This window comes from Cetorhinus maximus, unplaced genomic scaffold, assembly GCF_964194155.1.
Source record: "Cetorhinus maximus unplaced genomic scaffold, sCetMax3.hap1.1 HAP1_SCAFFOLD_630, whole genome shotgun sequence".
NCBI classification, from domain to species: Eukaryota; Metazoa; Chordata; class Chondrichthyes; order Lamniformes; family Cetorhinidae; genus Cetorhinus; species Cetorhinus maximus.
Window position 1 is genome coordinate 1 of NW_027596572.1, and position 222376 is coordinate 222376.

General features: G+C 49.7%; 1 protein-coding gene across 1 annotated transcript; it reads right to left on the reverse strand.

The window, feature by feature from the left end:
• Positions 1–18379: 18379 nt before the first annotated feature.
• LOC144674324 (equilibrative nucleoside transporter 1-like) lies at positions 18380–131189 on the reverse strand. The gene is made up of 10 exons (XM_078535736.1): positions 131183–131189; positions 60838–60919; positions 57468–57658; positions 52187–52326; positions 49294–49428; positions 45064–45161; positions 39676–39769; positions 27453–27553; positions 21193–21301; positions 18380–18767 (listed from the first exon to the last, which is right to left on the reverse strand). Exons 2-10 carry the CDS (start codon positions 60850–60852, stop codon positions 18541–18543), a joined length of 1110 nt encoding a protein of 369 aa, XP_078391862.1. The 5' UTR covers positions 60853–60919; positions 131183–131189; the 3' UTR covers positions 18380–18540.
• Between the last annotated feature and the right edge of the window lie 91187 nt (positions 131190–222376).

Below are 222376 nucleotides of genomic sequence, written 5' to 3' on the forward strand. Positions count from 1 at the left end.
TCTCACTCTGAACGAGCTCTCCCTCAGTCCCATTCCCCTGACCCTCTCTCTCTCTCCCTCTGAACGAGCTCTCCCTCAGTCCCATTCCCCTGACCCTCTCTCTCTCTCCTTCTGAACGAGCTCTCCCTCAGTCCCATTCCCCCGGACCCTCTCTCTCTCCCTCTGAACGAGCTCTCCCTCAGTCCCATTCCCCTGGACCATCTCTCTCTCTCTCTCTGAACGAGCTCTCCCTCAGTCCCATTCCCCTGACCCTCTCTCTCTCTCCCTCTGAACGAGCTCTCCCTCAGTCCCATTCCCCTGACCCTCTCTCTCTCTCCTTCTGAACGAGCTCTCCCTCAGTCCCATTCCCCCGGACCCTCTCTCTCTCCCTCTGAACGAGCTCTCCCTCAGTCCCATTCCCCTGGACCCTCTCTCTCTCCCTCTGAACGAGCTCTCCCTCAGTCCCATTCCCCTGGACCCTCTCTCTCTCTCTCTCTGAACGAGCTCTCCCTCAGTCCCATTCCCCTGACCCTCTCTCTCTCCCTCTGAACGAGCTCTCCCTCAGTCCCATTCCCCTGGACCCTCTCTCTCTCTCTCTGAACGAGCTCTCCCTCAGTCCCATTCCCCTGGACCCTCTCTCTCTCTCCCTCTGAACGAGCTCTCCCTCAGTCCCATTCCCCTGGACCATCTCTCTCTCACTCTGAACGAGCTCTCCCTCAGTCCCATTCCCCTGGACCCTCTCTCTCTCTCTCTCCCTCTGAACGAGCTCTCCCTCAGTCTCATTCCCCTGGTCCCTCTCTCTCTCTCTCTCCTCTGAACGAGCTCTCCCTCAGTCCCATTCCCCTGGACCCTCTCTCTCTCTCTCCCTCTGAACGAGCTCTCCCTCAGTCCCATTCCCCTGGACCCTCTCTCTCTCTCTCCCTCTGAACGAGCTCTCCCTCAGTCCCATTCCCCTGGACCCTCTCTCTCTCTCTCTCTCTGAACGAGCTCTCCCTCAGTCCCATTCCCCTGGTCTCTGTCTCTCTCTCTCCCTCTGAACGAGCTCTCCCTCAGTCCCATTCCCCTGGACCCTCTCTCTCTCTCCCTCTGAACGAGCTCTCCCTCAGTCCCATTCCCCTGGACCCTCTCTCTCTCTCACTCTGAACGAGCTCTCCCTCAGTCCCATTCCCCTGGACCCTCTCTCTCTCCCTCTGAACGAGCTCTCCCTCAGTCCCATTCCCCTGGACCCTCTCTCTCTCTCTCTCTCTCTGAACGAGCTCTCCCTCAGTCCCATTCCCCTGGACCTCTCTCTCTCTCTCTCTGAACGAGCTCTCCCTCAGTCCCATTCCCCTGGACCCTCTCTCTCTCCCTCTGAACGAGCTCTCCCTCAGTCCCATTCCCCTGGACCCTCTCTCTCTCTCTCTCTGAACGAGCTCTCCCTCAGTCCCATTCCCCCGGACCCTCTCTCTCTCTCTCTCCCTCTGAACGAGCTCTCCCTCAGTCCCATTCCCCTGGACCCTCTCTCTCTCCCTCTGAACGAGCTCTCCCTCAGTCCCATTCCCCCGGACCCTCTCTCTCTCTCCCTCTGAACGAGCTCTCCCTCAGTCCCATTCCCCTGGACCCTCTCTCTCTCTCAGCCTCTGAACGAGCTCTCCCTCAGTCCCATTCCCCTGGACCCTCTCTCTCTCTCTCTCTGAACGAGCTCTCACTCAGTCCCATTCCCCTGGACCCTCTCTCTCTCCCTCTGAACGAGCTCTCCCTCAGTCCCATTCCCCTCGACCCTCTCTCTCTCCCTCTGAACGAGCTCTCCCTCAGTCCCATTCCCCTGGACCCTCTCTCTCTCTCTCCCTCAGTCCCATTCCCCTGGACCCTCTCTCTCTCCCTCTGAACGAGCTCTCCCTCAGTCCCATTCCCCTCGACCCTCTCTCTCTCTCTCTCTGAACGAGCTCTCCCTCAATCCCATTCCCCTGGACCCTCTCTCTCTCTCTCTCTGAACGAGCTCTCCCTCAGTCCCATTCCCCTGGACCTCTCTCTCTCTCTCTCTGAACGAGCTCTCCCTCAGTCCCATTCTCCTGGACCCTCTCTCTCTCTCCCTCTGAACGAGCTCTCCCTCAGTCCCATTCCCCTGGACCCTCTCTTTCTCCCTTTGAACGAGCTCTCCCTCAGTCCCATTCCCCTGGACCCTCTCTCTCTCTCCCTCTGAAAGAGCTCTCCCTCAGTCCCATTCCCCTGGACCTCTCTCTCTCTCTCTCTGAACGAGCTCTCCCTCAGTCCCATTCCCCTGGACCCTCTCTCTCTCTCCCTCTGAACGAGCTCTCCCTCAGTCCCATTCCCCTGGACCCTCTCTCTCTCTCTCTCTCTCTGAACGAGCTCTCCCTCAGTCCCATTCCCCTGAACCCCCTCTCTCTCTCTCTCAGAACAAGGTCTTCCTGCTGCATGTTTGGTATGAATGTTAGTTGCCACCAGTCAGTCTGAGCCTGACTGTTGTCCAGGTCCTGCACAGAGTAAGTGTCGGAGTAGCTTGTGTGTCAGAGGAGCCAGCCTCTGATTCTGCGGTGAACTGAAGCAAAGCTAATTGCTCCAATCTGCAAAGTTTCACATTCATTCAAACTGTCCCCAACTCACAAATCAGCTTCACTTCAGCTCACTGCACACAAATATTTTGCAAGAGATATCCTGCTCTGTGAAGCTCAAGATCAAACCCAGCCAGTGATGTCGCTGACAGTTTAAGTGGGTATTAATTGCAGTCTAAGCCTGTTCACTATCCCACTGTCCAGGCCTGCATGTGCATGTGTGTGTACGTGCGTGTTTGCGTGAGTGTGTCTGTATGTGTGTGTGTGTCTTTATGTGCATGTGTGTATCTGCATGTGTTTCTGTGTCTGCCTGTGTGTGCATGTGTGTGCATATGAGAGTGCATGTATGTATTTCTGTGTACGTGTCTTTGAGTCTGTGCGTCTGTATTTCAGTGTGTATCTGTGAGTGTGTGTGTGTGTGTGTGTGTCTGTATTTCTGAGTGTGTGTATTTGTGATAGTGTGTGCCTGTGTGTCTGAGAGAGTGTGTGCATTTGAGTGTGTGCGCATCAGTATTTGTGTGTGTGTGTTTATTGCTTGTGTGTCTGTGTGTCTGAGAGTCTGTGTGTGTCTGAGAGTGTATGCGTCTGTGTGTGTGTATTTGAGTGTGTGTGTGTCTGTCTGCATCTGTGTGTGATTGTGTGTGTGTGTTTGTGTGTGTTTCTGTGTCTGAGAGAGTGTGTGGTGTGGTGTGTCGTATCTGTGCTGTGTCTGTATGTCTGAGGGTGTGTGTCTGCGTGTGTGTTTATTTGAGAATGTGCGTGTATGTCTGTATTTCTGTGTGTGTGTGTGTGTCTGAGTGTCTGTATTTCAGTGTGTGTGTGTGTTTTTATTTGTTTATGTGTCTATGTGTGTGTCTTTATTTGCTTGTGTGTCTGTGAGTGTGGGTGTGTCTGAGATTGTATGTGTCTGGGTGTGTGTGTGCGCGTATGTATTTGAGAGTGTGGGTGTGTATCCATATTTGTGTACATGTGCCTGTGTTACTGTGTGCATATCTATGAGTGCGCATGTGTGTGCGTGTGTGTGGTATCCTTGTGTGTTTGTGGTCTGTTTGTGTGTATCTACATGTATGTCTATCGCGTGTACCTAAACCCCATGGACTGCAGCGGTTCAAGAAGGCAGCTCAAAACCACCTTCTCAAGGGCAATTAGGGATGCGCAATAAATGCTGGCCCAGCCAGCGAAGCCCACAACCCGTGAATGAATAAAAAAAATCCTGTCTGTGCTTGTATCTACGTGTGTGCCTGTGTCTGCATGTCTGTGTGTGAATGTGCATGTGTGTTGTGTGCATGTGTGTTAGTGGGTCTGCTGGTATCTGTGTATCGGTATCTGGGTGGGAGCGCTGCACTGTCGGAGGGTCAGTGCTGAGGGAGTGCTGCACTTTCAGAGGGTCAGTACTGAGGGAGTGCTGCACTGTCAGAGGGTCAGTACTGAGGGAGTGCTGCACTGTCAGAGGGGCAGTACTGAGGGAGTGCTGCACTGTCGGAGGGTCAGTGCTGAGGGAGTGCTGCACTTTCAGAGGGTCAGTACTGAGGGAGTGCTGCACTGTCAGAGGGTCAGTACTGAGGGAGTGCTGCACTGTCGGAGGGTCAGTGCTGAGGGAGTGCTGCACTGTCAGAGGGTCAGTACTGAGGGAGTGCTGCACTGTCGGAGGGTCAGTGCTGAGGGAGTGCTGCACTTTCAGAGGGTCAGTACTGAGGGAGTGCTGCACTGTCAGAGGGTCAGTACTGAGGGAGTGCTGCACTGTCGGAGCGTCAGTACTGAGGGAGTGCTGCACTGTCAGAGGGTCAGTACTGAGGGAGTGCTGCACTGTCAGAGGGTCAGTACTGAGGGAGTGCCGCACTGTCAGAGGGTCAGTACTGAGAGAGTGCTGTAGTGTTGAGGGTCAGTAATGAGGGAGTGCTGCACTGTCAGAGGGTCAGTGCTGAGGAAGTGCTGCACTGTCAGAGGGTCAGTACTGATGGAGTGCTGCACTGTCAGAGGATCACTGCTGAGGGAGTGCTGCACTGTCAGAGGGTCAGTACTGAGGGAGTGCTGCACTGTCAGAGGGTCAGTACTGAGGGAGTGCTGCACTTTCGGAGGCTCAGTGCTGAGGGAGTGCTGCACTGTCAGAGGGTCAGTGCTGAGGGACTGCTGCGCAGTCAGAGGGTCAGTGCTGAGGGAGCGCTGCACTGTCAGAGGGTCAGTACTGAGGGAGTGCTGCACTTTCAGAGGGTCAGTACTGAGGGAGTGCTGCACTGTCGGAGGGTCAGTACTGAGGGAGTGCTGCACTGTCAGAGGGTCAGTACTGAGGGAGTGCTGCACTGTCGGAGGGTCAGTACTGAGGGAGTGCTGCACTGTCAGAGGGTCAGTACTGAGGGAGTGCTGCACTGTCAGAGGGTCAGTACTGAGGGAGTGGTGCACTGTCAGAGGGTCAGTACTGAGGGAGTGCTGCACTGTCAGAGGGTCAGTACTGAGAGAGTGCTGTAGTGTTGAGGGTCAGTAATGAGGGAGTGCTGCAATGTCAGAGGGACAGTACTGAGGGAGTGCTGCACTGTCAGAGGGTCAGTACTGAGGGAGTGCTGCACTGTCTGAGGGTCAGTACTGAGGGAGTGCTGCACTGTCAGAGGGTCAGTACTGAGGGAGTGCTGCACTGTCAGAGGGTCAGTACTGAGGGAGTGACGGACTGTCAGATGGTCAGTACTGAGGGAGTGCTGCACTGTCAGATGGTCAGTACTGAGGGAGTGCTGCACTGTCAGAGGGTCAGTGCTGAGGAAGTGCTGCACTGTCAGAGGGTCAGTACTGATGGAGTGCTGCACTGTCAGAGGATCACTGCTGAGGGAGTGCTGCACTGTCAGAGGGTCAGTACTGAGGGAGTGCTGCACTTTCGGAGGCTCAGTGCTGAGGGAGTGCTGCACTGTCAGAGGGTCAGTGCTGAGGGACTGCTGCGTAGTCAGAGGCTCAGTGCTGAGGGAGCGCTGCACTGTCAGAGGGTCAGTACTGAGGGAGCGCTGCACTGTCAGAGGGTCAGTACTGAGGGAGCAATGCACTGTCAGAGGGTCAGTACTGAGGGAGTGCTGCACTGTCAGAGGGTCAGTACTGAGAGAGTGCTGCACTGTCAGAGGGTCAGTACTGAGGGAGTGCTGCACTGTCAGAGGGTCAGTACTGAGGGAGTGCTGCACTGTCAGAGGGTCAGTGCTGAGGGAGTGCTGCACTGTCAGAGGGTCACTACTGAGGGAGTGCTGCACTGTCATAGGGTCAGTACTGAGGGAGTGCTGCACTGTCAGTGGGTCAGTACTGAGGGAGTGCTGCACTGTCAGTGGGTCAGTACTGAGGGAGTGCTGCACTGTCAGAGGGTCAGTACTGAGGGAGTGTTGCACTGTCAGAGGGTCAGTACTGAGGGAGTGCTGCACTGTCAGAGGGTCAGTACTGAGGGAGTGCTGCACTGTCAGAGGGTCAGTACTGAGGGAGTGCTGCACTGTCAGAGGGTCACTACTGAGGGAGTGCTGCACTGTCATAGGGTCAGTACTGAGGGAATGCCGCACTGTCAGAGGGTCAGTACTGAGGGAGTGTTGCACTGTCAAAGGGTCAGTAGTGAGGGAATGCTGCACTGTCAGAGGGTCAGTACTGAGGGAGTGCTGCACTGTCAGAGGGTCAGTACTGAGGGAGTGCTGCACTGTCAGAGGGTCAGTACTGAGGGAGTGCTGTTCTGTCAGAGGGTCAGTAGTGAGGGAGTGCTGCACTGTCAGATGGTCAATACTGAGGGAGAGCCGCTCTGTCAGAGGGTCAGTACTGAGGGAGTGCTGCACTGTCAGAGGGTCAGTACTGAGGGAGTGCTGCACTGTCAGAGGGTCAGTACTGAGGGAGTGCTGCACTGTTAGAGGGTCAGTATTGAGGGAGTGCTGCACAGTCAGAGGGTCAGTACTGAAGGAGTGCTGCACTGTCAGAGGGTCAGTACTGAGGGAGTGCTGCACTGTCAGAGGGTCAGTACTGAGGGAGTGCTGCACTGTCAGAGGGCCAGTACTGAGGGAGTGCTGTTCTGTCAGAGGGTCAGTACTGAGGGAGTGCTGCACTGTCAGAGCGTCAGTACTGAGGGAGAGCCGCTCTGTCAGAGGGTCAGCACTGAGGGAGTGCTGCACTGTCAGAGGGTCAGTACTGAGGGAGAGCCGCTCTGTCAGAGGGTCAGTACTGAGGGAGTGCTGCACTGTCAGAGGGTCAGTACTGAGGGAGTGACGCATTGTCAGAGGGTCAGTACTGAGGGAGTGCTGCACTGTCAGAGGGTCCGTGCTGAGGGAGTGCTGCACTGTCAGAGGGTAAGTACTGAGGGTGTGCTGCACTATCAGAGGGTCAGTACTGAGGGAGTGCTGCACTGTCAGAGGGTCAGTACTGAGGGAGTGCTGCACTGTCAGAGGGTCAGTACTGAGGGAGTGCTGAACTGTCAGAGGGTCAATACTGAGGGAGTGCTGCACTGTCAGAGGGTCAGTACTGAGGGAGTGCTGCACTTTCGGAGGCTCAGCGCTGAGGGAGTGCAGCACTGTGGAAGGGTCAGTACTGAGGGAATGCTGCACTGTCAGAGGGTCAGTAGTGAGGGAGTGCTGCACTGTCAGAGTGTCAGTACTGAGGGAGTGCTGCACTGTCAGAGGGTCAGTACTGAGGGAGAGCCGCTCTGTCAGAGGGTCAGCACTGAGGGAGTGCTGCACTGTCAGAGGGTCAGTACTGAGGGAGTGACGCACTGTCAGAGGGTCACTGCTGAGGGAGTGCTGCACTGTCAGAGGGTCCGTGCTGAGGGAGTGCTGCACTGTCAGAGGGTCAGTACTGAGGGAGTGGTGCACTGTCAGAGGGTCAGTACTGAGGGAGTGCTGCACTGTCAGAGGGTCAGTACTGAGGGAGTGCTGCACTGTCAGAGGGTCAGTGCTGATGGAGTGCTGCACTGTCAGAGGGTAAGTACTGAGGGTGTGCTGCACTGTCAGAGGGTCAGTACTGAGGGAGTGCTGCACTGTCAGAGGATCAGTACTGAGGGAATGCTGCACTGTCCGAGGGTCAGTACTGAGGGAATGCTGCACTGTCCGAGGGTCAGTACTAAGGGAGTGCTGCACTGTCAGAGGGTTAGTACTGAGCGATTGCTGCACTGTCAGAGGGTCAGTACTGAGGGAGTGCTGCACTGTCAGAGGGTTAGTACTGAGCGATTGCTGCACTGTCAGAGGGTCAGTACTGAGGGAGTGCTGCACTGTCGGAGGGTCAGTACTGAGTGAGTGCTGCACTGTCAGAGGGTCAGTACTGAGGGAGTGCTGAACTGTCAGAGGCTCAGCGCTGAGGGAGTGCAGCACTGTCAGAGGGTCAGTGCTGAGGGACTGCTGCACAGTCAGAGGGTCAGTGCTGAGGGCTTGCTGCACTGTCAGAGGGTGAGTACTGAGGGAGTGCTGCAATGTCAGAGGGTCAGTACTGAGGGAGTGCTGCACTGTCAGAGGGTCAGTACTGAGGGAGTGCTGCACTGTCAGAGGGTCAGTACTGAGGGAGTGCTGCACTGTCAGAGGCTCAGTACTGAGGGACTGCTGCACAGTCAGAGGGTCAGTACTGAGGGAGTGCTGCACTGTCAGAGGGTCAGTGCTGAGGGAGTTCTGCACTGTCAGAGGGTCAATACTGAGGGAGTGCTGCACTGTCTGAGGGTCAATGCTGAGGGAGTGCTGCACTGTCAGAGGGTGAGTACTGAGGGAGTGCTGCACTGTCAGAGGGTCAGTACTGAGGGAGTGCTGCTCTGTCATAGGGTCAGTACTGAGGGAGTGCTGCACTGTCAGAGGGTCAGTACTGAGGGAGTGCTGCACTGTCAGAGGGTAAGTACAGAGGGAGTGCTGCACTGTCAGAGGGTCAGTACTGAGGGAGTGCTGCACTGTCAGAGGGTCAGTACTGAGGGAGTGCTGCACTGTCAGAGGGTCAGTACTGAGGGAGTGCTGCACTGTCAGAGGGTCAGTACTGAGGGAGTGCTGCACTGTCGGAGGATCAGCACTGAGGGAGTTCAGCGCAGTCAGAGGGTCAGTTCTGAGGGAGTGCTGCACTGTCAGAGGGTCAGTGCTGAGGGAGTGCTGCAATGTCGGAGGGTCAATACTGAGGGAGTGCTGCACTGTCAGAGGGTCAGTACTGAGGGAGTGCTGCACTGTCAGAGGGTCAGTACTGAGGGAGTGCTGCACTGTCAGAGGGTCAGTACTGAGGGAGTGCTGCACCGTCTGAGGGTCAGTCTTGAGGGAGTGCTGCACTGTCAGAGGGTCAGTACTGAGGGAGTGACGCACTGTCAGATGGTCAGTATTGAGGGAGTGCTGCACTGTCAGAGGGTCAGTACTGATGGAGTGCTGCACTGTCAGAGGATCACTGCTGAGGGAGTGCTGCACTGTGAGAGGGTCAGTGCTGAGGGACTGCTGCGCAGTCAGAGGGTCAGTGCTGAGGGAGCGCTGCACTGTCAAAGGGTCAGTACTGAGGGAGCGCTGCACTGTCAGAGGGTCAGTACTGAGGGAGCACTGCATTGTCAGAGGGTCAGTACTGAGGGAGTGCTGCACTGTCAGAGGGTCAGTACTGAGGGAGTGCTGCGCTGTCAGAGGGTCAGTACTGAGGGAGTGCTGCACTGTCAGAGGGTCAGTACTGAGGGAGTGCTGCACTGTCAGAGGGTCAGTACTGAGGGAGTGCTGCACTGTCTGAGGGTCAGTACTGTGGGAGTGCTGCACTGTCAGATGGTCAGTACTGAGGGTGTGCTGCACTGTCAGAGGGTCAGTACTGAGGGAGTGCTGCACTGTCGGAGGGTCAGTACTGAGGAAGTGCTGCACTGTCAGAGGGTCAGTACTGATGGAGTGCTGCACTGTCAGAGGATCACTGCTGAGGGAGTGCTGCACTGTCAGAGGGTCAGTGCTGAGGGACTGCTGCACAGTCAGAGGGTCAGTGCTGAGGGAGCGCTGCACTGTCAGAGGGTCAGTAATGAGGGAGCGCTGCACTGTCAGAGAGTCAGTACTGAGGGAGTGCTGCACTGTCAGAGGGTCAGTACTGAGGGAGTGCTGCACTGTTGGAGGGTCAGTACTGAGGGAGTGCTGCACTGTCAGAGGGTCAGTACTGAGGGAGTGCTGCACTGTCAGAGGGTCAGTACTGAGGGAGTGCTGCACTGTCAGAGGGTCAGTACTGAGGGAGTGCTGCACTGTCAGAGGGTCAGTACTGAGGGAGTGCTGAACTGTCAGAGGGTCAATACTGAGGGAGTGCTGCACTGTCAGAGGGTCAGTACTGAGGGAGTGCTGCACTTTCGGAGGCTCAGCGCTGAGGGAGTGCAGCACTGTCAGAGGGTCAGTGCTGAGGGACTGCTGCACAGTCAGAGGGTCAGTACTGAGGGAGTGCTGTTCTGTCAAAGGGTCAATAGTGAGGGAATGCTGCACTGTCAGAGGGTCAGTACTGAGGGAGTGCTGTTCTGTCAGAGGGTCAGTAGTGAGGGAGTGCTGCACTGTCAGAGGGTCAGTACTGAGGGAGTGCTGCACTGTCAGAGGGTCAGTACTGAGGGAGTGCTGTTCTGTCAGAGGGTCAGTAGTGAGGGAGTGCTGCACTGTCAGATGGTCAATACTGACGGAGCGCTGCACTGTCAGAGCATCAGTACTGAGGGAGAGCCGCTCTGTCAGAGGGTCAGTACTGAGGGAGTGCTGCACTGTCAGAGGGTCAGTACTGAGGGAGCGCTGCACTGTCAGAGGGTCAGTACTGAGGGAGTGCTGCACTGTCAGAGGGTCAGTACTGTGGGAGTGCTGCGCTGTCAGAGGGTCAGTACTGAAGGAGTGCTGCACTGTCAGAGGGTCAGTACTGAGGGAGTGCTGCACTGTTAGAGGGTCAGTATTGAGGGAGTGCTGAACTGTCAGAGGGTCAGTACTGTGGGAGTGCTGCACAGTCAGAGGGTCAGTACTGAAGGAGTGCTGCACTGTCAGAGGGCCAGTACTGAGGGAGTGCTGTTCTGTCAGAGGGTCAGTACTGAGGGAGTGCTGCACTGTCAGAGCGTCAGTACTGAGGGAGAGCTGCTCTGTCAGAGGGTCAGCACTGAGGGAGTGCTGCACTGTCAGAGGGTCAGTACTGAGGGAGAGCCGCTCTGTCAGAGGGTCAGTACTGAGGGAGTGCTGCACTGTCAGAGGGTCAGTAGTGAGGGAGTGACGCACTGTCAGAGGGTCAGTACTGAGGGAGTGCTGCACTGTCAGAGGGTCCGTGCTGAGGGAGTGCTGCACTGTCAGAGGGTCAGTACTGAGGGAGTGGTGCACTGTCAGAGGGTCAGTACTGAGGGAGTGCTGCACTGTCAGAGGGTCAGTACTGAGGGAGTGCTGCACTGTCAGAGGGTCAGTACTAAGGGAGTGCTGCACTGTCAGAGGGTCAGTGCTGATGGAATGCTGCACTGTCAGAGGGTCAGTACTGAGGGAGTGCTGCACTGTCAGAGGGTCAGTACTGAGGGAGTGCTGCACTGTCAGAGGGTCAGTACTGAGGGAGTGCTGCACTGTCAGAGGATCAGTACTGAGGGAGTGCTGCACTGTCAGAGGATCAGTACTGAGGGAGTGCTGCACTGTCAGAGGGTCAGTACTGAGGGAGTGCTGCACTGTCAGAGGGTCAGTACTGAGCGATTGCTGCACTGTCAGAGGGTCAGTACTGAGGGAGTGCTGCACTGTCAGAGGGTCAGTACTGAGGGAGTGCTGCACTGTCAGAGGATCAGTACTGAGGGAGTGCTGCACTGTCAGAGGGTCAGTACTGAGCGATTGCTGCACTGTCAGAGGGTCAGTACTGAGGGAGTGCTGCACTGTCAGAGGGTCAGTACTGACGGAGCGCTGCACTGTCAGAGGGTCAGTACTGAGGGAGTGCTGCACTGTCAGAGGGTCAGTACTGAGGGAGAGCTGAACTGTCAGAGGGTCAATACTGAGGGAGTGCTGCACTGTCAGAGGGTCAGTACTGAGGGAGTGCAGCACTGTGGAAGGGTCAGTGCTGAGGGAGTGCTGCACTGTCAGAGGGTCAGTACTGAGGGAGTGCTGTTCTGTCAGAGGGTCAGTAGTGAGGGAGTGCTGCACTGTCAGATGGTCAATACTGACGGAGCGCTGCACTGTCAGAGCGTGAGTACTGAGGGAGAGCCGCTCTGTCAGAGGATCAGTACTGAGGGAGTGCTGCACTGTCAGAGGGTCAGTACTGAGGGAGCGCTGCACTGTCAGAGGGTCAGTACTGAGGGAGTGCTGCACTGTCAGAGGGTCTGTACTGTGGGAGTGCTGCGCTGTCAGAGGGTCAGTACTGAAGGAGTGCTGCACTGTCAGAGGGTCAGTACTGAGGGAGTGCTGCACTGTCAGAGGGTCAGTATTGAGGGAGTGCTGAACTGTCAGAGGGTCAGTACTGTGGGAGTGCTGCACAGTCAGAGGGTCAGTACTGAAGGAGTGCTGCACTGTCAGAGGGTCAGTACTGAGGGAGTGCTGCACTGTCAGAGGGCCAGTACTGAGGGAGTGCTGTTCTGTCAGAGGGTCAGTAGTGAGGGAGTGCTGCACTGTCAGATGGTCAATACTGACGGAGCGCTGCACTGTCAGAGCGTCAGTACTGAGGGAGAGCCGCTCTGTCAGAGGGTCAGCACTGAGGGAGTGCTGCACTGTCAGAGGGTCAGTACTGAGGGAGTGACGCACTGTCAGAGGGTCAGTACTGAGGGAGTGCTGCACTGTCAGAGGGTCCGTGCTGAGGGAGTGCTGCACTGTCAGAGGGTCAGTACTGAGGGAGTGGTGCACTGTCAGAGGGTCAGTACTGAGGGAGTGCTGCACTGTCAGAGGGTCAGTACTGAGGGAGTGCTGCACTGTCAGAGGGTCAGTACTGAGGGAGTGCTGCACTCTCAGAGGATCAGTACTGAGGGAGTGCTGCACTGTCAGAGGGTTAGTACTGAGCGATTGCTGCACTGTCAGAGGGTCAGTACTGAGGGAGTGCTGCACTGTCAGAGGGTCAGTACTGAGGGAGTGCTGAACTGTCAGAGGGTCAGTACTGAGGGAGTGCTGCACTGTCAGAGGGTCAGTACTGAGGGAGTGCTGCACTTTCGGAGGCTCAGCGCTGAGGGAGTGCAGCACTGTCAGAGGGTCAGTGCTGAGGGACTGCTGCACAGTCAGAGGGTCAGTGCTGAGGGCTTGCTGCACTGTCAGAGGGTGAGTACTGAGGGAGTGCTGCAATGTCTGAGGGTCAGTACTGAGGGAGTGCTGCACTGTCAGAGGGTCAGTGCTGAGGGAGTTCTGCACTGTCAGAGGGTCAGTACTGAGGGAGTGCTGCACTGTCAGAGGGTCAGTACTGATGGAGTGCTGCACTGTCAGAGGGTCAGTGCTGAGGGAGTTCTGCACTGTCAGAGGGTCAGTACTGAGGGAGTGCTGCACTGTCAGAGGGTCAGTACTGATGGAGTGCTGCACTGTCAGAGGGTCAGTGCTGAGGGAGTTCTGCACTGTCAGAGGGTCAGTACTGAGGGAGTGCTGCACTGTCTGAGGGTCAATGCTGAGGGAGTGCTGCACTGTCAGAGGGTGAGTACTGAGGGAGTGCTGCACTGTCAGAGGGTCAGTACTGAGGGAGTGCTGCTCTGTCATAGGGTCAGTACTGAGGGAGTGCTGCACTGTCAGAGGGTCAGTACTGAGGGAGTGCTGCACTGTCAGAGGGTAAGTACTGAGGGAGTGCTGCACTGTCAGAGGGTCAGTACTGAGGGAGTGCTGCACTGTCAGAGGGTCAGTACTGAGGGAGTGCTGCACTGTCAGAGGGTCAGTACTCAGGGAGTGCTGCACTGTCAGTGGGTCAGTACTGAGGGAGTGCTGCACTGTCAGAGGGTCAGTACTATCGGAGTGCTGCACTGTCGGAGGATCAGCACTGAGGGAGTTCTGCGCAGTCAGAGGGTCAGTTCTGAGGGAGTGCTGCACTGTCAGAGGGTCAGTGCTGAGGGAGTGCTGCACTGTCAGAGGGTCAGTACTGAGGGAGTGCTGCACTGTCAGAGGGTCAGTACTGAGGGAGTGCTGCACTGTCAGAGGGTCAGTACTGAGGGAGCGCTGCACTGTCAGAGGGTCAGTACTGAGGGAGTGCTGCACTGTCAGAGGGTCAGTACTGAGGGAGTGCTGCACTGTCAGAGGGTCAGTACTGAGGGAGTGCTGCACTGTCAGAGGGTCAGTACTGAGGGAGTGCTGCACTGTCAGAGGGTCAGTACTGAGGGAGTGCTGCACTGTCAGAGGGTCAGTACTGAGGGAGCGCTGCACTGTCAGAGGGTCAGTACTGAGGGAGTGCTGCACTGTCAGAGGGTCAGTACTGAGGGAGTGCTGCACTGTCAGAGGGTCAGTACTAAGGAAGTGCTGCACTGTCAGAGGGTCAGTACTCAGGGAGTGCAGCACTGCCAGTGGGTCAGTACAGAGGGAGTGCTGCACTATCGGAGGATCAGCACTGAGGGAGTGCTGCGCAGTCAGAGGGTCAGTACTGAGGGAGTGCTGCGCTGTCAGAGGGTCAGTACTGAGGGAGTGCTGCACTGTCAGAGGGTCAGTACTGAGGGAGTCCTGCACTGTCTGAGGGTCAGTACTGTGGGAGTGCTGCACTCTCAGATGGTCAGTACTGAGGGAGTGCTGCACTGTCAGAGGGTCAGTGCTGAGGAAGTGCTGCACTTTCAGAGGGTCAGTACTGATGGAGTGCTGCACTGTCAGAGGATCACTGCTGAGGGAGTGCTGCACTGTCAGAGGGTCAGTGCTGAGGGACTGCTGCACAGTCAGAGGGTCAGTGCTGAGGGAGCGCTGCACTGTCAGAGGGTCAGTACTGAGGGAGCGCTGCACTGTCAGAGGGTCAGTACTGAGGGAGTGCTGCACTGTTGGAGGGTCAGTACTGAGGGAGTGCTGCACTGTCAGAGGGTCAGTACTGAGGGAGTGCTGCACTGTCAGAGGGTCAGTACTGAGGGAGTGCTGCACTGTCAGAGGGTCAGTATTGAGGGAGTGCTGCACTGTCAGAGGGTCAGTACTGAGGGAGCGCTGCACAGTCAGAGGGTCAGTACTGAGAGAGTGCTGCACTGTCAGAGGGTCAGTGCTGAGGGAGTGCTGCACTGTCAGATGGTCAGTACTGAGGGAGTGCTGCACTGTCAGAGGGTCAGTACTGAGCGAGTGCTGCACTGTCTGAGGGTCAGTACTGAGGGAGTGCTGCACTGTCAGAGGGTCAGTACTGAGGGAGTGACGCACTGTCAGATGGTCAGTACTGATGGAGTGCTGCACTGTCAGAGGATCACTGCTGAGGGAGTGCTGCACTGTCAGAGGGTCAGTGCTGAGGGACTGCTGCACAGTCAGAGGGTCAGTGCTGAGGGAGCGCTGCACTGTCAGAGGGTCAGTACTGAGGGAGTGCTGCACTGTCAGAGGGTCAGTACTGAGGGAGTGCTGCATTCTCAGAGGGTCAGTACTGAGAGAGTGCTGCACTGTCAGAGGGTCAGTACTGAGGGAGTGCTGCACTCTCAGAGGGTCAGTACTGAGGGAGTGCTGCACTGTCAGAGGGTCAGTGCTGAGGGAGTGCTGCACTGTCAGAGGGTCAGTACTGAGGGAGTGCTGCACTGTCGGAGGATCAGCACTGAGGGAGTGCTGCGCAGTCAGAGGGTCAGTACTGAGGGAGTGCTGCGCTGTCAGAGGGTCAGTACTGAGGGAGTGCTGCAATGTCAGAGGGACAGTACTGAGGGAGTGCTGCACTGTCAGAGGGTCAGTACTGAGGGAGTCCTGCACTGTCAGAGGGTCAGTACTGAGGGAGTGCTGCACTGTCTGAGGGTCAGTACTGAGGGAGTGCTGCACTGTCAGAGGGTCAGTACTGAGGGAGCGCTGCACTGTCAGAGGGTCAGTACTGAGGGAGCACTGCACTCTCAGAGGGTCAGTACTGAGGGAGCGCTGCACTGTCAGAGGGTCAGTACTGAGGGAGTGCTGCACTGTCAGAGGGTCAGTACTGAGGGAGTGCTGCACTGTCAGAGGGTCAGTGCTGATGGAGTGTTGCACTGTCAGAGGGTCAGTACTGAGGGAGTGCTGCACTGTCAGAGGGTCAGTACTCAGGGAGTGCTGCACTGCCAGTGGGTCAGTACTGAGGGAGTGCTGCACTGTCAGAGGGTCAGTACTGAGGGAGTGCTGCACTGTCGGAGGATCAGCACTGAGGGTGTACTGCGCAGTCAGAGGGTCAGTACTGAGGGAGTGCTGCGCTGTCAGAGGGTCAGTACTGAGGGAGTGCTGCAATGTCAGAGGGACAGTACTGAGGGAGTGCTGCACTGTCAGAGGGTCAGTACTGAGGGAGTCCTGCACTGTCAGAGGGTCAGTACTGAGGGAGTGCTGCACTGTCTGAGGGTCAGTACTGATGGAGTTCTGCACTGTCAGAGAGTCTGCACTGAAGGAGTGCTGCACTGTTAGAGGGTCAGTACTGAAGGAGTGCTGCACTGTCAGAGGGTCAGTATTGAGGGAGTGCTGCATTGTCAGAGGGTCAGTACTGAGGGAATGCTGCACTCTCAGAGGGTCAGTGCTGAGGGAGTGCTGCACTGTCAGAGGGTCAGTACTGAGGGAGTGCTGCACTGTCAGGGGGTCAGTACTGAGGGAGTGCTGCACTGTTAGAGGGTCAGTACTGAGGCAGTTCCGCACTGTCAGAGGGTCAGTACTGAGGGAGTGCCGCACTGTCAGAGGGTCAGTACTGAGGGAGTGCCGCACTGTCAGAGGGTCAGTACTGAGGGAGTGCTGCACTGTCAGAGGGTCAGTACTGAAGGAGTGCTGTACTGTCAGAGGGTCAGTACTGAGGGAGTGCTGCACTGTCAGAGGGTCAGTACTGAGGGAGTGCTGCACTGTCAGAGGGTCAGTACTGAGGGAGTGCTGCACTTTTGGAGACTAAGCACTGAGGGAGTGCTGCACTGTCAGAGGGTCAGTAGTGAGGGAGTGCTGCACTGTCAGATGGTCAGTACTGAGGGAGTGCTGCACTGTCAGAGGGTCAGTACTGAGGGAGTGCTGCACTTTTGGAGAGTAAGTACTGAGGGAGTGCTGCACTGTCAGAGTGTCAGTACTGAGGGAGTGCTGCACTGCTGGAGGTGCTGCCTTTTGAATGAAACTTTAAACTTTTGCCGCATGTGTGGATGGTGCCATTTTGAAGAAGATGACGTGACTTAGTTCCCTTTTCCTGGCCAATATTTAGCCAACAATCAAGATCAAAATGAAGGTTGTTTGGCCATGATCTCAGTGTTGCTTGTGGGATTTTTCTCTGCATAAATTGGCTGCCCTATTTCCTACATTACTACATGGAGTTCTCGTCAAAGTTCTGTCATTGTGTATAATGTGCTTTGGGAGCCTGTGGTTGTGAATTGCCAGTATATATGCTCATTTTCCCTCTCCCTGTCTCTTTCTCTCTCTTTCACATCAGATCTCCACTGCTGCCAATGATGAAATCAACCTGGAAAAGCAGTGTCAAAGCTGTGGTACAGAGTGATTGGGAGGTCGGCCCGGTCACTCATACCCAACACATGATGTAGAACATATTTTGTGAAGAGAGCCAGCTCAGGTTTCACCCTCGTGTTCAGGATTTAAATTACTGCAAGGTTTAAAAGCTGCCTGATTTATAGCCTGTCAGCCTGGTGAATAAAGAGACTTGTCAAAGCAACAAACCTTCCCTTAAAATCACCACCACACTGTTACAATCACCCCTCGCCCGGTCCTCAGAGATACCTCCACCCGATTACAATCACCCCTCACCCGGTCCTCAGAGATACCTCCACCCGATTACAATCACCCCTCACCCACCCGATTACAATCACCCCTCACCCGGTCCTCAGAGATACCTCCACCCGATTACAATCAACCCTCACCCGGTCCTCAGAGATACCTCCACCCGATTACAAACACCCCTCACCCACCCGATTACAATCACCCCTCACCCACCCGATTACAAACACCCCTCACCCACCCGATTACAATCACCCCTCACCCACCCGATTACAAACACCCCTCACCCACCCAGTTACAATCACCCCTCACCCACCCGATTACAAACACCCCTCACCCGGTCCTCAGAGATACCTCCACCCGATTACAAACACCCCTCACCCACCCAGTTACAATCACCCCTCACCCACCCGATTACAATCACCCCTCACCCACCCGATTACAAACACCCCTCACCCACCCAGTTACAATCACCCCTCACCCATCCGATTACAAACACCCCTCACCCACCCGATTACAAACACCCCTCACCCACCCAGTTACAATCACCCCTCACCCACCCGATTACAAACACCCCTCACCCACCCAGTTACAATCACCCCTCACCCACCCGATTACAAACACCCCTCACCCACCCAGTTACAATCACCCCTCACCCACCCGATTACAAACACCCCTCACCCGGTCCTCAGAGATACCTCCACCCGATTACAAACACCCCTCGCCCACCCGATTACAAACACCCCTCACCCACCCGATTACAATCACCCCTCACCCTGTCCTCAGAATTACCTCCACCCAATTACAATCACCTCTCACCCTGTCCTCAGAGTTACCTCCACCCAATTACAATCACCCCTCACCCAGTCCTCAGAGTTACCTCCACTCAATTATAATCACCCCTCACCCACCCAATTACAATCACCCCTCACCCTGTCCTCAGAGTTACCGCCACCCAGTTACAATTACCCCTCACCCTGTCCTCAGAATTACCTCCACCCGGTTACAATTACCCCTCACCCTGTCCTCAGAATTACCTCCACCCGGTTACAATTACCCCTCACCCTGTCCTCAGAATTACCTCCACCCGGTTACAATTACCCCTCACCCTGTCCTTTGTGACTCATTGTGTCTTTGCTGGATCAATTCCACTGCACTACTCTCTGCTCTTAACTCTGTATCTTCTTCTTTTGACATTGAGCCTATTTTCCCTACAAAGCTGCCAGTATCCCATCTCCAGCACTGCCTGTGGGAACGCATTCTGTGATCCTGCCCACTAACCTCTCTCCTCCCTCTCTGAGTGACAGTTTGGGATTGATGGCTCCTCATCATTGTCTTCACAGTGGAAGAGATAGTCCTCACCCATTCATCCTTTTGGGATGAGTGCAGAAAAGCGAACAGTAGATTGGGCTCAAATCAGATATGGAGATTGGGACTTGGGAACGAAGGAGAGCAGGGCTTTGTGCTGAGTGTGGGAGACAGAGGACGGAGGGACTCACCCACATGCAGATGGCAGTCAGGCTGCGTCCCAGCCAATCAAACACATTGAATAACAAGAAGCAGCAAATCGGGATGAAATAAATACCTGCAAACAGAAACAGGCATGTTAACAGTGATCAAGCAAAGGCATGTTAACAGTGATCAAGAAACCTTGCACAGTTTCCTGTCACCGCCACCCACCCCAGACCCACTACATTGCGATGCACAGCAAGATCAATACTACTCTACCCAAAAAAAGGCCACTGTTGCAACTGAGAAGGACATGATTCATCTGCTGGTTCTCCACTCCCTCCCATTCCCATTTCCAAATCATTGGAATGGTCCCAAATCCAACAGCCCAAAGGTCTCCTACTTCCCATTGTCCAGAATCACATCATCTGTGGTGCAGAAAGTGGAAATAAATTGGGTCCCAATTCACATAAAGAAAGATTGTGTTTATCTGGTGTTTTTTCGAACCCGAGGACCTCCCAAAGGGTCTTCCAGCCAACAAGTGGGAGTGCAGTCACTGTTGTCATGCTGGTGATTCAGCAACCAAACAGTGCACAGCCAGCCCCTGCAAACAGCATTGCGACAATGACCAGATGAGTCTGTTTTTGTGATGATGATTGAGGCGTAAATATTGGCCAGGACATCGGGGAAGAACTCCCCTTCCTCTTCCTCGAAATAGGTGCCATGGATCTTTATCATCCACCCGGGGGTGCCTTACTTTAATATCTTATCCGAAAGATTGGAGCTCCAACAGTGCAGTACTCCCTCAGTACTACATTGGGAGTGTCAGCCACATCACTGGAGTGGGGCTCCTCTAGAGGCAAGGGATCCACCCACTGAGCCACAGCGGAGACTGTCAGAGGGTAATGTTAAGAAATATAAAGTAGGGGTGACTAAGAGTGCCTATTTCCACACAGTAGCATTGCCTGACTCCACCCTGTCTGAAACCCTCAGCCATGCTTTTATTCCCTCTAGGGTTGGCTAATCCTTACACTCCCAGACAGCCTCCCACATTCTAGAACTGAAGGAGGTCAGCGACCTGGGGAGGGGCGAGGTCATGGAGGGGTTTAAACTTGTTCATCTCGATTCTCCCTCCTACCCCAAACAAATCCCATTCGCTTCTCACCCCGTCTTCTGGCCTCAATCCCTACCTGCCTCCTCCACAAAGCTGTGTACAAAGAGACATTGATAGACTCAGCAAATGGGCAAAACCTTGGCAGACAGAGTTCAGTGAGAGGAAGTGTGAAGTCATCCACTTTGGATCCAAGAAAGTTCCTGCATGGTGAAAAACCATGTCCACAAACCACAAAAAACCAATCAACAAATACAAAAAGCAATTGAAAAGGCCAAAGGAATTTTGGCCTCCACTCAAGAGAGCTGGAACTCAAAGGGGTTGACGCTCTGCATTAGTTGTATAAGGTGTTTGTATTTGATGTTACTGTGTGTTACTGGGTTTGAGTGTTCCCTCTGTGTATTTTATACCCCATTCTCCAATAATACACAAAATGGAGGCTCACATATAATCAATGTCTGATAGACTTGTTAGCAAAATGGAAGCCCGCTGGGGTTAAAGGGTAAAGGGAAGCATGGATACAAATTGGCCAAAGGGACAGAAAGCAGGGTAGTAGTGATGGGCTGTTGTTCAGACTGGAGTGAAGTATACAGTGGTGTTCCCCAAGGAACAGTCTTAGGACCACTGCTCTTTCTGACATATAGTAATGGCCTGGGCCTGGCTGTACAGGCCACAGCACAATAGACAGGGGCAGTAAGAGACTTCAGGGGGATATAGATATACTGGGGAAACGGGCAGACACAAGGTAGAAGAACGTTAACACAGGGAGGAGTGAAGTGAGGCATTTTCACCTGGATGAACAATGGGAGGGAATATGAGGAGAGGCAATGAACCCGGGGCCGGAGGTCCACAAGTAATTGAAGGTGGCAAGACAAGTTGAGAAGGGCATTTTAAAAGGGCATTTGTGATCTGTTTGATGAAAGGTCATTGACCTAAAACGTTGACTCTGTTTCTCTCTGCACAGATGCTGCCAGACAGGCTGAGTATTTCCAGCATTTTGTGTTTTGATTTCAGATTCCCAGCAGCTGTACTGTTTAAGATCCTGGGCTTTTTCAGTAGAGTACAAAAACAAGGAAGCTATTTCCAACCTCTATATAAAAAAAACGCTTCAGACTCAGCTGGAATAGAGTGTCCAATTCTGGGCTCCACTCTTTAGGAAGGATACAGAAGGTACAGAGGAGGTTTAGGAGAATCGTATAGAGATGTAAGATTTCAGTGTGAAGGGAGAATATCTCCGGGGCAAGGCAGATAGAGCAGGGGAGTGGGGCCAGTTGGATAGCTCTACCAAAGAGCCAACAAAGACATGATGGGCTGAATGGTTTCCTCCTGTTCTCTATTAGTCTATTGTTCTGCCTATATTTGATGTTGCTGTGTGTTATTATGTCTGTGCAGTCGCGTCTATATTTGACCTGACAACCTCGCTCTGTCTGCCCTGCAGTCAGGAACTTACCCCACTTTCCATCAGCAGAAATGGTTGACTTTGCATCGACAGTTACTGCTGGGAATACTCCAATGGTGACACTAAACACCAGGCACACCTGCAATGCCAGGGGCCAGATCTAAAGAGAGAGACAGAGGCAATGTTAATGTCAGACCCGGCATTGAGCAACTCTGCACTGATACAGAGAAACAGAGAGTGAGGGAGAGGGATAGAAAAATGGGGTGTCGGAGAGAGAGAGAGAGAGAGAGAGAGACGGGTTAGAAGCAGTTCAGAGAAGGTTTGCTGGACTGATATGTGGGGTGAGGGGTTATCTTACAAGGGAAGGGAGAGGCGGGGCCTGTATTCATTGGAGCTTAGAAGATTGAGAGATGATTTTAGTGAAACATGTGAGATTCTGAGAGGACTTGATAGGGTGGATGCTGAAACGATGTTTCCCCCAGTGGGAGAGACTAGAACTAGGAGTCACGGTTTAAAATTAACGGGTCTCCCATTTAAGACAGAGATGAGAAGAAATGTTTTTCTCTCAGAGGGTCGTGAATCTTTGGAACTCTTTTCCCTGGAGAGCGTGGTGGCAGGGTCAATGAGTATTTTGAAGGCAGAGGGAGATGGGCTCCCTTGTTAGTCAAGAATCTAAGGTTATCGGGGGTAGGTGGAATGTGGATTGAGGCCACAATCAGATCAGTCCTGATCTTATTGAATGTGGAGCAGGTTCAAGGGGCCGAATGCTCAACTCCTGCTCCTAATTTGTCTGTTTGTATGTGTGTATGACACAGAGACAGAGAGCAAGAGACACAGAGAGAGAGAGAGAGAGAGGGATAGAAGATAGAGTGACAGACAGAGACAGTGAGACTGAGAGACACAGAGGTGTCACACACAGAGGAACCAAAAAGGTAATAATCTCCGGATTACTACCTGAGCCACGATTTAATTGGCACAGGGTCAATAAGATTAAAGAGGTAAATGCGTGGCTCAAAGATTGGTGTGGGGTAAGTGGGTTCGAGTTCATGGGGCATTGGCACCAGTACTGGGGAAAGAGGGAGCTATTCCATTCGGACGGGCTCCACTTGAATCATGCTGGGACCAGTGTCCTGGAGAATCGCATAACTAGGGTTGTAGATAGGGCTTTAAACTAAATAACGGTGGGGGGGAGGGTTCAGTTGCATGGAAATATAGAAAATCAAAGTTTAAGGAGAGAACCATGGATGGCCAGAGATATTCAGGATACGATGAGAAGGAAAAGAGAGGCTTTTAGCAGGCACAAGGGGAGAAAATCAGCAGAGGCATTAGTGGAGTACAGAAAGTGCAGGGTGGAGCTTAAGAAAGGAATTAGGAGAGCAAAGAGGGGATATGAGAAAGCTCTGGGCTGGTTAAAGTAGGGAAAATCCCAAGATATTCTATAAGTATATCAATGGGAAGAGGATCACCAGGGAAAGAGAAGGGCCCATAAGGGACCAAGGGGGCAATCTATGGGTGGAGCCAGGGGACATCGGTAGAGTGTTGAACGAATACTTCACATCCATCTTCACCCAAGAGAATGAGAATGAAGGTGTGGAACTCGGGGAGAGAGACTGTGAGGTTCTTGAGCAAATTGATATAGGGAGTGACAAGGTATTGGAGGTGTTGGCAGGTTTAAAAGTCTCCAGGTCCAGATGGTTTGTGTCTCAGACTGCTGGGGGAGGCAAGGGAGGAGATCGCAGGGGCTCTGACCCAAATTTTTAATTTCTCTCTGGCCATGGGGGAGGTGCCAGAGGATTGGAGAACAGCTAATGTGGTTCTGCTATTTAAGAAATAGGGAAAATATTGGAGAAAATTCTGAAGGAGAGAATCTATCTCCACTTGGAGAGGCAAGGTTTGATCAGGGATAGTCAGCATGGCTTTGTCAGAGGGAAGTCATGCCTAACAAATTTGATTGAGTTTTTTGAGGAGGTGACCAGGTGTGTAGATGAGGGTAGTGTAGTTGATGTAGTTTATATGGGTTTCAGCAAAGCCTTTGACAAGGTCCCACATGGGAGACTTATAAAGAAGGCAAATGCACATGGGATACAGGGTAATTTGATAAGGTGGATTCAAAATTGGCTTAGTTGTAGGAGACAGAGGGTGATGACAGAAGGATGCTTTAGTGACTGGAAGCCAGTGTCCAGTGGCGTACTACAGGGATCTGTGCTGGGTCCCCTATTATTCGTCATTTATATAAACGACATAGATGACTATGTGGGGGGTAGGATTAGTAAGTTTGTGGATGACACAAAGATTGGCCAGGTGGTTAACAGTGAGGTTGAGTGTCTTGGGCTACAGGAAGATATAGACAGGATGGTCAAGTGGGCAGATAAGTGGCAGATGGAATTTAACCCTGAAAAGTGTGAGGTGATACATTTTGGAAGGAGTAATTTGACAAGGAAGTATTCAATGAACGGCATGACATTAGGAAGTCCTGAGGAACAAAGGGACCTTAGCGTGTGTGTCCATAGATCTCTGAAGGCAGAGGGGCATGTTAGTGGGGTGGTGAAAAAGGCATATGAGACACTTGCCTTTATCAATCGAGGCATAGATTACAAAAGTAGGGAGATCATGTTGGAGTTGTATAGAACCTTGGTGAGGCCACAGCTGGAGTACTGTGTGCAGTTCTGGTCGCCACATTATAGGAAGGATGTGATTGCACTGGAGGGGGTGCAGAGGAGATTCACCAGGATGTTGCCTGGGATGAAACATTTAAGTTATGAAGAGAGGTTGGATAGACTTGGGTTGTTTTCGTTGGAGCAGAGAAGACTGAGGGGCGACCTGATCGAGGTGTACAAGATTATGAGGGGCATGGACAGGGTGGATAGGGAGCAGCTGTTCCCCTTAGTTGAAAGGTAAGTCACAAGGGGGCATTAGTTCAAGGGGAGGGGAAGGAGGTTTAGGGGGGATGTGAGGGGAAACTTTTTTACCCAGAGGGTGGTGACGGTCTGGAATGCACTGCCTGGGAGGGTGGTGGAGGCGGGTTGCCTCACATCCTTTAAAAGTACCTGAATGAGCACTTGGCACATCATAACATTCAAGGCTATGGGCCAAGTGCTGGTAAATGGGATTAGGTAGGTAGGTCAGGTGTTCCTTGCAGGTCGGTGCAGACATGATGGGCCGAAGGGCCTCTTCTGCACTGTGTGATTCTGTGATTCTGTAAGAGTGCAGGTTAGTGACGAGGCTGATTGCTATCAAAAGGTGAAAGTAAGGGACAGTGTGTGAACACCATATTGCACCAAAGAATCATATAAGAGTGGGGAAAATTGACAATAGGGCAAACTTAAAGGCTTTGTATCTGAATGCACGTAGCATTCAGAATAAAACTATTGAATTAACAGCACAAATAGAGATAAATAGGTGTGATTTGGTAGCGATTACTGAGATGTGGTTACAGGGAGAACAGGTTTAGCAGTTAAATATCCAAGGTTACACAGTGTTTCAGAAGGATAGGCAGGAAGGAAAAGGAGGTGATGTAGCTTTGTTAGGAAAGGAAGAGATCAGTGGTATAGTGAGGAATGATATAGGCAATGGAGAGCAAGACGTAGAGTCAGTCTGGGTAGAAATAAGAAGTAGCAAGGGAAAGAAGTCCCTGGTGGGAGTAATCTATAGGTCCCCAAACAGTAGTTCAGCAGTAGGACACAGTATAAAGCAGGAAATACTGGGAGCATGTAAGAAAGGCACGGCAATAATCATGGGTGATTTTAATAAGCATATAGACTAGGCTAATCAAATTGGCAAGGGTAGCCTTGAGGGAGAGTTCATAGAATGTATTAGACATTGTTTCTTGGAGCAATATGCTGTGGAACCAACCAGGGAGCAGACTATTCTGGATTTGGTTTTGTGTAATAAGATGGGATTAATTAATTATCTCATAGTAAAGGATCCTCTCGGGAAGAGTGATCATAGCATGATAGAATTTCAAGTTCAGTTTGAGAGCGAGAAACTGGAGTCCCACACTAGTGTTCTGGAGTTAAACAAAGGTAATTACATAGGCAAGAGGGCAGATTTGGCCCTAGTGGACTGGGCAGGAAGACTACAAGGTAGGACAGTTGGTGAACAGTGGCAGATATTTAAGGAGATATTCAATTCCTCCCAAGTAAAATATGTTCCAAAGAGGAAGAAAGATGGTAAGAGGGGGGAAAAACATCCATGGCTAAGCAAGGAAATTAAAGATAACATAAAGGCATAAACTAAGGCATACCAAATTGCAAAGGTCAGTGGCAGTCTGGAAGGTTGGGAAATTTTCAAAGGTTAACAAAGGGTTACTAAAAAAATAATAAAAAGAGCAAAGGTAAATTATGAAAGAAAACTAGCACAAAATGTAAAAACTGATAGCAAAAGCTTCTACAAGTATATAAAAGGAAAGAGAGTAGCTAAAGTGAATGTAGGTCCCTTGGAGGATGAGACTGGGGAGTTAATAGTGGGGAACATAGAAATGGCAGAGACGCTTAATCAATATTTTGCCTCAGTTTTCACGGTGGAGGGCACTAGTACCACCCCAATAGTAACAGGGAGTGCAGAGGATATAGAGAAGGAGGAACTTAGAACAATCACCATCACTAGAGAAAAAGTACTGAGCAAACTATTGGGATTAAAGGGTGACAAGTCCCCAGGTCCTGATGGCCTACATCCCAGGGTCTTAAAGGAAGTGGCAGCGGAGATAGTGGATACATTGGCTATAATATTCCAAAATTCCCTAGATTCTGGAAAGGTTCCAGTGGATTGGAAAAATGGTAATGTAACGCCCTTATTCAAAAAGGGGGGGAGGCAGAAAGTAGGAAACTATAGACCAGTTAGTTTAATGTCTGTCGTTGGGAAATTATTGGAATCCATTATTAAGGCCCCAACTATTTACAATCTATATTAATGACTTGGACTCAGGGATAGAAGGTACTATAGCTAAATTTGCAGATGACACCAAAATAGGTGGGAAAGTAAGTTGCAATGAAGAAATAAGAAATTTACAAATGGATATGGACAGGTTAGGTGAATGGGCCAAAATTTGGCAGATGGAGTTTAACGTGGGTAAGTGTGAGGTTATCCATTTTGGTCGGAAGAATAAAAAGGCGACTTATTATTTAAATGGAGAGAAACTTCAGAATGCTTCTGTGCAGAGGGATCTGGGTGTCCTTGTGCATGAATCGCTGAAAGCTAGTGTGCACCTACAGCAGGTAATAAGGAAGGCAAATGGAATTTTGGCATTTATTGCTGAAGGAATAGAATATAAAAATAGGGAAGTGTTGTTGCAACTGTACAAGGCATTGGTGAGACCGTACCTGGAGTACTGTGCACAGTTTTGGTCCCCTTACTTGAGGAAGGATGTAGTTGCACTGGAGGCGGTTCAGAGGAGGTTCACTAGATTGATTCCAGAGATGCGGGGCTTGTCTTATGAGGAGAGATTGAGCAGTCTAGGCCTATACTCACTAGAGTTTAGAAGGATGAGAGGAGATCTAATTGAGGTAAATAAGATGCTAAAGGGGATAGACAAAGTAGACATGGAGCGGTTGTTTCCCCTTGTGGGGCATTCTAGAACGAGAGGCCATAGTTTTAGGCTAAGGGGTGGTAGATTTAAATCAGAGATGAGGAGGAATTACTTTTCTCAAAGGGTCGTGAATCTGTGGAATTCACTACCTCAGAGTGCAGTGGATGCTGGGACGCTGAATAAATTTAAGGAAGAGATAGACAGATTTTTAATTAGTAACGGGTTGAAAGGTTATGGGGAGAGGGCGGGAAATTGGAGTTGAGGCTGAAATGAGATCAGCCATGATCGTAATGAATGGCGGGGCAGGCTTGAGGGGCTGAATTGTCTACTCCTGCTCCTAGTTCTTATGTTCTTATGTAGAGACAGATAGAGACAGAGAACGAGAGAGAGAGAGAAGGGTGGAGAGTCACAGGGAGAAACAGAGAGGGAAGCAGAGAGGCAGAGAGGGAAGCAGAGAGACAGAGTGTCAGAAAGGGACGGAGAAGGGCAGAGAACAGAGAGAGTGAGACAAAGTGAGAAAGAGACAGAGAGATGGACAGCAAATCAGAGATAGATGGACAGAGTGTGTGTGGGAGAGAGAGAGAGGGAGGGAGAGACCTTGTAGTGTGATGGCCATACCATGTCATACTCTGCCACTGACTCACAGCGAGTGCCCCAGTCGAGTTATTGGAATCCAAGTAGCTGTCGCAGGAGGATATGCAGTGGTCTTGACCTTCAGATCTCACTGCTCCTGTATACTTTGATATAAGTACACACCAAGGTGCTTGAGCCATTGCTGAACACTTACCTTTCTCAGGATGGTAGAGATTGAGGGACTCTTGTTTGTTTCTATGCTAATGTTTTCCATTAAATGTGTAGAGGTTTTCCTTTCACCAACACTGGCCTGATCTGAACAATGGAAGAGAGAGAGAGAGATAGTGAAGAAACATGGGTGGGGAGTATCAATCAGAAAACAAACACACAGGTGAAAGAGTAAAGGAACAGGAGAGGAGAGTTACAGTCAGACTGAAGATGGGGAGGTGAGAGGGAGGGAACAGGAGTGGAGGGTTACAATCAGACTGAAGATGGGGAGGAGACAGAGTGAATGAACATCAGAGGAGAATTACAGTCAAACTGAAGACAGGCAGCAGAGTGAAAGGAACAGAAGTGGAGAGTTACAATCAGACAAACGGGAAGGAGAGAGAGAGTGAGGGAACAGAAGTTTAGAATTAAATTCAGACTGAAGAGTGGTAGGAGAGAGTGAAAGGGACACCAGTGGAAAGTTAAAATTAGATTTAAGGCCAGCAGGGGTGAGTGAGGGAACAGGAGCGGAGAGTAATAATCAGACTGAAAACAGGCAGGGGCGAGTGAGGGAACAGGAGCGGAGAGTAACAATCAGACTGAAAACAGGCAGGAGTAAGTGAGGGAACAGGAGTGGAGAGTTAAAATCAGACTGTAAACAGGCAGGAGAAAGTGAGGGAACAGGAGCAGAGAGTTACAATCAGACTGAAAACAGGCAGGGGCGAGTGAGGGAACAGGAGCGGAGAGTAACAATCAGACTGAAAACAGGCAGGAGTAAGTGAGGGAACAGGAGCGGAGAGTTACAATCAGACTGAAGACAGGCAGGAGTAAGTGAGGGAACAGGAGCGGAGAGTTACAGTCAGACTGTAAACAGGCAGGAGTAAGTGAGGGAACAGGAGCAGAGAATTACAATCAGACTGAAAACAGGCAGGAGTAAGTGAGGGAACAGGAGTGGAGAGTTACAATCAGACTGAAAACAGGCAGGAGTAAGTGAGGGAACAGGAGCAGAGAGTTACAATCAGACTGAAGACAGGCAGGAGTAAGTGAGGGAACAGGAGCGGAGAGTTACAGTCAGACTGTAAACAGGCAGGAGTAAGTGAGGGAACAGGAGCGGAGAGTTACAGTCAGACTGTAAACAGGCAGGAGTAAGTGAGGGAACAGGAGCGGAGAATTACAATCAGACTGAAAACAGGCAGGAATAAGTGAGGGAATAGGAGCGGAGAATTACAATCAGACTGAAAACAGGCAGGAGTAAGTGACGGAACTGGAGCGGAGAGTTACAGTCAGACTGTAAACAGGCAGGAGTAAGTGAGGGAACAGGAGTGGAGAATTACAATCAGACTGAAAACAGGCAGGAGTAAGTGAGGGAACAGGAGCGGAGAGTTACAATCAGACTGAAAACAGGCAGGAGTAAGTGAGGGAACAGGAGCGGAGAGTTACAATCAGACTGAAAACAGGCAGGCGTAAGTGAGGGAACAGGAGCGGAGAATTACAATCAGACTGAAAACAGGCAGGAGTAAGTGAGGGAACAGGAGCGGAGAGTTACAATCAGACTGAAGACAGGCAGGAGTAAGTGAGGGAACAGGAGCGGAGAGTTACAATCAGACTGAAAACAGGTAGGAGTAAGTGAGGGAACAGGAGCGGAGAGTTACAATCAGACTGAAAACAGGCAGGAGTAAGTGAGGGAACAGGAGCAGAGAGTTACAGTCAGACTGAAAACAGGCAGGAGTAAGTGAGGGAACAGGAGCAGAGAGTTACAGTCAGACTGAAAACAGGCAGGAGTAAGTGAGGGAACAGGAGCGGAGAATTACAATCAGACTGAAAACAGGCAGGAGTAAGTGAGGGAACAGGAGCGGAGAGTTACAGTCAGACTGAAAACAGGCAGGAGTAAGTGAGGGAACAGGAGCGGAGAGTTACAATCAGACTGAAAACAGGCAGGTGTGATAGTGAAAGACACAGGAATGTAGAATTACAATTAGACTAAAGACAGGCAGGGGAGAGGAAGGTACAGGAGTGAAGAGTTGCAGTCAGACAGATAGGAAGATGAAACAGTGAAAAGTGGAGAGTTACAGTCAAATTGAAGGCTGTCAGGAGAGCGAGAGAAGGAACACCAGTGGAGAGTTAGATTCGGAGTGAATACAGGAAGCAGGGAGTGAGAGAGCAGGAGTGGAGAGTTACAGTCAGACTGAAGACAGGCAGGAGAGATAGAGGGAACAGGAGTGGAGAGTTACAGTCAGACTGAAGACAGGCAGGAGAGATAGAGGGAACAGGAGTGGAGATTTACAATCAGACTGAAGACAGGCAGGAGAGATAGAGGGAGCAGGAGTGGAGATTTACAATCAGACTGAAGACAGGCAGGAGAGATAGAGGGAACAGGAGTGGAGATTTACAATCAGACTGAAGACAGGCAGGAGAGATAGAGGGAGCAGGAGTGGAGATTTACAATCAGACTGAAGAAAGGGAGGGGAGAGAGTGAAGGAAAAGAAGTGGAGAGTTACAGTCAGACTAAGACAGGCAGGAGATAGTCAGTTGGTAGTTTGCCCAACCATTTGGCCAATTCATGTTCTGCAGAACCGCTATAGGTAAGATAGGGCGTAAAGGGACATAGCTTTTTGTGCCTTGGGAAGCCCATATATACACGGACGTAGTGAACTGTGAGGACAAACCCTGTCATATATATCATGTGGCAGCTCATCACTCTCACACAAGCCCAGCATGTGTTTTTTTAGCTTACTTTGAGCAAGGCAGTCTGGTCACGTTGAGTGGCAGGTCCAAAGGGTACGAATTTGGACCTATCATTAAGAATGGTGTGCATTTTCTTGACAGAGTCACACTTGTTAAGGATGACTATTCCTATCCCTTTGTCAGGTTTTCTGATGTGTTTGTCCGGGTTGGTCTGAAGGCCTTGTAACGCTGTCAGACATTCGCATTACATGTGAAGGTTGGACAGGCTGTTTGGAATCTCGCAATCTGCATGCGCTAGATCAGCTAGGCGTGCTTTCCAGGATTCAGCGTCCTTGATGGATGCTGGTTTGTGGCGGGATAGTCAGTTCTGCACAGCCTGAATTGGCCAAATGGTTGGGTGAATTGTTACGACCAGTTTTGAGCAAGTTTTCCACATACACGGTGAAGGATTCCTTCCCACTTGTGAAGGCCGGACAGGACTTGCATATGGACAGTGATGCTGTGTCCATGTGCTCATTTGACATTGCTAGCCTATTCACCAATGTTCCACTTAAGGAAGCCATAGATACCTGCACTGCAGCGCTATATTACGGCAATGTAGACCCACCAGCATGGCGTGAATTGGTTTGCTTGGGCCTATATTCACTAGAGTTTAGAAGAATGAGAGGGGATCTGATTGAAATGTATAAAATTCTAACAGGGCTAGACAGACTGGATGCAGGGAGGATGTTTCCCCTGGTTGGGGAGTCTAGAACCAGGGGCCACAGTCTCAGGATATGGGGCAGGCCATTTAGGACTGAGATGAGGAAAGATTTCTTCACTCAGAGGGTGGTCAGCCTGTGAAATTCTCTACCACAGAAGCTGTGGAGGCCGGGTCACTGAGTATAGTCAAGAAAAAAATTGATAATCTTTTGGGTATTAGGGGCATCAAGGGGTATGGAGAGAAAGTGGGAATATGGCGTTGAGATAGAGGATCAGCCACGGTCATATTGAATGGCGGAGCAGGCTCAAAGGGCCGAATGGCCTATTCCTGCTCCTAGTTTCTATGAATCAGTATTCATTGAACTTATGAACTTGGCAAGTCTTGCCGTTGAGTTCAGTTTTAATGACACCATGTATGCCCAAATAGATGGTGTTGCCATGGGATCTGCTCTAGACTCAGCTCTCACAAACATCTTTGTTGGGTTCCATGAGAAACGTGTCTAACCTCCTACCCCTTGCATATTTCCGATATGTGGATGATACCTTTGCTTCATTTAAATCTGCAGCTGCATGTAATAATTCACTTACATGTCTTAATGGATTCCACCCTGTGCTCAAATTCGCCTTTGGAATGGAGCAGACAAATGAACTCCCCTTCCTTGATGTACTGGTGAGAAATCTGCCAAGGTGTTCTCTACCATAGCCTATCCCAAGCCTACCTTCACTGATCAATGTGCACGTTGGGATTCTTACACATGCTATAAGATTGGTCTTATCAGCAACCTGGTAAACAGGGCCCGATCCATTTGCTCACTGTACAAGCTTGATACTGAAATAGGGCACAGCAAAGGCATCCTGCAGAACAATGGCTACCCTGATCAGATCATTTCACACTGTATATCACACAAACTCATGATTGGGCCTAAGGCCACCACTTTTGGCCCTGAAAAGTGCTCCGTCTACCTCAGATTACCCTGGAAGGGCAAGGTATCTGAAAAATGTGAGCAACAGGTGGAGCTAGCTGTTTCACACTGCAGGAGCAACACGAGTGGTATTCACCACTAACAGGATGCTGCCGTCAAGCCAAATAGACATTATGCCTATCACACAAATGAGTAATGTGGTATATGATTTTCAGTGCCAGTGAGATGCTAGGTATGTAGGCTGTATGTCCCAAAGACTGGTGGATCATATCAAACAGCATGTCCCAGCTGCTGTTCACAATGGGCAGAGTACAGACCGTATCAAACTAGCCCGTGCTTGTAAAACTCAAAACACAGTGTCCAATATTAGATGTGATTTTGCGATTGGGTGACATTTGCTAAATAATCCTCAATGTGCTAAGAATTACGCTGACAACCAATTTAAGATTGTCAGTTGGGATTGCAGTGTGGTGCATTTGCGTGTACTGGAAGCTGCATATACTAATACACGGGGCCCTGTTCTTTGCAAACAGAAAGAATATGTACACTTATTGCATCTGTTTCAGCTAAACAAAATAAGCGACAGTCATTCACTGACTCATTCCTCAGGGCAATGCCTTGACCAATCAGGGTCAAGCTGTCTGGTTTAGATTTCAAACAATGCTTGACAGTTAACTATCAGTTGCCATTAACTGGTGCTTTCTCCATGGAAATGCCTGTACCAGAATAAACTTGCCAACCACTCAGTATTCTCGTCTCATACAGTATGAAGTTGCTGATTCCCCTGACCTTTGTATTTTTGCAAATGTCCTAATGAGTGCAAGATGAAAAGCTTCAACAATACAGACAGGAGAAGTAGTGATAGAACAGGAGGGGAGTGTTACAATCAGACTGAAGACAGGGAGGAGAGACATTGAGGGAACAGGAGGGGAGAGTTACGATCAGACTGCTGACAGGCAGCAGAGGGTGAGGGAACAGGAGGGGAGAGTTACAATCAGACTGCTGACAGGCAGCAGAGAGTGAGGGAACAGGAGTGGAGAGTTACGATCAGACTGCTGACAGGCAGCAGAGAGTGAGAGAACAGGAGGGGAGAGTTACAATCAGACTGCTGACAGGCAGCAGAGAGTGAGGGAACAGCAGGGCAGAGTTACAATCAGACTGCTGACAGGCAGCAGAGAGTGAGGGAACAGGAGGGGAGAGTTACGATCAGACTGCTGACAGGCAGCAGAGAGTGAGGGAACAGGAGGGGAGAGTTACAATCAGACTGCTGACAGGCAGCAGAGAGTGAGGGAACAGCAGGGCAGAGTTACAATCAGACTGCTGACAGGCAGCAGAGAGTGAGGGAACAGTAGGGGAGAGTTACAATCAGACTGCTGACAGGCAGCAGAGAGTGAGGGAACAGGAGGGGAGATTTACAGTCAGACTGCTGACAGGCAGCAGAGAGTGAGGGAACAGGAGGGGAGAGTTACAATCAGACTGCTGACAGGCAGCAGAGAGTGAGGGAACAGGAGTGGAGGGATGCAATCAGACTGCTGACAGGCAGCAGAGAGTGAGGGAACAGGAGGGGAGAGTTACAATCAGACTGCTGACAGGCAGCAGAGAGTGAGGGAACAGGAGGGGAGAGTTACAATCAGACTGCTGACAGGCAGCAGAGAGTGAGGGAACAGGAGTGGAGAGTTACAATCAGACTGCTGACAGGCAGCAGAGAGTGAGGGAACAGGAGTGGAGGGTTACAATCAGACTGCTGACAGGCAGCAGAGAGACAGGGAACAGGAGTGGAGAGTTACAATCAGACTGCTGACAGGCAGCAGAGAGTGAGGGAACAAGAGTGGAGGGTTACAATCAGACTGTTGACAGGCAGCAGAGAGTGAGGGAACAGGAGGGGAGAGTTACAATCAGACTGCTGACAGGCAGCAGAGAGTGAGGGAACAGAAGTGGAGAGTTATAATCAGACTGCTGACAGGCAGCAGAGAGACAGGGAACAGGAGGGGAGAGTTACAATCAGACTGCTGACAGGCAGCAGGGAGTGAGGGAACAGGAGTGGAGGGTTACAATCAGACTGCTGACAGGCAACAGAGAGTGAGGGAACAGGAGTTGAGGGTTACAATCAGACTGCTGACAGGCAGCAGAGAGTGAGGGAACAGGAGTGGAGGGATGCAATCAGACTGCTGACAGGCAGCAGAGAGTGAGGGAACAGGAGGGGAGAGTTGCAATCAGACTGCTGACAGGCAGCAGAGAGTGAGGGAACAGGAGTGGAGGGTTACAATCAGACTGCTGACAGGCAGCAGAGAGTGAGGGAACAGCAGGGGAGCGTTACGATCAGACTGCTGACAGGCAGCAGAGAGTGAGGGAACAGCAGGGCAGAGTTACAATCAGACTGCTGTCTGTAACAGAGAGTGAGGGAACAGGAGGGGAGAGTTACAATCAGACTGCTGACAGGCAGCAGAGAGTGAGGGAACAGGAGGGCAGAGTTACAATCAGACTGCTGACAGGCAGCAGAGAGTGAGGGAACAGGAGGGGAGAGTTACGATCAGACTGCTGACAGGCAGCAGAGAGTGAGGGAACAGGAGGGGAGAGTTACAATCAGACTGCTGACAGGCAGCAGAGAGTGAGTGAACAGGAGGGGAGAGTTACGATCAGACTGCTGTCTGTAGCAGAGAGTGAGATAACAGGAGGGGAGAGTTACAATCAGACTACTGACAGGCAGCAGAGAGTGAGGGAACAGGAGGGGAGAGTTACAATCAGACTGCTGACAGGCAGCAGAGAGTGAGGGAACAGGAGGGGAGAGTTACAATCAGACTGCTGACAGGCAGCAGAGAGTGAGGGAACAGGAGTGGAGGGTTACAATCAGACTGCTGACAGGCAGCAGAGAGTGAGGGAACAGGAGTGGAGGGTTACAATCAGACTGCTGACAGGCAGCAGAGAGTGAGGGAACAGGAGTGGAGGGTTACAATCAGACTGCTGACAGGCAGCAGAGAGTGAGGGAACAGGAGGGGAGAGTTACAATCAGACTGCTGACAGGCAGCAGAGAGTGAGGGAACAGGAGTGGAGAGTTACAATCAGACAGCTGACAGGCAGCAGAGAGTGAGGGAACAGGAGGGGAGAGTTACAATCAGACTGCTGACAGGCAGCAGAGAGTGAGGGAACAGGAGGGGAGAGTTACAATCAGACTGCTGAGAGGCAGCAGAGAGTGAGGGAACAGGAGTGGAGAGTTACGATCAGCAGGTGAAGCTGGATAGAAGGCCAAAAATAGAAGGCAATCACTTGCACCTCCTTCAGTTTAGTTACTGCATTCGTTGCTCCCAATGTGGTCTCCTCTACATTGGAGAGACCAAACGCAGACTGGGTGACCGCTTTGCAGAACACCTTCGGTCTGTCCGCAAGCATTACCCAGACCTCCCTGTCGCTTGCCATTTCAACACTCCACCCTGCTCTCATGCCCACATGTCTGTCCTTGGCCTGCTGCATTGTTCCAGTGAAGCCCAACGCAAACTGGAGGAACAGCACCTCATCTTCCGAATAGGCATTTAACAGCCTTCCGGACTGAATATTGAGTTCAACAATTTTAGATGATGAACTCTCTCCTCCATCCCTACCCCCTTTCCGATCCCCCTTTTTCAATATTCTATTTTTATTCTTTTCCCACATTTTTATTTTTATTTATTTCCATTTTCATTCATTGTTTTATCCCCAGCTTTTAGCCTATTTTTGATCTTTGAAGGGAACTCCCTCCCTAACAGCACTGTGGGTGTACCTACACCACAGGGACTGCAGCGGTTCAAGAAGGCAGCTCACCACCACCTTCTCAAGGGCAATTAGGGATGGGCAATAAATGCTGGGCCCAGTAGGGAAGCCCACATCCCGGGAATGAATAAAAAAGGAGGACTGGTGAGTTTCATTCACCCTGAAAACAGGCAGGAAAGCGTGAGGGTACAGGAGAGAAGAGTAAGGCAGACTGAAGACAGGCAGCAGAGAGAGTAAGCAAACAGGAGTGGAGAGTTACAGTCAGACTGAAGACAGGCAGCAGAGAGAGTGAGCAAGCAGGAGTGGAGAGTTACAGTCAGACTGAAGACAGGCAGCAGAGAGAGTGAGCAAACAGGAGTGGAGAGTTACAGTCAGACTGAAGACAGGCAGCAGAGAGAGTTACAGTCAGACTGAAGACAGGCAGCAGAGAGAGTTACATTCAGACTGAAGACGGGCAGCAGAGAGAGTTACATTCAGACTGAAGACTGGGAGGAAACAGAGTTACAATCAGACTAAAGATACTAAGCTCCGACCTTTACCTCTCTCTCCTTTATGATTTTTAAAATCTCATGCTTTAACCATGCTTTTTGCCACATGTCCTAATATTCTGTGCTGTAACCATCCTAGACCTTTACAGCACAGAAGGAGGCCATTCGGCCCATCGTCTCTGCGCAGGTCAACAAAGATCTGACTACACTAATCCCATTTTCCAGAGCTTGGCCCATAGCCCTGGGGGCTATGGCAACACAAGTGAATACCTAAATACTTCTTAAATGTTATGAGTGTTTCTTACTCAACCACCCTTTCAGGCAGTGAGTTCCAGACTCCCACCACCCTCTGGGTGAAAAAAATTCTCAACTCCCCTCTTAGCCTTCTACCTCTTACCTTAAATCACTGTCCCCTGGTTATTGACCCCTCTACTAATGGAAAAAGTGCCTTCCTATCTGCCCTATCTATGTCCCTCATAATCTTATACACCTCTGTCAGGTCCCCTCTCAACCCTTGCTGCTCCAAGGAAAACAACCCCAGCCTATCCAATCTTTCCTCAGACCCTCCAGCCCAGGCAGCATCCTGGTAAATCTGCTCTGCACCCTCTCCAGTGCAATCACATCCTTCCTATAATGTGGTGACCGGAACTGCACACAGTACTCCAGCTGTGGCCTAACCAGCGTTTTATACAGTTCCAGCATAACCTCCCTGCTCTTGTATTCTATACCTCGGCTAATAAAGGCAAGTATCCCATATGCCCTTTTAACCATCTTATCGACCTGCACTGCTACTTCAGGGATCAGTGGATATGCACATCAAGGTCTCTCTGATCTTCAGTACTTTCCAGGGTCCTACAATTCATAGTGTAATCCCTTGCCTTGTTAGCCATCCCCAAGTGCATTACCTCACACTTTTCCAGGTTGAATTCCATTTGCCACTGCTCTGCCCACCTGACCAGTCCATTGATATCCTCCTGCAGTTTACACTATCCTCCTCACTATTTACCACCCACCAATTATTGTGTCATCCGCGAACTTCTTGATCATACCCCCTACATTTAAGTCCCAAACATTTATGTACACCACAACAGCAAGGGTCCCAGCACCGAGCCCTGCGGAACCCCACTGGAAACAGACTTCCAGTCACAGAAACATCCCTCTACCATCACCCTCTGCATCTTGCCTCTCAGCCAATTTTGGCTCCAATGTGCTACTTTGCCTTGGATCCCATGGGCTCTTACTTTCTTGACCAGTCTGCCATGACAGACCTTATCAAAAGCCTTGCTAAAGTCCATGTAGACCACATCAAATGCATTACCCTCATCAACACTCCTGGTTACCTCCTCAAAAAATTCGATCAAATTTGTCAAACACGACCTTCCCTTAACAAATCCATGCTGATTATCCCTGATTAATCCGTGTCTCTCCAAGTGCAGATGTATTCAGCCCCTCAGAATTCTTTCTAGTAACTTCCCCACCACCGAGGTTAGACTGACTGGCCTGTAAGTTCCTGGTTTATCCCTTCCTCCCTTTTTTCATAATAGGACAATGTTAGCAGTCCTCCAGTCCTCTGGCACCTCACCTGTGGCCAGAGAGGATTTGAAAATTCCTGCCAGGGCCCCTGATATCTCTTCCCTTGCCTCCCTCAACAGCCTGGGCCTAAGGATAATCTATAATTCTCCATCTCCTTGTGCATCCAGGTGTCACATTTTGCTGGGCTGGGCCTGAAGACTGAAACTGTGGCCTAAACCCTTAAACCAGTGTTCCATTGGTGGCTAAATTAGCTTCTGTCTCAGTCCTTTACTCACATAGGAATGGTATCAGATGTCACTTGACCATGACAGGCCACAGTATACAACAGGGCAACCATCCACAAAGGCATTTCTCCAAGCAGATCCTCTTTCAGGAAAAGAAAAACAACATATTACATGCACTACCATAAGCAGTTGCAGGGTACCCCCATCCACCGTCTCTAAAGGAAGTAATCACGCATGAATGGAAAATTGTTCACTCTAGTCTGTCTCACATTCAGCTGTCTCTACAGCATGCACACGTAATCGTTAAAGCATGCATGGCTTTTAATGGTACGCATGTGGCTGGTTGTTGGCTGTTAGTCTGGTGTCTGCTGGCTCCTAGGCTGATAGTGCCTCTGCTGTGGCAAGTGTTGCTGCTGAACAGATGCGTTTGTTGGAGAGCAGTTGAGCACTGGGACAGATGGCCATTCGGTCCCTTGTTCAGTTGGTGATATCAGCTCTTCCTCATCAGCTGCCTTCTGCGAAGGAGCAGCTTCCCTAGTTGCATGTATGTGTGTCTGCTGTTGCGACAGTATATCTGGTTGTTCATTTTCACTGCGTACGATCGAGGTGAGAGCTGCTAAGTGGGCTGACTTGTTGAATGGTTGCACTCTGACCAGCTCTCCAACTCCCAATTCTGGCAATGATTTGGCTGCTTTATCAAAGTGAAACTTGACTCTGGTTTTTTTGCTTTGATCTTGTCACTCACTCTCCTGCTACTACTTCTGGCTTCAGTAGTTTTTAACTATTGGGTGCCATGTGACTGGGCTACTTTCCATGCCTTCAGAAGGTGTGTTTCTCCACTCGACGATTGCCTTGTACACATCTGTGTTTCATCTAGTCAATAGTTTTGATGATCTCTTTGGCAATTTTCACCATTGCCTCAGCCTTTCCATGGGGATAGTGTGGAGGTGATGAGCAGTGCTGAACTTCCCAATCATTCATCAACTGTCTGAATCTTTCATTCATGAATTGTTCTGTAAATAGTTCTTCCTCTTCTCCATTGTCTTGTGCTTGGAAGGCCTGAACTGCCTCTAAGCAGACTGCAACGCCTCATCAGCTCTCCCATCAATACTCTTCAGCTGATAATTAATCACTTCAGAGCCTCTGCACATCTCAATAGCTTCTTTTCTGTCAGCATATGTGCTCTCAAGGTGGGATCTCTCGTTCCTAAGGCAATCCTATCTAGGATCAGATCATCCTTCAGTTACTCAAACTCTCAAGGTTCAGCTAGACAGTGCAGTCACATACTAATCGATATTCCTCCCCTCTCCCTGAGCTCTGGTGTTAAACACATGGTGCTCATAAATAACAATAGTAAAGGGTTCAAAAAGGATCTTCAAGGTCTCCAAAATTTCACAAGACTGGCTTTTCTGCTCTTCAGTCGGGTCTAGGATGCTAGAGAACTTGTTGTGCTCTTTCCCCAGCATTGATAACAGAGTTGCTACTCCGATTTGTTCAGATTTCTTATTTAACGCGCTGGCAATTTCATCATTCTGCCATTGAGACTGGGAGAATTTCCAATTCATTCCTAAACCTGCCTTCATCTACACAGGAGCTGGTTCAAAGCCACGCTGACTCACCCAGCAGTCAACGTCCTGTACAAGGTTGCAGACTGAATTGAAGTTTTAATTATTTTCGACTGTCTTGGACTGTAGCTGGCTTTCTTCCAGTTATCAAAATCCACTCAATTTTGGCTGCACACTTCTGATACCATGTCCATGTGGTGGTCAAAACAGATTGCCTCAATCGTTTACTCACAATGGATCACAAAAGTCTTATGACTATGGCAAGACACAGTGCACAACAGACAATGGTGCACTAAGACAGCTCCCCAAATAACTTGAGGCCTAAAACCTGAGCCCTTAGGCCTGAGGCCTGTTCTACATTCTCACCTTGTATGGTGAGGTTGATCTTGCAGATCTCCTCTTGCTCTTTGTCCTTCTTCCATTCATTTTTCCCTTTATTAAAGTAATATCGAGAGAACTCCTGAAGGAGGATTGAAAAGATAAAGAGATAAGGTGAAACATTGTCCACACTGCAGCACATTGCTGAACTAGGCCACACCAAAACCCCTCACTGAAGGAACATTCTCCCACAGCAGAAGTATTCTCCACAGAGGCCCTCACCGCCCTCTACCTTCTCCCTTCTGTCTCCACTACCTATTTACCATCTCGCTCAGGAGCCTAGATTGAGCTTAACACGGGGTAAACAGAGGTCAGAAACTAGTGTTACCAGCGAGCTGGATGTATTCCTAGAGGGTTTATTACATGACAATTCCCTGCTAACTGTTCCATCCAGTAACAAACAGCTGTCCCTCTCCATCAGCAATATTGTTATCACCACTAAATAAAAATAGTCAAAGAGAATGAGAAAAACACAACCATTTTTCTTGCCAATGTGGTTATTTCTTCTCCTGAGGTTTTCCTCCGAGTGCTGTCCTGGAGATGAAAATCCATAATCTATAGGATCAGTGAAGCAAGTTCAAAGAGTAAATGGACTCCTCCAGTTCCTGTGTAACAGGCTTGAGGGGACTGAATGGACTCCTCCTATGAGACCATAAGACATAGGAACAGAAGTAGGCCATTTGGCCCATCAAGTCTGCTCCGCCATTCAATGAGATCATGGCTGATCTGATAATCCTCACCTCCACTTTCCTCCTGTTTCCCCATAACCCCCTTGATTCCCTTACTGATTAAAAATCTGTCCAACTAAGCCTTGAATATACTTAATGACCCAGCCTCTGTGGTAAAGAATTCCACAGATTGACTACCCTCTGAGAGAAGAAATTCCTCCTCATCTCTGTCTTAAATGGGTGACCCCTTACTCTGGGATTATGCCCTCTGGTCCTAGACTCTCCCACAAGGGGAAACAACCTCTCAGCATCTATCCTGTCAAGCCCCCTAAGAATCTTATATGTTTCAATAAGGTCGCCTCTCATTCTTCTAAACTCCAATGAGTACAGGCCCAACCTATTCAACTTCTCCTCATAAGAAAATTATCCCTACCTGGGATCAACCCAGTGAACCCTCTCTGAACTCCAATGCCAGTACATCTTTCCTTAGATAAGGGGACCAAAACTGTTCGCAGTATTCTAGGTGTGGTCTAACTAGTGCCTTGTATAGTCTTAGCAAGACTTCCCTATTTTTATACTCCATTCCCTTTGAAATAAAGGCCAACATTCCATTTTCCTTCCCTGTTACCTGTTGAACTTGTATGTTAGCTTTTTGGGATTCATGCACAAGGACTCCCAAATCCCTCTGTACTGCAGCTTTCTGCAGTCTTTCTCCATTTAAATAATATTCAGCTCCTCTATTCTTCCTGCCAAAGTGCAGAACCTCACATTTCCCCACATTATATTCCATCTGCCACGTTTTTGCCCACTCACTTAACCTGTCTATATCCCTCTGTAGACTCCTTGTGTCATCCTCACCACTTGCGTTCCCACCTATTTTTGTGTCATCCACAAACTTGGCGATAATACATTCATTTCCCTCGTCCAAGTAATTCATATATATTGTAAATAAGTGTGGCCCCAGCACTGATCCCTGTAGCACTCCACTAGTTACAGGTTGCCATCCTGAAAATGCCTCCCCTTGTATCCCAAATTTGCCTCTATTAGTTAGCCTGTCCTCTATCCAAGCTAATATACTACCCCCAACACCATTGGCTCATATCTTATTAAATAGCCTTATGTGCAGCACCTTATTGAACGCCTTTTGGAAATCCAAATATATTATATCTACTGGTTCCCCTTTATCTATCCTGCTTGTTATCTCCTCAAAGAATTCCAATAAATTTGTCAGACATGATTTCCCCTTCATGAAGCCATGCTGACTCTGCTTGATTAGATTATGTATTTGTAAATGCTCTGCTATTACATCCTTTATAATAGACTCTAACATTTTCCCAATGACAGATGTTAAGCTAACTGGCCTATTGTTAACTGTTTTTTGTCTCCCTCCCTTTTTGAATAAGGGTGTTACATTGGCAGTTTTCCCATCCTCTGGGACTTTTCCAGAATCTAAGGATTCTTGGAAGATTACTGCCAGTGCACCCACTATCTCTGCAGCTATTTCCTTTAATATCCTAGGATGCAACCCATCAGGTCCAGGTGGCTTATTGGCCTTTAGCCTCATTAGTTTCTCTAGTACTTCTTCTTTAGTGATAGCTATTGCATTTATTCCCCCCTCCCACCCCTTTTGCCCCATGATTATTTAGTATTTTTGGAATGCTATTAGGGTCTTTTGTGAAGGCTGATGCAAAGTATTTATTCAACTCCTCTGCCATTTCCTGGTTCCCCATTATTATTCCCCCAGCCTCATTTTCTCAGGGGCCGATATTGACTTTGGCCCCTCTCTTCCTTTTTATATATTTAAAGAAGAACTGACTGTCCATTTTGATATTATTTGCTCGTTTACCCTCAATGTTTATTTTCTCCCTCTTTATTTTTTTTTGGTCATCTTCTGTTGGTTTTTAAAACTTTCCCAATTCTCTGCCTTACACTGATCTTTGCCGCATTGGATGTTTTTTCTTTCAATTTGATACTATCCTTAACTTCCTTGGTTAACCATGGTTGGTCTATCCCCTTCCTACAATCCTTCTTCCTCACTGGGATATATCTTTGTTGTGAGTCATGAACTATTTTCTTAAATGTCTGCCATTGTTCATCAATCATCTTTTCTGCTAAACTCCTTCCCCAGTCCACTCCAGCCAACCCTGCACTCATTCCTTTTAATTCAGTTTGGCACAGTTGATTCCAAACTAAGTTTCTCACTCTCAAACTGAATGCTGAATTCCACCACGTTATGGTTATTGTTTCCAAGGGGATCTGTTACTCTGATATAATTTATTAAACATGCCACATTACAGATCCAAAATAGCCTGATCCCTGGTTGGATCTATGACATATTGTTTTAGGAAACTGTCCCGAATATACTCTATGAATCCTTGCTCATGGCTGCCTCTGCCAATTTAATTTTCCCAATCTACATGAAGATTAAAGTCACCCATGATTAATGTGCTGCCTTTTTTACATGCCCTCATTATCTCCTGATTTATTCTCTGTCCTACAGTATGCCTATTGTTCGGGGGCCTATAGACCACTCCCACCAGTGTCGTCTTCCCCTTGTTACTTCTTACCTCCACCCATATGGATTCTACATCTTTCGATCCAAGATCCTTTCTTGCTATCGTATTTATTCCATCTCGTCCTTCCTGCCTGTCCTTTCGACAAGTCACATACCCCTGAATATTTAGTTCCAGCTTTGATCTCCTTGTAACCATGTCTCCGTAATGGCTATAAGATCATACCCATTAACCTCTATTTGTTCCATTAATTCATTTATTTTGTTCTGAATACTCTGTGCATTTAGGTAAAGAGCCATTAATTTGGCCTTTTTACCATTTTTTCCCCCTTTGACCCTATTTGCTGCTGTTTTTTATGTTTATACACTCTGTCCCTTCCTGTCACACTCTGCGTATCTTTACCTAAATAGCTGCCCTGCAAGGCTGCCATATCCATTTGCTTTGTGAGCCTACTTATCCCCTTTCCAGAACCCTCCCCCCCTCTATTTAGTTTAAAGCCCTCTCTACAGCCCTAGTTATTTGATTCGCCAGGACACTGGTCCCAGCAGTGAAGGCTGTCAAGTGAAGCCTGTCCCACTAGAACAGCTCCCTTCTACCCCAATACTGGTGCCAGTGCCCCATGAACTGAAACCCATTCCTCCCACACCAATCTTTGAGCCACGTATTTAACTCCTTAACTTTATTTCCCCTATATCAGTTTGCCCGTGGTTCAGGTAGTAATCCCGGGTAGTATTACCTTGAAGGTTCTGCTTTTTAATTTAGCTCCTAACTGTTCAGTTTCTTTTAGTGGAACCTCCTTTCTAGCCCTATCGATGTCGTTGGTACCAATATGGACAATGACAACTGGACCCCTCCCCTCCAAGTTCCTCTCCGGCTCTGAGGAGGTGTCCTTAACCCTGGCACCGAGCAGGCAACACAGACTTCAGGATTTACACTCACGACTGCAGAGGACAGTATCTATCCCCCTAATTATACTGTCCCTTACCACTACCACATTGCTGTTTCCTCCCCCGACTCGAATGCCCCCCTGTACCATGGTGCCGTGGTCAGTTCACTCATCCTCCCTGCAGTCCCCACTCTCGGTCCACTCAGCTTACAAGAACCCGTGTAACTGTTGGACAGTTGCAGGGGCCGAGTCTCCTCGGACACTCCTCAGCGCAATGTCTGCAGCTCGGACTCCAGCTCCTCATCAACTCGGGTCCGAAGTTCCTCGAGCTGCAAACACTTGGTACAGATGTGTTCACTCTGGGTCACCTTGGTGTCCAGCAGTGCCCACATGCTGCATCTGCAACACATCACCCATCCTGCCATCGCTATCGTATTATGTTTAAATTATTAATTAGTTACTCTACTATCCCTGCTCTTTACACTTTATTGAAATTAATTATTTACACCAGTATCGAACTTATACTTAACAAGCCATTTTTAACAAAGAGAAAATAGACTAGAGATCTAAACATTAACTATACACCTTAATTTTAATGCAAAGATGACAATTACCCTCCAATCCAACTCTCCAATCAGCTGCTCTGCACGCTCTTTTTATATTAAATCTCCCCACTCTCTGTTTCAAATAAAATCCACACACTCACCTGCTCTTCTGTTTCTGTGTAACAGGCTTGCGGGGCTGAATGGACTCCTCCTGTTCCTGTGTAACAGGCTTGAGGGGCAGAATGGCCTCCTCCTGTTCCTGTGTAACAGGCTCGAGGGGCTGAGTGGCCTCCTCCTGTTCCTGTGTAACAGGCTGGAGGGGCTGAATGGCCTCCTCCTGTTCCTGTGTAAGAGGCTTGAGGGGCTGAGTGGCCTCCTCCTGTTCCTGTGTAACAGGCTCGAGGGGCTGAGTGGCCTCCTCCTGTTCCTGTGTAACAGGCTTGAGGGGCAGATTGGCCTCCTCCTGTTCCTGTGTAACAGGCTCGAGAGGCTGCATGGCCTCCTCCTGTTCCTGTGTAACAGGCTTGAGGGGCAGATTGGCCTCCTCCTGTTCCTGTGTAACAGGCTCGAGGGGCTGAATGGCCTCCTCCTGTTCCTGTGTAACAGGCTTGAGGGGCAGAATGGCCTCCTCCTGTTCCTGTGTAACAGGCTCGAGGGGCTGAATGGCCTCCTCCTGTTCCTGTGGGTGAGAATAGGTGATTCCTGTTCTGGCCACTATGAGAAATATAGTCAAGTTATAACCAACTGAAAATGGGGGAACACACCAAATGGGAGAGGGCGAGGTAGGCGAGGATAGCAATCAAAACGACCACACAGGCTGTGCTGAAATACCCAAAGGCACTTTCAATCTGGGAAGAGCCACCTACAAAAGGAAAGAACATTTCAGCAACGGACCGAGGCAGGTTACACTATCAAACTCATCCTCTGTCCCAGCAAAGACATCCACTGCTCCCAAACCCCGCCCCAAACCCCATCCCGCCCTCCCACCCCCATCTCACCCCATCCCAAACCCCATCCTGCCCTCCCACCCCCATCCCAAACCCCGTCCCAAACCCCATCCCGCCCACCCACCCCCATCTCACCCCATCCCGCCCTCCCACCCCGTCCCAAACCCCATCCCACCCTCCCACCCCCACCCCATCCCAAACCCCTTCCTGCCCTCCCACCCCATCCCACCCCATCCCAAACCTGATCCCGCCCTCCCACCCCATCCCAAACCCCTTCCCGCCCTCCCACCCCCATCTCACCCCATCCCAAACCCCATCCCGCCCTCCCACCCCCATCCCACCCGATCCCAAACCCCATCCCGCACTCCCACCCCGTCCCAAACCCCATCCCGCCCTCCCACCCCCATCTCACCCCGTCCCAAACCCCTTCCCGCCCTCCCACCCCCATCTCACCCCGTCCCAAACCCCATCCCGCCCTCCCACCCCCATCTCACCCCATTCCAAACCCCATACCGCCCTCCCACCCCATCCCAAACCCCATCCCCCTCTTCCCACCCCCATCTCACCCCATTCCAAACCCCATCCCGCCCTCTCACCCCATCCCAAACCCCATCCCGCCCTCCCACCCCCATCTCACCCCATTCCAAACCCCAACCCGCCCTCCCACCCCGTCCCAAATCCCATCCCGCCCTCCCACCCCCATCTCACCCCATTCCAAACCCCATCCCGCCCTCCCACCCCGTCCCAAACCCCATCCCGCCCTCCCACCCCATCCCAAACCCCATCCCGCCCTCCCACCCCCATCCCAAACCCCGTCCCAAACCCCATCCCGCCCTCCCACCCCCATCTCACCCCGTCCCAAACCCCATCCCGCCCTCCCACCCCATCCCAAACCCCATCCCGCCCTCCCACCCCCATCCCAAACCCCGTCCCAAACCCCATCCCGCCCTCCCACCCCCATCTCACCCCGTCCCAAACCCCATCCCGCCCTCCCACCCCCATCTCACCCCATTCCAAAACCCATCCCGCCCTCCCACCCCGTCCCAAACCCCATCCCGCCCTCCCACCCCGTCCCAAACCCCATCCCGCCCTCCCACCCCCATCTCACCCCATCCCAAACCCAATCCCGCCCTCCCACCCCCATCTCACCCCATCCCAAACCCCATCCCGCCCTCCCACCCCCATCCCAAACCCCATCCCGCCCTCCCACCCCCATCCCAAACCCCATCCCAAACCCCATCCCGCCCTCCCACTCCCATCCCAAACCCCATCCCAAACCCCATCCCGCCCTCCCACCCCCATCCCAAACCCCATCCCAAACCCCATCCCGCCCTCCCACCCTCATCCCAAACCCAATCCCGCCCTCCAACCCCGTTCCAAACACCATCCCAAACCCCAACCTGCCCTCCCACCCCGTCCCAAACACCATCCCAAACCCCAACCCGCCCTCCCACCCCCATCTCACCCCATCCCAAACACCATCCTGCCCTCCCGCCCCCATCTCACCCCATTCCAAACCCCATCCCGCCCTCCCACCCCCATCCCAAACCCCATCCCAAACCCCATCCCGCCCTCCCACCCCCATCCCAAACCCCATCCCAAACCCCATCCCGCCCTCCCACCCCCATCCCAAACCCCATCCCAAACCCCATCCCGCCCTCCCACCCCCATCCCAAACCCCGTCCCAAACCCCATCCCGCCCTCCCACCCTCATCCCAAACCCAATCCCGCCCTCCCACCCCATCCCAAACACCATCCCAAACCCCAACCTGCCCTCCCACCACGTCCCAAACACCATCCCAAACCCCAACCCGCCCTCCCACCCCCATCTCACCCCATCCCAAACACCATCCTGCCCTCCCGCCCCCATCTCACCCCATTCCAAACCCCATCCCGCCCTCCCACCCCCATCCCAAACCCCATCCCGCCCTCCCACCCCCATCCCAAACCCCATCCCAAACCCCATCCCGCCCTCCCACCCCCATCCCAAACCCCATCCCAAACCCCAACCTGCCCTCCCACCCCCATCCCAAACCCCGTCCCAAACCCCATCCCGCCCTCCCACCCTCATCCCAAACCCAATCCCGCCCTCCCACCCCGTTCCAAACACCATCCCAAACCCCAACCTGCCCTCCCACCCCGTCCCAAACCCCATCCCGCCCTCCCACCCCCATCCCAAACCCCATCCCAAACCCCATCCCGCCCTCCCACCCCCATCCCAAACCCCATCCCAAACCCCAACCTGCCCTCCCACCCCCATCCCAAACCCCGTCCCAAACCCCATCCCGCCCTCCCACCCTCATCCCAAACCCAATCCCGCCCTCCCACCCCGTTCCAAACACCATCCCAAACCCCAACCTGCCCTCCCACCCCGTCCCAAACACCATCCCAAACCCCAACCCGCCCTCCCACCCCCATCTCACCCCATCCCAAACACCATCCTGCCCTCCCGCCCCCATCTCACCCCATTCCAAACCCCATCCCGCCCACCCACCCCCATCTCACCCCATCCCGCCCTCCCAACCCATCTCACCCCATCCCAAACCCCTTCCCCCCGTCCCACTCTGTCCCAAACCCCATCCTGCCCTCCCACCCCCATCCCAAACCTCGTTCTGCCCTCCCACCCCCATCTCACCCCATTCCAAACTCCGTCCCGCACTTCCACCCCGTCCCAAAGCCCGTCCCAAACCCCATCCCGCTCTCTCATCCCCCCCATCTCACCCAATCCCAAACATCATCTCACACTCCAGTATCATCCCAAACCCCATCTACACTGTGCCGATCAAACACTCAACACGGGGTTAGATACAGGGTAAAGCTCGCTCTACACTGTCCCCATCAAACACCCCCAGGACAGGTACAGCACGGGGTTAGATACAGAGTAAAGCTCCCTCTACACTCTCCCCATCAAACACTCCCAGGACAGGTACAGCACGGGGTTAGATACAGAGTAAAGCTCCCTCTACACTCTCCCCATCAAACACTCCCAGGGCAGGTACAGCATGGGGTTAGATACAGAGTAAAGCTCCCTCTACACTGTCCCCATCAAACACCCCCAGGACAGGTACAGCACGGGGTTAGATACAGAGTAAAGCTCCCTCTACACTGTCTCCATCAAACACTCCCAGGACAGGTACAGCATGGGGTTAGATACAGAGTAAAGCTCTCCCTACACTGTCCCCATCAAACACTCCCAGGACAGGTACAGCACGGGGTTAGATACAGAGTAAAGCTCCCTCTACACTCTCCCCATCAAACACTCCCAGGACAGGTACAGCACGGGGTTAGATACAGAGTAAAGCTCCCTCTACACTCTCCCCATCAAACACTCCCAGGGCAAGTACAGCACGTGGTTAGATACAGAGTAAAGCTCCCTCTACACTGTCCCCATCAAACACTCCCAGGACAGGTACAGCACGGGGTTAGATACAGAGTAAAGCTCCCTCTACGCTGTCTCCATCAAACACTCCCAGGACAGGTACAGCACGGGGTTACAGAGTAAAGCTCCCCCTACACTGTCCCCATCAAACACTCCCAGGACAGGTACAGCACGGGGTTAGATACAGAGTAAAGCTCCCTCTACACTGTCCCCATCAAACACTCCCAGGACAGGTACAGCACGGGGTTAGATACAGAGTAAAGCTCCCTCTACACCGTCCCCATCAAAAACTCCCAGGACAGGTACAGCACGGGGTTAGATACAGAGTAAAGCTCCCTCTACACTCTCCCCATCAAACACTCCCAGGACAGGTACAGCACGGGGTTAGATACAGAGTAAAGCTCCCTCTACACTGTCCCCATCAAACACTCCCAGGACAGGTACAGCACGGGGTTAGATACAGAGTAAAGCTCCCTCTACACTGTCTCCCAGGGCATTCCCTTCTTGCAATGCCTCCCAGTGTATTGGAGGATGTTTGTGACAATACTGTTGGGTGACCTTTGCCCTCCCTGTTGGGGTGCTGCTGTGTGATTGGCTGGTGCGCTGGTTGAGGATGACAAGTGTGAGTTTGAGAGCTCTGCCTACCCACTCCAGGTCCTCTTTCTTACTTGCGATAGCGCAGATCATGGCCAGTGCGGCGAAGGTTCCTGCCAATCCCTGGCCGCTCATGATAGGGGAGGTGTAGGCAGTGGGTAGTAACCCAGCCAAGCCGAAGATGCTGCCTTGCAGAATGGCTCCAAAACCTGGGAGAGAAGGAGGGAGAGAGAGAGAGATAAGATATTGAAGGAAATCTGCTTCATACCTTTCACCAAGACGGCCTTATTGGCCACTCCACTGAACTGTAGAAGGTTGCCACACAGAAGAAGGCCATTCAGCCCCTTATAACTGCGCTGGCCCCATCTTTCTCTGCCTCGAATATCAATCCAATTTTTCCAAATGGATGTAATGGTTTCTCGCTGAATGTTTTCCTGTTGGAAAGCATTCTCTGGTCTATGCACAGAAATTGATTTAATCCAATCTCTCTCCCCACCAACAGCCTGGGCCGAAATTCATTAGAGTTTAGAAGAACGAGAGGTGATCTTATTGAAACATTTAAGGTTCCGATTGGCCTTGACAGGGTAGATGCTGAGAGGGTGTTTCCCCTCCTGGGGGGTATCTAGAACCAGGGGGCACAGTTTCCAAATGAGGGGTCTCCCATTCAAGACGGAGATGAGGAGGAATTTCTTCTCTCGACAGCTCATTGTGTTTGGAATTCTCTCCCTGAGCAAGTACTGGAGGCTGGATCACTGGAGATATTAAAGCTGAGTTAACTGGATACTTGATCGACAAGGGAGTCAACGGAGGACAGACAGGAAAGCAGAGATAAGGCCACATCAGGTCAGCCCCGACTGGCAGAGCTGGCTCAATGGGCCGAATGGCATATTCCTGCCCCTATATATTCTCTCCTCATTATAGAATCATAGGACAGTGAGGCACACAGAGGAGACCATTCAGCCTCGTTGTACTCTACCAGTTCTTTGCAAGAGTTATCATATGAACATACAAATCTGGGATTAGGCCATTCAGCCTGCTCCACCATTCAATAAGATCATGGCTCCCGCCTACCCCCGATAACCTTTGACCCCCCCTGTTAATCAAGAATCTATCTACCTCTGCCTTAACTGCATTCAAATACCCTGCCTTCACCGCTCTCCGGGGAAGAGAGTTCCAAAGGTTCACGGCCCTCAGAGAAGAAATTTCTCATCATTTCTGTCTTAAATGGGAGGCCCCTCATTTTGAAACTGTGACTCCTAGCCCTAGTCTCTCCCACACAGGGAAACATCCTTTCAGCATCCACCCTGTCAAGTCCCCTCAGAATCTTTTACATGTCAATAAGATCGCCTCTCATTCTTCTAAACTCCAGTAGATACAGGCCCAACCTTTCCTCGTAAGATAAACCCTCATCTCAGGTATCAGTCTAGTGAACTGCTTCCAATGCATTTATACCCTTTCTTAAATAAGGAGATCAAAACTGGACACAGCACTCCAGATGTGGTCTCTCCAACTCCGAAATATCCCTACTTTTATATTCCATTCCTCTTGCAATAAACACCAACACTCCAGTTGCCTTCCTGATCACTTTCTGTACCTGTCGACTAACTTTTATTGAGATTCATGTTCCAGGGCACCCAGGTCCCTCTGTACCCCGAGTTCTACAATTCACGCAGTCCCACTCTTCTGCTCTTTTTTAATTGCTCTATAGATTTCTCCCCTTCAAGTAATGACCCAATTCCCTTTTGAAATTATTTCGGAATGTGTTTCCACCACCTGTTCAGGCAGTGCCTTTACAATACAACAACCTGCTGTGTAAAATAATTCATCTCATCTCCCCTCTGATTCATTCGCCAATCACCTTCAATCTGTGCTCGCTGGTTACTGACCCTCCTGACCTTTCGTATTGACTCCTGTAACCCTCTCTGCTCAAAGGAAAACAATCCCAGTTTCTCCTCCTTATTCACTCTTTGTAATTTTAAAAATCCTCACAAATCTTCTTTAATCCTTCTCTGCTCGAGTGGGAACAGCCCCGGAATCTCACGTCTCTCCTCAGGATGATAGCTTCCCAGTGTCCCTGGTGGCTTTTCACTGCGTCAGGTAACAGGAAAGTCCCTGATTTCCAAGCAGGGCTCGGGAACTACAACTCCTGACCTGCCCTGGGAGCTTCTGAACATAATGCAAACCAGGGTGGGCTACGCAGCGCAGTTCAGTGTGTTGTGCGATCGTTGAGCCAGGGACAAGTGCCCAGTGCACCTGCATGGGAAACGGTGCAAAACGTCAATCACAGAGCCCAGGAAATGGGGCACCGGAACAGACAGGAGTCCCGGGATAGGGAGAGAGGGCAGGGTGACATCCCAAAGAGGGAACCCAGGGAGAGGGGACAGTGAGAGGTCCCAGAGAGAGAGAGAGAGAGAGTGAGGACTGGGGGAGACAAACCATTTGGGGAGAGGATCAAAGGAAGAGGCTCTAAGCAGTAGAAGTGCTGCAGTTGACAGGCTTCAAGCGGTGAGGGCTTGGGAAAAGCCCTCGAAGGCTGAGAAGGCAGCAGAAGGCTGGTGACTCCATGCTACAGGCCATTTGGGCAAATGTAACCCTTTGGGAGCAGTGTTGTTCTACTTGGCATGGCTGAAGGCTTGGAGCTGCGCCTGTGAGTTGGTGACGTCGGGCGAGTGCCCTGTCCTCATTGTGCAGGGTTGTGATATTTTTCTCAGTGGGCACACACGAGAAGTGGGCAGCAGGTCCACCAATAACCTCGCCCAACGTCACCGTGCGGGACCCTCGCCCGACGTCATCGGGACACTCGCCCGCACCCTGTCCCGCCCGCACCCTGTCCCTCCCGCACCCTGTCCCCCCCGCACCCTGTCCAGCCCACACCCTGTCCCCCCCCTGTCCCCCCGCACCCTGTCACCCCCGCACCCTGTCCCGCCCACCCTGTCCCACCCACATTCTCGGTCTGTGTTGACATACTGTTGATGAGGGCAATTGTCAACATGGTAACGCTGAAGAAGATGAGGGGCTCCAGAGAGACTTTCACCAGGATAGATGTGAGGAGGAAGAGGATGAATATCGCACTGAGACTTCCACTGATGCGAACCACCTCTGGGATCCTGCTTACAGGGAGAGAGGAGAGCGTTACTTTACAATTCGCATCCAGGCAATCCCATCTGATCAGTACCGTCACCGCGCAAATCCCCAGTGCCAGGTTCGAGGCCAGAGACTGGTCCAGACCATCCTGCCCGCTGTCTAAACAGCATTCCGGGATATCCGATCCCACCCACCTCCTCATAGCACTCACTCGCTGAGAGTGAAGCCACCGAGATTTCACTCCTTATTCATTCCATCACCATGGCTACCATAACATCACCATATCAACTGCCCCTGCCTCAGTTTACCTGCTGCTGAGATCCTTATCCATAAATGGACTAGTTAGGCCAAATGTCCTGTTTCTGTGCCTTACATCCTATGTAACCCTGTGTAGTGCTTATAGCCCTATGTAAATCCTTTCTAACCCTATGTAACCCTATGTAGTGCTTTATAGCCCTATGTAAATCCTTTCTAACCCTATGTAACCCTGTGTAGTGCTTTATAGCCCTATGTAAATCCTTTCTAACCCTATGTAACCCTGTGTAGTGCTTTATAGCCCTATGTAAATCCTTTCTAACCCTATGTAACCCTGTGTAGTGCTTTATAGCCCTATGTAAATCCTTTCTAACCCTATGTAACCCTATGTAGTGCTTTATAGCCCTATGTAAATCCTTTCTAACCCTATGTAATCCTGTGTAGTGCTTTATAGCCCTATGTAAATCCTTTCTAACCCTATGTAACCCTATGTAGTGCTTATAGCCCTATGTAAATCCTTTCTAACCCTATGTAACCCTATGTAGTGCTTTATAGCCCTATGTAAATCCTTTCTAACCCTATGTAACCCTGTGTAGTGCTTTATAGCCCTATGTAAATCCTTTCTAACCCTATGTAACCCTGTGTAGTGCTTTATAGCCCTATGTAAATCCTTTCTAACCCTATGTAACCCTGTGTAGTGCTTATAGCCCTATGTAAATCCTTTCTAACCCTATGTAACCCTGTGTAGTGCTTTATAGCCCTATGTAAATCCTTTCTAACCCTATGTAACCCTATGTAGTGCTTTATAGCCCTATGTAAATCCTTTCTAACCCTATGTAACCCTGTGTTGTGCTTTATAGCCCTATGTAAATCCTTTCTAACCCTATGTAACCCTGTGTAGTGCTTATAGCCCTACGTAAATCCTTTGTAATCCTATGTAACCCTGTGTAGTGCTTTATAGCCCTATGTAAATCCTTTCTAACCCTATGTAACCCTATGTAGTGCTTTATAGCCCTATGTAAATCCTTTCTAACCCTATGTAACCCTGTGTAGTGCTTTATAGCCCTATGTAAAACCTTTCTAACCCTATGTAACCCTGTGTAGTGCTTTATAGCCCTATGTAAATCCTTTCTAACCCTATGTAACCCTATGTAGTGCTTATAGCCCTATTTAAATCCTTTCTAACCCTATGTAACCCTGTGTAGTGCTTTATAGCCCTATGTAAATCCTTTCTAACCCTATGTAACCCTGTGTAGTGCTTTATAGCCCTATGTAAATCCTTTCTAACCCTATGTAACCCTGTGTAGTGCTTTATAGCCCTATGTAAATCCTTTCTAACCCTATGTAACCCTGTTTAGTGCTTATAGCCCTATGTAAATCCTTTGTAATCCTATGTAACCCTGTGTAGTGCTTTATAGCCCTATGTAAATCCTTTCTAACCCTATGTAACCCTGTGTAGTGCTTTATAGCCCTATGTAAATCCTTTCTAACCCTATGTAACCCTGTGTAGTGCTTTATAGCCCTATGTAAATCCTTTCTAACCCTATGTAACCCTATGTAGTGCTTTATAGCCCTATGTAAATCCTTTCTAACCCTATGTAACCCTATGTAGTGCTTTATAGCCCTCTGTAAATCCTTTCTAACCCTATGTAACCCTGTGTAGTGCTTTATAGCCCTATGTAAATCCTTTGTAATCCTATGTAACCCTGTGTAGTGCTTTATAGCCCTATGTAAATCCTTTCTAACCCTATGTAACCCTATGTAGTGCTTTATAGCCCTATGTAAATCCTTTCTAACCCTATGTAACCCTATGTAGTGCTTTATAGCCCTCTGTAAATCCTTTCTAACCCTATGTAACCCTATGTAGTGCTTTATAGCCCTATGTAAATCCTTTCTAACCCTAGGTAACCCTGTGTAGTGCTTTATAGCCCTATGTAAATCCTTTGTAATCCTATGTAACCCTGTGTAGTGCTTTATAGCCCTATGTAAATCCTTTCTAACCCTATGTAACCCTGTGTAGTGCTTTATAGCCCTATGTAAATCCTTTGTAATCCTATGTAGCCCTTTATAATCTTATGTGGTCCTTTGAGGTCCATTCCTTTGCTATCTTTCCACCTGATTATTCTAATACTTGGCCCAGCTGACCTCCCATTCTCCTGAAGAAACTTTAGGACATACAAAGTTTAGGTGCCTATACTATAACCCACATTAACGTCCGTACAGCCATCATCCCCATGCTCAATGACCTTCATTGGCTCCTGGTCCAACAATGCTTTATTTTAAAATACTCATCCTCATAGTCAAATCCCTCCATGGTCCTGTCTCTTCCTATCTCTGCAATCTCCTCCAGTCCTGCAACCCTTCAAGATCTCTGTACAAAAACAAAAATAGTTGGAAAAACTCAGCAGGTCTGGCAGCATCTGCGGAGAGGAGCACAGTTAACGTTTCGAGTCCGTATGACTCTTCAACAGAACTAAGGAAAAATAGAAAAGAGGTGAAATATAAGCTGGTTTAAGGGGGGGTGGGACAGGTAGAGCTGGATAGAGGGCCAGTGATAGGTGGAGATAACCAAAAGATGTCATAGACAAAAGGACAAAGAGGTGTTGAAGGTGGTGATATTATCTAAAGGAATGTGCTAATTAAGGGTAGAAAGCAGGACGAGCAAGGTACAGATGGCCCTAGGGGGGATGGGGTGGGGGGAAGGGATCGTAAAAGGCTAAAAGGTAGAGATAAAACAATGGATGGAAATACATTTAAAAATAATGGAAATAGGTGGGAAAAGAAAAATCTATATAAATTATTGGAAAAAAAGGGGGATCGGAAAGGGGGTGGGGATGGAGGAGAGAGTTCATCATCTAAAATTATTGAACTCAATATTCAGTCCGGAAGGCTGCAAAGTGCCTAGTCGGAAGATGAGGTTCTGTTCCTCCAGTTTGCGTTGGGCTTCACTGGAACAATGCAGCAAGCCAAGGACGGACATGTGGGCATGAGAGCAGGGTGGAGTGTTGAAATGGCAAGCGACAGGGAGGTCTGGGTCATGCTTGCGGACAGACCGAAGGTGTTCTGCAAAGCGGTTGCCCAGTCTGCGTTTGGTCTCTCCAATGTAGAGGAAACCGCATTGGGAACAATGAATGCAGTAGACTAAATTGAGGGAAGTGCAAGTGAAATGCTGCTTCACTTGAAAGGAGTGTTTGGGCCCTTGGACGGTGAGGAGAGGGGAAGTAAAGGGGCAGGTGTTGCACCTTCTGCGGTTGCATGGGAAGGTGCCGTGGGAGGGGGTTGAGGTGTAGGGGGTGATGGAGGAGTGGACCAGGGTGTCCCTGAGGGAATGATCCCTACGGAATGCCGCCAGGGGGGATGAAGGGAAGGTGTGTTTGGTGGTGGCATGATAGGGTCCCCCTTGTCCTCACTTATCACCCCACCAGCCTCCGCATTCAAAGGATCATCCTCCGCCATTTCCGCCAACTCCAGCATGATGCCACCACCAAACACATCTTCCCTTCACCCCCCTGGCGGCATTCCGCAGGGATCGTTCCCTCTGGGACACCCTGGTCCACTCCTCCATCACCCCCTACTCCTCAACCCCCACCTATGGCACCTCCTTATGCCCACGCAGAAGGTGCAACATCTGCCCCTTTACTTCCCCTCTCCTCACCGTCCAAGGGCCCAAACACTCCTTTCAAGTGAAGCAGCATTTCACTTGCACTTCCCTCAGTTTAGTCTACTGCATTCGTTACTCCCAATGTGGTTTCCTCTACATTGGAGAGACCAAACGCAGATTGGGTGAGCGCTTTGCAGAACACCTTCAGTCTGTCTGCAAGCATTACCCAGACCTCCCTGTCGCTTGCCATTTTAACACTCCACCCTGCTCTCATGCCCACATGTCCGTCCTTGGCTTGCTGCAATGTTCCAGTGAAGCTCAACGCAAACTGGAGGAACAGCACCTCATCTTCCGACTAGGCATTTTACAGCCTTCCGGACTCAATATTGAGTTCAACAATTTTAGATCATGAACTCTCTCCTCCATCCCCACCCCCTTTCCGATTTTCCCCCTCCTGTTTGTTTTTTCCAATAATTTATATAGATTTTTCTTTTCCCACCTATTTCCATTATTTTTAAATGTATTTCCATCCATTGTTTTATCTCTACCTTTTAGCCTATTTCGATTCCTTCCCCCCACCCCACCCCCACTAGGTCTATCTGTACCTTGCTCGTCCTGCTTTCTACCCTTAATTAGCACATTCCTTTAGATAATATCACCACCTTCAACACCTCTTTGTCCTTTTGTCTGTGACATCTTTGGGTTATCTCCACCTATCACCGTCCCTCTATCCAGCTCTTCTTGTCCCACCCACCTTAAACCAGCTTATATTTCACCTCTCTTCTATTTATCCTTAGTTCTGTTGAAGAGTCATACGGACTCGAAACGTTAACTGTGCTCCTCTCCACAGATGCTGTCAGACCTGCTGAGTTTTTCCAGCTATTTTTGTTGTTGTTTTGGATTTCCAGCCTCCGCAGTTTTTTGCTAAGATCTCTGTACCCCTTTGCTGCTGGCATCCTGAGCATTCCTGATTTTAATCGCTCTGCCATTGGAGGCTGTGCTCTCAGCTGCCTGGGCCTAAGCTCTGGAATTCCCTCGCTGCAGCTTTCCTCCTCCCTACCTTTCTCTCTCCCCGCCTCTAAGATTCTCCCTCAAACCTCCCCCTTTGGCTAACATTTCATCAGCTGTTCTAATATCTCCTCATGTGGCTGAGTGCCAAATCCTGATTGAAAACTCTCTTCTGAACAGCTGTGGGGTATTTGACTCAGTTAAAGGGGGTATATAAATACAAGCTGTTTCTGTAGACTCCAAAAAACTCAGGCTCTTCACTTGTTGTTTCAATCAGAGGCCATGAAATCAGGAACATACCGTTCGAGAAGGACAGAATTCAGGCAGCTGAAAACCAGCATTGGCAACATTGCGCACAGAGTCATCACATTGCCAAACTTTCCCTGAAGATAGTTATCCTGGAGGGCTGCTGTCCCATTTACTCCGTACGTTCCATTGGCTTGGAGATGGTCTGTGCCAACTTCCACATTCCGCAGCTGGTACTTGAAGTACTAGAAGATGGAAGGATGGGAGTTATTTTGGGTATCGGAGGCAGGACAGGGAGGAATGGTCAACATGGGGAAGGGACTCGGTCAGTGTGGGTTAGTGTTGGTGCGGGTTGGGGTCGGGGTCGGGGTCAGTGCGGGTCGGGGTCGGGGTCAGTGTTAGCGTCAGTGTTAGCGTCAGGGTCAGTGTCAGGGTCAGTGCTATTTTCAGGGTCAGGGTCAGTGTTAGTTTCCGGGTCAGGGTCAGTGTTAGTTTCAGGGTCAGGGTCAGTGTTAGTGTCGGGGTCAGTGTCAGTGTCGGGGTCAGTGTCAGTGTCGGGGTCAGTGTCAGTGTCGGGGTCGGCGTTAGCGTCGGGGTCAGTGTCAGTGTCGGGGTCAGTGTCAGTGTCGGGGTCGGGGTCAGTGTCAGTGTCAGTGTCAGTGTCGGGGTCAGTGTCGGTGTCGGGGTCAGTGTCAGCGTCGGGGTCAGGGTCAGTGTCGGGGTCGGCGTTAGCGTCAGGGTCAGTGTCAGTGTCGGGGTCAGTGTCAGTGTCGGGGTCGGGGTCAGTGTGTGTCGGGGTCAGTGTCAGTGTCGGGTTCGGTGTCAGCGTCGGGGTTGGTGTCAGCGTCGGGGTCGGTGTCAGTGTCGGGGTCGGTGTCAGCGTCGGGGTCGGTGTCAGCGTCGGGGTCGGTGTCAGTGTCGGGGTCGGTGTCAGGGTCGGGGTCAGTGTCAGGGTCGGTGTCGGGGTCAGTGTCAGCGTCGGGGTCAGTGTCAGTGTCGGGGTCAGTGTCAGTGTCGGGGTCAGTGTCAGTGTCAGTGTCGGGGTCAGTGTCGGGGTCAGTGTCGGGGTCAGTGTCAGCGTCGGCGTCAGTGTCAGCGTCGGCGTCAGCGTCGGGGTCAGTGTCAGCGTCGGGGTCAGTGTCAGTGTCGGGGTCAGTGTCAGCGTCGGGGTCAGTGTCGGTGTGGGGGTCAGTGTCAGCGTCGGGGTCGGGGTCAGCGTCGGGGTCAGCGTCAGCGTCGGGGTCAGCGTCAGTGTCGGGGTCAGCGTCAGCGTCGGGGTCGGCGTCAGCGTCGGGGTCGGCGTCAGTGTCGGGGTCAGCGTCAGGGTCAGTGTCAGTGTCAGTGTCGGGGTCAGTGTCGGGGTCAGTGTCAGTGTCAGTGTCGGGGTCAGTGTCAGCGTCGGGGTCAGCGTCAGCGTCGGGGTCAGCGTCAGCGTCGGGGTCAGCGTCAGCGTCGGGGTCAGCGTCAGCGTCGGGGTCGGCGTCAGCGTCGGGGTCGGGGTCAGTGTCAGTGTCAGTGTCGGGGTCAGTGTCGGGGTCAGTGTCAGTGTCAGTGTCGGGGTCAGCGTCAGTGTCAGTGTCGGGGTCAGTGTCAGCGTCGGGGTCAGTGTCGGGGTCAGTGTCAGTGTCAGTGTCGGGGTCAGTGTCGGGGTCAGTGTCAGTGTCAGGGTCAGTGTCAGTGTCGGGGACAGTGTCAGTGTCGGGGTCAGTGTCGGGGTCAGTGTCGGGGTCAGTGTCGGGGTCGGTGTCGGGGTCGGTGTCAGTGTCAGTGTCAGCGTCGGGGTCAGTGTCACTGTCGGGGTCAGTGTCAGTGTCGGGGACAGTGTCAGTGTCGGGGTCAGTGTCGGGGTCGGGGTCAGTGTCAGCGTCGGGGTCAGTGTCAGTGTCGGGGTCAGTGTCACTGTCGGGGTCAGTGTCAGTGTCGGGGACAGTGTCAGTGTCGGGGTCAGTGTCAGTGTCGGGGTCAGTGTCGGGGTCAGTGTCAGTGTCGGGGTCAGTGTCGGGGTCAGGGTCAGCGTCGGGGTCAGTGTCAGCGTCGGGGTCAGTGTCAGTGTCGGGGTCAGTGTCAGAGTCGGGGACAGTGTCAGTGTCGGGGACAGTGTCAGTGTCGGGGTCAGTGTTAGTGTCGGGGTCAGTGTTAGTATCAGGATCAGTGTCAGTGTCGGGGTCAGTGTCAGTGTCGGGGTCAGTGTCCGTGTCGGGGTCAGTGTCAGTGTCGGGGTCAGTGTCAGTGTCGGGGTCAGCGTCGGGGTCAGTGTCAGCGTCGGGGTCAGTGTCAGCGTCGGGGTCAGTGTCAGCGTCGGGGTCAGTGTCGGTGTCGGGGTCAGTGTCAGCGTCGGGGTCGGGGTCAGCGTCGGGGTCAGCGTCAGCGTCGGGGTCAGCGTCAGCGTCGGGGTCGGCGTCAGCGTCGGGGTCGGCGTCAGCGTCGGGGTCGGCGTCAGTGTCGGGGTCGGCGTCAGGGTCAGTGTCAGTGTCAGTGTCGGGGTCAGTGTCGGGGTCAGTGTCAGTGTCAGTGTTGGGGTCAGTGTCAGTGTCAGCGTCGGGGTCAGTGTCAGCGTCGGGGTCAGCGTCAGCGTCGGGGTCAGCGTCAGCGTCGGGGTCAGCGTCAGCGTCGGGGTCAGCGTCGGGGTCGGCGTCAGCGTCGGGGTCGGCGTCAGTGTCGGGGTCAGTGTCAGGGTCAGTGTCAGTGTCAGTGTCGGGGTCAGTGTCAGGGTCAGTGTCAGTGTCAGTGTCGGGGTCAGTGTCAGTGTCAGTGTCGGGGTCAGTGTCAGCGTCGGGGTCAGTGTCGGGGTCAGTGTCAGTGTCAGTGTCGGGGTCAGTGTCAGTGTCAGTGTCGGGGTCAGTGTCGGGGTCAGTGTCAGTGTCGGGGTCAGCGTCGGGGTCAGTGTCAGGGTCAGTGTCGGGGTCAGTGTCAGTGTCGGGGTCAGTGTCAGTGTCGGGGTCAGTGTCAGTGTCGGGGTCAGTGTCGGGGTCAGCGTCAGTGTCGGGGTCAGCGTCAGTGTCGGGGTCAGCGTCAGTGTCGGGGTCAGCGTCAGTGTCGGGGTCAGTGTCCGTGTCGGGGTCAGTGTCCGTGTCGGGGTCAGTGTCAGTGTCGGGGTCAGTGTCAGAGTCGGGGACAGTGTCAGTGTCGGGGTCAGTGTCAGAGTCGGGGACAGTGTCAGTGTCGGGGTCAGTGTCAGTGTCGGGGTCAGTGTCAGTGTCGGGGTCAGTGTCAGAGTCGGGGACAGTGTCAGTGTCGGGGTCAGTGTCAGTTCCAGGGTCAGCGAGAGGGTTAGTGTCGGGGTCAGTGTCAGTTTCAGGGTCAGTGCTAGTGTCAGGGTCAGTTTCGGTGTCAGAGTCAGCGTGAGGGTCAGTGTCTTGGCTACAATGAGGTAAATATTTTCAGAGCTCCATTTTTACCCTGAATGTTGAGTTTAGTTTCATACCCCAATCGCTGTCATGAAGAAATTCCAAGGTAGCAATGTCCCGAGGCCCAGGACTAGGAAAATTAGCCAAACAGCCTTGAATCTATTGTAGGGAGAAACACAGGTCAGCGGCTTGGATATCATTGGCCCTAATGCAACACGCTCCAACACATTTCATCTCTTCCTCATTGAACATGAAGCCAACCAGATTCACTTAACAACGCATTGTTCAACTGCAGGAGGGGAATGGAGATGGAGGTTGGGGGATGGTGGATTGGTGTGGGGAATAGGAATGCAGCTTGGGGATGGGGGCTGGGGTAAAGGGTGGGGTTCGGGATGGGGGATGGATAATGGGAGAGCAGATAAGGATGGAGGCGTGGGTTGAGTATGGGGGATGTGGGTGGGTGACAGGGATGGGGTAATGGATGGGTGTGGGGTTGGTGATAGTTGGACAATGAAAGGGGATTGGGCAGCCCAGCATCCTGCATCTTCCGAGGATGGGGATGGGGATGGGGAGAGACGGGGAGACAGGGAGGGAGAGAGTTGGTGAGAAAGATAGAGATGGAGAGGGAGAGAGATGGAACGAGACAGAGAGATAGAGAGAGAGATGGAGACAAAGAGATTGAGATAGAGTGAGAGACAGAGAGCGAGAGATGGCATGAGAGAGAGAGAGAGACGGAGAGAGAGGAGGGAGAGAGGGACGGAGAGAGGAGAGAGACAGAGAGAGAGAGAGATGGAGAGAGAGGGTGTGGAGAGAGAGAGAGAGAGATGGAGAGTGAAACGAGGAGAGATGCAGAGAGAGAGACGGAGGAGAGAGACGGAGAGAGGAGAGAGACGTGGACAGAGAGAGAGACAGAGAGAGAGGTGGGGAGAGAGATGGAGAGAAAGAGAGGGATGGAGAGAGAGAGGTGAATAGAGAGAGAGACAGAGAGAGAGAGAGAGAGGAGAGAGACGGAGGAGAGTTGGAGAGAGATGGAAAGTGAGATAGAGAGAGAGGCAGAGAGAAAGAGAGAGACGGAGAGAGAGAGGGATCAGAGAGAGATGTAGAGAGAGAGAGGGACAGAGAGACAGAGATGGAGAGAGAGAGAGAGAGACAGATGGAGGGAGAGAGTTGGAGAGAGTCAGAGAGAGAGTTTGAGAGAGAAGGAGAGAAAGGTAGAGAGGGAGAGGGAGAGAGATGGAGACAGAGAGAGGTGGAGAGACAGAGAGACGGAGAGAGAGAGAGACAGAGAGACAGAGATGGAGAGAGTGACGGAGCAGGAGATGGAGAGAGAGATGGAGAGAGAGAGAGAGAGAGAGATGGAGAGAGAGACGGAGAGGGAGAGAGAGAGAGATGGAGAGAGAGACGGAGAGGGAGAGAGAGAGAGAGACGGAGAGAGAGAGACAGAGTAAGAGATGGAGAGAGAGACGGAGAGATGGAGCGAGAGAGAGAGATGGAGAGAGGGAGACAGAGAGAGAGAGATGGAGAGAGGGACGGAGAGAGGGAGAGAGAGAGAGAGAGATGGAGAGAGGGACGGAGAGAGGGAGAGAGAGAGGGAGAGAGAGAGAGAGAGAGACGGAGAGACAGAGACGGAGAGAGGGAGAGAGAGAGAGACGGAGAGAGAGAGACAGAATAAGAGATGGAGAGAGAGAGACGGAGAGAGAGAGAGACAGAGAGAGAGAGAGAGATAGAGACAGAGGGATGAAGAGATTGACGGAGTGAGAGGTGGAGAGAGATAGAAATGGAGAGAGAGAGAGATGGAGAGAGGGACGGAGAGAGATAGAGAGAGGGACGGAGAGAGAGATGTAGGAGAGAGATGGTGAGAGACGGAGAGAGAGAGGAGAGAGAAGGAGAGAGAGAGATGGAGAGAGAGATGGAGAGAAAGAGAGAGACCGAGAGAGAGAGAGATGGAGAGGGAGAGATGGGAGAGAGACAGGGAGATGGAGAGGGAGAGACGGGGAGAGAGACGGGAAGAGAGACGGAGAGAGAGAGAGGGACAAAGAGACAGAGATGGAGAGAGAGAGAGAGAGAGAGACAGACGGAGGGAGAGAGTTGGAGAGAGTCAGAGAGAGAGTTTGAGAGAGAAGGAGAGAAAGGTAGAGAGGGAGAGGGAGAGAGATGGAGACAGAGAGAGGTGGAGAGACAGAGAGACGGAGAGAGAGAGAGAGAGACAGAGATGGAGAGAGTGACGGAGCAGGAGATGGAGAGAGAGATGGAGAGAGAGAGAGAGAGATGGAGAGAGAGACGGAGAGGGAGAGAGAGAGAGATGGAGAGAGAGACGGAGAGGGAGAGAGAGAGAGACGGAGAGAGAGAGACAGAGTAAGAGATGGAGAGAGAGACGGAGAGATGGAGCGAGAGAGAGAGATGGAGAGAGGGAGAGAGAGAGAGAGAGATGGAGAGAGAGACGGAGAGAGGGAGAGAGAGAGAGATGGAGAGAGAGGGACGGAGAGAGGGAGAGAGAGAGGGAGAGAGGGAGAGAGAGAGGGAGAGAGAGAGAGAGAGAGACGGAGAGACAGAGACGGAGAGAGGGAGAGAGAGACGGAGAGAGAGAGACAGAATAAGAGATGGAGAGAGAGAGACGGAGAGAGAGAGAGAGAGAGAGAGATAGAGACAGAGGGATGGAGAGATTGACGGAGAGAGAGGTGGAGAGAGATAGAGATGGAGAGAGAGAGAGATGGAGAGAGGGACGGAGAGAGATAGAGAGAGGGACGGAGAGAGAGATGTAGGAGAGAGATGGTGAGAGACGGAGAGAGAGGAGAGAGAAGGAGAGAGAGAGATGGAGAGAGAGAGATGGGAGAGAGACAGAGAGATGGAGAGGGAGAGACGGGGAGAGAGACGGGGAGAGAGACGGAGAGAAAGAGAGAGGACGGAAAGAGAGGGAGATAGAGAGAGAGAGAGAGGATGGAGAGAGAGGGAGATGGAGGGAGAGAGGGAGATGGAGAGAGAGAGATGGAGAGAGAGAGATGAAAAGAGAAAGATGGAGAGAGACAGAGACAGAGAGAGAAAGAGAGACGCAGAGAGAGAAATGGGGAGAGAGAGAAATGGGGAGAGAGAGAGATGGTGAGAGTTAGATGGAGAGGGAGACAGAGAGAGAGAAGGAGACGGAAAGAGATGAAGAGCGAGAGACAGAGAGATATGGAGAGACAGAGATGGAAAGAGAGAGACAGAAAGAGAGACACAGAGAGCAAGACACAGAGAGAGATGTATATAGAGGAGAGAGAAAGGCGGAGAGAGAGAGTTACGGAGAGAGAGTGACAGAGAGAGAGAGTGACAGAGAGAGAGAGTGACAGAGAGAGAGAGAGAGAGAGTGACAGAGAGAGAGAGTGACAGAGAGAGAGAGAGTGACAGAGAGAGAGAGAGAGTGACAGAGAGAGAGAGACAGAGAGAGAGAAATGGAGAGATAGAGAGAGATGGAGAGAGGGAGAGAGAGAGGGGGAGACAGAGAGAGAGGGAGAGACAGAGAGAGATGGAGAGAGGGGGAGAGAGAGAGAGAGACGGAGACAGAGAGAGAGAGAGAGACGGAGACAGAGAGAGAGATGGAGACGGAGAGAGAGAGAGACAGAGACAGAGAGAGAGACGGAGACGGAGACAGAGAGAGACAGTGAGAGAGAGACGGTGAGAGAGAGACGGAGAGACAGAGAGGGAGACGGAGAGACGGAGAGGGAGACGTAGAGACGGAGAGAGATGGAGAGAGAGAGAGAGAGAGGGAGAGACAGAGAGAGATGGAGAGAGGGAGAGAGAGAGGGAGAGAGAGACAGAGAGAGAGAGATAGACAGAGAGATGGAGAGATTGACGGGGTGAGAGGTGGAGAGAGATAGAGATGGAGACGGGGAGAGGTGGAGAGAGGGACGGAGAGAGATGGAGAGAGGGACGGAGAGAGAGATGTAGGAGAAAGATGGTGAGAGACGGAGAGAGAGATGGTGAGAGATGGAGAGAGAGATGGTGAGAGACGGAGAGAGGAGAGAGAAGGAGAGAGAGAGATGGAGAGAAAGAGAGAGACTGAGAGAGAGAGAGATGGAGAGGGAGAGACAGAGTGAGAGAGATGGAGAGGGAGAGATGGGAGAGAGACAGAGAGATGGAGAGGGAGAGACGGGAGAGAGAGGGGGGTGGGATGGAGAGGGAGAGACAGGGAGAGAGACGGAGAGAAAGAGAGAGGATGGAAAGAGAGGGAGATAGAGAGAGAGAGAGGATGGAGAGAGAGGGAGATAGAGAGAGAGAGATGGAGAGAGAGAGATGAAGAGAGAAAGATGAAGGAGAGGGATGGAGAGAGGGATGGAGAGAGGGATGGAGAGAGAGACAGAGACAGAGAGAGAAAGAGCGACCAAGAGAGAGAAATGGGGAGAGAGAGAAATGGCGAGAGAGAGAGAGACGGTGAGAGTTAGATGGAGAGGGAGACAGAGAGAGAGAAGGAGACGGAAAGAGATGGCGAGCGAGAGACAGAGAGATACGGAGAGACAGAGACGGAAAGAGAGAGATGGAAAGAGAGACACAGAGAGAGCGAGACACAGAGAGAGATGTATAGAGCGGAGAGAGAAAGGCGGAGAGAGAGAGTTACGGAGAGAGTTACGGAGAGAGTGACAGAGAGAGAGTGACAGAGAGAGAGAGTGACAGAGAGCGAGAGAGAGAGAGAGACAGAGAGGGAGAGAGAGAGACAGAGAGAGATGGAGGGACAGAGAGAGATGGAGAGAGGGAGAGAGAGAGAGACGGAGACAGAGAGAGAGAGACGCAGACAGGGAGAGAGAGAGAGACGGAGACAGAGAGAGAGACGGAGACGGAGATAGAGAGAGAGAGAGACGGAGACAGAGAGAGAGAGAGACGGAGACAGAGAGAGAGATGGAGACGGAGATAGAGAGGGAGACGGAGACGGAGATAGAGAGAGAGACGGCGAGAGAGAGACGGTGAGAGAGAGACGGAGAGAGAGAGACGGAGAGAGAGACGGAGAGACGGAGAGGGAGACGGAGAGATGGAGAGGGAGACGGAGAGAGATGGAGAGAGGGAGAGAGAGAGAGGGAGAGGGAGAGAGAGAGAGAGAGAGAGAGAGAGACAGATGGAGACAGAAAGAGAGAGAGAGAGACGGAGACTGAGAGAGAGAGAGAGAGAGAGACGGAGACAGAGAGAGAGGGAGATGGAGAGATGGAGAGGGAGACGGAGAGAGATGGAGAGGGAGATGGAGAGAGATGGAGAGAGGGAGAGAGAGAGAGGGAGAGAGAGAGGGAGAGAGAGAGAGAGAGAGACGGAGACAGAGAGAGAGAGACGGAGACAGAGAGAGAGAGAGACGGAGACAGAGAGAGAGAGAGTGACAGAGAGAGATGGAGAGAGGGAGAGATGGAGAGATAGAAACGGAGAGAAAGGCGGACAGTGTGACAGAGAGAGAGGTGGAGGCAGAGTGAGAGAGACAGAGAGAAAGAGACAGAGAGAGAGAGGTGGAGAAAGATGGAGAGGGAGAGAGAGGGAGAGAGAGAAACGGAGAGAAAGGTGGAGAGAGAGAGAGACAGAGAGAGGGGCGGAGAGGGGGGGCGGAGAGAGAGAGGGGCGGAGAGAAAGAGATGGAGAGAGCGAAACGGAGAGAAAGGCGGAGAGAGAGAGACGGAGAGAGAGACGGAGGCGGAGTGAGAGAGACAGAAAGAGACAGAGAGAGAGGTGGAGATAGACGGAGAGGGAGAGAGAGGAAGAGATGGAGAGAGGGAGAGATGGAGAGAGAGAGATGGAGAGAGAGAAAGGCGAAGAGAGAGTGACAGAGAGAGAGAGATGGAGGCGGAGTGAGAGAGACGGAGAGACGGAGAGATAGAGAGAGAGAGGTGGAGAGAGATGGAGAGGGGGGAGAGAGAGGGAGAGATGGAGAGAGGGAAACGGAAAGAGAGAAAGGCGGAGAGAGAGAGTGACAGACAGAGAGAAACGGAGGCAAAGTGAGAGAGACAGAGAGAGAGACAGAGAGAGAGGGGGAGAGGGAAAGAGAGATGGAGAGAGAGATGGAGAGAGGGAGAGATGGAGAGAGAGAGAGACGGAAAAAGAGACAGAGAGAGAGAGAGTGAGTCAGATAGAGAAAGAGGGGGAGACAGAGAAAGACAGAGACTATGTTTCATTGTGAGGACAGCTGTATTTGTTCAGTGTATTCTCAATGAAAGGCTTTATTGAACGAAACAGAAATGGCAGCGTCTAGTCAGCTTGCCTCATAGTATTGTCACATGACTATGTCAAGCCAGGTAGTACACTTAGTAAAGATTGCATTTGCAAAACATAAATATCCCCCTTTTCCTATCAAACAAAAGATACAACCATTCGCTTACAAAGACACTTTTACATGCATGATCCAGTGTGACTGTGGGTTACCCAAGTTACCCTCTGTACACCCACTGTTCCCATGCATTAACAACTGTTTGTTCCACTAGTCAGTTACTGCACATGCATTTGCACACCTAGTCTTTAAATCGTACGGGGCTCTTAATGGAACCTGTGCTCGTTGAAATTGGCTGTTTGTTTGAATGATGTTCCTGGTCTGGAAAGTGTTGTTCCTGTGTCTCTTGTTGCCGTAGTGACTATTGTCATTCCATTGCAGTTGTTGGGGACACGTGAACCTCTGGCATGGATAGTAGTTCTGTACTCAGTACAGCTGGTAAGATCCCTTCTGCCTGACCAGCCAGTTGCTGTGAGGGAACAGCTTTGCGAGCTGCGCTGGTATATTTGGTCATTCACCTCCACTGCAAACGATCGAGATGACAATGTTCTCCACAGGTGTGCCATGTGTCCACGCGGTCTGATTCCTGTTGAGAGTATTGAAGGTTTGCTCTCTGACCAGCTCTCCGATGCTCAGCTCTGGTAATGGTTTGGCAGTCCTGTCAAACTGAAATTTGGCTTTCTGTGTTCTCCATGATCTTTTCACTCACACCTGTTACTACTTCTGGTTCGAGCAGCCTTTTCACTATTGGAGAGTAGTTTGGGTGCAACGTGACATTAGTCTTTGGACTGGACTACTTTCCATGCCTTCAGTCGGTGTGTTATAGGCACATAGAAATTAGGAGCAGGAATAGGCCATTCGGCCCTTCGAGCCTGCTCCACCATTCAATATGATAATGGCTGATCCTCTATCTCAACACCATATTCCCGCTTTCTCTCCATACCCCTTGATGCCCCTAATATCCAAAAGATTATCAATTTCTTTCTTGACTATACTCAGTGACCCGGCCTCCACAGCTTCTGTGGTAGAGAATTCCACAGGTTGACCACCCTCTGAGTGAAGAAATCTTTCCTCATCTCAGCCCTAAATGGCCTGCCCCATATCCTGAGACAGTGGCCCCTGGTTCTAGACTCCCCAACCAGGGGAAACATCCTCCCTGCCACCAGTCTATCTAGCCCTGTTAGAATTTTATACATTTCAATCAGATCCCCTCTCATTCTTCTAAACTCTAGTGAATATAGGCCCAGTCAAACCAACCTCTCCTCATACAACAGTCCTACCATCCCCAGTATCAGTCTAGTGAACCTTCACTGCACTCCCTCTATGGCAAGTATATCCTTTCCTAGGTAGGGAGACCAAACCTGCACACAATACTCCAGGTGTGGTCTCACCAAGGCTCTGTATAACTGCAGTAAGACATCTCTACTTCTGAACTCAAATCCTCTTGCAACGAAGGCCAACATACCATTTGCCTTCCGAATTGCTTGCTGCACCTGCCTGTTTACTTTCATTGACTGGTGCACAAGGACACCCAGATCCCTTTGTATATCCACATTTCCCAATATATCACCATTTAAATAATCTGCCTTACTCTTTTTCACACCAAAGCGCATAACTTCACATTTATCCACGTTATACTATATCTGCCATGTGTTTGCCCACACACACAACTTGTCTAAATCGCCCTGAAGCCTCCTTGCATCCTCCTCACAACTCACAGCCCCGCCCAGCTTTTGTCGTCAGCAAACTTGGAAATACTGCATTTGGTTTCCTCATGCAAGTCATTTATATATATACTGAATAGCTGGGGCCCAGCACTGATCCCTGTCACTGTCCGCCACCCAGAAAAAGACCCTTTTATTTCCCACCCTCTGTTTCCAGTATTTCAACCAATTCTCAATCCGTGACAGTATCTTATCCCCCATCCCATGTGCTTTAATTTTACCCACTGGCCTTTTATGTGGGACCTTATCAAAAGCCTTTTTGAAATCCAAATACACCACATCCACTGGTTCTCCCTTATCTATTCTACTAGTTACAGCCTCAAAAAAATTCCAGTAGATTAGTTAAGCATGATTTCCCTTTCATAAACCCATGCTGACTTTGTCTAATCCTATTAATGCTTTCCAAGTGTTCTGTTACCATGGGCGGGATTTCGTCCTTGGCGGGGGTGCTCGGTGGGGGTGGTCAGGAAGCTGACCGCCGCCCGTGATTGGCTTTGCACTGCGATTTCACGCGGGAGGGCCAATCCTGCACTGATCGCGAGCGGGAGCGCTGAGCACTGCCTGTGTGGGAAGGGGGGAGGAGGGAGAGCCAGGCCTAGCGCGTAGTTTGCACATGCGGTGAAAGAGAGTGATTCAGTCTCCCCGAGGCACGGAGCTGTCTCAGGGAGATTGAACCACTTATCCAAAAATAATTAATAAAGACAGTAAAAATTTAATAAAACATGCCCTGTCATGTGACTCCATCACATGGGATGGGACATGTTTGTAATTCCAAAATAAAGTTGTTATTTAACGTTTATTTGCTTTAGGAAACCTCATCCCGCTCGTGGATGAGGTTTCCTAAAAATATGTAGAGGCCGCTTGGCCTTTTTGCCTGCCCGCCAACCAGAAGGTTGGACAGGCGATGTAAATTTGAATTTAATTAGCTTGTTAATGGCCTTAATAGGCCTTTGAATGATTTGCGGGGTGCGCAGCCAACTCCGGTGCGTGCCCGCCGAACGAAATATAGCGCAAGTGCGCGATGATGTCAGGGCGCAGACCCGATGACATCACGCGTCATTTTATACTCGGGCATGTCAGGCGTGCACCCACACACAGAGCCTAAAATTCTGCCCCACATCTTTTATAATAGACTCTAGCATTTTCCCCACTACTGATGTTAGGCTGACTGGTCTGTAATTCTCTGTGTTTTCTCTCCCTCCTGTTCTAAATAGTGGGGTTACATTTGCCACCCTCCAATCTGTAGGAACTGCTCCAGAGTCTATAGAATTTTGGGAGATGACCACCAATGCATCCAATATTTCCAGGGCCACTTCCTTTAGTGCTCTGGGATGTAGATTATCAGGCCCTGGGGATTTTACAGCCTTTAACCCCATTAATTTCTCTAGCACCATTTTTTTTTACTAACACTGATTTTCTTCAATTCCTCCTCTCACTGGACCCTTGGTTCACTAACATTTCTGGGAAATTATTTGTGTCCTCTTTTGTGAAGACAGAACCAAAACATGTGTTCAATTCTTCTGCCATTTCTTTGTTCCCCATTATAATTTCTCGCGTTTCTGACTGTAAGGGACCTATCTTTGTCTTCACTAATCTTTTTCTCTTCACATATTCATAGAAGCTTTCACAGTCAGTTTTTATGTTCCCTGCAAGTTTACTCTCATACTCCATTTTCCTCTTCTTGATCAATCTTTTTGTCCACTTTTGCTGAATTCTAATCTGTTCCCAATCCTCAGACTTGCTGCTTTTTCTGGCAATTTTATATGTCTCCTCTTTGGATCCAACACTATCCCTAATTTCTTTTGTAAGCCATGGTTGAGCCACTTTTCCAGTTTTACTTTTGCGCCAGATAGGAATGAACAATTGTTGTAATTCATGCGTACGTTCCTTAAATATTAGCCATTGCCTTATCCACTGTCAACCCTTTTAGAAAGGGTCCCTAATCTATCATTGCCAACTCGTGCCTCACACCCTCGTCGTTCCCTTTATTTAGATTCTGGACCCTAGTTTTGGATTCAACTTCTTCACTCTACATCCTAATGAACAATTCTATCATTTTATGGTCACTCTTCCCCAAGGGACCCCGCTTAACAAGATTGTTATTTAATCCTTCTCATTGTACAATACCCAGTCTAGGATAGCCTGCTCTCGAGTTGGTTCCTCAATATATTGGTCTAAAAAACCATCACGTATACACTCCAGGAATTCCTCCTCCATGGTATTATTGCTAGTTTGGTTTGTCCAATCTACATGTAGATTAAAGTCACCCATAATTACAGTTGTACCCTTACTGCATGTGTCTCTAATTTCCTATTTAATGCCTTCCCTTACATCTCCATTACTGTTTGGGGCCTGTAGACAACCCCCACCAACATTTTCAGCCCCTTGGTGTTTCTTATCTCCACCCAAACAGATTCGACATCATGATTTTCTGAGCCAATATCCTTCTCACTATTGCATTGATTTCCTCCTTTATTAACAGTGCCACCCCACCTCTTTTCCCTATTTCTCTGCCCTTCCTAAATATTGAATATCCCTGGGATGTTCAGTTCCCATCCTTGGTCACCCTGTAGCCACGTCTCTGTAATTGCAACGATATCATATCCGTTTATATCTATTTGCGCTGTTAATTCGTCTATCTTATTGCGAATGCTCCACGCATTAAGAAACAATGCCTTTTAGACTTGTCTTTTTTTACCTTGTTAGTCATCTTAGCTTTATTTTGCACTATGACCCCATTTGTTTCTCTTCCTTGTTTTTCCTGCCTTCCACTTTTGTTTCTTACTTTGACTTTCATTTCTATCCTTGTTACCCCCGCCTCTGTCTCCCTGCTCAGGTTCCCATCCCCCTGCCGTTCTAGTATAAACCCTCCCCGACCGCACCCCCTCCCCGAGGACATTGGTCCCAGTCCTGCCCAGATTCAACCCGTCCTGTTTGTACTGGGACCACCTTCCCCAGAACTGGTCCCAGTGTCCCAGGAATCTGAATCCCTCCCCCCAACACCATTTCTTTGGCCACATAGTCATCTGATACATCCTGTTATTTCTACCCTCGCTAGCACGTGGCACTATTAGTAATCCTGAGATTACTACTTTTGAGGTCCTACTTTTTAATTTACATCCTAACTCCCTATATTCAGCTTATAGGGCTTCATTCCCTTATTTTACCCACGTCATTGGTACCAATATGTACCACGACCACTGGCTGATCACCCTCCCCCTTCAGAATGTCCTGCAGCCTCTCCAAGACAACCTTGACCCTGGCATCAGGGAGGCAACATACCACCCTGGGGTCTCTTTTGCAGCTGCAGAAACACCAGTCTGTTCCCTTTACTATTGAATCCCCCATCACTATAACCCTGCCACTCATCTTCCTCCCCTCTGGTGCAGCAGAGACACCCATGGTGCTAAGGACTTGGCTGCTGCTGCTTTCCCCTGGAAAATCGTCTGGCTTAACATTATCCAAAACGGTATATCTGTTAGAGAGAGGGACGGCCACAGGGGACTCTTGTACTACCTGCCCTCCTCTACTCTGCCTGCTGGTCACCCATCCCCTTTCTGCCTGTTCAGTCTCACTAAACGTGCTCTCCACAATAATCTCAGCATTGCGGATGCTCCACAGTGAATCTACCTGCAGCTCCAGCTCCGAAATGCGGGGAGCCAGTAACTGCAGCTGGACACACTTCCTGCACACATGCTCACCAGGGGCACTGGAAGTGTGCATGACTTCCCACATAGCGCAGGAAGAGCATATCACGGGTGTGACCTCTGCTTCCTTGACTTCCCTATAGATTAGGCTCATTAGTTATTCCCTTTAAAGAATACTAATTATGCTAGGGGCCTAATTCCACTCCAAACACTCCCACTACGTCCAAAGTCCTCAAATTATTTTGTAGAAGATAACAGACTGAAGCAGTTTAATTAGTTGAAAAAGTAGTAGTAGAAATGCCAACCTGGACCGAGTTACCGATCAGATGCCTCCCCAGCGTCACGTCACTTTATGAATCATTAGGTCATTTCGAACACCACCACCTGAATGTTCTGAGGGTATGCCCCTCCACTACGGTCTAAGCCTCTGTTTCTCGCACCGCTTTATACCACTTTCACTAGCCTCTCATCTCCTGTCAGATCGGATTGTCCCCAGCACTCTCATTCGGTCCTCACGCTGCTTTCAGGCACGAATCCAGCTCCCGCTCTTAACAAATATCCGATCTGACTCTCAGCTCCGGCTCTTTAAAAATCTCCACTCTGACTCTCAGCTCCGGCTCTTCATAAATCTCTGCTCTGACTCTCAGCTCCCGCTCTTTATAAATCTCCGCTCTGACTCTCAGCTCCCGCTCGTTATAAATCTCCGCTCTGACTCTCAGCTCCCGTTCTCTATAAATCTCTGCTCTGACTCTCAGCTCCAGCTCTTTATAAATCTCCGCTCTCACTCTCAGCTCCAGCTCTTTATAAATTTCCTCTCTGACTCTCAGCTCCCGCTCTCTGTAAATCTCGGCTCTGAATCTCAGCTCCCGCTCTCTATAAATCTCCGCACTGACTCTCAGCTCACGCTCTCTATAAATCTCCGCACTGACTCTCATCTCCCGCTCTCTATAAATCTCCGCTCTGACTCTCAGTTCCCGCTCTTTATAAATCTCCGCTGTGACTCTCAGCTCCCGCTCTTTATAATCTCCACTCTGAATCTCAGTTCCCGCTCTTTTTAAATCTCCGCCCGGACTCTCAGCTCCCGCTCTTTATAAATCTCCGCTCTGACTATCAAATCCCGCTCCTTATAAATCTCCACTCTGACTCTCAGCTCCCGCTCTGTATAAATCTCCACTCTGACTCTCAACTCCCGCTCTGTATAAATCTCCGCTCTGACTCTCAGCTCCCGCTCTTTATAAATCTCTGCTCTGACTCTCAGCTCCCGCTCTTTATAAATCTCCGCTCTGACTCACAGCTCCCGCTCTTTATAAATCTCCGCTCTGTCTCTCAGCTCCTGCTCTCTATAAATCTCCGCTCTGACTCTCAGCACCCGCTCAATATAAATCTCCGCTCTGACTCACAGCTCTCGCTCTTTATAAATCTCCGCTCTGTCTCTCAGCTCCTGCTCCCTATAAATCTCTGCTCTGACTCATAGCTCCCGCTCATTACAAATCTTCGCTCTGACTCTCAGCTCCCACTCTTTATAAATCTCTGCAGTGACTCTAAGCTCCCGCTCTCTATAAATCTCCGCTCTGACTCTCAGCTCCCGTTCTCTATAAATCTCCGCTCTCACTCTCAGCTCCTGCTCTTTATAAATCTCCGCTCTGACTCTCAGCTCCCGCTCTTTTTAAATCTCTGCACTGACTCTCAGCTCCTGCTCTTTATAAATCTCCACTCTGACACTCAGCTACCGCTCTATATAAATATCCGCTCTGACTCTCAGCTCCTGCTCTTTATAAATCTCCGCTCTGACTCTCAGCTCCCGCTCATTATAAATCTCCGGTCTGACTCTCAGCTCCCGCTCTTTATACATCTCTGCTCTGACTCTCAGCTCCCGCTCTTTATAAATCTCCGCTCTGACTCTAAGCTCCCGCTCTTTTTAAATCTCAGCTCTGACTCTCAGCTCCCGCTCATTATAAATCTCCGCTCTGACTCTCAGCTCCCGCTTTTTATAAATCTCCACTCTGACTCTCAGCTCCCACTCTCTATAAATCTCCGCTCTGACTCTCAGCTCCCGCTCTCTATAAATCTCCGCTCTGACTCTCAGCTCCGGCTCTCAATAAATCTCCGCTCTGACTCTCAGCTCCCACTCTTTATAACTCTCCGCTCTGACTCTCAGCTCCCGCTCTTTATAAATCTCCGCTCTGACTCACAGCTCACACTCTTTATAAATCTCCGCTCTGACTCTCAGCTCCCGCTCTTCATAAATCTCCACTCTGACTCTCAGATCCCGTTCTTTATAAATCTCCGCTCTGACTCTCAGCTATCGCTCATTGTAAATCTCCACTCTGACTCTCAGCTCCCGCTCTTTATAAATCTCCGCTCTGACTCTCAGCTCCCGCTCTTTATAAATCTCTGCTGTGACTCTCAGGTCCAGCTCTCTATAAATCTCCGCTCTGACTCTCAGCTCCCGCTCTTAATAAATCTCCGCTCTGACTCTCAGCTCCCGCTCTTTATAAATCTCCACCCTGACTCTGAGCTCCCGCTCTCTATAAATCTCCGGCCTAACTCTCAGGTCCAGCTCTTTATAAATCTCCGCTCTGACTCTCAGCTCCCGCTCTTAATAAATCTCCGCTTTGATTCACAGCTCCCACTCTTTATAAATCTCCACTCTGACTCTCAGCTCCCGCTCTCTATAAATCTCCGCTCTGACTCTCAGCTCCCGCTCTTTTAAAATCTCCACCCTGACTCTCAGCTCCTGCTCTTTATAAATCTCCGCTCTGACTCACAGCTCCCGCTCTTTATAAATCTCCGCTCTGTCTCTCAGCTCCTGCTCTCTATAAATCTCCACTCTGACTCATAGCTCCCGCTGATTACAAATCTTCGCTCTGACTCTCAGCTCCCACTCTTTATAAATCTCTGCAGTGACTCTATGCTCCCGCTCTCTATAAATCTCCGCTCTGACTCTCAGCTCCCGTTCTCTACAAATCTCCGCTCTGACTCACAGCTCCATGCTCTTTATAAAAATCCGCTCTGACTCTCAGCTCCTGCTTTCTATAAACCTCCGCTCTGACTCTCAGCTCCAGCTCTTTATAAATCTCCGCTTTCACTCTCAGCTCCAGCTCTTTATAAATTTCCTCTCTGACTCTCAGCTCCCGCTCTCTGTAAATCTCGGCTCTGAATCTCAGCTCCCGCTCTTTATAAATCTCAGCTCTGACTCTCAGCTCCCGCTCTTTTTAAATCTCCGCCCTGACTCTCAGCTCCTGCTCTTTATAAATCTCCACTCTGACTCTCAGCTCCCGCTCTTTATAAATCTCCGCTCTGACTCTCAGCTCCCGCTCTTTATAAATCTCCGCTCTGACTCTCAGCTCCCGCTCTTTATAAATCTCCGCTCTGACACTCAGCTCCTGCTCTTTTTAAATCTCATCTCTGACTCTCAGCTCCCGCTCTTTATAAATCTCTGCTCTGACTCTCAGCTCCCGCTTTTTATAAATCTCCGCTCTGACTCTCAGCTCCCGCTCTCTATAAATCTCCGCTCTGACTCTCAGCTCCGGCTCTCTATAAATCTCCGCTCTGACTCTCAGCTCCCACTCTTTATAAATCTCCGCTCTGACTCACAGCTCCCGCTCTTTATAAATCTCCGCTCTGTCTCTCAGCTCCTGCTCTCTATAAATCTCCACTCTGATTCATAGCTCCCGCTCATTACAAATCTTCGCTCTGACTCTCAGCTCCCACTCTTTATAAATCTCTGCAGTGACTCTAAGCTCCCGCTCTCTATAAATCTCCGCTCTGACTCTCAGCTCACGTTCTCTATAAATCTCCGCTCTCACTCTCAGCTCCCACTCTTTATAAATCTCCGCTCTGACTCTCAGCTCCCGCTCTTTTTAAATCTCCGCCCTGACTCTCAGCTCCTGCTCTTTATAAATTTCCACTCTGAGACTCAGCTACTGCTCTATATAAATATCCGCTCTGACTCTCAGCTCCCGATCTTTATAAATCTCCGCTCTGTCTCTCAGCTCCCGCTTTTTATAAATCTCCGCTCTGACTCTCAGCTCCCACTCTCTATAAATCTCCACTCTGACTCTCAGCTCCCGCTCTCTATGAATCTCCACTCTGACTCTCAGCTCCGGCTCTCTATAAATCTCCGCTCTGACTCTCAGCTCCCACTCTTTATAAATCTCCGCTCTGACTCTCAGCTCCCGCTCTTTATAAATCTCCGCTCTGACTCACAGCTCACAATCTTTATAAGTCTCCGCTCTGACTCTCAGCTCCCGTTCTTTATAAATCTCCGCTCTGACTCTCAGCTCCTGCTCATTGTAAATCTCCACTCTGACTCTCAGCTCCCGCACTTTATAAATCTCTGCTGTGACTCTCAGGTCCAGCTCTCTATAAATCTCCGCTCTGACTCTCAGCTCCCGCTCTTAATAAATCTCCGCTCTGACTCTCAGCTCCCGCTCTTTATAAATCTCCACCCTGACTCTGAGCTCCCGCTCTCTATAAATCTCCGGCCTAACTCTCAGGTCCAGCTCTTTATAAATCTCCGCTCTGACTCTCAGCTCCCGCTCTAAATAAATCTCCGCTTTGATTCACAGCTCCCACTCTTTATAAATCTCCGATCTGACTCTCAGCTCCCGCTCTCTATAAATCTCCGCTCTGACTCTCAGCTCCCGCTCTTTAAAAATCTCCACCCTGACTCTCAGCTCCTGCTCTTTATAAATCTCCGCTCTGACTCACAGCTCCCGCTCTTTATAAATCTCCGCTCTGTCTCTCAGCTCCTGCTCTCTATAAATCTCCGCTCTGACTCAAAGCTCCCGCTCATTACAAATCTTCGCTCTGACTCTCAGCTCCCACTCTTTATAAATCTCTGCAGTGACTCTAAGCTCCCGCTCTCTATAAATCTCCGCTCTGACTCTCAGCTCCCGTTCTCTACAAATCTCCGCTCTGACTCACAGCTCCATGCTCTTTATAAAAATCCGCTCTGACTCTCAGCTCCTGCTTTCCATAAACCTCCGCTCTGACTCTCAGCTCCAGCTCTTTATAAATTTTCTCACTGACTCTCAGCTCCCGCTCTCTATAAAACTCCGCACTGACTGTCAGCTCCCACTCTCAATAAATCTCCGTTCTGACTCTCAGTTCCCGCTCTTTATAAATCTGCGCTCTGACTCTCAGCTCCCGCTCTTTATAAATCTCCGCTCGGACTCTCAGCTCCTGCTCTTTATAAATCTCCACTCTGACACTCAGCTACCGCTCTTTATAAATATCCTCTCCGACTCTCAGCTCCAGCTCTTTATAAATCTCCACTCTGACTCTCAGCTCCCGCTCTTTATAAATCTCCGGTCTGACTCTCAGCTCCCGCTCTTTATAAATCTCCGCTCTGACTCTCAGCTCCCGCTCTTTATAAATCTCCGCTCTGACTCTCAGCTCCCGCTCTCTATAAATCTCCGCTCTGACTCTCAGCTCCCGCTCTTTTTAAATCTTAGCTCTGACTCTCAGCTCCCGCTCTTTATAAATCTCCGCTCTGACTCTCAGCTCCCACTTTTTATAAATCTCCGCTCTGACTCTCAGCTCCCACTCTCCATAAATCTCCGCTCTGACTCTCAGCTCCCGCTCTCTATAAATCTCCGCTCTGACTCTCAGCTCCCGCTATTTAAAAATCTCCGCCATGACTCTGAGCTCCCGCTCTCTATAAATCTCCGGCCTAACTCTCAGGTCCAGCTCTTTATAAATCTCCACTCTGACTCTCAGCTCCCGCTCTTTATAAATCTCCGCTCTGACTCTCAGCTCCCGCTCTTTAAAAATCTCTGCTGTGACTCTCAGGTCCAGCTCTCTATAAATCTCCGCTCTGACTCTCAGCTCCCGCTCTTAATAAATCTCCGCTCTGACTCTCAGCTCCCGCTCTTTATAAATCTCCGCTCTGACTCTGAGCTCCCGCTCTTTATAAATCTCAGCTCTGACTCTCAGGTCCAGCTCTCTATAAATCTCCGCTCTGACTCTCAGCTCCCACTCTTTATAAATCACTGCTCTGACTCTGACTCTCAGCTCCCGGTCTCTATAAATCTCTCAGATGCAGTTCTCTATAAATCTCCGCTCTGACTCTCGGCTCCAGCTCGTTATAAATCTCCGCTCTGACTCTCATCTCCCTCTCTTAATAAATCTCCGCTTTGACTCACAGCTCCCACTCTTTATAAATCTCGGCTCTAACTCACAGCTCCCACTCTTTATAAATCTCCGCTCAGACTCTCAGCTCCCAATCTCTTTCAATCTCTGCTCTGACTCTCAGCTCCCGCTCTTTATAACTCTCCGCTCTGACTCTCAGCTCCCGCTCTTTTTAAATCTCCGCTCTGACTCTCAGCTCCCACTCTTTATAAATCTCCGCTCTGACTCTCAGCTCCCGCTCTTTATAAATCTCCGCTCTGACTCTCAGCTCCCACTCTCTATAAATCTCCGCTCTGACTCTCAGCTCCCGCTCTCTATAAATCACCGCTCTGACTCTCAGCTCCCGCTCTCTATAAATCTCAGCTCTGACTCTCAGCTCCCACTCTTTATAAATCTCCGCTCTGACTCTCAGCTCCCGCTCTTAATAAATCTCCGCTCTGACTCTCAGCTCCCGCTCTTTATAAATCTCCGCTCTGACTCTCAGCTCCCGCTCTCTATAAATCTCCGCTCTGGCTCTCAGCTCCCACTCTTTATAAATCTCTGCTCTGACTCTCAGGTCCAGCTCTCTACAAATCCCGCTCTGAATCTCAGATCCCGCTCTTTATAAATCTCCGCTCTAACTCTCAGCTCCCGCTATTTAAAAATCTCCGCCATGACTCTGAGCTCCCGTTGTCTATAAATCTCCGGCCTAACTCTCAGGTCCAGCTCTTTATAAATCTCCACTCTGACTCTCAGCTCCCGCTCTCTATAAATCTCCGCTCTGACTCTCAGCTCCCGCTCATTCTAAATCTCCACTCTGACTTTCAGCTCCCGCTCTTTATAAATCTCCGCTTTGACTCTCAGCTCCCGCTCTTTATAAATCTCTGCTGTGACTCTCAGGTCCAGCTCTCTATAAATCTCCACTCTGACTCTCAGCTCCCGCTCTTAATAAATCTCCGCTCTGACTCTCAGCTCCCGCTCTTTATAAATCTCCGCTCTGACTCACAGCTCCCGCTCTTTATAAATCTCCGCCCTGACTCTGAGCTCCCGCTCTCTATAAATCTCCGCTCTGACCCTCAGCTCCCGCTCTTTTTAAATATCCACCCTGACTCGCAGCTCCTGCTCTTTATAAACTTCCACTCTGACACTTAGCTACCGCTCTTTATAAATATCCGCTCTGACCCTCAGCTCCCGCTCGTTAAAAATCTCCGCTCTGACTCTCAGCTCCCGCTCTTTATAAAACTCCGCTCTGACTCTCAGCTCCCGCTCTTTATAAATCTCCGCCCTGACTCTCAGCTCCCGCTCTTTATAAATCTCCGCCCTGACTCTGAGCTCCCGCTCGCTATAAATCTCATTCCTAACTCTCAGGTCCAGCTCTTTATAAATCTTCACTCTGACTCTCAGCTCCTGCTCTTTATAAATCTCCGCTCTGACTCTCAGCTCCCGCTCTTTATAAATCTCCGCTCTGACTCTGAGCTCCCGCTCTTTATAAACCTCCGCTCTGACTCTCAGGTCCAGCTCTCTATAAATCTCCGCTCTGACTCTCAGCTCCCACTCTTTATAAATCTCTGCTCTGACTCTGACTCTCAGCTCCCGGTCTCTATAAATCTCTCAGATGCAGTTCTCTATAAATCTCCGCTCTGACTCTCGGCTCCAGCTCGTTATAAATCTCCGCTCTGACTCTCATCTCCCGCTCTTAATAAATCTCCGCTGTGACTCACAGCTCCCACTCTTTATAAATCTCCGCTCTAACTCACAGCTCCCACTCTTTATAAATCTCCGCTCTGACTCTCAGCTCCCACTCTCTATCAATCTCTGCTCTGACTCTCAGCTCCCGCTCTTTATAACTCTCCGCTCTGACTCTCAGCTCCCGCTCTTTTTAAATCTCCGCTCTGACTCTCAGCTCCCACTCTTTATAAATCTCCGCTCTGACTCTCAGCTCCCGCTCTTTATAAATCTCCGCTCTGACTCTCAGCTCCCACTCTCTATAAATCTCCGCTCTGACTCTCAGCTCCCGCTCTCTATAAATCTCCTCTCTGACTCTCAGCTCCCGCTCTCTATAAATCTCCGCTCTGACTCTCAGCTCCCACTCTTTATAAATCTCCGCTCTGACTCTCAGCTCCCACTCTTAATAAATCTCCGCTCTGACTCTCAGCTCCCGCTCTTTATAAATCTCCGCTCTGACTCTCAGCTCCCGCTCTCTATAAATCTCCGCTCTGACTCTCAGCTCCCACTCTTTATAAATCTCTGCTCTGACTCTCAGGCCCAGCTCTCTATAAATCTCCGCTCTAACTCTCAGATCCCGCTCTTTATAAATCTCCGCTCTGACTCTCAGCTCCCGCTATTTAAAAATCTCCGCCATGACTCTGAGCTCCCGCTCTCTATAAATCACCGGCCTAACTCTCAGGTCCAGCTCTTTATAAATCTCCGCTCTGACTCTCAGCTCCCGCTCTTTATAAATCTCCGCTCTGACTCTCAGCTCCCGCTCTTTATAAATCTCCGCTCTGACTCTCTGCTCCCGCTCTTTATAAATCTCCGCTCTGACTCTCAGGTCCAGCTCTCTATAAATCTCCGCTCTGACTCTCAGCTCCCACTCTTTATAAATCTCTGCTCTGACTCTGACTCTCAGCTACCGGTCCCTATAAATCTCTCTGGTGCAGTTCTCTATAAATCTCCGCTCTGACTCTCGACTCCAGCTGGTTATAAATCTCCGCTTTGACTCTCATCTCCCGCTCTAAATAAATCACCGCTTTGACTCACAGCTCCCACTCTTTATAAATCTCCGCTCTGACTCACAGCTCCCGCTCTTTATAAATCTCCACTATGACTCTCAGCTCCCGCTCAAGATAAATCTCTGCTCTGACTCTCAGCTCCTGCTTTCTATAAACCTCCGCTCTGACTCTCAGCTCCCACTCTCTATAAATTTCCTCTCTGACTCTCAGCTCCCACTCTCTGTAAATCTCGGCTCTGAATCTCAGCTCCCGCTCTCTATAAATCTCCGCTCTGACTCTCAGCTCCCGCTCTTTATAAATCTCCGCTCTGACTCTCAGCTTCCGCTCTTTATAAATCTCCGCTCTGACTCTCAGCTCCCGCACTTTATAAATCTCCGCTCTGACTCTCAGCTCCCGCTCTTTATAAATCTCCGCTCTGACTCTCAGCTCCCGCTCTCTATAAATCTCCGCTCTAACTCTCAGCTCCCGCTCTTTTTAAATCTCAGCTCTGACTCTCAGCTCCCGCTCTTTATAAATCTCCGCTCTGACTCACAGCAACCGCTTTTTATAAATCTCCGCTCTGACTCTGAGGTCCCACTCTCTATAAATCTCCGCACTGACTCTCAGCTCCTGCTCTCTATAAATCTCCGCTCTGACTCTCAGCACCGGCTCTCTATAAATCTCATCTCTGACTCTCAGCTCCCACTCTTTATAAATCTCCGCTCTGACTCTCAGCTCCCGCTCTTTATAAATCTCCGCTCTGACTCCCAGCTCCCGCTCTTCATAAATCTCCACTCTGACTCTCAGCTCCCGCTCATTCTAAATCTCCACTCTAACTCTCAGCTCCCGCTCTTTATAAATCTCCGCTCTGACTCTCAGCTCCCGCTCTCTATAAATCTCCGGCCTTACTCTCAGGTCCAGCTCTTTATAAATCTCCACTCTGACTCTCAGCTCCCGCTCTTCATAAATCTCCACTCTGACTCTCAGCTCCCGTTCTTTATAAATCTGCGCTCTGACTCTCAGCTCCCGCTCATTGTAAATCTCCACTCTGACTCTCAGCTCCCGCTCTTTATAAATCTTCGCTCTGACTCTCAGCTCCCGCTCTTTATAAATCTCTGCTTTGACTCTCAGGTCCAGCTCTCTATAAATCTCCGCTCTGACTCTCAGCTCCCGCTCTTAATAAATCTCCGCTCTGACTCTCAGCTCCCGCTCTTTATAAATCTCCACCCTGACTCTGAGCTCCCGCTCTCTATAAATCTCCGGCCTAACTCTCAGGTCCAGCTCTTTATAAATCTCCGCTCTGACTCTCAGCTCCCGCTCTTAATAAATCTCAGCTTTGATTCACAGCTCCCACTCTTTATAAATCTCCACTCTGACTCTCAGCTCCCGCTCTCTATAAATCTCCGCTCTGACTCAGCTCCCGCTCTTTTAAAATCTCCACCCTGACTCTCAGCTCCTGCTCTTTATAAATCTCCGCTCTGACTCACAGCTCCCGCTCTTTATAAATCTCCGCTCTGTCTCTCAGCTCCTGCTCTCTATAAATCTCCGTTCTGACTCATAGCTCCCGCTGATTACAAATCTTCGCTCTGACTCTCAGCTCCCACTCTTTATAAATCTCTGCAGTGACTCTAAGCTCCCGCTCTCTATAAATCTCCGTTCTGACTCTCAGCTCCCGTTCTCTACAAATCTCCGCTCTGACTCACAGCTCCATGCTCTTTATAAAAATCCGCTCTGACTCTCAGCTCCTGCTTTCTATAAACCTCCGCTCTGACTCTCAGCTCCAGCTCTTTATAAATCTCCGCTTTCACTCTCAGCTCCAGCTCTTTATAAATTTCCTCTCTGACTATCAGCTTCCGCTCTCTGTAAATCTCGGCTCTGAATCTCAGCGCCCGCTCTTTATAAATCTCAGCTCTGACTCTCAGCTCCCGCTCTTTTTAAATCTCCGCCCTGACTCTCAGCTCCTGCTCTTTATAAATCTCCACTCTGACTCTCAGCTCCCGCTCTTTATAAATCTCCGCTCTGACTCTCAGCTCCCGCTCTCTATAAATCTCTGCTCTGACTCTCAGCTCCCGCTCTTTTTAAATCTCATCTCTGACTCTCAGCTCCCGCTCTTTATAAATCTCCGCTCTGACTCTCAGCTCCCGCTTTTTATAAATCTCCGCTCTGACTCTCAGCACCCGCTCTCTATAAATCTCCGCTCTGACTCTCAGCTCCGGCTCTCTATAAATCTCCGCTCTGACTCTCAGCTCCCACTCTTTATAAATCTCCGCTCTGACTCACAGCTCCCGCTCTTTATAAATCTCCGCTCTGTCTCTCAGCTCCTGCTCTCTATAAATCTCCACTCTGATTCATAGCTCCCGCTCATTACAAATCTTCGCTCTGACTCTCAGCTCCCACTCTTTATAAATCTCTGCAGTGACTCTAAGCTCCCGCTCTCTATAAATCTCCGCTCTGACTCTCAGCTCCCGTTCTCTATAAATCTCCTCTCTCACTCTCAGCTCCCGCTCTTTATAAATCTCCGCTCTGACTCTCAGCTCCCGCTCTTTTTAAATCTCCGCCCTGACTCTCAGCTCCTGCTCTTTATAAATCTCCACTCTGACACTCAGCTACTGCTCTATATAAATATCCGCTCTGAATCTCAGCTCCAGCTCTTTATAAATCTCCGCTCTGACTCTCAGCTCCCGCACTTTATAAATCTCCGGTCTGACTCTCAGCTCCCGCTCTTTATACATCTCCGCTCTGACTCTCAGCTCCCGCTCTTTATAAATCTCCGCTCTGACTCTCAGCTCCTGCTCTCTATAAATCTCTGCTCTGACTCTCAGCTCCCGCTGTTTTTAAATCTCAGCTCTGACTTTCAGCTCCCGCTCTTTATAAATCTCCGCTCTTACTCTCAGCTCCCGCTTTTTATAAACCTCCGCTCTGACTCTCAGCTCCCACTCTCTATAAATCTCCACTCTGACGCTCAGCTCCCGCTCTCTATGAATCTCCGCTCTGACTCTCAGCTCCGGCTCTCTATAAATCTCCGCTCTGACTCTCAGCTCCCACTCTTTATAATTCTCCGCTCTGAATCTCAGCTCCCGCTCTTTATAAATCTCCGCTCTGACTCACAGCTCACAATCTTTATAAATCTCCGCTCTGACTCTCAGCTCCCGCTCTTCATAAATCTCCGCGCTGACTCTCAGCTCCCGTTCTTTATAAATCTCTGCTCTGACTCTCAGCTCCCGCTCTTAATAAATCTCCGCTCTGACTCTCAGCTCCCGCTCTTTATAAATCTCCGCTCTGACTCACAGCTCCCGCTCTTTATAAATCTCCGCCCTGACTCTGAGCTCCCGCTCTCTATAAATCTCCGCTCTGACCCTCAGCTCCCGCTCTTTTTAAATATCCACCCTGACTCGCAGCTCCTGCTCTTTATAAACTTCCACTCTGACACTTAGCTACCGCTCTTTATAAATATCCGCTCTGACCCTCAGCTCCCGCTCGTTAAAAATCTCCGCTCTGACTCTCAGCTCCCGCTCTTTATAAAACTCCGCTCTGACTCTCAGCTCCCGCTCTTTATAAATCTCCGCCCTGACTCTCAGCTCCCGCTCTTTATAAATCTCCGCCCTGACTCTGAGCTCCCGCTCGCTATAAATCTCATTCCTAACTCTCAGGTCCAGCTCTTTATAAATCTTCACTCTGACTCTCAGCTCCTGCTCTTTATAAATCTCCGCTCTGACTCTCAGCTCCCGCTCTTTATAAATCTCCGCTCTGACTCTGAGCTCCCGCTCTTTATAAACCTCCGCTCTGACTCTCAGGTCCAGCTCTCTATAAATCTCCGCTCTGACTCTCAGCTCCCACTCTTTATAAATCTCTGCTCTGACTCTGACTCTCAGCTCCCGGTCTCTATAAATCTCTCAGATGCAGTTCTCTATAAATCTCCGCTCTGACTCTCGGCTCCAGCTCGTTATAAATCTCCGCTCTGACTCTCATCTCCCGCTCTTAATAAATCTCCGCTGTGACTCACAGCTCCCACTCTTTATAAATCTCCGCTCTAACTCACAGCTCCCACTCTTTATAAATCTCCGCTCTGACTCTCAGCTCCCACTCTCTATCAATCTCTGCTCTGACTCTCAGCTCCCGCTCTTTATAACTCTCCGCTCTGACTCTCAGCTCCCGCTCTTTTTAAATCTCCGCTCTGACTCTCAGCTCCCACTCTTTATAAATCTCCGCTCTGACTCTCAGCTCCCGCTCTTTATAAATCTCCGCTCTGACTCTCAGCTCCCACTCTCTATAAATCTCCGCTCTGACTCTCAGCTCCCGCTCTCTATAAATCTCCTCTCTGACTCTCAGCTCCCGCTCTCTATAAATCTCCGCTCTGACTCTCAGCTCCCACTCTTTATAAATCTCCGCTCTGACTCTCAGCTCCCACTCTTAATAAATCTCCGCTCTGACTCTCAGCTCCCGCTCTTTATAAATCTCCGCTCTGACTCTCAGCTCCCGCTCTCTATAAATCTCCGCTCTGACTCTCAGCTCCCACTCTTTATAAATCTCTGCTCTGACTCTCAGGCCCAGCTCTCTATAAATCTCCGCTCTAACTCTCAGATCCCGCTCTTTATAAATCTCCGCTCTGACTCTCAGCTCCCGCTATTTAAAAATCTCCGCCATGACTCTGAGCTCCCGCTCTCTATAAATCACCGGCCTAACTCTCAGGTCCAGCTCTTTATAAATCTCCGCTCTGACTCTCAGCTCCCGCTCTTTATAAATCTCCGCTCTGACTCTCAGCTCCCGCTCTTTATAAATCTCCGCTCTGACTCTCTGCTCCCGCTCTTTATAAATCTCCGCTCTGACTCTCAGGTCCAGCTCTCTATAAATCTCCGCTCTGACTCTCAGCTCCCACTCTTTATAAATCTCTGCTCTGACTCTGACTCTCAGCTACCGGTCCCTATAAATCTCTCTGGTGCAGTTCTCTATAAATCTCCGCTCTGACTCTCGACTCCAGCTGGTTATAAATCTCCGCTTTGACTCTCATCTCCCGCTCTAAATAAATCACCGCTTTGACTCACAGCTCCCACTCTTTATAAATCTCCGCTCTGACTCACAGCTCCCGCTCTTTATAAATCTCCACTATGACTCTCAGCTCCCGCTCAAGATAAATCTCTGCTCTGACTCTCAGCTCCTGCTTTCTATAAACCTCCGCTCTGACTCTCAGCTCCCACTCTCTATAAATTTCCTCTCTGACTCTCAGCTCCCACTCTCTGTAAATCTCGGCTCTGAATCTCAGCTCCCGCTCTCTATAAATCTCCGCTCTGACTCTCAGCTCCCGCTCTTTATAAATCTCCGCTCTGACTCTCAGCTTCCGCTCTTTATAAATCTCCGCTCTGACTCTCAGCTCCCGCACTTTATAAATCTCCGCTCTGACTCTCAGCTCCCGCTCTTTATAAATCTCCGCTCTGACTCTCAGCTCCCGCTCTCTATAAATCTCCGCTCTAACTCTCAGCTCCCGCTCTTTTTAAATCTCAGCTCTGACTCTCAGCTCCCGCTCTTTATAAATCTCCGCTCTGACTCACAGCAACCGCTTTTTATAAATCTCCGCTCTGACTCTGAGGTCCCACTCTCTATAAATCTCCGCACTGACTCTCAGCTCCTGCTCTCTATAAATCTCCGCTCTGACTCTCAGCACCGGCTCTCTATAAATCTCATCTCTGACTCTCAGCTCCCACTCTTTATAAATCTCCGCTCTGACTCTCAGCTCCCGCTCTTTATAAATCTCCGCTCTGACTCCCAGCTCCCGCTCTTCATAAATCTCCACTCTGACTCTCAGCTCCCGCTCATTCTAAATCTCCACTCTAACTCTCAGCTCCCGCTCTTTATAAATCTCCGCTCTGACTCTCAGCTCCCGCTCTCTATAAATCTCCGGCCTTACTCTCAGGTCCAGCTCTTTATAAATCTCCACTCTGACTCTCAGCTCCCGCTCTTCATAAATCTCCACTCTGACTCTCAGCTCCCGTTCTTTATAAATCTGCGCTCTGACTCTCAGCTCCCGCTCATTGTAAATCTCCACTCTGACTCTCAGCTCCCGCTCTTTATAAATCTTCGCTCTGACTCTCAGCTCCCGCTCTTTATAAATCTCTGCTTTGACTCTCAGGTCCAGCTCTCTATAAATCTCCGCTCTGACTCTCAGCTCCCGCTCTTAATAAATCTCCGCTCTGACTCTCAGCTCCCGCTCTTTATAAATCTCCACCCTGACTCTGAGCTCCCGCTCTCTATAAATCTCCGGCCTAACTCTCAGGTCCAGCTCTTTATAAATCTCCGCTCTGACTCTCAGCTCCCGCTCTTAATAAATCTCAGCTTTGATTCACAGCTCCCACTCTTTATAAATCTCCACTCTGACTCTCAGCTCCCGCTCTCTATAAATCTCCGCTCTGACTCAGCTCCCGCTCTTTTAAAATCTCCACCCTGACTCTCAGCTCCTGCTCTTTATAAATCTCCGCTCTGACTCACAGCTCCCGCTCTTTATAAATCTCCGCTCTGTCTCTCAGCTCCTGCTCTCTATAAATCTCCGTTCTGACTCATAGCTCCCGCTGATTACAAATCTTCGCTCTGACTCTCAGCTCCCACTCTTTATAAATCTCTGCAGTGACTCTAAGCTCCCGCTCTCTATAAATCTCCGTTCTGACTCTCAGCTCCCGTTCTCTACAAATCTCCGCTCTGACTCACAGCTCCATGCTCTTTATAAAAATCCGCTCTGACTCTCAGCTCCTGCTTTCTATAAACCTCCGCTCTGACTCTCAGCTCCAGCTCTTTATAAATCTCCGCTTTCACTCTCAGCTCCAGCTCTTTATAAATTTCCTCTCTGACTCTCAGCTTCCGCTCTCTGTAAATCTCGGCTCTGAATCTCAGCGCCCGCTCTTTATAAATCTCAGCTCTGACTCTCAGCTCCCGCTCTTTTTAAATCTCCGCCCTGACTCTCAGCTCCTGCTCTTTATAAATCTCCACTCTGACTCTCAGCTCCCGCTCTTTATAAATCTCCGCTCTGACTCTCAGCTCCCGCTCTCTATAAATCTCTGCTCTGACTCTCAGCTCCCGCTCTTTTTAAATCTCATCTCTGACTCTCAGCTCCCGCTCTTTATAAATCTCCGCTCTGACTCTCAGCTCCCGCTTTTTATAAATCTCCGCTCTGACTCTCAGCACCCGCTCTCTATAAATCTCCGCTCTGACTCTCAGCTCCGGCTCTCTATAAATCTCCGCTCTGACTCTCAGCTCCCACTCTTTATAAATCTCCGCTCTGACTCACAGCTCCCGCTCTTTATAAATCTCCGCTCTGTCTCTCAGCTCCTGCTCTCTATAAATCTCCACTCTGATTCATAGCTCCCGCTCATTACAAATCTTCGCTCTGACTCTCAGCTCCCACTCTTTATAAATCTCTGCAGTGACTCTAAGCTCCCGCTCTCTATAAATCTCCGCTCTGACTCTCAGCTCCCGTTCTCTATAAATCTCCTCTCTCACTCTCAGCTCCCGCTCTTTATAAATCTCCGCTCTGACTCTCAGCTCCCGCTCTTTTTAAATCTCCGCCCTGACTCTCAGCTCCTGCTCTTTATAAATCTCCACTCTGACACTCAGCTACTGCTCTATATAAATATCCGCTCTGAATCTCAGCTCCAGCTCTTTATAAATCTCCGCTCTGACTCTCAGCTCCCGCACTTTATAAATCTCCGGTCTGACTCTCAGCTCCCGCTCTTTATACATCTCCGCTCTGACTCTCAGCTCCCGCTCTTTATAAATCTCCGCTCTGACTCTCAGCTCCTGCTCTCTATAAATCTCTGCTCTGACTCTCAGCTCCCGCTGTTTTTAAATCTCAGCTCTGACTTTCAGCTCCCGCTCTTTATAAATCTCCGCTCTTACTCTCAGCTCCCGCTTTTTATAAACCTCCGCTCTGACTCTCAGCTCCCACTCTCTATAAATCTCCACTCTGACGCTCAGCTCCCGCTCTCTATGAATCTCCGCTCTGACTCTCAGCTCCGGCTCTCTATAAATCTCCGCTCTGACTCTCAGCTCCCACTCTTTATAATTCTCCGCTCTGAATCTCAGCTCCCGCTCTTTATAAATCTCCGCTCTGACTCACAGCTCACAATCTTTATAAATCTCCGCTCTGACTCTCAGCTCCCGCTCTTCATAAATCTCCGCGCTGACTCTCAGCTCCCGTTCTTTATAAATCTCTGCTCTGACTCTCAGCTCCCGCTCTTAATAAATCTCCGCTCTGACTCTCAGCTCCCGCTCTTTATAAATCTCCACCCTGACTCTGAGCTCCCGCTCTCTATAAATCTCCGGCCTAACTCTCAGGTCCAGCTCTTTATAAATCTCCGCTCTGACTCTCAGCTCCCGCTCTTAATAAATCTCCGCTTTGATTCACAGCTCCCACTCTTTATAAATCTCCGATCTGACTCTCAGCTCCCGCTCTCTATAAATCTCCGCTCTGACTCTCAGCTCCCGCTCTTTTAAAATCTCCACACTGACTCTCAGCTCCTGCTCTTTATAAATCTCCGCTCTGACTCACAGCTCCCGCTCTTTATAAATCTCCGCTCTGTCTCTCAGCTCCTGCTCTCTATAAATCTCCGCTCTGACTCAAAGCTCCCGCTCATTACAAATCTTCGCTCTGACTCTCAGCTCCCACTCTTTATAAATCTCTGCAGTGACTCTAAGCTCCCGCTCTTTATAAATCTCCGCTCTGACTCTCAGCTCCCGCTCTTTATAAATATCCACCCTGACTCTGAGCTCCCGCTCTCTATAAATCACCGGCCTAACTCACAGGTCCAGCTCATTATAAATCTCCGCTCTGACTCTCGGCTCCAGCTTGTTATAAATCTCCGCTCTGACTCTCAGCTCCCGCTCTTAATAAATCTCCACTTTGATTCACAGCTCCCACTCTTTATAAATCTCCGCTCTGACTCACAGCTCCCGCTCTTTATAAATCTCCGCCCTGACTCTGAGCTCCCGCTCTCTATAAATCTCCGCTCTGACTCTCAGCTCCCGCTCTTTTTAAATATCCGCTCTGACTCTCAGCTCCCGCTCTTTAAAAATCTCCGCTGTGACTCTCAGCTCCCGCTCTTTATAAATCTCCGCTCTGACTCTCAGCTCCCACTCTATATAAATCTCTGCTCTGATTCTCAGGTCCAGCTCTCTATAAATCTCCGCTCTGACTCTCAGATCCCGCTCTTTATAAATCTCCGCTCTCACTCTCAGCTCCCGCTATTTAAAAATATCCGCCATGACTCTGAGCTCCCGCTCTCTATAAATCTCCGGCCTAACTCTCAGGTCCAGCTCTTTATAAATCTCCACTCAGACTCACAGCTCCCGCTCTTTATAAATCTCCGCTCTGACTCTCAGCTCCCGCTCTTTATAAATCTCCGCTCTGACTCTCAGCTCCCGCTCTTTATAAATCTCCGCTCTGACAATCAGCTCCCGCTCTTTATAAATCTTCGCTCTGACTCTCAGCTCCCGCTCTCTATAAATCTCCACTCTGACTCTCAGCTCCCACTCTATATAAATCTCTGCTCTGACTCTCAGGTCCAGCTCTCTATAAATCTCCGCTCTGACTCTCAGATCCCGCTCTTTATAAATCTCCGCTCTGACTCTCAGCTCCCGCTATTTAAAATTCTCCGCCATGACTCTGAGCTCCCGCTCTCTATAAATCTCCGGCCTAACTCTCAGGTCCAGCTCTTTATAAATCTCCACTCAGACTCACAGCTCCCGCTCTTTATAAATCTCGCTCTGACTCTCAGCTCCCGCTCTTTATAAATCTCCGCTCTGACTCTCAGCTCCCGCTCTTTATAAATCTCCGCTCTGACTCTCAGCTCCCGCTCTCTATAAATCTCCGCTCTGACTCTCAGCTCCCACTCTTTATAAATCTCTGTTCTGATTCTGACTCTCAGCTACCGGTCTCTATAAATCTCTCAGATGCAGTTCTCTATAAATCTCCGCTCTGACTCTCGACTCCAGCTCGTTATAAATCTCCGCTCTGACTCTCATCTCCCGCTCTAAATAAATCTCCGCTTTGACTCACAGCTCCCACTCCTTATAAATCTCAGCTCTGACTCACAGCTCCCGCTCTTTATAAATCTCCACTATGACTCTCAGCTACCGCTCTTTAAAAATCTCCGCTCTGACACTCAGCTCCCGCTCAAGATAAATCTCTGCTCTGACTCTCAGCTCCTGCTTTCTATAAACCTCCGCTCTGACTCTCAGCTCCAGCTCTTTATAAATCTCCGCTCTCACTCTCAGCTCCAGCTCTCTATAAATTTCCTCTCTGACTGTCAGCTCCCGCTCTCTGTAAATCTCGGCTCTGAATCTTAGCTCCCGCTCTCTATAAATCTCCGCTCTGACTCTCAGCTCCCGCTCTTTATAAATCTCCGCTCGGCATCTCACCTCCCGCTCTTTTTAAATCTCCGCCCTGACTCTCAGCTCCTGCTCTTTATAAATTTCCACTCTGAAACTCAGCTAGGGCTCTTTATAAATATCCTCTCTGACTCTCATCTCCAGCTCTTTATAAATCTCCGCTCTAACTCTCAGCTCCCGCTCTTTATAAATCTCCGGTCTGACTCTCAGCTCCCGCTCTTTATAAATCTCCACTCTGACTCTCAGCTCCCGCTCTTTATAAATCTCTGCTCTGACTCTCACCTCCCGCTCTCTATAAATCTCCGCTCTGACTCTCAGCTCCCGCTATTTTAAAATCTCAGCTCTGACTCTCAGCTCCCCCTCTTTATAAATCTCCGCTCTGACTCTCAGCTACCGCTTTTTATAAATCTCCGCTCTGACTCTCAGCTCCCACTCTCTATTAATCTACGCCCTGACTCTCAGCTCCCGCACTCTATAAATCTCCGCTCTGACTCTCAGCCCCGGCTCTCTATAAATCTCCGCTCTGACTCTCAGCTCCCACTCTTTATAAATCTCCGCTCTGACTCTCAGCTCCCGCTCTTTATAAATCTCCGCTCTGACTCACAGCTCACACTCTTTATAAATCTCCGCTCTGACTCTCAGCTCCCGCTCTTCATAAATCTCCACTCTGACTCTCAGCTCCCGCTCTTTATAAATCTCCGCTCTGACTCTCAGCTCCCGCTCATTCTAAATCTCCACTCTGACTCTCAGCTCCCGCTCTTTATAAATCTCCGCTCTGACTCTCAGCTCCGACTCATTCTTAATCTCCACTCTGACTCTCAGCTCCCGCTCTTTATAAATCTCTGCTCTGACTCTCAGGTCCAGCTCTCTATAAATCTCCGCTCTGACTCTCAGCTCCCGCTCTTAATAAATCTCCGCTCTGACTCTCAGCTCCCGCTCTTTATAAATCTCTACCCTGACGTTGAGCTCCCGCTCTCTATAAATCTCCGGCCTAACTCTCAGGTCCAGCTCTTTATAAATCTCCGCTCTGACTCTCAGCTCCCGCTCTTTATAAATCTCCGCTCTGACTCTCAGGTCCAGCTCTCTATAAATCTCCGCTCTGACTCTCAGCTCCCGCTCTTTATAAATCTCTGCTCTGACTCTGACTCTCAGCTCCCGGTCTCTATAAATCTCTCAGATGCAGTTCTCTATAAATCTCCGCTCTGACTCTCAGCTCCCTCTCTTAATAAATCTCCGCTCTGACTCTCAGCTCCCGCTCTTTATAAATCTCCACTCTGACTCTCAGCTCCCGCTCTCTATAAATCTCCACTCTGACTCTCAGCTCCCGCTCTTCATAAATCTCCACTCTGACTCTCAGCTCCCGCTCTTTATAAATCTCCGCTCTGACTCTCAGCTCCCGCTCATTCTAAATCTCCACTCTGACTCTCAGCTCCCGCTCTTTATAAATCTCCGCTCTGACTCTCAGCTCCGACTCATTCTTAATCTCCACTCTGACTCTCAGCTCCCGCTCTTTATAAATCTCCGCTCTGACTCTCAGCTCCCGCTCTTTATAAATCTCCGCTCTGACTCTCAGGTCCAGCTCTCTATAAATCTCCGCTCTGACTCTCAGCTCCCGCTCTTTATAAATCTCTGCTCTGACTCTGACTCTCAGCTCCCGGTCTCTATAAATCTCTCAGATGCAGTTCTCTATAAATCTCCGCTCTGACTCTCAGCTCCCTCTCTTAATAAATCTCCGCTCTGACTCTCAGCTCCCGCTCTTTATAAATCTCCACTCTGACTCTCAGCTCCCGCTCTCTATAAATCTCCACTCTGACTCTCAGCTCCCACTCTTTATAAATCTCTGCTCTGACTCTCAGGTCCAGCTCTCTATAAATCTCCGCTCTGACTCTCAGCTCCCGCTCTTTATAAATTTCCGCTCTGACTCTCAGCTCCCGCTTTTTATAAATCTCCGCTTTGACTCTCAGCTCCCACTCTCTATAAATCTCCACTCTGACTCTCAGCTCCCGCTCTCTATAAATCTCCGCTCTGACTCTCAGCTCCCGCTCTCTATAAAACTCCGCTCTGACTCTCAGCTCCCACTCTTTATAAATCTCCGCTCTGACTCTCAGCTCCCGCTCTTTATAAATCTCCGCTCTGACTCACAGCTCACACTCTTTATAAATCTCCGCTCTGACTCTCAGCTCCCGCTCTTCATAAATCTCCACTCTTACTCTCAGCTCCCGCTCTTTATAAATCTCCGCTCTGACTATCAGCTCCCGCTCATTGTAAATCTCCACTCTGACTCTCAGCTCCCGCTCTTTATAAATCTCCGCTCTGACTCTCAGCTCCCGCTCTTTGTAAATCTCTGCTGTGACTCTCAGGTCCAGCTCTCTATAAATCTCCGCTCTGACTCTCAGCTCCCGCTCTTAATAAATCTCCGCTCTGACTCTCAGCTCCCGCTCTTTTTAAATCTCCACCCTGACTCTGAGCTCCCGCTCTCTATAAATCTCCGGCCTAACTCTCAGGTCCAGCTCTTTATAAATCTCCGCTCTGACTCTCAGCTCCCGCTCTTTATAAATCTCTGCTCTGAATCTCAGCTCCCGCTCTTTATAAATCTCCGCTCTTACTATCAGCTCCTGCTCTGTAGAAATCTCCGCTCTGACTCTCAGCTCCCGCTCATTATAAATCTCCGCTCTGACTCTCAGCTCTCGCAATTTATAAATCTCCGCTCTGATTCTCAGCTCCCGCTCTTGATAAATCTCTGTTCTGACTCTCAGCTCCCGCTCTTGATAAATCTCAGCTCTGACTCTCAGCTCCCGCTCTTGATAAATCTCCGCTCTGACTCTCAGCTCTCGCAATTTATAAATCTCCGCTCTGATTCTCAGTTCCCGCTCTTTATAAATCTGTGATCAGACTCTCAGCTCCCGCTCAGTAAAATCTCCGCTCTGACTCTCAGCTCCTACTCTTTATAAATCTCCGCTCTGACTCTCAGCTCCCGCTCTTTATAAATCTCCGCTCTTACTCCCAGCTCCTATTCTGTATAAATCTCTGCTCGACTCTCAGCTCCCAGTCTTTATAAATCTCCGATCTGACTCTCAGCTCCCGCTCTTTATAAATCTCCGCTCTGACTCTCAGCTCCCGCTCTTTATAAATCTCCGCTCTGACTCTCAGCTCCCGCTCTTTATAAAACTCCGCTCTGATTCTCAGCTCCCGCTCTTTATAAATCTCCGCTCTGACTCTCAGCTCCCGCTCTTTATAAATCTCTGCTCAGATATTCAGATTCCACTGTATATAAATCTCCGCTCTGACTCTCAGCTCGCAGTCTTTATTAATTTCCGCTCTGACTCTCAGCTCCCGCTCTTTATAAATCTCTGCTCTGACTCTCAGCTCCCGCTCTTTATAAATCTCCGCTCTGACTCTCAGCTAGCAATCTTTATTAATCTCCGCTCTCTCTCTCAGCTCCCGCTCTTTATAAATCTCTGCTCTGAATCTCAGCTCAAGCTCTTTATAAATCTCCGCTCTGACTCTCAGCTCGCCATCTTTATAAATCTCTGCTCTGACACTCAGCTCCCGCTCTTTACAAATCTCCGCTCTGACTCTCAGCTCCCGCTCTTTACAAATCTCCGCTCTGACACTCAGATTCCACTATTTATAAATCTCAACTCTGACTCAAAGCTCCCGCTCTGTATAAATCTCCGCTCTGACTCTCAGCGCCCACTTTTTATAAATTTCCGTTCTGACTCTCAGCTCCCGCTATTTATAAATCTCTGCTCAGACTCTCAGCTGGCACTCTTTATAAATCTCCACTCTGAATTTCAGCTCCCCCTCTCTATAAATCTCTGCTCAGACTCTCAGCTCCCGCTCATTATAAATCTCTCCTCTGAGTCTCAGCTCCCGCTGTTTATAAATCTCTGCTCAGACTCTCAGCTCCCGCTCATTATAAATCTCTCCTCTGAGTCTAAGCTCCCGCTGTTTGTAAATCTCTGCTCTGACTCTCAGCTCCCGCTCTTTATAAATCTCTGCTCTGACTCTCAGCTCCCGCTCGTTATAAATCTCTGCTCTGACTCTCAGCTCGAAATCTTTATAAATCTCTGCTCTGACTCTCAGCTCCCGCTCCCTATAAATCTCCACTCTGACTCTCAGCTCCCGCTCTTTATAAATCTCCGCTCTGACACTCAGCTCCTGCTCTCTATAAATCTCCGCTCTGACTCTCAGCTCCCGCTCTTTATAAAACTCTGCTCTGACCCTCCGCTCCCACTCTTTGTAAATCTCTTTGCTGACTCTCAGCTCGCACTCTTTGTAAATCTCCGCTCTGACTCTCAGCTCCCGCTCTCTATAAATCTCTTCTCTGACTCTCAGCTCCCACTCTTTATAAATCTCTGCTCTCACCCTCAGCTCCGCTCTTTATAAATCTCTGCTCTGACTCTCAGCTCCCGCTCATTATAAATCTCCGCTCTGATTCTCAGCTCCCGCTCTTTATAAATCTCTGCTAGGACATTCAGATTCCACTGTATATAAAACTCTGCTCTGACTCTCAGCTCACAGTCTTTATTAATCTCCGCTCTGACTCTCAGCTCCCGCTCTTTATAAATCTCCGCTCTGACTCTCAGCTCCCGATCTTTATAAATCTCCGCTCCGACTCTCAGCTCCCGCTCATTATAAATCTCCGCTCTGACTCTCAGCTCCCGTTTTTATAAATCTCCGCTCTGACTCTCGGCCCCCGCGCTTTATAAATCTCCGCTCTGACTCTCAGCTCCCGCTCTTTATAAATTTCCGCTCTGACTCTCAGCTCCCGCTCTTTATAAATCTCCGCTCTGACTATCAGCTCCCGATCCTTATAAATCTCCGCTCTGACTCAAAGCTTCTGCTCTTTATAAATCTCCGCTCTGACTCTCAGCTCCCACTCTTTATAAATCTCCGCTCTGACTCTCAGCTCCCGCTCCTAATAAATCTCCCCTCTGATTCTCAGCTCCCGCTCTCTATAAATCTCCGCTCGGACTCTCAGCTCCCGCTCTTTAAAAATCACCGCTCTGAATCTCAGCTCCCGCTCTTTATAAATCTCTGCTCAGACATTCAGATTCAACTGTTTATAAATCTCCGCTCTGACTCTCAGCTCCCGCTCTTTATAAATCTCCGCTCTGACTCTCAGCTTCCGGTCTTTATAAATCTCCGCTCTGACTATCAACTCCCACTCTTTATAAATGTCCGCTCTGACTCTCAACTCCCGCTCTTTATAAATCTCCGCTCTTACTCTCAGCTCCCGCTCTTTATAAATCTTCGCCCTGACTCTCAGCTCCCGCTCTTTATAAATCTCTGCTCTGAATCTCAGCTCCCGCTCTTTATAAATCTCCGCTCTGACACTCAGCTCCCGCTCTTTATAAATACCTGCTCTAACACTCAGCTCCTGCTATTTATAAATTTCCGCTCTGACTCTCAGCTCCCGCTCTTTATAAATCTCTGCTCTGAATCTCAGCTCCCGCTCTTTATAAATCTGCGCTCTGACACTCAGCTCCCGCTCTTTATAAATATCTGCTCTAACTCTCAGCTCCTGCTATTTATAAATTTCCGCTCTGACTATCAGTTCCTGCTCTTTATAAATCTCCGCTCTGACACTCAGCTCCCGCTCTTTAAGAATCTCTGCTCTAATTATCTGCTCTCGCTCCTTATAAATCTGTGATTAGACTCTCAGCTCCCGCTCTGTATAAATCTCAGCTCTGACTCTAAGCTCACAGTCTTTATAATTCTGCGCTCTGACTCTCAGCTCCCGCTCTTAATAAATCTCCACTCTGATTCTCAGCTCCCGCTCTCTATAAATCTCCGCTCGGACTCTCAGCTCCCGCTCTTTATAAATCTCTGCTCAGACATTCAGATTCCACTGTTTATAAATCTCCGCTCTGACTCTCAGCTCCCACTCTTTATAAATCTCCGCTCTTACTCTCAGCTCCTGCTCCGTAAAAATCTCCGCTCTGACACTCAGCTCCCGCTCTTTATAAATCTCCGCTCTGACTCTCAGCTTCTGCTCTTTATAAATCTCCGCTCTGACTCTCAACTCCCGCTCTTTATAAATCTCCGCTCTGACTCTCAGCTCCCACTCTTTATAAATCTCCTCTCTTACTCTCAGCTCCTGCTCTGTAAAAATCTCCGCTCTGAATCTCAGCTCCCGCTCTTTATAAATCTCCGCTCTGACTCTCAGCTCCCGCTCTTTATAAATCTCCGCCCTGACTCTCAGCTCCCACTCTTTATTAATATCTGCTCTAACTCTCAGCTCCTGCTATTTATAAATTTCCGCTCTGACTCTCAGCTCCCGCTCTTTATAAATCTCTGCTCTGAATCTCAGCTCCCACTCATTATAAATCTGCACTCTGACACTCAGCTCCCGCTCTTTATAAATCTCTGCTCTAACTATCAGCTCCCGCTCCTTATAAATCTGTGATTAGACTCTCAGCTCCCGCTTTTTATAAATCTGTGATCAGACTCTCAGCTCCCGCTCTTTAAAAATCTCCGCTCTGACTCTCAGCTCCCACTCTTTATATATCTCTACCCTGACGTTGAGCTCCCGCTCTCTATAAATCTCCGGCCTAACTCTCAGGTCCAGCTCTTTATAAATCTCCGCTCTGACTCTCGGCTCCAGCTCGTTATAAATCTCCGCTCTGACTCTCAGCTCCCGCTCTTTATAAATCTCTGCTCTGACTCTGACTCTCAGCTCCCGGTCTCTATAAATCTCTCAGATGCAGTTCTCTATAAATCTCCGCTCTGACTCTCAGCTCCCTCTCTTAATAAATCTCCGCTCTGACTCTCAGCTCCCGCTCTTTATAAATCTCCACTCTGACTCTCAGCTCCCGCTCTCTATAAATCTCCACTCTGACTCTCAGCTCCCGCTCTTCATAAATCTCCACTCTGACTCTCAGCTCCCGCTCTTTATAAATCTCCGCTCTGACTCTCAGCTCCCGCTCATTCTAAATCTCCACTCTGACTCTCAGCTCCCGCTCTTTATAAATCTCCGCTCTGACTCTCAGCTCCGACTCATTCTTAATCTCCACTCTGACTCTCAGCTCCCGCTCTTTATAAATCTCCGCTCTGACTCTCAGCTCCCGCTCTTTATAAATCTCCGCTCTGACTCTCAGGTCCAGCTCTCTATAAATCTCCGCTCTGACTCTCAGCTCCCGCTCTTTATAAATCTCTGCTCTGACTCTGACTCTCAGCTCCCGGTCTCTATAAATCTCTCAGATGCAGTTCTCTATAAATCTCCGCTCTGACTCTCAGCTCCCTCTCTTAATAAATCTCCGCTCTGACTCTCAGCTCCCGCTCTTTATAAATCTCCACTCTGACTCTCAGCTCCCGCTCTCTATAAATCTCCACTCTGACTCTCAGCTCCCACTCTTTATAAATCTCTGCTCTGACTCTCAGGTCCAGCTCTCTATAAATCTCCGCTCTGACTCTCAGCTCCCGCTCTTTATAAATTTCCGCTCTGACTCTCAGCTCCCGCTTTTTATAAATCTCCGCTTTGACTCTCAGCTCCCACTCTCTATAAATCTCCACTCTGACTCTCAGCTCCCGCTCTCTATAAATCTCCGCTCTGACTCTCAGCTCCCGCTCTCTATAAAACTCCGCTCTGACTCTCAGCTCCCACTCTTTATAAATCTCCGCTCTGACTCTCAGCTCCCGCTCTTTATAAATCTCCGCTCTGACTCACAGCTCACACTCTTTATAAATCTCCGCTCTGACTCTCAGCTCCCGCTCTTCATAAATCTCCACTCTTACTCTCAGCTCCCGCTCTTTATAAATCTCCGCTCTGACTATCAGCTCCCGCTCATTGTAAATCTCCACTCTGACTCTCAGCTCCCGCTCTTTATAAATCTCCGCTCTGACTCTCAGCTCCCGCTCTTTATAAATCTCTGCTGTGACTCTCAGGTCCAGCTCTCTATAAATCTCCGCTCTGACTCTCAGCTCCCGCTCTTAATAAATCTCCGCTCTGACTCTCAGCTCCCGCTCTTTTTAAATCTCCACCCTGACTCTGAGCTCCCGCTCTCTATAAATCTCCGGCCTAACTCTCAGGTCCAGCTCTTTATAAATCTCCGCTCTGACTCTCAGCTCCCGCTCTTTATAAATCTCTGCTCTGAATCTCAGCTCCCGCTCTTTATAAATCTCCGCTCTTACTCTCAGCTCCTGCTCTGTAGAAATCTCCGCTCTGACTCTCAGCTCCCGCTCATTATAAATCTCCGCTCTGACTCTCAGCTCTCGCAATTTATAAATCTCCGCTCTGATTCTCAGCTCCCGCTCTTGATAAATCTCTGTTCTGACTCTCAGCTCCCGCTCTTGATAAATCTCAGCTCTGACTCTCAGCTCCCGCTCTTGATAAATCTCTGTTCTGACTCTCAGCTCCCGCTCTTTATAAATCTGTGATCAGACTCTCAGCTCCCGCTCAGTAAAATCTCCGCTCTGACTCTCAGCTCCTACTCTTTATAAATCTCCGCTCTGACTCTCAGCTCCCGCTCTTTATAAATCTCCGCTCTTACTCCCAGCTCCTATTCTGTATAAATCTCTGCTCGACTCTCAGCTCCCAGTCTTTATAAATCTCCGATCTGACTCTCAGCTCCCGCTCTTTATAAATCTCCGCTCTGACTCTCAGCTCCCGCTCTTTATAAATCTCCGCTCTGACTCTCAGCTCCCGCTCTTTATAAAACTCCGCTCTGATTCTCAGCTCCCGCTCTTTATAAATCTCCGCTCTGACTCTCAGCTCCCGCTCTTTATAAATCTCTGCTCAGATATTCAGATTCCACTGTATATAAATCTCCGCTCTGACTCTCAGCTCGCAGTCTTTATTAATTTCCGCTCTGACTCTCAGCTCCCGCTCTTTATAAATCTCCACTCTGACTCTCAGCTCCCGCTCTTTATAAATCTCTGCTCTTACTCTCAGCTCCCGCTCTTTATAAATCTCTGCTCTGACTCTCAGCTCCCGCTCTTTATAAATCTCCGCTCTGACTCTCAGCTAGCAATCTTTATTAATCTCCGCTCTCTCTCTCAGCTCCCGCTCTTTATAAATCTCTGCTCTGAATCTCAGCTCAAGCTCTTTATAAATCTCCGCTCTGACTCTCAGCTCGCCATCTTTATAAATCTCTGCTCTGACACTCAGCTCCCGCTCTTTACAAATCTCCGCTCTGACTCTCAGCTCCCGCTCTTTACAAATCTCCGCTCTGACACTCAGATTCCACTATTTATAAATCTCAACTCTGACTCAAAGCTCCCGCTCTGTATAAATCTCCGCTCTGACTCTCAGCGCCCACTTTTTATAAATTTCCGTTCTGACTCTCAGCTCCCGCTATTTATAAATCTCTGCTCAGACTCTCAGCTGGCACTCTTTATAAATCTCCACTCTGAATTTCAGCTCCCCCTCTCTATAAATCTCTGCTCAGACTCTCAGCTCCCGCTCATTATAAATCTCTCCTCTGAGTCTCAGCTCCCGCTGTTTATAAATCTCTGCTCAGACTCTCAGCTCCCGCTCATTATAAATCTCTCCTCTGAGTCTAAGCTCCCGCTGTTTGTAAATCTCTGCTCTGACTCTCAGCTCCCGCTCTTTATAAATCTCTGCTCTGACTCTCAGCTCCCGCTCGTTATAAATCTCTGCTCTGACTCTCAGCTCGAAATCTTTATAAATCTCTGCTCTGACTCTCAGCTCCCGCTCCCTATAAATCTCCACTCTGACTCTCAGCTCCCGCTCTTTATAAATCTCCGCTCTGACACTCAGCTCCTGCTCTCTATAAATCTCCGCTCTGACTCTCAGCTCCCGCTCTTTATAAAACTCTGCTCTGACCCTCCGCTCCCACTCTTTGTAAATCTCTTTGCTGACTCTCAGCTCGCACTCTTTGTAAATCTCCGCTCTGACTCTCAGCTCCCGCTCTCTATAAATCTCTTCTCTGACTCTCAGCTCCCACTCTTTATAAATCTCTGCTCTCACCCTCAGCTCCGCTCTTTATAAATCTCTGCTCTGACTCTCAGCTCCCGCTCATTATAAATCTCCGCTCTGATTCTCAGCTCCCGCTCTTTATAAATCTCTGCTAGGACATTCAGATTCCACTGTATATAAAACTCTGCTCTGACTCTCAGCTCACAGTCTTTATTAATCTCCGCTCTGACTCTCAGCTCCCGCTCTTTATAAATCTCCGCTCTGACTCTCAGCTCCCGATCTTTATAAATCTCCGCTCCGACTCTCAGCTCCCGCTCATTATAAATCTCCGCTCTGACTCTCAGCTCCCGTTTTTATAAATCTCCGCTCTGACTCTCGGCCCCCGCGCTTTATAAATCTCCGCTCTGACTCTCAGCTCCCGCTCTTTATAAATTTCCGCTCTGACTCTCAGCTCCCGCTCTTTATAAATCTCCGCTCTGACTATCAGCTCCCGATCCTTATAAATCTCCGCTCTGACTCAAAGCTTCTGCTCTTTATAAATCTCCGCTCTGACTCTCAGCTCCCACTCTTTATAAATCTCCGCTCTGACTCTCAGCTCCCGCTCCTAATAAATCTCCCCTCTGATTCTCAGCTCCCGCTCTCTATAAATCTCCGCTCGGACTCTCAGCTCCCGCTCTTTAAAAATCACCGCTCTGAATCTCAGCTCCCGCTCTTTATAAATCTCTGCTCAGACATTCAGATTCAACTGTTTATAAATCTCCGCTCTGACTCTCAGCTCCCGCTCTTTATAAATCTCCGCTCTGACTCTCAGCTTCCGGTCTTTATAAATCTCCGCTCTGACTATCAACTCCCACTCTTTATAAATGTCCGCTCTGACTCTCAACTCCCGCTCTTTATAAATCTCCGCTCTTACTCTCAGCTCCCGCTCTTTATAAATCTTCGCCCTGACTCTCAGCTCCCGCTCTTTATAAATCTCTGCTCTGAATCTCAGCTCCCGCTCTTTATAAATCTCCGCTCTGACACTCAGCTCCCGCTCTTTATAAATACCTGCTCTAACACTCAGCTCCTGCTATTTATAAATTTCCGCTCTGACTCTCAGCTCCCGCTCTTTATAAATCTCTGCTCTGAATCTCAGCTCCCGCTCTTTATAAATCTGCGCTCTGACACTCAGCTCCCGCTCTTTATAAATATCTGCTCTAACTCTCAGCTCCTGCTATTTATAAATTTCCGCTCTGACTATCAGTTCCTGCTCTTTATAAATCTCCGCTCTGACACTCAGCTCCCGCTCTTTAAGAATCTCTGCTCTAATTATCTGCTCTCGCTCCTTATAAATCTGTGATTAGACTCTCAGCTCCCGCTCTGTATAAATCTCAGCTCTGACTCTAAGCTCACAGTCTTTATAATTCTGCGCTCTGACTCTCAGCTCCCGCTCTTAATAAATCTCCACTCTGATTCTCAGCTCCCGCTCTCTATAAATCTCCGCTCGGACTCTCAGCTCCCGCTCTTTATAAATCTCTGCTCAGACATTCAGATTCCACTGTTTATAAATCTCCGCTCTGACTCTCAGCTCCCACTCTTTATAAATCTCCGCTCTTACTCTCAGCTCCTGCTCCGTAAAAATCTCCGCTCTGACACTCAGCTCCCGCTCTTTATAAATCTCCGCTCTGACTCTCAGCTTCTGCTCTTTATAAATCTCCGCTCTGACTCTCAACTCCCGCTCTTTATAAATCTCCGCTCTGACTCTCAGCTCCCACTCTTTATAAATCTCCTCTCTTACTCTCAGCTCCTGCTCTGTAAAAATCTCCGCTCTGAATCTCAGCTCCCGCTCTTTATAAATCTCCGCTCTGACTCTCAGCTCCCGCTCTTTATAAATCTCTGCTCTGAATCTCAGCTCCCGCTCTTTATAAATCTCTGCTCTGACTCTCAGCTCCCGCTCTTTATAAATCTGCGCTCTGACACTCAGCTCCCGCTCTTTATAAATATCTGCTCTAACTCTCAGCTCCTGCTATTTATAAATTTCCGCTCTGACTATCAGTTCCCGCTCTTTATAAATCTCCGCTCTGACACTCAGCTCCCGCTCTTTAAGAATCTCTGCTCTAATTATCTGCTCTCGCTCCTTATAAATCTGTGATTAGACTCTCAGCTCCCGCTCTGTATAAATCTCAGCTCTGACTCTAAGCTCACAGTCTTTATAATTCTGCGCTCTGACTCTCAGCTCCCGCTCTTAATAAATCTCCACTCTGATTCTCAGCTCCCGCTCTCTATAAATCTCCGCTCGGACTCTCAGCTCCCGCTCTTTATAAATCTCTGCTCAGACATTCAGATTCCACTGTTTATAAATCTCCGCTCTGACTCTCAGCTCCCACTCTTTATAAATCTCCGCTCTTACTCTCAGCTCCTGCTCCGTAAAAATCTCCGCTCTGACACTCAGCTCCCGCTCTTTATAAATCTCCGCTCTGACTCTCAGCTTCTGCTCTTTATAAATCTCCGCTCTGACTCTCAACTCCCGCTCTTTATAAATGTCCGCTCTGACTCTCAACTCCCGCTCTTTATAAATCTCCTCTCTTACTCTCAGCTCCTGCTCTGTAAAAATCTCCGCTCTGAATCTCAGCTCCCGCTCTTTATAAATCTCCGCTCTGACTCTCAGCTCCCGCTCTTTATAAATCTCCGCCCTGACTCTCAGCTCCCACTCTTTATTAATATCTGCTCTAACTCTCAGCTCCTGCTATTTATAAATTTCCGCTCTGACTCTCAGCTCCCGCTCTTTATAAATCTCTGCTCTGAATCTCAGCTCCCACTCATTATAAATCTGCACTCTGACACTCAGCTCCCGCTCTTTATAAATCTCTGCTCTAACTATCAGCTCCCGCTCCTTATAAATCTGTGATTAGACTCTCAGCTCCCGCTTTTTATAAATCTGTGATCAGACTCTCAGCTCCCGCTCTTTAAAAATCTCCGCTCTGACTCTCAGCTCCCACTCTTTATATATCTCCGCTCTAACTCTCAGCTCCCGCTCTTTATAAATCTCCGCTCATACCATCAGCTCCTGCTCTGTATAAATCTCCGCTCTGACTCTCAGCTCCCGCTCTTTATAAATATCTGCTCTAACTCTCAGCTCCTGCTATTTATAAATTTCCGCTCTGACTCTCAGCTCCCGCTCTTTATAAATCTCCGCTCTGACTCTCAGCTCCAACTCATTATAAATCTGCGCTCTGGCACTCAGCTCCCGCTCTTTATAAATCTCTGCTCTAACTATCAGCTCCCGCTCCTTATAAATCTGTGATTAGACTCTCAGCTCCCGCTCTTTATAAATCTGTGATCAGACTCTCAGCTCCCGCTCGTTAAAAATCTCCGCTCTGACTCTCAGCTCCCACTCTTTATAAATCTCCGCTCTGACTCTCAGCTCCCACTCTTTATAAATCTCCGCTCTTACTCTCAGCTCCTGCTCTGTATAAATATCCGCTCTGACTCTCAGCTCCCGCTCTTTATAAATCTCCGCTCTGACTCTCAGCTCCCGCCCTTTATAAATCTCCGCTCTGACTCTCAGCTCCCGCCCTTTATACATCTCTGCTCTGACTCTCAGCTCCCGATCCTTATAAATCTCCGCTCTGACTCTCAGCTCCCGCTCTTTATAAATCTCCGCTCTGACTCTCAGCCCCCGCTCTTTATAAATCTCCGCTCTGACTATCAGCTCCCTATCCTGATAAATCTCTGCTCTGAGTCTCAGCTCCCGCTCTTTATAAATCTCCGCCCTGACTCTCAGCTCCCACTCTTTATAAATCTCTGCTCTGAATCTCAGCTCCCGCTCTTTATAAATCTCCGCTCTGACACTCAGCTCCCGCTCTTTATTAATATCTGCTCTAACTCTCAGCTCCTGCTATTTATAAATTTCCGCTCTGACTCTCAGCTCCCGCTCTTTATAAATCTCTGCTCTGAATCTCAGCTCCCACTCATTATAAATCTGCGCTCTGGCACTCAGCTCCCGCTCATTATAAATCTCTGTTCTAACTATCAGCTCCCGCTCCTTATAAATCTGTGATTAGACTCTCAGCTCCCGCTCTTTATAAATCTGTGATCAGACTCTCAGCTCCCGCTCTTTAAAAATCTCCGCTCTGACTCTCAGCTCCCACTCTTTATAAATCTCTGCTCTGACTCTCAGCTCCCACTCTTTATAAATCTCCGCTCTGACTCTCAGCTCCCACTCTTTATAAATCTCCGCTCTTACTCTCAGCTCCTGCTCTGTATAAATCTCCGCTCTGACTCTCAGCTCCCGCTCTTTATAAATCTCCGCTCTGACTCTCAGCTCCCGCCCTTTATACATCTCTGCTCTGACTCTCAGCTCCCGATCCTTATAAATCTCCGCTCTGACTCTCAGCTCCCGCTCTTTATAAATCTCCGCTCTGACTCTCAGCTCCCGCTCTTTATAATCTCCGCTCTGACTATCAGCTCCCGATCCTGATAAATCTCTGCTCTGACTCTCAGCTTCCGCTCTTTATAAATCTCCGCTCTGACTCTCAACTCCCGCTCTTTTTAAATCTCCGCTCTGTCTGTCAGCTCCCGCTCTTTATAAATCTCTGCTCTGACTCTCAGCTCCCGCTCTTTAAAAATCTCCGCTCTGACATTCAGCTCCCGCTCTTTATAAATCTCTGCTCAGACATTCAGATTCCACTGTTTATAAATCTCCGCTCTGACTCTCAGCTCCCGCTCTTTATAAATCTCTGCTCAGACATTCAGATTCCACTGTTTATAAATCTCCACTCTTACTCTCAGCTCCTGCTCTGTAAAAATCTCCGCTCTGACTCTCAGCTCCCGCTCTTTATAAATCTCTGCTCTGACTCTCAGCTCCCGCTCTTTATAAATCTCCGCTCTGACTCTCAACTCCCGCTCTTTATAAATCTCCGCTCTGACTCTCAACTCCCACTCTTTATAAATCTCCGCTCTAACTCTCAGCTCCTGCTCTGTAAAAATCTCCGCTCTGAATCTCAGCTCCCGCTCTTTATAATTCTCCGCTCTGACTCTCAGCTCCCGCTCTTTATAAATCTCCGCCCTGACTCTCAGCTCCCCCTCATTATAAATCTCTGCTCTAACTCTCAGCTCCAGCTATTTATAAATCTCCGCTCTGACTCTCAGCTACCGCTCTTTATAAATCTCTGCTCTGAATCTCAGCTCCCGCTCCTTATAAATCTCTGTTCTGACTCTCAGCTCCCGCTCTTTATAAATCTCCGCTCTGACTCTCAACTCCCGCTCTCTATAAATCTCCGCTCTGACTCTCAGCTCCCGCTCTTTATAAATCTCCGCTCTGATTCTCAGCTCCCGCTCTTTATAAATCTCCGCTCTGACTCTCAGCTCCCGCTCTTTATAAATCTCTGCTCAGACATTCAGATTCCACTGTATATAAATCTCCGCTCTGACTCTCAGCTCGCAGTCTTTATTAATCTCCGCTCTGACTCTCAGCTCCCGCTCTTTATAAATCTCCGCTCTGACTCTCAGCTCCCGATCTTTATAAATCTCCGCTCTGACTCTGAGCTCCCGCTCATTACAAATCTCCGCTCTGACTCTCATCTTCCGCTCTTTATAAATCTCCGCTCTGACTCTCAGCTCCCGATCCTTATAAATCTCCGCTCTGATTCTCAGCTCCCGCTCTTTATAAATCTCCGCTCTGACTCTCAGCTCCCGCTCTTTATAAATCTCCACTCTGACCCTCCGTTCCCGCTCTTTGTAAATCTCTTTGCTGATTCTCAGCTCCCGCTCTTTATAAATCTCCGGTCTGACTATCAGCTCCCGCTCTTTACAAATCTCCGCTCTGACTCTCAGCTCGCAATCTTTATTAGTCTCCGCTCTCACTCTCATCCCCTGCTCTTTATAAATCTCCGCTCGGACTCTCAGTACGCCATCTTTATAAATCTCTGCTCTGACACTCAGCTCCCGCTCTTTACAAATCTCCGCTGTGACTCTCAGATTCCACTATTTATAAATCTCAACTCTGACTCTCAGCTCCCGCTCTGTATAAATCTCCGCTCTGACTGTCAGCTCCCGCTCTTTATAAATCTCCGCTCTGACTCTCAGCTCGCAATCTTTATAAATATTTGCTCTGACTCTCAGCTCCCGCTCTTTATAAATATCCGCTCTGACTCTCAGCTCGCAATCTTTATTAATCTCCGTTCTCTCTCTCAGCTCCCGCTCTTTATAAATCTCCGCTCTGACTCTCAGCTCCCACTCTTTATAAATCTCCGCTCTGACTCTCAGCTCACACTCTTTATAAATCTCCGCTCATACTCTCAGCTCCTGCTCTGTATAAATCTCCGCTCTGACTCTCAGCTCCCGCTCTTTATAAATCTCCACTCTGACACTCAGCTCCCGCTCTTTATAAATATCTGCTCTAACTCTCAGCTCCTGCTATTTATAAATTTCCGCTCTGACTCTCAGCTCGCAATCTTTATAAATGTTTGCTCTGACTCTCAGCTCCCGCTCTTTAAAAATCTCCGCTCTGACTCTCAGCTCCCACTCTTTATAAATCTCCGCTCTGACTCTCAGCTCCCACTCTTTATAAATCTCCGCTCTTACTCTCAGCTCCTGCTCTGTATAAATCTCCGCTCTGACTCTCAGCTCCCGCTCTTTATAAATCTCCGCTCTGACTCTCAGCTCCTGCTCTGTATAAATCTCCGCTCTGACTCTCAGCTCCCGATCCTTATAAATCTCCGCTCTGACTCTCAGCTCCCGCTCTTTATAAATCTCCGCTCTGACTATCAGCTCCCGATCCTGATAAATCTCTGCTCTGACTCTCAGCTTCCGCTCTTTATAAATCTCCGCTCTGACTCTCAACTCCCGCTCTTTTTAAAACTCCGCTCTGACTGTCAGCTCCCGCTCTTTATAAATCTCCGTTCTGACTCTCAGCTCCCGCTCTTTATAAATCTCTGCTCAGACATTCAGATTCCACTGTTTATAAATCTCCGCTCTGACTCTCAGCTCCCGCTCTTTATAAATCTCTGCTCAGACATTCAGATTTCACTGTTTATAAATCTCCGCTCTTACTCTCAGCTCCTGCTCTGTAAAAATCTCCGCTCTGACTCTCAGCTCCCGCTCTTTATAAATCTCCGCTCTGACTCTCAGCTCCCGCTCTTTATAAATCTCCGCTCTGACTCTCAACTCCCGCTCTTTATAAATCTCCGCTCTGACTCTCAACTCCCACTCTTTATAAATCTCCGCTCTAACTCTCAGCTCCTGCTCTGTAAAAATCTCCGCTCTGAATCTCAGCTCCCGCTCTTTATAATTCTCCGCTCTGACTCTCAGCTCCCGCTCTTTATAAATCTCCGCCCTGACTCTCAGCTCCCCCTCATTATAAATCTCTGCTCTAACTCTCAGCTCCAGCTATTTATAAATTTCCGCTCTGACTCTCAGCTCCCGCTCTTTATAAATCTCTGCTCTGAATCTCAGCTCCCACTCTTTATAAATCTCCGCTCTGACACTCAGCTCCCGCTCTTTATAAATCTCTGCTCTAACTCTCAGCTCCCGCTCCTTATAAATCTCTGTTCTGACTCTCAGCTCCCGCTCTTTATAAATCTCCGCTCTGACTCTCAGCTCCCACTCTTTATAAGTCTCTGCTCAGACATTCAGATTCCACTGTATATAAATCTCCGCTCTGACTCTCAGCTCGCAGTCTTTATTAATCTCCGCTCTGACTCTCAGCTCCCGCTCTTTATAAATCTCCGCTCTGACTCTCAGCTCCCGATCTTTATAAATCTCCGCTCTGACTCTGAGCTCCCGCTCATTACAAATCTCCGCTCTGACTCTCATCTTCCGCTCTTTATAAATCTCTGCTCTGACTCTCAGCTCCCGCTCTTTATAAATCTCCGCTCTGACTCTCAGCTCCCGATCCTTATAAATCTCCGCTCTGATTCTCAGCTCCCGCTCTTTATAAATCTCCGCTCTGACTCTCAGCTCCCGCTCTTTATAAGTCTCCACTCTGACCCTCCGTTCCCGCTCTTTGTAAATCTCTTTGCTGATTCTCATCTCCCGCTCTTTATAAATCTCCGGTCTGACTATCAGCTCCCGCTCTTTACAAATCTCCGCTCTGACTCTCAGCTCGCAATCTTTATTAGTCTCCGCTCTCACTCTCATCTCCTGCTCTTTATAAATCTCCGCTCGGACTCTCAGCTCCCGCTCTTTATAAATCTCCGCTCTGACTCTCTGCTCCCACTTATTATAAATCTCCGCTTTGACTCTGATCTCCCACTTTTTATAAATCTCTGCTCTTACTCTCAGCTCCCGCTCTTTATAAATCTCTGCTCTGACTCTCAGCTCCCGCTCTTTATAAATCTCCGCTCTGACTCTCAGCTCCCGCTCTTTATTAATCTCCGCTCTGACACTCAGCTCCCGCTCTTTATAAATCTCTGCTCTGACACTCATATTCAACTCCTTATAAATCTCCGCTCAGACTCTCAGGTCCCGTTCTTTATTAATCTCTCCTCTGACTCTCAGCTCCCGCTCTTTATAAATCTCTGCTCTGACTCTCAGCTCCCGCTCTTTATAAATCTCTGCTCTGACTCTCAGCTCCCGCTCGTTATAAATCTCTGCTCTGAATCTCAGCTCACGCTCTTTATAAACCTCCGCTCTGACTCTCAGCACGCCATCTTTATAAATCTCTGCTCTGACTCTGAGCTCCCACTCTTTATTAATCTCTGCTCAGACATTCAGATTCCACTGTTTATACATCTCCGCTCTGACTCTCAGCTCGCAATCTTTATAAATCTCCGCTCTGACTCCCAGCTCCCGCTCTTCATAAATCTCTGCTCTGACTCCCAGCTCCCACTGTTTAAAAATCTCCGCTTTGACTCCCAGCTCCCGCTCTTTATAAATCTCCGCTCTGACTCTCAGCTCCCACTCTTTATTAATCTCCGCTCTGACTCTCAGCTCCCACTCTTTATTAATCTCCGCTCTGACTCTCAGCTCGCAATTTTATAAATCGCTGCTCTAACTCTCTGCTCGCAATCTTTATAAATCTCCGCTCTGACTCTCAGCTCCCGCTCTTTATAAATCTCTGCTCTGACTCTCAGCTCCCACTGTTTAAAAATCTCCGCTTTGACTCTCAGCTCCCGCTCTTTATAAATCTCCGCTCTGACTCTCAGCTCCCGCTCTTTATAAATCTCTGCTCTGACTCTCAGCTCCCGCATTTTATTAATCTCCGCTCTGAATCTCAGCTCCCGCTCTTTTGAAATCTCTGCTCTGACTCTCAGCTCCCGCTCTTTATAAATCTCCGCTCTGACTCTCAGCTCCCGCTCTTTATAAATCTCTGCTCTGACTCTCAGCTCCCGCATTTTATTAATCTCCGCTCTGAATCTCAGCTCCCGCTCTTTTGAAATCTCTGCTCTGACTCTCAGCTCCCGCTCTTTATAAATCTCCGCTCTGACTCTCAGCTCCCGCTCATTATAAATCTCCGCTCCGACTCTCAGCTCCCGCTCTTTATATATCTCCGCTATGACTCTCAGCTCCCGCTCTTTATAAATCTCCGCTCTGACTCTCAGCTCCCGCTCTTTATAAATCTCCGCTCTGACTCTCAGCTCCCGCTCTTTATAATCTCCGCTCTGACTATCAGCTCCCGATCCTGATAAATCTCTGCTCTGACTCTCAGCTTCCGCTCTTTATAAATCTCCGCTCTGACTCTCAACTCCCGCTCTTTTTAAATCTCCGCTCTGACTCTCAGCTACCGCTCTTTATAAATCTCTGCTCTGACTCTCAGCTCCCGCTCTTTAAAAATCTCCGCTCTGACATTCAGCTCCCGCTCTTTATAAATCTCTGCTCAGGCATTCAGATTCCACTGTTTATAAATCTCCGCTCTGACTCTCAGCTCCCGCTCTTTATAAATCTCTGCTCAGACATTCAGATTCCACTGTTTATAAATCTCCACTCTTACTCTCAGCTCCTGCTCTGTAAAAATCTCCGCTCTGACTCTCAGCTCCCGCTCTTTATAAATCTCTGCTCTGACTCTCAGCTCCCGCTCTTTATAAATCTCCGCTCTGACTCTCAACTCCCGCTCTTTATAAATCTCCGCTCTGACTCTCAACTCCCACTCTTTATAAATCTCCGCTCTAACTCTCAGCTCCTGCTCTGTAAAAATCTCCGCTCTGAATCTCAGCTCCCGCTCTTTATAATTCTCCGCTCTGACTCTCAGCTCCCGCTCTTTATAAATCTCCGCCCTGACTCTCAGCTCCCCCTCATTATAAATCTCTGCTCTAACTCTCAGCTCCAGCTATTTATAAATTTCCGCTCTGACTCTCAGCTACCGCTCTTTATAAATCTCTGCTCTGAATCTCAGCTCCCACTCTTTATAAATCTCCGCTCTGACACTCAGCTCCCGCTCTTTATAAATCTCTGCTCTAACTCTCAGCTCCCGCTCCTTATAAATCTCTGTTCTGACTCTCAGCTCCCGCTCTTTATAAATCTCCGCTCTGACTCTCAACTCCCGCTCTCTATAAATCTCCGCTCTGACTCTCAGCTCCCGCTCTTTATAAATCTCCGCTCTGATTCTCAGCTCCCGCTCTTTATAAATCTCCGCTCTGACTCTCAGCTCCCGCTCTTTATAAATCTCTGCTCAGACATTCAGATTCCACTGTATATAAATCTCCGCTCTGACTCTCAGCTCGCAGTCTTTATTAATCTCCGCTCTGACTCTCAGCTCCCGCTCTTTATAAATCTCCGCTCTGACTCTCAGCTCCCGATCTTTATAAATCTCCGCTCTGACTCTGAGCTCCCGCTCATTACAAATCTCCGCTCTGACTCTCATCTTCCGCTCTTTATAAATCTCCGCTCTGACTCTCAGCTCCCGATCCTTATAAATCTCCGCTCTGATTCTCAGCTCCCGCTCTTTATAAATCTCCGCTCTGACTCTCAGCTCCCGCTCTTTATAAATCTCCACTCTGACCCTCCGTTCCCGCTCTTTGTAAATCTCTTTGCTGATTCTCAGCTCCCGCTCTTTATAAATCTCTGGTCTGACTATCAGCTCCCGCTCTTTACAAATCTCCGCTCTGACTCTCAGCTCGCAATCTTTATTAGTCTCCGCTCTCACTCTCATCCCCTGCTCTTTATAAATCTCCGCTCGGACTCTCAGTACGCCATCTTTATAAATCTCTGCTCTGACACTCAGCTCCCGCTCTTTACAAATCTCCGCTGTGACTCTCAGATTCCACTATTTATAAATCTCAACTCTGACTCTCAGCTCCCGCTCTGTATAAATCTCCGCTCTGACTGTCAGCTCCCGCTCTTTATAAATCTCCGCTCTGACTCTCAGCTCGCAATCTTTATAAATATTTGCTCTGACTCTCAGCTCCCGCTCTTTATAAATATCCGCTCTGACTCTCAGCTCGCAATCTTTATTAATCTCCGTTCTCTCTCTCAGCTCCCGCTCTTTATAAATCTCCGCTCTGACTCTCAGCTCCCACTCTTTATAAATCTCCGCTCTGACTCTCAGCTCACACTCTTTATAAATCTCCGCTCATACTCTCAGCTCCTGCTCTGTATAAATCTCCGCTCTGTCTCTCAGCTCCCGCTCTTTATAAATCTCCACTCTGACACTCAGCTCCCGCTCTTTATAAATATCTGCTCTAACTCTCAGCTCCTGCTATTTATAAATTTCCGCTCTGACTCTCAGCTCGCAATCTTTATAAATGTTTGCTCTGACTCTCAGCTCCCGCTCTTTAAAAATCTCCGCTCTGACTCTCAGCTCCCACTCTTTATAAATCTCCGCTCTGACTCTCAGCTCCCACTCTTTATAAATCTCCGCTCTTACTCTCAGCTCCTGCTCTGTATAAATCTCCGCTCTGACTCTCAGCTCTCGCTCTTTATAAATCTCCGCTCTGACTCTCAGCTCCTGCTCTGTATAAATCTCCGCTCTGACTCTCAGCTCCCGATCCTTATAAATCTCCGCTCTGACTCTCAGCTCCCGCTCTTTATAAATCTCCGCTCTGACTATCAGCTCCCGATCCTGATAAATCTCTGCTCTGACTCTCAGCTTCCGCTCTTTATAAATCTCCGCTCTGACTCTCAACTCCCGCTCTTTTTAAATCTCCGCTCTGACTGTCAGCTCCCGCTCTTTATAAATCTCCGTTCTGACTCTCAGCTCCCGCTCTTTATAAATCTCTGCTCAGACATTCAGATTCCACTGTTTATAAATCTCCGCTCTGACTCTCAGCTCCCGCTCTTTATAAATCTCTGCTCAGACATTCAGATTTCACTGTTTATAAATCTCCGCTCTTACTCTCAGCTCCTGTGCTGTAAAAATCTCCGCTCTGACTCTCAGCTCCCGCTCTTTATAAATCTCCGCTCTGACTCTCAGCTCCCGCTCTTTATAAATCTCCGCTCTGACTCTCAACTCCCGCTCTTTATAAATCTCCGCTCTGACTCTCAACTCCCACTCTTTATAAATCTCCGCTCTAACTCTCAGCTCCTGCTCTGTAAAAATCTCCGCTCTGAATCTCAGCTCCCGCTCTTTATAATTCTCCGCTCTGACTCTCAGCTCCCGCTCTTTATAAATCTCCGCCCTGACTCTCAGCTCCCCCTCATTATAAATCTCTGCTCTAACTCTCAGCTCCAGCTATTTATAAATTTCCGCTCTGACTCTCAGCTCCCGCTCTTTATAAATCTCTGCTCTGAATCTCAGCTCCCACTCTTTATAAATCTCCGCTCTGACACTCAGCTCCCGCTCTTTATAAATCTCTGCTCTAACTCTCAGCTCCCGCTCCTTATAAATCTCTGTTCTGACTCTCAGCTCCCGCTCTTTATAAATCTCCGCTCTGACTCTCAGCTCCCACTCTTTATAAGTCTCTGCTCAGACATTCAGATTCCACTGTATATAAATCTCCGCTCTGACTCTCAGCTCGCAGTCTTTATTAATCTCCGCTCTGACTCTCAGCTCCCGCTCTTTATAAATCTCCGCTCTGACTCTCAGCTCCCGATCTTTATAAATCTCCGCTCTGACTCTGAGCTCCCGCTCATTACAAATCTCCGCTCTGACTCTCATCTTCCGCTCTTTATAAATCTCTGCTCTGACTCTCAGCTCCCGCTCTTTATAAATCTCCGCTCTGACTCTCAGCTCCCGATCCTTATAAATCTCCGCTCTGATTCTCAGCTCCCGCTCTTTATAAATCTCCGCTCTGACTCTCAGCTCCCGCTCTTTATAAGTCTCCACTCTGACCCTCCGTTCCCGCTCTTTGTAAATCTCTTTGCTGATTCTCATCTCCCGCTCTTTATAAATCTCCGGTCTGACTATCAGCTCCCGCTCTTTACAAATCTCCGCTCTGACTCTCAGCTCGCAATCTTTATTAGTCTCCGCTCTCACTCTCATCTCCTGCTCTTTATAAATCTCCGCTCGGACTCTCAGCTCCCGCTCTTTATAAATCTCCGCTCTGACTCTCTGCTCCCACTTATTATAAATCTCCGCTTTGACTCTGATCTCCCACTTTTTATAAATCTCTGCTCTTACTCTCAGCTCCCGCTCTTTATAAATCTCTGCTCTGACTCTCAGCTCCCGCTCTTTATAAATCTCCGCTCTGACTCTCAGCTCCCGCTCTTTATTAATCTCCGCTCTGACACTCAGCTCCCGCTCTTTATAAATCTCTGCTCTGACACTCATATTCAACTCCTTATAAATCTCCGCTCAGACTCTCAGGTCCCGTTCTTTATTAATCTCTCCTCTGACTCTCAGCTCCCGCTCTTTATAAATCTCTGCTCTGACTCTCAGCTCCCGCTCTTTATAAATCTCTGCTCTGACTCTCAGCTCCCGCTCGTTATAAATCTCTGCTCTGAATCTCAGCTCACGCTCTTTATAAACCTCCGCTCTGACTCTCAGCACGCCATCTTTATAAATCTCTGCTCTGACTCTGAGCTCCCACACTTTATTAATCTCTGCTCAGACATTCAGATTCCACTGTTTATACATCTCCGCTCTGACTCTCAGCTCGCAATCTTTATAAATCTCCGCTCTGACTCCCAGCTCCCGCTCTTCATAAATCTCTGCTCTGACTCCCAGCTCCCACTGTTTAAAAATCTCCGCTTTGACTCCCAGCTCCCGCTCTTTATAAATCTCCGCTCTGACTCTCAGCTCCCACTCTTTATTAATCTCCGCTCTGACTCTCAGCTCCCACTCTTTATTAATCTCCGCTCTGACTCTCAGCTCGCAATTTTATAAATCGCTGCTCTAACTCTCTGCTCGCAATCTTTATAAATCTCCGCTCTGACTCTCAGCTCCCGCTCTTTATAAATCTCTGCTCTGACTCTCAGCTCCCACTGTTTAAAAATCTCCGCTTTGACTCTCAGCTCCCGCTCTTTATAAATCTCCGCTCTGACTCTCAGCTCCCGCTCTTTATTAATCTCCGCTCTGACTCTCAGCTCCCGCTCTTTATAAATCTCTGCTCTGACTCTCAGCTCCCGCTTTTTATTAATCTCCGCTCTGACTCTCAGCTCCCGCTCTTTATAAATCTCTGCTCTGACTCTCAGCTCCCGCTCTTTATTAATCTCCACTCGGACTCTCAGCTCCCGCTCTTTATAAATCTCTGCTCTGACTCTCAGCTCCCGCTCTTTATAAATCTCCGCTCTGACTCTCAGCTCCCGCTCTTTATAAATCTCTGCTCTGACTCTCAGCTCCCGCTCTTTATAAATCTCTGCTCTGACTCTCAGCTCCCGCTTTTTATTAATCTCCGCTCTGAATCTCAGCTCCCGCTCTTTTGAAATCTCTGCTCTGACTCTCAGCTCCCGCTCTTTATAAATCTCCGCTCTGACTCTCAGCTCCCGCTCATTATAAATCTCCGCTCCGACTCTCAGCTCCCGCTCTTTATATATCTCCGCTATGACTCTCAGCTCCCGCTCTTTATAAATCTCCGCTCTGACTCTCAGCTCCCGCTCCTTATAAATCTCCGCTCTGACTCTCATCTCCCGCTCTGTATAAATCTCTTCTCTGACTCTCAGCTCCCGCTCTTTATAAATCTCCGCTCTGACTCTCAGCTCGCAATCTTTATTAATCTCCGCTCTCACTCTCTGCTCCCGCTCCTTATTAATCTCCGCTCTCACTGTCAGCTCCCGCTCTTTATAAATCTCCGCTCTGACTCTCAGCTCCTGCTCTCTATAAATCTCCGCTCTGATTCTCAGCTCCTGCTCTTTATTAATCTCCGCTCTGACCCTCAGCTCCCGCTCTTTATAAATCTCTGTTCTGACTCTCAGCTCCCGCTCTGTATAAATCTCTGCTCTGACTCTCAGCTCCTGCTCTTTATAAATCTTCGCTCTGACTCTCAGCTCGCAATCTTTATAAATCTCTGCTCTGACTCTGAGCTCCCGCTCTTTATAAATCTCCGTCTGAGTCGCAGCTCCTGCTCTTTATAAATCTCCGCTCTGACTCTCCGCTCGCAATCTTTATTAATCTCCGCTCTCACTCTAAGCTCCCGCTCTTTATAAATCTCTGCTCTGACCCTCCGCTCCCGCTCTTTGTAAATCTCTTTGCTGACTCTCAGCTCCCGCTCTTTATAAATCTCCGCTCTGACTCTCAGCTCCTGCTCTCTATAAATCTCTGCTCTTACTCTCAGCTCCCGTTCTTTATAAATCTCCGCTCTGACTCTGAGCTCCCACTCTTTATTAATCTCTGCTCAGATATTCAGATTCCACTGTTTATACATCTCCGCTCTGACTCTCAGCTCTCAATCTTTATAAATCGCTGCTCTAACTCTCAGCTCACAATCTTTATAAATCTCCGCTCTGACTCTTAGCTCCCGCTCTTTATAAATCTCCGCTCTGACTCTCAGCTCCCGCTCTTTATAAATCTCTGCTCTGACTCTCAGCTCCCGCTCTTTATAAATCTCTGCTCTGACTCTCAGCTCCCGCTCTTTATAAATCTCTGCTCTGACTCTCAGCTATCGCTCTTTATAAATCTGCGCTCTGACACTCAGCTCCTGCTCTCTATAAATCTCCGCTCTGACCCTCCGCTCCAGCTCTTTGTAAATCTCTTTGCTGACTCTCAGCTCCCGCTCTTTATAAATCTCCGCTCTGACTCTCAGCTCCTGCTCTTTATAAATCTCCGCTCTGACTCTCAGCTCCTGCTCTTTATAAATCTCCGCTCTGACTCTCAGCTCCCGTTCTTTATAAATCTCCGCTCTGACTCTGAGCTCCCACTCTTAATTAATCTCTGCCCAGACATTCAGATTCCACTGTTTATACATCTCCGCTCTGACTCTCAGCTCGCAATCTTTATAAATCGCTGCTCTAACTCTCTGCTCGCAATCTTTATAAATCTCCGCTCTGACTCTCAGCTCCCGCTCTTTATAAATCTCCGCTCTGACTCTCAGCTCCCGCTCTTTATAAATCTCTGCTCTGACTCTCAGCTCCCACTGTTTAAAAATCTCCGCTTTGACTCTCAGCTCCCGCTCTTTATAAATCTCCGCTCTGACTCTCAGCTCCCGCTCTTTATTAATCTCCGCTCTGACTCTCAGCTCCCGCTCTTTATAAATCTCTGCTCTGACTCTCAGCTCCCGCTTTTTATTAATCTCCGCTCTGACTCTCAGCTCCCGCTCTTTATAAATCTCTGCTCTGACTCTCAGCTATCGCTCTTTATAAATCTGCGCTCTGACACTCAGCTCCTGCTCTCTATAAATCTCCGCTCTGACCCTCCGCTCCAGCTCTTTGTAAATCTCTTTGCTGACTCTCAGCTCCCGCTCTTTATAAATCTCCGCTCTGACTCTCAGCTCCTGCTCTTTATAAATCTCCGCTCTGACTCTCAGCTCCCGTTCTTTATAAATCTCCGCTCTGACTCTGAGCTCCCACTCTTAATTAATCTCTGCCCAGACATTCAGATTCCACTGTTTATACATCTCCGCTCTGACTCTCAGCTCGCAATCTTTATAAATCGCTGCTCTAACTCTCTGCTCGCAATCTTTATAAATCTCCGCTCTGACTCTCAGCTCCCGCTCTTTATAAATCTCCGCTCTGACTCTCAGCTCCCGCTCTTTATAAATCTCTGCTCTGACTCTCAGCTCCCACTGTTTAAAAATCTCTGCTCTGACTCTCAGCTCCTGCTCTTTATAAATCTCTGCTCTGACTCTCAGCTCCCGCTCTTTATTAATCTCCACTCGGACTCTCAGCTCCCGCTCTTTATAAATCTCTGCTCTGACTCTCAGCTCCCGCTCTTTATAAATCTCCGCTCTGACTCTCAGCTCCCGCTCTTTATAAATCTCTGCTCTGACTCTCAGCTCCCGCTTTTTAAAATCTCCGCTCTGAATCTCAGCTCCCGCTCTTTTGAAATCTCTGCTCTGACTCTCAGCTCCCGCTCTTTATAAATCTCCGCTCTGACTCTCAGCTCCCGCTCATTATAAATCTCCGCTCCGACTCGCAGCTCCCGCTCTTTATATATCTCCGCTATGACTCTCAGCTCCCGCTCTTTATAAATCTCCGCTCTGACTCTCAGCTCCCGCTCCTTATAAATCTCCGCTCTGACTCTCATCTCCCGCTCTGTATAAATCTCTTCTCTGACTCTCAGCTCCCGCTCTTTATAAATCTCCGCTCTGACTCTCAGCTCGCAATCTTTATTAATCTCCGCTCTCACTCTCTGCTCCCGCTCCTTATTAATCTCCGCTCTCACTGTCAGCTCCCGCTCTTTATAAATCTCCGCTCTGACTCTCAGCTCCTGCTCTCTATAAATCTCCGCTCTGATTCTCAGCTCCTGCTCTTTATTAATCTCCGCTCTGACCCTCAGCTCCCGCTCTTTATAAATCTCTGTTCTGACTCTCAGCTCCCGCTCTGTATAAATCTCTGCTCTGACTCTCAGCTCCTGCTCTTTATAAATCTTCGCTCTGACTCTCAGCTCGCAATCTTTATAAATCTCTGCTCTGACTCTGAGCTCCCGCTCTTTATAAATCTCCGTCTGAGTCGCAGCTCCTGCTCTTTATAAATCTTCGCTCTGACTCTCAGCTCGCAATCTTTATTAATCTCCGCTCTCACTCTAAGCTCCCGCTCTTTATAAATCTCTGCTCTGACCCTCCGCTCCCGCTCTTTGTAAATCTCTTTGCTGACTCTCAGCTCCCGCTCTTTATAAATCTCCGCTCTGACTCTCAGCTCCTGCTCTCTATAAATCTCTGCTCTTACTCTCAGCTCCCGTTCTTTATAAATCTCCGCTCTGACTCTGAGCTCCCACTCTTTATTAATCTCTGCTCAGATATTCAGATTCCACTGTTTATACATCTCCGCTCTGACTCTCAGCTCTCAATCTTTATAAATCGCTGCTCTAACTCTCAGCTCACAATCTTTATAAATCTCCGCTCTGACTCTTAGCTCCCGCTCTTTATAAATCTCCGCTCTGACTCTCAGCTCCCGCTCTTTATAAATCTCTGCTCTGACTCTCAGCTCCCGCTCTTTATAAATCTCTGCTCTGACTCTCAGCTCCCGCTCTTTATAAATCTCTGCTCTGACTCTCAGCTATCGCTCTTTATAAATCTGCGCTCTGACACTCAGCTCCTGCTCTCTATAAATCTCCGCTCTGACCCTCCGCTCCAGCTCTTTGTAAATCTCTTTGCTGACTCTCAGCTCCCGCTCTTTATAAATCTCCGCTCTGACTCTCAGCTCCTGCTCTTTATAAATCTCCGCTCTGACTCTCAGCTCCCGTTCTTTATAAATCTCCGCTCTGACTCTGAGCTCCCACTCTTAATTAATCTCTGCCCAGACATTCAGATTCCACTGTTTATACATCTCCGCTCTGACTCTCAGCTCGCAATCTTTATAAATCGCTGCTCTAACTCTCTGCTCGCAATCTTTATAAATCTCCGCTCTGACTCTCAGCTCCCGCTCTTTATAAATCTCCGCTCTGACTCTCAGCTCCCGCTCTTTATAAATCTCTGCTCTGACTCTCAGCTCCCACTGTTTAAAAATCTCTGCTCTGACTCTCAGCTCCCGCTCTTTATAAATCTCTGCTCTGACTCTCAGCTCCCGCTCTTTATTAATCTCCACTCGGACTCTCAGCTCCCGCTCTTTATAAATCTCTGCTCTGACTCTCAGCTCCCGCTCTTTATAAATCTCCGCTCTGACTCTCAGCTCCCGCTCTTTATAAATCTCTGCTCTGACTCTCAGCTCCCGCTTTTTATTAATCTCCGCTCTGAATCTCAGCTCCCGCTCTTTTGAAATCTCTGCTCTGACTCTCAGCTCCCGCTCTTTATAAATCTCCGCTCTGACTCTCAGCTCCCGCTCATTATAAATCTCCGCTCCGACTCGCAGCTCCCGCTCTTTATATATCTCCGCTATGACTCTCAGCTCCCGCTCTTTATAAATCTCCGCTCTGACTCTCAGCTCCCGCTCCTTATAAATCTCCGCTCTGACTCTCATCTCCCGCTCTGTATAAATCTCTTCTCTGACTCTCAGCTCCCGCTCTTTATAAATCTCCGCTCTGACTCTCAGCTCGCAATCTTTATTAATCTCCGCTCTCACTCTCTGCTCCCGCTCCTTATTAATCTCCGCTCTCACTGTCAGCTCCCGCTCTTTATAAATCTCCGCTCTGACTCTCAGCTCCTGCTCTCTATAAATCTCCGCTCTGATTCTCAGCTCCTGCTCTTTATTAATCTCCGCTCTGACCCTCAGCTCCCGCTCTTTATAAATCTCTGTTCTGACTCTCAGCTCCCGCTCTGTATAAATCTCTGCTCTGACTCTCAGCTCCTGCTCTTTATAAATCTTCGCTCTGACTCTCAGCTCGCAATCTTTATAAATCTCTGCTCTGACTCTGAGCTCCCGCTCTTTATAAATCTCCGTCTGAGTCGCAGCTCCTGCTCTTTATAAATCTCCGCTCTGACTCTCCGCTCGCAATCTTTATTAATCTCCGCTCTCACTCTAAGCTCCCGCTCTTTATAAATCTCTGCTCTGACCCTCCGCTCCCGCTCTTTGTAAATCTCTTTGCTGACTCTCAGCTCCCGCTCTTTATAAATCTCCGCTCTGACTCTCAGCTCCTGCTCTCTATAAATCTCTGCTCTTACTCTCAGCTCCCGTTCTTTATAAATCTCCGCTCTGACTCTGAGCTCCCACTCTTTATTAATCTCTGCTCAGATATTCAGATTCCACTGTTTATACATCTCCGCTCTGACTCTCAGCTCTCAATCTTTATAAATCGCTGCTCTAACTCTCAGCTCACAATCTTTATAAATCTCCGCTCTGACTCTTAGCTCCCGCTCTTTATAAATCTCCGCTCTGACTCTCAGCTCCCGCTCTTTATAAATCTCTGCTCTGACTCTCAGCTCCCGCTCTTTATAAATCTCTGCTCTGACTCTCAGCTCCCGCTCTTTATAAATCTCTGCTCTGACTCTCAGCTATCGCTCTTTATAAATCTGCGCTCTGACACTCAGCTCCTGCTCTCTATAAATCTCCGCTCTGACCCTCCGCTCCAGCTCTTTGTAAATCTCTTTGCTGACTCTCAGCTCCCGCTCTTTATAAATCTCCGCTCTGACTCTCAGCTCCTGCTCTTTATAAATCTCCGCTCTGACTCTCAGCTCCTGCTCTTTATAAATCTCCGCTCTGACTCTCAGCTCCCGTTCTTTATAAATCTCCGCTCTGACTCTGAGCTCCCACTCTTAATTAATCTCTGCCCAGACATTCAGATTCCACTGTTTATACATCTCCGCTCTGACTCTCAGCTCGCACTCTTTATAAATCGCTGCTCTAACTCTCTGCTCGCAATCTTTATAAATCTCCGCTCTGACTCTCAGCTCTCGCTCTTTATAAATCTCTGCTCTGACTCTCAGCTCCCGCTCTTTATTAATCTCCGCTCTCACTCTCAGCTCCCGCTCTTTATAAATCTCTGCTCTGACTCTCAGCTCCCGCTCTTTATAAATCTCCGCTATGACTCTCAGCTCCCGCTCATTATAAATCTTCGCTCCGACTCTCAGCTCCCGCTCGTTATATATCTCTGCTATGACTCTCAGCTCCTGCTCTGTATATATCTCCGCTCTGACTCTCAGCTCCCGCTTTTTATAAATCTCCGCTCTGACTCTCAGCTCCCCCTCATTATAAATCTCTGCTCTGACTCTCAGCTCCAGCTCTTTATAAATCTCCGCTCTGACTCTCAGCTCCCGCTCTTTATAAATCTCCCCTCTGACTCTCAGCTCCCGCTCTGTATAAATCTCCGCTCTGACTCTCAGCTCCCGCTTTTTATAAATCTCCGCTCTGACTCTCAGCTCGCAATCTTTATAAATCTCTGCTCTGACTCTCAGCTCCCGCTCTTTATTAATCTCCGCTCTCACTCTCAGCTCGCCCTCTTTATTAATCTCCGCTCTGACTCTCAGCTCCCGCTCTTTATAAATCTCCGCTCTGACTCTCAGCTCCTGCTCTCTATATATCTCCGCTCTGACTCTCAGCTCCCGCTCTTTATAAATCTCCACACTGACTCTCAGCTCCCGCTCTTTATAAATCTCCGCTCTGACCCTCAGCTCCCGCTCTTTATAAACCTCTGTTCTGACTCTCAGCTCCCGCTCTGTATAAATCTCTGCTCTAACACTCAGCTCCCGCTCCTTATAAATCTCCGCTCTGACTCTCAGCTCCTGCTCTTTATAAATCTCCGCTCTGACACTCAGATTCCACTCTTTATACATCTCCGCTCTGACTCTCAGCTCGCAATCTTTATAAATCTCTGCTCTGACTCTCAGCTCCCGCTCTTTATAAATCTCCGCTCTGAATCTCAGCTCCCGCTCTTTATAAATCTCCGCTCTGACTCTCAGCTCCCGCTCTTTATAAATCTCTGCTCTGACTCTCAGCTCCCGCTTTTTATTAATCTCCGCTCTGACTCTCAGCTCCCGCTCTTTATAAATCTCTGCTCTGACTCTCAGCTCCCGCTCTTTATTAATCTCCACTCGGACTCTCAGCTCCCGCTCTTTATAAATCTCTGCTCTGACTCTCAGCTCCCGCTCTTTTTAAATCTCCGCTCTGACTCTCAGCTCCCGCTCTTTATAAATCTCTGCTCTGACTCTCAGCTCCCGCTCTTTATAAATCTCTGCTCTGACTCTCAGCTCCCGCTTTTTATTAATCTCCGCTCTGAATCTCAGCTCCCGCTCTTTTGAAATCTCTGCTCTGACTCTCAGCTCCCGCTCTTTATAAATCTCCGCTCTGACTCTCAGCTCCCGCTCATTATAAATCTCCGCTCCGACTCTCAGCTCCCGCTCTTTATATATCTCCGCTATGACTCTCAGCTCCCGCTCTTTATAAATCTCCGCTCTGACTCTCAGCTCCCGCTCCTTATAAATCTCCGCTCTGACTCTCATCTCCCGCTCTGTATAAATCTCTTCTCTGACTCTCAGCTCCCGCTCTTTATAAATCTCCGCTCTGACTCTCAGCTCGCAATCTTTATTAATCTCCGCTCTCACTCTCTGCTCCCGCTCCTTATTAATCTCCGCTCTCACTGTCAGCTCCCGCTCTTTATAAATCTCCGCTCTGACTCTCAGCTCCTGCTCTTTATTAATCTCCGCTCTGACCCTCAGCTCCCGCTCTTTATAAATCTCTGTTCTGACTCTCAGCTCCCGCTCTGTATAAATCTCTGCTCTGACTCTCAGCTCCTGCTCTTTATAAATCTTCGCTCTGACAGTCTCTCGCAATCTTTATAAATCTCTGCTCTGACTCTGAGCTCCCGCTCTTTATAAATCTCCGTCTGAGTCGCAGCTCCTGCTCTTTATAAATCTCCGCTCTGACTCTCCACTCGCAATCTTTATTAATCTCCGCTCTCACTCTAAGCTCCCGCTCTTTATAAATCTCTGCTCTGACCCTCCGCTCCCGCTCTTTGTAAATCTCTTTGCTGACTCTCAGCTCCCGCTCTTTATAAATCTCCGCTCTGACTCTCAGCTCCTGCTCTTTATAAATCTCCGCTCTGACTCTCAGCTCCCGTTCTTTATAAATCTCCGCTCTGACTCTCAGCTCGCAATCTTTATAAATCGCTGCTCTAACTCTCTGCTCGCAATCTTTATAAATCTCCGCTCTGACTCTCAGCTCCCGCTCTTTATAAATCTCCGCTCTGACTCTCAGCTCCCGCTCTTTATAAATCTCTGCTCTGACTCTCAGCTCCCACTGTTTAAAAATCTCCGCTCTGACTCTCAGCTCCCGCTCTTTATAAATCTCTGCTCTGACTCTCAGCTCCCGCTCTTTATTAATCTCCACTCGGACTCTCAGCTCCCGCTCTTTATAAATCTCCGCTCTGACTCTCAGCTCCCGCTCTTTATAAATCTCCGCTCTGACTCTCAGCTCCCGCTCTTTATAAATCTCTGCTCTGACTCTCAGCTCCCGCTTTTTATTAATCTCCGCTCTGAATCTCAGCTCCCGCTCTTTTGAAATCTCTGCTCTGACTCTCAGCTCCCGCTCTTTATAAATCTCCGCTCTGACTCTCAGCTCCCGCTCATTATAAATCTCCGCTCCGACTCTCAGCTCCCGCTCTTTATATATCTCCGCTATGACTCTCAGCTCCCGCTCTTTATAAATCTCCGCTCTGACTCTCAGCTCCCGCTCCTTATAAATCTCCGCTCTGACTCTCATCTCCCGCTCTGTATAAATCTCTTCTCTGACTCTCAGCTCCCGCTCTTTATAAATCTCCGCTCTGACTCTCAGCTCGCAATCTTTATTAATCTCCGCTCTCACTGTCAGCTCCCGCTCCTTATTAATCTCCGCTCTCACTGTCAGCTCCCTCTCTTTATAAATCTCCGCTCTGACTCTCAGCTCCCTCTCTTTATAAATCTCCGCTCTGACTCTCAGCTCCTGCTCTCTATAAATCTCCGCTCTGATTCTCAGCTCCTGCTCTTTATTAATCTCCGCTCTGACCCTCAGCTCCCGCTCTTTATAAATCTCCGTCTGAGTCGCAGCTCCTGCTCTTTATAAATCTCCGCTCTGACTCTCCGCTCGCAATCTTTATTAATCTCCGCTCTCACTCTAAGCTCCCGCTCTTTATAAATCTCTGCTCTGACCCTCCGCTCCCGCTCTTTGTAAATCTCTTTGCTGACTCTCAGCTCCCGCTCTTTATAAATCTCCGCTCTGACTCTCAGCTCCTGCTCTCTATAAATCTCTGCTCTTACTCTCAGCTCCCGTTCTTTATAAATCTCCGCTCTGACTCTGAGCTCCCACTCTTTATTAATCTCTGCTCAGATATTCAGATTCCACTGTTTATACATCTCCGCTCTGACTCTCAGCTCTCAATCTTTATAAATCGCTGCTCTAACTCTCAGCTCACAATCTTTATAAATCTCCGCTCTGACTCTTAGCTCCCGCTCTTTATAAATCTCCGCTCTGACTCTCAGCTCCCGCTCTTTATAAATCTCTGCTCTGACTCTCAGCTCCCGCTCTTTATAAATCTCTGCTCTGACTCTCAGCTCCCGCTCTTTATAAATCTCTGCTCTGACTCTCAGCTATCGCTCTTTATAAATCTGCGCTCTGACACTCAGCTCCTGCTCTCTATAAATCTCCGCTCTGACCCTCCGCTCCAGCTCTTTGTAAATCTCTTTGCTGACTCTCAGCTCCCGCTCTTTATAAATCTCCGCTCTGACTCTCAGCTCCTGCTCTTTATAAATCTCCGCTCTGACTCTCAGCTCCTGCTCTTTATAAATCTCCGCTCTGACTCTCAGCTCCCGTTCTTTATAAATCTCCGCTCTGACTCTGAGCTCCCACTCTTAATTAATCTCTGCCCAGACATTCAGATTCCACTGTTTATACATCTCCGCTCTGACTCTCAGCTCGCAATCTTTATAAATCGCTGCTCTAACTCTCTGCTCGCAATCTTTATAAATCTCCGCTCTGACTCTCAGCTCCCGCTCTTTATAAATCTCCGCTCTGACTCTCAGCTCCCGCTCTTTATAAATCTCTGCTCTGACTCTCAGCTCCCACTGTTTAAAAATCTCCGCTTTGACTCTCAGCTCCCGCTCTTTATAAATCTCCGCTCTGACTCTCAGCTCCCGCTCTTTATTAATCTCCGCTCTGAAACTCAGCTCCCGCTCTTTAGAAATCTCTGCTCTGACTCTCAGCTCCCGCTCTTTATAAATCTCCGCTATGACTCTCAGCTCCCGCTCATTATAAATCTTCCCTCCGTCTCTCAGCTCCCGCTCTTTACATATCTCCGCTATGACTCTCAGCTCCTGCTCTGTATATATCTCCGCTCTGACTCTCAGCTCCCGCTTTTTATAAATCTCCGCTCTGACTCTCAGCTCCCCCTCATTATAAATCTCTGCTCTGACTCTCAGCTCCAGCTCTTTATAAATCTCCACTCTGACTCTCAGCTCCCGCTCTTTATAAATCTCCGCTCTGACTCTCAGCTCCCGCTCTTTATAAATCTCCCCTCTGACTCTCAGCTCCCGCTCTGTATAAATCTCCGCTCTGACTCTCAGCTCCCGCTTTTTATAAATCTCCGCTCTGACTCTCAGCTCGCAATCTTTATAAATCTCTGCTCTGATTCTCAGCTCCCGCTCTTTATTAATCTCCGCTCTCACTCTCAGCTCCCCCTCTTTATTAATCTCCGCTCTGACTCTCAGCTCCCGCTCTTTATAAATCTCCGCTCTGACTCTCAGCTCCTGCTCTCTATATATCTCCGCTCTGACTCTCAGCTCCCGCTCTTTATAAATCTCCACACTGACTCTCAGCTCCCGCTCTTTATAAATCTCCGCTCTGACCCTCAGCTCCCGCTCTTTATAAACCTCTGTTCTGACTCTCAGCTCCCGCTCTGTATAAATCTCTGCTCTAACACTCAGCTCCCGCTCCTTATAAATCTCCGCTCTGACTCTCAGCTCCCGCTCTTTATAAATCTCCGCTCTGACACTCAGATTCCACTCTTTATACATCTCCGCTCTGACTCTCAGCTCGCAATCTTTATAAATCTCTGCTCTGACTGTCAGCTCCCGCTCTTTATAAATCTCCGCTCTGAATCTCAGCTCCCGCTCTTTATAAATCTCCGCTCTGACTCTCAGCTCCAGCTCTTTATAAATATCCGCTCTGAATCTCAGCTCCCGCTCTTTATAAATCTCTGCTCTGACTCTCAGCTCCCGCTCTTTATAAATCTCTGCTCTGACTCTCAGCTATCGCTCTTTATAAATCTGCGCTCTGACTCTCAGCTCCCTCTCTTTATAAATCTCCGCTCTGACTCTCAGCTCCCGCTCTTTATTAATCTCCACTTTGACCCTCAGCTCCCGCTGTTTATAAATCTCTGCTCTGACTCTCAGCTCCCGCTCTTTATAAATCTCTGCTCTGACTCTCAGCTCCCGCTGTTTATAAATCTCTGCACAGATATTCAGATTCCACTGTTTATAAATCTCCGCTCTGACTCTCAGCTCGCAATCTTCATAAAACTCTGCTCTGACTCTGAGCTCCTACTTTGTGACTATCTCATGCTGTCTGTGTAGATGCTCTTCTGGAGGTGTGGAAATGCCAAACAGCAGGCGCTGCCATCTGTATCTCCCGAACAGTGTCCAGAATGTAGTTAGAAAGCTGTTGTTTTTATTCAGCTTCACCTGACAGTAACCATCCTTCTCATCCAGGGTGGTGAATATCTTTGCCTTGGCAAGTTGAAGCAACACTCCTTCAATGGTTGACATTAATAAGGAGATCTCTTCAGCATTTTATTCCGTCCCTTTGGGTCTATGCATACTCGCAGCTTTCCAGGTTGCTTGACTGCTACCACGCTGCTAATCCAGTCTACGGGAGTTGTCACTTTCTCAATGACTCCCTTCTTTTCCAGATCTTCCACCTTCTTTTTCAGGCTTCATTTGAGGGCAGCTGGAACGCTTCTCAGTGGATGCTGAACTGGTCTTACACTCTCAGCTATTTCGAGATGTTAATCATCCTGGTAGACACCCCGACCCTGTAAACACATCTTTGTACTCCTCTAGGATCTCTTGTGCTGTCGCTGGTTTTGTGTGCTGTGACACACTGGGAACCTCTGTTGGCACGCTCGGGGTTACCAGTCCAAGCTTTAGACCCGCTCTGGCTGAGATGAGTGGCCGTTGCATCCCATCTATGATCTGGAACTCGAGCTATTCCTTCTGGCCATTGCATTGGGCTCTCTAGCTAACTTGCTCTCTCGGTATGAGCATCGTGCCTTCATATAGCCTCAGCCTTCCTTTCGAGGGCTCCATGTTCTGATTGCCATGTTGAGCTACTTTGCACAGGTCTGTGAAGTTCCTGGTGTAGCATGATGCTACATCTGACCCTTTTTGTTCATCTGATACTCTCCCCCTGCAGTCATCATGGTAACAGTCACAAACCAGTTGTCACCTATGGACTTAACAGGACCAACCTGTTGTACGGTGTATAGTGTTCATCAGACTTTTCTGCTGATATCTCTCCATTGGCCATCTGTATCAGCTTGTTTTGCTTCTTTCTCTCCAATCACTTGTGTGCGAAATGATTCCGCTTCTTGTAATTAAAACACTGCTTTCCCTGTGCTAGGCAATCCTGCTTTTCCTGTCTATGCTGTTCTTTGCAGTATTTGGATCCTGCCCTTAGCCTGTGACTGCTCAGCTGGTCTGGCCTGGCCTGTCTCTCAGTATGTTGTACCTCCTGCTCTGCTCTACAGGTGCTCTCGCTGATCTTTCACAACTTCCGCATTTTGACACTCACCTATCGCTTTTCTCAGCATCAATTTTTCATCTTTCAGAACACTTGCTATCACTGAGGGATCTCGCATGCCTGAGACTAATGTATCTTTAGCATCTTTTAGCAGTCCGAATTCACATGATTCTGCCAGCTGTGTTACTGCAATCACATACTGATCAATGGTCTTGTTTTCACCTTGAACTCTAGTGTTGAATACGCAGCGTCCATATGTAACATTCACTTGGGGTTCAGAATGTGCATTCAAAGCGGTGTTTTTCCTTTGCCCACCAGTTAGATTCAGGGTGGTATGATTGGGTGGTATACACTTTGAAGAGGTCCCTCCCCAGCAGTGTTAAAAATGTGGCTACTCTTATTGGTTCAGGCTTGTTCATTAAGTCTGTTGCAATCTCATAGCTTTGCCATTGTGAGTGGAAAAACTACCAGTTTCGCCATGCATCACTTTTTAATTCAACTGGAGATGGGAGTGGAAAATTTACTGCAGCCATTTCACTCACTCAGTAATTTACTTGCAGCCTTGGTCTGTGTTGCCTTTGTCCTTTTTCGGCAACGCAGTGCATTTCCTGAACTCCTTTTTGGCAGCTTCTTTTTTCAGATTTTTCAGTGAAAGTCTTTACTGGACTGAAGAGAATTAGCAGCCGAAACTCAGCTTGCCTCATGGTGGAGTCACATGACTATGGCAAGCCAGGTAGTACACTTAGTTTAGATTGCATTTCCAAAACCCAAACAGATAGAGAGACAGTGAGTGAGAGAGAGAGAGAGAGAGAGAGACTGAGGCAAAGACACAGACAGAGACAGAGAGAGAGAGACAAAGAGACAGGGAAAGAGAGAGACAGCGAGAGAGGCAGACAGAGAGAGAAACAGAGAGAGACAGAGAGAGAGAGACAGAGAAAGAGAGACAGAGAAAGAGAGACAGCGAGAGAGGCAGACAGAGAGAGGGGGACAGAGAGAGAGGGAGACAGAGATACAGACAGAGAGAGAGAGAGAGGGACAGAGAGAGAGAGAGAGGGAGACAGAGAGACAGAGAGAGAGAGAGAAAGGGACAGAGAGAGAGAGAGAGAGGGAGACAGAGATACAGAAAGAGAGAGAGAGGGACAGAGAGAGAGAGAGGGGGACAGAGAGAGAGAGAGAGGGAGACAGAGAGACAGAGAGAGAGAGAGAAAGGGACAGAGAGAGAGAGAGAGAGGGAGACAGAGATACAGAAAGAGAGAGAGAGGGACAGAGAGAGAGAGAGGGGGACAGAGAGAGAGAGAGGGACAGAGAGAGAGAGAGGGAGACAGAGATACAGAAAGAGAGAGAGAGAGGGACAGAGAGAGAGAGAGAGAGAGAGAGAGAGGGAGACAGAGATACAGACAGAGGGAGAGAGAGGGACAGAGTGAGACAGAGAGACAAGGAGAGTGAGGAGATAATGAGCAACCCAACTCACTGTTGGAACTCCTCCCTGCAAAACACTCTCTTATATTCTGGTAACAAATCTGTGGAACACACTCAACATCGTTCCACTCAAACCACTTATCAACATTACCCATTTCCCAGCTCCAGCCCTCTCCTCCCACCCCCTCCCCCACCTTAAACCACTTACCCCTCGCCCACTCCCCTCCCCCACCTTAAACCCCTTACCCCTCCCACCCCCTCCCCCACCTTAAACCATTTACCCCTCCCACCCCCTCCCCCACCTTAAACCATTTACCCCTCCCCCTCTCCTCCCACCCCCTCCCCACCTTAAACCACTTACCCCTCCCCCCACTCCCCTCCCCCACCTTAAACCACTTCCCCCTCCCCCCACTCCCCTCCCCCACCTTAAACCACTTACCCCTCCCCCCACTCCCCTCCCCCACCTTAAACCACTTCCCCCTCCCCCACCTTAAACCACTTCCCCCTCCCCCACCTTAAACCACTTACCCCTCCCCCACTCCCCTCCCACCCCCTCCCTCACTTTAACCCATTTACCCCTCCCCCACTCCCCTCCCACCCCCTCCCCCACTTTAATCAGTTTACCCCTTCTCTCTCTCCCCCCTCACTTAAACCTGCTTAACCCTCCTCCCGAACCTCTCCCCAGCCACCTCCACTTACCCCTTCCCCCACTCTCTTCCCAACCCCTCCTCCAACCCCACCCTCATTTTATCCCCATTTACCAAACCCACCTGCTCACAACACCCCCTCCCCTTCCACCCTCCACCCACGTACTGACCGGTCTCCTGGTTGCTGCCGGTTTGTTGTCATTCTCCTCCACTGGCCGTGGATTCCCAGCAAATCTTCTCAAAGCTAAAGAGCAGGAAAGAGCAAATGTCAGAGTGACCCAGGTAGAGTGACCCAGAGGGAGTGACCCAGAGGGAGTGACCCAGAGGGAGTGACCCAGAGGGAGTGACCCAGAGGGAGTGACCCAGGTAGAGCGACCCAGAGGGAGTGACCCAGGTAGAGCGACCCAGAGGGAGTGACCCAGAGGGAGTGACCCAGGGGGAGTGACCCAGGTAGAGTGACCCAGAGGGAGTGACCCAGAGGGAGTGACCCAGAGGGAGTGACCCAGGTAGAGCGACCCAGGTAGAGTGACCCAGGTAGAGTGACCCAGGTAGAGTGACCCAAAGGGAGTGACCCAGGTAGAGCGACCCAGGTAGAGTGACCCAGGTAGAGTGACCCAGAGGGAGTGACCCAGGTAGAGTGACCCAGGTAGAGTGACCCAGAGGGAGTGACCCAGGTAGAGTGACCCAGGTAGAGCGACCCAAAGGGAGCGACCCAGAGGGAGTGACCCAGGTAGAGTGACCCAGGTAGAGCGACCCAGGTAGAGTGACCCAGGTAGAGTGACCCAGGTAGAGTGACCCAGGTAGAGCGACCCAGGTAGAGTGACTCAGAGGGAGTGACCCAGGTAGAGTGACCCAGGTAGAGTGACCCAGAGGGAGTGACCCAGGTAGAGCGACCCAAAGGGAGCGACCCAGGTAGAGTGACCCAGAGGGAGTGACCCAGGTAGAGCGACCCAGGTAGAGCGACCCAGGTAGAGTGACCCAGGTAGAGTGACCCAGGTAGAGCGACCCAAAGGGAGCGACCCAGGTAGAGTGACCCAGGTAGAGTGACCCAGGTAGAGCGACCCAGGTAGAGTGACCCAGGTAGAGTGACCCAGGTAGAGCGACCCAGGTAGAGTGACCCAGGTAGAGCGACCCAGGTAGAGTGACCCAGGTAGAGTGACCCAGGTAGAGTGACCCAGGTAGAGTGACCCAGGTAGAGTGACCCAGAGGGAGTGACCCAGGTAGAGTGACCCAGGTAGAGCGACCCAGGTAGAGCGACCCAAAGGGAGCGACCCAGGTAGAGTGACCCAGAGGGAGTGACCCAGGTAGAGTGACCCAGGTAGAGCGACCCAGGTAGAGTGACCCAGGTAGAGCGACCCAGGTAGAGTGACCCAGGTAGAGCGACCCAGGTAGAGTGACCCAGGTAGAGTGACCCAGAGGAAGCGACCCAGGTAGAGTGACCCAGGTAGAGCGACCCAGGTAGAGTGACCCAGGTAGAGCGACCCAGGTAGAGCGACCCAGGTAGAGTGACCCAGAGGGAGTGACCCAGGTAGAGTGACCCAGGTAGAGCGACCCAAAGGGAGCGACCCAGGTAGAGTGACCCAGAGGGAGTGACCCAGGAAGAGTGACCCAGGTAGAGTGACCCAGGTAGAGTGACTCAGAGGGAGTGACCCAGAGGGAGTGACCCAAAGGGAGCGACCCAGGTAGAGCGACCCAGGTAGAGTGACCCAGGTAGAGTGACCCAGGTAGAGTGACCCAGGTAGAGCGACCCAAAGGGAGCGACCCAAAGGGAGCGACCCAGGTAGAGCGACCCAGGTAGAGTGACCCAGGAAGAGTGACCCAGGTAGAGTGACCCAAAGGGAGTGACCCAGGTAGAGCGACCCAGGTAGAGTGACCCAAAGGGAGCGACCCAAAGGGAGCGACCCAGGTAGAGTGACCCAGGTAGAGTGACCCAGGGGGAGTGACCCAGAGGGAGTGACCCAGGTAGAGTGACCCAAAGGGAGCGACCCAAAGGGAGCGACCCAGGTAGAGTGACCCAGAGGGAGTGACCCAGGTAGAGTGACCCAGGAAGAGTGACCCAGGTAGAGCGACCCAGGTAGAGTGACCCAGGTAGAGTGACCCAGGTAGAGTGACCCAGGTAGAGTGACCCAGAGGGAGTGACCCAGGTAGAGTGACCCAGGTAGAGTGACCCAGGTAGAGTGACCCAGAGGGAGTGACCCAGGTAGAGTGACCCAGGTAGAGTGACCCAGAGGAAGCGACCCAGGAGTGTTAACCAAAAAGATTGACCCAGGGAGCGAGAATGACCCAGTGATTGTCGCAGAGAATGACCCAGAAAGTGACCCAGTGAGAGTGACTCAGAGACCAGGATTTTACATCCCACGGACAGGCGCAGCTGACCTGAATAATAGACGTGAGGTAGCGCGAGATGAGGTCGGGCAGGTGTCCCGACATCTTTGTGCACCTATGTGATATTCCGCTCGGCGGGCGTGCTTCTGACTGCCGACCCACAATGAAGTGACTGTGAAGCCCTTTAACGATACAATGAACCCCGATTCCACATGGCCTGTCCACGTTTCCGATTGGCAGACTGGCCACTCTCCCAGGCAGCATTGAAACCTGGCTCCAGGGCGGAGTGAAATCTCCATGTGGGGAATGAAATAAAGGGAGGGATCTGCGGACTGGGATTTTTTGAGATATAAGGTGCTGGATTGTGCTGTATGGACGTAGTTTGTAGCATTGTTGTCCTTTCCTTTATCCTGTGGAGGTTTGCAGCTCCCTGGAGTAGCTGCCGGCCTGAGAGAGCTCTCTCTCTCTCAGCGCTCAGCTGCACCCTCGGTTGTGTTGGTACCCGCCCCTCTTCCCGCCCCCACCACAACAGCGCTGAGCATTTCTCAGATGGCGGTCAGGGGGCGATTGCGGCCGGAGGCCCCATTTCCCGTCCACTCTCGGGCCCGCCAATCAGGCCTGCCCAATAACCAAACAAATTAGGCCAGAGACTGAACCAGAGAGCAGACTGACTCAAACTGAACATGACTCACACAGACTGTCTCACAGAATGTACTCTGGGTGGGGGACTTCAATACCCATCACCAAGAGTGGCTCAGTAGCACCACTACTGACCGAGCTGGCCGAGTCCTAAAGGACATAGCTGCTAGACTGGGTCTGCGGCAGGTGGTGAGGGAACCAACAAGGGGGAAAAACATATTTGACCTCATCCTCACCAACCTGCCTGGCGCAGATGCATCTGTCCATGACAGTATCGGTAGGAGTGACCACCGCACAGTCATTCTGTAGACAAAGTCCCACCTTCACATTGAGGATATCCTCCATCGTGTTGTGTGGCACTACCACCGTGCTAAATGGGATAGACTTCAAACAGATCTAGCAACTCAAGACTGGGCATCCATGAGGTGCTGTGGACCATCAGCAGCAGCAGAATTGTACTCGAATACAATCTGTAACCTCATGGCCCGGCATATCCCCCACTCTACCATTACCATCAAGCCAGGGGATCAACCCTGGTTCAATGAAGAGTGCAGGAGGGTATGCCAGGAGCAGCACCAGGTATACCTAAAAATGAGGTGTCAACCTGGTGAAGCTATAACACAGGACTATTTGCGTGTCAAACAGCATAAGCAGCAAGTGATAGACAGAGCTAAGTGATCCCATAAACCAACAGATCATGTCTAAGCTCTGCAGTCCTGCCACATCCAATCATGAATGGTGGTGGACAATTAAACAACTCACTGGAGGAGGAGGCTCCACAAATATCCCCATCCTCAATGATGGAGGAGCCCAGCACATCAGTGCAAAAGATAAGGCTGAAGCATTTGCTACAATCTTCAGCCAGAAGTGCTGAGTGGATGATCCACCGTGGCCTCCTCCAGAAGTCCCCAGCATCAAAGGCACTGGATACTGCAAAGGCTATGGGCCCTGACAATATTCCGGCAATAGTACTGAAGGATTATGCTCCAGAACTTGCCACGCCCCTAGCCAAGATGTTCAAGTGCAGCTACAGCACTGGCATCTACCTGGCTATGTGGAAAATTGCCCAGGTATGTCCTGTACACACAAAGCAGGACAAATCCAACCTGGCCAATTAATACCCCATCAGTCTACTCTCCATCATCAGTAAAGTAATGGAAGGGGTCATCAACAGTGCTATCAAGTGGCACTTACTTAGCAATAACCTGCTCAGTGGCTCCCAGTTTGGGTTCTGCCAGGGCCACTCAGCTCCTGACCTCATTACAGCCTTGGTTCAAACATGGACAAAAGAGCTGAATTCCCGAGGTGAGGTGAGAGTGACTGCCCTTAACATCAAGGCAGTATTTGACCGAGTGTGGCATCAAGGAGCCCCAGCAAAACTGGAGTCAATGGGAATCAGGGGGAAAACTCTCCGCTGGTTGGAGTCATACCAAGCAGAAAGGAAGATGGTTGAGGTTGTTGGAGGTCAGTCATCTCAGCTTCAGGACATCACTGCAGGAGTTCCTCAGGGTAGTGTCCTCAGCCCAACCATCTTCAGCTGCTTCATCAATGACCTTCCTTCCATCATAAGGTCAAAAGTGAGGATGTTCACTGATGATTGCACAATGTTCAGCACCATTCACGACTCCTCAGATACTGAAGCAGTCCATGTCCAAATGCAGCAAGACCTGGACAATATCCAGGCTTGGGCTGAAAAGTGGCAAGTAACATTCATGCCACACAAGTGTCAGGCAATGACCATCTCCATTAAGAGAGAATCTAACCACCGGTCCTTGACATTCAATGGAATTACCATCACTGAATCCCCCACTATCAACATCCCAAGGGTTACCATTGACCAGAAACTGAACTGGACTAGCCATATAAATACTGTGGCTACAAGAGCAGGTCAGAGGCTGGGAATCCTGCGATGAGTAACTCACCTCCTGACTCCCCAAATCCTGTCCACCATCTACAATGCACAAGTCAGGAGTGTGATGGAATACTCCCCACTTGCCTGGATGAGTGCAGCTCCCACAACACTCAAGAAGCTTGACACCGTCCAGGACAAAGCAGCCACTTTATTGGCAACACACCCAAAAACATTCACCCCCTCCACCACCGACACACAGTAGCAGCAGTGTGTGTACCATCTACAAGATGCACTGCAGGAATTCACCAAGGCTCCTTAGGCAGCACCTTCCAATCCCATGATCACTAACACCTAGACGGACAAGGGCAGAAAATAGATGGGAACATCACCACCTGGAAGTTCACCTCCAGGCCACTCACCATCCTGACCCCCACTGTCCCACACTGAATAAAACTGACCCTCACGGAACTAGACCGGCCCACAATGACCCAAACTGACCCTCACTCTCCCAGACTGCCCCACACTGAGCCAAACTGACCCTCACTCTCCCAGACTGTCCCACACTGAGCCAAACTGACCCTCACTCTCCTAGACTGTCTCACACTGACCCAAACTGACCCTAACTCTCCCAGTCAGTCCCACACTGACCCTCACTTTCCCAGACTGCCCCACACTGATCAAAACTAACCCTCACTCTCCCAGACTGTCCCATACTGATCCAAACTGACCTTCACTCTCCCAGACAGTCCCACACTGAGCCAAACTGACCCTCACTGTCCCAGACAATCCCACACTGACCCTCACTCTCCCAGACTGTTCCACACTGATCCAAACTGACCCTCACTGTCTCAGACTGGCCCTCACTGACCAAAACTGACCCTCACTGTCGCAGACTGCCCCACACTGAGCCAAACTGACCCTCACTGTCCCAGACTGTCCCACACTCACTCAATTGACGCTCACTCTCCCAAACTGACTCAAACTAACCAGACTGCCCCAGACAGACCCAAATTGACCCTCACTGTCCCAGGCTGACCCAAATTGACCCTCACTGTCCCAGACTGACCCACACTAGCCCAGAGTGACCCATACTGACCCTCACTGTCCCAGAGTGACCCAAACTGACCCTCACTAGCCCAGAGTGACCCCATACTGACCCTCACTGTCCCAGGCTGACCCAAACTGACCCTCACTGTCCCACACTGACCCAAACTGACCCTCACTGTCCCAGGCTGACCCAAACTGACCCTCACTGTCCCACACTGACCCAAACTGACCCTCACTGTCCCACACTGACCCAAACTGACCCTCACTGTCCCACACTGACCCAAACTGACCCTCACTGTCCCAAACAGACCCAAACTGACCCTCACTGTCCCACACTGACCCACACTGACCCTCACTGTGCCAAACTGACCCTCACTGGACCAGACTGTCTCAAACTGACCAAAATTAACCCTCACTGTCCCAGACTGACCCACACTGACACTCACTAGCCCACAGTGACACCATACTGACCCTCACTGTCTCAGACTGGCCCAAACTGACCCTCACTGTCCCACACTGACCCAAACTGACCCTCACTCTCCCAGACTGTCCCACACTGACCCAAACTGACCCTCACTCTCCCAGACTGTCCCACACTGACCCAAACTGACCCTCACTGTCTCAGACTGTCTTACACTGACCCAAACTGACCCTCACAGTTCCAGGCTGTCTAACACTGACCCAAAGTGACCCTCACTGTCTCAGACTGTCTAAAACTGACCCAAACTGACCATCACTGTCCCAAACTGATCCTCACTGTCTCAGACTGTCTTACACTGACCCAAACTGACCCTCACTGTCTCAGACTGTCTAACACTGACTCAAACTGACCCTCACTGTCCCAAACTGATCCTCACTGTCTCAGACTGTCTAACACTGACCCAAACTGATCCTCACTGTCCCAAACTGACCCTCACTGTCTCAGACTGTCTTACACTGACCCAAACTGACCCTCACTGACCCAAACTGATCCTCACTGTCTCAGACTGTCTAACACTGACCCAAACTGACCCTCACTGTCTCAGACTGTCTTACACTGACCCAAACTGACCCTCACTGTCTCAGGCTGCCTTACACTGACCCAAACTGACCCTCACTGTCTCAGACTATCTTACACTGACCCAAACTGACCCTCACTGACCCAAACTGATCCTCACTGTCTCAGACTGTCTAACACTGACCCAAACTGACCCTCACTGTCTCAGACTGTCTAACACTGACCCAAACTGACCCTCACTGTCTCAGGCTGTCTAACACTGACCCAAACTGACCCTCACTGTCTCAGACTGTTTAACACTGACCCTAACTGACCCTCACTGTCCCAAACTGATCCTCACTGTCTCAGACTGTCTCACACAGACCCAAACTGACCCCCACTGTTCCAAACTGACCCTCACTGTCTCAGACTGTCTTACGCTGACCCAAACTGACCCTCACTGTCCCAAACTGACCCTCACTGTCCCAGACTGCCTTACACTGACCCAAACTGAACCTCACTGTCCCAGACTGCCTTACACTGACCCAAACTGAACCTCACTGTCCCAGACTGTCTAACACTGACCCAAACTGACCCTCACTGTCTCAGACGACCTTACACTGACCCAAACTGACCCTCACTGTCTCAGACTGCCTTACGCTGATCCAAACTGACCCTCACTGTCTCAGACTGTCTAACACTGACCCTCACTGTCCCACACTGACCCAAACTGACCCTCACTCTCCCAGACTGTCCCACACTGACCCAAACTGACACTCACTCTCCCAGACTGTCCCACACTGACCCAAACTGACCCTCACTCTCCCAGACTGTCCCACACTGACCCAAACTGACCCTCACTCTCCCAGACTGTCCCACACTGACCCAAATGGACCCTCACTCTCCCAGACTGTCCCACGCTGACCCAAAGTGACCCTCACTGTCTCAGACTGTCTTACACTGACCCAAAGTGACCCTCACTGTCTCAGACTGTCTAACACTGACTCAAACTGACCCTCACTGTCCCAAACTGATCCTCACTGTCTCAGACTGTCTAACACTGACCCAAACTGACCCTCACTGTCCCAAACTGATCCTCACTGTCTCAGACTGTCTTACACTGACCCAAACTGACCCTCACTGACCCAAACTGATCCTCACTGTCTCAGACTGTCTAACACTGACCCAAACTGACCCTCACTGTCTCAGACTGTCTAACACTGACCCAAACTGACCCTCACTGTCTCAGGCTGCCTTACACTGACCCAAACTGACCCTCACTGTCTCAGACTGTTTAACACTGACCCTAACTGACCCTCACTGTCCCAAACTGATCCTCACTGTCTCAGACTGTCTCACACAGACCCAAACTGACCCTCACTGTTCCAAACTGACCCTCACTGTCTCAGACTGTCTTACGCTGACCCAAACTGACCCTCACTGTCCCAAACTGACCCTCACTGTCCCAGACTGCCTTACACTGACCCAAACTGAACCTCACTGTCCCAGACTGTCTAACACTGACCCAAACTGACCCTCACTGTCTCAGACTGCCTTACACTGACCCAAACTGACCCTCACTGTCTCAGACTGGCCCAAACTGACCCTCACTGTCCCACACTGACCCAAACTGACCCTCACTCTCCCAGACTGTCCCACACTGACCCAAACTGACCCTCACTCTCCCAGACTGTCCCACACTGACCCAAACTGACCCTCACTCTCCCAGACTGTCCCACACTGACCCAAACTGACCCTCACTCTCCCAGACTGTCCCACGCTGACCCAAAGTGACCCTCACTGTCTCAGACTGTCTTACACTGACCCAAAGTGACCCTCACTGTCTCAGACTGTCTAACACTGACTCAAACTGACCCTCACTGTCCCAAACTGATCCTCACTGTCTCAGACTGTCTAACACTGACCCAAACTGACCCTCACTGTCCCAAACTGACCCTCACTGTCTCAGACTGTCTTACACTGACCCAAACTGGCCCTCACTGACCCAAACTGATCCTCACTGTCTCAGACTGTCTAACACTGACCCAAACTGACCCTCACTGTCTCAGGCTGCCTTACACTGACCCAAACTGACCCTCACTGTCTCAGACTGTTTAACACTGACCCTAACTGACCCTCACCGTCTCAGACTGTCTTACGCTGACCCAAACTGACCCTCACTGTCCCAAACTGACCCTCACTGTCCCAGACTGCCTTACACTGACCCAATCTGAACCTCACTGTCCCAGACTGCCTTACACTGACCCAAACTGAACCTCACTGTCCCAGACTGTCTAACACTGACCCAAACTGACCCTCACTGTCTCAGACTGCCTTACACTGACCCAAACTGACCCTCACTGTCTCAGACTGTCTAACACTGACCCAAGCTGACCCTCACTGTCCCAAACTGACCCTCACTGTCCCAAACTGACCCTCACTGTCTCAGACTGCCTGACACTGACCCAAAATGACCCTCACTGTCTCAGACTGTCTAACACTGACCCAAACTGACCCTCACTGACCCAAACTAACCCTCACTGTCTCCGACTGTCTAACACTGACCCAAACTGACCCTCACTGTCTCAGACTGCCTTACACTGTCCCAAACTGACCCTCACCGTCTCAGACTGTCTAACACTGACCCAAACTGACCCTCACTGTCTCAGACTGCCTTACACTGACCCAAACTGACCCTCACTGTCTCAGGCTGCCTTACACTGACCCAAACCGACCCTCACAGCCCCAGACTGACCCATACTGACCTTCACTAGCCCAGACTGACACAAACTGACCCTCACTAGCCCAGACTGGCCCGCATTGAACCAAACTGATCCTCACAGTTCCAGACTGACCCACACTGTCTCAAACTGACCCCCACTATCCCAGACAGTCGTACACTGACTCAAACTGACCCTCACTTGCTCAGACTGATCCAAATTGACCTTCAATGGCCCAGACTGACACAAACAGACCTTCACTGGCCCAGCCTGTCACACACTGACCCAAACAGACGTTCACTGGCCCAGACTGTCCCACACTGACCCAAACAGACCTTCACTGGCCCAGACTGACCCTTACTCTCCCAAACTGATCCTCACTGTCTCAGACTGTCTAACACTGACCCAAATTGACCCTCACTGTCTCAGACTGTCTTACACTGACCCAAACTGACCCTCACTGTCTCAAACTGCCTTACACTGACCCAAACTGACCCTCACTGTCTCAAACTGCCTTACACTGACCCAAACTGATCCTCACTGTCTCAGACTGCCTTACACTGACCCAAACCGATCCTCACTGTCTCAGACTGCCTTACACTGACCCAAACTGACCCTCACTGACCCAAACTGACCCTCACTGTCTCAGACTGCCTTACACTGACTCAAACTGACCCTCACTGTCTCAGACTGCCTTACACTGACCCAAACTGACCCTCACTGTCTCAGACTGCCTTACACTGACTCAAATTGACCCTCACTGTCTCAGACTGCCTTACACTGACCCAAACTGACCCTCACTGTCTCAGACTGCCTTATACTGACCCAAACTGATCCTCACTGTCTCAGACTGCCTTACACTGACCCAAACTGACCCTCACTGTCTCAGAGTGCCTTACACTGACCCAAACTGACCCTCACTGTCTCAGACTGCCTTACACTGACCCAAACTGACCCTCACTGTCTCAGACTGCCTTACACTGACCCAAACTGATCCTCACTGTCTCAGACTGTCTCACACTGACCCAAACTGACCCTCACTGTCTCCGACTGTCTAACACTGACCCAAACTGACCCTCACTGTCCCAAACTGACCCTCACTGTCTCAGACTGTCTCACACTGACCCAAACTGACCCTCACTGTCCCAAACTGACCCTCACTGTCTCAGACTGTCTAACACAGACCCAAACTGACCCTCACTGTCTCAGACTGTCTCACACTGACCCAAACTGACCCTCACTGTCTCAGACTGCCTTACGCTGATCCAAACTGACCCTCACTGTCTCAGACTGTCTAACACTGACCCAAACTGATCCTCACTGTCTCAGGCTGCCTTACGCTGACCCAAACTGACCCTCACAGCTCCAGACTGACCCACACTGACCTTCACTAGCCCAGACTGACGCAAACTGACCCTCACTAGCCCAGACTGGCCCGCACTGAACCAAACTGATCCTCACAGTTCCAGACTGACCCACACTGTCTCAAACTGACACCCACTGTCCCAGACAGTCGTACACTGACTCAAACTGACCCTCACTTGCTCAGACTGATCCAAATTGACCCTCAATGGCCTAGACTGACACAAACTGACCCATACTGACCCTCACTGTCCCAGACTGACCCAAACAGACCTTCACTGGCCCAGACTGTCCCAGACTGACCCAAACAGACCCTCTCTGGCCCAGACTGACCCACACTGACCCAAACAGACCTTCACTGGCCCAGACTGGCCCTCACTGACCCAAACAGACCCACACAGCCCCAAACTGACCCTCATTGTCCTAGACTGACCCTCATTGTCCCAGACTGACCCAGACTGACACAAACTGACCCCCACTGTCCCAGACTGACCCACACTGACTCAAACAGACCCACACAGCCCCAAACTGACCCTCATTGTCCTAGACTGACCCAAACTGACCCCCACTGTCCCAGACAGTTGTACACTGACTCAAACTGACCCTCACTTGCTCAGACTGATCCAAATTGACCCTCAATGGCCTAGACTGACACAAACTGACCCATACTGACCCTCACTGTCCCAGACTGACCCAAACAAACCTTCACTGGCCCAGACTCTCCCACACTGACCCAAACTGACCCTCACTGGTCCAGACCGTCCCACACTGACCCAAAACTGACCCTCACTGGTCCAGACTCTCCCACACTGACCCAAACTGACCCTCACTGGTCCAGACTGTCCCACACTGACCCAAACAGACCCACACAGCTCCAAACTGACCCTCATTGTCCTAGACTGACCCTCATTGTCCCAGACTGACCCAGACTGACACAAACTGACCCTCACTGTTCCAAACTGACCCACACTGACTCAAACTGACCCTCACTGGCTCAGACTGATCCAAATTGACCCTCAATGGCCCAGATTGACACAAACTGACCCATACTGACCCTCACTGTCCCAGACGGACCCAAACAAACCTTCACTGGCCCAGCCTGTCCCAGACTAACTCAAACAGACCTTCACTGGCCCAGACTGTCCCACACTGACCCAAACAGACTTTCACTGACCCAGACTGTCCCACACTGACCCAAACTGACCCTCACTGGCCCAGACCGTCGCACACTGACCCAAACTGACCCTCACTGTCCCACACTGACCCACACTGACCCAAACAGACCCTCACTAGCCCAGACTGTCCCACACTGACCCAAACAGACCCACACAGCCCCAAACTGACCCTCATTGTCCTAGACTGACCCAAACTGACCCCCACTGTCCCAGACAGTCGTACACTGACTCAAACTGACCCTCACTTGCTCAGACTGATCCAAATTGACCCTCAATGGCCCAGACTGACACAAACTGACCCATACTGACCCTCACTGTCCCAGACTGACCCAAACAAACCTTTACTGGCCCAGCCTGTCCCACACTGACCCAAACAGACCTTCACTGGCCCAGACTGTCCCACACTGACCCAAACAAACCTTCACTTGCCCAGCCTGTCCCACACTGACCCAAACTGACCCTTACTGGTCCAGACTGTCCCACACTGACCCAAACTGACCCTCACTGGTCCAGACTGTCTCACACTGACCCAAACTGACCCTCACTGGTCCAGACTGTCCCACACTGACCCAAACAAACCTTCACTTGCCCAGCCTGTCCCACACTGACCCAAACTGACCCTCACTGGTCCAGACTGTCCCACACTGATCCAAACTGACCCTCACTGGTCCAGACTGTCCCACACTGACCCAAACAGACCCACACAGCTCCAAACTGACCCTCATTGTCCGAGACTGACCCTCATTGTCCCAGACTGAACCCAGACTGACACAAACTGACCCTCACTGTTCCAAACTGACCCACACTGACTCAAACTGACCCTCACTGGCTCAGACTGACCCAAATTGACCCTCAATGGCCCAGATTGACACAAACTGACCCTCACTGTCCCAGACTGACCCAAACAGACCTTCAAATGGCCAGACTGACCCACACTGACCCAAACAGACCTTCACTGGCCCAGATTGACCCACCCTGACCCAAACAGACCATCACTGACCCAGACTGTTGCACACTGACCCAAACAGACCTTCACTGGCCCAGACTGACCCACACTGACCCAAACAGACCATCACTGACCCAGACTGACCCACACTGACCCAAACTGACCCTCACTAGCCCAGACTGACCCACACTGACCCAAACAGACCATCACTGACCCACACTGACCCAAACAGACCTTCACTGGCCCAGACTGACCCACACTGACCCAAACTAACCCTCACTGACCCAGACTGACCCACACTGACCCAAACTGACCCTCACTGACCCAGCCTGTCCCACACTGACCCAAACAGACATTCACTGGCCTAGACTGACCCACACTGACCCAAACAGACCATCACTGACCCAGACTGTCGCACACTGACCCAAACAGACCTTCACTGGCCCAGACTGACCCACACTGACCCAAACAGACCATCACTGACCCACACTGACCCAAACTGACACTCACTGGCCCAGACTGACCCACACTGACCCAAACTGACCCTCACTGGCCCAGACTGACCCACACTGACCCAAACAGACCATCACTGACCCACACTGACCCAAACTGACCTTCACTGGCCCAGACTCTCCCACACTGACCCAAACTGACCCTCACTGGCCCAGACTGACCCACACTGACCCAAACTGACCTTCACTGGCCCAGACTGTCCCAGACTGACCCAAACAGACCATCACTGGCCCAGACTGACCCACACTGACCCAAACAGACCTTCACTGGCCCAGACTGACCCACATTGACCCAAACAGACCATCACTGACCCACACTGACCCAAACTGACCCTCACTGGCCCAGACTGACCCACACTGACCCAAACAGACCATCACTGACCCACACTGACCCAAACTGACCTTCACTGGCCCAGACTCTCCCACACTGACCCAAACTGACCCTCACTGGTCCAGACTGTCCCACACTGACCCAAACAGACCCACACTGACCCAAAACTGACCCTCACTGGTCCAGACCGTCCCACACTGACCCAAACTGACCCTCACTGGTCCAGACTCTCCCACACTGACCCAAACTGACCCTCACTGGTCCAGACTGTCCCACACTGACCCAAACAGACCCACACAGCTCCAAACTGACCCTCATTGTCCTAGACTGACCCTCATTGTCCCAGACTGACCCAGACTGACACAAACTGACCCTCACTGTTCCAAACTGACCCACACTGACTCAAACTGACCCTCACTGGCTCAGACTGATCCAAATTGACCCTCAATGGCCCAGATTGACACAAACTGACCCATACTGACCCTCACTGTCCCAGACTGACCCAAACAAACCTTCACTGGCCCAGCCTGTCCCAGACTGACCCAAACAGACTTTCACTGACCCAGACTGTCCCACACTGACCCAAACTGACCCTCACTGGCCCAGACCGTCGCACACTGAGCCAAACTGACCCTCACTGTCCCACACTGACCCACACTGACCCAAACAGACCCTCACTAGCCCAGACTGTCCCACACTGACCCAAACAGACCCACACAGCCCCAAACTGACCCTCATTGTCCTAGACTGACCCAAACTGACCCCCACTGTCCCAGACAGTCGTACACTGACTCAAACTGACCCTCACTTGCTCAGACTGATCCAAATTGACCCTCAATGGCCCAGACTGACACAAACTGACCCATACTGACCCTCACTGTCCCAGACTGACCCAAACAAACCTTTACTGGCCCAGCCTGTCCCACACTGACCCAAACAGACCTTCACTGGCCCAGACTGTCCCACACTGACCCAAACAAACCTTCACTTGTCCAGCCTGTCCCACACTGACCCAAACTGACCCTTACTGGTCCAGACTGTCCCACACTGACCCAAACTGACCCTCACTGGTCCAGACTGTCTCACACTGACCCAAACTGACCCTCACTGGTCCAGACTGTCCCACACTGACCCAAACAAACCTTCACTTGCCCAGCCTGTCCCACACTGACCCAAACTGACCCTCACTGGTCCAGACTGTCCCACACTGATCCAAACTGACCCTCACTGGTCCAGACTGTCCCACACTGACCCAAACAGACCCACACAGCTCCAAACTGACCCTCATTGTCCGAGACTGACCCTCATTGTCCCAGACTGAACCCAGACTGACACAAACTGACCCTCACTGTTCCAAACTGACCCACACTGACTCAAACTGACCCTCACTGGCTCAGACTGACCCAAATTGACCCTCAATGGCCCAGATTGACACAAACTGACCCTCACTGTCCCAGACTGACCCAAACAGACCTTCAAATGGCCAGACTGACCCACACTGACCCAAACAGACCTTCACTGGCCCAGATTGACCCACCCTGACCCAAACAGACCATCACTGACCCAGACTGTTGCACACTGACCCAAACAGACCTTCACTGGCCCAGACTGACCCACACTGACCCAAACAGACCATCACTGACCCAGACTGACCCACACTGACCCAAACTGACCCTCACTAGCCCAGACTGACCCACACTGACCCAAACAGACCATCACTGACCCACACTGACCCAAACAGACCTTCACTGGCCCAGACTGACCCACACTGACCCAAACTAACCCTCACTGACCCAGACTGACCCACACTGACCCAAACTGACCCTCACTGACCCAGCCTGTCCCACACTGACCCAAACAGACATTCACTGGCCTAGACTGACCCACACTGACCCAAACAGACCATCACTGACCCAGACTGTCGCACACTGACCCAAACAGACCTTCACTGGCCCAGACTGACCCACACTGACCCAAACAGACCATCACTGACCCACACTGACCCAAACTGACACTCACTGGCCCAGACTGACCCACACTGACCCAAACTGACCCTCACTGGCCCAGACTGACCCACACTGACCCAAACAGACCATCACTGACCCAGACTGTTGCACACTGACCCAAACAGACCTTCACTGGCCCAGACTGACCCACACTGACCCAAACAGACCATCACTGACCCAGACTGACCCACACTGACCCAAACTGACCCTCACTAGCCCAGACTGTCCCACACAGACCCAAACTGACCTTCACTGGCCCAGACTGGCCCTCACTGACCCTCACTGGCCCAGACTGTCCCACACTGACCCAAACAGACCTTCACTGGCCCCGACTGACCCAAACTGACCCTCACGAGCCCAAACTGACCCAGTCTGACCCACACTGTCCCAAACTGACCTGGACTGACCCTCACTTGTCTAGACTGACCCACATTTACCCAAACTGCCCCAAACTGACCATCACCTTCCCAGATTGACCCTCATAGTCCTTCACTGGCTAAAATTGACCCAGACTGTCTCACACTGACCCAAGCTGATCCCCACTGACCCAGACTGACCCACACTGGTCCAGAATGACCCACATTGGCCCAGACTGACCGTCATTGCCCCTACTGGCCCAAACTGACCTAAACTGACTCTCACTGTCTCAGAATAACCCAAACTGACCTAACCTGACCTCTATTGTCCCAGACTGTCCCACACTGACCCAAATTGACCCTCACTGCCCCAGACTGATGCCACTGACCCAAACTGACTAAATGTCAAGTTGACCTTCACTGGCTGGACTGACCCACACTGACCCTCACAAGCCCAGACTGACCCTCACTGGCCCAGAGTAACCCAAACTGACCCTTACTGCCCCAGACTCTCCCAAGCAGACCCACACTGACCCTCACCAGCCCAAAGTGATCCAGAATGCCTCACATTGACCAAAACTAAACCTCATTGACCCATACTGACCCAGCCTGATCTACAGTGACCAAAACAAACCCTCACCCTCCTAACTTACCAGACTGTCCCAGAGAGAGACCCAGACTGACCCACACTGACCCAAACTGACCCTTACTGACGCAGCCTGACCAGCACTGAACCAATCTGACCCACACTCGTCCAGACTCTCCAAGTTAGATCCAGACCGACTCACACTGACCCTCACTGGTCCAGATTGACCCACAATGAACCAAACTGACCCACACTGACCCTCACTGGTCCAGGTTATCCCAGACAGATCCAGACTGACTCACACTGATCCAAACTGACCCTCACTGGGCCAGACTCCCTAAACTTACCTAACTTGATGGTCATTGTCCCAGGCTGCCCCACACTGACCCAAACTGACCCAAACTGACCCAAACTGGCCCAAACTGACCCAAATTGGCCTGCAATATCCCAGGCTGACCCAAACTGACCCTCACTGCCTGACGCTGATCCAAACTGACCCTCACTGGTCCAGATTAACCTACACTGACCCTCACTAGCCCAAAGTAACCCAGACTGACCCAAACTGACCTAAACTGACCTAAACAAACCCTTACCAGATCACAATAACACAGGCTGTCTCCACTTACCCACTCTTATCCACATGGTCCCAAAGTGAACCAAACTGACTCTCATTGACCCAGATTGGCCCAAGCTGACCCATTCCGATCCACACTCGCCCAAAGTGTCCCAAACTGGCCCTCACTAGCCCTTACTGGCTCAGTCTGACTCAGAATGACCCCAAACTGACCCTCACTAACCCAGACTGGTCCAGGCTGATCCACACAGACCCAGTCTGACCCAGACTGACCAGAACTGACCCAGACTGGTCCAGATTGACCCAGGCTGACCCACACTGATCCACACTGACCCAAACTGATCTAGACTGTATCACACAGACCCACACTGATCTAGACTGTCTCACAGACCCACACTGACCCAAACTGATCTAGACTGTATCACACAGACCCAAATTGATCGAGACTGTCTCACATATACCCATAATGATCCACACTGACCCTCACTAACCCAGACTGACCCAGACTGATCCACACTGACCCAGACTGAGCTAGACTGTCTCACACAGACCCATACTGATCCACACTGACCTAAACTGATCTGGACAGTCTAACACAGACCAATACTGAACCACACTGACCCAAACTGATCTAGACTGTCTCACACAGACCCACACTAACCCAAACTTATCTAGACTGATCCACACTGACCCAAAATGATCTAGACTGATCCACACTGACCCAAACTGATCTAGACTGATCCACACTGACCAAACTGATCTAGACTGATCCACAATGACTCAAACTGATCTAGACTGATCCACACTGACCCAAACTGATCTAGACTGTCTCACACAGACCCATACTGATCCACACTGATCCTCACTAACCCAGACTGGTCCAGATTGACCCAGACTGACACACACTTATCCACACCGACCCAAACTGACCCAGGCTGACCCACACTGACCCAAAATGATCTAGACTGTATCACAAATACCCAAACTGATCTAGACGGTCTCACACAGACCCACACTGTCCCAAACTGATCTAGACTGTCTCACACTGACCCATACTGATCCACACTGACCCAAAGTGTCCCAAACCGGCCCTCACTAGCCCTTACTGGCTCAGTCTAACTCAGAATGACCCAAACTGACCCTCACTAACACAGACTGGTCCAAGCTGATCCACACAGACCCAGACTGACCCAGACTGACTCAGACTAACCAGAACTGACCCAAACTGATCTAGACTGTCTCACACAGAACCATACTGATCCACACTGACTCTCACTAACCCAGACTGGTCCAGATTGACCCAGACTGACCCACACTTATCCACACCGACCCAAACTGACCCACACTGATCCACACCGACCCAAACTGAGCCAGGCTGACCCACACTGATCCACACTGACCCAAACTGATCTAGACTGTATCACACAGACCCAAACTGATCAAGACTGTCTCACAGACCCAGACTGACCCACACTGACCCAAACTGATCTAGACTGTCTCACACAGACCCACACAGACCCAAATTGATCTAGACTGTCTCACACATACCCATAATGATCCACACTGACCCTCACTAACCCAGACTGGTCCAGATTGACCCACACTGACCCAGACTGACCCAGACTGATCCACACTGACCCAGACTGATCTAGACTGTCTCACACAGACCCATACTGATCCACACTGACCTAAACTGATCTGGACTGTCTAACACAGACCCATACTGAAACACACTGACGCAAACTGATCTAGACTGTCTCACACAGACCCACACTGACCCAAACTGATCTAGACTGATCCACACTGACTCAAACTGATCTAGACTGATCCACACTGACCCAAACTGATCTAGACTGATCCACACTGACTCAAACTGATCTATACTGATCCACACTGACCCTCACTAACCCAGACTGGTCCAGATTGACCCAGACTGACCCACACTTATCCACACCGACCCAAACTGACCCAGGCTGACCCACACTGATCTAGACTGTGTCACAAAGACCCAAACTGATCTAGACTGTCTCACACAGATCCACACTGTCCCAAACTGATCTAGACTGTCTCACACTGACCCATACTGATCCACACTGACCCAAATTGACCTAGACTGTCTCACACTGACCCAAACTGATCCACACTGCCCCATATTGATCTAGACTGACCCATACTGATGCACACTGACCCACACTGACCCAGACTGGTCCACACTGAGCCAGACTGGTCCACACTGACCCAGACTGGTCCACACTGTCTCACACAGACCCATACTGATCTACACTGTCCCTCACTAACCCAGACTGGTCCAGATTGACCCACACTTATCCACACTGACCCAGACTGACCCAGGCTGACCCACACTGATCTAGACTGTCTCACACAGACCCATACTGATCCACACTAACCCAGACTGACCCACACTGATCCACACTGACTCATACTGATCCACACTGACCCAAACGGACCCAAACTGACTCACACAGAGCCATACTGATCCACACTGACCATACTGATCCATACTGACCATACTGATCCACACTGACCCAAACTGACCCATACTGATCCACACTGACCCATACTGATCCACACTGACCCATACTGATCCACACTGATCCACACTGACCCAAACTGACCCATACTGATCCACACTGACCCAAACTGACCCATACTGACCCATACTGATCCACACTGATCCACACTGATCCACACTGATCCACACTGACCCATACTGACCCATACTGACCCAAACTGACCCATACTGATCAACACTGACCCATACTGATCCACACAGACCCAAACTGACTCACACAGACCCATACTGATCCACACTGACCATACTGATCCACACTGACCCAAACTGATCCACACTGACCATACTGATCCACACTGACCCATACTGATCCACACTGACCCAAACTGACCCATACTGATCAACACTGACCCATACTGATCCACACAGACCCAAACTGACTCACACAGACCCATACTGATCCACACAGACCCATACTGACCCATACTGATCAACACTGACCCATACTGATCCACACAGACCCAAACTGACTCACACAGACCCAAACTGATCCACACTGACCCATACTGATCCACACTGACCCATACTGATCCACACTGATCCACACTGATCCACACTGACCATACTGATCCACACTGACCCATACTGACCCATACTGATCCACACTGACCCATACTGATCCACACTGACCATACTGATCCACACTGACCCATACTGATCCACACTGACCCATACTGATCCACACTGACCATACTGATCCACACAGACCCATACTGATCCACACTGACCCATACTGATCCACACAGACCCATACTGATCCACACTGACCCATACTGATCCACACTGACCCATACTGATCCACACTGACCCAAACTGATCCACACTGACCCATACTGATCCACACTGACCCATACTGATCCACACTGACCCATACTGATCCACACTGACCATACTGATCCACACTGACCCATACTGATCCACACTGACCCATACTGATCCACACTGACCCATACTGATCCACACTGACCATACTGATCCACACTGACCATACTGATCCACACAGACCCATACTGATCCACACTGACCCATACTGATCCACACAGACCCATACTGATCCACACTGACCCATACTGATCCACACAGACCCATACTGATCCACACAGACCCATACTGATCCACACAGACCCATACTGATCCACACAGACCCATACTGATCCACACAGACCCATACTGATCCACACTGACCCATACTGATCCACACTGACCCATACTGACTCACACAGACCCATACTGATCCACACTGACCATACTGATCCACACTGACCCATACTGATCCACACAGACCATACTGATCCACACAGACCCATACTGATCCACACTGACCCATACTGATCCACACTGACCCATACTGATCCACACTGACCATACTGATCCACACTGACCCATACTGATCCACACAGACCCATACTGATCCACACTGACCCATACTGATCCACACTGACCCATACTGATCCACACTGACCCATACTGATCCACACAGACCCAAACTGACTCACACAGACCCATACTGATCCACACTGACCCATACTGATCCACACTGACCCATACTGATCCACACTGACCATACTGATCCACACTGACCCATACTGATCCACACTGACCCATACTGATCCACACTGACCCATACTGATCCACACTGACCCATACTGATCCACACTGACCCATACTGATCCACACTGACCCATACTGATCCACACTGACCCATACTGATCCACACTGATCCACACTGACCCATACTGATCCACACTGATCCACACTGACCGATACTGATCCACACAGACCCATACTGATCCACACTGACCCATACTGATCCACACTGATCCACACTGACCCATACGATCCACACTGACCCATACTGATCCACACTGACCCATACTGATCCACACTGACCCATACTGATCCACACTGACCCATACTGATCCACACAGACCCATACTGATCCACACAGACCCAAACTGATCCACACTGACCCATACTGATCCACACTGACCCATACTGATCCACACTGACCCATACTGATCCACACTGACCCATACTGATCCACACAGACCCATACTGATCCACACAGACCCAAACTGATCCACACTGACCCATACTGATCCACACTGACCCATACTGATCCACACTGACCCATACTGATCCACACTGACCATACTGATCCACACAGACCCATACTGATCCACACTGACCCATACTGATCCACACTGACCCATACTGATCCACACAGACCCATACTGATCCACACTGACCCATACTGATCCACACTGACCCATACTGATCCACACTGACCCATACTGATCCACACAGACCCATACTGATCCACACTGACCCATACTGATCCACACTGACCCATACTGATCCACACTGACCCATACTGATCCACACTGACCCATACTGATCCACACTGATCCACACTGATCCACACAGACCCATACTGATCCACACTGACCCATACTGATCCACACTGACCATACTGATCCACACTGACCATACTGATCCACACTGACCATACTGATCCACACTGACCATACTGATCCACACAGACCCAAACTGATCTACACTGACCCATACTGATCCACACAGACCATACTGATCCACACTGACCCATACTGATCCACACTGACCCATACTGATCCACACAGACCCATACTGATCCACACTGACCCATACTGATCCACACAGACCCAAACTGACTCACACAGACCCATACTGATCCACACTGACCCAAACTGACCCATACTGATCCACACTGACCCATACTGATCCACACTGACCCATACTGATCCACACAGACCCATACTGATCCACACTGACCCATACTGATCCACACTGACCCATACTGATCCACACTGACCCATACTGATCCACACAGACCCATACTGATCCACACAGACCCATACTGATCCACACAGACCCATACTGATCCACACAGACCCATACTGATCCACACTGACCCATACTGATCCACACTGACCCATACTGATCCACACTGACCCATACTGATCCACACTGACCCATACTGACTCACACAGACCCATACTGATCCACACAGACCCATACTGATCCACACTGACCCATACTGATCCACACTGACCCATACTGATCCACACTGACCCATACTGATCCACACTGACCCATACTGATCCACACTGACCATACTGATCCACACAGACCATACTGATCCACACAGACCCATACTGATCCACACTGACCCATACTGATCCACACAGACCCATACTGATCCACACTGACCCATACTGATCCACACTGACCCATACTGATCCACACAGACCCATACTGATCCACACTGACCCATACTGATCCACACTGACCCATACTGATCCACACTGACCATACTGATCCACACAGACCCATACTGATCCACACTGACCCATACTGATCCACACAGACCCATACTGATCCACACTGACCCATACTGATCCACACTGACCATACTGATCCACACTGACCCATACTGATCCACACTGACCATACTGATCCACACTGACCATACTGATCCACACTGACCATACTGATCCACACTGACCCATACTGATCCACACTGACCATACTGATCCACACTGACCATACTGATCCACACTGACCATACTGATCCACACTGACCCATACTGATCCACACTGACCCATACTGATCCACACTGATCCACACTGATCCACACTGACCATACTGATCCACACTGACCCATACTGACCCATACTGATCCACACTGACCCATACTGATCCACACTGACCATACTGATCCACACAGACCCATACTGATCCACACAGACCCATACTGATCCACACTGACCCATACTGATCCACACTGACCCATACTGATCCACACTGACCCATACTGATCCACACAGACCCATACTGATCCACACTGACCCATACTGATCCACACTGACCCATACTGATCCACACAGACCCATACTGATCCACACTGACCCATACTGATCCACACTGACCCATACTGATCCACACTGACCCATACTGATCCACACAGACCCATACTGATCCACACTGACCCATACTGATCCACACTGACCCATACTGATCCACACTGACCCATACTGATCCACACAGACCCATACTGATCCACACTGACCCATACTGATCCACACTGACCCATACTGATCCACACTGACCCATACTGATCCACACAGACCCATACTGATCCACACTGACCCATACTGATCCACACTGACCCATACTGATCCACACTGACCCATACTGATCCACACTGACCCATACTGATCCACACTGACCCATACTGATCCACACTGACCCATACTGATCCACACAGACCCATACTGATCCACACTGACCCATACTGATCCACACAGACCCATACTGATCCACACTGACCCATACTGATCCACACTGACCCATACTGATCCACACAGACCCATACTGATCCACACTGACCCATACTGATCCACACTGACCCATACTGATCCACACTGACCATACTGATCCACACTGACCCATACTGATCCACACTGACCCAAACTGATCCACACAGACCCATACTGATCCACACTGACCCATACTGATCCACACTGACCCATACTGATCCACACAGACCCATACTGATCCACACTGACCATACTGATCCACACTGACCCATACTGATCCACACTGACCCATACTGATCCACACAGACCCATACTGATCCACACTGACCACACTGATCCACACTGACCCATACTGATCCACACTGACCATACTGATCCACACTGACCATACTGATCCACACTGACCCATACTGATCCACACTGACCCATACTGATCCACACTGACCCATACTGATCCACACTGACCCATACTGATCCACACTGACCCATACTGATCCACACTGACCATACTGATCCACACTGACCATACTGATCCACACAGACCCATACTGATCCACACAGACCCATACTGATCCACACTGACCCATACTGATCCACACTGACCCATACTGATCCACACTGACCCATACTGATCCACACTGACCCATACTGATCCACACTGACCCATACTGATCCACACAGACCCATACTGATCCACACTGACCATACTGATCCACACTGACCATACTGATCCACACAGACCCAAACTGACTCACACAGACCCATACTGATCCACACTGACCATACTGATCCACACAGACCCAAACTGACTCACACAGACCCATACTGATCCACACTGACCATACTGATCCACACAGACCCAAACTGACTCACACAGACCCATACTGATCCACACTGACCCATACTGATCCACACTGACCCATACTGATCCACACAGACCCATACTGATCCACACAGACCCATACTGATCCACACTGACCCATACTGATCCACACAGACCCATACTGATCCACACTGACCCATACTGATCCACACTGACCCATACTGATCCACACTGACCCATACTGATCCACACTGACCCATACTGATCCACACTGACCATACTGATCCACACTGACCATACTGATCCACACTGACCCATACTGATCCACACTGACCCATACTGATCCACACAGACCCATACTGATCCACACAGACCCATACTGATCCACACTGACCCATACTGATCCACACTGACCATACTGATCCACACAGACCCATACTGATCCACACTGACCATACTGATCCACACTGACCCATACTGATCCACACTGACCCATACTGATCCACACTGACCCATACTGATCCACACAGACCCATACTGATCCACACTGACCCATACTGATCCACACAGACCCATACTGATCCACACTGACCCATACTGATCCACACTGACCCATACTGATCCACACTGACCATACTGATCCACACTGACCCATACTGATCCACACTGACCCATACTGATCCACACTGACCATACTGATCCACACTGACCCATACTGATCCACACTGACCCATACTGATCCACACTGACCCATACTGATCCACACTGACCCATACTGATCCACACTGACCCATACTGATCCACACTGACCCATACTGATCCACACTGACCATACTGATCCACACTGACCATACTGATCCACACTGACCCATACTGATCCACACTGACCCATACTGATCCACACTGACCATACTGATCCACACTGACCATACTGATCCACACTGACCCATACTGATCCACACTGACCCATACTGATCCACACTGACCCATACTGATCCACACTGACCCATACTGATCCACACAGACCATACTGATCCACACTGACCCATACTGATCCACACTGACCCATACTGATCCACACTGACCATACTGATCCACACTGACCCATACTGATCCACACTGACCATACTGATCCACACTGACCATACTGATCCACACTGACCATACTGATCCACACTGACCCATACTGATCCACACTGACCCATACTGATCCACACTGACCCATACTGATCCACACTGACCATACTGATCCACACTGACCCATACTGATCCACACTGACCCATACTGATCCACACTGACCCATACTGATCCACACTGACCCATACTGATCCACACTGACCCATACTGATCCACACTGACCCATACTGATCCACACAGACCCAAACTGATCCACACTGACCATACTGATCCACACTGACCCAAACTGATCCACACTGACCCATACTGATCCACACAGACCCATACTGATCCACACAGACCCATACTGATCCACACTGACCATACTGATCCACACTGACCATACTGATCCACACTGACCATACTGATCCACACTGACCATACTGATCCACACTGACCATACTGATCCACACTGACCCAAACTGATCCACACTGACCCATACTGATCCACACTGACCATACTGATCCACACTGACCCATACTGATCCACACTGACCCATACTGATCCACACTGACCCATACTGATCCACACTGACCCATACTGATCCACACTGACCCATACTGATCCACACTGACCCATACTGATCTAGACTGTCTCACACTGACCCATACTGATCCACACTGACCCAAACTGATCTAGACTGTCTCACACAGACCCATACTGATCCACACTGACCCAAACTGATCTAGACTGTCTCACACAGACCCATACTGATCCACACTGACCCATACTGATCTAGACTGTCTCACGCTGACCCAAACTGATCCACACTGACCCAAACTGATCTAGACTGTCTCACACAGACCCATACTGATCCACACTGACCCTCACTAACCCAGACTGGTCCAGATTGACCCAGACTGACCTACACTTATCCACACCGACCCAAACTGACCTAGGCTGACCCACACTGATCCACACTGACCCAAACTGATCTAGACTGTATCACAAAGACCCAAACTGATCTAGACTGTCTCACACAGACCCACACTGACCCATGCTGACCCAGACTGGTCCAGATTGATCCACACTGACCCAGACTGATCCACACTGACCCAGACTGATCCACACTGACCCAGACTGATCTAGACTGTCTCACACAGACCCATACTGATCCACACTGACCCAAACTGATCTAGACTGTCTCACACAGAACCATACTGATCCACACAGACCCTCACTAACCCAGACTGGTCCAGATTGACCCATACTGACCCACACTTATCCACACTGACCCAAACTGATCTAGACTGTCTCGCACAGACCCATATTGATCTACACTGACCCAAACTGATCTAGTCTGTCTCACACAGATCCACACTTATGACCCAGGCTGACCCAGACTGGTCCACACTGACCCAGACTGGTCCACACTGACCCAGACTGGTCCACACTGACCCAGACTGATCTAGACTGACTCACACAGACCCATACTGATCCACACTGACCCAAACTGATCTAGACTGTCTCGCACAGACCCAGACTGATCCATACTGACCCATGCTGATCCACACTGACCCAAACTGATCTAGACTGTCTCACACAGACCCATACTGATCCACACTGATCCACACTGACCCAGACTGGTCCACACTGACCCATACTGATCCACACTGACCCAGACTGATCCACACTGTCTCACACAGACACAAATGAAACTCGCTAACCCAGACTGGTCCATACTGACCCACACTGACTCTCAGTGACTTACACTGATCTAAACTGACTAAACTAACCCCTGCTAACCCTCAAAATATCCCACAGAGCTGCTAACTGATGCAGACTGACCCCAACGCGGATAGACATACCAAGGTGCGCATATAGGCATGCACACAATTACATGTGCACACACAGTTACGGTAATAAACACACATGTGAACAGTTATATATACACCGAGTGACAGACGCTCCCATGCAGTTAGACAGACACACTTGCACAGGCAGACACACTCTTGCACACACTGATACACACAATCTCAAATTCCTCTACTCCGGTGCAGTTGCTGTAGACTTAACACTCACGTGTGAGATCTATGCCACTTGTATTGACGTGTGAATGAACAGAACTAAAGCTGGAGAGAGAGAGAGCAAGTGAGAGGGAGAGCCAGAGTCCAGGTCATCAGCAGCTGTTTCAACATCACACAAACACACACACACACACACACATAGACAACTAATCCTGGTTACTATTAACATCTTGTTTTTTACCCTGTGGTTCTGGGTGGGAAGACTTCCTGAGTTTGGAATTTGGAGAACGCACTCATCTCAGGGGCCTGGCAAAATTCATTAGCACAAATCAGGCTGGGAATCAGCAAGGGGCACACAGAGAGAGAGAACAACGGGGATAAGAGTGTGTGTGAGAGAAAGAGAAAGACAGACACACACAGAGAGAGAGACAGAGACAGAGTTGGAGACAGAGACAGAGACAGAGTGAGAAAGGGAATGATTGCGAGAGAGTGAACGTGTGTGCGTGTGTGTGAGAGACAGAGAGAGAGAGAGACACACACAGAGAGAGAGAGACAGAGACAGAGTTAGAGACAGAGTGAGAAAGGGAATGATTGCGAGAGAGTGAACGTGTGTGTGTGTGTGAGACAGAGAGAGAGAGCGCGCAAAGGGAATGAGAGGAGAGTATTAAAGGAAGAGGGTGACGAGAGAGAAAGAGAGAGAGATTAAGACAGAGAGAAAAGAGATAGACACAGTGAGCAAGGGAATGAGTGAGAGAGAGAGAGAGAGAAAGAGAAACACAGATAGAGGGAGGGAGAGTCTGATACAGAGAGTGAACAAAAGGAATGAGTTAAATGCGGGAGAGAAAGGCTGAGGCAGGCATGGAGAGAGAGATTGAGACATAGGGAGTGAGCAACTGGAATGAGAGAGTATTTTTAAAATTCATTCACGGGATGTGGGTTTCGTTGGCTGGGCCAGCATTTATTGCCCATCCCTGGTTGCTCAGAGGTGGTGGTGAGCTGCCTTCTTGAACCGCTGCAGTCCCTGTGGTGTTGTTACACCCATGGTGCTGTTAGGGAGGGAGTTCCAGGATTTTGACCCAGCGACAGAGAAGGAACGGCGATATATTTCCAAGTCAGGATGGTGAGTGACTTGGAGGGAACGTCTAGGTGGTGGTGTTCCCATCTATCTGCTGCCCTTGTCCTTCTAGATGGTAGCGGTCGTGGGTTTGGAAAGTGCTGTTGAAGGAATCTTGGTGAATTCCTGCAGTGCATCTTGTTGATGGTACACACACTGCTGCTACTGTGTGTCGATGGTGGAGGGAGGGAATGTTTGTGGATGTGGTGCCAATCAAGCGGCTGCTTTGTCCTGGACAGTGTCCAGCTTCTTCAGAGTTGTAGGAGCTGCACTCATCCAGGCAAGTGGGGAATATTCCATCACACTCCTGACTTGTGCCTTGTAGATGGTGGACAGGCTTTGGGGAGTCAGGAAGTGACTTACTCTTCACAGGATTCCTAGCCTCTGACCTGCTGTTGTAGCCACAGTATTTATATGGCTAGTCCAGTTCAGTTTCTGGTCAATGGAAACCCCCAGGATGTTGATAGTGGGGGATTCGGTGATGGTAATGCCATTGAATGTCAAGAGCGATAGTTAGATTCTCTCTTGTTGGTGATGGGTCATTGCCTGGCACTTGTGTGGCATGAATGTTACTTGCCACTTGTCCACCCAAGCCTGGATATTGTCCAGGTCTTGCTGCATTTGGACATGGACTCATTCAGATCTGAGGAGTCGTGAATGGTGCTGAACATTGCTCAATCATCAGCGAACATCACCACTCCTGACCTTATGATGGAAGGAAGGTCATTGATGAAGCAGCTGAAGATGATTGGGTCCAAGACACTACCCTGAGGAAATCTTGCCGTGATGTCCCGGAGCTGAGATGACTGACTTCCAACAACCACAACCAACGTACTTTGTGCTAGGTATGATTCCAAACAGCGGAGAGTTTTTCCCCTGATTCCCATTGACTGCTGTTTTGTTAGGGCTCCTTGATGCCACACTCGGTCAAATGCTGCCTTGGTGTCAAGAGCAGTCACTCTCACCTCACCTTGGGAGTTCAGCTGTTTTGTCCATATTTGAACCAAGGCTGTAATGAGGTCAGGAGCTGAGTGCCCTTGGCGGAACCCAACCTGGGCATCAATGAGCAGGTTATTGCTAAGCAAGTGCCACTTGATAGCACTGTTGATAACCCCTTCCATTACTGATGATGGAGAGTAGACTGATGGGACGGTAATTAGCCGGGTTGAATTTGTCCTGCTTTTTGTGTACAGGACATACCTGGGCAATTTTCCACATAGCCAGGTAGATGCCAGTGTTGTAGCTGTACTGGAACAGCTTGGCTAGGGGCACAGCAAGTTCTGGAGCACAAGTCTTCAGTACTATTGCCGGAATATTGTCAGGGCCCATAGCCTTTGCAGTATCCAGTGCCTTCAGCCATTTCTTGATACCACATGGAGTGAATCGAATTGGCTGAAGACTGGAATCCGGTGCCAATATCAATGCCGAGGGGTTTCGTCTGATTTCCTTCCTTTTTTGAGACTTTGTTACAACTGAGTGTCTGGCTGGGCCATTTCAGAGTCAACTACATTGCTTTGGGTCTGGAGTCACATGTAGGCCAGACCAGGTAAGGACAGCAGATTTCCTTCCCTAAAGGGTATTAGTGAACCAGATGGGTTTTTACAACAATCAGCAATGGTTTCATGGTCATCATTAGACTTTTAATTCCGGGTCTTTATTGAATTCAAATTCCAACATCTGCCGTGGGATTCGAACCCGGGTCCCCAGGGCATTACCCTGGGTCTCTGGGTTACTAGTCCAGTGACAATACCACAAAACCATTGCAAGTCAGGGAGAGACTGAGATACAGGGAGTGAGCAACAGGAATGAGAGAGAGAGAGAGAGAGTGATGGCAACATAGAGAGAGAAAGAGACTGTGACTCAGGGAATGAGCAATGGGAATGAGGGACATACGGGCTCAGATTTGGGAATTAGTATCGGGAAACGTGGAAAGAGCAGAGACTTTGATCACGTGTTTTGTGTTTGTTGTCACAGGAGAAAACGGAAAAATAACAGTAGAAAATCAAAGCACAAAAGGTACATTTTCACCTGGTCAGTCTCATCGCCCGAGTAATCGATACTTAATTTAGCCCCGTTTTTCCCTCTTTATATCCTTGTAGAAGTATTTTCTGTCTGTTTTATCGTTTTCTCTCATACTCCAATTTCTCCCTCTTTCTCATCAGTTACTGGTTTTGGAACTTTCCCAATTTCTTCCCGACCACTAATCTTGGCACCATTGGATGTCTTTCCTTTCAATTTGATATTGTCCTTAACTTCCTTAGGGAGCCACAGATGATGCATCCTTCAAGCTGAGTCTTCCTTCCTGAATGGAACATGTCCATTGAGAGTTATGAAACATCTCCTTGAATTTCTGCCATTGCTTCTTCATCATCGTCTTACCTTTTAACCTATTTCCCAGTTCACTTTAGTCAGCTCTGTCTTCATATCCTTGTAATTGCCTTTATTTAAATTTAAGACACAAGCTATGGTCCCACATTTCTCACTCTCAAACTGACTGTGAAATTCCATCATATTATGATCACTCTTGCCTAGAAGATCCTTTACTATGATGTTTATAATTAACCGTGTATCATTCATCATTACCAGGTCCAAAATGATGTTGAATATTTTTAAGACAGAGGTAGATCAACTCTTGACTAACAAGGGAGTCAAAGGCTATTGGGGTTAGGCGGGGATCTGGAGTAGAGGCCACAAACAGATCAGCCATGATCTTACTGAATGATGGGGCAAGCTCGAGGGGCCAAATGGCCTACTCCTGCTGCTAATTTGTATGTTTGTATATAAAATAGCTTCACCCTTGGTAGGTAGCAGAATGCATTGTTCTAAGAAACTGTCCCAAATACACTCCATAAACTCATCCTCAATCCTTTGCTAATTTGATTTTTCTAATCGATGTGAAGATTACGATGACGTGAAAGCAGAGCTAGCTAAAGGGTACTGGCAAATCAGGTTAAGGAGTAGATTAAGAGGAGTTCAGTGGTAGACATTGAAAGAGACATATCAGTATCCACGGAATAGATACATTCCAACGAGGAAGAAACAAGGAGAGAAGCCACCATCTGGGGCTGGCTAAAATCATTAAAGACAGTATCAAACTTAAAGAAATGACACATAATTGCGCAAAGATGAGTGGCAGGTCAGAAGATTGGACAGAATATAAAAAAACAGCAAGAGTGACCAAAAGATTAATAAGGAAGAAAAAATTAAGAGTACGAGAGAAAGCTATCTAGAAATATAAAGACAGGTCACCAGAGTTTGTATAGAAAGTGAGTCTGCAATCTAGAAGTAAGAGACATAGTTTCAGATTAAGAGGTCTACCATCTAAGACGGAGATGAGGAGGAATTTCTTCTCTCAGAGGGTTGTCAGTCTCACTCGGACGGCAGTGGAGGCTGGCTCATTGAATATATTCAAGGCTGAGTTAGACATGATTTCTGATCTACCAGGGAGTCAAGGGCTTTTTTTTTTATCCTTTCATGGGATGTGGGCATCACTGGCAAGGCCAGCATTTGTTGCCCATCCCTAATTGCCCTTGAACTTGAGTGGCTTGCCAGGCCATTTCAGAGGGCATTTAAGAGTCAGCCACATTGCTGTGGGTCTGGAGTCACATGTAGGCCAGGCTGGGTAAAGAGGGCAGATTCCCTTCCCTTATTCCTAGATTTCCCCATGAGTGGTAAACATCTACCCTGTCAAGCCCCCTCAGAAATCTTATACGTTACACTAAGATCACCAGAGTGTGACAGGAGACAGCTCAGCATGCCAGCAAGCAAGGTCAGACTAACAAAGACGTAAAACTACATAACTAAAGGCCCATTCCATTCCAGGTGGGTTTTTAATGACAATCGATGATAATATCATGGTCACCATTACTGGGACTAGCTTTATATTCCATTATTCAAGAAGGGTAGGAGGGATAAACCAGGTAGTTACAGGCCAGTGAGTCTAACATCAGTGGTAGGGAAACCATTGGAAAAAATTCTGAGGGACAGGATTAATCTCCACTTGGGGAGAGGCAGGGATTACTCAGGGATAGTCAGCATGGCTTTGTCAGGGGGAGATCATGTCTAACAAATTTGATTGAATTTTTCGAGGAGGTGACTAGTTGTGTAGATGAGGGTAGTGCAGTTGATGTAGTCTACATGGACTTCAGTCCCACATGGGAGAATGGTCAAGAATGTAAGAGCCCTTGGGATCCAGGGCAATTTGGCAAATTGGATCCAAAATTGGCTTAGTGGCAGGAGGCAGAGGGTGATGGTCGAGGGGTGTTTTTGTGATTGGAAGCCTGTGTTGAATGGTGTACCTCAGTGATCAGTGCTGGGACTCTTGTTGTTTGTGGTGTACATTATGATTTAGACATGAATATAGGAGGTATGATCAGTAAGTTCACAGATGGCACGAAAATTAGTGGTGTCATAAATAGTGAGGAGGAAAGCCTTAGATTACAGGATGATATAGATGGGCTGATAAGATGGGCAGAGCAGTGGCAAATGGAGTTTAATCCTGAAAAGTGTGAGGTGATGCATTTTGGGAGGACTAACACAGCAAGGGAATACACAATGAATGGTAGGACCATAGGAAGTACAGAGGATCAGAGGGACCTTGGTGTACATGTCCATAGATCCCTAAAGGCAGGAGGACAGGTAGATAAGGTGGTTAAGAAGGCACATGGGATACTTGCCTTTATTAGCCGAGGCATAGAATATAAGAGCAGGGAGGTTATGTTGGAGCTGTATAAAATGCTGGTTAGGCCACAGCTGGAGTACTGTGTGCAGTTCTGGTCGCCACACTATAGGAAGGATGTGATTGCACTGGAGACGGTGCAGAAGAGATTTACCAGGATGTTGCCTGGTCTGGAGCGTTTCAGTTATGAAGAAAGACTGGATAGGCTGGGGTTGTTTTCCCTGGAGCAGAGAAGGCTGAGGGGGGACCTGATAGAGGTACACAAAATTATGAGGGGCATAGATAGGGTCAATAGGAAGAAACTTTTCCCCTTAGTGGAGGTGTCAATAACCAGGGGGCATAGATTTAAGATAAGGGGCAGGAGGTTTATAGGGGATTTGAGGAAAAATTTTTTCACCCAGAGGGTGGTGGGAATCTGGAACTGGGCCTGAGGGGGTGGGAGAGGCAGGAACTCTCAACATTTAAGAAGTGTTTAGATGAGCACTTGAAACACCACAGCCTACAGGGCTATGGGCCAAGTGCTGGAAAATGGGATTAGAGTAGATAGGTGCTTGGTGGCTGGCAGGGACTCGATGGGCCGAAGGGCCTGTTTCTGTGCTGTATAACTCGATGACTCTACGAATCTATTTATGAACAGAATTTAAATTCCACCAGCTGCCAAGGTGGGATTTGAACCAATTGTCACGACAGTGGATTACAGCCTCGAATTGCTGACAGGCATATTGAACTTTTTAGAGAAGGCGTGTGTTTTTTTTTAAAAAGACACACAGGCAAAGACACTGAGCAAAAGCTGGCTGAGAAAGAAATGGTTTAAAAAGCGCGCTGTAGATCTGAGCTAATGTGCGCTAATGTGCGCTGTGAGAGTGATGGCACAAGAAGATCAACCAGTCACTCCTGCAGCCTGCAAGCAAAGTCTCCCTCTCTCCCTCTCTCCCTCTCTCCCTCTCTCCCTCTCTCCCTCTCTCCCTCTCTCTCCCTCTCTCCCTCTCTCCCTCTCTCCCTCTCTCCCTCTCTCCCTCTCTCTCTCTCTCTCTCTCTCTGTTGCTGGGGGCAAGTCAGCAAAGCCACAATCCCAAAGGAAATAGGATGGCTTATTCAGCTAACCTGCAGAAACAAATACCTCCAAACAAACAGCGAAACTACGAGACCCAGCTCTACTGGAATCACCCAACTTAACGGCCGCAATGTTTCACCATCTACGCCACACGGACAAGCCAAAGACTGATTTACATATCTTTTAAAACTTTGATTCGGACTCAATTTCTTATTTCTGATCTGGGTGTTATGCGTTTTGTGTTTTTATTATTTTTTTCTCAGTTTCTTAGTAACTAATAAATTCACTCTTTCCTCCTTCTAAAGCCTGGTTAAATTGGCTCCTTCTGAAACATAACTGCATTTGGACAGGGGAAAGGGATCCATGAGGGCAAAGTGATCCCTTTTAAATTAACCTTGCTGCGACCAACAGAAGGGGTGTTGAATAAAGTAGGGGATCCAGCTCACCCCTCCTCACCCAGGAGCAGAAGAGAATTGGGGTCCCGTTCAGGGAGTGAAAAACTGGGGGACCTGACCCATGGCCAGGTCACAACGCAACGTACCCAGAACATTAGCCTGGGTGTCAGGATCAGCAAAATGATCACTACCCCATCATCCCCCCTGCTCTGCCTCCTGTCTGTTACACTCTTACATGTGGAAGCAGCAATGGAGGAGAGCAAAGGAGAAATATGGGTTGCTTTACACAGAGAGAGAGAGAGAGAGAGAGAGAGATACTGAGCAATCAAATGGAACAAGGGAGTCACCAAGAGCCTCTATCCCGATCTCCATCCTGCTTATCTCTTGCACGACAGCAAACAGAGACAGAGCGCTGTAAAATGACCAGATAATCACTTTCAGTAACACTTGTATAGCTACAGGAAATGGCCAGTTCAAGGGGGAGAAATCCACGGATCACAGCTGAATAATGCCAGCGATCTTTAATGTCTCAGTCAAACAACATGATATTCAACAGTGCAGCACACCCTCAGTACTGACCCTCTGACAGTGCAGCACTCCCTCAGCACTGACCCTCTGACAGTGCAGCACTCCCTCAGTACTGACCCTCTGACAGTGCAGCACTCCCTCAGTACTGACCCTCTGACAGTGCAGCACTCCCTCAGTACTGACCCTCTGACACTGCAGCACGCCCTCAGTACTGACCCTCTGACAGTGCAGCACTCCCTCAGTACTGACCCTCTGACAGTGCAGCACTCACTCAGTACCGACCCTCTGACAGTGCAGCACTCCCTCAGTACTGACCCTCTGACAGTGCAGCACTCCCTCAGTACTGACCCTCTGACAGTGCAGCACTCCCTCAGTACTGACCCTCTGACAGTGCAGCACACCCTCAGCACTGACCCTCCGACAGTGCAGCACTCCCTCAGTACTGACCCTCTGACAATGCAGCACTCCTCAGTACTGACCCTCTGACAGTGCAGCACTCCCTCAGTACTGACCCTCTGACAGTGCAGCACTCACTCAGTACCGACCCTCTGACAGTGCAGCACTCCCTCAGTACTGACCCTCTGACAGTGCAGCACACCCTCAGCACTGACCCTCCGACAGTGCAGCACTCCCTCAGTACTGACCCTCTGACAGTGCAGCACTCCCTCAGTACTGACCCTCTGACAGTGCAGCACTCCCTCAGTACTGACCCTCTGACAGTGCAGCACTCCCTCGGTACTGACCCTCTGACAGTGCAGCACTCCCTCAGTACTGACCATCTGAGAGTGCAGCACTCCCTCAGTACTGACCCTCTGACAGTGCAGCACTCCCTCAGTACTGACCCTCTGACAGTGCAGCACTCCCTCAGTACTGGCCCTCTGACAGTGCAGCACTCCCTCAGTACTGGCCCTCTGACAGTGCAGCACTCCCTCAGTACTGACCCTCTGACAGTGCAGCACTCCCTCAGTACTGGCCCTCTGACAGTGCAGCACTCCCTCAGTACTGACCCTCTGACAGTGCAGCACTCCCTCAATACTGACCCTCTGACAGTGCAGCACTCCCTCAGTACTGACCCTCTGACAGTGCGGCACTCCCTCAATACTGACCCTCTGACAGTGCAGCACTCCCTCAGTACTGACCCTCTGACAGTGCAGCACTCCCTCAGCAGTCAGTCTGAATTTTGAGTAGGTGCTGCTCACAATGACAGGATTAAAGCCGCATAGACATGGGCCATTCTGCCCGTCATGTATGTGTCACCTCGCCATTGGATTAATCTACATAGTGCTGCACGGACATCTTTTCCACCTGGCCCTACACAATCTCCCTTTCAGATCACAACTGAATTCCCTTCAGTGCCTCAACTCAATGTGCACCCACCACACTGTCTGGGAGTACATTGCAGGCCCTATCTATTCACTCTGTGTCAAACCTTCCCTCATGTCTGGTGGGGGTATTATTTTCAGAGTTAGTTTGGTCAGAAGGAGCCTGCTCTTGGCCTTGCTCATGTTAAATCACCTTCAGCGTACCCACCCCTCGTCTGAAAACCACTGTCCCCCTCTCCTCCCCGGAGACTGGTCTCCCTCAGGGCCACGGCTCCCATCATCCCCTCTGGCCTGTGTCCCTTCCCACATTGTCCCTCTGCCCTCCCCTTCCGCACATTCCCCTGACGATCCCAGCAGAACTGGGTCTGATGCTGGGACTGACCTGAGTTCACCCAGGAGCTTCCTTCTGGCTGATTCCCTGCGATGCACAGCCTCTCACAGAAATGTTCAATAACAGCACCCAGCTCGATAATGCAGCCTCCAGAAGGCCCCACTGAGAACAGATGTCAGTGAGCAACAGGGAGGCACCCAATGTCCAGGCACCCTATCATGCAGGGTGCAGGCAGTGAGAGGGCGGAGGCAGATCTGTTCCCGCATCTCCCTGGAACACCATGTGTGCAATGAAGGAGGCACATTCAGAGAAATAAGGGGAGGCGTGGGGCCAGACCATTCAGCAACACAGCCTCAAAACCCAGCCAGCAACGACAGTGGCAAATCCAGAGTCCCTGTGCCACTGTACAGAGGCACTGTTTATTCAGGGCAAGGGTCACTCAGGGTAGGGTTCACTCACTCTGTAACTGTGCAGAGGCTCTGTTTATTCAGGGTCAGGGTTACTCACTATCCAATTCACAGAACTTTAACAGCACAGAAGGAGGCCATTCAGCCCATCATGTCTGCACCAGCTCTCCGAATGATCATTTTGACTCAGGACCATTGCCCTGCCTTTTCCCCGTACTCCTGCACATTGTTTCTATTCAAATAATCATCTAATGCCCTCCTGAACCTGCCTCCACCACACTTCCAAGCATTGTATTCCACACCCGAACCACTCGCTGTGTGAAAAAGTTTTTTCTCACCTCACATTGGCTTCTTTTGCAAATCATTTTAAATCTGTGCCCTCTCGTTCTTGACCCTTTTACAAGTGGGAACAGCTTCTCCTGATCTACTCTGTCCAGCCCCCTCATGATTTTGAACATCTCTATCAAATCTCCTCTCAGCCTTCTCCTCTCCAAGGAGAACAGTCCCAACCTCTCCAATCTATCCTCATAGCTGAAGTTTCTCATCCCTGGGACCATTCTTGTAAACCTCTTCCGCACTCTCTCCAATGTGTTCACTCCTTCCTATAATATCGCACCCAGAACTGTACACAATACTCCAGCTGAGGTCTAACAAGTGTCTTATATAAATTCAGCATAACCTCCCTGCTCCTGTACTCTATGTCCCTATTAATAAAGCCCAGGGTACTATACGCTTTATTAACTGCTCTCTCCACCTGTTCTGCCACCTTCAATGATCTATTCACATATACACCCAGGTCTTTCTGCTCCTGCACCCCCTTCAAACTTTATTTCCCAAGCTTCATATCATCTTCAAACTTTGAAATTGTCCCCTGCACACCAAGATCTAGATCATTAATATATATCAGGAACAGCAAGGGTCCCAATACTGACCCCTGGGGAACTCCCACTACAAACCTTCCTCCAGCCCGAAAAATATCCATTGACCATTACTCTCTGCTTCCTATTTTTCAGCCAATTTTGTATCCATGTTGCTACTGTCCCTTTTATTCCATGAGCAATAACTTTTCTCACAAGTCTACTGTGTGGCACTGTATCAAATGCCTTCTGAAAGTCCAGAGTATTATTTAAATGGTGATATATTGGGAAATGTGGATGTACAAAGGGATCTGGGTGTCCTTGTACACCAGTCAATGTAAGTAAACAGGCAGGTGCAGCAAGCAATTGGGAAGGTAAATGGTATGTCGGCCTTCATTGCAAGAGTTCAGAAGTAGGGATGTCTTACTGCAGTTACACAGGGCCTTGGTGAGACCACACCTGGAGTATTGTGTGAGGATATACTTGCCCTAGAGGGAGTGCAGCGAAGGTTCACTGGGCTGATACTGGGGATGGTAGGACTGTTGTATGAGGAGAGATTGGTTCGACTGGGTCTGTATTCACTAGAGTTTAGAAGAATGAGAGGGGATCTGATTGAAATGTATAAAATTCTAACAGGGCTAGACAGACTGGATGCAGGAAGGATGTTTCCCCTGGTTGGGGAGTCTAGAACCAGGGGCCACTGTCTCAGGATATGGGGCAGGCCTTTAAGGACTGAGATGAGGAAAGATTTCTTCACTCAGAGGGTGGTCAACCTGTGGAATTCTCTACCACAGAAGCTGTGGAGGACGGGTCACTGAGTATATTCAAGAAAGAAATTGATAATTTTTTGGATATTAGGGGCATCAAGGGGTATGGAGAGAAAGTGGGAATATGACGTTGAGATAGAGGATCAGCCATGATCATATTGAATGGCGGAGCAGGCTCGAAGGGCCAAATGGCCTATTCCTGCTCCTAATTTCTATGTTTCTATGTTTCCATTTACACCACATCAACAACTTTACTCTCATCGACCTTTTCTGTTACCTCTTCAAAAAACTCCAGCAAGTTAGTTAAACACGATTTCCCCTTTAGAAATCCATGCTGGCTCTTCCTTATCAACCCATATTTTTCCATGTGACTGCTAATTCTATCCTGAATAATTGTTTCTCGAATCTTGCCCACCACTGAAGTTAAACTGATTGGTCTGTAATTGCTGGGCTTATCCTTACAACCTTTTTTGAACAAGGGAGTAATGTTTACAATTCTCCAGTCCTCTGGCACCTCCCCTGAGTCTAGGGAAGACTGAAAGATTATGGCCATTGCCCCTGCAATTTCTACTCTCACTTCCTTCAATATCCTTGGATGCATCGTATCCGGTCCCGGTGCCTTCTCAACTTTAAGTATCAACAGTTTATCCAACACTTCCTCCTTATCAACTTTGAATCCTTCTAGTGATAGAGTTTCCTCGTCTATCACCATGGCCTGGGTAGCATCTAACTCCTTGGTAAAGATGGGTGCAAAGTATTCATTTAATACCTCAGCCATGGCTTCTTTGTCCATGTGTAAATTCCCTTTTAGGTCCCTAATCACAGAATCTCACAGTGCAGAAGAGGCCCTTTGGCCCATCGAGTCTGCACCGACACGTGAGAAACACCTGACCTACCTACCTAATCCCATTTACCAGCACTTGGCCCCATAGCCTTGAATGTTATGACGTGCCACGTGCTCATCCAGGTACTTTTTAAAGGATGTGAGTCAACCCGCCTCCACCACCCTCCCATGCAGCGCATTCCAGACCGTCACCACCCTCTGGGTAAAAAAGTTTTTCCTCACATCCCCCCTAAACCTCCTGCCCCTCACCTTGAACTTATGTCCCCTCGTGACTGACCCTTCAACTAAGGGGAACAGCTGCTCCCTATCCACCCTGTCCATGCCCCTCATAATCTTGTACACCTTGATCAGGTCGCCCCTCAGTCTTCTCTGCTCCAACGAAAACAACCCAAGTCTATCCAACCTCTCTTCATAACTTAAATGTTTCATCCCAGGCAACATCCTGGTGAATCTCCTCTGCACCCCCTCCAGTGCAATCACATCCTTCCTATAATGTGGCGACCAGAACTGCACACAGTACTCCAGCTGTGGCCTCACCAAGGTTCTATACAACTCCAACATGACCTCCTTACTTTTGTAATCTATCCTCGATTGATAAAGGCAAGTGTCCCATATGCCTTTTTCACCACCCCACTAACATGCCCCTCTGCCTTCAGAGATCTATGGACACACACGCCAAGGTCCCTCTGTTCCTCAGAACTTCCTGGTGTCATGCCGTTCATTGAATACTTCCTTGTCAAATTACTCCTTCCAAAGTGTATTACCTCCCATTTTTCAGGATTAAATTCCATCTGCCGCTTATCTGCTCATTTGACCATCCCGTCTATATCTTCCTGTAGCCCAAGACACTCAACCTCTGTTAACTACCCGACGAATCAGCTCTACTCCTCCTTTTACCACTCTGTTACTATTTATATGCCTATGGAAGACTTTGGGATTCCTCTTTTTCTTGGCTGCCAGTCTTTTCTCACAATCCCTCTTTGCTTCTCTAATATTCCTATTCACCTCCCCTCTGAACCTTCTGTATTCCTCTTGGTTCTCAATTGTATTTTCTACCTGACACCTGTCATAAGTGCATTTTTTCCTCTTTATCTTAATTTCAATCTCCTTTTTCATCCAGGGAGCTCTGGATTTGTTAGTCCTACCTTTCCCTTTCGATGGAATATACCTTGACTGTGCCTGAACCAATTCTTTTTTGAAGGTAGCCCATTGTTCAGCTACACATTTTCCTGCCAATCTTTCGTTCCAGTCTTTCTGGCCCAGCTCCGTTCCTGCCCCATTGAAGTCGGCTCTTGTCCAGTTCATTATTCTTACTCTGGATTACCTATCGTCCTTTTCTATCATCATCCTAAAACATACAATACAATGATCACTGTCTCCTAAATGTTCCCCCACTGATACTTGATCCACTTGGCCCACCTCATTTCCAAGAACCAGGTCTAACAGTGCGTCTTTTCCTGTTGGATTGGACACATACTGCTGTAGAAAATTCTCCTGATCACAATCTAGGGACTTTTGCCCCTCTCCACCTTTTACACTACCACTGTCCCAGTCTACATTCGGATAATTAAAGTCCCCCATTATAACTACTCTATAATGCTTGTATCTCTCTGTAATTTCCCTGCAGATTTGTTCCTCTACGTCCTTCTCACTGTTTGCCGGTCTATAGACTACACCGAGCAATGTAATTGCTCCCTTTTTGTTCCTTAGCTCGAGCCAAATTGATTCTGTCCTTGAATCCTCTGGGACATCCTCTTACTCCAGCACTGCAATGCTCTCCTTAACCAATACCACCACCCCATCTCCTTTCCTACCTTTCCTATCTTTCCTGAACACCTTGTACCTGGGAATATTTAACACCCAGTTCTGCCCTTCCTTGAGCCAGGTCCCTGTTATCACCACAACATCATATTTCCACAGGACAATCTGTGCCTGTAATTCCCCAATCTTATTTACTATACTCCGTACATTCACACACATGCACAGTAACCCTGATTTAGATTTTGTTACTTTCTCCCTTACCCTGACTTTACCTATTAACTTACTATTCTCTACACTATGCGATCTGTCCCTCCCAGTATTTTGTGCACCCTGGTATTCCTCTCTAATATTTTTTCTTGGTTTCCACACCCCTGCTGAGTTAGTTTAAAGCCCCCACAACAGCGCTAGAAAAACTCCCCACAAGGAACTCAGTCCCAGCTCTGTTCAGGTGCAACCCGTCCGGCTTGTACAGGTGTCATCTCTCCCAGAGCCAGTCCCAGTGTCCCAGGAATCTAAAGCTCTCCCTCCTGCACCATCTTTCCAGCCACACATTCATCTGCCTTATCCTCCTATTTCTGTACTCACTGGCACGTGGCACTGGGAGTAATCTGGAGATTACTCCATCCGAGGTCCTGCTTGCTAATTTTCCACCCAGCTCCCCAAATTCTGATTGCAGGACCACATCCCCCTTCTTACCTTTGTCATTGGTCCCAATGTGGACCATGACCTCAGGTTATTCACCCTCCCACACAAGAATGTCCTGCAGCCACTCTGTGACATCCTTGATCCTGGCACCAGGGAGGCAACATACCATCCAGGAGTCATGTCTATGGCCACAGAAACGCCTGCCTGTTCCCCTAACATTGAACACCTATCACTATATCTCTTCCTTTCTTCCTCCCCTCCTGTACAGCTGAGCCACTCGTGGTGCCACAAACTTGGCTCTGACTGCACTCCTCTGAGGAACCAGTGCCCTCACCAGCTTCCAAAACGGAAAACTGATTTGTGAGCGGGATCCCAGGGGACTCCAGCACTACCTGCCTACTTCTCTTGGACTGCCTGGTGGTCACCCATTCTCTCTCTGTCTCCAGGCCCTTAAGCTGCAATGTGACCACCCCTCTGACCACCTCTCTGAATTGTACAGAATCACTGTTTATTTCTCAGAGCGGTATATTTTAGTGTCAACCAAGGGGCAGGCTATTTTTGACCTGGAAATGTGCAACGTGGCAGGATTAATTAATTACTTCATGGGAGCCTCTAGGCAACACTGATCATAACACGATGGAATTTCACATTCAGTTTGAGGGTGAGATGGGTGGGTCTTAAAATTAAATAAAAGCAATTGCAAGGGTATGAGGACTGAGTTGGTTAAAGTGAACAGGGAGAATAGGTTAAAAGAAGGGAAAGTAGAGAAACCGTGGTAGGCATTTTAAGCAGATAGTTGATGGCACTCAGCAAAGATATATTCCATTAAGAAAGAAAGACTCTATGAGCACCATCCATGGGTAAGTAATAAGTTATGGATAGTATCAAATTAAAATAAAACACGTACTATACTGCGGAGATTAGTGGCAAGTCAGAAGGAAAATTATAAGGAGGGAGATATTAGAGTCTGAGAGAAAGCGAGCTAGAAATATTAAAACAGATACTGAGAGTTTCTTCAAGTCTTTGAAAAGGAAAAGAGTAAATAAAGTGAGTGTTGACCCCTTAGAGGGTGAGACTGGGGATTTCTAATGGGGACCAGAGTGAGTTTGCAGTATTGGAGAGTGTTGGAAATGCAGCATGGTGGCTGTGTAGAAAAGCTTCAAAGACACAGTGTGGGCACAGTGCTCAGTTAAAGAGCTGGTAAGCAGACGGACCCCCCACTCTGTGCTGAGACTGCAGCTCACGGCCTGTCAGTTCAGTGAGTGGGACAGGGCCTCGGGAGGACCAGCCTCAAGTTAGCTCCATCAGGGAAGGCAAGTGACCAGGGTGTGGGCTGGATCGATACTGACCAAGGGAGAATCAAACACACAAAAACTGTCATGAAAATTGGACCAGAGAAGTTTGTAATTATAACAGGGGAAACAAGCAAAGGTGAATCTTATCTCAGGTGCTACAGGAGGAGAAAGTCAAAGGGATATTATCAGAATGTCCACAAAATTCCCCAGTTTGAACTGGGATGCAGCTGACCGACTATCAGAATTCAAAATATTTGAACAGCGTACAGAGCTATGTACTGGACAAGCAAGTGATAGAAATTCACTTAGCGATTGGGAATGAAGGTCTACACAGACTCAACACGTCAGGATTAACAGCAGAAGAGCTAAAGGATCTCCAAAAGCTATAGACTACATTGGAAGACAGGTTCAGAATCAGGTTAAACTCTCACTTTCATTGTAATTTTGCCAACAGCCTACAGAATCCATGGAGACATCATCAGCAGATACGGAGAAAAGGAAACGCACTGTGATCTTTCAGACACAGAGCTAGCAGGCAGAATTGTTGAGTTGGTGATCACATCCACTCCCATGGTAGCGTTCCAGGAAGATCTGCTGGACAAGCCCGAAAGGTATCATGTCGAAGAGCTACTCAAGGATGGGCGTAAGTGCAATGCCATCCTCGCTTACACGCTCACTGGAACACCCAAACAGAGCAAGACCTGTGGAAGATGTGGCCTTCTGCATCCACCAAGGAAATGCCCAGCTTTCCATCAATCCTGCAAGGGGTGTGGCAGAAAGGGCCATTGGCAGCGGCAGTGACTGGAGTAAAGGCTAATGCAGTTACAAAGAGCCGTGCACTGATCCAAACAGACTGTACACAATGGGTATCTTCAAGCAATAAGAAGGACCATCCCATATCCCGTCAGAAACAGATACATGAGGTGACTGACAAACCAGAAAATGACAATGATGTGCACAACGAGATGAAGAGCAGTGAATACATTTCACACCGTCAATGGGAGGCTGTGACATAATGGCATTGTCACTAGACCAGTATTCCAGAGACCCAGGGTATTGCTCTGGGGACCCGGGTTTCAATCCCATCAATGCAGATGAGATTTGAATTGAATACAAATCTGGAATTAAAAGTCCAATGATGGCCATGAAACCATTGCTGATTGTAAAAACCCATCTGGTTCACTAATGCCCCTTACATGTGACTCCAGACCCACAGAAATGTGGTTGACTCCTTAACAAAAAAAATGCCCTTTAAAAAGGGCAATTAGGGATGGGCAATAAATGCCAGCCTAGCCAGCGATACCCACATCCTATGACTGAATCAAAAAAATCTCGTGGAGAACATAAAAACCATCACAACATCCAGAATCTTGGCTAAGTTACAAATTAACTGCCCTATGAATTTGGCAACTATTCATTATTGGCCAAGATTGAGGCAGGGGCAAGTGCCAAACTGCTGCCTCTGTGAATTCAAGGAGACAAGTATCCACATACCATGGTGGAGCTTACTGCTGTGAAACTCTCAGAGTAAAACAGTTCACTTATTCACGTACAGGATCCATAGTCCCGAAATCCGGGTACAATCGAACACTCCCAGGACAGGTACAGCATGGGGTTAGATACAGAGTAAAGCTCCCTCTACACTGTCCCCATCAAACACTCCCAGGACAGGTACAGCACGGGGTTAGATACAGAGTAAATCTCCCTCTACACTGTCCCCATCAAACACTCCCAGGACAGGTACAGCACGGGGTTAGATACAGAGTAAATCTCTCTCTACACTGTCCCCATCAAACACTCCCAGGGCAGGTACAGCACGGGGTTAGATACAGAGTAAATCTCCCTCTACACTGTCCCCATCAAACACTCCCAGAACAGGTACAGCACGGGGTTAGATACAGAGTAAAGCTCTCTCTACACCGTCCCCATCAAACACTCCCAGGACAGGTACAGCACGGGGCTAGATACAGAGTAAAGCTCCCTCTACACTGTCCCCATCAAACACTCCCAGGACAGGTACAGCACGGGGTTAGATACAGAGTAAAGCTCCCTCTACACTGTCCCCATCAAACACTCCCAGGACAGGTACAGCACGGGGATAGATACAGAGTAAAGCTCCCTCTACACTGTCCCCATCAAACACTCCCAGGACAGGTACAGCACAGGGTTAGATACAGAGTAAAGCTCCCTCTACACTGTCCCCATCAAACACTCCCAGGACAGGTACAGCACGGGGTTAGATACAGAGTAAAGCTCCCTCTACACTGTCCCCATCAAACACTCCCAGGACAGGTACAGCACGGGGTTAGATACAGAGTAAAGCTCCCTCTACACTGTCCCCATCAAACACTCCCAGGACAGGTACAGCACGGGGTTAGATACAGAGTAAAGCTCCCTCTACACTGTCCCCATCAAACACTCCCAGGACAGGTACAGCACGGGGCTGGATACAGAGTAAAGCTCCCTCTACACTGTCCCCATCAAACACTCCCAGGACAGGTACAGCACGGGGTTAGATACAGAGTAAAGCTCCCTCTACACTGTCCCCATCAAACACTCCCAGGACAGGTACAGCACGGGGATAGATACAGAGTAAAGCTCCCTCTACACTGTCCCCATCAAACACTCCCAGGACAGGTACAGCACAGGGTTAGATACAGAGTAAAGCTCCCTCTACACTGTCCCCATCAAACACTCCCAGGACAGGTACAGCACGGGGTTAGATACAGAGTAAAGCTCCCTCTACACTGTCCCCATCAAACACTCCCAGGACAGGTACAGCACGGGGTTAGATACAGAGTAAAGCTCCCTCTACACTGTCCCCATCAAACACTCCCAGGACAGGTACAGCACGGGGTTAGATACAGAGTAAAGCTCCCTCTACACTGTCCCCATCAAACACTCCCAGGACAGGAACAGCACGGGGTTAGATACAGAGTAAAGCTCCCTCTACACTGTCCCCATCAAACACTCCCAGGACAGGTACAGCATGGGGCTGGATACAGAGTAAAGCTCCCTCTACACTGTCCCCATCAAACACTCCCAGGACAGGTACAGCACGGGGTTAGATACAGAGTAAAGCTCCCTCTACACTGTCCCCATCAAACACTCCCAGGACAGGTACAGCACGGGGTTAGATACAGAGTAAAGCTCCCTCTACACTGTCCCCATCAAACACTCCCAGGACAGGTACAGCACGGGGCTGGATACAGAGTAAAGCTCCCTCTACACTGTCCCCATCAAACACTCCCAGGACAGGTACAGCACGGGGTTAGATACAGAGTAAAGCTCCCTCTACACTGTCCCCATCAAACACTCCCAGGACAGGTACAGCACGGGGATAGATACAGAGTAAAGCTCCCTCTACACTGTCCCCATCAAACACTCCCAGGACAGGTACAGCACAGGGTTAGATACAGAGTAAAGCTCCCTCTACACTGTCCCCATCAAACACTCCCAGGACAGGTACAGCACGGGGTTAGATACAGAGTAAAGCTCCCTCTACACTGTCCCCATCAAACACTCCCAGGACAGGTACAGCACGGGGTTAGATACAGAGTAAAGCTCCCTCTACACTGTCCCCATCAAACACTCCCAGGACAGGTACAGCACGGGGTTAGATACAGAGTAAAGCTCCCTCTACACTGTCCCCATCAAACACTCCCAGGACAGGAACAGCACGGGGTTAGATACAGAGTAAAGCTCCCTCTACACTGTCCCCATCAAACACTCCCAGGACAGGTACAGCATGGGGCTGGATACAGAGTAAAGCTCCCTCTACACTGTCCCCATCAAACACTCCCAGGACAGGTACAGCACGGGGTTAGATACAGAGTAAAGCTCCCTCTACACTGTCCCCATCAAACACTCCCAGGACAGGTACAGCACGGGGTTAGATACAGAGTAAAGCTCCCTCTACACTGTCCCCATCAAACACTCCCAGGACAGGTACAGCACGGGGTTAGATACAGAGTAAAGTTCCTGGTGAACTCTGTGTTCTCCTGTCGCCTGGTAACACACATGACGCTTTTACAGCTGTCACAGAGCCTGTCTGTCTTGTTTTACTCTTTCGGAGAAGCTTCCTCTGATATTGGCGGCAGTTTCGAACTTGTATTTGATCACTGGGCTGGGGGATGAGTCCTCACTATTTGTCCCTCGCCCCTTCCCAAACCCCCAGTAAAGATTGGATCTCCAACCTGCCAGCTAGTCGGCTGTCTTGGCTGGATGAGCATGTGGTGACTGAAGGCTGTTCCTGTGCTGCAGGCGGTTAGTATGTGAGGGGTAGTGGGAATGGGAGCTGGGGGATAATTGTTGGCGCCTTGCTGTGAATTGCAGTGCAGACTGAGGGCACTGGTCACGTTGCTAAACTAATTGGAAGCGACTGTGCGAAGGAAATGAATGGCTACAGTAATATCCCTCACATGGATCAAAGCAACTGACTCCGCAGAATCTGCCATGATAAGAGATTCATTCAGAAAAAGCAGAGCACCCGGGTCACAATTATCACACACCCACCCCTTACCCACCTCTGATTGGTCCAAGAGGAAATTACATCTCCATATCAATTGGCTAAGGCAAGGCGCTGTATTTTACCTCTACCCACCCTCCCAGGCACAGTGAGAGACAGAGAGAGAGAGATATAGATAGATCATGGACACAACATAAAAACACAAACAGAATTACCTGGAGAAGCTCAGCCAGTCTGGCAGCATCAGGTGGAGAGGAGCACAGTTAACCTTCCCAGTCCCTCAGGACCCTTCAGCAGGACAGCCGGACCTGCTGAGTTTCTCCACGGATTTCTCTTTCTGTTTCTGTTCTGGTTTTGGATTTACAGCACCCGCAGCTCTTTGCTTTTATCTCTGAGACAGAATGAGACAGGAGTGGAGAGGAAAAGAGGAATATGAAGATGGAGAGTTGAAGATGAGGATGGAGAGAGTGAGGGAGAGAGAGAGGGAGGGAGGGAGAGAGGGAGGGAGGGAGGGAGAGAGAGAGGGAGGGAGAGAGAGAGAGCCTGACAGTAATGGGAAAGGGTGACAGAAATGAACAGAGAGAGACAGACAAAGAAATAGGGGGTGACAGAAAAGGGTGGTGGAAATTTAAAAGGAGAAATGGAGAGGGAATGGAGGACAGGGCAGAGAGTGAGATGGATAGAGCGACAGTTACACATAGGAATAGGGAGAGAGAGAGGGCAGAGATAGAAATATGGGAGAGCACTAGGGAATCCAGAGCTGCATCAAGTTGGGTGGGCGGGTTAGAGACCAGAAAGTGAGAAGGTCAAGGGAAGAACGATAGCAGAGTGAGCTTAAAGGGTCATTCCAGGGGTAGGGGTTAAAGATCAGTGTAAGAGCATAATTTAATACAGGGTTAGATACAGAGTAAAGCTCCATCTACACTGTGCATATCAAACACTCCCAGGACAGGTACAGCACGGGGTTAGATACAGAGTAAAGCTCCCTCTAAACTGTCCCCATCAAACACTCCCAGGACAGGTACAGCATGGGGTTATATACTGAATAAAGGTCCCTCTACACTGTCCCAATCAAACACTCCCAGAACAGGCTCAGCACTTGGTTAGATATAGTATAAAGCTCCCTCTAAGCTGTCCCCATCCAACACTCCCAGGACAGGTACAGCACGGGGTTAGATACAGAGTAAAGCTCCCTCTACACTGTCCCCATCAAACACTCCCAGGACAGGTACAGCATGGGGTTAGATACAGAGTAAAGCTCCCTCTACACCGTCCCCATCAAACACTCCCAGGACAGGTACAGCACGGGGTTAGATACAGAGTAAAGCTCCCTCTACACTGTCCCCATCAAACACTCCCAGGACAGGTACAGCACGGGGTTAGATACAGAGTAAAGCTCTCTCAACACTGTCCCCATCAAACACTCCCAGGACAGGGACAGCACGGGGTTAGATACAGAGTAAAGCTCCCTCTACACTGTCCCCATCAAACACTCCCAGGACAGGGACAGCACGGGGTTAGATACAGAGTAAAGCTCCCTCTACACTGTCCCCATCAAACACTCCCAGGATAGGTACAGCACGGGGTTAGATACAGAGTAAAGCTCCCTCTACACTGTCCCCATCAAACACTCCCAGGACAGGTACAGCATGGGGTTATATACTGAATAAAGGTCCCTCTACACTGTCCCAATCAAACACTCCCAGAACAGGCTCAGCACTTGGTTAGATATAGTATAAAGCTCCCTCTAAACTGTCCCCATCCAACACTCCCAGGACAGGTACAGCATGGGGTTAGATACAGAGTAAAGCTCCCTCTACACTGTCCCCATCAAACACTCCCAGGACAGGTACAGCACGGGGTTAGATACAGAGTAAAGCTCCCTCTACACTGTCCCCATCAAACACTCCCAGGACAGGTACAGCATGGGGTTAGATACAGAGTACAGACGGAACTTTACTCTATCTTACCGTCTGCTGTGCCTGTCCTGGGAGTGTTTGATGGAGACAACGGGGATTTAGCTTTACTCTGTACCTAACCCCGTGCTGTACCTACCCTGGGAGTGTTTGATGGGGACGGTGTGGAGGGAGATTTACTCTGTATCCAGCCCCGTGCTGTACCTGTCCTGGGAGTGTTTGATGGGGACGGTGTAGAGGGAGCTTTGCTCTGTATCTAAACCCATGCTGTGCCTATCCTGGGATTGTTTGATGGGGACGGTGTGGAGGGAGATTTACTCTGTATCTAACCCCGTGCTGTACCTGTCCTGGGAGTGCTTGATGGGGACAGTGTAGGGGGAGCTTTACTCTGTATCTAACCCCGTGCTATACCTGTCCTGGGAGTGTTTGATGGGGACAGTGTAGAGGGAGCTTTGCTCTGTATCTAACCCTGTGCTGTACATGTCCTGGGAATGTTTGATGGAGACAGTGTAGAGGGAGCTTTGCTCTGTATCTAACCCTGTGCTGTACATGTCCTGGGAATGTTTGATGGGGACGGTGTGGAGGGAGATTTACTCTGTATCTAACCCCGTGCTGTACTTGCAGTGGGAGTGTTTGATGGGGACAGTGTGCACGGAACTTTACTCTATCTAACCCTGTGCTGTACCTCCGCTGGGAGTGTTTGATGGGGACAGTGTAGAGGGAGCTTTACTCTGTATCTAAACCCGTGCTGTACCTGTCCTGGGAATGTTTGATGGGGAAGGTGCAGAGGGAGCTTTACTCTGTATCTAACCCCGTGCTGTACCTGCCCTGGGAGTGTTTGATGGGGACGGTGTAGAGGGAGCTTTACTCTCTATCTAACCCCGTGCTGTACCTGCTCTTGGAGTGTTTGATGGGGACAGTGTAGAGGGAGGTTTTCTCTGTATCTAACCCCGTGCTGTACCTGTCCTGGGAGTGTTTGATGGGGAAGGTGTAGAGGGAGCTTTACTCTGTATCTAACCCCGTGCTGTACCTGTCCTGGGAGTGTTTGATGGGGAGAGTGTAGAGGGAGCTTTACTCTGTATCTAACCCCGTGCTGTACCTGTCCTGGGAGTGTTTCATGTGGACAGTGTAGAGGGAGATTTATTCTGTATCTAACCCCGTGCTGTACCTGTCCTGGGAGTGTTTGATGGGGACAGTGTAGAGGGACCTTTTCTCTGTATCTAACCATTTGCTGTACCTGTCCTGGGAGTGTTTCATGTGGACAGTGTAGAGGGAGCTTTACTCTGTATCTAACCCCGTGCTGAGCATGTCCTGGGAGTGTTTGATGGGGACAGTGCAGAGGGAGCTTTACTCTGTACCTAACCCCGTGCTGTATGTGACCTGGGAGAGATTGATGTCGAAAGTGTAGAGGGAGCCTTAATCTGTATCTAACCCTGTGCTATCCCTGACCTGTGAGTGTTTGCTGGGGACAGTGGAGAGGGAGCTTTACTCTGTATCTAACCCCGTGCTTTACCTGTCCTGGGAGTGTTGGATGGGGACGGTGTAGAGGGACCTTGATTCAGTATATAACCCCATGCTGTACCTGTGCTGGGAGTGTTTGATGGGGACAGTTTAAAGGGAGGTTTTCTCTGTATCTAACACCGTGCTGTAACTGTCCTGGAAGTGTTGGATGGGGACAGTTTAGAGGGAGCTTTACTTTGTACCTAAACCCGTGCTGTACCTGTCCTGGGAGTGTTTGATGGGGACAGTGTAGAGGGAGCTTTACTGTGTATCTAACCCCGTGCTGTACCTGTCCTGGGATTGTGTGATGAGGACAGTGTAGAGGGAGCTTTACTCTGTAACTAAACCCGTGCTGTTCCGGTCCTGGGAGTGTTTGATGGGGACACTGTAGAGGGAGCTTTACTCTGTATCTATCCTTGTGCTGTACCTGCTCTGGGTGTGTTTGATGGGGACAGTGTAGAGGGAGCTTTACTCTGTATCTCACCCCGTGCTGTACCTGTCCTGGGAGTGTTTGATGGGAACAGTGTAGAGGGAGCTTTACTCTGTATCTAACACATGCTGTACGTGACCTTGGAGTGTTTGATGGGGACTGTGTAGAGGGAGCTTTACTCTGTAGTGGTTATGGTTTTGGAAGTTGCTAAGGAGCCTTGGTGAATTCCTGCAGTGCATCTTGTGGATGGTACACACTGCTGTTACTGTGCGTCGGTGGTGGAGGGAGTGAATGTTCGTGGATGTGTTGCCAATCAAGCGGCTGCTTTGTCCTAGACGGTGTCAAGCTTCTTGAGTGTTGTAGGAGCTGCACTCATCCAGGCAAGTGGGGAGTTTTCCATCACACTCCTGACTTTTGCCTTGTAGATGGTGGACAGGCTTTGGGGAGTTTAGTCATTGGAATATATGAAAACGATCCTTTCTACTTCTTAAACATGAGTTACCCCTCGCACGATTCCCAGCCTCTGACCTGCACTTGTAACCACAGTATTTATATGGCTAGTCCAGTTCAGTTTCTGGTCAATGGTAACCCTTGGGATGTTGATAGTGGGGGATTCAGTGATGGTAATTCCATTGAATGTCAAGGACCGGTGGTTAGATTCTCTCTTAATGGAGATGGTCATTGCCTGACACTTGTGTGGCATGAATGTTACTTGCCACTTGTCAGCCCAAACCTGGATATTGTCCAGATCTTGCTGCATTTGGACATGGACTGCTTCAGTATCTGAGGAGTCGCGAATGGTGCTGAACATTGTGCAATCATCAGCGAACATCCCCACTTCTGACCTTATGATGGAAGGAAGGTCATTGATGAAGCAGCTGAAGATGGTTGGCCCGAGGACACTACCCTGAGGAACTCCTGCAGTGATGCCCGGAGCTGAGATGACTGACCTCCAACAACCAGAACCATCTTCCTTTGTGCTTGGTATGACTCCAACCAGCAGAGAGTTTTCCCCCTGATTCCCATTGACTCCAGTTTTGCTCGGGCTCCTTGATGCCTCACTCGGTCAAATGCTGCCTTGATGTTAAGGGCAGTCACTCTCACCTCACCTCAGGAGTTCAGCTCTTTTGTCCATGTTTGAACCAAGGCTGTAATGAGGTCAGGAGCTGAGTGGCCCTGGCGGAACCCAAACTGGGCATCAGTGAGCAGGTTATTGTTAAGCAAGTGCACTGTTGATGACCCCTTCTATTACTTTACTGATGGTGGAGAGTAGACTGATGGGGCAGTAATTGGCCGGGTTGGATTTGTCCTGCTTTTTGTGTACAGGACATACCTGGGCAATTTTCCACATAGCTGGGTAGATGCCAGTGTTGTAGCTGTACCGGAACAGCTTGGCTAGGGACGCGGCAAGTTCTGGAGCACAAGTCTTCAATACTATTACCGGAATATTGACAGGGTCCATAGACTGTGCAGTATCCAGTGCCTTCCACCATTTCTTGATGTCATGTGGAGTGAGTTGAATTGGTTGAAGACTGGCATAAACAAACACAGAAAATGCTGGAAAAACTCAGCATCTGTGGAGAGGATGACATTGAGGATGGGGATATTTGTGGAGCTGTTCGATTGGATGTGGCAGGACTGCAGAGCTATTTGTAGTTTATTGATGGGACACTGTGCATCACTGGCTAGGTCAGCATTCATTGCCCATCCCTAATTGCCCTTGTTTAGAGGGCATCTAAGAGTCTTGTGGTTTTCAACCACAAGCACAGCAGGTTTCCTTCCCTAAAGGACATTAGTGAACCAGATTTTTATTGAATTCAAGTTGCACCATTTGCCAGGGTGGGATTCAAACCCAGGTCCCCAGAGCATTACCCTGGGTCTCTGGATTACTAGCCCAGCAACAATACCACTACACCATCACCTCCCCTGATCTGATCTGTTGGTTGTGCTTAGCTTGGTCTATCACTTGCTGCTAATCCTGTTTGGCAGGTAAGTAGTCCTGTGTTATAGCTTCCCCTCCATGGAAAGATATCCTCAATGTGAAGGTGGGACTTTGTCTCCACAATGACTGTGCGGTGGTCACTCCTACCGATACTGTCATGGACAGAGGCATCTGCGGCAGGCAGGTTGGTGAGGATGAGGTCAAGTATGTTTTTCCCTCTTGTTGGTTCCCTCACCACCTGCTGCAGACCCAGTCTAGTAGCTATGTCCTTTAGGACTCAGCCAGCTCGGTCAGTAGTGGTGCTACCGAGCCACACTTAGTGACGGACATTGAAGTCCCCCACCCAGAGTACATTCTGTGCCCTTGCCACCCTCAGTGCTTCCTCCAAGTGTGTTTAACATGGGAGGAGCACTGAGATAAAAACAAAAAACTGCGGATGCTGGAAATCCAAAACAAAAACAGAATTACCTGGAAAAACTCAGCAGGTCTGGCAGCATCGGCGGAGAAGAAAAGAGTCGGCATTTCGAGTCCTCACGACCCTTCAACAGAACTGAGTAAAGTTAGGAGAGGGGTGAAATATAAGCTGGTTTAAGGTGGGGGGTGTGGTGGGGGGAGAGAAGTGGGGTGGGGGTGGTGTGGTTGTAGGGAATGACACTTTATAGAGCTCTGGTTATGCACCAACTAGGACATTGTGTCCAGTTCTGGTCACCACACTTTAGGAAGGATTTGACGGTGGGCGAGATTTACCTGAAGTGTTCCAGGGATGGGGGATTTTAGCTACAAGATTAGGTTGGAGAAGCTGGGGCTGTTGTCGTTGGAGAGGAGGAGATTGAGGGGAGATTTGATAGATGTGTACAAGATGATGACAGGTTTAGATAAGGGATATAAGGCATTACCATCACTGAATCCCCCACTATCAACTTCCTGGGGGTTACCATTGACCAGAAACTGAACTGGACCAGCCATATAAATACTGTGGCTACAAGAGCAGGTCAGAGGCTGGGAATCCTGCGGTGAGTAACTCTCCTCCTGACTCCCCAAAGCCTGTCCACCATCTACAAGGCACAAGTCAGGAGTGTGATGGAATACTCCCCACTTGCCTGGATGAGTGCAGCTCCCACAACACTCGAGAAGCTCAACACCATCCAGGACAAAGCAGCCGCTTGATTGGCACCACATCCACGAACATTCACTCCCTCCACCACCGACGCACAATAACAGCAGTGTGTACCATCTACAAGATGCACTGCAGGAATTCACCAAGGCTCCTTAGACAGCACCTTCCAAACCCACGACCACTCCCATCTAGAAGGACAAGGGCAGCAGATAGATGGGAACACCACCACCTGGAGGTTCCCCTCCAAGAAACTCACCATCCTGACTTGGAAATATATCACCGTTCCTTCACTGTCACTGGGTCAAAATCCTGGAACACCCTCCCTAACAGCACTGTGGGTGTACCTACACCACAGGGACTGCAGCGGTTCAAGAAGGCAGCTCACCACCACTTTCTCAAGGGCAACTAGGGATGGGCAATAAATACTGGTCCAGCCAGTGAAACCCACTTCCCGGGAATGAATTTTAAAACATACAGAGAAAAGCTGTTTATATTAAATACTGGTACAAAGATTTGGGGACCCAGATTTAAGATTTAGGGAAGAGATGCAGGGGGAGTTGCAATATAAGGGTATCTGGCATAGTAAAGGTTCATGTGTAACTGGGAAACAGTGGTAACCACAGTGTGATGTAAAGAGGTAGATGAGCTGAGTCTAGAATCAGCTGTGGACTGGACGGAGACCTGTGTAGAAGCAAGCATGGAGTTGGCTCATAGCTTGAACTATAATCCTGTGTGTGTATATATATATATATATATATATTCTATATGAACATAGTTATGTGTTATCAATTAGCGGTCAATGTTTACCCACACAAGACTCAGCACCTCCTTGTGAGAGACTTGCTGTACAATCGGACTGTGAGGAAGAGTGTTGTGAGGCAGGGAGCTGAATTTGCTGTGTATGGGGTGGTGGAGGCAGAGATGATCAGCGGCTTCAAGAGGAATTTGGACAGAGGCTTGTGGGGGATGAGACCTCAGGGATACAGGGATAGAGAGGGGAAAGGGGACTGGCTGGATGACCCCACAGAGAAACGATATGGTCTCCATCGGAGTGAACAACTTCCCTGTCTTCACTTTAGTCTCAATGTCTCTGTAAGAATCGGGTCACCTTCCCCCGATTGGCGATGACACTAAGTGACCCTTCCCCCTCGGTATCCTCCACAAGCAAATGGATCGGTGCAGGTGATGGGATGGTTGTGTTTGAGAAAGGATTCTTGGCCCTTCACGGCCCCATGTGCTCCCGAGTGCTCACTGAATCCACACCACCACCTGCAAATGCTCGCTGAGTGTTTGTGATCTGCCACATTTACCCCGGCTAACGCCGCCATCATTCTCCGGTGAACTGAGGGTCCCCTCGAGGTGGTCTCTGGCTGGTCAGGAGTTAAGCCTGCATCCATCTTCAGGCCAATGTCCTGAGAATGGGTCCAGTGTTCACAATAATGGAATAAAGCCAATTTCATGGAGAGTGATCCTGACAGTGAGATATATAGCAGGGGTATTATTGCACAGAGCCTGGCAGACACTGGAATGAAAGGAATCTGGGTCTGTGCTTTGATTTAACACAGAGAGCTGGCTGTCAATCGATGAGAGTCAGACTGTTTAAGGACAGAGACTACAGAGTGCCCTGCTCACTTAATCCAACATTCCAGCATTAAAAAAGGCTGGCAAATCCCTCTCTGATCCATTTGATAACTGCACCAATCACATTGCGGGACAAAGCTAACAAGCTGACAGACTGGGGGCTGGTCATAGGCTCATCTCCCAGTGCAGAAACCTGAGCACAGAATTCAGGCCAACGATCACATTGCACTACCGAGGGAGTGCTGCACTGTCAGAGGGTCAGTACTGAGAGAGTGTTGCTCTGTGAGAGGGTCAGTAATGAGGGAGTGCTGCATTGTCCTAAGGTCAGTACCAAGTGAGTGCTGCACAGTTTGAGGGTCAGTACTGAGGGAGTGCTTCACTGTCAGAGGGGAGGAACTGAGGGAGGGCTGCACTGTCAGAGGGTCAGTACTGAGGGAGGGCTGCACTGTCAGAGGGTCAGCACTGAGGGAGCGCCGCACTGTAAGAGGGTCAGTGCTGAGGGAGTGCTGCACTGTCAGAGGGTCAGTACTGAGGGAGGGCTGCACTGTCAGAGGGTCAGTATTGTGGGAATGCCGCACTGTAAGAGGGTCAGTACTGAGGGACTGCTGCACTGTCAGAGGGTCAGTACTGAGGGAGTGCTTCACTGTCAGAGGGTCAGTACTGAGGCAGTGCGGCACTGCCAGAGGGTCTGTACTGAGGGAGTGCTGCACTGCCGGAGGGTCAGTACTGAGGGACTGCTACACTGTTAGAGGGTCAGTACTGAGGGAGTGCTGCACTGTCAGAGGGTCAGTACTGAGCGAGTGCTGCACTGTCAGAGGGTCAGTACTGAGGGAATGCTGCATTGTCAGAGGGTCTGTACTGAGGGTTTGCTGCACTGTCAGAGGGTCAGTACTGAGGGAATGCTGCATTGTCAGAGCGTCTGTACTGAGGGTTTGCTGCACTGTCAGAACGTCGGTACTGAGGGAGTGCCGCACTGTCAGAGGGTCAGTACTGAGGGAGTGCTGCACTGTCAGAGGGTCAGTACTGAGGGAGTGCTGCACTGTCAGAGGGTCAGTACCGAGGGAGTGCTGCACTGTCAGAACGTCGGTACTGAGGGAGTGCTGCACTGTCAGAGGGTCAGTACTGAGGGAGTGCTGCACTGTCAGAGGGTCTGTACTGAGGGAGTGCTGCACTGCCAGAGGGTCAGTACTGAGGGAGTGCTGCACTGTCAGAGGGTCAGTAATGAGGGAGTGCTGCACTGTCAGAGAGTCAGTACTGAGGGAGTGCTGCACTGTCAGAGGGTCAGTACTGAGGGAGTTCTGCACTGTCGGAGGGTCAGTACTGAGGGGGCTCTGAGGGAGTGCTGCACTGTCGGAGGGTCAGTACTGAGGGGGCTCTGAGGGTGTGCTGCAATGTCGGAGAATCAGTCCTGAGGGATTGCAGCACTGTCAGAGTGTCAGTACTGAGGGAGTGCTGCACTGTCGGAGGGTCAGTACTGAGCGGGCTCTGAGGGAGTGCTGCACTGTCGGAGGGTCAGTACTGAGGGAGTGCTGCACTGTCAGAGAGTCAGTATTGAGGGAGTGCTGCACTGTCAGAGGGTCAGTACTGAGGGAGTGCTGCACTGTCAGAGGGTCAGTACTGAGAGAGTGCTGCACTGTCAGAGGGTCAGTACTGAGGGAGTGCGGCACTGTCAGAGGGTCAGTACTGAGGGAGTGCTGCACTGTCAGAGGGTCAGTACTGAGGGAGTGCTGCACTGTCGGAGGGTCAGTACTGAGGGAGTGCTGCACTGTCAGAGGTTCAGTACTGAGGGAGTGCTGCATTGTCAGAGGGTAAGTACTGAAGGAGTGCTGCTCTGTCATAGGGTCAATACTGAGTGATTGCTGCTCTGTCAGAGGGTCAGTACTGAGGGAGTGCTGCACTGTCAGAGGGTCAGTACTGAGGGAGTGCTGCACTGTCGGAGGGTCCGTACTGAGGGAGCTCTGAGGGAGTGCTGCACTGTCGGAGGGTCAGTACTGAGGGAGTGCTGCACTGTCAGAGGGTCAGTACTGAGGGAGTGCTGCACTGTCAGAGGGTCAGTACTGAGGGAGTGCTGCACTGTCAGAGGGCCAGTATTGAGGGAGTGCTGCACTGTCAGAGCGTCAGTACTGAGGGAGTGCTGCTCTGTCAGAGGGTCAGTACTGAGGGAGTGCTGCACTGTCAAAGGGTCAATACTGAGGGAGTGCTGCACTGTCAGAGGGTCAGTACTGAGGGAGTACTACACTGTCAGAGGGTCAGTACTGAGAGAGTGCTGCACTGTCAGAGGGTCAGTACTGAGGAGTGCTGCACTGTCAGAGGGTCAGTGCTGAGGGAGTACTGCACTGTCGGAGGGTCAGTGCTGAGGGAGTGCTGCACTGTCGTAGGGTCAATACTGAGGGAGTACTGCACTGTCGGAGGGTCAGTGCTGAGGCAGTGCTGCACTGTCAGAGGGTGAGTACTGAGGCAGTGCTGCACTGTCAGAGGGTGAGTACTGAGGGAGTGCTGCACTGTCAGAGGGTCAGTACTGAGGGAGTGCTGCACTGTCAGAGAGTCAGTACTGATTGTGTGCTGCACTGTCAGAGGGTCAGTACTGAGGGAGTGCTGCACTGTCGGAGGGTCAGTACTGAGGGGGCTCTGAGGGAGTGCTGCTCTGTCGGAGGGTCAGTACTGAGGGGGCTCTGAGGGAGTGCTGCACTGTCAGAGTGTCAGTACTGAGGGAGTGCTGCACTGTCGGAGGGTCAGTACTGAGCGGGCTCTGAGGGAGTGCTGCACTCTCAGATGTTCAGTACTGAGGGAGTGCTGCACTGTCAGAGGGTCATTACTGAGGGAGTGCTGCACTGTCAGAGGGTCATTACTGAGGGAGTGCTGCACTGTCGGAGGGTCCGTACTGAGGGAGCTCTGAGGGAGTGCTGCACTGTCAGAGGGTCAGTATTGAGGGAGTGCTGCACTGTCAGAGGGTCAGTACTGAGGGAGTGCTGCACTGTCAGAGGGTCAGTACTGAGGGAGTGCTGCACTGTCAGAGGGTCAGTATTGAGGGAGTGCTGCACTGTCAGAGGGTCAGTATTGAGGGAGTGCTGCACTGTCAGAGGGTCAGTACTGAGGGAGTGCTGCACTGTCAGAGGGTCAGTATTGAGGGAGTGCTGCACTGTCAGAGGGTCAGTATTGAGGGAGTGCTGCACTGTCAGAGGGTCAGTACTGAGGGAGTGCTGCACTGTCAGAACGTCGGTACTGAGGGAGTGCTGCACTGTCAGAGGGTCAGTACTGAGGGAGTGCTGCACTGTCAGAACGTCGGTACTGAGGGAGTGCTGCACTGTCAGAGGGTCAGTACTGAGGGAGTGCTGCACTGTCAGAGGGTCTGTACTGAGGGAGTGCTGCACTGTCAGAGGGTCAGTACTGAGGGAGTGCTGCACTGTCAGAACGTCGGTACTGAGGGAGTGCTGCACTGTCAGAGGGTCAGTACTGAGGGAGTGCTGCACTGTCAGAGGGTCTGTACTGAGGGAGTGCTGCACTGTCAGAGGGTCAGTACTGAGGGAGTGCTGCACTGTCAGAGGGTCAGTACTGAGGGAGTGCTGCACTGTCAGAGAGTCAGTACTGAGGGAGTGCTACACTGTCAGAGGGTCAGTACTGAGGGAGTTCTGCACTGTCGGAGGGTCAGTACTGAGGGGGCTCTGAGGGAGTGCTGCACTGTCGGAGGGTCAGTACTGAGGGGGCTCTGAGGGTGTGCTGCAATGTCGGAGAATCAGTCCTGAGGGATTGCAGCACTGTCAGAGTGTCAGTACTGAGGGAGTGCTGCACTGTCGGAGGGTCAGTACTGAGCGGGCTCTGAGGGAGTGCTGCACTGTCGGAGGGTCAGTACTGAGGGAGTGCTGCACTGTCAGAGAGTCAGTATTGAGGGAGTGCTGCACTGTCAGAGGGTCAGTACTGAGGGAGTGCTGCACTGTCAGAGGGTCAGTACTGAGAGAGTGCTGCACTGTCAGAGGGTCAGTACTGAGGGAGTGCGGCACTGTCAGAGGGTCAGTACTGAGGGAGTGCTGCACTGTCGGAGGGTCAGTACTGAGGGAGTGCTGCACTGTCAGAGGTTCAGTACTGAGGGAGTGCTGCATTGTCAGAGGGTAAGTACTGAGGGAGTGCTGCTCTGTCATAGGGTCAATACTGAGTGATTGCTGCACTGTCAGAGGGTCAGTACTGAGGGAGCTCTGAGGGAGTGTTGCACTGTCGGAGGGTCAGTACTGAGGGAGTGCTGCACTGTCAGAGGGTCAGTACTGAGGGAGTGCTGCACTGTCAGAGGGTCAGTACTGAGGGAGTGCTGCACTGTCAGAGGGTCAGTATTGAGGGAGTGCTGCACTGTCAGAGGGTCAGTATTGAGGGAGTGCTGCACTGTCAGAGGGTCAGTATTGAGGGAGTGCTGCACTGTTTGTGGTTAGTACTGAGGCGGCTCTGAGGGAGTGCTTCACTGTTGGGAGTGATAGTTTTCGGTTGGAATGTTCTAGACGCTGCCGTGTGCCCTCTCCGGTGGATGTATAGATCCTGACTCTCCGGTTTGATGAAAAGCAGGGGGTTTGCCCCAATATTCTGGACCTGAACATCGTCACACCCAGGAATAGTCTGGTTCTTATCACGTTGCTGATTCAGGGATCTTGCTGTGCAGTTGGACAGTATGTCCTGTGCTATATTGTTGTGAAGTTCCTGTGGGAATTGATGTGACTCTGAATGGACTGGACGCTGTATTGACCATGGGGTGTTATACCAGCTCAGTATATTCTGCTTTGTTGCCCAATCTCCCTGAGCAGTTTGATCTGACTGTGTGCCTGGGTGAGGTGAGTGTCTGACTGCGTGTTCCCTCTGTCACTCCGACAGCCTGTTTCCATCACCAGTCTCCGGATCTGTCTCAGCTGATCGGCCGCTCCAACCCTCATCCCTTCCCTCTGTGCCGGACTGTTCCAGCTCTCTCCTGGCTGCTCCCCCACATCCTTACCCTTTGCAAACGTCAACGCATCCAAATCCCTCGACCCCCAGCAAGCCTGTGCACACGGACCCACTCTGGACAGGCCACAGCATTCTTAAATAAATCCTCACCCTTGTTTTCGGATCCCTCCAATGCCCCTTTTGCCCTTCCCTATCTCTGCTTCTTCTCCAGGCCACAACCCTCTGAGATCTCGCTCTCCCCTCTCATCCTGGCCTCTTGAACATCCCTGATTTTTAACCACGGCACCGTTGCTGGCCGTTGTCCCCGGCTGCCTGGGTCCCAGATTCGGGAATTCCCTCCCTGACTCCCTCAGCTGCCCCCTTTCCTCCTTCAACATTCATTCCGTTCAATCAATTTCACGTCAGCGTCCGTACAGTAATGCATCACTCGTTCATTAAGACATTACACGTCGATATTTCCTCCAGCCTGCTCCACAATATTAAAAATAGCAATAAAAAGAAAGATTTCCCTACCCAAGAGGTCCAACTTCAATTAAAATATGTGAGGCACTGTGGCAATGCACTGGAGGAATCACTCAGCCCTGTTATCACCCACTGACCACAAGGTGCTCCTAAAACCACCTTTCATGGTCTGACCCTGACCCGGCTCCGGTCAAACGTTGTTTGCAGATGCTCCTATGGAGCAGCGTGGGATGTTTTATAACGGTTTAAAGGTGCCAGGCAAACAGAAGCGGTTGTTGTTGTAGATTTTCTGACCGGCCCCACAGCTCCGAAGCCACTGTTCATGACAGCAGCTCTCTCTTTCCAGATCGTTCCATTAAAATTCACCAACTGCTCCCCTGGTGGGATTTGAATCATTAGCTTTTGGATTCTTAGTCCAGTCACATCACCACCTTGCAGTGAAATCCATCTCGAGGCCCCAGCCTTTTAGAACAGACTGCTAACTACCTACATTCTGCAAAGGACTAACCCCCATTGCCAAGTCCCAAAACAATCACAAATTCACAAGAGCCTCCATGCCTAGTCCTCAAAGGAGAGGGCGAAAGAGAGGGAGAGAGAGAGACCGAGAGAGAGAGGGAGAGAGAGAGAGACCAAGAGAGAGAAAGAGTGAGAGAGACAGAGTGAGAGAGGCAGACTGGGAGAGACAGAGAGACGGCGTGAGAGAGATGGAGAGCGAGAGAGAGACAGACAGAGAGAGAGAGAGATAGAAAGTGAGAGACAGGCCAAGACAGAGAGATGCAGAGAGAGACAGAGACAGAGAGGGAGAGACAGAGAGACAGACAGAGTGAGAGATAGAGAGTGAGAGGCAGAGAGAGAGAGAGAGAGAAATACAGAGAGAGAGAGATAGAGAATGAGACACAGAGTGTGACCGAGAGACAGACAGACAGAGAGAGATAGAGAGAGAGAGACAGAGTGAGAGAGACAGAAACAGAGAGAGAGGGGCAGAAAGAGAGAGTTCAAAAGAGAGAGAGAGAGAGTCAGAGTGAGAGTCAGAGTGGGACAGAGAGAAAGAGAGATAGAGAGATACAGAGAGGGAGAGAGAGATAAAGAGAGAGAGACACCAAGAGAGAGTCCGAGTGACAGTCAGTGTGAGAGAGACAGAGAGGAAGTGCTGTGCCCCAACTCCCAGTGCTGCACCCCAACTCCCGGTGCTGCACCCCAACTCCCAGTGCTGTGCCCCAACTCCCAGTGCTGCACCCCAACTCCCAGTGCTATACCCCAACACCCAGTGCTGCACCCCAACTCCCAGTGCTGCGCCCCAACTCCCAGTGCTGTGCCCCAACTCCCAGTGCTGCGCCCCAACTCCCAGTGCTGCACCCCAACTCCCAGTGCTGCACCAGCACCCAGTGCTGCACCCCAATACCAGTGCTGCACCCCAACTCCCAGTGCTGCGCCCCAACTCCCAGTGCTGTGCCCCAACTCCCAGTGCTGCGCCCCAACTCCCAGTGCTGCACCCCAACTCCCAGTGCTGCACCAGCACCCAGTGCTGCACCCCAATCCCAGTGCTGCACCCCAACTCCCAGTGCTGCGCCCCAACTCCCAGTGCTGTGCCCCAACTCCCAGTGCTGCGCCCCAACTCCCAGTGCTGCACCCCAACTCCCAGTGCTGCACCAGCACCCAGTGCTGCACCCCAATCCCAGTGCTGCACCCCAACTCCCAGTGCTGCACCCCAACTCCCAGTGCAGCGCCCCACCTCCCAGTGCTACGCCCCAACTCCCAGTGCTGCGCCCCAACTCCCAGTGCTGCGCCCCAACTCCCAGTGCTGCGCCCCACCTCCCAGTGCTGCGCCCCAACTCCCAGTGCTGCGCCCCAACTCCCAGTGCTGCGCCCCACCTCCCAGTGCTGCGCCCCACCTCCCAGTGCCGTACCAGAACCAAGTACTGCACCAGCATCCAGTGTTGTACCCCAATTCCCTGTGCTGCACCAGCACCAAGTGCTGCGACAACAACCAGTGCTGTACTAGCACTCAGTGCTGTGCCAACTCCCAGTGCTGCATCAAAACCTAAGCTGCGCCAGCATCCGGTGCAGCGCCAACACCCAGCGCCACACCAACACCCAGTGCTGTGTCCGAACTCCCAGTGCTGCACCAGCACCCGGTGCTGTACCCCAAATCCAAGGGCTGCATCAGCACCCAGTGCTGCGTCAAAACTCAGTGCTGCGCCAGCACCCAGGGTTGCCCCAACTCCCAGTGCTGCACCAGCGCCCAGTGCTGCACCCCAACTCCCAGTGCTGTGCCCCAACTCCCAGTGCTGCACCAGCACCCAGTGCTACACCCCAACTCCCAGTGCTGCAATAGCACCCAGTGCTGTGCCCCAACTCCCAGTGCTGCACCAGCACCCAGTGTTGCACTAGCACCCAGTGCTGCACCCCAACTCCCAGTGCTGCACCCCAACACCCAGTGCTGCACCCCAACACCCAGTGCTGCACCCCAACACCCAGGGCTGCAGCCCAACACCCAGTGCTGCACTCCAGCACCCAGTGCTGCATCCCAGCACCCAGTGCTGCACCCCGATACCCAGTGCTGCACCCCGATACCCAGTGCTGTACCCCCATAAAGAAATCTTGCTCCAGTTGTGCAGGGTTTTGCTGAGACCATGTCTGGAATACTGTGTGCAGTTTTGGTTTTCACATTTCAGAAATGCATTGGAAAGGATAAGCTTTCATTGGAGGGAGTACACTGAAGGTTCACTAGATTGGTCCCTGGATGAGGAGGTTGTCCTATGATGAAAGGCTGAATAAATTGGGCTTATATTCTCTGGAGTTTAGAGGAATGAGAGTTGATATCATAGAATCCTACGAGATTCTGAAGGGGTTTGACAGGGTGGACCCTGAAAGATTGTCTCTGCTGGTCGGGGAATCTAAAACACGGGGGCTCAGTCTCAGGATAAGGGGCCGATCATTTAGGACTGAGAGGAGGAGAAATTACTTCACTCAGAGGGTTGTGAATCTTTGGAATTCTCTACCCCAGAGGGTTGTGGATGCTTCATCGTTGAATATATTTAAGGCTGGGATAGACAGATTTTTGGTCTCTGGGTGAATTAAGGGATATGGGGAGCGGGCGGGAAAGTGGAGTTGAAACCCAAGATTAGCCAGGGTGGTATTGAATGGTGGAGCAGGCTGGATGGGCTGTTCAGATTACTCCTGCTCCTGTTTCTTGTGTCCTTGTTTTATCACCCAGTGGTGCACCTCAGCACGCAGCGGTGGGGGACATGGTAGCATGGTGGGAACGTCCCTGGACTGGTAACCCCAAGAGCCAGGCTAACGCCCTGGGGGCCTGAGTTTCAATCGCACCAAGGCGGCTGGCTCAATTTGAATTCAATTAATAAAATCTGGAATATAAAACTAGTCTCAGTAATGGTGACCATGACAACCAGCATTAGTTGGGTCACTAATGTCCTTTAGGGAAGGAAATCTGCTGTCCTTACCCAGTCTGGCCTACATGTGACTCCAGACCCACAGCAATGTGGCTGACTCTTAACTGCCCCTCTGAAATGGCCACTCAGTTCAAGGGCAATTAGGGATGGGCAACAAATACTGACCTTGCCCACATCCCATGAAAGAATAAATTTTTAAAAATCTCTCTTATCTATTTCTGTCTGTCTGTTTCTTTTATAGTCTGTCATTCTTTCAGTGTCTCTCTGTCTTGTCTGTCTCTGTCTCTATCTCACACTCCCTTTCTCTCATTCTGTCTTTTGCTTAGTCTGTGACTCTGCCTCTCTCTCCCTCTGCCTGTCTCGTTCTCTCTATCTGTTTCAGTCTTCCTTGCCCTGTCATTCACCCTCTCTCTCTTTCTCTCTCTGTTTTGCTGATTCTCTCTCTCTTTCTCCATGTGACTCTTTATCCCCATCACCGAATGTTTCTATTTCTCCGTGAGGTGCATCTGACTGAATACAATATTCGTCTATGGAGAAACAGAGCCAGGTATACCAAACCCAGTGAGAATTTACACAAAAATACCTGGAAAACTCAGCAGGTCTGACAGCATCTGCAGAGAGGGATCCAGTTGATGTTTTGAGTCTGTGTGAGTCTGCATCAGGAGTTTAACTTCCTCTTAAGCAAAGTCCAATTCGACTGAGGATAGGGGCTCTCACTTTCACATCCCTATTATGTCTCAGTTCCTGAAAATCCAGCTAGATCTACAAATCCAGCCAGAAACAGGCTTTGGTCACATTGTGCTGGTGGACAACTAGTCAACAAACCCAGTCAGCACATCAACACAAACATCAGGACAGAGAGGCAAACAGAGAAAAGGCAGCAAAAACTCAGCAGATCGAACATTATCTGTGGAGAGAAAGACATCATTAACATTTCGATCCTGTCTGACTCTTCAGAGTGCATACCAGTCACACGGACTCAAAACATGGAATCTGTATTTCCCTCTCCACAGACACTGTCAGACCTGCTGAGTTTTTCCAGCATTTTCTGTTTTTGTTTCAGATTTCCAACATCTGCAGAATTTAGCATTCATCTCAGTACAGAGAGCGAGCGAGAGAGAGAGGGAACACAGCACAGGGTTAGATACAGAGTAAATCTCCCTCTACACTCTCCCCATCAAACACTCCCAGGACAGGTACAGCACGGGGTTAGATACAGAGTAAAGCTCCCTCTACACTGTCCCCATCAAACACTCCCAGGACAGGTACAGCACGGGGTTAGATACAGAGTAAATCTCCCTCTACACTGTCCCCATCAAACACTCCCAGGACAGGTACAGCACGGGGTTAGATACAGAGTAAAGCTCCCTCTACACTGTCCCCATCAAACACTCCCAGGACAGGTACAGCACGGGGTTAGATACAGAGTAAAGCTCCCTCTACACTCTCCCCATCAAACACTCCCAGGGCAGGTACAGCACGGGGTTAGATACAGAGTAAAGCTCCCTCTACACTGTCCCCATCAAACACTCCCAGGACAGGTACAGCACGGGGTTAGATACAGAGTAAAGCTCCCTCTACACTGTCCCCATCAAACACTCCAGGACAGGTACAGCATGGGGTAAGATACAGAGTAAAGCTCCCTCTACACTGTCCCCATCAAACACTCCCAGGACAGGTACAGCACGGGGTTAGATACAGAGTAAAGCTCCCTCTACACTGTCCCCATCAAACACTCCCAGGACAGGTACAGCACGGGGTTAGATACAGAGTAAAGCTACCTCTACACTGTCCCCACCAAACACTCCCAGGACAGGTACAGCACGGGGTTAGATACAGAGTAAAGCTACCTCTACACTGTCCCCATCAAACACTCCCAGGACAGGTACAGCACGGGGTTAGATACAGAGTAAAGCTCCCTCTACACTGTCCTCATCAAACATTCCCAGGACAGGTACATCACAGTGTTGGAATTTTTTCTAATTCACTCATGGGATGTGGGCTTCACTGGCTAGGACAATATTTATTTCCTATCCCTAGTTGCCCTTGAGAAGGTGGTGGTGAGCTGCCTTCTTGAACCGCTGCAGTCCATGTGGTGTAGGTACACCCATAGTGCTGTTAGGGAGGGAGTTCCAGGATTTTGACCCAGCGACAGTGAAGGAACTGCGATATATTTCCAAGTCAGGATGGTGAGTGACTTGGAGGCGAACTTCCAGGTGGTGGTGTTCCCATCTATCTGCTGCCCTTGTCCTTCTAGATGGTAGTGGTCGTGGGTTTGGAAGGTGCTGTCTAAGGAGCCTTGGTGAATTCCTGCAGTGCATCTTGTAGATGGTACACACACTGCTGCTACTGTGCGTCGGTGGTGGAGGGAGTGAATGTTTGTGGATGTGGTGCCAATCAAGCGGCTGCTTTGTCCTGGATGGTGTCCAGGTTCTTCAGTGTTGTAGGAACTGCACTCACACAGGCAAGTGGAGAGTATTCCATCACACTCCTGACTTGTGCCTTGTAGATGGTGGACAGGCTTTGGGGAGTCAGGAGGTGAGTTACTCACCACAGGATTTCCAGCCTCTGACCTGCTCTTCACAGAATCACAGAATTGTTCTGGTGCAGGAGGAGGCCATTTGGCCCATCATGTCTGCACCAGCTCTCATCTAATGCCCTCCTGAAACCCTCGATCAAACCTGCCTCCACCACATTTCCAGGCAGTGCATTCCAGACCCGAACCACTCGCTGTGTGAAACTGTTCTTTCTCACCTCACACTTGCTTCTTTTGCAAATCATTTTAAATCTGTGCCCTCTCAGAATCACAGAATCGCACAGTGCAGAAGAGGCCCTTCGGCCCATCCAGTCTGCACCGACATGTGAGAAACACCTGACCTACCTACCTAATCCCATTTACCAGCGCTTGGCCCATAGCCTTGAATGTTATGATGTGCCAAGTACTCATCCAGGTACTTTTTAAAGGATGTGAGGCAACCCGCCTCCACCACCCTCCCAGGCAGCGCATTCCAGATCATCACCACCCTCTGGGTAAAAAAGTTTTTCCTCACATCCTCCCTAAACCTCCTGCCCCTCACCTTGAACCTATGTCCCCTTGTGACTGACCCTTCAACTAAGGGGGACAGCTGTTCCCTATCCACCCTGTCCAAGCCCCTCATAATCTTGTACACCTCGATCAGGTCGCCCCCCAGTCTTCTCTGCTCCAACGAAAACAACCCAAGTCTATCCAACCTCTCTTCATAACTTAAATGTTTCATCCCAGGCAACATCCTGGTGAATCTCCTCTGCACCCCCTCCAGTGCAATCACATCCTTCCTATAATGTGGTGACCAGAACTGCACACAGTACTCCAGCTGAGGTCTAACGAGTGTCTTATATAAATTTAATATAACCTCCCTGCTCCTGTATTCTACACCCCTGTTAATAAAGCCCAGGATACTATATGCTTTATTAACTGCTCTCTCCACCTGTCCTGCCACCTTCAATGATCTTTGCACATATACACCCAGGTCTCTCTGCTCCTGCACACCCTCTAGAGTTGTACCCCTTATTTTATATTGTCTGTCCATGTTCTTCCTACCAAAATGCATCACCTCACACTTCTCTGCATTGAGCTTCATCTGTCACATATCTCCCCACTCCATCAACTTGTCTATATTCTCTTGAAGTTCTACACTGTCCTCCTGTCCCCATCAAATACTCTCAGGAATTAAAGAGTGGTTAGAGCACAGAAGGAACTTCCAGGTGGTGATGTTCCCATCTACCTGCTGCCTTTGTCCTTCTAGATGGTAGCGGTCGTGGGTTTGGAAGGTGCTGTCTAAGGAGCCTTGGTGAATTCCTGCAGTGCATCTTGTAGATGGTACACACACTGCTGTTACTGTGCGTCAGTGGTGGAGGGAGGGAATGGTTGTGGATGTGATGCCAGTCAAGTGGGCTGCTTTGTCCTGGATGGTGTCATTGTGTCCATGTCGCTTACAAGTCAGTCCCATACCCACCGCCCTGCCCCATCATCCTGAAACCTATTTCTTTTCAGATTGACCCTGTCTCCACCACACTCTCAGACAGTGCATTCCAGATCCTAACCACTCCATTGACCCTGTCTCCACCACACTCTCAGACAGTGCATTCCAGATCCTAACCACTCCATTGACCCTGTCTCCACCACACTCTCAGACAGTGCATTCCACATCCTAACCACTCGATTGACCCTGTCTCCACTACACTCTCAGTCAGTGCATTCCAGATCCTAACCACTCCATTGACCCTGTCTCCACCACACTCTCAGACAGTGCATTCCAGATCCTAACCACTCCATTGACCCTGTCTCCAGCTCACTCTCAGACAGTGCATTCCAGATCCTAACCACTCGATTGATCCTGTCTCCACCACACTCTCAGACAGTGCATTCCAGATCCTAACCACTCGATTGACCCTGTCTCCACCACACTCTCAGACAGTGCATTCCAGATCCTAACCACTCGATTGATCCTGTCTCCACCACACTCTCAGACAGTGCATTCCAGATCCTAACCACTCGATTGACCCTGTCTCCACCACACTCTCAGACAGTGCATTCCAGATCCTAACCACTCGACTGACCCTGTCTCCAGCTCACTCTCAGACAGTGCGTTCCAGATCCTAACCACTCGATTGACCCTGTCTCCACCACACTCTCAGACAGTGCGTTTCAGATCCTAACCACTCGATTGACCCTGTCTCCACCACACTCTCAGACAGTGCATTCCAGACCCTAACCACTCGATTGACCCTGTCTCCACCACACTCTCAGACAGTGCATTCCAGATCCTAACCACTCCATTGACCCTGTCTCCACCACACTCTCAGACAGTGCATTCCAGATCCTAACCACTCCATTGACCCTGTCTCCACCACACTCTCAGACAGTGCATTCCACATCCTAACCACTCGATTGACCCTGTCTCCAGCTCACTCTCAGACAGTGCATTCCAGATCCTAACCACTCGATTGACCCTGTCTCCACTACACTCACAGACAGTGCATTCCAGATCCTAACCACTCCATTGACCCTGTCTCCACCACACTCTCAGACAGTACATTCCAGATCCTAACCACTCGATTGACCCTGTCTCCACCACGCTCTCAGACAGTGCATTCCAGATCCTAACCACTCCATTGACCCTGTCTCCACTACACTCTCAGACAGTGCATTCCAGATCCTAACCACTCCATTGACCCTGTCTCCACCACACTCTCAGACAGTGCATTCCAGATCCTAACCACTCGATTGACCCTGTCTCCAGCTCACTCTCAGACAGTGCATTCCAGATCCTAACCACTCGATTGATCCTGTCTCCACCACACTCTCAGACAGTGCATTCCAGATCCTAACCACTCGATTGACCCTGTCTCCACCACACTCTCAGACAGTGCATTCCAGATCCTAACCACTCGATTGACCCTGTCTTCACCACACTCTCAGACAGTGCATTCCAGATCCTAACCACTCGCTGTGCAAGTTTTCTTGCTTTACCTTTGACACATTACCAACTGCTTTTACCGCTGCCCCTCTGTTTCTCGAGCCTCCCACCAATGGGAAAATTTTCTCACAATCTTTTCTTTCTAGACCCCTCATGACTTTGCCTCTCTATGAAATCTACTCTCAGCCTGCTGTGTTCCATGGAGACCTACCCCAGCTTCTCCCATCTCTCCGTGTCACTGAAGTTCCTCATCCCTGGGACCATCCTCATCAATCTTTCTCTCGTGTCGATGGTCTTCCCATCCTTCCTTAAGTATCGTAACCAAAATTTGACCCAAACCTCCCGTCGTGGCCAAAGTAGTGTGTTCCAAAGGTTCCCCACACCCTCCTTGCTCTTGCACTCCCAGCTTTCATTTCTAAACCCAGGCTCCCATTTGCCTTTATAACCATTTGCACAACCTCCTCTCCCACCGACTTTATGCACCTGTACCCCCGGGTCCCTCTGCTCCTCCTCCCGCTCCCCAGTTGTACCCTTTGTTTTATATTGTCTCTCCTCATCCGTCCTACTAAAACGTATCACTGCACATTTCCCTGCGTTAGGTTTCTGACACCCCTCAGCCCACTCCACCAACTTGCCAACGTCTTTTTTGAAACTCTACGCTATCCTCCTCACATTTTACAATTCTTCCAAATCTCACACCATCTGTACATTGTGAAATAATGCCTTGTACACCAAGATCTAATTCATTAATATAGATCAACCCATCTGGGTCACTAATGTCCTTTAGGGAGGGAAATCTGCAGTCCTTACCTGGTCTGGCCTACATGTGACTCCAGACCCACAGCAATGTGGTCGACTCTTAACTGCCCCTCTGAAATGGCCTAGTGAGCTGCTCAGTTCAAGGGCAATTAGTTCTGGGCTATAAGTGCTGGCCTGGCCCCATCCCATGAACAAATAAATTAAAAAGTCAGGATGGGCAATGGTGTCAACCCTGACCCTGGGGGGAGGTCCATTACAAACCCAAACCTTTCTCCTGCCTGGAGAAAACACTAGTCCCCCTGACTCTCTGTTTCCCATCCAAGGCTCTTCTGGTCCTTTTCTTCCCTGTGCTTTAACCCTGCTGACAAGCCTGTTATGTGGCACTTTATCCAACGCCTTTTGGAAGTCCATGTACACCGCATCAACCCCGTTACCCTCATTAACCTCCTCTCTTACCTGTTACTTTGTCAAAAATTTCAAATTAAATTAGTTAAAAATCATCTGCCCTTAATAATTCCCTTGACACACAACATACCTTTTTGGTGGTACCCTCTCTCCGCTGTGCCTCAGTGAGAGCAGCTGGGCACAAGCCCAGATTTATATCCTCGAGTCAATGCAAAAAACAAAAACCCCCACTCAAGTTGAACCTGAGCAGAGAACCTGAGGCATCAGGATGAGGAAAGCCTGGGCAATTGTGGTCTTTTGAGTTTGGTGAGGAGGTATCCGAGAAATGAGAAAATTGGAGGGATAAATAGCAACAGAGGCGGGGATTTTCCACTCTGAGCCTAAGTTCCTCGGAGGAACTGGAAGTGTTTCCTGCCACAGAGACTGGTAGGAACTTGCGCCAAACTGCGTGACGCTGGCCTAGTTAATGACGCTGCCGGGGTTATATTGCATGGCAGAGTGGGCTGGGTGGCACTGCCCTGCTGTCATATCTGGGCACCATCTTTCAAAGGTGCTTGGACTTCAACTTCTTTGTTGTAAAACCCAGCATGGATGGAGGAGATGGCCCTGTGACTGCAGGGAGGCCAGGCCCTCACGTTCAGCAACACTCCCCTCCATGTGCTACTCAATGCCCTGGAGGCCAGGAGGGGAGTCCTGTACCCCTGAGGATGGGAGGAGGAGGCCGACCCGTGTGACCACCCCTGCAATGGGAGGAAGTTGCCAGGGTGGGTCAGTGCCCATGGCCTGCCCTGCAGTGCCAGCAATGGATGAATAACCTCGTCCACACCGCCAGGGTAAGTGAACACTCAGCTGCTCATAATCACCTCACTGAATGGTCGAGGGGACATGGTCCTCGGTGGCTAGGCCACCATCTGTGTGGCCCCTGTATTAAAGAGCTTCTCAGCGTGATAAGGCGATGCCTCAGAGCCCCCTCTGCAGTCTGCAGGTGGAGAGGTTACTGTGGGTCCCTAACCCTTCCACACAGGAAGCTCAGATGCTGCCTGGGCCAGGGGGGTGGGGATGGGCTTAGGCACTGAGGGCACCAGCAAGCACTGCTAATGCCATGTCTCAGTGGGCCTTATGCTTCTGTCTGTGTGGGCTCTCCCCTCTCAGAGCCCAGAGGCCATTAGCAGTGCACTAACCACATGGCAAACACACACAATCCAGACTGAAAACAGGAGAAAGACACATGGAACCCAACTACTCTCAACCCCATCTTCTCTCTTTGCACAGGGAAAGTTAAGGCACGACAGGGAGAGAGGCCAGCCTGACCTCAAGAGTCTTATTGAGGAGTGGGTGACCCAGTGGGCAGACAGACAGAGAGGCTGCAGACACCCCAAACCAGTAAGGATCCATGTATAACATGGTCACCGAGAAAGCCTGAGTGGCAAGCGATTCACCATGTTGGAGGCAGCTCATACACTCACTCACTCTCTCCTCTCCCACTTACAGGGGCCAGCGCGAAGAGGGGAAGGCCAGAGAGCAGTACCTCCAGCCCTCAGAGGACGAAGGGCATTGGGAAGGGGGAAGAAAGTGCACTTGTCGAGGGATCCCATCAGTCACCTGCACCCTTGAGCAGCCCAGAGACACACACACCTCAGTGGGTACCAGGTCTCGTTCAGACCGGGTCTCACATTCTGGTGGTCACTGCACAGACACGTGTCTGCAGCAGGAGGAGGGGGCAGTGTCAGCCAAGCTCAGCAGCACTGGCACAGCTGCTGGGGAAGAGGCATCTGCAATGTCCAAGTCAGAGGGCGAGTCTCCGGGACCAGCCCCTGCATGAGGTGCTGGAGAGGCAGCGAGAGGCAGGGGAACATCAGGCAGAGGTGGTGGAGGCCCTCACAGAGTGGTATGAGGCAGAGGAGGCTGCCTGCCTGCTCTCTGGTGAAGGGGTTCTGACATGTATTCACACGGAGGTCTCCATGTGAAGGGTGGCGATGAGGAAGCTTGCCCAGCAGAGTGCCACGTTTCTGTCACAGATACACACAGACCAACAACAGCCTGACATACTCATCCTCACGGAATCATACCTTACAGATAATGTCCCAGACACCACCATCCCCATCTCTGGGTATGTCCTGTCCCACCGGCAGGACAGGCCCAGCAGAGGTGGTGACACAGTGGTATACAGTTGGGAGGGAGTTGCCCTGGGAATCCTCAACATTGACTCCGGACCCCATGAAGTCTCATGGCATCAGGTCAAACATGGACAAGGAAACCTCCTGCTGATTACCACGTACCGCCCTCCCTCAGCTGATGAATCGGTCTCCTCCATGTTAAACACACTTGGAGGAAGCACTGAGGGTGGCAAAGGCGTAGAATGTACTCTGGGTGGGGGACTTCAATACCCATCACCAAGAGTGGCTCGGTAGCACCACTACTGACCGAGCTGGCCAAGTCCTAAAGGACATAGCTGCTAGACTGGGCCTGTGGCAGGTGGTGAGGGAACCAACAAGAGGGAAACACATACTTGACCTCATCCTCACCAACCTGCCTGGCGCAGATGCATCTGCCCATGACAGTATCGGTAGGAGTGACCACCGCACAGTCATTCTGTAGACAAAGTCCCACCTTCACATTGAGGATACCCTCCATCGTGTTGTGTGGCACTACCACCGTGCTAAATGGGATAGACTTCAAACAGATCTAGCAACTCAAGACTGGGCATCCATGAGGCACTGTGGGCCATCAGCAGCAGCAGAATTGTACTCGAACACAATCTGTAACCTCATGGCCTGGCATATCCCCCACTCTACCATTACCATCAAGCCAGGGGATTAACCCTGTATCAATGAAGAGTGCAGGAGGGCATGCCAGGAGCAGCACCAGGCATACTTAAACATGAGGTGTCAACCTGGTGAAGCTATAACACAGGACTACTTGCATGTGAAACAGCATAAGCAGCAAGTGATAGACAGAGCAAAGTGATCTCACAACCAACGGATCAGATCTAAGCTCTGCAGTCCTGCCACATCCAGTTGTGAATGGTGGTGGACAATTAAACAACTCACTGGAGGAGGAGGCTCCACAAATATCCCCATCCTCAATGATGGAGGAGCCCAGCACATCAGTGCAAAAGATAAGGCTGAAGCATTTGCTACAATCTTCAGCCAGAAGTGCTGAGTGGATGATCCATCTCAGCCTCCCCCGATGGTCCCCAGCATCACAGATGCCAGTCTTCAGCCAATTCGATTCACTCCATGTGATATCAAGAAATGGCTGAAGGCACTGGATACTGCAAAGGCTTTGGGCCCTGACAATATTCCAGCAATAGTACTGAAGTCTTGTGCTCCAGAACTTGCCGTGCCCCTAGCCAAGCTGTTCCAGTACAGCTACAACACTGGCATCTACCCAGCTATGTGGAAAATTGCCCAGGTATGTCCTGTACACAAATAGCAGGACAAATCCAACCCGGCCAATTACCGCCCCATCAGTCTACTCTCCATCATCAGTAAAGTAATGGAAGGGGTCCTCAACAGTGCTATCAAGCAGCACTTGCTTAGCAATAACCTGCTCACTGACGCCCAGTTTGGGTTCTGTCAGGGCCACTCAGCTCCTGGCCTCATTACAGCCTTGGTTCAAACATGGACAAAAGAGCTGAACTCCCGAGGTGAGGTGAGAGTGACTGCCCTTGACATCAAAGCAGCATTTGACCGAGTATGGCATCAAGGAGCCCCAGCAAAACTGGAGTCAATGGGAATTAGGGGAAAACTCCCCACTGGTTGGAGTCAACAGCCTGGGGGTTACCATTGACCAGAAACTGAACTGGACTCGCCATGTAAATACAGTGGCTACAAGAGCAGGTCAGAGGCTAGGGATAGTGTGATGAGTAACCCACCTCCTGACTCCCCAAAGCCTGTCCACCATCTACAAGGCACAAGTCAGGAGTGTGATGGAATACTCCCCACTTGCCTGGATGAGTGCAGCTCCCACAACACTCAAGAAGCTGGACACCATCCAGGACAAAGCAGCCCACTTGATTGGCACCACATCCACAAACATTCCCTCCCTCCACCACCGACGCACATTAGCAGCAGCGTGTACCATCTACAAGAAGCACTGCAGGAATTCACCAAGGCTCCTTAGACAGCACCTTCCAAACCCACGACCACTTGCATCTAGAAGGACAAGGGCAGCAGATAGATGGGAACTCCACCACCTGGAAGTTCCCTCCAAGTCACTCACCATCCTGACTTGGAAATATATCACCGTTCCTTCACTGTCGCTGGGTCAAAATCCTGGAACTCCCTCCCTGACAGCACTGTGGGAGTACCTACACCACATGGACTGCAGCGGCTCAAGAAGGCAGCTCACCACCACCTTCTCAAGGGGCAATTAGGGGTGGGTAATAAATGCTGGGCCCAGTCAGCGAAGCCCACATCCCGTTAATGAATTACAATAAGTCTGGATTGATCAATAGTTGGAATCATCCTCTCCGTGGAACAGGGGATTAAACTCCTGTGATTATTTAAATTACAGTAGTTTCTTTAAATTCTTTCATGGGATGTGTGCATTGCTGGCCAGAGCAGCATTTATTGCCCATCCCTAAATGATATGTTACTGGACTAGTAACTCAGAGAACATGTGTTCACACAGAAAGCCGCCAGTCACATCTGGTGGGCCTTATATGTGACTCCAGTCCCACACTAACATGGTCGACTCCTCACTGCCCTCTGAGCTTTCACCTGCACCTTCTCTAGGACAACGAAGGACTATTAATAAATGCTGGTCTTGTCAGTGATGTTCACATCCCACAAATGAATGAAGCATAAATGGTTTGAATTGTATCCTCACTGGCTACGGGTGAGGTCCCAGAGGACTGGAGAATGGCCAATGTTGTTCCATTGTTTAAGAAGGGTAGCAGGGATAATCCAGGAAATTACAGGCTGGTGAGCCTTACGTCAGTGGTAGGGAAATTATTGGAGAAGATTCTTCGTGACAGGATTTACTACCATTTGGAAGCAAATGGGTGTATTAGTGAGAGGCAGCATGGTTTTGTGAAGGGGAGGTCGTGTCTCACTAACTTGATCAAGTTTTTCGAGGAAGTGACAAAGATGATCGACGATGGAAGGGCAGTGGATGTTATCTACATGGATTTCAGTAAGGCCTTTGACAAGGTCCCTCATGGCAGACTGGTACAGAAGGTAAAGTCGCACGGGATCAGGGGTGAGCTGGCAAGATGGATACAGAATTGGCTTGGTCATAGAAGACAGAGGGTAGCAGTGGAAGGGTGCTTTTCTGAATGGAGAGCTGTGACTAGTGGAGTTCCACAGGGATCAGTGCTGGGACCTTTGCTGTTTGTAGTATACGTAAATGATTTGGAGGAAAATGTAACTGGGTTAATTAGTAAGTTTGCAGACGACACTAAGATTGGAGGAGTTGCAGATAGTGAAGAGGATTGTCAAAGGATACAACGGGATATAGATCGGTTGGAGACTTGGGCGAAGAAATGGCAGATGGAGTTTAATCCAGACAAATGCGAGGTAATGCATTTTGGAAGGTCTAATACAGGCAGGAATTATACAGAACCCTTAAGTGCATTGACAGGCAGAGGGATCTGGGTGTACAGGTCCACAGGTCACTGAAAGTGGCAATGCAGATGGATAAGGTAGTCAGGAAGGCATATGGCATGCTTGCCTTCATTGGCAGGGGTATTGAGTATAAAAGCTGGGAAGTCATGCTGCAGCTGTATAGAACCTTGGTTAGGCCACACTTGGAATATTGCATGCAATTCTAGTCGCTACATTACCAGAAGGATATGGAGGCATTGGAGAGGGTGCAGAGGTGGTTTACCAGGATGCTGCCTGGTCTGGAGGTTATTAGCTATGAGGAGAGGTTGGAGAAACTCGGATTGTTCTCACTAGAGCGACGGAGATTGAGGGGCGACTTGATAGAAGTTTACAAAATTATGAGTGACATGGACAGAATAGATAGTCAGAAGCTTTTTCCCAGGGTGGAAGAGTCAATTACTAGGGGACATAGATTTAAGGTGAGAGGAGAAAACTATAGAGGAGATGTGCGGGGCAAGTTTTTTACACAGAGGGTAGTGAGTGTCTGGAATTCGCTGCCAGAGGAGGTGGTGGAAGCAGGTACGATAGTGGTGTTTAAGAGGCAGCTTGACAAATACATGAATAGGATGGGAATAGGGGGATACGGACCCCGGAAGTGCAAAATGTTTTAGTTTGACGGGCAATATGATCGGCGCAGGCTTGGAGGGCCGAAGGGCCTGTTCCTGTGCTGTACTTTTCTTTGTTCAATGTATCAGCCTTTCTCACCTTTGCACTTCAATCCCTTTCAATCTCTGACACAACAGTGTTTCTGTTGACTCATTGCAGTCAATCATGATTAATATTTATCACACTAATACTTACTTCCTACAATCTCAGCACTGCATTCCAGTTGTCAATTATCAGCCCTAATAACCTCATAGCCACAGTGGGTCCAGAGGTCAGGGTGTTGCAAAGCTGAGCCCTCGAGTTTGGCTGGAATATTACGTGAACAGATATCCTCTCCTGCTCCAGCACGGCCGAAGCTTTATATAGTACCCTTACAACAACAACTTACATTTATACAGCACCTTTAATAACAACAGTGATGTTTACTGCCTTTCTGGTAAGAAAGACCCAAGGTGATTATCAAACAGATTTTGACAAGCCGCATAAGGAGATATTAGAACAGATGACCCGAAAGCGTGGTCAAAGGAGCAACATAAACCCTTTTAATGATGTGTAAAAGGGTTAAAAAGGCAAGTCTAAAGGCTTTGTATCTGAATGCACAGAGCATTTGCAATCAGGTAGAATTAACATGATGTGTTTGGTGGTGTCATCATGCTGGAGCTGGCGGAAATGGTGGAGGATGATCCTTTGCATGCAGAGTCTTTGTTTAATACTATCATTATCACAGCCTTTGGTTCGACACCTTTGTCATTTATAATCTCCCCTGCCCTCTAACCTATCCCTGACCCTCCCCCATTTCTCAAAAAGCACAAAGCTCATCATTTCTACAGAAGAAGAGTCTCACAGACTCAGAACGTTTCTCTCTCTACAGATACTGCCAGACCTGCTGAAATTGTCCAGCATTTTCTGATCTTCGCACTCCGGACCTGTGCCTTGTAGATGGTGGACAGGCTCCGGACCTGTGCCTTGTAGATGGTGGACAGGCTCCGGACCTGTGCCTTGTAGATGGTGGACAGGCTCCGGACCTGTGCCTTGTAGATGGTGGACAGGCTCCGGACCTGTGCCTTGTAGGTGGTGGACAGGCTCCGGACCTGTGCCTTGTAGATGGTGGACAGGCTCCGGACCTGCGCCTTGTAGATGGTGGACAGGCTCCGGACCTGCGCCTTGTAGATGGTGGACAGGCTCCGGACCTGCGCCTTGTAGATGGTGGACAGGCTCCGGACCTGCGCCTTGTAGATGGTGGACAGGCTTTGGGTGGTCAGGAGGTGAGTTACTCTCCGCAGGATTCCCAGCCTCTGACCTGCTCTTCACAGAATCACAGAATTGTTCTGGTGCAGGAGGAGGCCATTTGGCCCATCATGTCTGCACCAGCTCTCATCTGATGCCCTCCTGAAACCCTCGATTGAACCTGCCTCCACCACATTTCCAGGCAGTGCATTCCAGACCCGAACCACTCGCTGTGTGAAACTGTTCTTTCTCACCTCACACTTGCTTCTTTTGCAAATCATTTTAAATCTGTGCCCTCTCGTTCTTGATCCTTTTACAAGTGGGAACAGCTTCTCCTGATCTACTTTGTCCAGCCCCCTCATGGTTTTGAACATCTCTATCAAATCCCCTCTCAACCTTCTCCTCCCCAAGGAGAACAGTCCCAACCTCTCCAATCTATCCTCATAGCTGAAGTTTCTCATCCCTGGAACCATTCTGGTAAACCTCTTCCGCACTCTCTCCAATGTATTCACATCCTTCCTATAACACGGTGCCCAGAACTGTACACAATATTCCAGCTGAGGTCTAACTAGTGTCTTACATAAATTCAGCATAACCTCCCTGCTCCTGTATTCTACACCCCTGTTAATAAAGCCCAGGATACTATATGCTTTATTAACTGCTCTCTCCACCTGTCCTGCCACCTTCAATGATCTATTCACATATACACCCAGGTCCCTCTGCTCCTGCACACCCTCTAGAGTTGTACCCTTTATTTTATATTGTCTGTCCATGTTCTTCCTACCAAAATGCATCACCTCACACTTCTCCGCTTTGAGCTTCATCTGTCACCTATCTCCCCATTCCACCAACTTGTCTATGTCTTTTGAAGTTCCACACCATCCTCCTCACAGTTTACGACACTCCCAAGCTTCGTATAATTCGCAAACTTTGAAACTGTCCCCTGCACACCAAGATCTAGATCATTAATATATATCAGGATAAACAAGGGTCCCAATACTGACCCCTGGGGAACTCCACTACAAACCTCCCTCCAGCCTGGAAAATATCCATTGACCATTACTCTCTGTTTCCTATTTTTCAGCCAATTTTGTATCCGCGTTGCTACTGTCCCTTTTATTCCATGAGCAATAACTTTTCTCACAAGACTGTTGTGTGGCACTGTGTCAAATGCCAAGTCCATGTACACCACATCAACAGCATTACCCTCCTCAACCCTCTCTCTAAAATACTCCAGCAAGTTCGTTAAAGATGATTTCCCCATCAGAGACCCATGCTGACTTTTCCTGATCAACTCACCTTTTGACTGTGTGACTACTAATTCTATCCCGATTAATTGTTTCTAGAAGTTTCCCCACCGCTGAAGTTAAAGTGACTGGTCTGTAATTGCTGGGCTTATCCTTACAACCTTTATTGAACAAGGGTGTAATGTTTGCAATTCTCCAGTCCTCTGGCACCACCCCTGAGTCTAGGGAAGACTGAAAGATTATGGCCAGTGACCCTGCAATTTCTACTCTCACTTCCTTCAATATCCTTGGATGCATCTCATCCGGCCCCGGTGCCTTCTCAACTTTAAGTACCAACAGTTCATCCAACACTTCCTCCTTATCAACTTTGAACCCTTCTAGTACAGAGTTTCCTCGTCTGACACCATGGCCTGGGTAGCATCTACCTCCTTGGTAAAGACAGATGCAAAGTATTCATTTACTACCTCAGCCATGGCCCCTTTGTCCATGTGTAAATTCCCTTTTTTAGGTCCCTAATCAGCCCTACTCCTCCTTTTACCACCCTGTTACGATTTATAGGCCTACAGAAGACTTTGGGATTCCCCTTTAGGTTGGCTGCCAGTCTTTGTAGCCACAGTATTTATATGTCTCGTCCAGTTCAGTTTCTGGTCAGCATGTTGATAGTGGGGGATTCGGTGATGGTAATGCCATTGGATGCCAAGAGGCGATGGTAGGATTCTCTCTTGTTGGGGATGGTCACTGCCTGGTACTTGTGTGGTGCCAATGTTACTGTGGGCTGAAATATCACTAGGCATTGGGAATCCAATATTTGGATCATTTTCAAGTCCTGATCCCAGACACCTCATATGGCCACTTGCCGGCCTCAGTCTAGACAGGCGGCCAGTTCATTGGCTGTCACTGTGTATGTGGCAGGTGGGTTCCTGAGGTGGGAATGCAGGACATTCTCTCCCTCTGCAATGGATCCTGGTCATCCAGCTGTGAGGGCCGGTCTGATGGAGCGACATGGGGGGAGCGCTGCAGATGTGATTCATGTCCATGTGTCTGGAAAGTAGCGTCCGTCTAGTCACCAGAGCCATCCGTCTGGACATTCAGGACTCAGTGACAAAGCTGTGATGTGGCAAGACGGCAGCCTTGCCATTGGCTGCCACTGAACTCATCGACTGTGAAGCCATCACCTGTCAGCTGCTGGATAGCAGACACAGCAGAGACATCCTGTGCCACTCACAAAATTTACACCCTGCCAAAAGATTGGGCTGAATTGCCCCTTTGATGACATGAATCAGCCCCCCGGCACTGCTGTGCCCACATGGGGCATTCTGAGTTCATTAATCAGCCCCCTGGCACTGCTGTGCCCACACAGGGCATTCTGATTCCCCCACACACACCACCCAGCCCCACTTCCTTCGTTGCCAGTGCAGGGCTGGGAAGATTCAGCCCCTTGTATTTGGAATATTTCTGGGAAGGCAGACACGTTGCTGAAACTTTTTGTCGTACACTCATCAGGACAAATGCAAGAATACCAAATTTCAAACAATCACAACAATTTATACTACAGGAGAAAAGTGTGCTGATTGGTTGGAAAGTTGATTCTGATTGGCCGAGGCATTGCCGTGGAGAAAGCGACGGGGAATTATAGGATGATCAGTTGAGCTCATAACATGGTAAAGCTCATTTCCACCTGCTAGGAGTGACATACATTCCTATGTAGGGACCCGTTCTCCGCAAACAAGAGGAATATGCTCAAGCTTTATATATATATATACACACAGGGAGACACAGTCCAACACTGCAAGATACACATGTCATGTATACACAGTACAGCATACAGGGAGACACATGTCATGTATACACAGTACAGCACATAGAGACACACATGTCATGTATACACAGTACAGCTCTCAGAGACACCCATGTCATGTATACACAGTCCAGCACTCAGAGAGAGACATGTCATGTATACACAGTCCAGCACTCAGAGACACACATGATATATATATATATATACACACAGTACAGCACTCAGAGACACACATGATATATATATATATATATACACACAGTACAGCACTCAGAGACACACATGATATATATATATATATATACACACAGTACAGCACTCAGAGACACACATGATATATATATATATATACACACAGTACAGCACTCAGAGACACACATGATATATATATATATATATACACACAGTACAGCACTCAGAGACACACATGATATATATATATATATACACACAGTACAGCACTCAGAGACACACATGATATATATATATATACACACACAGTACAGCACTCAGAGACACACATGATATATATATATATATACACACAGTACAGCACTCAGAGACACACATGATATATATATATATACACACAGTACAGCACTCAGAGACACACATGATATATATATATATATATACACACAGTACAGCACTCAGAGACACACATGATATATATATATACACACAGTACAGCACTCAGAGACACACATGATATATATATATATATACACACAGTACAGCACTCAGAGACACACATGATATATATATATATATACACACAGTACAGCACTCAGAGACACACATGATATATATATATATACACACAGTACAGCACTCAGAGACACACATGATATATATATATATATATACACACAGTACAGCACTCAGAGACACACATGATATATATATATATACACACAGTACAGCACTCAGAGACACACATGATATATATATATATATACACACAGTACAGCACTCAGAGACACACATGATATATATATATATATACACACAGTACAGCACTCAGAGACACACATGATATATATATATATACACACAGTACAGCACTCAGAGACACACATGATATATATATATACACACAGTACAGCACTCAGAGACACACATGATATATATATATATATACACACAGTACAGCACTCAGAGACACACATGATATATATATATATACACACAGTACAGCACTCAGAGACACACATGATATATATATATATATACATGATATATATATATATACACACACAGTAGAGCACTCAGAGACACACATGATATATATATATATACACACAGTACAGCACTCAGAGACACACATGATATATATATATACACACAGTAGAGCACTCAGAGACACACATGATATATATATATATATATACACACAGTACAGCACTCAGAGACACACATGATATATATATATACACACAGTACAGCACTCAGAGACACACATGATATATATATATATATACACACAGTAGAGCACTCAGAGACACACATGATATATATATATATACACACAGTACAGCACTCAGAGACACACATGATATATATATATACACACAGTAGAGCACTCAGAGACACACATGATATATATATATATATATATACACACAGTACAGCACTCAGAGACACACATGATATATATATATACACACAGTAGAGCACTCAGAGACACACATGATATATATATATATATATACACACAGTACAGCACTCAGAGACACACATGATATATATATATATATATATACACACAGTACAGCACTCAGAGACACACATGATATATATATATACACACAGTAGAGCACTCAGAGACACACATGATATATATATATATATATACACACAGTACAGCACTCAGAGACACACATGATATATATATATATATATATACACACACAGTAGAGCACTCAGAGACACACATGATATATATATATACACACAGTACAGCACTCAGAGACACACATGATATATATATATATATACACACAGTAGAGCACTCAGAGACACACATGTCATGTGTAGGAACAATTCGGTTTACACAGAAGCTGTAGGCTCCAGGTGAGAGCTGCATGTAGCTCTGGAGAAAGTGTTATTCGGGGAGCCCTCTCGGTCCCCCCTCCCTCTCAGTCACTGCTGTAGGACTGGTTCAGTCTCTCAGAATGACCTTCACTGACCGACAGGTCCTTGTCCCCCTGTCCCAGAGCTGCAGCTAAGCCAGTGTCCAGTCCAGTCCGAGCTGTACCGGCTGTACTGCTGCGGAGAGAGAGGGGGCTGGGGGGCTGGGGGGCTGGGGGCTGGGGATTTCAACACTCCCACAAGCTGCCCCCAGCCCTGGCAATAGACACAGAATCACACGCTCAGAACCACATTCATCGCCTGAAGGTTTCCACTTTAACAACAGCCCAACACGCTGCACAAGTTAGACATTTACAAAGTTCCCTTACGTTTATCTTCATGTCACCACATTCAGGAGCCGGCAATGTCCGAGCGGCGACAGCAACTGCACTCAGACAACTTTCAGGTTAATGCTTTGTCTGTTCTCAATGCTACAGCAGCACTGGCTCATCCCACTGGGTCCTAGTGCTCACAGCACTCAACACTGCACACACATCACTATTCAGCAAACAAGGAGGAAAGGGCGCTAATATTGAAATGTTTTGGCATTGGGAGACGATATTACCAACCACAGAGACTAACTCAGACAGTGTAAGTGCTGCAGGGCATCCTGCAGGGAGAGGGTGATAAGGCAGAGGTCTTAGCACATGTTGGTAGAAAGAGGATGAGGTCTCGCAGCAAGAATTCAGGGAGTTGGGCAGTGGACTGAAAAGCAGGACCCTCTCGGGTCGTATCTCTGGATTACTCCCGGTGCCACGTGCGGGCGAGCTCAGGACTAGGGGAACAGCGCAGATGACTACGTGCTTAAAGAGGGTCGCGAGGACTCGAGACGTCGACCCTTTTCTTCTCCGCCGAGGCTGCCAGACCTGCTGAGTTGTCCAGGTAATTCTGTTTTTGACGGGGCTTAAGAGTTGGTGCAGGAGGGAGGGTTTTAGATTCCTGGATCACTGGGACCGTTTCTGGGGAATGTGGGACCTGTACAAGCGGGACGGTCTACATCTGAACAGAGTGGGACTAACATCCTTGCGGCGGGTTTGCTACTGCTGTTGGGAGGAGTTTAAACTAATTTGGCAGGGGAGGGGACACAGAATGTTAGCAGAATAGGGCCACATCATAGTACAGTAAAACAATCAACTCAGAGGGAGTACAGCTGCTTTAAGCTTCAAGGGAGTAACGCAAGCTGGGTGGCCTCTACTTTAATGCCAGGAGTATTACAGTTAAAATGGATGAGTTAAGGGTGAGGATTGACACGTGGAATTGTGATACAGTAGCCATCACTGAGACGTGGTTGAGGAAAGGGCAGGATTGGCAGCTCAACATTCCGGGATATAGAATCTTCAGGCGAGACAGGGGAGGGGGTAAAAGAGGAGGAGGTATTGTATTATTAGTTAAGGAGTCAGTTACTGCAGTAAGGAGAGATGATATCTTGCAGGGGGGCATTGAATGAAGCTTTGTGGGTAGAGCTTAACAATATAAAAGGGGCAGCCACATTGTTAGGTGTTTATTATAAACCCCCAGATAGTCAGCGGGAAATTGAGGAGCAAATATGTGCTCAATTTGCGGAGGTGTGTAGAAACAATAACAATAGGGTAATTATATTATAAAAACAAAAAACTGCGGAGGCTGGAAATCCAAAACAAAAACAGAAATAGAAATAGCTGGAAAAACTCAGCAGGTCTGACAGCATCTGCGAATAGGAACACAGTTAACGTTTCGAGTCCGTATGACTCTTCAACAGAACTAAGGAAAAATAGAAGAGAGGTGAAATATAAGCTGGTTTAAGGGGGGGTGGGACAGGTAGAGCTGGATAGAGGCCAGTGATAGGTGGAGATAACCAAAAGATGTCACAGACAAAAGGACAAAGAGGTGTTGAAGGTGGTGATATTATCTAAAGGAATGTGCTAATTAAGGGTAGAAAGCAGGACGAGCAAGGTACAGGTAGCCCTAGTGGGGGTGGGGTGGGGGGAAGGGATCGAAATAGGCTAAAAGGTAGAGATAAAACAATGGATGGAAATACATTTAAAAAATAATGGAAATAGGTGGGAAAAGAAAAATCTATATAAATTATTGGAAAAAACAAACAGGAGGGGGAAAATCGGAAAGGGGGTGGGGATGGAGGAGAAAGTTCATGATCTAAAATTATTGAACTCAATATTGAGTCCGGAAGGCTGTAAAGTGCCTAGTCGGAAGATGAGGTTCTGTTCCTCCAGTTTGCATTGAGCTTCACTGGAACAATGCAGCAGGCCAAGGACGGACATGTGGGCATGAGAGCAGGGTGGAGTGTTAAAATGGCAAGCGACAGGGAGGTCTGGGTAATGCTTGCGGACAGACCGAAGGTGATCTGCAAAGCGGTCACCCAGTCTGCGTTTGGTCTCTCCAATGTAGAGGAAACCACATTGGGAGCAGCGAATGCAGTAGACTGAATTGAGGGAAGTGCAAGTGAAATGCTGCTTCACTTGAAAGGAGTGTTTGGGCCCTTGGACGGTGAGGAGGGGGGAAGTGAAGTGGCAGGTGTTGCATCTTCTGCGGTCGCATGGAAGGTGCCGTGGGAGGGGGTTGAGGTGTAGGGGGTGATGGAGGAGTGGACAAGGGTGTCCCGGAGGGAACGATCCCTGGGGAATGCCGCCAGGGGGGGTGAAGGAAGATGTGTTTGGTGGTGGCATCATGCTGGATTTGGCGGAAATGGCAGAGGATGATCCTTTGAATGCGGAGGCTGGTGGGGTGATAAGTAAGGACAAGGGGGACCCTGTCATGGTTCTGGGAGGTAGAGGAAGTGTGAGGGCGGATGTGGGGGAGATGGGCCGGACATGGTTGAGGGCCCTGTCAACCACCGTGGGTGGAAAACCTCGGTTAAGGAATTATATTAGGAGATTTCAACTTTCCCAACATTAATTGGGATAGACATAGTGTTCAGGGCTTGGATGGAGTGGATTTCTTGGAATGTGTACAGGAGAACTTTTTAGGTCAATATGTAGAGGGTCCAACAAGGTGCGGCGCAGTGCTAGACCCAATTCTGGGGAATAAAGCCGGACAGGTGGCTGAGGTGGTGGTGGGGGAGCATTTTAGTGATAGCAACCACAACATGGTATAATTTAAAAACAAAAAGCTAAAAGCTACTGCGGATGCTGGAAATCCAAAACAAAAACAGAATTACCTGGAGAAACTCAGCTAGTCTGGCAGCATCGGTGCAGAAGAAATCAGTTAACGTTTCGGGTCTTCATGACCCTTCGGCAGAACTGAGTATAGTTAGGAGAGAGGTGAAATATAAGCTGGTCTAAGGTGGGGGTGGGGGGGGAGAGAGAAGTTGAGGGTGTGGTGATTGTGGAGATAAGCAAGCAGTGATAGTATGCTTCAGTTCTGCCGAAGGGCCATGAAGACTCGAAACGTTAACTGATTTCTTCTCCACCGATGCTGCCAGACTTGCTGAGTTTTTCCAGGTAATTCTGTTTTTGTTTTGGTAAAATTTAAGTTTGTTATGGACTAAGAAATAGACAAGTTGCAAAAAAATGTTTTGGATTGGGGGAGAGTGGATTTTAGTAAAATAAGGCAGGATCTGGCCAAGGTAGACTGGGAACAGCTACTTGTGGGGAAATCTACAGAAGAGCAGTGGGGGGGCGTTCAAAAAGGAAATGGGAAGGGTACAGGGTCAACATGTTCCCTCTAGGGTGATAGGAAGGAGTAACCAGCCCAGAGAACCATGGATGACCATAGATATTCAGGATACAATGAGGAGGAAAAGAGGCTTTTAGCAGGTACAAGGGAAGCAAATCAGCGGAGGCATTAGTGGAGTACAGACAGTGCAGGGTGGAGCTTAAGAAAGCAATTAGGAGAGCAAAGAGGGGATATGAGAAAGCTCTGGCTGGTAAAAGTAGGGAAAATCCCAAGATATTCTGTAAGTATATCAATGGGAAGAGGATAACCAGGGAAAGAGAAGGGCCCATAAGGGACCAAGGGGGCAATCTATGGGTGGAGCCAGAGGACATCGGTAGAGTGTTGAATGAATACTTCACATCCATCTTCACCCAAGAGAATGAGGATGAAGGTATCGAACTCGGGGAGAGAGACTGTGAGGTTCTTGAGCAAATTGATATTGGGAGTGACAAGGTATTGGAGGTGTTGGCAGGCTTAAAAGTGGACAAATCTCCAGGTCCGGATGGTTTGTGTCCCAGACTGCTAAGGGAGGCAAGGGAGGAGATCGCAGGGGCTCTGACCCGAATTTTTAATTCCTCTCTGGCCACGGGGGAGGTGCCAGAGGACTGGAGAACAGCTAATGTGGTTCCGCTATTTAAGAAGGGTTGTAGAGATAAGCCAGGGAACTACAGGCCAGTGAGTCTCACGTCAGTGGTAGGGAAACTATTGGAGAAAATTCTGAAGGAGAGAATCTATCTCCACTTGGAGAGGCAAGGTTTGATCAGGGATAGTCAGCATGGCTTTGTCAGAGGGAGGTCATGCCTAACAAATTTGATTGAATTTTTTGAGGAGGTGACCAGGTGTGTAGATGAGGGTAGTGCAGTTGATGTAGTTTATATGGATTTCAGCAAAGCCTTTGACAAGGTCCCACATGGGAGACTTATAAAGAAGGCAAATGCACATGGGATACAGGGTAATTTGATAAGGTGGATTCTAAATTGGCTTAGTTGTAGGAGACAGAGGTTGATGACAGGAGGATGCTTTAGTGACAGGAAGCCAGTGTCCAGTGGCGTACCACAGGGATCTGTGCTGGGTCCCCTATTATTTGTCATTTATATAAACGACATAGATGACTATGTGGGGGGTAGGATTAGTAAGTTTGCGGATGACACAAAGATTGGCCGGGTAGTTAACAGTGAGGTTGAGTGTCTTGGGCTACAGGAAGATATAGACAGGATGGTCAAATAGACAGATAAGTGGCAGATGGAATTTAACCCTGAAAAGTGTGAGGTGATACACTTTGGAAGGAGTAATTTGACAAGGAAGTATTCAATGAACAGCATGACATGAGGAAGTTTTGAGGAACAAAGGGACCTTGGCGTGTGTGTCCATAGATCTCTGAAGGCGGAGGGGCATGTTAGTGGGGTGGTGAGAAAGGCATATGGGACACTTGCCTTTATCAATCGAGGCATAGATTACAAAAGTAGGGAGGTCATGTTGGAGTTGTATAGAACCTTGGTGAGGCCACAGCTGGAGTACTGTGTGCAGTTCTGGTCGCCACATTATAGGAAGGATGTGATTGCACTGGAGGGGGTGCAGAGGAGATTCACCAGGATGTTGCCTGGGATGAAACATTTAAGTTATGAAGAGAGGTTGGATAGACTTGGGTTGTTTTCATTGGAGCAGAGAAGACTGAGGGGCGACCTGATCGAGGTGTACAAGATTATGAGGGGCATGGACAGGGTGGACAGGGTGCAGCTGTTTCTCTTAGTTAAAGGGTCAGTCACAAGGGGACATAAGTTCAAGGTGAGGGGCAGGAGGTTTAGGGGGGGATGTGAGGAAAAACTTTTTTACCCAGAGGGTGGTGACGGTCTGGAATGCGCTGCCTGGGAGGGTGGTGGAGGCGGGTTGCCTCACATCCTTTAAAAAGTACCTGGATGAGCACGTGGCACATCATAACATTCAAGACTATGGGCCCAGTGCTGGTAAATGGGATTGGGTAGGTAGGTCAGGTGTTTCTCACGTGTCGGTACAGATTGGATGGGCCGAAGGGCCTCTTCTGCACTGTGTGATTCGGTGATTCTGTAAAACAATACAACAAAACACAGTGTCAAAGGGACCTTTTAAAAACAAACATGGTTTACATTTATCTCTCCATTTGAGTTGGAGCCTAATATTCTCAAGATTCAAGGCTGGGGGGCAAGTAAGGGAGTGCTGCACTGTCAGAGGGTCAGTACTGAGGGAGTGCTGCACTGTCAGAGGGTCAGTACTGAGGGAGTGCTGCACTGTCAGAGGGTCAGTACTGAGGGAGTGCTGCACTGTCAGAGGGTCAGTACTGAGGGAGTGCTGCACTGTCAGAGGGTCAGTACTGAGGGAGCGCTGCACTGTCAGAGGGTCAGTACTGAGGGAGTGCTGCA

Excerpts from the sequence above, each read along its gene's own strand:
- LOC144674324 (XM_078535736.1), bottom strand. Across the intron at positions 39,770-45,063 it reads ACCTCGCCCTCTCCCATTTG|GAGTTCTCTCGATATTACTT; the intron begins GTGTGTTCCCCC and ends ATCCTCCTTCAG. Across the intron at positions 18,768-21,192 it reads TTCTGCTGATGGAAAGTGGG|GTATTTATTTCATCCCGATT; the intron begins GTAAGTTCCTGA and ends TTCTGTTTGCAG.